General features: G+C 47.0%; 1 protein-coding gene across 1 annotated transcript; it reads right to left on the bottom strand.

Moving 5' to 3' along the window:
- Nucleotides 1-348: 348 nt before the first annotated feature.
- On the bottom strand, nucleotides 349-206,957 carry LOC138296289 (NKG2-A/NKG2-B type II integral membrane protein-like). Its single transcript, XM_069235287.1, has 6 exons — nucleotides 206,822-206,957; nucleotides 82,404-82,493; nucleotides 61,050-61,214; nucleotides 15,202-15,347; nucleotides 2,383-2,471; nucleotides 349-1,304 (listed from the first exon to the last, which is right to left on the bottom strand). Exons 1-6 carry the CDS (start codon nucleotides 206,955-206,957, stop codon nucleotides 1,073-1,075), a joined length of 858 nt encoding a protein of 285 aa, XP_069091388.1. The 3' UTR covers nucleotides 349-1,072.
- Nucleotides 206,958-233,357: the final 26,400 nt, after the last annotated feature.

The raw sequence follows: 233,357 nt of genomic DNA on the forward strand, positions 1-233,357 counted from the left end.
TACATTCAAACCCTTTATGCACACAACATACCCTCACCACAGTCACCTCAACCCTGAGTGTCCCTGAACTCGCCGTTTTAAACAGATTGAATGAGGAAAGTATCTGGAGAATCATCCCGCCCTCTAGGCGAGAGCGCCATATACCTTGTGCTATAAAGCACGCGCCCTGGGGTTAGTTAAAATTAAGCGAAGTGACAGGAACTTTCCATCCCATACCTCGCCCCGCCCCAAGAGCGCCCCGCTTAGTAACGACCACATAGCGAAATGTCTGGCACCCAAATATTCATTGTATGCTGTGACAACAATAAGGCAAAAAAATGAGATTCATAGATTAAATATTACCTTCATTTTTTAATGTAAATTGTGACTGGAACAAGACGTTTTACAGTATTTACCTCAATTTAGGGCCACTGGAATAATGCAATTGCGCGGTCGCTGAGCTTTTCGCATAATTACAGAGCGCCACATTTGTCACATCACCCATCAGCTGACGCATAATCTGCTGATTTTAACAAAAAAGTTGTTTCTAAATCAAACGGTTCAAAAGTTACTAAAAATACAGCGCATGCATTGCGGAGGAATGGAAAGCCCTTCGAAAAGTTGCATTTTGTTGCTATATAGCTATATTTGAGTACCTAATAAGGTACAACAATGCCCAAACAATGTTAACAACTTTGAAAACAACAACAAAAAAGTTATATCATCACAAAATGTGCCACAACGTGCTGCAAAATTGTTATTTTCTTGCCGCATAATTTCTCAAGCCTGTCGCATAATTTTCCTTCCCCTGTCGCATAATGCCGGTGGCCCTGCCGATATTGGTTAAAATGCTATAAATTTGCATCGTTTTATCTTTCCAGTACTGTGCCAGGGCTCGGTTGCCCATGGGGTGGCAGCGTGGTATAAGAGCTCATAATATAATGATTGTGATGATGAGAGAAGGGGCACTGTTCCTATAAAGCAAGGCACATGTTGGTAAATTTCCGGCAATGTGAGACAAGGGGGGAAAGGTCAGTTACAAGGCCCAAGAGGCAAACAGAAAACTCCGCAGGAAAGCACCGATCCCGTCCTTTTAACTCCCGCCGGCCGCTCCGTTCCTCCGCGTGTACTTCACACCAAGAGAAGATATGGCGGGGGGCTGTGGGTCCTCATCCAGCTGGACAACTATGGCGGCTTTTTCACAGATCCATAGAAGCCTAGCCCCACAATTCATGGTCATTAGTGGCTGGGGGTCTTTGATGTTTATTACTGCGCACAAGAATCCAATTCTAGCGACCAAAGTGTTTTGTACACGTTCTAAATATCTGCAGTTAAAAAAAAAGAATGCTTTAGTCCTTCCATACAATATGGTAACAATTAAACATTAGTAATTATTTTACAACCTGGATCCCACTGCTGTGCAAACAGCTGTTTTCTCAGGAGCGCCATTACGAGTGGTGGCCAGAACTAGAGGAATTTCACTCTGTGAACTCCGCAGAGTTACATACAAACTCTTGCGAGATTCTGTGGAGTTCCGCCAATATGCATATCATGGTGTTTTAGTGCTGGTAGCTGCTCTGTGCTGAAAAATCTGCAACACCTATACTACCCCTACCTCTGCAATGTGTACAGCTTACAACTACAATAGGTGGCAGTTTTGTGAAAAAGGGGCACGTTGTGGCTATGTGACTTCTAGTAATGGCTTAATGTACTTCAGTCTGCCACAGAAGATGCTTGTGCCTACCCCTACCACGAGTGTCATTGGGTGCAGGACTGCTGCTCTCGCATGTTAAGCTCTCGCCATGGGACGTCAGTACAGGCCTCTCTTGCATGCGCAGTTTGGCCTGCAATTAAATGAAGACCCAGACACAGTGTGAGTGTTAACACTGTCCTGACAGCAGTTCTAACTAACTTTACCTTTCAGGATAGCACTTTTATTAACAGAGCCTATGTGACCCTGGGGCTACACCACTTTTGCCACTTTGGCCCAGAGAGTGGGGAACACTTAAAGCCCACACCTCTGAGTGCTGCACCATAGCTCCTCCTGTGTGCCAGTTACATCACCAGCACAGCACTACAAGAACCTCTAGTACTGCCTATGGTGCAGCCGCCCGCACCAGGAAACGTGTATCCTTTTCTTGGTCCACTAGAAGAACATTTAAATTCAAATGCCATTGCTTCTTTGAAAACAAAAAGACATATTTGATTTGCCAATGCTTGTTTTATGGTGTTGGCCAAGATGAAAGCAGGATGTAATGCTTTGATTTAGTATCTTTACACATGAGGTTAGTAACAGAGCAGAATATTGTAAGAAAAATTGCATATTGGGTAATAAATAGTGGCAGCATTTCAACATTAACTTAAATCACTTATTAATAACTTGTAAATTACTGATTAACTCACATGAACTCTGTAGTATTATACCAAAACAATTCATTTCCTCTGACGAGACCTCCAATCCATAAAGGTTCTGATGTTTCTGAGATGAATGGCTGAAAATCACAAATGAGCAGGTCATGAGTGTCATCACTGTGAGGAATGGAATAGGATTGTGGTGTCTGCATGGGGCAACTGCTTAGGGGTGTTCTGTATTGTAGATCCTTTATGTTATAGCCTGTCCTCTTTGTTCTGTAGTCTGTATTGTATGTGCTTGGGACTGGTGAAGGTTCTATTAGTGGCACTTGTGGTGGAACTGGTGGTGGATGATATATTTAGGCCCTACCAAAGAGAGCTTCACGCTTGTCAATACTGAGACTGTGATGTGGCCACCTTCTCAACACTGGTGAGGAGGACGGCATTGAAGATAAACACCCAACGCCACAGTCTGTAGTGATGACATAAAGCTCTATAGTATCATGCTGTCCATACGCCTCAGGATGTTTACTCGATTGGGTTAACCTGTCAGTGTCATCTTGTGTATTGGATGATGACGTGTCAGGTAGCTGATAGTTGCTCTTGTTCTTCTGTGCTGTCACATTGTATTATGTTAATACATACCTGAAGCCTCATTAGACACCTGGGATCATTTCACAGGCAACGGGAAGACCTGCTGAGTCAATGATCGAGGCAGTGTTCACATCACGCGGCATGCTGACAAACACTGGAGTGATGGAGCACTGACAATGGTGGGGTTTGCTGAAGCTCTAAAAGGGAAGAGGTATTTTTGGCCCTGCAAGACTCTGACAGCATGCCTTTGATGGAACTTGTCACAGGGGACTCCAGAGGTTCCCTGCTGCACTTTGTGGGCAAAGTGGACTACCCATGCAATTCTGGCCTCTAGTGTAGTATCCTATCAGGGTTCAACTTTTTAGTGTTACATTCCAGGTCCTACAGGCTGCGTGTCAAGCCTCACCCATTCTAGGATGCCCTTGTAATTGTGCTGACCAAGCTCCTTCAAGCTGTGGGTCAAGGGACTTGCTTGGCCGAGTGAAGGTCCATCCCTATTCTACATGCCACATTGACTTCACTGTGATGTACACACATAAGGCTGGAGGCACACAAGACATGGTGGCTTAGGACTCACATGTATTACATACTGATATAGCATAGCACCTAATGGGATGTATGAGGATTGGTACTGACAGAAGCAGTCTGTGCTGAGCACACATTGATACTTCTGGTGTGATGACCCCTTGTACTGCCTCGTGGTACTTTATAAGCTAATGCCCTGGTCACTCATCAGTAATTTCCATTACTCTGAGTCCAAGTCATCACTTGACAAGCAATAGCTCCTGTGGAAAGAACTACTAAAGTACAAAAATGAGCATGCTAGGTTCCCATCTCCCAGGATAGCTGAATTCCATTTTTTCGATAATTAACATACAAAGGGAGTTGACCCCCTGAACACTTTGTTTTTCACAAGCCTCAATATCACGTCTAAGCAACACTCCTGTCCAACCTTCAGCCTGAGAAGGAAGATGGCCCTGCAAAGAGATGTGTGAAGGCTTGCACACTTAGATGCATTCATGAATGCACTGAGGCTGGCTTCCTGCCAAGTAAACCAAGGTATGGGGTTAGATCATCCCAACAGGTCTGGCAGATGGGAACCCCTGCTATGCTCTCTCTAGTGCAGAAGTACTAGTGAAAGATAAGAGTAATATTAAGAACAATTAACATTATTTAACTGTTTGTTTTTTTCACCATTCTAATAAAGCTTATTACAATGATGTGCCTCATCTGCTTAATAATCACAACTCATGCTTTCTTTACAAGAATAAGATATTTTTTCAATACATATTTGAAAATGTATTTTTGTATATATGCACAAGTAACAAAAGAAAGAGTCAGATCAGTTTCCATCAATTACTTGGGAATTGGATTGGTCATGTTTGAGGTTACCAAGAACATTTATTACCCTGAAAGGTTAGGGGTTAAGATGTGGTACTGTGAACTAACCTAATAAACTAAGATTTACTGATGATATTAGTAGACTTTGGGCCTGATTTAGACCTTGGCAGACATGTTATTTCGTCACAATCGGGATGGATGTCCCTTCCACCATATTACGAGCTCCATAGGCTATAATCGGACCATATTATGGCAGATGGGATATCCGTCACATTTGTGCCGAGTACCCCCTCCGCCAAACTCTAAATCAGGCCCTAAGTCTCTGTATTGTGATGTTTATATTGACATAATACACTGTCCTACTAAATTTGTAGGAACCATATAACAATGGAAAACTCTGACCCTAGAGAGGAAAACTTGTATTTGGAGTAATGAAGATTACAGGTAATTGGGGCATTGCCTCCTCATCAGGGGCATAAGGCAAAATGATAGGGCCCTCTTGCAGAATGCGATGAGGGGGCCCGGGTCTCCCATCTCTCACACATATTCACTGGTCTTGCGGTTAATGGGGCCCCCTTTAAAGGGCTAGGGACCCGCTGGAGGATTGGGTGCGTCTCCCTGTGCTGCAAGGGCCTGCATAACACCTCTGCTGCTCATTTATCTTCCTCACTGCAGTGATCACTTGATGAGCTCATACATGACCTTAGTAAAAAAGTATCACATACTCATGACGTACAGATGCCACTATGGAATTTGAATCACATTCAAACAATCTCATATATAGGGGGACACGCAATATAGTACCTCACAAGTTATATTTAAACTGCACTCAACACTGATGAAGCAAATGCTGTTGCAGTATTGCAACCCAGCTGTAAGCTATAATTGTCTATAAATGTATGAGGGGGCGACCACATGGCTGCATAGCAAATCTCTATAATTGATATATCCTTAAAGGATGCCCTAAATTTAGACATACCTCTCGTCAATCTCCCATGAATTTGGTCAACCACCTTTCTACCCTGAGTTTCACAGGCCAGCAAAATTGCCTGCTTAGTCCATCTGTTCATTGTAGAGATGGGCAATTTAAACCATTATCAACTGGGTATCCAACTTACTGTTCTCTTCAAATGAATTAGAAGAACTCTTTTCACATCTAAAAGGTGCAAAACAAACCTCCTCCCCTGTCCGAGGATCTGGTTCTAAAACTGGGTGAACCATTTCACTGGCCTGGTAAAAAAAGAAGAGACCTTTGGAAAGAACTTCGGGCTAGGTCTCCATACCAGTGGTGTAACAAAGGGCCCCACATCCCCCAAGTGGGGAAAGGGGCCCAAGCTCCACTCGCAGTACAGTACCCTGGCCAGAGAGTGCCTGAGTGTGTCCTGAGGGGGGTCCCTCCATGTACTGTGCAGAGGGTACCCTCAAGTTTCATTAAGCCACCGCTCCATATCACCCTGTCTGAAAAAATCTTCAGAAAGGGTTCAAATATTATCAACAACCTCAAATCACTTACTCTCCTGTCAGTTAAAATGTCTACTGAGAATACCATGTTAAGGGTCAAAAACTTGTAGTCAACATTCCACTGTTTCGCAAAAGGAAGACCGTGGAGCACTCGTAATAACAATGATAGATCCCAAGCAGGTAAAGTAAAAGAGATCCTCAGTCTTTTGAGAATTTTTTTAATTTTTATTAGCCTTCATACCATTGGTTTTAGTTGGTCCAATTGAGGACTCACCTCTGTACACTGTGCATTGAGAGTAGATGTAGGTAATCTAATTAATCTAAAAAAAGCCATCTGATAAGCAATCCAAAACTCTCATAAGATCAACTGAGACATAATCAAATCCTCTCACCCCACACCATTTCTCAACGGGTCTGTGATGGAAAGGCTGTGGCAGGGCATCTAGAATGCTGAATCATATCCACCACCTCGAGGAGCAACACTTAGACTATAGATTCACCCTCTGAAGACCCAAACCTGAAGATGCAATAACACAAGCATGTTGTGAGTGGAAGGGGTGATCCCACTAGAGGGTAAAAACCCACAAGCATTACCCATTTTGAATTGCTAAATCTAGCAAGAGGGGAAACCAGGTACATCTCCCCCAAACTGGAACTACCAATAGGGCTAAAGCTCTGCACTCGCTGATGCTTTGGAGAACTTTATGAAACATTGGGATGGGTGGAAACAGAGAATTCATGACATCACTATGCAGAGTTGGTTTCTCTTCTGTTTTGCAAGTAATATTTAAGGTTTGTCATACATTACAATTGCCTTCCAGTGTTCATTTCTTGGGAATAATGCCAGTTAGCCATGGAAAACACACAAGCCCATGGCCCAGAGAGTCCAGAGACTGAGATAGATGTTTACTAGGAAGCTGTTATTTGAATGTAAAAACTTTGTGGAACACTACCAAGCATAGTAGTCGAAAGAAGGAAATTCCTCATGTAATCAGTGAGCAAATGAGTCCTCTGAATAACATGTGGCAGCATGCACTTCCAGGCCTAGCTGAGTGCTTCATCACAGTCACCGTATTAGAGGGTTCAGATGAACCAAGCGGAAACCATGTTCACATTGTTGCATTACAGCATGACATATTAACACATGGTGGGCACTTTAGATGATTGGAAAGTCCCTGATAATATCTGCTACTGAGCATGTTCCTTTTTTCCTTCCGACGCACACACTTATTGGAAGGGAAGTCCTTCCCCTGAAGGAGACACTCCCCCCTATCAAAAGAATATAGGGCACATTTTTCTAACATGTTGTGCGGTGGATGCTTTACTTTTTTCATTGTAGTCAACACGCACAATGTTATGTGTGATTTACAAAGCCAAGGAACTCATGCCAAAGAGTAACCAAAGCCCCTAGCTCTGCCTTGTGCATTTTTGCGTTACAAAGGCCTTTCATGGTTGGAGCATGGGCCTCCCCATGTATCCATCCATGGATTTCGGTGCATTCACAGATTTACAAAGACTTGTAAACAGGCAAATTTGTCAGAATGCTACGGCTCCCTGAACTAGGCATAATGAGGTCAAATATCCTTATCCCTTCCTATTACATGCTCTTTTTACATGTCCTGCAGTAGGCAGCATGCAAAGGAAGAGGAAAATGTCTTTAAGGATTGTTTTGTGCAGGAAGGTATACATTCCTGCACAAAAGCAATCTTGCCTTTAACACAGACATGGCATTTTTAAGGCCTGCTCAGAGCAGGTGTTAAAAGGAGGCTTCCATTGCTTATGATGCACCTCTGGGTGTGTGGCAGGATTAACATCATAATTTTTTATGCTAATCCTGCAAAGCACAGGATTAGTGTACAAAATTCTGATGCTAGTCCCCTAACTACCGCCACAGTGCGCCGTATTTTAAATATGGAGCACACATGGTGGCGCTAATGAGTGCAAGAAAAGTGGCGCTGCACTGTGTGCTACAACATTTTTCTTAAATATGCCCCCATGCTTGATGGAAGTACAGGATTTTACATGTTTCATGCAGTCTTTTATTCCTCCTTATTTAGTGAAGATTGAATGGAGTCAGTTTTATAGCGTCCAGCTGCTTCAAGAAGCACCCCAGTGCTATAGAAGACCTCTGCCTTGTCGATAACTCAGTAGAACAAGGGCTTTGTTTAATAGAGGTCACAAAAATTTGGGATCTGTGAAGTGCTTTCCGTGTTATCTTTCCACTTCCGCATGTTTGATTCCTGCTCAGTGCTCAGAAATTTAAATCTCATCATCAGAAAAATTGAAAGCTGATTCTTCCCTACACTCAAACCTCTTTCTACACATACTCCTTGCTCCTTTCCAGCTAAGGTGGTCATATGCAATATTGGACAGGTCAACATTTTGGCCTGTGCCAGACATTTGTAGAGAGAGTTAAAGTGATAGAAAAAGAGAAAAAAGTTTTCAGAACTTTTTAGAAAGACAGAAAAAAACTTTTACAACTTTTAAGAACTTTTTGAAAGTTTAGAAGTACTTTTCAGCACTTTAGAAAAGAGGGAATGCAAAACTTTTTAGTTATGTGTACACACACTGAACTTGTTTTGTATATTTTTCTCTTATGAAAAGTACAATGACAAGAGTGGTAAGTAGTCTCAAAGCACTTATCCCACCGCTGCACAACCAATGTAGGAGGCTGGACTGGCTTGTAGTGAGTACCAAGGGGTACTTGCACCTTGCACCAGGCCCAGTTATCCCTTATTAGTGTATAGGGTGTCTAGCAGCATAGGCTGATAGATAATGGTAGCTTAGCAGAGCAGCATAGGCTGAACTAGGAGACGAGTGAAGCTCCTACAGTACCACAAGTGTCACTTGCACAATATCATAAGAAAACACAATACACAGTTATACTAAAAATAAAGGCACTTTATTTTTATGACAATATGCCAAAGTATCTCAGAGTGTACCCTCAGTGAGAGGATAGGAAATATACACAAGATATATGTACACAATACCAAAAATATGCAGTATAGTCTTAGAAAACAGTGCAAACAATGTATAGTTACAATAGGATGCAATGGGGACACATAGGGATAGGGGCAACACAAACCATATACTCCAAAAGTGGAATGCGAACCACGAATGGATCCCAAACCTATGTGACCTTGTAGAGGGTCTCTGGGACTATTAGAAAATAGTGAGGGTTAGAAAAATAGCCCACCCCAAGACCCTGAAAAGTGAGTGCAAAGTACACTAAAGTTCCCCAAAGGACATAGAAGTTGTGATAGGGGAATTCTGCAGGAAAGACACAAACCAGCAATGCAACAACAATGGATTTCCAGTCGAGGGTACCTGTGGAACAAGGGGACCAAGTCCAAAAGTCACAAGCAAGTCGGAGATGGGCAGATGCCCAGGAAATGCCAGCTGTGGGTGCAAAGAAGCTTCTACTGGACAGAAGAAGCTTAGGTTTCTGCAGGAACGACAAGGGCTAGAGACTTCCTCTTTAGAGGACGGATCCCACACGCCGTGGAGAGTCGTGCAGAAGTGTTTTCCCGCCGAAAGACCGCCAACAAGCCTTGCTAGCTGCAAATCATGCGGTAAGCGTTTTTGGATGCTGCTATGGCCCAGGAGGGACCAGGATGTCGCAAATTGCGTCAGGGGAGAGAAGGGACTTCGAGCAAGACAAGGAGCCCTCTCAGCAGCAGGTAGCACCCAGAGAAGTGCCAGAAACAGGCACTACGAGGGTGCGTGAAACGGTGCTCACCCGAAGTTGCACAAAGGAGTCCCACGTCGCCGGAGACCAACTTAGAAAGTCGTGCAATGCAGGTTAGAGTGCCGTGGACCCCGGCTTGGCTGTGCACAAAGGATTTCCACCGGAATTGTACAGGGGCCGGAGTAGCTGCAAAAGTCGCGGTTCCCAGCAATGCAGTCTGGCGTGGGGAGGCAAGGACTTACCTCCACCAAACTTGGACTGAAGAGTCACTGGACTGTGGGGGTCACTTGGGCACAGTTGCTGGATTCGAGGGACCTCGCTCGTCGTGCTGAGAGGAGACCCAAGGGACCGGTAATGCAGCTTTTTGGTGCCTGCGGTTGCAGGGGGAAGATTCCGTCGACCCACGGGAGATTTCTTCGGAGCTTCTAGTGCAGAGAGGAGGCAGACTACCCCCACAGCATGCACCACCAGGAAAACAGTCGAGAAGGCAGCAGGATCAGTGTTACAGAGTTGCAGTAGTCGTCTTTGCTACTATGTTGCAGTTTTGCAGGCTTCCAGCGTGGTCAGCAGTCGATTCCTTGGCAGAAGGTGAAGAGAGAGATGCAGAGGAACTCTGATGAGCTCTTGCATTCGTTATCTAAAGTTTCCCCAGAGACAGAGACCCTAAATAGCCAGAAAAGAGGGTTTGGCTACCTAGGAGAGAGGATAGGCTAGCAACACCTGAAGGAGCCTATCAGAAGGAGTCTCTGATGTCACCTGGTGGCACTGGCCACTCAGAGCAGTCCAGTGTGCCAGCAGCACCTCTGTTTCCAAGATGGCAGAGGTCTGGAGCACACTGGAGGAGCTCTGGACACCTCCCAGGGGAGGTGCAGGTCAGGGGAGTGGTCACTCCCCTTTCCTTTGTCCAGTTTCGCGCCAGAGCAGGGCTAAGGGGTCCCCTGAACCGGTGTAGACTGGCTTATGCAGAATTGGGCACATCTGTGCCCAAGAAAGCATTTCCAGAGGCTGGGGGAGGCTACTCCTCCCCTGCCTTCACACCATTTTCCAATGGGAGAGGGTGTAACACTCTCTCAGAGGAAGTCCTTTGTTATGCCATCCTGGGACAAGCCTGGCTTGACCCCAGGAGGGCAGAAACCTGTCTGAGGGGTTTGCAGCAGCAGCAGCTGCAGTGAAACCCCAGGAAAGGCAGTTTGGCAGTACGAGGGTCTGTGCTACAGACCACTGGGATCATGGGATTGTGCCAACTATGCCAGGATGGCATAGAGGGGGCAATTCCATGATCATAGACATGTTACATGGCCATATTCGGAGTTACCATTGTGAAGCTACATATAGGTAGTGACCTATAAGTAGTGCACACGTGTAATGGTGTCCCCGCACTCACAAAGTCCGGGGAATTGGCACTGAACAATGTGGGGGCATCTTGGCTAGTGCCAGGGTGTCCTCACACTAAGTAACTTTGCACCTAACCTTTACCAGGTAAAGTTTAGACATATAGGTGACTTATAAGTTACTTAAGTGCAGTGTAAAATGGCTGTGAAATAACGTGGACGTTATTTCACTCAGGCTGCAGTGGCAGGCCTGTGTAAGAATTGTCAGAGCTCCCTATGGGTGGCAAAAGAAATGCTGCAGCCCATAGGGATCTCCTGGAACCCCAATACCCTGGGTGCCTTAGTACCATATACCAGGGAATTATAAGGGTGTTCCAGTAAGCCAATGTAAATTGGTAAAATTGGTCACTAGCCTGTTAGTGACAATTTGAAAGAAATGAGAGAGCATAACCACTGAGGTTCTGATTAGCAGAGCCTCAGTGAGACAGTTAGTCACTACACAGGTAACACATTCAGGCACACTTATGAGCACTGGGGCCCTGGATACCAGGGTCCCAGTGACACATACAACTAAAACAACACATATACAGTGAAAAATGGGGCTAACATGCCAGGCAAGATGGTACTTTCCTACAAAAGCTCATCATTATTATCAAACTCACCTCAGCCGGCAATGACCATGGGATATGGCTCCCTCACTTCTGTTTACAATCCAGCACAGAGTAAGCGGAGTTGTTGTTTCATCAAAGGGACTGACCGCAAAAAGTACCCGACCGGCAGTTCCACAACATCTAACGTAATTTTAGGTTTGCCCCGTGCAGACAAGACTATTTCGTCAGAAAAAAGGGTACTTGATTGGTACATAGAAGCTTTTTTTGCAGCATCCCACCTTCGAGGCAAAACCAAACTGCTTAGTCTATCTGAGTTGAGTGCCACGAATTACGCCTACAACCTTTTCCACTGCAACCCTTGACTACCATTGGCACTTAGCACTTTTTGATGCTGTTTTCACTAAAAATGTATATCCCCTGATGAAATTGGAGTGGGATTTTGATTGTGTTGATATTTTCGACTGTTTTACTGCGTTGCCACTTCTAAATGCATTACAGACATTTGTTAAATTAAGCTGTCTGCTCTGTGTCATACCTACCAGGGGTTGAGCACAGATTGAAATTACTAAAAGCTTTGACTGGAACTAGCAACAAAGTGACTTTATCATATGTGGTGGATAGCAATTCACGTCAACTAATAAACCATTTTCTCACAGGTATTGATTAGAGTTTGTTTGGATGTTTGGGCACATTTCTAGAAAATCCATCCTAGCAGCTGGAGTGGATCTTTGTTTTCCACTACTCTCATCTGCACCTTTGAAACATGAATATTTTGAAGAACTTTGACGAGACTAGTTAATGAATGTCTGTTGCTGAAAGTACCATACAGAGTACACAAGTAGAATCAGCTTGAGGAGAGGAGTGAGCTCTTTCTATTTATATATCACTAGAGGAGAAGGACCAGGGACAGATGCGGCCCATCCTTTAGGGCAGAGGTTTCGCCGCTTCCTCTACCATTCTGCAAACACTAAGGGCCAGATGTAGGAAGATTCCAAATTGCGACTTGCAATTTGCGAGTTCCTGCAACTCGCAAATTGCAAGTCGCAATTTGGAATGCAGAACGGTGTCTCAGACACCGTCTGCGACTCGCTATGGGGTCGCAAAGACCCACCTCATTAATATTAATGAGGTGGGTAGCAATTTGCGCCCCCATAGAGAGTCTGGGCGCTCACGGGGATGGTGGCCTGCTGGAGACAGCAGACCACCATGTCCGTGACTGCTTTTAAATAAAGCAGTTTTTTTTTTTCAAAGTGCAACCCGTTTTCCTTAAAGGAAAACGAGCTGCACTTTGAAAAAAAAACCGAAACCTTTAGTTTCGGTATTTTTCAGGGCAGGCAGTGGGCCATTGGACCACTGCCTGCCCTGATTTTTTTTTTTTTCCAGGCACAAAGGGGAAGGGGTCCCACTTCAAGTGGATGGTAACTGCGCTTTCATTTGCGACCGCAATCACGGTCGCAATTGAAAATGAATAGCATTGCGAGTCGCAAATAGGAATGGAACACCCCTTCCTATTTGCGAGTCGCAAATGCATTTTGTGAGTCGGATCCGACTCGCAAAATGCATTTCTACATAGCAAAGTGGCTTTTGCGACTCGCAAACAGCGATTTTCGCTGTTTGCGACTCGCAAAACCCTTGCTACATCTGGCCCTAAGAGTGTCTGTCAGGCTGAGCAAATTAGGAATTCTCTACCCTCCTCTCATGTATCCCAGGACAGTACACTCTCCCACCCATGCTTCAAAGACAATTCAGCAAGCTCCCCAGAGCACAAATAGAAGGATGTGAGTAGCCACTTCACACATCAATGTAATTGCTTGGCACTCTCCTCTCTGTAATATAATCCTGAAGCAAGAATACTTTTGAAATCAGGAAAAGAAGAGGGCTCCCAGATAAACTTATCTCCTTTCAATAATGATTTTTCTTACCCTACCTAAAGGGTAATAACAGCTTTACTACTAGTGGAGTTAAAGTATAAACTTTAATCTTCTTTTAATTGTGGCTTCAAATCTTGTTCTGATTTCAGATTTCAGTCCATAAACAAAAATGTATTTATTTTTAAATATTTTCATCTTGTGGGCACTACAATAACTTGGCTGTAAACTGCCAAAAGAAAGGGCTTCAATTCAATGTAAATGTCTTGTAAGATATCTGCATACTGAAACAGACCAAACTAATCACAAAAGGCATGTCTTACCTGAAGCTCAAAAAGAAAGGCTACTTTTGAGCAGATGGGCATCAGTGGTGGGATACGGATTCCAGATTGTGGCAGGTCTAAAGGGCCATATGATATTAGTCAAAAGGCAAGAATCTCAAAGTACGGAGGAGTTGGGAGCCACTTATTCCAGCCAGAGCGACTTGTGCTAAGTGAGTACATGGTGGCACGCTGTTTAATTGGACTCTCATGGAGAGTGCAGTAATGGTGGAAGGAGATCTTCTCTGACAGAGATTGTAGGGATGAATGTCAGGGTGAGCCTTGGGCCGTGAGTGGACTTGTGAGTGCTCATGTGTGGTATGACAGGAGTAGTAGTGATTGTGGAATGGCACGTGGTGCTGACTTAGGAAAGTAGAGAAAAAAAGGGGATCATCAGAAAACTGATGTAGGGAAGTAATCGAAAGAAGTTGGATCTGAGAAAGAAAAGGGAGAAGAGAAAAAAAAAGTACTTATAGTGAAAGGACAGGGAACTGAGCAGCCTGGTCAGAGGTTCTGAGAAATAGCAGTGAGTAGCAGCAGACCTAGAAGCGCAGCTTTGATTGTATGGGACGTGTAGAGCACGCGGCTGACTGCAGGGTCATAATTGGATTAAAAGGAATTGGATTGGGCGGTGGGGGGAGATTGACCTGTGAGGTGGATCATGACTGGGGGTCAACGATTCAATGTACTACACATTACAGAGGACTTTTTAAACTCAAGATATCAACATCAAAATTTAATACAGAAAATCCCTGAAAGCCACTCACAGGAAACCAGTCTAGTAACTCAGGGCCAGATATACGACCTTTAATTTGAGACTCGCAATTTGAGATCCATTTAGAAAACACAAATTGCAGATATTGTTAAATACACTGTTTGTGATTCCCAAAGGCGTCACAAAAGACCTACCTCATCAATATTCATGAGGTAGATCTCAATTTGTGACCTATTAAGAATGGCCGCACTCACAGGGATAGCGGCTTGCTGGGGAGAGCAGACCACCATGTCTGTGACTGCTTTTTAAATAAAGCAGTTCTGTTTTAATGCAACCCGTTTTCCTTAAAGGAAAACGAGATGCATTTCAAACAAAAAAATGAAAAGTTTTCTTTTCAATTTTCAGAGTAGGCAGTGGTCTGAAAATATATTTATTCTTCCATTGACAAAAAGGAAGGGGTCCCTGTGGACCCTTTCCCTTTTGCGAGTGGGTTAGCACCAATTTGAAAGTGGTGTTAACTGTGATTGTTTTGCAACCGCATTCACAGTCGTAAAACAATCATACATGACACTGCAACTCGATATTTGGAAGGGATGGCCCTGGCACACACCTTCCAAATACCAACTCGCAAACCTATTTTGGGATTCGGTAAATAGATTACTGAATCGCAAACCAGCATTGGTACGTGCCAAAATGCTATTTTCATGTTGCAAACGGCCTGATTCTGCTAATCGGGCCGTTTGCGACATGAAAATAGCTATGTCCATCTGGCCCTGCGTGATATGCAAAAGCAGTGCAGTTAATAAATTACAGCTCTCTATACTGAGCACAGAGCTGATTTTACAAGGACTGGAAACAGATATTCAAGGAAGCTCAATATATAGATAATTTCTTCAAACAAAGGAGTCCATCAGACACAGAAACATAGCAAATGATACTACCTCAGTGCCAGTTGTGGGGACGACCAGATAACCACCTCTTGCGATGCAGTACGTCATGCCCTGGGCCCAGGTGCCTCTCACTTTCGATTTATAATAACAATTTTCATCCATAAGGACCCAGTCCTCAGGACAGTACCAATGCCTCCCTGCGGGGAAAGGAAAATATAAACTATTATAAAGGTAAGCTTTGCAAAGCCTGTTCACACTGAGAAGGAACATTGATGCTGCAGAGTGAATGCAGCCTACCATAGTGTGATGAGCCACAAGTCAAGAGGCATCCACAGCCACCAATCTATTTATTATGATACGGAACTCCTAGGGAGGTCCCCATAACAAGAACAGTAACATTATCTTATAATGTTATAATGGATTTATAAAGCGTGTGTACACCCCAAGGGGTTTCATGGCGCTGGACAAGTGATGCAAATGCAGACTAGTTTGCCTTAACCATAGACCTGTCTAAAACCCAGGTTTTCAGCGGAGACCCTTATCCCCGGAGTTCCATAACTTTGGGGCCATCACTGCAAATCTGGAACCACCAAGTCTCCCATTTCATAATTCTTCGTAACAAAACAACAAAGCATATTGATTGATTGAGAAACTCTGATCTAATTCATTCATCCATACAAAACAACATTAACTGTCCTTTATACAATATCTAAAAGAGAACAAGACAATAGACACCAAAGGAAATTAGAAAAACTAATATAACACATAAAAATGTTCAATATCTTCCTTTTCAGGCCCATAAAAAGTACAACTTGTGCAATATAACAATTTAAATGTGCGAAATGTAAAATATTCAATAAAGAGTATATAATCTATTTCTATGGAACTCTAAAATCAGCACTTTTCTATCGGAAGATCCACAATGGTTGAAAGACAGTAACGAGCCCCAAATTAGGCCCTGGAAAACTCCTGGCACCAGACGGGAGCCCTATCATGAACACATATGAACCAGCTACCTTACACATATTGTGGAGGTGTGGTACCAGAATACCACAGTGCGACCACTGTCTGATATATATTTATCTATAGAAATATATGGATCATTGAAGTTAATTATAGAAAATCTACACCCAATGGAAAGACATTTTTTGGAAAAAACTAAGATCGCATAGTTACGTCAAATTCCTGTATGTGATATTTAGGCATATACAATCCAATGTGTATTTCACAGCTTGAAATGAATGTGGATTTGAACGAGGGACCAAGAACATCCATAGATCCCCTCCTCGAATTACATTATCTCCCATTTCATAATTCTTCTTAATTCAACAGCTATCCAAAATAACATGGACAATTCAAATTAGGTATTCACATAGGATTGCCCACACTGTTAATAAAGAAAAAATCACAATCAACTGAAACATCAACCTGCTATGAAGGATTAGAAGTAGGAAATTAGAAACAATCTGTAAAGCAGAAGCCATATGTGGATTTTTTAAATTGAGGACGATGAGTTAGCAGATGGACGATAGAACGACATTTAAACAATTTATTGTTTTAAAGAAAAAATGTAGTTTATACAAATGTAACAGAATAAGAATTACTTTCGAATCCGGTAGTTTGCGAGCATCAGTCATTAACATTTTGACATATGTAACTTCAAAGTAAATGGTTTCCAGGAGACAATATAGATTGCAAAGAAGTTTCACAGCCAAGGTTTATACCCTTTTTTAGTTTTATGAGTCTCTGGAAGCTTAGATGGATGGGTGGAGCCTTTACAACTGATCACATGACTGCACTGTTACTATCAGTATCTTTCTGGCTGTTTGTGGATCTTACTGCCAACAGGGTAGAGATCTCTCTCTAGTAACTTGTAGAAAAACTATGCAGGTTTTCCTTTTCAGAAACATTAATACATATTAATGTATTTGTGGTATTAAAGTTGTGGTAAGCCCTGCTCCATCGGTTTCCTCTATGGAATTCTTTTTTAATACCACTTTTGTCCATGGGTAATGTTTGAGGCTTGGCATGGGTACAGTTAAGCTTTGTTTTTTGTAATACCACTGCAGTAGATTTAAATGTGCATTTTGTGAATTGCAATTGTCTTACTCATGTGTGGAGTTGTATTTCTATTTACATGTGTCCTTTGACCCCACCTGTTAAAAATGGGGTCTTTGGTTGGCAGTCAGGATACCCCCTTCCAAGCAAGGACCCTTAATCTAGTCAGGGCAAAGGAGAATCACACTAAGTTAACCCCCACTCACCCCCTTGGTAGTTTGGCACGGGCAGGCAGGCTTAACTTCAGAGAAAATGTGTTAAGTACTTGTACAAACACACATAGTAATACAGTGAACCACTACAAAATGGCACAACACAGGTTTAGAAAAATAGTAAATATTTTATCTAAATAAACAAGACCAAATACAATAGAAATCCACAATATACAAGTTAAAAGTACGAATTTAGCACATAAAAGCATAAAACAGTGCCTTGAGGCACAAATACTGAAAGTTGGTAACAAGCGGCATTGTGGCGGATTCGTTCCTACAATGCAACGCTATTGGCTCTGTTCATGGAGTCGTTCAACCCCCAGGTACAGTACCTTAGTAAACAAGTAGAAAACAGGCCCGTGCATTGAGTCCGGGAGAGGGGCGTCGCTGAGTCTGATGTGGCATAAGTTCCAGTGCAATGGGGGCAGGAGGACAGTGGCATTGCACAGCGGCGTCAGGTCCTCACTACAGGGCGGTGGAGGTGAAGCGGCATCAGATGCGAAGTCGGTCCCTTGGTTCTGGCAGATGCGAGGCCCTGCAGAGTCATGATACTGTGGGGTGACCTCACGGGGTCGCAATGATGTCACAGGACCGCAGGCACAGTGATGGCATGGGGTAGTCACGGACATTGGGCTTACGACACTCCAGTGTCAGCAAAGTCGGGCGGGATCAGCGGCTGCAGCAATGCAAGGCCTACAGGGTTGTCCGACTTGTACGAGGTCCATTGCCTTGGGGCAGATGGTGTCGCAGTTCCAGGGTAGCTGCGTCAGCTCACAGATTCATGAGATTTGTCGCACTCAGTGAGGTCCACGGCCTCGGGGAAGCGGCGTTGCGGTTCTGGACATCAGCGTCCTTGGCGAAGTCACACGGCGGCGTCCGGCATCGTTACCCTGGTTTTTCTCCAGGAATTCACTTCCAAGGGTCCAGGAAATTGAATGGCACCCTCTAGCCAGCTGGAGTCCAGAGCAAGTAGACTCAGGTCTGGTTAGTGAAGCCTTTGCTGACCCTTAGCCTTCAACACAGGAGGCAAGCTCTACTCCAGGCCCTTGGAGTTACTTCTCAAACATGAATGCAACAAAGTCTAGTATCTGTCCCCTTGCACAGGCAGAAGCAGCAACTGCAGGATACCCAACCCAGCACAGTCACAGGCCAGGGCAGCACTTCTCCTCAGCTCTTCAGCTCTTCTCCAGGCAGAGGTTCCTCCTGAATCCTTGAAGTAGTCTAAAGTCTGGGGTTTTAGGTCCAATACTTTTACCCCTTTCTTCCTTTGAAGTTGGAAAACTTCAAAGTAAAGTCTCAAGATGCTGTAAGATCCTTTCATGTCCAGGCTAGGCCACAGCCACACACCAGGAGGTTGGAGACTGCATTGTGTGAGGGCAGGCACAGCCTGCGTGTGTGAGTGCGTGTGGGAGACTGCAGGTGTGAGTGACCACTCCTCCCCTCCCTTCCAGCACAGATGGCTCATCAAGATATGTAGGCTACACCGCAGCCCCCTTTGTGGCACTGCCTAGAGAAAGGTGCAAACAGCCCAGCTGTCAAACTGACCCAGGCAGGGAATCCACAAACAGGCAGAGTCACTGATTGGTTTAGCAAGAAAATACTTACTTTCTAAAAGTGGCATTTCCAAACACACATTCTAAAAACCAACTTCACTAAAATATGTATTTTAAATTGTGAGCTCAGAGACCCTAAACTCCAGATTTATATCTTCTTCCAAAGGGTATCTGCACTTTAATAATATTTAAAAGCAGCCCCCACGTTAACCTATGAGGGAGATAGGCCTTGCAACAGAGAAAACCGAATTAGGCAGTATTTGTCAGGTCATGTAAAACACAAAAGTACATGTCCCACCTTTAAAGTACACTGCACCCTGCCCATGGGACTACCTAGGGCCTACCTTAGGGGTGCCTTACATGTATAAAAAGGGAAGGTTTAGGTCTGGCAAGTGGGTACACTTACCAAGTCAAATTTTCAGTTTAAAACTGTACACATAGACACTGCAGTAGCAGGTCTGAGTCATGATTACAGGGCTACTTATGTGGGTGGCAAAATCAATGCTGCAGGCCCACTAGTAGCATTTGATTTACAGGCCCTGGTCACCTCTAGTGCACTGTACTAGGGACTTACTAGTAAATCAAATATGCCAATCATGGAGAGCCAGTTACACATACATTTTTACATAGGAGCACTTGCACTTTAGCAGGGATAGCACTGAGTTCCCAGAGTATCAAAAACAACAAAAACAGAGTCTAGCACACATCAACAACCCGGGGAACATAGGCAAAAGTTAGGGGAGACCATGCCAAGGATGCCAAGTCTAACACCACCTATTCCATTAACCCAACACATTACAATGTAGGACACTTTCAGGGATTAATTTATGTCTTCACTGTTACAATAATCATTTTGATATTTTTCCCTACCATATACCACTTTTTATGCTTACTCCAGAAATGATAGATGAGGCGGAGAAGGGGATTGCTGAAGTAAATAATGGAGTACATTGATTTCAATTGGCACACCCACCAAAATCACTCAGTCTCACCTTCAAGCAGTTATGTTCTCTATTGCAACACTTTCTAATGAGGCCCTCTAACATCTACTTGCTTCTAGGACTGTTTCTGTGGTGGTGTCCTGTGACATTGCTGTCAGCACTATTAGTAAAGGGAACATGCCATCTTGCTACACTTGCAGTGGATGGAGATAACTTATGTCTGAAAGTGCATCTCTCACCCGTATTTTTGATAGAAGCTGTGCATGCATTCTTCAAAGGCATACCAGAAAATATCTTGGTCTTTTGGTCTTTTTCTAGTGAGGAGCACTGCCTGTTTCATCTATTCCTCTGTCTGTTCTATAATTTTAGGAGCAGTGGTGTTGCTCATTTCTGTTTTTTTAGACATTTTCTTTCTGGGATTTTGAAGAAAAAGTGTGCATGTGTGTGTTTGTGTGTGTGAATGTGTGTGTGTGTTTGTGTGTGTGTGTTGTGTCTGTGTGTGTGTGTGTGTTTTGTTTCTGTGTGTGTGTGTGCATGTGTGTGTGTTGTGTTTGTGTGTGCATGTGTGTGTTGTGTGTGTGTCGTTGTGTGCGTGTGTGCATGTTAGGGAGAATGGCTGGTGACAACACAAGAGAAAGGAAAAAAGAGAAAAAGAGCATCATCACACTGGCAACATGGGCATCATACAGTGTCTTGTGATGTAGTTTAGGGATATCAGGTAGGTAAGTCAGCGTCACACATAGTCGTACAACCGGGCACATATCACAGAGTCTCAGACTCGGTTTCAGGCGATGAAAGTTCACCCAGGTGGACTTGTTGCATGGGAGCTGGCATGGTGGTATTTGGGTTCACTTTTGGCCTGTCCATCCTGTCCAACCAGAAGCTTTTTGTAGGAATACAGTGTCATCACATCTCTAAATATGTACCCCTGGCTTCACAGCCCCTTCAACTGAGATGAGACAATCCAACCATGGTGTGGAGATGAACCGGAGTGAAGTACCATCTAGTTAGAATTGGGATGCACATTTCTAACACTTTTACAGTCTCTACTAATTTAAGAGCTTGGGTGCTTATTAGATTCTGAGTTTTTACTTGACTGAAGTCTTTGTTACCTGGAAATTGTAATTATTTGTGAGCAGTATTGTTTGGAAACTATTTATATTCCATTGTGACAGGCTATCATAGAATTCACTATGTGTTGCTTGTTTATCCATGTAGTACAGTGCCAGCTGTACCAAAGTATGGACTTTTTCCCAGTTGTATATAGCACTATGTGTAAGGATGCTTGTGCCAAGGTACCTTGCAGCTTCTATCATTGTACTTGGGTGCCTGCCAGTCTATAGATTGCCCTAAGGTGGCAGAGTATTTGGGAGGTTGCATTAGGCGGTTATAAGGCTCTGCTGCAAAGCAGCCTGCATGTGTGACATTTATGTTTGTTAATTAGTTCTAAATGTTTCTAATGTGAATGTTAGTGAGATGTGATGTTGCTGAGGTGGCTACCATGAATCAATTACATGGCTATTGTGCAGGGCAGTGCTCTTGGCTGCCCCATGCTAGAAGTGTAATAAGGCGACTGCCTTAACTTGCACATGTGGGAGCAGGTTGAAAGAAATATATGTCAAAGTTATTGAGATGCATACCTTAAGGTGCTTTAGAATAAACTTTATATTAGTGATATTCAAAACTTTTAACCATTTTGGAAATACCATGAATACTCCATAACACATGAAATAAGTATTTAGTGAATTAATCTAATTTACAAATTGTGTGGATTATGGTGACAAAGTCACAGCTGAGTAAATAAACTGTATTCAATAGTGGACTTGGGCAAGTAGGGGAGGACTGTGGGGGTCATTCCAACCCTGGCGGTCGGTGTTAAAACTGCGGCCAAACCGCAAACAGGCTGGCGGAAAAAAAAATGGAATTCCGACCCTGGTGGAAACCGCCAACAGAGACCGCCACATTAACACACCGCCCGCCACGACGGCACAAACAAACAGCGCGGCGGTCACCGCCAACAGACAGGCGGGAGCCAATGTACCGCCCACTGTATCACAACCTACCAATCCGCCACCTTTTCCGGGGCGGTAGCCCCGCCGATAAAAACACGGCAGAAACAGCCATTTTGAAGGGAAAACGCTCACCTCCATACAGCCCACGAGGAATCAGGACAGCATGGAACCCGAACTCCACATACTCCCAGCGATAGTGTTCCTACTCCTCTACCAGGAGCACGAACACCGGCGCAGAAGACAACGGTGAGTACTGCACCTACGACACAGGGGAGGGGGGAGAGGAATTTATTACGGGTACACACATACGTGACACACCCACCCTCACCCTCACCCACTACAACACACACATCAATGCATAGCAACACATCAGAGTGACACCCCCAAATCCCCCGGAAGAATGCAAATACAAAAGGAAATGATTCTAAACATTGGAATATATTGTATTACTGGCAAAAAAATATATATACACATCAAAAACTCTTATATACATAAATATACAAGTCCGAGCATTGTAGCAGGCATTGTCCGTGGACCACTGGGCCCAAATCACATGGGCAAAGCCCACACAGGATACCTGACTCCAACGGAGAGAACACTGCAGGGGCATCAGATAGCAAAACTACAGGCACCTCAGGGGGAAGGGAAGGAGGGGCACCTCAGCCAGATGAGTGCACGACGCCAGATCCACGAGGGGCCTCCATGGCTACTGTTCAATCCTTGGGAGTGCAAAGCCACAGTCTCACAAGTCCAGACAGTGGGTGGGCTGCCCACTGTTACATCCTGGGGAGTGCAGAGCCACAGTCTCACAAGTGGATAATAGACTCCACTGGTTCTGGAGGGGGCCTGGTGCCCAGAGTGCTTCGTGCATCCCTGCCCGACACAGATGCGGGCCAGCCCCTGCCGCTCATGGGCCAGCAGTACTTGAGATGAAGGGCCCAGTGTAGCGGTGCTTGAGACGGCGGTGCCCAGTGCAGCGGTACTTGAGATGAAGGACCCAGTTCAGCAGTACTTGAGATGAGGGGCCCAGTGCAGCGGTGCTTGAGACGGCGGTGCCCAGTGCAGCGGTGCTTGAGATGGCGGTGCCTAGTGCAGCGGTGCTTGAGACGGCGGTGCCAAGTGCAGCGGTGCTTGGGATGAAGGTCCCAGTTCAGCGGTACTTGAGATGAAGGGCCCAGTTCAGCGGTGCTTGAGATGCCGGTGCCCAGTGCAGCGGTGCTTGAGACGGCGGTGCCCAGTACAGCGGTGCTTGAGACGGCGGTGGCCAGTGCAGCGGTGCTTGAGACGGCGGTGCCCAGTGCAGCGGTGCTTGAGACGGCGGTGCCCAGTGCAGCGGTGCTTGGGATGAAGGGCCCAGTTTAGCGGTACTTAAGATGAAGGGCCCAGTTCAGCGGTGCTTGAGACGGCGGTGCCCAGTGCAGCGGTGCTTGAGACGGCGGTGCCCAGTGCAGCGGTGCTTGAGACGGCGGTGCCCAGTGCAGCGGTGCTTGGGATGAAGGGCCCAGTGCAGCGGTACTTGAGATGAAGGGCCCAGTGCAGCGGTGCTTGGGATGAAGGGCCCAGTTCAGCGGTACTTGAGATGAAGGGCCCAGTGCAGCGGTGCTTGAGACGGCGGGCCCAGTGCAGCGGTGCTTGGGATGAAGGGCCCAGTGCAGCGGTACTTGAGATGAAGGGCCCAGTACAGCGGAGCTTGGGATGAAGGGCCCAGTTCAGCGGTACTTGAGATGAAGGGCCCAGTTCAGCGGTGCTTGATACGGCGGTGCCCAGTGCAGCGGTGCTTGAGACGGCGGTGCCCAGTGCAGCGGTGCTTGAGACGGCGGTGCCCAGTGCAGCGGTACTTGAGATGAAGGGCCCAGTGCAGCGGTACTTGAGATGAAGGGCCCAGTGCAGCGGTGCTTGGGATGAAGGGCCCAGTTCAGCGGATCCGGCCATGGCGAGGAGGTCATTTGCCACCTGTCCTGTGGCTGGCGGGGCCCTCCTGCCCATCTGTCCTGTGGCTGGCGGGGCTCTCCTGGGCTGCAGTGCCGGGCCTGTTGGTGGCCTCCTGCCCACCTGGGATGGGGCTGGCGGGGCCCTCCTGGCCAGCTGGGCTGATGGGGGTGTTGTCGGGCGTGCTGCCCTTCCCAGCCTTCCCTGATCGCCTGTGGCCCTTCCCCACCTTGGGCGGTGTGCCAGCTGTCTCCACACTTCCTGCCGGAGCCATGGTAGGGGTTTTAGTCCATGGTGTTTTCACCCTCTCGCGCCGGCCACTGCCTATCTTGGGATGTTTCTCCGGGGGTGGGCTGCCCGTGCCTTGGCTTCGTACCGAACTGGCTACCCTGGAGGGTGGGGCACTCCACAGTCCATGGCAGACTGAGATGACAGGGGCCGGTTTTGTCGTGGCTGAGGTGCTGACTGTGTTCCTATGACATGGACGGGGTGGGGGAGTTGGTGGAAAGAGGTTGAGTTTGGACAGGAAAAGCTTTTTAGGAGCAGTGGGACGGGTAGGTGTAGTGGGTATGGGAGTGGAGGAAGAGGTTGTGGTTGTAGGAGTTTTAAGTCCGGTGTCTTTGGGTGCAGGTGCTTGGGATGGAGGCTGTCGTGAGGTGGATGGCTGTTGGGTGGGTGGCTGCCTGCGTTTGTGTATCTTGGAAGAGGGGGTCACAGACACACTGGGAGAGGACACAGGGGACGTGTAAATGGTAGTGGGGTGGTGACTGCACGTGTGCGGGGGGTTCTGGTGTGTGTGCTGGTGATGGACGTAGTGGCTGAAGATGTGCATGCAGGTGTGAGTGGAGACGTGACAGGGAGGGAGGAGGGAGACGAGGAGGAGGGGGAAACAGTGGAGGCAGTGGGTGTTGGTATGTCTGTATGTGGATGTTGCTTGTGTGAATGCCTGTGTGATGTGTGGTGCTTATGTCTGGCTGAGCTTCCCTTGGGTGTTGAGGTGTGTGCCGGCTGGTCTGATGGTGTGTCTGGGATAGGCAGAGGTACAGGTGATGGGGTATGGGTGGAGGAAGTTGGAGGGGGGAGGCTAGAGACAGGGACAATGGCTGCCATCAGTGCTGAGGCCAGAGTCTGGAATGATCGCTGAAGGGCAGCCTGACCAGAATGAATGCCCTCCAGGTATGCATTACTCTGGTGCACCTCTCTTTCGACACCCTGGATGGCATTCAAAATGGTAGACTGCCTAACAGTGAGCGTCCTCAGGAGGTCAATGACCTCCTACTGAGGGCAGCAGGGGTGACTGGGGCAGGGCCTGAGGTGCCTGGGGCGAAGGAGATGCCCACCTTCCTGGGTGAGCGGGCACGGGGCAAACGCTGAGTGGCTGCTGGGAGGGCGGTGCTGGTGCGGTGGGTGGCGGCTGTACCTGTTGTTGCGGGGGGCACAGATGTTGCCGCCACCACAAGGGAGCTCCCTTCAGAGGACGAGTCTGTGTCACTGATGTCTGCCCGAGTCCCCGCTGTGGAGCTTCCCTCGCCCTCTGTCCCACTGGTGAATTCGGAGTCCATTGCATGGCCCTCCATGGCCATGTGGGATGCAGCTCCCTCGTGCTCCGATGCCAATTTTCCTCCGCCGGATTATGCTAATGCACACATGAACAGGAAGACCACAAAAAAAGGGGGGGGGGGGAGAAAATAAAGACATGTTGAGTGCATGCATTGGCGACACCGTTGGCAGACAGGACAGACACAGAAGCCCCCTGCACTACACCGCGCACTTGGGGTCGACTACTCAATCCGTGGGACATGGCCTACAAGCCTATGGACGACATCTGCACACATAGAGGACACAGGGCCATGAATAGCTGTACTTGGCACCCTACAGAGGTGGGGGGCGGGGGCACAGGGCCTACAGAAATCGCCTAGGGATACCCACAGCCCTCCTCCCCCACCCAGACACCTCCACTGCGCGCAAAGTCACCAGGATGAGAGTGTACTCACCCCCTTGTGTCTGCTGTGATGTCCTCACGCGCCCATCCAAATCGGGGTAGGCCACCGCCAGGATCCGGGAGGGGGGTCAAAGTCCGACTGGCACCCCTCCCACGTTGGGAGGCCATCCCCAGCTGAGCCTCCGCCGTCTTCCTGCTCCAGGATGTCCTCCCATCTCTTCCGGCAGTGGGTGCCCCGTCTGTGGTGGACCCCCAGGGTCCAGACGTCCTTGGCGATGGCACGCCAAATATCGATCTTCTGGTGGGCGCTGACCTATGTGAAATGTACAGGGGGAGAAAAATATTCATCACCTTCTGCATGCTCAATGTGAGTGGCCCCCCATCCCTACCCTTGCCATGTGGCACATGCTCTCACCATCGTTTGATGCATGCCTCAATCGCTCCCCTCCCCACCATCTTTCATCCACCCCACTCAACACAGGCATTGCCCACAAAGCATGGTCCCAGTGTACTTACCTGTTGGTCTGGAGGACCGTAGAGTAGCGCGTACTGCGGGAGGACCCCATCCACAAGTTTCTCCAATTCCTGAGCAGTGAAGGCAGGGGCCCTTTCCCCAGTCGCATGAGCCATTGTCTCTTCCAGACCGGGGTCACAGCAGCACTTGCAGTTTAGGTCCTCTCCTGTTGAAGATCAGGTATCGAGTGATTAAGCAGATAGAAAATGGCGGTCACGCCCGCGGCGGTGCGTACTGCGGCGCTGCGTACCGCGACCGCCGGCGCACATCATCATTGGCTCCTGAGACCCATAGGGTTCAATGTTAACCAATGCTGCTTAGCGCCGCGGTCTTCGACCGCCTACCGCCACGGTGTGCCACGCCAGTGCATTTACCTCACATCCCATTGTCGCACTTCACAGGTCAGGCAGCCGCCATTTCAGGGGCCCACATGGCTTACTTTCTACTGCGTCACACATACCTAGGCCTTGCATCAACACTCATACAAACCATTCAATGGATTGAGAATCGTGTTATGTGCAAGCTGTGGTTACGTACCTGTGGGTTGGTTGACTCTGTGCTCGCTGTTGTCCTTCATAGGCACCGTCCGCTGGGACATGCGAGGAGATGGCGGAATCTTCCCGTGTACAGACCGCTGGTGGACCTGTCAACAATGGAGGAAAGACATGTCATACTGACATACAGGCTTGACCGAGCCACTATTCATGAACTGTGTGCCCAGCTGGAGCCAGACCTGATGTCACCAATCCGCCAACCCACAGGGATCCCCCCTCTAGTGCAGGTGCTGTCAGTGCTCCATTTCTTTGCAAGTGGGTCATTTCAAACAACAGTGGCCATATCATTAGGGATGTCCCAGCCTATGTTTTCCAAGGTGTTGTCCAGAGTGTTGTCTGCCCTGCTGAAACACATGCGGAGCTACAGCGTTTTCCCTGAGGTGGGGGATTTGCCTACAGTGAAGGGTGATTTCTATGCCCTTGGACATATCCCCAACATCATAGGTGCCATTGAAGGGACACATGTGGCTTTGGTACCCCCCAGCAGGAGTGAACAGGTGTAGAGAAACAGGAAGAGTTATCATTGGATGAATGTACAGATGGTGTGTTTGGCAGACCAGTACATCTCCCATGTTTATGCCAAGTTCCCTGGCTCAGTGCATGACGCGTACATCATGCGGAATAGCAGCATCCCTTACGGGATGGGTCAACTCCAGAGGCAACGTGTGTGGCTAATTGGTGACTCTGGTTACCCCAACCTGTCATGGCTACTGACCCCAGTGAGGAATCCCAGGACCAGGGCAGAGGAACGCTACAATGAGGCCCATGGGCGTACTAGGAGGGTGATCGAGTGGACCTTCGGCCTCCTGAAGGCCAGGTTCCGCGGCCTCCATATGACAGGTGGATCCCTATTGTACTCACCAAAGAGGGTGTGCCAGATCATCGTGGCCTGCTGTATGCTTCACAACCTGGCTTTGCGACGACAGGTGCCTTTTCTGCAGGAGGATGGGCCAGATGGTGGTGTTGTAGCAGCTGTGGAGCCTGTGGAGAGTGAAGACGAGGAAGCCGAAGAAGATGACATAGACAACAGGAACACAGTAATACAGCAGTATTTTCAATGACACACAGGTAAGAATCCACACCGGCATATTACATATACTTAAACACTGCTACCTCTCCTCTACTGTCTGTCCTTTTCCCCCAGTGTATGGTAACTGAGTTGTGACTTTCCCTTCCGATTTCAGAGATGTGGGCCCCACTGCGTGACATCTGCTTTGTTTCCCCATGGACTACAGCTGTGTGACAGTGGTATGTTGGCATCACAATGTAAATAAGCATTTTGGCACGGTAATGTCTAATACATTTGTACAAAATCACAGCCAGACTCCTGATTGTTTTGTGCAATAACTGTGTTTATTACAGTGCTCTATATTGGTGGGTATTTGCAAATCGGTGAGGGGTGATGGTGGAGGATTGTCCATGGCAGAGTCCAGACTATTTGTATCACAGGTGCATTGTCCAAATGCCTGTGGAAAGTGGAGCATGGGCAGTTTAAGGATGGACAGGGTGACAATGTGGGACAGTGGGATGACAATCAGGGAGGTATCCTTTCCTGGCGGGGGTCTTGGCATCTTACTCTGTCTTCTTCCTGGATCTCAGGGCCCGCTTGCGGGGTGGTTCTCCTTCTGCAGGGGGTGGGGTGCTGGTGGGATGTTGGTCCTGTGGCGGGGCCTCCTGTCCACTAGCGCCGGCAGAGGTGGTAGGCAGTTATTGGTCCATGCTAGTGTCAGGGGCCCTTTGTGGTGCCACAGTGTCCCGCAATGTGGTGACTACCTGATTCAGAGCCCCTACAATGGTGCCCAGGGCGGAACTGATGGTTCGTAGTTCCTCCCTGAACCCCAAATACTGTTGCTCCTGCAGGAGCTGGATCTCCTGAAACCTGGCCAGGACCGTCGCCATCGTCTCCTGGGAATGATGGTAGGCTCCCATGATGGAGGAGAGGGCCTCGTGGAGAGTGGATTCCCTGGGCCTGTCCCCAGCAGCCCTCCCAGTTCCCCTGTTTCCCTGGACCTCTGTCCCCTGGACCGTGTGCCCACTACCACTGCCCCCAGGTCCCTGTTGTTGTTGGGGTGGTGGGTTAACCTGGGTGCCCTGTAGTGGCGGACACACCGCTGATTTACGTGTCCTGGGGACAGAGGGATGGGCCCGCTTGGTGGGTGCTGTGCTGGTGTTCCCAGAGGGGGGAAGGTCTGCTGTGGCCTGTGGCTGTCTGAGGGGAACTGGCTGTCTGAGGGGAACCGACTGTCCTGAGGTCCCCAATGGGCCGGGCTGGTCATCTAGATCCAGGTCGACAGAGGTGCTGTCATCACTGTGGGCCTCTTCTGGGGGTGGAGTGGACATTTGTGGACCCTCCAGCGCGGTGACGTTGCGTTCGGGTCCTGCAGGGGTATAAAAGGATGGTTATTGCATCTGTGTGTGCCATAGCGTGCAATGGGTGGGTGCCCGTGTACCCCAGTGCTGGCATTCCTGTGTGGGAGCTTTTGTGATGGTGGTTTGGGGGGGATGGGGATGGGGATGTGCAGTGGGCATGCTTTGGTGATGGGTGTCCATGCTTTGTGGTCGCATGCAGGGCTTGGGGTTGGGATGGGTGGGTTGTGATGGTGAGGGTGGGGGTTTGAGTTGGCATGCTGGTGGGGTGGGGGGGATGAAGTTGTGAAGATGAGACTTACCAGAGTCCATTCCTCCAGATACTCCTGCGAGGCCCTCAGGATGCAGGATCGCCAAGACCTGCTCCTCCCATGTTGTAAATTCTGGGGGAGGAGGTGGGGATCCGCCGCCAGTCCGCTGCACTGCGATGTTGTGCCTCGATACCATTGAACGCACCTTCCCCCGTAGGTCGTTCCACCGCTTACTGATGTCGCCCCTATTTCTTGGGTGCTGTCCCACAGCATTGACCCTGTCGACTATTCTGCTCCATAGCTCCATCTTCCTGGCAATGGTGGTGTGCTGCACCTGTGTCCCGAAGAGCTGTGGCTCTACCCATACAATTTCCTCCACCATGACCCTGAGTTCATTCTCCGAAAACCTTGGGTGTCTTTGCGGTGCCATGGGGTGGTGTGGGTGATGTGTGGGGTGGATTGTGTGGTGCTAAGTGTGGTGATGTGTATTGGTGTGTTGTGTGAAGTGTGTGGTAATATTGCCGGGTGAATGTAAAATGCGCGTCTGGGTGCTCGGATCTCTATTTCTCTGTGCGTGGTCCCGATTCTGTAGGAGTGGAGGTTTGTGGGTGATGTGGGTGTGTGTTTTATATTTAATTGGGTGTGTGGGAGTGGTGTGTGTATGTGTATCAGGTGTGTGTGTTTCGAATTGTCCAATGTGGCTGTGTTTTGTAAGTGTGCGTGTATTTTGAGCGTGGCGGTGTGTAGCGCCAATAGAATACCGCGGTTGAAAGACCGCCGCGTGGATTCGTGTGTCGTGATAGTGTGGGCGTATTTCTGTCGGCGTGACGGTGGAGGTTTGGTCATCGCCAGTTTCTCGCTGGCCTTTGGTGTGGTGGACTTTTGCCTGTTGTGGGTCAGAATGACCGTGGCGGTTTACCGCGGCCGCGGCGGTATGTTGGCGGTCTTCTGACAGCGGTAAGTGGCTTTTACCGCCAAGGTTGGAATGACCACCTGTGTATGTGACATGGACATGTTAACATGTAGCTTAAACTATATCCAAACTGAGATTTTATCTGGGTAGCTGGTTGTGTATGAAAGAAACTATGGATGTAGCAAGGACTTGTTGTTTAGACTCTAAGTAACATACTAGCAGGGCACATGACATATTAAGAAGACTGTATATGTGACAAGGACATGTTGCTAAACTTTAACCAAGGGGCAGAGAGAAGGCTTTGTGACAAAATGGTTATTAGACTATAAAAGACAGTTGTCTGAGGCGGGGGAGAGATTGCGACTAGATGAAAAGGATTTTCCTGTGTGGAATTGTGCGGCTGAAGAACTCTCTTGCCAGATATGAGATGCTGATCTTTTTGTTGTTGTTGTAAATCAAAGCTATGTAAAACTTTTTCTGTTGAGCATTCATGGTATATTTTGTACATTTTCTTAATCAAGGGGAACCCAAAATGTATGGTAATGTAACACAGACCTGCATTATTTAGGAAAAGCTATTCTTATTGCACTTTGGGCCTGATTAGGAGTTTAGCGGATGGGAAGACCCATCTGCCAAACGTCTGAAAGGGAGGTTATTGCCCCACACTAGCTACCTCCCCGCCGGACTCATTATGACTTTTCCGCTGGGCTGACCGATGGAAACCGAGGTTTCCACAGGTGAGCCCAGCTGGAAAGTTGCAGCAGACTGTGAGCATTGCAAGGGTGCTGGGCGGGACGACCACTGCACTGCCTATGCCAAGTGCATGTGCAGCGCAGGGGCCCCCCGTGGCCCCCTGCACCTTTTTGCCCACAAGCATTTTCGTGGTGGTGGAACCACCATGAAAATGCTGGCAGAGAACCAGTTTCTTATCAGCAGGGGGGCTGAGTTCAGCCAACCTCGTAATGACGCTGTGTGTTTTTTTCTTAAACAAAAAAACTAATTAAATGCTATGCTTCACTTCTTATGAGACTTTTTAGTGTTATAGGGCCTGATTCTAACTTTGGAGGACGGTGTTAAACCGTCCCAAAAGTGGCGGATATACCACCTACCGTATTACGAGTTCCATAGGATATAATGGACTCGTAATACGGTAGGTGGTATATCCGCCACTTTTGGGACGGTTTAACACCGTCCTCCAAAGTTAGAATCAGGCCCATAGTCTCTAAGTATTGTAACATCTACTTCTCATGAAACTTTTTTATTTTTTATTTAACATATATGTAATTCATGTAAATGTGCAATACCGCTATTGAGGTACATACTTTATTTTTTAATTACTGACATCAGAAGTGCCTGTCATAAGAAAATTATGTTACTCCCTGTTGTACTTGTTTGTAATAACTTAGTACAAGCAACTGTTATGTGGATCACCATGCCTCACTTCACCTCTTGTACTTCACGTACTCCCAGGGAAGTCATGGGTTTACAGCTGCCCTGTAGGCAGAGGCATTACGTTTAATAGGATGCACTGAATTATTTTGCACCTGATGCATTCTGTATTGGGTGTGCCAGGGACTCACCAAGGATTGCTCAGAACTGTATGTCCTATCAATTGATATAGATCTTGCCTGGTGATTTAGAAGGGATTCATCGTCCAACACATTCTACCATGTTGTGTGGGAATTTTACATTCAGTATCATCATTCTACACAAATTGCATGGGAGCATGTACCCCAAAATGTTTATCTAATAGTGATATAGCCAGGGCCACTGGAATTATGCAATTTTGCGGCTTCTGCTTTTTTAGCATATTTATGAATTTGCCACATTTGCCACATAATCTATCATTTGCTATATAAAACTGCTGATTTTTAACAAAAAAACGGTTCAAAGGTTACTCAAATCATTGCAACATATATTCACTGTTAGACCTGATAGCCACTCGGGTGGTCGCCCCCAGCTTTTTGCCTGCCTCCCCCAACTTTTTGACACTGTTTTTGCTGATTTTAGGACTCTGTGAACTTTACCACTGCTAACCACTGCTAAAGTGCAAATGCTCTCTCCCTTAAAACATGGTAACATCGGTTCATACCCAATTGGCATATTTGATCTACTTGTAGGTCCCTAGTGAAGTGCACTACATGTGCCCAGGGCCTTTAGATTGAATGTTACTAGTGGGCCTGCAGCACAGGTTGTGCAACCCACATAAGTAGCCCCTTAACCATGTCTCAGGCCGGCCACTGAAAGGCCTGTGTGTGCAATTTCACTGCCACTTAGACTTGGCATTTAAAAGTACTTGCTAAAACTTCCCTTTTTCTACATATAAGTCACCCCTAAGGTAGGCCCTAGGTAACCGATAGGGCAGGGTGCTGTGTAGGTAAAAGGCAGGACATATACCTTTTTGTTTTATATGTCCTAGTAATGGAAAACTCCTAAATTTGTTTTCCACTGCTGTGAGGCCTACTCCTTTCAAAGGCTAACACTAGGGCTACCCTCATATACTGTTTGAGTGGTAGATTCTGATCAGAAAGGAATAGACAGGTCATATTTACTATGGCCAGAATAGTAATACAAAATCCTGCTTACTGGTGAGGTTGGATTTTATATTACTATTTTAGAAATGCCACTTTTAGAGAGTGTGCATTTCCCTGCACTTAAAATCCTTCTGTGCCTTGCAGCCTGTCTCCAATCCACGTCTGGGCTGGTTGACTGCTCCCTTGTGCATTTCACCCAGACAACCTCAAACACAGGATGCTCAGTAACACCTGCACTCATCTGCACACTGAATGGGTGTCCTGGTCTGGAAGGGTGAGGGCCTGACACTTACATTTCAAAGGAAAGTGGCCTGCCCTCACACAATGGACTGCGCACCCCTCTACTGGGACCCTGGCAGATAGGGTTGTACTGAAAGGGGACCTTGTGCACTTTAAAACCACTCTTTGAAGTCTCTCCCACTTCAAAGGCACTATTGGGTATATAAACTGGGTCCCTGACCCCACCAACACAGACAATTCCTGGGACAGATACCCTGAGCCAGAACCTGCAACCTGCCAAGAGGAGCTACCTGCACGCCCAGGATTTCCACGCATCATCCCTGGACGTCAAAAGACCCCACATCACAAAGAGGATTCAAGCCTGCGTGCCAGAATTCGATGCAAAATCCTTGCCGCAATGAAAAGAATCGATGCATCGTCTGTGTGCGCCCAGAAATTCAATGCGCACCCTTCGTTTTCCCCTCATATCCTCCTCTGCGGTTTCTGTGCGTGTAAGTTTGACGCATACCATGTACTTTGTTGTTGCAAGAGACATTTGTTGCTTTTTAAGAACTTAGGACCCTTCTCATCATTACTATACTGATATTTCAACTTGTGATTTTCAAATCTTGATCGTTTTGTCCTAATTTAATCAGATGAACATTTTATATTTTTCCAAACCCGTTTGGTGTCTTTTTGTGGTGTTCTCACTGAGTTATTACATGATTTATTGCACAAATACTCTACACATTGCCTTCTAAGTTAAGCCTGACTGCTCAGTGCCAAGCTACCAGAGGGTGGGCACTGGATAATTTGGATTGGATGTGACTTACCCTGAGTAGGACTGTGGTCCGTACTTGGACAAAGGTGTATACCTCTGTCCAAGTATACCTATGTCAACTAGAGACCCCATGGCTAACATTCACAAGAATTGGAAGGACCATCAAAAGACTAACTGGTCCTTTTTGATTGTTTATTTCTGTATTTGGTCATTAAACTGGTTCTTATGAGATGAAATATTTGCCCATGTTAAAAAATGGCAAAAAAGGGCCACATTAGTCTCTATAATTTGCCTTTTCTTGCTGCATAATTTAGTCAACCCTTCCGCATAGTTTGGTGCTCCCTGCTACATAATTCCAATGGCCCTGGATATAACGTCACCTCATAGTGCCATGCACTATGAAAGCACTAACCTTTGACACCATTCCTACATGGTCACAGAACTGCACTGCGGCTTGCAGTATTCTTAGGATGTACCATAGGGGAACAATGTTCCATATTTGATAACTGCCTCTAAAGTAGTGCTTCCAACAGCAGAGCTACATGTCTTTTCCCACTTGGATAACAAGTATTGCTCAAGAAACTCAATGATATCCATGTTATTGATCTCAGAAGCATGAACGTTTGCGATAGCCCTGCTTGGAATCAAACCTGGTACCTGCAGCTCCATGTAGATCACTGGCTAAAGGTACTGATCTGACACATGTAGCCACCCCATTGAACACAAGTGTATGATGTGTATTAAAGGGAACAATTTGTAGAAACCATTGAAAATGATTTTTTTATGGTGACACGTTATGAACCACCTTACAGTAACAGAAACAACTATTTTTTCTTGTTTTCCTAGCAATGAAAACTCCCACTTCTCAGAAAGAATCCCAGATTTGTGTAGGTCCACTCACCATGTCCTATAAATGACAAAAAAAGCACCTTGAGGTGCTAGGATTTTCTTTGACAATTAATCGTGGATATGTGCATGGAAAGATGACATTCCTGGCCTCACCTGCCCAATTACTCTCTCTGTCCCTTCTTAGACACTAATACTGTCTATACATTTTTTTCTTTTGTTCCTTTTGGACTGATGTTCCTTACCCCTGCTGTTTGTGTTGTGTGATTATAGAACCTTTCGTCCTGAGTGGACTAACCTCATCTCCAGGATGCTTTCAGCAGCCTCTCTATGCAAAGTTGCTTAGCATAAGGCAAAGAGGTTGGGGTTTGTGGGTGGTACTGAAACAATGAAGACATGCATGTGTGCCTCTCCAGTGTTAAAGTGCTTCTAGAGGATGAGTGGGGAATTGTGAATCAGACTTGCATACATGACAGTAGCCCTTCACCCAGAGTGCAGTGGCTGGTACCACAGTAGTGGGTGGGGACTAAAGCCCTTTCACCTTTATGTGCATTGTTCGACTGCAGCCTCTTTCGACTCAAATCCCGCTGATTGTGTTCCAAGCTTCTCAGTTACCCTTCCTCTTAGTCTCCTACATCTGAAGCAAGAAAACCGCCCTACCATAACTTAATAATCTCCTCAAACCTTCCACACCTCTAGCCCTGTAGGGAGTAGTTTCGTACCTGGTCCAGTAGAGGCAGTCACGCTTTGGGCTTCCTATTTGTTCCATCTGAATTTCAAACTTTTGACCATGTCTCGTCACTCTCCTGGGCTGATCGCACCATCTTCTTCTCTTGGTCCCTGGTCTATTCTTCATCTTATCAGACTGACCTTCCAAAGATTAGGAGCTGGGTCTGGTCTAGAATTTGTAATCAAACTCACAACTATTCAGACTCTAGCACATCTCTCTCCTTCTAAAGATACCAACTTCAATGCTTCAGGTTTTAATTCTTAATTTGCACCTATGCATTCTCATTGTGTTTTATTTTATTAGGTTTCTAAAGCTCTTAGGTCTAAACACTGCACAGACCAGGATCACACGGGGTACATATCAAACAAAGAGCATGGTGGAGCTGCAAACAAGAAAGAGCAGTTCAGCTAGCATTAGGGAAACCTTTGGGGCATAAAAGATGTTTAAAGTAGAGAACATGAAGAAAAGGTGAGGGCAGAAGGAGAAAGTGAAAGATAAGAAGTTGAAAAAAGACAGAGGAAGATAAAGAACTGGGATTCCTCATCAAAGGAAGGTAGGAAAGGTTGAAAGAAGCAATGATCCATGAGAGAGAGGTGATTTTAGTGAGGAAAAGAGTAATTCCTGAGGTACAGCACAGCGAAGAGGAAAAGAAGAGAAAGCAAAAGCAGTCAAAAAATAGAGTAGGAGCTACCGGAGACACTTGAAGAGAACCAGAAAAAAGCAATGCCAGAAGTGGCAGAAGTATTCACACTATTAAACTTTTTACTGATGGTCACTTGCATCCCAAAGCAAGCTAGAAATCCTATTATTTCACAATTGTATTGCCAATGCAAATATTCCTTGATATGTAAAATGGACGTCAAAGAGCAGTCTGTCTTATAAGGAGCTATACTGTTTTTTTAAGCTTCACAAGCTCTTTCAAACTTTTTTTTCTATATCACTACAAGGGTTTTAGGAAAGGTCACATAACTAGTATATTGCTCTTTTCTTTGGTGGTAATGAGTCCCTACCAGATTACCGTTATCCTGGTGACTCTAAAGGATGTGTCCAAAGATGATCCATGACCCTAGCACCCAATAAATAGTTTTGCTTTTTTCATCATATTTTAAGTTTTTATTCCAAAATGATTCTTTTAAGGTTGTTTTTGAGGGTAGATATAGACACATCTGATTGCTGAATTAGCGACTCTTTTACTTTACTAATTTAAGCACATAACATTTACTATGATAGCAGTTTTGATATCACTGCAAACTCCATGGCGATATGTGTGCATCGAGTGACAGATGTGTTTGTGTGGGTTTTAAGACAGCTATTAAAAGTATCATCAGCCCTAAGGAGCATGGAGAAATGGTGAGTTGGATGTGCATGTCTATGTATAATAAGGTAGGCTCATGTAGACGTAGGTATCACTGACATATCTTGGAGGCACAACATTTTTAAAAAGAGAGATAATATTTTGTATATATTTGTCAAGGGAGAGAAGACTGGCTTAATTCCTTAGCCCTATGCAGTGATCTTAAAATTGGATCAGCATTGGTCGGTTGAGATGGATATGGGGATGTTGTTCCAGATCCTGGTTGCATAGATGGTAAAGGCCTGCTGCCTTGTTTCTTTTCTGTTTTTTTACACTTCCTATTTTACTTTCGGATGGTGTGATGGTTGAGAGTTTGAGGGAAACTGAAAATATGACTGAAGAAAGCAAAACTATGTATTTGGTGTTAGGGTTTGAGGGCAGCCACCAGAGATGATAATGGAGAAGGCCTGTAAAAGTGTTTGATGGAATTCGACCAGGTTGGGGTGATGCAAATTTCTTCGGGCTCAGACGTGCTGCAGCATGTAGGATGTCCTTGGGAAGGATCAGTGTGAAGTCACTCACATCAACAGTCCCTTCCACATCCTTGGTATCTTTCAAATGTTACTGCTGCACTTTGTAAGTCATTCTTTACCTTCTTCTTCATCATCATTACTTTGTTAATTATTTCCAACACACTGAGGCTTTTCAATAGTTTAGTAGTGATTTCCACAGAGTAAGTAGAAATGAACTTAAAAGTCACAAAATACCATGTCTTGGTCACTTATTGGTTTGTTTAAAAGATTGGAGATGGTTGCAGTGGTATATTCATTTGGTAATAGTTTTTTTCTAGGTAATGCCAGTGCCAATTGAAAACTTCATTCAACTACAGTGGTTTTACCAGCATAGAAGGTTATTCATCCCTTAAAGTTACTACAATCCCAGACCTCTTTAAGAGATCGGTCAGTTCTATTGTGGAGTAAGGAGGTGTGCAAAGGTGTGGAGGACATTCTCATTCATATCCATCAATGCAAATTCTGTAAGAAATAAAACCTGTAACAAGGCATTTTGGAAAAAGTCACAGACATTCTGAGCCTACATACAACTAAAATGCATTATGGATGGGTGGGAGGAAGAAATACTCTGAGAAAGAGGCTCAATTGGTAAATAAACCACCTGAAAGTAAAGGTAAATCAAAATGCATCTATGTTTCCCCATGTCTTGGTCAGGAGCCCAAAGATACAGTTTGTGATATGATCCAGGATTGTTTACAATGAAGCAGAACATTGGTGGGTGGTGAATTGTAATTGTAAGGACAGAATACTTTTGTGGTAATATGACAATTCGATGACGCCTTCACAAGAACCAGTAAAAGTGCTCTTATTGAGGAGTTAGCCTGAATTTCTGCTTTTTGACTTTGTGTATCACTTTCAAGTTTGAATGATGCCAAGGTAGACTCAAACATCAATCCTTCTGAAGTCAGTGACATCTGACCTTCAGAGCGCTTAGGAACGGCAGAAGTGCGGTTGTTATTACGGGAAGATTGTATGCTGGTGCTTTGGAGAGCATATTAACCACATAGCTATAGGACACATTTATTGACCTATGGGTTTTTCTTCAAAGTTTTCATGTTTAATCCCACTAGGTGGAGTTCTTTTAAGCAACAAATAGGACCAGATCTACGAGGCCCTATCGTCTCTTAGCACCACACTAGCACTTGTTTACGCTAATGTGACGTTAAGGAGGCCATTCTCCTTTGCCATATTTAAAAAGTGGTGCAATGCTAACATTGTGCCACTTGTAACCACTTTCACCACCTTCTACCTGCACCAGGTATGATTTATGCAAGGGGAGAATTCCCACGCAGGGAGGCTGCAAAAAATGGTGTAGTGAAATCAAGAAGATTTCACTGCAACATTTTTTCCGTCATTTTCAATGCCTACGCAGGGCAGGCGTTAAAGTGAAGGTCCCATAGTAGCCTATGATCCTCCCTAGTGCTTTGCTGCACTAGTGCCATAATCCAGCAAAGCGCCACAATAGAGTCATAAATTATGACACTATTGTGGAAACAAGCGGCATTGTGCACTATATTGTAAATACAGTGCATCCATTGTGTTTGGTGGGGCAGGGGTGGCACAAGAAAAGTGAAGCATCAGGACTGATGGACCACTTTCTTGTAGATCTGCCCCTCGATGTCTTTGCACAAGTGCACCTTTGGCCAGATTTACAAGGCCCTTGCACCCCCTTGTGCCAATTAGCATCATTTTTTTTACGCTAATGTGGTGCTAAGGAGGCCATTCTCATTTGCCAGGCATAATGTATGTAAGAGGGAGGCCCCCCCCGCATGGAGACCACAAAAAATGGCGCAGTGAAATCTACAAGATTTCACTGCATAATTTTTTCTGTAATTTGTAATTGCCTGCACTGTGCAGGCGTGAAAGCGACGGTCCGATAATAACCTATAGCCCTACCTAGTGCCTTGCTGGACTAGCGTCATAATTTATGGCACTAAAACAGCAAAGCACCACAATAGCATCATAAATTCTGACGCTATTGTGGTAACGTGCCTAAATTGTAGTGAGTGAGCGAAGCGTGCGGACGTCAGTGTCAGTGCCGTCAGTGCCGGGTGGTGGTCAACGACAGAGGCTCCATGAAGGAGGTGCACGGCATCGAGAGACGCCATGCGAGGTGAGGCCGGGGAGCGGAGCCAGCCGTGCATGTCAACCCTCCCTCGACCTCCTATTCTGAGGCCCTTTCTCCCGACCAACTTGGAGCAGCTCGATTCGGCCACCATCCTAGCACCCTAGCAACTAGTGAATAGAGCTGTGGTGATGCAGTGAGATGCGTGACGCGAGACGCGCCGGGGCATAAGAGTAAAAAAGTGGTCGGTGAAAGATAAAGCCACCAGCAGTGCCTCTTGGGCAAAGACGTTGCTAAAGTCCAGGTAAATCAGATAAAACATTTCCACTGAGGGGCCAAAGAAACACTCAGAAAAGTGCGGTAAAGACTTGAGAGTGTGCACAATGGCACCTTTGGTTAGATTTTCCGCATTTTTTATATCATCCACAATCAACGTGCACCGATTACCAGGAGGAAGGAAGGTGAGGGGAATGAGAAGGAGAAGGAAGAGGCAAGGGTTGCCGCTGATTGCCACTGTTAGATACCGCATAGCTCTTAGCTCTCAATCCCACCCTCAGCCCCCACCCCTGGAACCTGTGATTGCCTCTGCACCTGCCTGTACAATTGGTATATCTGTGACATCCAGTAGTTCAGTAGCAGCAGCAATGAGAGGTGAAAAACACTGCGTCTGTCAGGTGTCCAGAGGGAAGTTAGGGTGCAGATAAGGATAAGGATGGTGGCTAAACATTTCCGAAGGAGCAGGTCTTTTCTTAGTCGTGTATGTAAAAAGACTAAGGGGGTCATTACAACATTGGCAGTATAAGGCGCTTACCGCCGTGCAGAAGACCGCCAACACACCGCCGCGGCCGCGGAATTCCACCACAGCTATTATAACACATATCACGGAATCCGCCGAAATTCAGACACCCACACAATACCGCCACACCAAAGGTCAGCGATAAACATGCGGAAACAAATCCTCCACCTCCACGCCAACAGAAACACGCCCATGCCATTACGACCCACGAATCCACGCGGCGGTCTTTCAACCGCGGTATTCCATTGGCGGTACACACCGCCGCTCTCAAAATACACACACTTCTACAAAACACCGCCACATTGGACAATTACAAATACACACACCTGATATACATACAAACAACACTCCCACACACCAAACACAATATAAAACACACACCCACATCACACACAAACCCCTACGACCAGAATTTCTGAGAGAAGGCCAGAGAGAGACAGCACAGAATAGAGAACCCCATCACACAGAGGCACACTACACCATCACCCACACAACACCCACGCACAAAACACCACATACCACTACACTCACCACACTCATCAACACATACACCACCCAACACCTCACACACACCACCCCATGTCACGCCAAAGACACCCCCGCTTCTCCGAGAAGGAGCTCAGGGTCATGGTGGAGGAAATCATCCGGGTAGAGCCACAGCTATTTGGCTCACAGGTACAGCACACATCCATAGCCAGGAAGATGGAGTTATGGCAAAGAATAGTCGACAGGGTCAACGCTGTGGGACAGCACCCAAGAAATAGGAAGGACATCAGGAAGAGGTGGCACGACCTACGGGGGAAGGTGCGTTCGACGGTATCCAGGCACCACATCGCGGTACAGCGGACTGGCGGCGGACCCCCACCTCCTCCCCCACAACTAACAACATGGGAGGAGAAAGTCTTGTCCATCTTGCATCCTGAGGGCATCGCAGGAGTCGTTGGAGGAACGGACACTGGTAAGTCAAATCTTAACTATCATATTCCCCATCCTACCTGCATGCTATCACACACCCACACCCTCACACCCTCCCCTATCACCCCAAATCCTCACTAATCTACCCATGACACCAACCACCCATCCCAACCCCAAGACCTGCATGACATAACTAAGCATGGATACCCAGCACTAAAGCATGCCCACTGCACAGACCCACAACACCCCCCAACCATCAGCACACTAGCCCCCACACAGGAATGCCTGCACTGGTGTACACGCACACCCAAACATTGCACACCATGAAACACACACATGCAATAATCATGTACTCATACCCCCACAGGAACCCGAAGGAACGTCACCACACCAGAGGGTCCAGACAACACCACTTCACCCCCAGAAGAGGCCCACAGTGACGACAGCAGCCCTGCCCTACTGGATCCTGATGACCAGCCCGGACCATCATGGGCCTCCGGACAGTCGGTTCCCCTTGCCCAGCCACAGCCCAGCACCGACCTTCCACCCTCTGGTGACACCAGCACAGCACCCACCCAGCGGGCCCAAACCTCCCTACCCAGGACAGGTCCATCAGCGGTGTGTCCACCACTACAGGGCACCCAGGTAACCCAACACTCCAACAACAACAGGGACCTGGGGGCAGTGGTAGTGGGCATGCAGTCCAGGGGACAGAGGCACAGGAACACAGGGGAACTGGGAGGGCTGCTGTGCGACAGAGGGAGGACAGGCCAAGGGAACCTACTCTCCACGAGGCCCTATCCTCCATCATGGGAGCATACCACCACTCCCAGGAGACGATGGCAACGGTACTGGGCAAGTTGCAGGAGACCCTGAGTCTGCAGGAGAAGCAGTATTTGGGGTTCAGGGAGGAGCTCAGGACCATCGGCTCCGCCCTGGGCACCATTGTAGGGGTGCTGACGGACATTCAAAAGACATTGAGGGACACCGTGGCACTCCAAGGGGCCCCTGACTCTAGCCAGGACGATGAAATGCCCACCACCTCTGCCCGCGCTAGTGGACAGGATGCCCCGCCACAGGACCAGCACACCAGCACCCCACCCCCTGCAGACGGACAACCACCAAGAAAGCGGTCCCTGAGATCCAGGAACAGGACAGAGCAAGATGGCAAGACCCCCGCCAGGAAATAAGACCACCCTGATTGTCCCCCCACTGTACCACTTTGTTACCCTGTCCAAATCGGAACTGCCCCAGCTCCATTTCCAATGGCCAGATGTGCAATGTACCTGTGAGACTAATAGACTGGACTCTGCCATGGACATTCTTCCACCATAACCCATCCCCATTTCACAACCCCCATTCATTGTTATGCACTTAAACAAACACCCTTGAAACGCTAATAAAACTTGAGTCAGTCAATGATTTTGAACTTTGTATTGTCAATTACAGTGTCAAAAATGGTTACCCATTGGAAGGCCAACATACCAATGTCACACATCACAAGCCTTTCAAGGGTGCAAGCTGTTGACACGTAGGTTACCACATTAGTGAAACTGAAATGGAAGGGGACAACTCAGTTAACAAATAGTGAGTGAAATGTAGGTACAGGATAGAGGTAGACGTGTGAAAGTTAATATTATTTTAAAGCTGAAAATGTACTCACCTGTGTCTCACTGAAAATATTCCTGTATGACTGACTCCCTGTTGTCGTTTTCTTCTTCATCAGCTTCATCCTCATCACTGTCCACAGGCTCCACAGGCTCAACCGCTGCTACAACACCGTCATCTGGATCATCCTCCTGCAGAAAAGGCACCTGGCATCGCAATGCCAAGTTATGGAGCATGGAGCAGGCGATTATGATGTTGCAGACCTTCTTCGGTGAGTAGAATAGGGACCCACCTGTCATATGGAGGCACCTGAACCTGGCCTTCAGGAGGCCGAAGGTGCGTTCGATCTCCCTCCTAGTCCGCCCATGGGCCTCATTGTACCGTTCCTCTGCCCTGGTCCTGGGATTCCTCACTGGGGTCAATAGCCAGGACAGGTTGGGGTAACCAGAGTCCCCCAATAGCCATACACGGTGCCTCTGGAGTTGACCCATCATATCAGGGATGCTGCTATTCCGCAGGATGTAGGCGTCATGCACTGAGCCAGGGAATATAGCATTTAACTGTGAGATGTACTGGTCTGGCAAACAGACCATCTGGACATTCATAGAATGATAACTCTTCCTGTGCCTGTACACCTGTTCACTCCTGCGGGGGGGACCAGAGCTACATGGGTCCCATCAATGGCACCTATGACGTTGGGGATATGTCCAAGGGCATAGAAGTCACCTTTCACTGTAGGCAAATCCTCCACCTGAGGGAAAATTATGTATCTCCTTACGTGTTTCAGCAGGGCAGACAACACTCTAGACAACACGTTGGAAAACATAGGCTGGGACATCCCTGATGCCATGGCCACTGTTGTCTGAAAAGAGCCACTTGCAAGGAAATGGAGCACTGACAGCACCTGCACGTCAGGGGGGATTCCAGTCGGATGGCGGATTGGTGACATCAGGTCTGGCTCCAACTGGGTACATAGTTCCTGGATTGTGGCACAGTCGAACCGGTAGGTCACGATCAAATGTCTCTCTTCCATTGTCAACAGGTCCACCAGCGGTCGGTACACCGGCGGATTCCGCCATCTTCCAATATGTCCCAACTGACGGTGCCTAAGAAGGACAACAGCGAAGAAACTGTCACCATTCCTCCAGGTATGTACCCACAGTCACACACAAGACTACAACAGACAATTAACCCATCCGGGAAATGTTTTGAGTGTAGGCCTCGGTATGTGTGACGCAGTAGTAAATGAAGCCATGTGGGCCCCTGAAATGGCGGCTGCCTGACCTCTAAACTGGGACAATGGAATTGTGGGGTAGCTGCACTGGCGTTGGACACCGTCGCAGTAGGCGGTAGAAGAGTGCGGCGCAATGCTGCATTGGTTAACATTGGACCCTATGGGTCCCTGGAGCCAATGAACAGGTGCGCTGGCGGTGATGATGCACCCCGCCGCGGACGTCACCGCCACGGACGTCACCACCATTTTCTATCTGTTGAATCACTAGATACCTGACCTTCGACAGGAGAGCACCTACACTGCTAGTGTCGCGACGCGGCGGGTGCGGTGGCCGCGGCTGCAGGCTCAGGCGGCCGCGTCACGGCATTCTACCGCGGTCTGCGTGCGGACCGCGGGGAAAGCCGTGGCCGGCATGCGGACCGCGGGGGAAGCCGCAGCCTGCATGCAGGCTGCGAGGGAAGCCGCGGCTTGCGTGCGGGTCGCGGGGAAGGCCGCGAGTCCGTTCAGGGGTCGCGGCACTCGCCGCGCCCCCTTCTTTTGTCTTTCCAGTAAGGACAAACGCAGCTGGAGAAAGACCTCGAGTTGGGTCTAGATCCTGCCGCGCACAGCGCATTAATGCGCTTTACATTTGGACAGTATGTACTTTGGGCACTTACCAGCATGCACAGGCAAAAGCCGGATACTTGCACATGATGGTGCTTTTATGCAGACCTTTTCCCTTTCCCAGCATGCTACCCACTTCCTCTCTTCCCAGCATGCATTATTTTTCTTTGTTTGGACGCATGTACCTGATTCACTATTATACTCTTTTCCCCAATCCAAGATGGTGGTTTTTCTACTTCCTGTTTCCTACTTCCTGTCTAGAGGTATATAAGGGGAATTCAGCTGCTTGTTCATGGCGTTGCAACACTCCTTGGTGGTAGTCATACTCTGACTGGTTTCTTCCTGTGAATCCAGTATTTCCTGACCTGTCTTCGTTTCCAGTCTTCCTGTTCTCCGGATCTTCAGCTCTAACGCCTTGGTGTCCTCCTTCTGTTTCAGGGAGTTCCTGTTGGAGGTTTTTTACCCTATTGGGGTTTTTCCTCTGGGACTCCTTCTGGAGGGCACGGACTGTAGTGGCTTGCTATTGTCAAACAGCACCGGGGCTACCGGAAGGGGTCGCCCCTACCTCGGCCAGAGCAGAACCTGCCGGAACCTGGGCCGTTCCCCAACTCTTCTCAACTTCGACGGTAAGCCCATTGAAAACCGTGACAGATTGCAACGCCCAAAAATCCAGTTGCAGTCCGGAACCATGGAAAATCCAGTGGCAAATACGGAACCTACGAACCAGACCCTGCTTATGACGATACAACAGCAGGCTCAAGAACTCCAACAGCTACGTACTGAAAATACCGTCTATCGACAAGCCTTTGCATCCAGGACCACAGATGTACCCTCAGTATCTGCCACTACACCTCGTTTCTCCGGGGATCCCAACAAATTAAAGGAATTCCTGGATGCCTTGACGGTTTATTTTGTCTTTCACCCCTCGCAATTTGTACAAGACAAAACCAAGGTGGGGTATTTGATTAGCGCCTTATCGGGGCCAGCATTGGCTTGGGCCACTCCTTTAGTGACAAGAAAGGATCCTTGCCTGTCTAATTATTCCACCTTTATCACTACTTTTAAACAGATGTTTGAACGCCCTGGACTCGAGGCGTCAGCAGAAGAAGCTCTTTGCGAAATCCAACAAGGGAATCAAGATGTATTACAATACATCACCCGATTCAGACAATTAGCAGCAGAAACATCCTGGGTGGAACGTACCTTGGTGACACTGTTTCATAGAGGTCTCAGAGAGGACATTAAGGATGAACTGGTGCACTCTGCTAGAATAGAGAACCTTAAAGGATTGATGGATCAGACTCTGACGATAGAATATCGGTTGAACGAACGAAGAATGGAGAAAAAGAAGAGTCGTTTGCCATCTCACTCAGTGACGTCTCGCACCTTCTCTCATCGTACTGAGGAAGTGCGTCCTGAACCTAAGGGGAATACCGAGGAAGATCCAATGCAAATTGACACGGCTCGAGGACCTTTATCAGCTAGTGAAAGAGAACATAGACGAAGGAAGGGGCTTTGTCTATATTGTGGTGCAGCTGCTCACCTAATTTGCACCTGCCCCATTCGTCCAACCAAGCCCTTGGGAAACGCCAACTCCCATCCTCAGTGAGAAGGGTGAGGACGGGATATCGTGAAATACCTTCCATTTGTTCTTCCAGGGAGGAAGGAACTGCTCTTTTTCTTTTACCAGTTATCCTTCATTTAACTGATGGCCGGGAAGAAAGAACCTTGGCCTTATTGGACTGCGGAGCCAGTTGTATCTACTTAGATGAAGCATGGGCAAAAGAACGACAGATAGCACAAATACCTAAGGAAGTACCAGAACAAGTACACACGGTGGATGGATCACTCTTGGCCTCAGGACCCGTACAATATACCACCCCTACCTTCTGTCTACAGTTTGGGAAACACCAAGAAAATCTTTCGTTTGATTTAATTTCATCACCACACCACGTCATGATCCTGGGAATTCCATGGCTCACACGGCACAACCCTTACATCAACTGGGAAACAAGAACTATTTCCTTATCCTCTCACTTTTGCCAACACCACTGCTATCTCGCAGGGGATTATTGGTCCCCAAAAGGTCTCTTAGCAGCACGCCCTAAGGTGGGATGCTCTATTAACGTCCTACAGGGAGTTCCCAGGCATTATCAGGAATATGCCGATGTATTCCAGAAGCCAGAAAAACCTGAACTGCCACCCCATAGAGAATACGATTGCGCCATCCCTTTAGAACCAGATACAGTGGTTCCTTTCGGGCGAATGTACTCTCTCACAGAACCGGAGAAGCAGATTCTTAAAGAATACCTTGATGAGAACCTACAAAGCGGGTTGATTGCTCCCTCTTCTTCACCTGCTGGGGCTCCTCTCTTCTTTGTGCCTAAGAAAACTAAAGATTTGCGTCCCTGTATTGATTTCAGAGGATCACTATTAAAGATCGGTACCCATTACCCCTCATAAAGGACATCCTAGAAGCAGTCAGAGGGGCAAAGAGATTCACCAAGCTGGATCTCCGAGGAGCCTACCATCTTCTTAGAATTAAAAAGGGTGATGAGTGGAATACCGCTTTTAGAACACCCTTTGGTCACTATGAATATAGAGTAATGCCATTCGGACTCACCAATGCCCCTTCCATTTTTCAAAGGTTCATGGATTCTATCTTTTCTGATCTTTTGCAACAAACAGTGGTGGTGTATCTCGACGACATTTTAATCTTTTCTGTTCATCCAGAGGAACACTCTAAGCATGTTCGCCAAGTTTTAGAGAGACTCCGACAACACCATTTATTCTGCAAACCTGAAAAGTGCGAGTTTGATCAGACGGAAGTAAAATACTTGGGATATTGCATTAACCAAACTGGAGTCGCCATGTATTCAGACAAGGTGCAAGCTATATTGAATTGGCCATCTCCTTCTTCCATCAAGGAGACTCAGTGTTTTTTGGGATTAGCCAACTTCTATCGACAATTCATAGCAGACTTTGCCCAGAGAACCAGCTACATTACTCAAACCCTTAAAAAAGAACATCTAAAGAAGGGATTTTGTTGGACACAAGACGCAGAGTTAGCCTTTCGAGATTTAAAGAAAGCCTTTATTCAAGTCCCTAGTCTACGACACCCAGACACCAGCAAACAATTCATTGTTGTCGCAGACGCCTCAGAAAGAGCCATTGGGGCTGCCTTATTGCAAAGACAAGACGATGATGATTTAGAACACCTTGTATTCTACCTGTCACACATTTTATCCGATTCTGAGCGGAACTATTCCGTGTTAGAACGTGAATTACTCGCCTTAAAAACGGCTTGCACAGAATGGAGACACTTTTTGATGGGCTCAAAGGAACCTTTTGAAGCCCGGACAGACCACAGAAATCTACAGTGCTTAAGAAACTTTCAGTGTCAAAATAGCCGGCAGGCTCGATGGGCTTTCTTTTTCAGCCAATATGACTTCTATATCACTTACATCCCTGGTTCTCAGAACATCCTGGCGGATGCCTTGTCCCGACGTTACCCTGAGTGCAGCGATTCTACTGTACAGAACCTATTTGACAATAACAAGATCATTGGAGTAGTACAGACTTTTTTAGACCAAGTCAAGTCTGAATATTCCCGTCTAGGAGAGACAGAGCTGAATAAGTTGCGGCCGCAACTTCATAGAGATCAAGAATATTACTATCATGATAAGGCCCTGTTTTTACCCACTAAAGTAGTACAGACCGAAGCCTTACGTATGTGCCATGACTCCCCCATCACAGGTCATCGAGGAATGAAAGCTACTCAAGAACTTCTGCTTCGCTCCTTCTGGTGGCCAACTCTCAAGACAGATACGGAAGAATATGTATCATCCTGTCCTATCTGTGCTCAATCTAAGACACCCCGTACTAAACCAGTAGGTTTACTTCGCCCACTACCAGTTCCTCCAGGACCATGGCACACCATCTCCACAGATTTCATGTGCTCCTTACCCTCTTCAAATGGAAATCACGTAATAATGGTAAATGTGGACTTCTTCACTAAAATGGCGCACTTCACGGCCTTAAGAAAGTTGCCAACGGCAAGAGATTTAGGTCAAATCTTTACACAAGAAATCTTTCGACTTCATGGATTACCTCAGGTCATTATATCAGATAGGGGTCCTCAGTATATCTCCCGATTCTGGAAACAATTCTGTAAGACCTTAGGAATCAAAGTAGCCTTATCATCAGGGTTCCATCCTCAAACTAATGGACAGACGGAACGACTCAATCAAGGCCTCGAACAATATTTACGTAGCTTCTGCAATGCTACTCAGAGTAATTGGGCTACCTATCTACTGCTTGCAGAATTCTCCTATAACAACTCCATACACAGTGCCTCGAAGGTTTCCCCTTTTTATGGCTCCTACGGTTTCCATCCAAAGGCCTTTCCGACTCCCCTGAAAGATACTTCCAATCTTCCTGCCATCTCCTCCTATGTCCAACAACTACGGGGTGTCCAACGTGTTCTCCATTCCAACCTTGTGGCCACTAAGGGGGTGATTCTGACCGCGGCGGACGGCAGTCGCCGCCCGCCACGCGGTTCCCGCCGAAAGACCGCTCCGCGGTCAAAAGACCGCGGCGGTCATTCTGGCTTTCCCACTGGGCTGGCGGGCGACCGCCGAAAGTCCGCCCGCCAGCCCAGCGGGAAACACCCTTCCCACGAGGACGCCGGCTCAGAATTGAGACGGCGGTGTGGGAAGGTGCGACGGGTGCAGTTGCACCCGTCGCGAATTTCAGTGTCTGCTAGGCAGACACTGAAATTCTTTTTGGGGCCCCCAGGGGCCCCGCGGCACCCCCTACCGCCATCCTGTTCCCGGCAGGAGAACCGCCAGGAACTGGATGGCGGTAGGGGGTGTCAGAATCCCCATGGCGGCGGATGGAGGATTCTCAAGGGCAGCGGAAAGTTTGCGGGACACCGCCGACTTTCCGTTTCTGGCCGCGGCTGAACCGCTGCGGTCAGAATGCCCAGCGGTGCACCGCCAGCCTGTTGGCGGTGCTACCGCCGACCTCCACCATGGCGGTAATTACCGCCAGGGTCAGAATGACCCCCTAAGTCTCGCATGAAAAGAATAGCTGATAAGAGACGTTGTGAGGCTCCTCACTATCAGGTCCATGATAAAGTTTGGCTCTCCTCTAGATTCCTACCTCTCCGACTCACCAAATTCAGACCCCGTTTTTATGGTCCCTTTCTGATTCTCCAAAAGATTAACCCAGTGTCTGTGCGTCTCCGCCTGCCCCGGACGTGGAAAATACACCCTGTATTCCATGTCTCTCAACTTAAACCTTACCTGCCTGATCCTTTTCACAGACAATTCTCCTGTCCTCCCCCTCTGCTCACTGATCAAAAGGACCTCAAACCAGGACTTGATGTGATTTCCGGTAGGGCTACTAAGGTTGCTCCCCTAAAGTCGGGGTGTCAAGACTCTCAACCGCTTTTGTGCTCACCAGTCCCCTGTGCGCCTGTGATTCCACCTTCTCTACTTTCCCTCTCTGATCAGGGTACACAGGTACATTGGAATTTTTCAAATGCACAGGATGCTTCTACACAGGAGAGTGTGGCCCCTATAGGTCTTGAACCTGCTATGCCTAAAACTGAGTTAAGCCTTCCAGTAGCCCCTTTTTCCGTTTTCTTGCCTAAAGTATACCCTGACTTATCGGCGGTAGAGCATGTTGGGATTTTGGCTGTAAAATCTTCAAAAGAGAAGAATTTAAGAAAAAAAGGAAAAAAAAAATAAAGGGGAAAAACTGAGAAATAGGAAAATCGGTAAAAAGAACCCAAGAAGGGTTGATTTTGAGGACAAGGGCCATAATGGAACAACCTCCCAGCAAGAAGAACATGAATTGGTACTGAGGATGGAGAGGCCCAAGGTGGTGAGATCGGCTGGCCCTCTAATCTCACGGGGAGAACAAGACTCTGTTTCTCCACCGGAGGTGCAGCAGACTCTCTCCCCTGAGTCTGTCATCTCTCTTAAATCCACACAATATCTCTACCTGCAATGTAAATGCAAATGTATTGGCAGCGAACTATACGTCAGATCTTCATAAAGGTGGGGAAGAATATAGTATGGAAGAAGTATCTCAAGGCTATATAGAGACCCCTGAATGTTTACAGTTTTCTGCTTTATTTGACCCAAACTTAATTTTGAATTGTTCTATATTAATTTCTTGCCTCACATGTATTGACAAGCTAAAGTTTAATGACAGTTGTGATATTTTTCGGGTTTATCTCGAACACAGTATAGAAGTGATAAAAACAAAAGTCTGGTTCTTTTGTAAAACTGTTTTAAATCTGATTTTAGTTAATTGTGAGCAGTTACAGTGTGGAGGTATAGATGTCGTTCCAATATGGGTTAAGGACGTTCCTCCTAATCGGAAACAGCCCCACTTTGCCCAATGTGCGAATGGTACCAACTTGCATCAAAGGCCTGCTTTAAATGCTTCCCCCTTGGAAAACGTAAAAGTTTCTGTTTCCCATGGTGGAACAGTGGTGAAGATTATGGAGGATGTACCCTCGTATTTTACAGGTCCCAAAAAGGAAAATTGGAGTTGGTTGGCAAGGGCTTTAGATAATATTTTAAATTGCACTCGGGCAAAGGGAATGTCCTCACAACCCTGTTACTAACCAGAGTTTCTCCAGGGTCTCCTGGAACGCTGCAAGATTAGGGAACCATTCTGAAAAATTAGATCTTATTTGTTCTCTACAGGTGGATGTAATCTGCATTCAGGACACCTGGAGTGTAGCAGATTTCTCCTGTCCTCTGTATTTGGTCTTAAGTACAAAGGCACAGCCCTCAAAGAAAGGGCATGCAAAAGGGGGTATTGCCATGCTATTAAGTAACAAATATATATAGGAATATGTTAGTCTGCCGTTTCCTCAAATTTTGTTCCGATAGTAAGGGTGCATCCAATATTGGAGAATGGCAGAAAAAACTCCCTTGCTAATAGTTAATGTCTATATTCCTCTAGATAAGGAATTTGATAGAGTCCTATTGTACATGCTTAATCACATTTTTATAATCTGCTCTAATCCACATGAAAGTGTAGATGAGTTACTGATAACGGGATATTTAAATTGTAATATTTCCAATCTATCCCTTTCCATTTTTGGGGACGCAGAGAGGGAAACCGCCTTAAATATTCCACCAATGTATTTCCCCCTAGAATCAGGATGGATAAAGGGGCCACACCCTATTGAAAGGTTTGAGGGACCTGTGTTGCATTATCCTAAATGGATGTTTTTGTTCTGACTATCCTGCAGCTTCTACACATAAATCCCCACAGGGCAGTTCTATTATTGATTACACGTTAGCCTCTTACAATATTGCCCAATCAGTGGAGGACATGCGAGCTAAGGATACATCTTTTAGTTTTAGTGATCATACAATTTTGATTCTTTTGTTTGAAAATGCAGTTCTCCTCCATAGATTCCTGGAATCCTTTGGGCAAGGTCAGGTAGAATTCTTTGGACCCCCGGAAAAATGTTTTCTGTAAAAAAAGCACTTGAATGCTTAGTGAGACATGTTGATGAATTGAATGTGGATCCTCTATATTATTTACCCAAAGTGTCTCATATCGACGCTGCAAGCCTCCACAAAAGAAAGTAAGGCAATCCATTTTATTGGTAAATATACAAATTAATAAATTGGTAAGGAGACAGTTTAAATGGGAGACCACGGATAGGAGTAGGAAAATATAATTACTAAAGAGAAGAATAGCGCGTGTGAAGTTAGGTATAAGGAGGGAGGAGGCGGAGCAGATGTGGATAGCAGTGAGGGAAGCAGCACTGACAAAAAATTCCCCTAAATTCTGGGCTATTGTTTCTAAAGGCTGCGGAAAGTGTTAACCCTCCAGCGCTCCCCCATAGCCGAGGCTGATTGGAGGAACTGCATATTTTCCCTTTACGCAGAAAAAAGGGTGAAAGAGCCATGGGAAATGGATTGGAGTAAAAACAACAGATCTGCAGTGGACTGCTGGGCTCCCCCCTCCGTGACTGAGATTGAGGGATTTATTAGGTCAATGAGGAATTCCGGAGCAATGGGCCCTGATGAGGTCCTGATGTCCCTAATTAAACTAGAACCTTTTCTCTGGGCAAAAATTCTCCACCTAGTCTTTCACGCCTGCTATTTAAAAAGTAGAGTTTATGACTCCTGGACGGAGAGTGTCATAGTCCCATTATATAAAAAGGATGACAAATCTCTACCCATAAACTACCGCAAAATTGCACTACTGGATGCAACTGGCAAGAGATTCGCGAAAAGTATATTAACAGATTTAACATCTTGGATCGAGGAAAATTAGATACTTCCCCTGGAACAAGCAGGTTTCAGAAGGAACATAGGCCCTGATTTATGCTTTTTGGTGCAAAACTGCACTAAAGCAGTTTTGCACCAAAAAGTTTATCACCATTCCTATGCACCAGGCAGGCACCATATTTATGGAATGGTGCAAGCTGGTGGAAAGGGTGGGCTAGCGTAAAAAAAAAATGACGTTAGTCGGGTGGGGCTGACGCTATGGAAGAAGGGATTTTTGCACCAAAAAATGATGTTAGGCAAGTTAGAGTCAAAAGAAAAAATTACTATAACTTGTCTAGAGTCATTTTCTGACGCAAAACCATCCATTCCACATGACTGTCTTAGAAAAGACAGGCGTGATGCCCACCACCCCAATGGCCAGCACAGGGGACCAGGGTCCCCCGGGCATGGTCATTGCACCCAGTGCCATGTAGGGGACCCATTTCAGGGCTCCCTATGGCACTTTACAGAATAAAATACAATACTTACCTATGCTTACCTGTACCTACCTGGGTTGGAGTCCCCCATCCTCCGCAGTCCCTCTGGTGTGGGGAGTGTCCCTGGGGAGGTGTTCCACCATGGAAATAGGCCCACAGATTCCCTAACGCCTGCCCTGACCCAGGCGTTGAAGCAAGCTTTGCACTATTTTTTTATCCCTCCTTTCCCTGGGCACCATTTTTGCACGGGAGTATAAATATGGCGTTGAGGCCCAGAGTCCTTTTTTACACAGGAATGCCTACCTTGCATCTCACTAAGGCAAGGTAGATTTCCACTTCCAAAAAATGACTTTAACTCCATAAATTTGACACTAGACGGGTCTAGCTCCAACGTATAAATATGGAGTTCGTTTTAGAGTAAAAAAAAAAACTGACGCTAATTAGGTGCAAACAGAGTATAAATATGCCCCGTAGTACTGCGGATAATATCTTATTGATGCATACTATAAATGAACAATATGTTCAGATCGGGGGGAACCGCCTTCATAGATTTCCGCTTTCACAGATTTCTCTACGGCCTTCAATAAAGTGGATAGGAAAATACTGTGGAAAAAATTAAATGAGCTAGGTGTTCCCCCAAACCTGTTACATTTGGTTATAGCGTAACACTCGTCTACCTGGTGCAAAATTCTGCTAGGAGGAGAAAAGGGCTTGTCAGCTAAATTTCCCACAAAAAATGGTTTGAAGCAAAGCTGCTTGTTGGCACCACTGTTATTTTCCTTATCCATTTATGACCTGCCCAGTTTCCTGCAGAAGGCAGATGGTTTTGCACCCAAAATTGGAGGATATCCACTCTCTTGTCTTCAATACGCAGACAATATAGTTGTGATTGATCTTACTCCGAAAGGCCTACATCAGCATTTGGCGGCGTTAAACCTTTTTTCCACACAGCACCATCTGCAAATTATTCAAACGAAATCCCAAGTAATATTCTTCCTTGGGAAAAAACTGGGTAAGAAAATTCACTTTTCCTGGTTCATGGGCGAACACGAGTATGAGCAGGTAAAATCCTATTGCTCCCTGGGGAACATTTTCTCTTCTTCACTCACTGACCAAGACTACATGCGTAATAATGCCCCTAAGGCTCTATCTCAAGCACTAGGTTTAGATGCCTTTTTTACAGCAGTCCGCTGGTGCCATTTCCATCACCTATTAATGGTTTATAAATAAAGATTCCGTCCACTCTCTTGTACGCTTTAGAGGGTACAGAGATTTCCAAATGGAACTTTTTTGATAGGATGGAACGGCAAATATTAAGACGCCAAGCCATTTGTGACAACTCACCTTCAGTGGCAGCTTTAAGGCTCAAATTTGGTATTAAGAACAGGGTCTAGTGGCTGTGGTCAAGATGGCTTATAGTTTAGCCCATAGTAAGGCATCCACTTTTTAGTAGATTAAAAGAAAACCTAAGTTTTTTAGAAACTATAATCTAGCTTTACAATTGCTTCAGCTAAATCAAGATTTGATTCAATCATTTCCTCCCACCATCTTAATTTTTTTTTAAAAGAAGTAACTTGGTCAAAATGCTTCTCTTAAGACTTAAGAGTTCAACAACAGTAAGAGGAGGCTGGCCAAGTTAACTGAATCAGTAACTTTTAAACAATCTCAGCCATATCTTGCCTTGAATCTTCACATGGGGTGAGGCGCCTGTACAGCTGTTGAGATTAGATAGACTGCCTCTTAGAGATCTAACCTCCAGGTGGGATGGATCTGATAATAACTGTGACCTTTATCAATTGGGTGTACAGAATTGTAAGTATGTATTATTTATATGTGCGGCTCTAGCCACGGCCAGGAAAAAATGGCTGAAACCCCTCTATTTGTATTTTAATATTCATTCAGCTGGAGGAGCCTTGGAAGTAGTATTTAATCTTCCCGGCACGGGCAGTGCAAGGGCCCCCATGGACAGCCCTGTCGCACTTTTCAAAGGCTTTTCTGCCTGCCAGACTCATAATCAGGGCCTGTATAATTAATGGCTGGGGCATTGCAACCACACTTCATGTCATTATCCAAGGCAGTTTGATGCATTCAGCCTCATAGAACTGTATGACCATCGAATCACAGCCCCTGCAGGCTGTGGAAATCACAACACTACTTGGAGCCGTCTTCACTCAAGGACGGTTGCAAACTCACTTATTTCACTTGCTTCATTGCCTAATCATATAGGATTCTGAGAACAAGATTAATAGCAAAATCTGAGTACCAGCTCAAGACTGAAAGTATATTCCAAGTCACTTGTTCCCAGACTTAACACCCGAGGAAAGAACACCTGCCAGAACACGTCTGTCGCCTGGAAATGGCATAGAAGAGCAGGAAATATGTCATTTTTAGCTGCTACCTTAATAAACAGAAGAAATTAGACATGACAAAGGAAATAAACAAGTGTGCATTGTTTCTCGCTAATGGTGCACTCCATTGCAGAGGTCTATCTTTTATCCACACAACCTTGTTTGCAATGTCCAAATGTGTAATTGAAGCACGTGACCCAGATGAATTCAGTTTTATCACTACCTAGGACAGTGGAGGACTGAACATGAGGTTTAGCATATTAAACACCAAGGGGCATATTTACCAAAATAGTGGCACAGGACAGCGCAGCAGGTGTCCTTGCTCTACCACCCTTCGCCAGAGGGAAAAAGTTTACATGCACAGGCCCGTATTTATACTTTTTTTGCGCCGCATTTGCGTCGTTTTTTGACGCAAAAACGGCGCAAACTTGCAAAATACCATTGTATTTTGTAGGTTTGCGCCGTTTTGCGTCAAAAAGCGGCGCAAATGCGGCGCTAAAAAAAGTATAAATACGGGCCTGTATTTACAGAATACAGTGTATTTCTGCCCTGTCCCCTGTGCTGGAGCATAATTTACTGTGGAGGCAGTCTTGCACCATGGTGCAAGGGTGCCTGCATTGCATGATTGTTTTCATGCAGGGGGGGCACCTCCCTGCACAAAAACAATCCGTGCAGGGATTTCCTCTTTCTATGTGTGATGCAGAATGCAGCGCACATGGAAAGAGTAAAAAAGCCATGGGTGTTGGGTGGGAAAATCCACTGCAACGCCCATGGTACAGAGTAAGGCAACACAGCAACTTGCTCTGCTTTGCCTTACTCCATATCTATGAGGCCATGAAAAGCCACGCAAAGTGGCTTTCCTTGGCCTCAAAGATATGGGTCCGCAGTCTGCGCTGCTGGGGCATCGGAAAACGTGATGATCCGTCAGTGCACGGGACTTGTAAATATGCCTCCTTGTCTCTCAGTCACAAGCAAAGCAAAGTCATGAAAGCCTGGCCACTGGGGGTGGACAGAACTGCAGCTCACCTTGAGCTCCCAGGAAGAGCAGATAAGGAGCATTGTCAGCATCACTTGGACACAGAATGGAGAGTGGAGCCGAAGCAGGCGACCTGAAGAATCTAGAGGTGTATGATGTGTGTACCTCTCGTACCTGCACATATGTTCTTTAACACATGCTCTTAAAACTATGTCCAAATAAAATGACACATGCCCACATATGAGAAATTAGTGCCCCAAAAATGTCCTATTTTACATATCTACTATTATTACTCATACAGGTAACTAACAGAATACCCTCACATGTGAACATTTCAACCATCACCGTTACATTTGTTTGTCAATAGAAGCTACTTCAAATCTTTCCATCATGTAATGCCACAAGGACATTCAGCCTGAGAAGAAAAGAATCAAACCACATAGCAAACAGAACACATTTTTGGCATTCCCAGGAATGTATGATGGTCAGTTTCAAGGTGCCACCTGCCTACAGTTCACTCTTGTCAATAGCATGTTCTTCAACTACATGCATATTTGGAGGATGGATGTCCCACATCGCGATGAAGCTTGCAGAGGTGTCCCCACGCAGAAAGACCGCAAACAAGCCTTGCTACCTGCAAGGGTCGCGGTAGAGGCTTTTGGGTGCTGCTGTGGCCCAGGAGGGACCAGGAAGTTGCCACTTGGAGGAGGAGACAGAGGGGGCGCCCAGCAACTCAGGGATCCCTCACAGAAGCAGGCAGCACCTGCAGAAGTACCTGAACAGGAACTTGGAAGAAGAGTGAACTGGAGTCCACGCAAAGTTACAAAAGGGAGTTCCACGACGCCGGAGGACAACTCAGAAGGTTGTGCACTGCAGGATGGAGTGTCGGGGACCCAGTCTTGGCTGTGCATGAAGTAAATCCTGGAAGAGTGCACAGGAGCCGGAGCAGCTGCAAATCACGCGGTACCCAGCAATGCAGTCTAGCGTGGGGAGGCAAGGACTTACCTACACCAAACTTGGACTGAAGAGTCACTGGACTGTGGGAATCACTTGGGCAGAGTTGCTGAGTTCCAGGGACGACGCTCGTCATGCTGAGAGGGGACCCAGAGGACCAGTGATGCAGTCTTTTGGTGCCTGCGGTTGCAGGGGGAAGATTCAGTCGACCCAGGAGGATTGGCTACCAAGAGAGTTAAGAGCCTATCAGAAGGAGCCTCTGACGTCACCTGCTGGCACTGGCCACTCAGAGCAGTCCAGTGTGCCACAGACACCTCTGTTTCCAAGATGGCAGAGGTCTGGAACACACTGGAGGAGCTAAGGGCACCTCCCCTGGGAGGTGCAGGTCAGGGGAGTGGTCACTCCCCTTTCCTTTGTCCAGTTTCGCGCCAGAACAGGGCTGGGGGATCCCTGAACCGGTGTAGACTGGCTTATGCAGAGATGGACACCATGTGTGCCCATCAAAGCATTTCTAGAGGCTGGGGGAGGCTACTCCTCCCCAGCCTTCACACCTATTTCCAAAGGGAGAGGGTGTAACATCCTCTCTCAGAGGAAATCCTTTGTTCTGCCTTCCTGGGCCAGGGCTGCCTGGACCCCAGGAGGGCAGAAACCTGTCTGAGGGGTTGGCAGCAGCAGCAGCTGCAGTGGAGACCCCGGAAAGGCAGTTTGGCAGTACCAGGGTTCTGTGCTAGAGACCCGGGGGATCATGGAATTGTCCACCCAATGCCAGAATGGCATTGGGGTGACAATTCCATGATCTTAGACATGTTACATGGCCATGTTCGGAGTTACCATTGTGACGGTGTACATAGGTAGTGACCTATGTACAGTGCACGCGTGTAATGGTGTGCCCGCACTCACAAAGTACGGGGAATTTGCCCTGAACGATGTGGGGGCACCTTGGCTAGTGCCAGGGTGCCCACACACTAAGTAACTTTGCACCCAACCTTCACCAGGTGAAGGTTAGACATATAGGTGACTTGTAAGTTACTTAAGTGCAGTGGTAAATGGCTGTGAAATAACGTGGACGTTATTTCACTCAGGCTGCAGTGGCAGGCCTGTGTAAGAATTGTCAGAGCTCCCTATGGGTGGCAAAAGAAATGCTGCAGCCCCTAGGGATCTCCTGGAACCCCAATACCCTGGGTACCTCAGTACCATATACTAGGGAATTATATGGGTGTTTCAGTATGGCAATGTAAATTGGTAAATTTAGTCACTAGCCTATTAGTGACAAATTTGGAAAGCAGAGCGAACATAACCACTGAGGTTCTGGTTAGCAGAGCCTCAGTGAGACAGTTAGGCATCACACAGGGAACACATACAGAGCACATACTTATGAGCACTGGGGCACTGCCTGGCAGGGTCCCAGTGACACATAGACTAAAACAACATATATACAGTGAAATATGGGGGTAACATGCCAGGCAAGATGATACTTTCCTACACCCCCTCCCTATTTCATTCTTCCAACCAATGTCCCAATCAGGCTTTGGAGGAGTGCTGCCTTACAGTGCAGATCCAGACCAAGCAAATACCCCCACTATAAAGAGTGTAGCTTTGCGCTTCTGACAATTATGTTTCATTATTTAACAGATTATTGTAGGAGTTGCTGTTCTCTTTCAGTTTTTCGCTTAGGAGTTTTTTTCTCTTGTGACTGGGTATGTAATGTAGGTACCCAAAAATGGTATATGTTGGAGATTGGGTAGGATGGTTGTTTTATTGTTGTCAATGACTACTGAAATATAGTTTTTAGACAAGGGCATTGGATAGTAATAAGTGGTTAATACTCTGAGTTAAAATCACTCTTAAGGGACATTGGATGATAGTGTTTCTATGTATAAAAATTAGGGTGGCCTTAGTTCAAAATCAAATCAATCTTTATTCAATCACATTTTTGACCAGAAAAGCTCAAAAATACACTAAATACAATCTGCACATTAATATCTGAAAATAAAACACAATAATGTATTACTTTTAAAAATATGTTAAAATACCTACTCTGCAACCTTTGATTGAGAAGCATAAAATATCCTGCAGCAGTTATATAACTAAGTAGAGAAAAACAAATTTCCGGTGTAGCTAAAGATTGCAGTTATGCTATAAAATGCTTGTGCAACAAAATGGGGAGCAAAAACTGGACTGTGAGAGAACAATACAATTTAAAAAATAACATGAAGTGCTCTGTTGATTGAGAAGAGGTTGCATCACATGGTGAGGATTGGTCAAGCCTATAGTGAGCAACAGGAAAGGGAACTAAATGATGAACCAAATGTAATCTTAGCCTTGTCAAATAAAATCTATGCCGGGGGTTGGTAAGCCACGTTAAGTAGGAGTTCACTCCGGACACATTATTATAGATTTGAATACAATTAGCAATAGAGTGCATCCCAAGAGACATTACAATGCAACCCTCTTCCCTGTAGAAAACAAAGGCCCTTTTCACTCTGTCTTTTGCATTGCGGGCTATCACTTCAGGGGAGTCAAACAGAGTGCTCAAACCTAGGCTGCGAAAAGTATTCTTGATGTAAGCCAAACATGGGATAGACTGCATATTGTCTGAAGTCAATAAATCTTTCATGACTTCTCGAGAGAATCTGTCCATCGAGGAACTCCATATTTTCAACCACACTAAAAGGGGGAGGTGCCCACAAAGTCCTCTAGGTAACCCAGTCCAACTTCAAGATGTGCATTATAACCTGCGGTACTTCAAAGAATCACAAGTAATCGACACAAGAATTTATTTTCTATTACCTGCAACTTCGCTGGAACAACACTTCCCCATACTCCCGCCCCGTATGCCCCAATGGGGAAACATTACCTCCTATAAAGCTGGGCCAACTTTCTTGTTGGCTTAAAACTGATCCTTCTTCCAAATCCAAATACCATATCACATGAGCTCTTTCTTTGATTAACCTCTCCCATGACCCTCTCACATCAAACAAAACACGTAAATAATTGAATTGTGGTACTTTCTCAATAAGGGCCCTCCTGATGCTTTAATATTTAGATTTGGTGCTTTTAGGCCTGCAGATCATTACAAATGACTTTTGCTTGTTGACTTTAAGTTTTAATTTGATCATAAGATCATTAAAAGCATTTAAAAGACTCTAGAGGCAATTTACCGTGAGAGCTAAAATGATAGCATTGTCCACATATCACATGTACTGGGATTGCCTTCAAGCCGACTCAGGGAACATCTTTGGTGTACACCTCTAAAAGTGCATCTAAAGAATTAAAATACAGTTAACACAGAAAGGGAGCTAAAATGCAACCCTGCTATACAACTCTGATAACACTGATTGGTTTGTGTGTGTATATTTAGGTTTATGGTGTCCTATGAAGATGAGATAAACTATTACAGGTTTGTTCCTGTTTTTAAAAATGGAGCTTTACCTGCATTTGTCGCCCATTTCTTTAAGGTTTCCTCTGCATTCCTCAGAGAAGCTTTGGTTTGATTCAAGGTATCTTGTGCAACACTGCATGCTTCCGATGCAGGGCTCTGTTCAAAGTCTTCAATCTGAGCTTCATGCTGTGTAGTTGATTCCATTGACTCCAGCACTTGCAGAATTATGGGGAAAATATCAAACATTGTGGATCAGAAAGGATATTTTAATAACTTCTCAATAGCAAACTTAAGCATATTTACCACTACAAAGTTATGGTGTGCAAAAGGGGATTGAAGAAACATATTTTTATTGAGTGAATAGGGTACTCTTATGGAATACACAAAAGCTAGAGTTTAAAAGATTAACTAAGTAGAAACTCTGCTCTTTCAAAAAGCTCAGGTGCTTATTTACAACATTTTGGCACAGGGCATGTGACTGTGCCTGGGTAACTGAATGTCCAGAGGTCCCTGATGGGCCAGGTTGGTCATCCACACACATTTGGCTGACTTTATTTCTTCTCGTTTTTTCCTCTTTCTATGTGTGTAGAATGCAGCACACATAAAAGGAGGAAAACACCTCAATTGACGAGCCCCTTCTTGCACAAAATCAATCATTCCTGCAACACAGACGCTCTTGCAACATGGCAGCCAATTGTGTGCCAGCGTAGTTGGAGAGGACAGGAATGAGACGTATCTCATATATACCACACTATCCTGACCTTTTCTTTTGATGCAGAACAGTGCAGCAAGAAGCCTTGCAGTGCTGCCCTGCACCAACATGTTGTAAATATGCCCCTAGGCGAACCAAACTTCCTTGGATGCAGAGAACATATTTGAACAGGTTCATTGCTTGCTTGCAAATCACTTCAAAAGGTTAATCTCTTTTGTGTTTCTCATTCGTGCATGTACCTATTTTATTTGTTACCTTATGAAACAGACTCCACCTTCCCTATTTCACAGTGCTGTACAGAAAAGGCATCAAACAAGTAAAGAAAAACAGGAACAATGTTTACAGAGGCAGTAAAAATCATGAAGGGTGTTTCCATAGTTGGGAATCAAAAGTATACATTGCCAATATAAATTATAAATCCATACTCATCACAATGGTAATGCAGAGCAGAAAAAAAGAGATAGACAGAATTAAAACATGATTAGTGAACAGAAGAATAATGGAGAAACTCAGTTCAGCATTAGTATAATTAGCCATGCAATCCACTAACCACAACTGAAAAGATCACAGCAGAAGATCCAGTGTTATTACTAGCACTGTGATACTGAAGATGTCAGAAGTCATGGAGTTAGTGATGAGAAGCACCAGAGTGGAAAAAAAAGTTGTGACGTTCCTATCGAGTGGTTTGAAAAAAAGTACCATTTTTAATATGAAGAGGTAAGAGTACAATTAGGAGCTTCTTATGGTAACAGGATTTGGGGGAAATGAGGACCAGTTGTTAGGGTTTATAAGAACCCCTAGCAGTGGTATGAGGAATAGCTGTTAGAACGGTAAATCAAGAAATAGTTGAGATCACCAAAGCCTTATATTCCAACTTTCAAATTCTGGAAGGACAAAATAATTTATTTATTCTTAAGGTTGTGAAGGTGGAACCTTGTAGATTGTGTGTGACGTTTGAAGCTAAGACAGGAGTGAAGAGAAATCCTAGGGACTGGGACACGTGGGACAAGTGGACAGTTTCAGGGTGACCTGAAGGATTCAAATCAGAGGTGCTTTGGGGCTTGTTCAGAATTATTAGTGTGAAGAAGACATTTCCTCTTCAAAGCATTGAATTTGAGATTCTTTTATTCAAGGAATGTGGATTTTAATTTTGAAATGGTCCCATGAGAGTCCAGTTTGAGATAATCCTGGATGCCATCTGCCTTTCAGTGAAAGGAAGCCCCAAGTTATTTAAGGTGTTTACCTAGAGGTTCTGCATAGAATAGGGAATAAAATAAAGCCCCTAGTGTACCAATCCAGAACAGTGTCCTCATACACATCCTATTTCCCTTAGATTCAAAGACACTTTTGAATGCTGCAGCTAATTGCTGGAGAATAAAAAGGCAGGGGATGAATTCTTCAGCTGTGCAAATAATATCATTGGTTAGCAATAGAGTTGCAATTCTTTACTATGACTTGTCCAGAAACCAGATTGGGGAAATGCCAATAGGTATTTTCATAGATATGGTTAATCCATTCGTCGGATACTATCCAAAAACAGTGTGACCCAAATTGGGCCAGTAGTCTTCACCATTGGAGGGGTCCAGGTTACCTTTTAGAGTAGAGGTTTAACTTGGGCCACATTAAGGCAGTTCAGCATAACACTATATTGAAGAGATGAGTTTGTCAGGGCTAGCGAGCAAGATACAAGGTCTCTGGTGCACTAGAGTATGACAAAGATTTTAGATCAAAGACAGTGTAGAAAAAAGAATGTTCATGCTTGAGGGACAATAAGTTCCTAGAAGAAACTTTTCTGGAACTGGCATGGCATATCGGAATAGTGAAGCGGTTCATCTTGTTTCAAGAGATGTTTTAGAGACATCAAGACTCTGTCCAATTGTGTTTATTTTGTCAGAAAATGTGGAACACACATTGGTTCTAGTAGCTTCATAGTGAAAAGTGGAAAAACCATTTGTTTGAGCTTTAAAATAGTTTCTTATGTCTGTTTCTGGAAAGATTGGTTTGAATGTTCAGACATGCTGCTTTAGTCCAGGGAATGGATGATTTGTGGCTTTTTCTTTCGAGGTTGACCTAAGAGGGTGACAAATGAGTGTTGTGACTCCACATTCCTCCCCACTACCTTTCAGTTATTCCAACAGAGTTTCATTCAAGACTGAGGCAAGGTGAGAATCATTTTGGCAGATTAGGTTCATGAAGGATTTTTTCTGCAAAAGGAGGTAAAACTGTCAGTAACAGTTTAAATAGATGACTCAGATTTTTGAAAAAGGAGATTTGTGTCACACTGGGCAGTTGGAGGAAATAAGGTAAAAGAGGTGGAAGTGCTCATAATATCTTTTTCTAGTAATGGGTAGGTACAGCACCTAGGGTACTATGGTTTGCTATGATTCTGAGTTGATATGAGGGGAGAAACAGAAAGGAAATAAAAGAGGTCCACTGGCCAGAGCATTGATATTCTTTATTAGAAAGGCAAACAGTGAATTCAAACCTTGCATTGATAATACAAAACTGAATGTAATCATTATCCAATATCATCTCCCCATTATCCATAAGGAACGGTGGGAATACCCTTCAGCAGTTAAATTGTCTAAGATGTTTTGCAACACTTTGTGAACAACACCTTTCAAGATCTCTTGGCTAAATTCATGTTGGCTCACCTAGACAAATCTCAGTTTACTAAGAGCCCTTAAAGGAATACCATTATTAGGTTTGAGAAGTCCTCACCCTGTTAAGAAAGCATTAAATATGTGCAAAAATGTAAGCATGCTTATTTATGGTTCCCAGCATAACCTTTTTATGATACGAGATCTCTGGAAAAGGTATCAGCATGGAGCCGACATAAAGCAGTAGAGGAATGACCAACTCCGTGAACTGTTAAAGGAGTATAAATATTCTTTGCAGATTTTTTTATCAGCAGTTTCCAATAATTTTGAATTATCATTCAATTCTTTATCTACTAAAAGAAAAGGGGGGACTCCTGTTGCGGGGAGGAACTGGAACACGCCTTTCAATGGCCTAGGTCACCTTTACATCTGCAACACTTTTCAGACATGTAGATAAACTTCTTCCACTTGTATTTCAAACATATGTTTTCCCATTTACAATTAGAGCTGTGTTACTTCAATGTGGGTTGAAGGCCAGCAAATTGTATCTGATAGCTTGCTATTCTAATCCCTTTAAGATACTGAGAACCATCAATAAAAGCATGCCTAGCTATCACATCATTTACAAAAGGTCTGTCATAAGATCATTGTGTGAATTGACCACAGAAAATACTCTGAGTACCTGAAAATGTGTCAAAGCAAGACATGCTCCATGGAACGTCTTTCCCCAATTTGATTACATAATAAATTATTGACATAGGAATAGACACAAGAAGGCAGATGTCCTCTCTGAATGAACAGATGACCTGGAAGTCTGTGAGTTATCTGACAATCCTCCCTGCACCCTTGCAATTTCCACATCACCTTTTAAAACTAGTCAAATGAACTCAATGGGACAATGGATACAGCAAGAACCTGATAAACGATTTCTCCAGAATGGATCATTATATCAGAGTGATACCTTCTTTTCCTAGCAAAAAACTAAGCCCATAGAAGTGAATTATGTTATGTTATGTTTGTATTTGTATACCGTAACTCACCAAGGGAGTATTCTGGCGCTGCTTCAGGAGCAGTTTGGGTCATAGACTACTTTACGAAGATACCTCGCAACACATTTCCATGTGAAGTAGAATTTTAAGGCATTTTATTCATGTTTTCTCCCTACATGGGCTTCCAGAAACAATCTGTGAGAAAATGCCTTTTTTTTGCATGGCCCTCCCATTTTTTGTGAACAGATGCTGCTGTGTTTTTAAACTCTGAGGCACTGCTCTCTATTCCACAGTCTATGACCCTCCAAAACATGGTAAACTTGACTAAACTCCAATTGGTATTGTAAACTTTCCACTAAAGTAGCAGTATATGGTGCAGGAAAATACATTCATAGCATGGAAGTTAAATGTCACCCGTAGACAATAGCACATATTGTGCCATCCACTAGTCTGCCAACTATCATATAATGACTTGAACCCCACATGTGTAGCCTGATTGCTGTGCCGTTTTAAACCTGCATGCAGACTTGCCAAAATAACCCCCTTTTGATGAGTGAATCCTACCTTTATATATGAAGTATGTCACCCCTAAGCAGGCCTTGCATCCCATAAGGGCAGTTGCTTGTGTATTAAAGTGGAACTTGTAAGAATTTAAATTTGGCATGTTCATATGGTGACTAGGCAGCAAAAGCTATTTTCACTGTCTAGGTGTTTTGACTTATTCTGCGAGAATAGCTAATGCACAATCAAAGTCGTATTTTAGTGCCTTTGGCCTAGAAAACGTTATATAATCAATCAGTTTGTTAATATTTTTAAAAATCTGAACACATGGTGAAGTTGGATTTTTGACAAATATACAAGAAAAGTGGCTTTTTGAAAATATATTATTTTCTGCCTGCAGCTGCAGTAGACAAATTAGCATCAGCCTCCCTGCAGCTATCACCAGTGCTAGTGCTTCACCCCCGAGGAGGTGTGAAACTGCTCCCAGGACAAAGACAGTGGTTTGAACTTTTAGCAGGATGGCATGTCTGTGAGGTATGCTGTTCAAATTATCTCAGGAAGGACCACTTGTGAGGGTACAGGAATTTCATTAACTTCAAAGATAGCAAGGTGAGGTCTGCCCATTCCTAGTTTAGTGTAAAGTAAGACCTAGGGAAGATTGACATTGTGATCCCATGGTACACTATAGGAATCCTGATTCCTGTCATAGCATGGGAAGCTGTTTCAGAACAAGAGGTTTGGGGTAGATAGGAGGTGACTGCTCATTTACCTACTCACTCTCTGGGTGACCCACAAGCTAAGCTGTTTCCAGTGGGAGACTGCCATATTGAGTTTCCTGAGAATGGTGTGTTGTAGGGTAGTTTGAAGTCAGGCAAACAGGGTGTGCCTGAAAGAGAGAAAGATTTCCCTCAGGGAACTTGCTTTATTCATTGGTTAGGAGGAGTCCCGTAGCCCTTCGCACACACTAGCTAGCAAACTGTAGAAAAATAGCACTTCAACCTCAGCTCCGCAGAAAACCTCAGGATTTGTGGAAGAACAGAAAGGGAGAAAGTCTGCAGCTTATGACCACTGAGGAGACCTGAATGGATGCACTCTCATTGGTACCAATGACTAAGAAGTGGGCTCCAAGGTCAGTTGGCTTACTTCCTGTATGTTTCGAGTCACACCAAAAGCTTCAAGGAATCATACATACATCATACATGATATTCAGCTTTGGGTGCCCTGACCTGGGGGAACTTCCAGACGTGTCCTACCTGAGGCTTTCAAGTTCAAACATAAGAGGCCTGATTTAGAACTTGGCAGAGGGGAATACTCCGTCACAGACATGGTGGATATCCAGTCTACTGTATTACAACCTCATTATATCCTATGGGGAGCGCAATTCAGAGGATGGGATGACCATTATGTTTGCGGCAAAGTATTTCATCTGATAAGATTTAAATCAGGCCCTAAGTCCTAATGAGCAATATTTGACCAAGAGAAGACATGAACAAGTATTCTACTGACGAGAGGACTTCAGGGGGCATTACATTTGTATTTTCACGCTCAGAGTTTTTCCCACTAAACCCAGTGGCTTAAGTGGGACTTCACGTTTGTCACATAAAGCCTTCAACTTTGTCTTGCTGTAGGATTCCTATTTTCATTAAAATAAAGACTAATGAAGAAGGTAAAATCTTTGACCATGTTAATCCACTATGCCTAGCAGGTACATCACCTGAAAATATGCCCTAGTCCAGGTCAACTGCAGTCATAGATACTATGCTGTTTCTTGCTACATTTTAAGTTAGACAAGAAAACATCCCATCGCTGCTGCCCCTGATTGGATTTTAATATGTTTGTGCCATTTTTCTTTTTTAAGTTTTGTTATTTTTAGACATTGCTTGTGGGATTTTTACTGTGTTGTGGTTTGACTTTTTAGTTGTTTTAGTATTGCTAACTACTGAACACATTGTCATAAGTTAAGCTTGTCTTCTATGTGATGTAGCTACCAGGAGTTGAGTCCAGGTTTATTGTTTCAAACTGTGTGCTGGAACTGACAAATGTTTGGACGTATTACATGGTTAGGACTCATACCCTTCCCACCTAATAATTTTTTTTTTACAATCACACGTAGAGGGACCAAATTTATAGCTATGTTTTGAAAAACATTTATGGGAACTTTGTGTAGCATGCATTTTCAAACTACCAGTTATCCCTGCAGACATATGGACACATGGAATTGTTAAATTATTGCCTGGAACATTCTCTATGATGCTTTCATCCAGATTATAATATAATAAAATAAAGATATCTGCATTTTGATTTGATAGAGTTTACACACAAAACAAATTATACTCTTTTTTTTAGTTCCACCCTAAGATATTACGACAGAAGATCACTGCACCCACCATTCACTCTGTGACTACCCTCCTGCAAAGAGTTCAAATCAACACTACCATAATTTGCAGGATAAAGCTGTATACAAATTGGTTGCAGATAAACACCATAGAAATGCACTCAACTGTCATAAATTGAATAAGGGTTTGTTATATCCCAAACATGTAACCATTGCCAGCTCACATTCCAAATGTATACCTTGATTTAAAATCATTTGCACAGTTTCAGGGAAAGTAAAACATTCAGCCACACAACTGTCACTGCCTTCAGACTGGCACATAAATTCAGCATTCCATGTATCACAAGCCAAGTCTTCAATTCCATTTGTAGTCAGTAAGCCTTCATAGTAGATGGATATATGGGGTATAAAGTACAGGAAATAATTGACTCACATATCCATCAAGGTCATTTACAGTATCTTGCGACATGGGAGGGGTACAATTCTTGTAGATTTTGTGCATACACTTCTTATAGAAAAGGTTCTGTAAACATGATCTGTTCCGACTGCAAATATTTCTTCTTGATGAGAAATTATTAGAGGTGGAGGTTACTGTTAGGAGTCTTGCTAAACACAGACACACAAAGAAGCATAAGGTGCGTAGGGGTTGGTGGCTGTGGGAGATCGGTCACTGGAAACTGAAGACAATGGGAAAACTAGACTGCTAACCACCTATAGGGAAGTACCTTCTTTTTGGCATGTGAACCCCATTTTCTGCCTGATGTCAGTGTGTTTGGTTGTGTTCACTGGGATCCTGCTAATCAGGTCCCCAGTGATTATGCTCTGTCTCCTCCAAATGTGGTTGCTGCATACTGGTAACCCAGTACTTCATCCACAATTGGCATACTGGCGCCCCCTTAGAAGTCCCTAGTATATGGTACCTAGGTACCCAGGGCATTGGGGTTACAGGGGATCATATCTTTTGCCACCCAGAGAGAGCCCATGCAAAGGCCTCTGCAGGACTGCCATTGCAGCCTGCGTGAAAAGGTGCACACACCCTTTCACTGCCATTTACACTGCACCAGGACACTCATAAGTCACCCCTATGGTAGGCCTTCCAGCCCAGAAGGCAGGGTGTAGAGTACCTGTGTGTGAGGGCACCCCTGCACTAGCAGAGGTGCTCCCATGACCTCCAGGACCATTTTCCTGGACTTCGTGAGTGCGGGGACTCCATTTTATATGTGTACTAGACATAGGTCACTACTTATGTCTAGCTACATAATGGTAACTCCGAACATTGGCATGTTTGGTATCAAACATGTTGGAATCATACCCCAAGAATTAGTTATATGATTCCATGCACTCTGGGTGCTCCTTAGAGGACCCACAGTATGGCAATTACAGCCTTCTGAGGTCTTCCAGGCAGCCCCAGCTGCTGCCACCCCTCAGACAGGATTCTGCCTTCCTGCTCCTTGTAGAGCTCGATCTCAGGAAGGCAGAAACAAGGGATTTCCTTTTGGAGGGGTGTTACACCCTCTGCCTTTGGAAATAGGTGTTACAGACATGGGAGGTAGCCTTCCAGAGCCTCTGGAAATGCTTTGAAGGGCACTGTTGGTGCCCTTTTTGCATAATCCAGTCTACACCGGTTTGGGGACCCCTAGTCCCTGCTCTGGCCTAAAACTGGACAAAGGAAAGGGGAGTGCCCACTCCCCTTTTCATCACCACTCCAGGAGTGGTGCTCAAAGCTCCTCCAGAGTGTCCCTGTGTTTTGCCATGTTGGATTCCAAGTTGTCAGGACAGTCTGGGAGCGTCTGAGTGGCCAGTGCCAGGAGGTGATGTCAGAGCCCTCCCCAGATAGGTGCTTACCTGTTTAGGTGACCGCTCCCCATTTCAGGGCTATTTAGGGTCTCTCTTTTCGGTGATTATTCAGATTTGGATTGCAAGACCCCAGCAGAAATCCTCTGTATTGTTTACTTCACTGTCTCACTGAAGAAACTGCATCTGGACCCTCCAGGAACTCTACAAACTGCAATAAAGAGACCAAGACGACTTCTGCAAATGTGTATGTTCAGCTCCTGCCAGAAACTAAAACTGTTTCCCAGTCGTGCATTCTCAGAGAACAGTCTGTCTTCAGCCTACACTAGAAGAGTGAAGGAATCTCCCTTGGGGTGAATTAGTCACCCCCTGCTTCAGCAGGCACCTCCCTGCAACGACGACCGGTGGCTTGGGTCCCATCTCCTGACAAAGTGCGTGGATCCAGCATCATGGGTGGTAGACTGAAGTGGTCCTGATGGTCCTGACGTCCTACTGTCCAACTTTGGTGGAGGTAAGAGCTTGCCTCCCCATGGAAGACAGTACCCCCATACACATTATGATTTGCAGTTGCCACAGCTTGTTTGCGACCTTCCACAAAGTTCTTTGTGCACCATAAAGCTCCAGCCCCCAGCACTCCCTCCTGTGATGCACAGCTTCCAGTGTGGTTCTCCAGTGGCATGGGACCCTTTGTTATAGTGCTGCATGGGCCTCCTTTTGTACCTTCTTTGTCACCATCTTGTGGGACTCCTGGTCATGCTGCCTGGTATTCTGTGGAATCTTTGAACTGCTGGGAGCCCCCTCTGACTCTTGCTCCTGGGTAGAGTGGATCTAGTCCTTACTGGTCCCGGGCAGCACCATTTTCCGATAATCACAAGCTTTGCGTTTACCAAGGCTTGTTTGTGGAATCCAGCAATGGAAACTAGACTGCAACCATCCATCCGGCGTGGGACATCATCTGCACCAACCAGGAACCTGCATCCATCTTCTTAGGAGCAGTACTGACTGTTGTTCTCCACCTGTGGCACTTCTTTTTCACCTTCATCTGGGCTGGCAGGGGCTCCTGTTCTCCTTGAACTCTTCTGTGCTTCTTGAACTTGGTCCCCTCCTTCTACAGGTCTTCAGGTCTAGGAATCCACTGTTGGTGTCTTACAGTCTCTTCTGGTTCTTGCATTATCTTCTTTTTAGTTTTTCTGTGTGTTCTAGGAAAGTTCCTGTGATTTACTCCTACTGTCCTGGGCTCTGGGGGAGGTTCTATTACTTACCTTTGGCGTTTTCCAATACTCCTGGTGCCCCTCCACACACTACATTTGCCTAGGTGGGAATTTGACTTTCGCATTCCATTATTTTAGTATATGGTTTGTGTTCCCCCTAGGCCCATCTCTAACTATTGTGATTTTCACTAATTGCACTGTTTTCTAACTGTTTACTTACCTGTTTTTGGATACTAGTGTATATATTGTGTATATTACTTACCTCCTAAGGGAGTATAGTCTCTATGCTATTTTTGGCAACCGTATCACTAAAATAAAGTACCTTTATTTTTGTACCTCTGAGTGTTTCCTTTCATGTGTGTGAGTCTGTGTGACTGGGCCTTGGCTGCTCATCCACACTACCATTAGAGAGCCAGGCTTCAAGACACTGTCTACACTTCACTAATAAGGGATAAGTAAACCTGGTGTAAGTTGTAAGTACCTTTTGTACCCACTACAAACCAGGCCAGCCTCTTACGCCACCAGAAAGCTCTGTTCACTTACTGACTAATTTTGGGTCGCTTCCAGGTTGCTAGGAAGGAGAACAGTCATTTCCACGGCACCCAGACTTTGCCTGGCAATGTGTTGTGGAATTTGCTGTTACTCTTCACTTCTGTGCCACTTCACAATCACACACGTTTGTTGTTTTGCTTCCTCTCAATTCACCTCAATGCTCCCATTATTTCCCCTTACTCTTTTTTGATGCATTTGTGTGCTTCATCTTCTAACTGTCTTCTGCCTTCTGATCAGTTAGTTTATGGAGGCATCTGTGCACGGCAAAGGGTTGGGTGGTTATCCTATACTTACCTATTGTTGTTTGTCATTCATACAGCCAGTTCAGTAAATGTTTCTCTGCAACATTGAGATAGAGTTGCATCTTCACTTTACTGAAAGGATCTTGTTGAAGAGTGCAATCCAGACTAATTTTTCTCTTTGTTTCTTACTCACCTTCCCTGTTTTCCCCAGATTCCTATTGTAGGTGATAATTCCACTCTGATCGCATGCAGGGACCGCAGGGTTTTCAGAAAATATATGTACCCAGAAGACATTCTGAAGCTCTTATTTTTGTTCAAGGTTGTCATTTCTGAACAACGGGTCTGTAACTGATGCAGGGGACTTCTAAATTGTCCTAATGTTCAATAATCTCCAACTGTCAGCATTTGTCTTGTTGGTAGTATATTGACTAAGGATTCCGCTACCATTAACCATTGTTTCGAAGGCATTTATTTATTTTATTTTGAGCATCTGTTTCCCTTGGGAGTTGATGTTGTAAGAGATTGATGTCCTTTCCTCTCTGAGGGCAATTAAATCTGAAGGGACCACACCCAGGGACTGTGTAAGACCTGCTGCTGAAGGAGAAGGAGGGAACCCATATTTCTGAACCTACCTTAAGTACATGCCAGAACTACAGGCTGAGTTCCTGTGTGGGTGGATTTGATGGCCCCCTGTTCAATACGTTAGAGCTCCTATGGTTCTGAAAAGTAATACTGCTGCCCAGCCTGACAATGAAGAACAAATTGTATCAACAACCATGTTTAACTTGTTCCTTTGCCTTTTCCACCAAGGAGAGACAAAGAAATCTACTGTGAGCACAAAAAGACATTTGCAGACAAATCCTACCTTTTGGCAGGTTTGCTAAGGCGATGTCGTAAAACCATTTGTCTCTATGTATCGTTGCTGTGCCAGCATACCCGAAGGTGCCCTAGATTTCCTGTGCTGCTCTGCAGCACACGCAGAGCACTATAGATAAAGAGTGAACTAGACTGCTTACTCGCTTCAACTGTACCAGTGTTGTGACTTGAATTGGTGCTATGCATACCAGTTCCCTGTTGCTCAGCCAGTGTGTGTGTGAGGTCACAGAATGTTGATGAGTGCCTGGTTGGTGTGAATGGTCAGTTGGTGAGAGTGGGCTGAGCAGCAAGGATGCTGATCCTGGTGGGGTGTTACTTGTAACTAAGCTAAATAAACCTCTGTCTTACAACCTACAAAAGATCCATCTTTAATTACAACACTGGCAACAACTGGAGAAAGAATCTATGAGTGGGAGGAAATTGAAGAGAAAGTGAACCTATAGAAGAAGCTAATAGGAAATCTAAGTCTGAAGTGAAGACAAATGCCCTGGAAGCCCCACCAGTGTCTTTCTCATCAGTCAGCCTGCAGTCAACAGAAGTCTTGGGCATTTGACTGGCTTAGTTTTAAAAGTGTATGCTGATTTATTGTGACTTTAGTGTCAGCATGGCTGGAGCTGGCATATAGCGTATTTCATCACTTTGGTAAGACATGCCAGTGGGGAGTGAACCAGAAGCGCAGATTAACAAAGAATTCAGCATTTCTGATGTGAAGTTAAATGGCATCAGCCACTTGAAGAACTAAAGTGCAACTTTATTGGCATACGCTATGAGTATGAACAAGCATTGAACCAGCATGGAGACTGCGCTTGATAAAACATCACAGCGATGGTGTGTTTTTGGGAGGATTTAACACCATTACAGTGAGTGCTCATACTGTTGCGTGAGGGTTATTTTTCAAGAAATGCACATGTATTTAAGATGTGTGCTATTGAATTAAGGAGGACTTGCCTAACGTCATTGAGCATCGAGCTGCATGTAATGACTGCTGCATGTGAAGGCCAGCGTCCCCTTGAGGTAAACGTGCACTACAGAGCGCACAGTAGAGCTCATGCAGCATCTGGGAGCAATCGCCTATCGAAACCAGCATTAAGTGATGCACACCGATCTGGCAAGACAAGCTCAATTTACCTTGGAAAATAACGCAATGCATCTGCAGCCATCTTGCTCATTTGGGATGTTTTCAATGTGCTACTATGGCCTATATTGTGTACTTTTAATACTATAGCGAAGCACCTGTCATCAGTTCATCCAGGTTTGCAGCAGCAGCTACTGTCTAGTCACTATTCCATGGGAAAGGAGTATGAGGTGATGGGCACACCTTGCCACTTTGTGTCTATTATCCTCAATTAGCAGCAAACTTAACAGTGAGGAATTTCTTACTGAAAAAATAGATGTTTGTTTTCAACGTACTCACTAGACTACAGCTGACTGTTTAGTGTAAGCTCCCCGATCATAGAGTACAAACTTGGGTGTAAATTTTCCACAGGAAAGATGATGCATACATTGGAAAAGTTCTATGTGTCCCTGAGAAACTATAAGCATCCAAGTGTAAAACAGTGGAGAGACATTTTGGTTGAGAGGTCACTCACTGGGGAGATTAAGGGGAATATTTATAGGCCCCTAGCAACACAGGAGTGTCACTTTTGTGACGCTCCTGTGGCGCTAAGCACTGTGCTGTATTTACAAGGTGACGTTAAGCCATTTTTTGTGGCTTAACATCTCCTTGTAAATACGGCCCCTTCTCACACAACACTGTGCGTGGAAGGGACATACAATGGGCATTGCTGTGGGCGTGCCACAGCAACAACCATTGCATTTTTACGCTGCCTCAAATTTATGAGATTTCATAAATCAGAGGCAGTGTCAAAATCTAACGCCACCCCCAGGGGTGGCGTAAGCAGGGCACAACAAGAATGAATAATTTCATTCCTCCTTATTTTTTGCTTTTTTTATGCATGCTCCATTCTGTTGCATGCATATAAAGAGCAAAATGCCAGAAATGATTGTTTATGTGCAGGAAGGTGTCCCTTCCTGCACATAAACAATCATTTGAAAATGACGCTTTGGAACCTCTATGTGTACTGCATTGTGCAGGACTCACAGAAGTGCCAAAGCGCCATTTGTGATTGTTTTTGTGAAGAAAGGGACACCTTCCTGCACATAAACAATCACACCCCTCAACGTTGACATCCTTGCACGAATGTGCAAGGATGCCTGCATTGGTGCTGGCAGCTCAATTTAGCCCCAGCGCAGGAGAAAACATAGGGGTGCAATGTATTCACTTAAAACGGCGCATCCCTGTGTTTCTAAAGTGACGCAGCGCGGCACTGCCAATTTTGGCACAGCGCTGTGACACTTTTCCATAAATCAGGCCCTAAGTGTTACTGCTGGACATAATTCTGTGCCACCTGGAATGTGTTTATAATGTCATGCCAGTTTATCTCTGCGTGCTGCTCTTAATTTGCTGCCATGTTTTAATTTTCTCCCTAAGAGTATTTTGTTTACTGCAAGTCTGGGTCAGATGCAGGTGCATATTTTTAGAATCCTCAGTATGTTAGCATAAGTGTGGCAATGCTGATTTTCGTGTCTGTATGGAAAGCTATGTCATACTGAATTTGCTGTCTAAGTGGATGTGATGCATGTGTGAGTTGTTGGAATGCAAAATATTTGTCTGAATGTTCTAATTTGAATTAAGGTTGAGTTGCAAAGTCAAGTACCCTAGTGGTGCATTGCAGGGTCATTTACCCTACTGTTGCATTGCAGGGTTGTGTACCCTAATGTTGTGTTGCAAGGCTGTGTACCCAATCAATCATTCAATCAAAAAAATGTGTAGATTTGTTTGTGGCGGGGGAGGCCAAGGACGAGGCGTGCGGCTGTGTTCTGGATTCTCTGGAGTTTGAGTTTGAGTGTGGTGCCGGCGTAGAGGGGGTTACTGTAGTCCAGTCTGCTGCTGATGAGTGCGTGGGTGACTGTCTTTCTGGTTTCTGGGGGAATCCATTTGAAGGATTTTTTTAGAGTGCAGAGTGTGTGGAAGCAGGAGGAGGTTAGAGCATTAATTTGCTGTGTCATGGAGAGGGAGGGGTGAAGGATGATGCAGAGGGGCCTCGGGCGGTGGTCCACCAGGAGTCATCCCGTGTGGTTTTGTTGGGGTCGAAGAGGATGATCTCGGTTTTGTTTGAGTTGAGCTTGAGGTGGTTAGTGGTCATCCAGTTGGCGGTGTCGAGGAGAGCGACGTGTAGGTTGGTTTTGGCGGTGATGGGGTGGTGGGTGAGGGAAAGGATGAGTTGGGTGTCATCTGCATAGGAGAGGATAGTGATTCCATGTGCTTGGAGGATGTTGGCTAGGGGGATCATGTAGATGTTGAAGAGTGTGGGGCTGAGGGAGGACCCTTGGGGGACTCTGCAGGTGATCTTGGTAGTGTTGGAGTGGAAGGGCGGAAGGCGGACTCTCTGGGTCCGGTCGGTGAGGAAGGATGTGAGCCAGTCTAAGGCTTTGTGGTGAATTCCTATGTTGTGGAGGCATGTGCGGAGTGTGTGGTGGCAGACGGTGTCAAAGGCTGCGGAGAGGTCTAGGAGGATGAGTGCGACGGTCTCGCCTTTGTCGACTTTGGTCCTGATATCGTCAGTGCATGCGATGAGGGCGGTTTCCGTGCTGTGGTTTTTGCGGAACCCGGATTGTGAGGGGTCAAGAGTATTGTTTGCTTCGAGGAAGTGGGATAGGCGGGTGTTGACTAATTTCTCTGCAACCTTGGCGGGTAAAGGGAGGAGGGAGATAGGGCGGTAGTTGTAGAGGATCTCCGGGTCGGGTTTTTTTTTATTTAGGAGAGCAGTGATTTCCGCGTGCTTCCAGGGTTCTGGGTAGGTGGCGGAGTCGAAAGAGGAGTTGATTATGTTGTAGAGTATGGGGGCGATAGTTGGGCTGGCTTTGTTGTAGATGCGGTGTGGACAGGGGTTGGAGAGGGAATCGGAGTGGATAGAGTTCATGTTTTTTTGGGTTTCTTCGTGTGTGGTGGGGGTCCATGTGGAGAGTGTGGTGGGGGGGTCATGAGTGGGGGTTGGGTGAGTGAGGGGTGTGTGTGGTATGAAGCTGTTGTGGATGTCCAGTATTTTGTGGAGGAAGTGGTTGGAAAGGGCGTCACATAGGGGCTGTGTGTGTGCGGGGTCTATGTTGCTGGCTTTGGGTTTGGCAAGTTCATTGATGATGGTGAAGAGTTCTTTGCTGTTTTGGGAATTGTTGTCTTGTAGTGATCTCTTTTGGCGGTGCGTATGAGTTGGTGATGGGTGAGAATGGTGGTTTTGAGGGTGAAGAAGTTGGTTGTGGAAGGGTCTAGTCTCCATATTTTCTCAGCTTGGCGGCATTTGCGCTTGGAGTTCAGAGGTGAACCATGGGGCGTTCTTGATGATGCGGGTGGCGATGTGTTTTCTGAGGGAGGCTAGTGTGTCTGCGCAGGTAGTGATCCATTTGGAGAGGTTGTGTGCTCCTGTGTTGGGGTCGTTAGTGTGGCGGGGGGTTATGAGCCAGTTGGGAGTTTGGTAGTTCTGTGGGGATCTTGTCCCACATGTGGTAGGGTGTGGTGTGTTTATGGTAGTGTGTGGGGAGTTTGGTGAAGGAGAAGTGGACGCAGCAGTGGTCAGTCCAGAGGAGTTCGGTGGTGTGGGTGTAGGCTATGTATTGGCTTGAGGTGAAAATTGTGTCAAGTGTGTGTCTTGCTGAGTGGGTGGGTGCGGTGACCACTTGTTTGAGTCCGAGGTTGTTGTGGTTGTCTATGAGGGAGGTAGTGTTGTGGTCTTGTGGGTTTTCTAAGTGAAAGTTGAAATCACCGATGATGAGTAGTCTGTGTAGGTGAGGGCGTGCAAGCTGATGCTGTCGGTGATGGTGTCACAGAAGGCGGGGCGTGGTCCGGGTGGTCTGTAGATTAGTGTACCTCTGAGGGTGGAGTTGTTGTTAACATGGATGAGGAAGTGGATGTGTTCAGTGTTGTCGATAGTGTCTTGGGAGCTGGTGGTGATTTTGATGGTGTCTCTGTGTAGGATGGCGATGCCACCGCCTGGCCTGTTGAGGTGGTCTTTGTGTTGGAGTTTGTATCCCTTGGGGGTGGCTATGGCTATGTCGGGTTCTGAGGAGGGGTTGGTCCAGGTTTCCGTGAGGAAGGCGATGTCAGGTGAGTGTGATGCGATGATGTCCCAGAGTTCTATGGCATGTTTGTGAAGGGAGTGGATGTTGAGGAGCAGGCAGTTGAGGTGGTTGTGGTGGGTGGCGTTGGTGTGGTGCGTGAGGGTGTTGTTGCGGGGTGTGTTCTGGTTGTGGGCTGGTGTGCTGCGGGGTTGGTTGGTGGGGGCAGGGTGGGTGAGTCTTGTGTTAGGGGTGTTGTGTTTGTTGAAGGTGGGGTCGCTATGGTTGGTGTGTGGTGTGAGGGATGACGAGCAGGAGAAGTGGCAGGTGTGGCAGGTGAAGGGGACATGAGTGTGTGTGGGGCTAGATGGGGTGCATGTGGGGCGGGGCCTGGGTTGAGAGAGTGGAGGGGGAGGGGGGAATAGGTGTGTCTGAAAGGGCCAGGGGGACTGGCGCGGTCTTGGCACGGATGGACGCAGACGGGCTTTCCTTTGGCGCGCCTTCGGAGGGGAGGGTGGGAGTGGCACCTGGGAGGAGGGAGGGCTTGACGAATGAGAGGGCTGTGGGGGTGAGGCCGCAGGGGATGCAGCGGCAGGAGAAGAGGCTAACTGGAACAGTGAGGAGGAGGGGGGAGGCAGGAGGGGCTGCAGGGGACGCAGCGGCGGGGAGAAGAGGCTAACTGGAATGCTGAGGAGGAGGGGGAGGCAGGAGGGGCCGCAGGAGATGCAGCGGCGGGGAGAAGAGGCTAACTGGAACGGTGAGGAGGAAGGGGGAGGTGGGAGGGGCTGCAGGGGACGCAGCGGCGGGGAGAAGAGGCTAACTGGAACGGTGAGGAGGAGGGGGGAGGAGGAAGGGGCTGTAGGGGACGCAGCGGCGGGGAGAAGAGGCTAACTGGAACGGTGAGGAGGAGCGGGGAGGCGGGAGGGGCCGCAGGGGACGCAGCGGCAGGAGAAGAGGCTAACTGGAACGGTGAGGAGGAGGGGGGAGGCAGGAGGGGCCGGAGGGGACGCAGCGGCGGGGAGAAGAGGCTAACTGGAACGGTGAGGAGGAGGGGGGAGGTGGGAGGGGCCGCAGGGGACGCAGCGGCGGGGAGAAGAGGCTAACTGGAACAGTGAGGAGGAGGGGGGAGGTGGGAGGGGCCGCAGGGGAAGTAGCGACGGGAGAAGAGGCTAACTGGAACGGTGAGGAGAAGGGGGGAGGCGGGAGGGGCCGCAGGGGACGCAGCGGAGGGGAGAAGAGGCTGACTGGAATGGTGAGGAGGAGGGGGGAGGCGGGAGGGACTGCAGGGGACGCAGCGGCGGGGAGAAGAGGCTAACTGGAATGGTGAAGAGGGGGGGAGGCGGAAGGAGCCGCAGGGACGCAGCGGCGGGAGAAGAGGCTAACTGTAACGGTGAGGAGGAGGGGGGAGGCGGGAGGGGACGCAGGTGACGCAGCGGCGGGGAAAGAAGGAAAAAGAGGAGTGGAGGTGGTGCGGATGGCGGAGCGGGGAGCGACCTGCCTACAGAAGCAGGGTCAAAGGTTGCTCCCTGTTACCGCGCCTCGGCTGCCATAAGAGGAGGGGAGGGTGGGAGTGGCAGCTGGGAGGAGGGAGGGCTTGACGAATAAGAGGGCTGGGGGATGGGGCTGCAGGGGCCGCAGCAGCAGGTAGAAGAGGCTAACTGGAACGGTGAGGAGGAGGGGGGAGGAGGGAGGGACCGCAGGGGACGCAGCGGTGGGGAGAAGAGGCTAACTGAAACGGTGAGGAGGAGGCGAGAGGGGCCGCAGGGGACGCAGCGATGGGAGAAGAGGCTAACTGGAACAGTGAGGAGGAGGGGGGAGGGGCCGCAGGGGTTGCAGCGGCAGGGAAAGGAGGAAAAAAAAGGAGTGGAGGTGGCGCGGATGGCGGAGCAGGGAGCGACCTGCCTACAGAAGCAGGGTCAAAGGTTGCTCCCCGTGATGTTGCACGGTACACAACCCTACCCAAGTGATGCAGGGTTGTGTACCGTGGTGTTGCATTGAAGGGTTGTATACCCTGGTGTTGCATTGAAGGGTTGTATACCCTAGTGTTGCATTGCAGGGTTGCGTACCCTAATGTTGCATTGCAGGGTTGAGTACCCAAATGATACATTGCAGGGTTGATTATCCTAGTTTTGTTCTGCAGGGTTGTGTACCCTAGTATTGCATTGCATGGTTGAGTACCCTAGTGTGAGTTGCAGGGTCATGTAACCTAGTGATGCTTTGGAGAGTTCAATTCCCAAATGTTGCATTACATGGTTGAGTATTCTAGTGTTGCATTGCAGGGCTGTGTACTCAAGTGTTGCAGGGTTGTGTACCTTAGGGCTAGATATAGCACACAGTTTGCACGTCGCAAACAGCGAATTTCGCTATTTGCGACATGCAAACTGCACTTGGCAATGCACAAATCCCCTTTTGCGATTCGGTAACCTAGTTTCCGAATCGCAAAATGGGTTTGCGAGTTGCAGTTAGGAAGGGGAGTCCCCTTCCTAATTGCGAGTCCCAGTGCAATGCCAAATTGCTTTGTGACCGCGAATGCAGTCGCAAAGCAATCGCAGTTAGCACCCATTTCAAATGGGTGCTAACCCATTCGCAAAAAGGAAGGGGCCCCCATGGGACCCCTTCCCCTTTGTGAATGGCATTGAAAACATTTTTCCAGAGCAGGCAGTGGTCCTACGGACCACTGCCTGCTCTGTTAAAATGAAACGAAAACGTTTAATTTTTTAGTTTTGTAATGCATCTCGTTTTCCTTTAAGGAAAACGGGCTGGATTACAAAAAAAAACTGCTTTATTTAAAAGCAGTCACAGACATGGTGGTCTGCTGTCTCCAGCAGGCCACCATCCCTGTGAGTGCCGGGAGTCTCAAGCGGGTCGCAAATTGCGACCCACCTCATTAATATTAATGAGGTGGACCTTTGCAACCCCCTTGCGAGTCGCAGATGGTGTCAGGGACACCATCCTACATTCTGAATTGCGACTCACTCTGACTTGCAATTTGCGGGTCGCAATTCAGAATCTACTTACATCTGGCCCTTAGTGTTGCGTTTGCAGGGTTGTGTACCCTAGTGGTGCATTGCAGGGTTGAGTACCCTAATGTGCGTTGCAGGGTCGTGCCCCCTAGTTTGGCCCAACAGGGTTGAGTACCCAAATGTTGCATTGCAGGGTTGATTATCCTGTTGTTATGTTGTAACATTTTAGGACTGTTTATCATTTATTTTCATCTTTAGTCCTTTTTAGTTACCAGTTTGTTCAGTTTGAATTTGTCCTACCATCCATTGGTCCTTATGTTAAAGGACAATGTTATTTCCATCATGTGTTTTCTCTAAGGAGAGGAGATGTGTTGTTACTTGAATTGTTGCTATGCATTCTCTCCTTAGTTACCAGTTCTCTGTTGCTCAGGCAGTGTGTTTGTGTGAGAGGTCATTGAATGTTAATGAGAGCCTAGTTGGTGTGAATGGTCAGTTTGTAAGAGTGGGCTGAGCAGCAAGGATGCTGATCCTGGAGGGGCGTTACCTGTAATCTGTAACTAAGCTAAATAAACCTACATTTTTCAACCCACAAAGCAACTATCTTTAGTCAACATATTTTCATTAGAACTCCTTGCCTCCAGACATCCATTGCACCGGCACACTTGACAAGTTTAAAACCAGACTGAAAATACAACAACTTTTAAATGAAACACTGGATGTCCCCATGCAATTGAAAACACTGGGGGTTATATTTATGAAGCCCTTGTGCTGTCAGACCATCACTTTTTGTGATGCTTCAGTGATGCAGACTATAACCATATCTATGAGGCCACGCAAAGCCCACTTGTGTGGCTTTGAATGGCCTCACAGTTATGGAGTAAGGCAAGGCAGTGCAAGTCGCTGTGTTGCCTCACTCTGAGCCAGGGAGGCAGTCCATGGATGTTGCCTTGTGTTTTCCCATGCAACACCCATGGATTTAGATGCATCACCAAATTTACAAAATCATGTAAGCCTAGAAAAGCACCAAAACCTTCTGCCTCACGAGATAAGGCATAATGAGGAGAAATCATTTTATTTTTCCTGTTTTTTTCCTCTTCCCACAGAAGGGAGAAAATACTCCCCTGTATTGTTTTTGTTCAGGAAGGTACCCCCACATAAAAACCAGCTTTTATTTTCCTTTGATTTAGCATGATTTAACAATAATCGACAAAGTCAGGAGGACTATGTTGAGAACATCAAGTTAAATCACTGGCGCCTCTGCATTGTTCTTAGTTAATGCTAACATTATTTTTTACCTGGTAACTTCAATCATAGTCATTTTATTTTTGTCTTTTCAGCAAACCCTGGTCCTTGCCACTACACATATTTGAATCATCTCACCTCTCAATTAAATTGTATTATGTGGGTAATTACTGAACACAACATATTCTCTTTGTTCCATGTCCCATGATTCTTGTTAATAATTTTATTACAACCTAGTAATAGACTTTTCAAGAAGGTATGCAATAAATACTTACAAAGAAAGGCCAGGACAATGCTGAGAATCAGCAGCAGGAGACACAGGACTCCCAACAAAAGTGTGGAGTAAACCCATCGTGAGAGTTTACCTAGAGAGATTGAGACATAAAAGGAAGAGTGAAATATAGGCAAGGTACTACATTATATTAATTTCATATCAGTCTGCCAAGTGTTGTTCAATACTATGATCCCCCTTGGAGAAGGAAAAGGGATATTCAAGCTGTTCTCTGACACAGTACAATACAAGCATTGGATGAACCAATCATGTCTCTTCTAGAACATGTGTTGGAATCACCCTCAGTCCAGGAGGATCAGGGCTGCTGTCTCCCCGTGGTGGAGGAGGGCTCTGATGTCGCCTGTTGTAGGAAAGCACCATCTTGCCTGGTATATTACCCCCATTTTTGCATGGATGTCAGTTTGTTTTTGCCTGTCTCACTGGGATCCTGCTAGCCAGGACCCCAGTGCTCATAGTTTGTGGCCTGAATGTGTGTACCTGTGTAGTGACTAACTGTGTCACTGAGGCTCTGCTAACCAGAACCTCAGTACTTATGCTCTCTCTGCCTTTAAAATTGTCACTATAGGCTAGTGACCATTTTCACCAATTCTAATTGGCACTTTGCAACACCCTTATAATTCCCTAGTATATGGTACCTAGGTACCCAGGGTATTGGGGTTCCAGGAGATCCCTATTGGATGCAGCATTTCTTTTGCCACCCATAGGGAGCTCAGACAAATCTTACACAGGACGGCCACTGCAGCCTGAGTGAAATAACGCACATGTTATTTCACAGCCATTTTACACTGCACTTAAGTAACTTATAAGTCACCTATATGTCTAACCCCCACTTGGTGAAGGTTAGGTGCAAAGTTACTAAGTGTGAGGGCACCCTTGCACTAGCAAAGGTGCCCCCACATAGTTCAGGGCAGTTTACCTGGACTTTGGAAGTGTGGGACACCATTACACTTGTGCACTACATATAGGTCAAAACCTATATGTAGCTTCACAATGGCAACTCTGAATATGGCCATGTAACATGTCTAAGATCATGGAATTGTTCCCCCCATGTCAAATCTGGTATTGGGGTGCCAATCACCTGCATCCCGAGGGTTCCACTATGGACCGACTGCCAAACCAGCTCTCTGGGTTTTTCTCTGCAACTACCGCTGCTGCCACCCCACAGACAGGGTTCTGCCCTAATGGGGTCTGGGAAGCCCAGTCCCAGGAAGGCAGAACAAAGAATTGCCTCTGAGAGAGGGTGTTACACCCTCTCCCTTTGGAAATATGTGTTAAAGACTGGGGAGGGGTAGCCTCTCACAGCCTCTGGAAATGCTTTGAAGGGAACAGCTGGTGCCTCCTTCATAAGCCAGTCTACACCGGTTTAGGGAACCCCCAGTCCCTGCTCTGGTGCGAAACTGGACAAAGGAAAGGGGAGTGACCACTCCCTTGTCCATCACCACCCCAGGGGTGGTACCCAGAGCTCCTCCAGTGTGTCCCAGACCTCTGACATCTTGGATCCACAGGTGTGAGGGTACTCTGGAGGCCTTTGAGTGGCCAGTGCCAGCGGGTGACATCAGAGACCCCTCCTGATAGGTGCTTACTTGACTAGGTGGCCAATCCGCCTCTGAGGGCTAGTTAGGGTCTCTCCAGTGGGCTTTTCTTCAGATAACGACTTGCAAAAATTCATCAGAGTTCCTTCGTGGGACCCTCTTTTGTAGTGTTGAGACAACTGCCGGGCTCAGTCTTTTTGAACCCGTGTTCCAGGGCTTCTGCGAGTGCTGCCTTCTTGCGCATGGGCTCTCTACGTTTCTGAGGGCCCCTTCTGTCTCCTCTCCCAAGTGGCGACATACTGGTCCTTCCTGGGCCCGAGCACCACCCTTTTTCTTCAACCACGATCTTTGCAGCTAGCAAGGCTTATTTGTGGTCTTTCTCCGAAAAACAACTCTGCCTCCTCTAGCGCTCCGTGGGACATCTTCTGCATGAAGGAGAAGTTCCTACCATCTTCAGTTGTTGCAGAATCTTCAGCTTCTTCCACCCAGAGGCAGCCATTTTGCACCTTCATCCATGGTTTAGTGGGCTCCTGCCCCCCCTGGACACTTTCGTGACTCTTGGACTTGGTCCCCTTCCTTTGCAGGTCCTCAGGTCTTCAGTGCTTTGCAGTCTGTTGTGGTCTTTGCAGAATCATCTATTACGAATTTAGAGTGTTTCTAGGGAAATAGTAGTACTTTACTCCTACTTTCCAGGGTCTTGGGGTGGGGTATCTTGGACACCCTTATTGTTTTCTTACACTCCCAGCGACCCTCTACACACTACACTATCCTAGGGTTCCATTTGTGGTTCACATTCCACTTTCTTAGTATATGGTTTGTGTTGCCCCTAGACGTATTGCATCCTATTGTATTCTACAGTGTTTGCACTACTTTCTGACTGTTTTACTTACCTGATTTTGGTTTTTGTGTATTTTACTTACCTCCTAAGGGAGTATATCCTCTGAGATATTTTTGGCACATTGTCACCAAAATAAAGTACCTTTACTTTTAGTAACACTGAGTATTGTGTTTCTTATGACATAGTAGCAAATGATATAAGTGGCATAGTAGGAGCTTTCATGTCTCCTAGTTCAGCCTAAGCTGATCTGCTACAGCTACCTCTATCAGCCTAAGCTGCTAGAACACTACTAATCCGCTAATAAGGGATAACTGGACCTGGCATAAGGTGTAAGTACCATCAGGTACCCACTGTAAGCCAGGCCAGCCTCCTACACCTGTGGCAGCTATTAATGCTGTTTCCGTGGTGTTTGGCTTGGAAGCCTTATAGGAAGTCCCAAGCACACTATTACTTTCCAGAAGTTTTGTGAGCTGGAGGGTGATGGCCTTCTCCAAGACTTTGGCAGGGCATTGGAGCAGAAAGATAGGGCAGTCATTTTCAAGTACACTGGGGTAGGCATTGGGCTTCTTCAGGAGAGGTCTGACCTCCAAGTGTTTTCATTTGTTGGGGAACGTTGTTGTGGTGATGGAGATGTTGAGGATGTTGATGAGTTCTATGTCTATTTCTTTAGTTCCCAGGTTGAAAAGGTGGTGGGGGCAGGGGTCATAGGTGATTCTTGTGGTGACCAACCTTACGTGTAATATAGACTATTACATCACGTCTAGTTTTTGACTTTGAGGTGCTAACCATGTGCTTGCTGCTTCATTTTAATGTGTCTGTTTGAGGACCTCTTGAGTATGCAGTAAGTTTCTAAGAATAATGGGTGCAAAAGAGACCACATTTTAAGACTCTGGTTCCAATTGCTGAGCATCAAGAACCGCAGTCTCCCACTGCCACCTTCTCTTTATCGCAGTCTGATAAATCATGATGTTTTCCTCACATTGTAGCCTTGAATGCTTCCAAAACAGTGCCAAAGAGGTCCACTAAGTCCTCATTCATGTAAAAAAAGTGCACTGTTATGTCAATGATGTGTTTCCAATGATCAGGTTTAGTCAGCAACCAGATATCCAAGTGCCAACTCTGTCTAACCTCGCCCAAGCTTATTCGTCATTTGAGCTCTAGTGAAGGGTGGTCAGAAAGCCCTGAGCTAAAATCTGCAACCCTGACACTTTATGTATTTTAGAATTAGGCACCATGAAATAGTCCAGACGGGAACAAGTTTATAAGGCCTGAATTGATATTTGCGGCCTCTTTCGTATGGCTGTGGAGACATCAAAGTGTCTTTGAGGCCCAGGGTATTACTGTGCTAGGTGGACCATCCTTTCCATTCATGTTATCCAATGCAAAATCACAAATACTCTATTGACCAAAAATACATGGGACCAGATCTAGAGTTTGGTGGGTGGTTATTCATCCACCAGAGTGGTAGAAGACATTGGGCCTGATTACAACTTTGGAGGAGGTGTTAATCCGTCCCAAATGTGACAGATATACCACCAGCCGTATCACGAGTTCCATAGGATATAATGGACTCGTAATATGGCTGGTGGTATATCCGTCACTTTACCGTCACTTTTGGGACGGATTAACATCTCCTCCAAAGTTGTAATCAGGCCCAATATTATGTCTGCCACCCTGATGGTCTACCATCGGTCACTTTCCAATAGTGATGACTGTAATTTTAGAGGAACCGCTGTCATAGTAGTGAATGTCAAGGAACGAACATTTAGGGGACAGAGTCCATCAGTTTTGATGGTCAACCACCAAACTTTTAAAAACTTTTTGGCTTTCAAATGAAAAACAAAAAGAAACAACAACTAGTGTCTATTACAAAAAAGGAGTTTTTCCCTTGGTGTGGAATTCGTTATTTGTTTTTTTCTGTCCCTCAGTGTCAGGACTTTGGCCGGAAAAAATTTAAAACTGAAAGTTTTGAAATGCACTGTAAATGTGTAGAAATTAAAAACAGGAATCTAAAAATTAAGTTGATATCCTTATCTTGATTTGTGGGAGTAGTACAAGTGCTGCAAACAAAATCTAGTATGTATGATTGGTGGTCTTAATAGAATCGGCACTGGTGCACAAAGACGAAAAGAGAGCATGCATTAGAAGTAAAAATGTCACTTGATAACTAGGGTCTAGCATATCACTTAGTTCATTTTTTGTCTGTGAATTAAATTAATATTAAATAATTTATATACTTGCTAATGTATTTTTGTACAACATGTCGAGGTTCAAATTATAGAAATTGCTTAGGTTGGGATCCCCAGGTTCCAGTAGTGATTCAATGGGGGTTTACTTAATTGAAAACATCAAGAACCACCTGTTTCGGCTATTTCTTCCTCCTGGTTACAAACTGGCTAGGGATAAAGGGCACAGATATTCGTCCACTCCAAACCATCTGCCTGTAGATCTGCAGCTGTGTCGCAAAGGTGGGTGCATAGATTAAGAAGGCATGTTGGTTTGTATGTTCTTTTCTGCACTTCTTCATCTCCCGTTTGATGGAATTCTGATTGTGCGTATGCCAAAATCTACTGCAAAGAGATTTCCACCCTAGTAAGCAGGTGTGCAGGTTGTGATCGATTTGTAGATCATGCAGTTAGTTTTAAAGATGATGCAGGGTGGCACCCCACATCAGAGTGGGGTGATGTGGTCATATTTCTTCAGGCCTGTTACGTTGCTGCTGAGAGCTTAACAGAGTTTGCAAGCATTAAGTAGAAGACGGTGTGCTCCTCAAGCAATCAAGCAGCATGTTTCTATGTGTCACAGTTGGAGACTGGTTAAATATGTTCACCACGTAGACTGGACTGGTGTTTCCATGTTCGCTGTACCCTAGAGGGGTGTTCAGGGAGCTGTATTGAACATTAGGCAAGGAGGGCCGATGCAGGACTGTTAAATTTATTAGTGGACAAAGGATATCAAACTTGGGATTTCCAGAAAGGTGTATGGGCAAGCTCTATAAACTTCTCATTCTAAGATTGTGTTCTGTCCAGAGAATTCAATCTGAGATTCCCAATCCAGGATGAAGTAAAGCATTTTCCTGTGATTTCTTTTCCTATTTGTATCATATATAAGGATAATTTACAAGTGGTGGATGATTTGCAACATCATTGTACCTTTATTTGTCATTTTTTACCTTGCTGCTATTTTTGTGCCTACAATTTGCTTCCTCCAGTTTGACTTCTGCTGGATCGACCTCTGTATATCTGTTTATGGCACTTCCCTCCCCCTTATGTCAGGAGGAGTTTGGTGCCTTTTCAGTTAACTTGTTTATTAACCCCTGAAATGCCCACTAGACACCAGGGGTTTATTTTGGAGATGGAAATTGCCATGAGGGGAGTGACCCCCGGGGGGGGGCAAATTTATTTTAGGCCATTTCTGCGCCCCCAGGGGCAGAACGGCCTATTGTTATTAGGCCGATAACATCTAGGTGCCAGGGATTATATTTCTTTGTTTTTTTTCCCTTTTGTTTTGTTTTTTAGAGGTGGGGAGCGGCCCCTTAGGCAAGGGTCGCTCACCTGGCGGGAAAATTGTATTTAGACCATTTCTGCCGCCCTTGGGAGCAGATCATCTTATTTTTGTTAGGCCGATTTTTTTTTTTTAGATGTGGGGAGCGACCCTTTAGGCAAGGGTCGCTCCCCTGGGGGGAAAATTTGCCGATCTACGAGGCACTGGGGATTTTTTGTTTTGCACCAATTTCACGCAAGGAAAGGGACCCCTCAGGCAAGGGTTGCTCCCTGGGGGGCACATTTATTGTTAGGCCGATTTGCCCCCAAGGGTGGCAGAAACCTCTAGGTGCCAGGGATAATTTTTTTATTTTTTTTTGCTTTTGATTTTTTTTAGAGATTGGGAGCGACCCCATAGGCAAGGGTCGCTCCCCTGAGGGGGCAAATTTATTTTTGGCCATTTCTGCTCCCCTTGGGGGCAGATCAGTGTATTTCTATGAGCAGAAACCACTCAGGCACCTGGAATTGGTGTGTGTGTATGTGTGTGTTTCCTTTAGGGGGGCAGCCCCTTGGGTAAGGGTCGTTCCCCATGGGGGCACATTACTGTTGGCCATATCTGCCCCCCTTGGGGGCAGATTGGCCTATTTTTGAAAGGCCCATCTGCTCCCAAGGAGCAGAAAGCCCACCAGAGACCAGGGAAGTTTTTTTTTTCCAAAATAAGAGGGTGGGGGTATGGTCGTACCCCCACCCCAAATAAATGGGGCCAAAGTTGTTCTGCCCGCCAGTGGGCAAATGGGGCAATTGCCCCTGATCCACACCCCGGGGGGCAGAAAGTCTACTAGATGCCAGGGAATTAAAAAAAAAATAGTGGGGTGGTGGCTACCAACCAGTATGGGCCTGGTTATGCCCCCACCCCAAATGGAGGGGGTAACAGTCTTTCAGCTCTCCCCCGCACTCTAAAACATCTTATCCCACATCAAGCAAGAAGACATTTGATTATTTTGGGTTTTGGTTTTACATTTGGATCATGAGAGCTTGACTAACTCTCAAATTTGTCCACTTGGAATGGTGAGGGCTGAACTTTATGAACTTTGGGACGCTGCCATGTAGAAAAATCCACAATACCTAGACACATCTGAAAACTAAACATCTGGGTGATTCCAGGGTGGTTTGTTTCACATGCACCCCACACCATTTTCTTACCCACAATGCCCTGCAAACCTCCAACTTTGCTAGAAATCACACATTTTCCCCACATTTTTGTGATGGAACCTTCCGGAATCTGCAGGAATCCACAAAATTCCTACCACCCAGCATTGTCTCATCTATACCGATAAAAATTCTGCAGCACTTGCCAGCCTAAAAATGTTCTTTTCCAAACTGACCTTTTGGACCTGCTTTGGTTCCCTGTCAATTTCAAAATGTTTTTGGCTGTTCCCTGTCACAAGCACTTGGCCCACCTACACAAATGCGGTATCATTTTTACCGGGAGACTGAGAAATTTGTCCCGGTGCAGTGATCCCACACAGAAATGTGGGAAAAATATAATTTTTTAGCTAAATTTGAGGGTTGCTGAGGATTCTGGGTAAGAAAACATTGGGGGAATCGAAGCAAGTCACACCTCCCTAGACTCCCTCAGGTGTCTAGTTTTCAGAAATGTCTGGGTTTGGTAGGTTTCCCTGGATAGCTGCTGAGCCCAGGACCAAAAACGCAGGTGCCCCCGCAAAAAGAGGTAGTTTTGTATTTGATAATTTTGATGGTGCCAGATAGTGTTTTGGGGCATTTCCTTTCCCAGGCAGTAGGCCTACCCCCACAAGTGAGGTACCATTTTAGGAGGAAACTTGGGGGAATGCTGGGTGGAAGGAAATTTGTGGCTCTTCTCTGATTCCAGAACTTTCTGTCACCGAAATGAGAGGAAAAAGTGTTTTTTTGGCCAAATGTTGAGGTTTGCAAAGGATTTTGGGTAACAGAACCTGGTCAGACCACCACAAGTCACCCCATCTTGGATTCCCCTAGGTGTCTAGTTTTCAAAACGGTGCAGGTTTGCTAGGTTTCCCTTTGGCTAGAGGACAAAATCCACAGCTAGGCACTTTGCAAAAAACAGCTCTGTTTTCTTTCTGAAAATGTGATGTGTCCACGTTGTGTTTTGGGGTATTTCCTGTCGCGGCCGCTAGGCCTACCCACGCAAGTGAGTTACCATTTTTATCAGGAGACTTGGGGGAACACAGAATAGCAAAACAAGTGTTATTGCCCCTTTTCTTTCTCTACATTTTTTCCTTCCAAATGTAAGACAGTGTGTAAAAAAGACATCTATTTGAGAAATGCCCTGTAATTTACATGCAAGTATGAGCACCCCGAATTCAGAGATGTGCAAATAACCTCTGCTTCTCAACACCTTATTGTCGTTTTGGAAATACAAAGGTTTTCTTGATACCTATTTTTCACTTTTTATATTTCAGCAAATGAATTGCTGTATGCCCGGAATAGAATGACAACCTATTGCAAGGTGCAACTCATTTATTGGCTCTGGGTACCTACGGTTCTTGATGAACCTACAAGCCCTATATATCCCCGCAACCAGAAGAGTCCAACTGACGTAACGGTATATGGCTTTCAAAAATCTGACATCGCAGGAAAAAGTTACAGAGTAAAACGTGGGGAAAAATGGCTGTTTTTTTCACCTCAATTTCAAATGGTTAGCTTTCTGGGATCCAGCATTGGTTTCTTACCCATTTCGGTCACTAACTGGAAGGAGGCTGAAAGCACAAAAAATACTAAAAATGGGGTATGTCCCAGTAAAATTTCAAAATTGTGTTGAAAAATAGGGTTTTATTATTCAAGTCTGCCTGTTCCTGAAAGCTGGGAAGATGGTGATTTTATCACCGCAAACCCTTTGTTGATACCATTTTCAACTAAAAAACCATGAGCCATCTTCTGCAGCCCTTTTTCCCATTTTTTTGAAAAAATGTCATTTTTGCTGCATTTTGGCTAATTTCTTGGTCTCCTTCAGGGGAACCCACAAAGTCTGGGTACCTCTAGAATCCCTAGGATGTTGGAAAAAAGGACGCTTATTTGGCGTGGGTAGCTTATGTGAACAAAACGTTATGAGGGCCTAAGCGCAAACTGCCCCAAATAGCCCAAAAAAGGCTCGGCACCTGAGGGGAAAAGGCCTGGCAGCGAAGGGGTTAATCTTCGTCTACAATTTAGAGCCACAAATTCTCAAGGAGGCGTTATACACTGTGGGGGTCATTATGACCCTGGCAGTCACAAGTCCACCAGGGTCCCGGTCGCGTAGGACCTCTGCCAAAGTGGCGGTCCAACTGTGACATTATGACCTTGGTGGAGCCGCCACGGTCAAACTGCTGACACTGCCAGGATGCCACCAGCCTGCAGCCTGTCGGTCCCGGCGGTCCCAAGCAGTGCTGCCCTGGGGATTACAAGTCCCCATCTGCCAGCCTGTCCATGGCAGTAAGGCTGGTGTTATGGGGGACTCGGGGTCCCTGGGGCCCCCTGCAGGACCCATGCACTTGGCATGTGCAGTGTTGTGGCCCCCATGCACAGCCCTATTGCACATTCCACTGCCCGAATTACAGGCAATGGTATGAACGACGGGGCCTGGTGAACCACCAGCACCACTACACTTCCGCCTGCTCCATTAGGAGCCAGCTGCAATGTTAAGGCCATGTTCCCCGGCCTGATGGCGGGATTGCATTGGTGGGCTGAAGGAGGCTGGCCTGGCTTATAGTGGGTACCTGATGGTACTTACACCTTGTGCCTGGTCCAGTTATCCCGTATTAGTAGATTAGTAGTTTTCTAGCAGATTAGGCTGTCCAAGATACCCCACCCCAAGACACTGAGAAGTAGGAGTAAAGTGATGCTACTTTCCCAGAAACACACTAAAGCTGTGATGGGAGATTCTACAAGGACCACAACAGATTGCAAAGCACTGAAGACGAATTCCTGGACCTGAGGACCTGTAAAGGAAGGGGACCAAGTCCAAGAGTCACAAAAGTGTCCAGGTGGGGCAGGAGTCCACTAAACCCCGGATGAAGGTGCAAAAGGGCTGCCTCCGGGTGGAAGAAGCCGAAGATTCTGCAACAACGAAAGGTGCCAGGAACTTCTCCTTTGTGCAGAAGATATCGCAAGGAGTGCTGGAGGATGAAGAGCTGTTTCTTTGGAGAAAGACCGCAAACAAGCCTTGCTAGCTGCAAAGGTCGCGGTTGAAGAAAAAGGGTGCTGCATGGGCCCATGAAGGACCAGGAGGTTGGCACTTGGAAGAGGAGACAGAGGGAGCAATCAGCAACACAGAGAGCCCATGTACACGAAGGTAGCACCTGCAGAAGTACTTGAACACGGGTTCAAGAAAACTCAGCACTGCAGTCGTCTCAACACTTCAAAAGAGGGTCCCACGAAGCAGGTGGTCAACTCAGCGAGTTGAGCAATACAGGACGAAGTGCTGGGGACCTGGGCTAGGCTGTGCATGAAGGATTCCTTGCAAAAGGGCACAGACGCCCTAGCAGCTGCAGTTCATGCAGTACACAGGATTACTGTCTGGAGAGGGGAGGCTTGGACTTACCTCCTCCAAATTTGGACAGTTGGACCACTGGACAGTCTGGGTCACTTGAGTCCACCACCTGTGTTCCAGGGGCCACACTTGTCAGGATGAGAGAGGTCCCAGTGTACTGGTGATGCTGAAGTTTGGTGCCTGCTGGAGCAGGGTGAAGATTCCGCTGACCCACGGGAGACTTCTTCATGGCTTCCAGTGCAGAGTGAAGGCAGTCAGCCCCCAGAGCATGCACCACCAGGAAACAGTCGAGAAAGGCATCAGGATTAGGTGCTACAATGTCGCTGGTAGTCTTCTTGCTACTCTGTTGCAGTTTTGCAGGCGTTCTGGAGCAGTCAGCTGTCGATCATTGGCAGAAGTCGAAGAAGGAGATGCAAAGGAACTCTGGTGAATTCTTGCAAATCGTTATCTGAGGAAAAGCCCACTGGAGAGACCCTAAATAGCCCTCAGAGGAGGATTGGCCACCTAGTCAGGTAAGCACATTTCAGGAGGGGTCTCTGATGTCACCTGCTAGCACTGGCCACTCAGAGGCCTCCATTGTGCCCTCACACCTCTGGATCCAAGATGGCAGAGGTCTGGGACACACTGGAGGAGCTCTGGGCACCACCCCTGGGGTGGTGATGGTCAGGGGAGTGGTCACTCCCCTTTCCTTTGTCCAGTTTCACCCCAGAGCAGGGACTGGGAGTTCCCTGAACCAGTGTAGACTGGCTTATGAAAGGAGGGCACCATCTGTGCCACTTCAAAGCATTTCCAGAGGCTGGGGGAGGCTACTCCTCCCCAGCCCTTAACACCTATTTCCAAATTGAGAGGGTGTAACACCCTCTCTCAGAGGAAATTCTTTGTTCTGCCTTCTTGGGACTACTGGGCTTCCCAGATCCCAGGAGGGCAGGACCCTTTCTGTGGGTTGGCAGCAGTGGTAGCTGCAGAGAAAACCCCAGAGAGCTGGTTTGGCAGGACCCGGGGTCCATAGTGGAGCCCCGGGGATGCATGGGATTGGCACCCCAATACCAGATTTGGCATGGGGGGACAATTCCATGATCTTAGACTTGTTACATGGCCATATTCGGAGTTACCATTGTGAAGCTACATATAGGTATTGACCCATATGTAGTGCACATGTGTAATGGTGTCTCCGCACTCACAAAGTCCAGGGAAATTGCCCTGAACTATGTGGGGGCACCTTGGCTAGTGCCAGGGTGCCCTCACACTTAGTAACTTTGCACCTAAACTTCACTAAGTGAAGGCTAGACATATAGGTGACTTATAAGTTACTTAAGTGCAGTGTAAAATGGCTGTGAAATAACGTGGTTGTTATTTCAATCAGGCTGCAGTGGCAGTCCTGTGTAAGATTTGTCTGAGCTTCCTATGGGTGGCAAAAGAAATGCTGCAGCCCATAGGTATCTCCTGCAATCCCAATACCCTGGGTACCTAGGTACCATATACTAGGGAATTATAAGGGTGTTCCAGTGTGCAAATTAGAATTGGTGAAAATGGTCACTAGCCTATAGTGACAATTTTAAAGGCAGAGAGAGCATTAACGCCGAGGTTCTGGTTAGCAGAGCCTCAGTAACACAGTTAGGCACTACACAGGGATACAGGCCTAAGTGTTCTGCCAGAACTCTCTGCCTGAGAAAGTTGGGTCTCACCAGCCCCCCCAGCCTGCTAACAGAAGTTGATGAGTTCATAAGGAGGTACACTGCATCACTATTTATGCAATAAATGACAGCAGACTCCTGTCACTTGATAACTAGGGTCTAGCATATCACTTAGTTCATTTTTTGTCTGTGAATTAAATTAATATTATATAATTTATATACTTGCTAATGTATTTTTGTACAACATGTCGAGGTTCAATGTATAGAAATTGCTTAGGTTGGGATCCCCAGGTTCCAGTAGTGATTCAATGGGGGTTTACTTAATTGAAAACATCAAGAACCACCTGTTTCGGCTATTTCTTCCTCCTGGTTACAAACTGGCTAGGGATAAAGGGCACAGATATTCGTCCACTCCAAACCATCTGCCAGTAGATCTGCAGCTGTGTCGCCCAGGTGGGTGCATAGATTAAGAAGGCATGTTGGTTTGTATGTTCTTTTCTGCACTTCTTCATCTCCCGTTTGATGGAATCCTGATTGTGCGTATGCCAAAAGCTACTACAAAGAGATTTCCACTCTAGTAAGCAGGTGTGCAGGTTGTGATGGATTTGTAGATCATGCAGTTAGTTTTAAAGATGATGCAGGGTGGCACCCCACATCAGAGTGGGGTGATGTGGTCATATTTCTTCAGGCCTGTTACATTGCTGCTGAGAGCTTACCATAGTTTCAAAGCATTAAGTAGAAGACGGTGTGCTCCTCAAGCAATCAAGCAGCATGTTTCTATGTGTCACAGTTGGAGACTGGTTAAATATGTTCACCACGTAGACTGGACTGGTGTTTCCATGTTCGCTGTACCGTAGAGGGGTGTTCAGGGAGCTGTATTGAACATTAGGCAAGGAGGACCGATGCAGGACTGTTAAGTTTATTAGTGGACAAAAAATATCAAACTTGGGATTTCCAGAAAGGTGTATGGGCAAGCTCTATAAACTTCTCATTCTAAGATTGTGTTCTGTCCAGAGAATTCAATCTGAGATTCCCAATCCAGGATGAAGTAAAGCATTTTCCTGTGATTTCTTTTCCTATTTGTATCATATATAAGGATAATTTACAAGTGGTGGATGATTTGCAACATCATTGTACCTTTATTTGTCATTTTTGACCTTGCTGCTATTTTTGTGCCTACAATTTGCTTCTTCCAGTTTGACTTCTACTGGATTGACTTCTGTATATCTGTTTATGGCACTTTCCTCCCCCTTGTGTCAGGAGGAGTTTGGTGCCTTTCAGTTAACATGTTTATTAACCCCTTCTGTGCTGTGAACATAATGGTTACGTCCAATGGCACAGTGCTCATGTGCCAAGGACATAACAATTACGTCCTCGGCATTGAGCTCAGAGGGAGCACTAGCGCTCCCTCTGTGGGTTTCCCTCCCACCCCCCCAAGGCAGGGATGGAAGGGGAAGCCCTTCCCCTTCCACCCGACCCCCCGACCCTCCCAGTGACGTCTGCTGACCTCATAAAAGGCCACCTCCCCATTGCACTGAAAGCACAGCTTCCAGAGCGATCAGAAGAGAAATGCATTTCTCTTCCGATCATGTGATGGGGGCCTGAGAGGCTTCAAAGGGAAGGAAAGGAATTTCCTTCCCTTTGAAGTTTCTCAGAGCATTTCAGAAGCTGGATCGTAAAGCGATCCGGCTTCTGAAATGCCCACTAGACACCAGGGGTTTATTTTGGAGATGGAAATTGCCATGAGGGGAGTGACCCCCGGGGGGGCAAATTTATTTTAGGCCATTTCTGCCCCCCCAGGGGCAGAACGGTCTATTGTTATTAGGCCGATAACATCTAGGCGCCAGGGATTATATTTCTTTGTTTTTTTTTTCCTTTTGTTTTGTTTTTTAGAGGTAGGGAGCGACCCCTTAGGCAAGGGTCGCTCACCTGGCAGGAAAATTGTATTTAGACCATTTCTGCCGCCCTTGGGGGCAGATCATCTTATTTTTGTTAGGCCGATTTGCCTCTTGGTGCCAGGGATCATAATTTTTTTTTATTTTTTTAGAGGTGGGGAGCGACCCCTTAGGCAAGGGTCGCTCCCCTGGGGGGAAAATTTGCCGATCTACGAGGCACTGGGGATTTTTTGTTTTGCGCCAATTTCACACAAGGGAAGGGACCCCTCAGGCAAGGGTTGCTCCCTGGGGGGCAAATTTATTGTAGGCCATTTATGCCCCCCCAGGGGCAGATCAGCCTATTGTTAGGCCGATCTGCCCCCAAGGGTGGCAGAAACCTCTAGGTGCCAGGGATAAAAAAAAAAAAAAAAATCGTTTTTTTTTTTTTTAGAGATTGGGAGCGACCCCATAGGCAAGGGTCGCTCCCCTGAGGGGGCAAATTTATTTTTGGCCATTTCTGCTCCCCTTGGGGGCAGATCAGTGTATTTCTATTAGGCTGATCTGCCCCCGGGGGGGCTGAAACCGCTTAGGCACCTGGAATTGGTGTGTGTGTATGTGTGTGTTTCCTTTAGGGGGCAGCCCCTTGGGTAAGGGTCGTTCCCCATGGGGGCACATTACTGTTGGCTATATCTGCCCCCCTTGGGGGCAGATTGGCCTATTTTTGGAAGGCCCATCTGCTCCCAAGGAGCAGAAAGCCCACCAGAGACCAGGAAAGTTTTTTTTTTTCTCCAAAATAAGAGGGTGGGGGTATGGCCGTACCCCCACCCCAAATAAATGGGGCCAAAGTGTTTCTGCCCACCAGTGGGCAGATGGGGCAATTACCCCTGATCCAAAACACGGGGGCAGAAAGTCTACTAGATGCCAGGGAATTAAAAAAAAAATAGTGGGGTGGTGGCTACCAACCAGTATGGGCCTGGTTATGCCCTCACCCCAAATGAAGGGGGTAACAGTCTTTCAGCTCTCCCCCGCACTCTAAAACATCTTATCCCACAGCAAGCAAGAAGACATTTGATTATTTTGGGTTTTGGTTTTACATTTGGATCATGAGAGCTTGTCTAACTCTCAAATTTGTCCACTTGGAATGGTGAGGGCTGAACTTTATGAACTTTGGGACGCTGCCATGTAGAAAAATCCACAAGACCTAGACACATCTGAAAAACTAAACAGCTGGGTGATTCCAGGGTGGTGTGTTTCACATGCAACCCACACCATTTTCTTACCCACAATGCCCTGCAAACCTCCAACTTTGCTAGAAATCACACATTTTCCCCACATTTTTGTGATGGAACCTTCCGGAATCTGCAGTAATCCACAAAATTCCTACCACCCAGCATTGTCTCATCTATACCGATAAAAATTCTGCTGCACTTGTCAGCCTAAAAATGTTCTTTTCCAAACTGCCCTTTTAGACCTGCTTTGGTTCCCTGTCAATTTCAAAATGTTTTTGGCTGTTCCCTGTCACAAGCACTTGGCCCACCTACACAAATGCGGTATCATTTTTACCGGGAGACTGGGGGGAACGTTGGGAGGTATGAAATTTGTCTCGGTGCAGTGATCCCACACAGAAATGTGGGAAAATATGATTTTTTAGCTAAATTTGAGGTTTGCTGAGGATTCTGGGTAAGAAAACATTGGGGGAATCGAAGCAAGTCACACCTCCCTAGACTCCTTCAGGTGTCTAGTTTTCAGAAATGTCTGGGTTTGGTAGGTTTCCCTGGATAGCTGCTGAGCCCAGGACCAATAACGCAGGTGCCCCCGCAAAAAGAGGTAGTTTTGTATTTGATAATTTTGATGGTGCCAGATAGTGTTTTGGGGCATTTCCTTTCCCAGGCAGTAGGCCTACCCCCACAAGTGAGGTACCATTTTAGAAGGAAACTTGGGGGAATGCTGGGTGGAAGGAAATTTGTGGCTCCTCTCTGATTCCATAACTTTCTGTCACCGAAATGAGAGGAAAAAGTGTTTTTTTGGCCAACTGTTGAGGTTTGCAAAGGATTTTGGGTAACAGAACCTGGTCAGACGACCACAAGTCACCCCATCTTGGATTCCCCTAGGTGTCTAGTTTTCAAAACGGTGCAGGTTTGCTAGGTTTCCCTTTGGCTAGAGGACAAAATCCACAGCTAGGCACTTTGCAAAAAACAGCTCTGTTTTCTTTCTGAAAATGTGATGTGTCCACGTTGAGTCTTGGGATATATCCTGTCACGGCCGCTAGGCCTACCCACGCAAGTGAGTTACCATTTTTATCGGGAGACTTGGGGGAACACAGAATAGCAAAACAAGTGTTATTGCCCCTTTTCTTTCTCTCCATTTTTTCCTTCCAAATGTAAGACAGTGTGTAAAAAAGACATCTATATGAGAAATGCCCTGTAATTCAAATGCTAGTATGAGCACCCCGAATTCAGAGATGTGCAAATAACCTCTGCTTCTCAACACCTTATTGTCGTTTTGGAAATACAAAGGTTTTCTTGATACCTATTTTTCACTTTTTATATTTCAGCAAATGAATTGCTGTATGCCCGGAATAGAATGACAACCTATTGCAAGGTGCAACTCATTTATTGGCTCTGGGTACCTACGGTTCTTGATGAACCTACAAGCCCTATATATCCCCGCAACCAGAAGAGTCCAGCTGGCGTAACGGTATATGGCTTTAAAAAATCTGACATCGCAGGAAAAAGTTACAGAGTAAAACGTGGGGAAAAATGGCTGGTTTTTTCACCTCAATTTCAAATGGTTAGCTTTCTGGGATCCAGCATTGGTTTCTTACACATTTCGGTCACTAACTGGAAGGAGGCTGAAAGCACAAAAAATACTAAAAATGGGGTATGTCCCAGTAAAATTTCAAAATAGTGTTGAAAAATAGGGTTTTATTATTCAAGTCTGCCTGTTCCTGAAAGCTGTGAAGATGGTGATTTTACCACCGCAAACCCTTTGTTGATACCATTTTCAACTAAAAAACCATGAGCCATCTTCTGCAGCCCTTTTTTCTATTTTTTTTTTTTAAATGACATTTTTGCTGTATTTTGGCTAATTTCTTGGTCTCCTTCAGGGGAACCCACAAAGTCTGGGTACCTCTAGAATCCCTAGGATGTTGGAAAAAAGGACGCTTATTTGGCGTGGGTAGCTTATGTGAACAAAACGTTATGAGGGCCTAAGCGCAAACTGACCCAAATAGCCCAAAAAAGGCTCGGCACCTGAGGGGAAAAGGCCTGGCAGCGAAGGGGTTAATCTTTGTCTACAATTTAGAGCCTCAAATTCTCAAGGAGGCGTTATACACTGTGGGGGTCATTATGACCCTGGCAGTCACAAGTCCACCAGGGTCCCGGTCGCGTAGGACCTCTGCCAAAGTGGCGGTCCAACTGTGACATTATGACCTTGGTGGAGCCGCCACGGTCAAACTGCTGACACTGCCAGGATGCCACCAGCCTGCAGCCTGTCGGTCCCGGCGGTCCCAAGCAGTGCTGCCCTGGGGATTACAAGTCCCCATCTGCCAGCCTGTCCATGGCAGTAAGGCTGGCGTTTTGGGGGACTCAGGGTCCCTGGGGGCCCCTGCAGGGCCCATGCACTTGGCATGTGCAGTGTTGTGGCCCCCATGCACAGTCCTATTGCACATTCCACTGCCCGAATTACAGGCAATGGTATGAACGACGGGGCCTGCTGAACCACCAGCACCACTACACTTCCGCCGGCTCCATTAGGAGCCAGCTGCAATGTTAAGGCCATGTTCCCCGGCCTGATGGCGGGATTGCATTGGTGGGCTGAAGGAGGCTGGCCTGGCTTATAGTGGGTACCTGATGGTACTTACACCTTGTGCCTGGTCCAGTTATCCCGTATTAGTAGTTTTCTAGCAGATTAGGCTGTCCAAGATACCCCACCCCAAGACACTGAGAAGTAGGAGTAAAGTGATACTACTTCCCCAGAAACACACTGAAGCTGTGATGGGAGATTCTGCAAAGACCACAACAGACTGCAAAGCACTGAAGACGGATTCCTGGACCTGAGGACCTGTAAAGGAAGGGGACCAAGTCCAAGAGTCACAAAAGTGTCCGGGGGGGCAGGAGCCCACTAAACCCCGGATGAAGGTGCAAAAGTGCTGCCTCCGGGTGGAAGAAGCCAAAGATTCTGCAACAACGAAAGGTGCCAGGAACTTCTCCTTTGTGCAGAAGATATTGCAAGGAGTGCTGCAGGATGAAGAACTGTTTCTTTAGAGAAAGACCGCAAACAAGCCTTGCTAGCTGCAAAGGTCGCGGTTGAAGAAAAAGGGTGCTGCATGGGCCCATGAAGGACCAGGAGGTTGCCACTTGGAAGAGGAGACAGAGGGAGAAATCAGCAACACAGAGAGCCCATGTACAAGAAGGTAGCACCTGCAGAAGTACTTGAACACGGGTTCAAGAAAACTGAGCACTGCAATCGTCTCAACACTACAAAAGAGGGTCCCACGAAGCCGGTGGTCAACTCAGCGAGTTGAGCAATGCAGTATGAAGTGCTGGGGACCTGGGCTAGGCTGTGCATGAAGGATTCCTTGCAAAAGGGCACAGAAGCCCTGGCAGCTGCAGTTCATGCAGTACACAGGATTACTGTCTGGAGAGGGGAGGCTTGGACTTACCTCCTCCAAATTTGGACAGTTGGACCACTGGACAGTCTGGGTCACTTGAGTCCACCACCTGTGTTCCAGGGGCCACGCTCGTCAGTATGAGAGAGGTCCCAGTGTACCGGTGATGCTGAAGTTTGGTGCCTGCTGGAGCAGGGTGAAGATTCGGCCGACCCACGGGAGACTTCTTCATGGCTTCCAGTGCAGAGTGAAGGCAGTCAGCCCCCAGAGCATGCACCACCAGGAAACAGTCGAGAAAGCCATCAGGATTAGGTGCTACAATGTCACTGGTAGTTTTCTTGATACTCTATGTCAGTTTTGCAGGCGTTCTGGAGCAGTTAGCTGTCGATCCTTGGCAGAAGTCGAAGAGGGAGATGCAGAGGAACTCTGGTGAATTCTTGCACATCGTTATCTGAGGAAAAGCCCACTGGAGAGACCCTAAATAGCCCTCAGAGGAGGATTGGCCACCTACTCAGGTCAGTACATTTCAGGAGGGGTCTCTGATGTCACCTGCTAGCACTGGCCACTCAGAGGCCTCCATTGTGCCCTTACACCTCTGGATCCAAGATGGCAGAGGTCTGGGACACACTGGAGGAGCTCTGGGCACCACCCCTGGGGTGGTGATGGACAGGGGAGTGGTCACTCCCCTTTCCTTTGTCCAGTTTCACGCCAGAGCAGGGACTGGGAGTTCCTTGCACCGGTGTAGACTGGCTTATGCAAGGAGGGCACCATCTGTGCCATTTCAAAACATTTCCAGAGGCTGGGGGAGGCTACTCCTCCCCAGCCCTTAACGCCTATTTCCAAATTGAGAGGGTGTAACACCCTCTCTCAGAGGAAATTGTTTGTTCTGCCTTCCTGGGACTACTGGGCTTCCCAGATCCCAGGAGGGCAGAACCCTGTCTGTGGGTTGGCAGCAGTGGTAGCTGCAGAGAAAACCCCAGAGAGCTGGCTTGGCAGTACCCGGGGTCCATAGTGGAGCCCCGGGGATGCATGGGATTGGCACCCCAATACCAGATTTGGCATGGGGGGACAATTCCATGATCTTAGACTTGTTACATGGCCATATTCGGAGTTACCATTCTACAGCTACATATAGGTATTGGCCTATATGTAGTGCACGTGTGTAATGGTGTCTCCGCACTCACAAAGTCCAGGGAAATTGCCCTGAACTATGTGGGGGCACCTTGGCTAGTGCCAGGGTGCCCTCACACTTGGTAACTTTGCACCTAAACTTGAATAAGTGAAGGTTAGACATATAGTTGACTTATAAGTTACTTAAATGCAGTGTAAAATGGCTGTGAAATAACATGGTCGTTAGTTCAATCAGGCTGCAGTGGCAGTCCTGTGTAAGATTTGTCTGAGCTCCCTATCGGTGGCAAAAGAAATGCTGCAGCCCATAGGGATCTCCTGGAATCCCAATACCCTGGGTACCTAGGTACCATATACTAGGGAATTATAAGGGTGTTCCAGTGTGCAAATTAGAATTGGTGAAAATGGTCACTAGCCTATAGTGAACATTTTAAAGGCAGAGAGAGCATTAACGCCGAGGTTCTGGTTAGCAGAGCCTCAGTGACACTGTCACGTTGTAGATGCTCCTCAGACTCGGCGCGATGCAAATAAGGGTCCGCCTCCTGACTCCACCAAGTCACCTATATAAACCACGGTGCATTGGAGTAATCGGGTGAGGGAAGGAAGGGGAAGGAACAGCAGGGACGGGATATCTGTAAAGAGAGAAATACACAGTGTTAATATCACATTGCCTGTCTTCTCTCGCAATGTCTCGCTAAAGTACCAACGACCGTACCTGCCCATAACTCATGAGGGCAGAACTAATCCAACACCTATCTGTGCTCCATCTGAATCATAGATGGACGCCCCAAGCCAACAATTAATACCGATGATCTCTAATGGGTTGCTCAACACCCACATTTATACAAGATAGTCACGAAATAATGAGGAGACAGAAACAAAGAGAAAGGGAATAAAATTAACGATGATAAGAGTCCTTTCTATGACTCAGTTAATCCACTAAGCCCCAGGTCATAGTCACGCAATTTGTAGGAATAACCCTGTGTTATTTCATCACGTATTGAAAAGAAAAAATCGTCCCGGCAGTTCAATTCCCGCAAAAATAAACATTAACCCCTTGTCGTAGCCAAACATATAATGTTCTCTGGCCCCAAGGATAATCGTGCTTTATTGGTAACTCAAACAAAAGACCGCCGTGATTCAGAAGTTACCAGTGTCCTTGTCGAACTGAAAAAGAAAGGCGAGGGATTCCGGCACCAAATCGTCTCACCGCTACCACCTCTCCTTCGTGGCAGGTTCCTCTGGGAAAATAAACTCGACACTCCCCCTGATATTGGGAAGGTCCCAGGCTCCACGGAAAACCGAAGGAGGAATTAAACCTCCTAAGCAAACAACTCAACCTCGGAAACGCCGTCAGCAAGAGCCCTCGTTGTCCATCCGACTGGTTTCTAGGAAACGAATAACGCACATTACTTCCTGTATGTGCTTGCTTTTTAAGCGACCTCTTCCACTCTAGGCGTCATGGGATATGTAGTCCAAAAGGACTATGTTATCCCGATCGGCAATGTAGGCGCCGTGGCTAACACCTGACAGTACGCCCGCCTCAAAAGCGCCTCCTAGGACCAGGTTTAGAGGGATGACGGGCATGAAACAGCCGTACTGCCCTAGGGGCATGGACATTGCTTTCCGGCTCCCATGAATCGTCCTCATCATTGTACCCCTTCCATGAAACCAAGTACCACAGCTTACCCCCCCGTCGTTTGGAATCCAACACTCTGCGCACCTCGTACTCCAGCTGCCCATCTCTGACCACCGGAGGCACCGCCTGCCGGGTCGCTGAAAGAGCCGGTTTCAAAAGGCTGCAATGAAATACCGGATGGATCCTTAAGGAAGCAGGTAAGTTGAGACGGTAAGCCACAGGGTTTATCTGGCGTAACACCCCATAGGGACCAATGTAACGAGGATGAAAGACGCTACGCATCTTGAAGCGTATATACTTGGTGGAAAGCCACACTCTATCGCCTGGCTGATATGCCGGCCCCTCACGCCGATGTTCATCACCCCACTTTTTATACTGTTCTTTGGCCTTCTCCAGATTGAGTCGTATCTTCTTTTGCACGGATTGGAGATTCTTAATCATGGCATGAACCGTAGGTTGATCCGTGACTTCCCTAGGTATGTTTATGGGCAACATTTCCGCGTGGAACCCCGTGTTAGCACGAAAAGGAGATTCTCGTATCGAGCTATGCCAAGCATTGTTGTATGATAGTTCTGCCAGCCATAGCAACGAAACCCAGGATTCGTGAGCGTCCTTTGCATAGCACCTCAAATATTTTTTCAGGGTTTGATTGAGGCGCTCCGTCTGGCCATCGGTTTGTGGGTGGAAACTGGTGGACAGTGCGGATTCAATGCGCAGCACCTTGCACCACATACGCCAAAACCTAGCAATAAACTGGGGGCCTCTGTCCGAAATAATGGTTCTCGGTAGACCATGTAACCGCACCACTTGAGACAAAATTAGATGGGCGGTTTGACTGGCTGTAGGCAGATTTCTACAAGGGAGAAAATGACCCATCTTGTTAAGGCTATCGATTACCACCATGATAGCGTTGTACCCCTGATCCATTGGTAATCCTACCACAAAATCCACGCTAATGGTTTGCCATGGTTTATCCGGAGTGGGCAAAGGTATCAGTCTGCCCTGGCTCTTCGCGTTTTCTCCCTTGGCCCGTGCACATATCTCACACCGAGCCACCCAGGCCGCAACGTCTTTAGCCCAACCTTCCCACCTGAAATGTCGTCGAACTATTTGCGCCGTTTTGGTGTAACCAGGATGACCAGCCGTTACCGCATCATGACACCAATTAAAGGCTTGCACTCGGAGTTCACGTGTTGGCAAATACAAACGATTACCTTGCAACGGTATTCCATGCTTAAGGGTACGGTCCTGACTTAACTCCGCCCATTTCTTCCACTGAGCAGCAGACTTATGCTTAGAAACCTTTTCTAAGAAATGGGAGATATGAAGGGCACAAAGCACTCTTTCAGGTTTGATGATTGCTTCCTCAGGTCTTGAAGCGATGGTTCTCACGTCCTCTTGTCGAGACAGTGAATCTGCCTTGCGATTGTCAACCCCAGGACGGAAGGTCACCACAAACTCGTATTCTGAAAAAAACAGCATCCACCTCATTTGCCGCTGGGTAAGTTGTCTTGCCTCCTTCATATACTGCAGATTTCGGTGATCAGTATATACCGTGACCGGGTGTTGAGCTCCCCATAGGTAGTGTCGCCATTCTTGGAATGCCTTTTTGATGGCTAACAATTCCTTTTCTGCCACCATATAGTTAAGTTCCGCAGCCGATAGTTTCCTAGATAAAAACGCAACAGGATGAAGCTGTCCGGTGGTTTTGTTTCTTTGTGATAACACTGCCCCTATCGCTATATCCGAGGCATCCGCTTCGACGATAAAAGGGGCATCCGGCTGGGGATGTTGAAGTATAGGTGCGGAGCAGAAGGCCTGTTTCAAAAAGCAAAAGGCCTCCTCTGCTTCCTCTGACCAAACAAAAGACACCCCCTTTCTTAGTAACCTTGTTATAGGTGACACAATGTGAGAAAAATGAAAGATGAATCTTCTATAGTAATTGGAAAACCCAAGGAAGCATTGCACGTCTCTCACACTAGTGGGTACTGGCCACTCCTGAACAGCCTGTATTTTTCTTGTCGACATGCAAAACCCTTCAGGGCTTAAATCCACCCCCAAGAACTCAACCTTCCGGACATGGAACTCGCATTTGCTCAGTTTGCAAAAAAGACTATGCTGTCGCAATGCTAGGAGTACTAAGGAAACATGGTCAGAGTGGCGCTCCAGGGATGTGGAATACACCAGAATGTCATCTATATAAACGATCACGAAACGGTCTACGTATTCCTTGAGAACATCGTTCAGAAAATACTGGAATGCCGCCGGGGCGTTACACAACCCGAACGGCATTACCAAGTACTTAAACAGACCATAACGGGTTTTGAACGCCGTTTTCCACTCGTCCCCTTCGTGGATTCTGACCAGATGGTAAGCTCCCTTCAGGTCCAACCTTGTATAGATTACCGCCTCTTTCACCTGTTCCAATAACACAGGAATGAGAGAAAGAGGGTATCTATTCCTCACTGTATTCTTGTTCAGCATTCAATAATCGATGCAGGTTCTCAACTCTTTATTAGCTTTAGCTATGAAAAAGAGTGGAGAGGCTGCCGGAGAACAAGATGGTCTAATGAACCCGATCTCCAGGAAGTGATCCAAGTATTTTCTCAAATGCTTGGTTTCTGGGTCTGATAGAGCATATACCCTACAGGAAGGAAGGAGAGCTCCAGGAATCAGATCTATCTTGCAATCATATACACGATGGGGTGGCAATGTCTCAGCCTGACCTTCGTCGAACACATCCTTGAACTCGGCATAAACAGAGGGCAATATCACTGTTTTCTCCATCACTGTGGCCAACTGTAACCCTTGAGCCAATGCTAACATGGGGGATTCGTCATACAAGAAGCAGTTATTCTCACACCTCGAGGACTGAAAACTAACCGTCTTGGTTTGCCAATCTATAACAGGATTGTGTTTTCTTAACCAGGGCATTCCTAAAATAATTTCATACTGAGGAGCCTCTATTATATCCAGTCTAATTCTTTCTTTATGTTCCGGAGATACCCCATTGAAGATCAACCCAAGGTCCTCAGTATGTTCTGTAAGGGGCCCAGATTTCAGCGGTGTACCATCAACCGCCAACACTATTTCGGGGTCCTTTCTCGGAATGCTAGGAAGTCCCAATCTCCTAACCACCCCTGCATCTATGACATTTCCCGTGGCTCCGGAGTCTATCATCGCCCATACTGGAAAATTTTGTTCTTTGGACACCAGCTCCACTGCTAACAAAAGGTGGGACGCCTTTTGCTCCTTTGGAAAAAGGGCTAAGGAAGTTAACCGTAACATCGGTTGGGGTTCTATAACGGGCAATTCCTCTTTCTCCGATGTTTTTCCTGCCGTAACCGCTGCCTTTTGGGTGGGGGAGTAGGAGAATCTCTTACGTGGTTTCTGGGGACACTCTCTTACATAATGACCCTTCCTGCCGCAATACAAGCACAACCCCTGTACCCTCCTACTCTCCTTCTCGGACGTCGACAAGGGTGCCCTAACGGCTCCCACGTCCATAGGCTCCCCACCTATATCATTGGGAGTAGAAACAGATCGCACTTCCCTTTCTGGAATGCCTGGTCGCCTATCCCCCGCTCTACGCTCTCCCCTTCTTTCTGCTAATCTGTGATTCAGTCTCAGGGTAAGATTCACAAGATCTGTACAAGTGGAAGGCTGCGGGTCTATTTGAGCGAGTATATCCTTCATGTCGTCTCGTAAACCTTGATAATAGAGAGACATTCTCTTCTCTTCTGGCCACCCTGATTCTGCCACCAGTCTATTAAAGGTCGTGAGATAAGAGACCAGATCAGACCTCCCCTGTCTCAACTCCAGTAATTCCCTGTCAGCACTAAAAGTGGTTGTTCTATGATCAAACACCCTCTCGAAAGCCGTCCGAAAGGCATTCCAGTCCGATAACAAGGGGTCATCGTTCCTGACTAATGGTACGGCCCAATTGGCTGCGTCTCCCGAGAGATAAGAAATAGCGAACATTACCCTGGAAAGGTTAGAGGGAAAAGATGCGGGTCTACAAGAGAATTGTAGAGACAACTGAGTTAGAAAGGCCTGAACTTTCCTGGGGTCCCCTGAATACCGTTCCGGGCTGGCCAAAGGGATAGGAGGGGAGACATTCACGGTTACCTGTGGTGTGGATGCTGAAGCATCGAAGGGATTCCTAGTAAGCCTTTCTACCTTTTCCTTTAACGCTGCTGCCTCCACCCTAGAATTAGCCAACTCTTGTTGCACTACTACTAACGCCTGTAGTACATCATCCATAGACGCCATCTTTGTATCACACCGAGCGGGAGGAGCGTTATTCGTGGGTGCGTTATTCTGTCACGTTGTAGATGCTCCTCAGACTCGGCGCGATGCAAATAAGGGTCCGCCTCCTGACTCCACCAAGTCACCTATATAAACCACGGTGCATTGGAGTAATCGGGTGAGGGAAGGAAGGGGAAGGAACAGCAGGGACGGGATATCTGTAAAGAGAGAAATACACAGTGTTAATATCACATTGCCTGTCTACTCTCGCAATGTCTCGCTAAAGTACCAACGACCGTACCTGCCCATAACTCATGAGGGCAGAACTAATCCAACACCTATCTGTGCTCCATCTGAATCATAGATGGACGCCCCAAGCCAACAATTAATACCGATGATCTCTAATGGGTTGCTCAACACCCACATTTATACAAGATAGTCACGAAATAATGAGGAGACAGAAACAAAGAGAAAGGGAATAAAATTAACGATGATAAGAGTCCTTTCTATGACTCAGTTAATCCACTAAGCCCCAGGTCATAGTCACGCAATTTGTAGGAATAACCCTGTGTTATTTCATTACGTATTGAAAAGAAAAAATCGTCCCGGCAGTTCAATTCCCGCAAAAATAAACATTAACCCCTTGTCGTAGCCAAACATATAATGTTCTCTGGCCCCAAGGATAATCGTGCTTTATTGGTAACTCAAACAAAAGACCGCCGTGATTCAGAAGTTACCAGTGTCCTTGTCGAACTGAAAAAGAAAGGCGAGGGATTCCGGCACCAAATCGTCTCACCGCTACCACCTCTCCTTCGTGGCAGGTTCCTCTGGGAAAATAAACTCGACACTCCCCCTGATATTGGGAAGGTCCCAGGCTCCACGGAAAACCGAAGGAGGAATTAAACCTCCTAAGCAAACAACTCAACCTCGGAAACGCCGTCAGCAAGAGCCCTCGTTGTCCATCCGACTGGTTTCTAGGAAACGAATAACGCACATTACTTCCTGTATGTGCTTGCTTTTTAAGCGACCTCTTCCCCTCTAGGCGTCATGGGATATGTAGTCCAAAAGGACTATGTTATCCCGATCGGCAATGTAGGCGCCGTGGCTAACACCTGACAGACACAGTTAGGCACTACACAGGGATACAGGCCTAAGTGTTCTGCCAGAACTCTCTGCCTGAGAAAGTTGGGTCTCACCAGCCCCCCCAGCCTGCTAACAGAAGTTGATGAGTTCATAAGGAGGTACACTGCATCACTATTTATGCAATAAATGACAGCAGACTCCTGTCACTTGATAACTAGGGTCTAGCATATCACTTAGTTCATTTTTTGTCTGTGAATTAAATTAATATTATATAATTTATATACTTGCTAATGTATTTTTGTACAACATGTCGAGGTTCAATGTATAGAAATTGCTTAGGTTGGGATCCCCAGGTTCCAGTAGTGATTCAATGGGGGTTTACTTAATTGAAAACATCAAGAACCACCTGTTTCGGCTATTTCTTCCTCCTGGTTACAAACTGGCTAGGGATAAAGGGCACAGATATTCGTCCACTCCAAACCATCTGCCAGTAGATCTGCAGCTGTGTCGCCCAGGTGGGTGCATAGATTAAGAAGGCATGTTGGTTTGTATGTTCTTTTCTGCACTTCTTCATCTCCCGTTTGATGGAATCCTGATTGTGCGTATGCCAAAAGCTACTACAAAGAGATTTCCACTCTAGTAAGCAGGTGTGCAGGTTGTGATGGATTTGTAGATCATGCAGTTAGTTTTAAAGATGATGCAGGGTGGCACCCCACATCAGAGTGGGGTGATGTGGTCATATTTCTTCAGGCCTGTTACATTGCTGCTGAGAGCTTACCATAGTTTCAAAGCATTAAGTAGAAGACGGTGTGCTCCTCAAGCAATCAAGCAGCATGTTTCTATGTGTCACAGTTGGAGACTGGTTAAATATGTTCACCACGTAGACTGGACTGGTGTTTCCATGTTCGCTGTACCGTAGAGGGGTGTTCAGGGAGCTGTATTGAACATTAGGCAAGGAGGACCGATGCAGGACTGTTAAGTTTATTAGTGGACAAAAAATATCAAACTTGGGATTTCCAGAAAGGTGTATGGGCAAGCTCTATAAACTTCTCATTCTAAGATTGTGTTCTGTCCAGAGAATTCAATCTGAGATTCCCAATCCAGGATGAAGTAAAGCATTTTCCTGTGATTTCTTTTCCTATTTGTATCATATATAAGGATAATTTACAAGTGGTGGATGATTTGCAACATCATTGTACCTTTATTTGTCATTTTTGACCTTGCTGCTATTTTTGTGCCTACAATTTGCTTCTTCCAATTTGACTTCTACTGGATTGACTTCTGTATATCTGTTTATGGCACTTTCCTCCCCCTTGTGTCAGGAGGAGTTTGGTGCCTTTCAGTTAACATGTTTATTAACCCCTTCTGTGCTGTGAACATAATGGTTACGTCCAATGGCACAGTGCTCATGTGCCAAGGACATAACAATTACGTCCTCGGCATTGAGCTCAGAGGGAGCACTAGCGCTCCCTCTGTGGGTTTCCCTCCCACCCCCCCAAGGCAGGGATGGAAGGGGAAGCCCTTCCCCTTCCACCCGACCCCCCGACCCTCCCAGTGACGTCTGCTGACCTCATAAAAGGCCACCTCCCCATTGCACTGAAAGCACAGCTTCCAGAGCGATCAGAAGAGAAATGCATTTCTCTTCCGATCATGTGATGGGGGCCTGAGAGGCTTCAAAGGGAAGGAAAGGAATTTCCTTCCCTTTGAAGTTTCTCAGAGCATTTCAGAAGCTGGATCGTAAAGCGATCCGGCTTCTGAAATGCCCACTAGACACCAGGGGTTTATTTTGGAGATGGAAATTGCCATGAGGGGAGTGACCCCCGGGGCGGCAAATTTATTTTAGCCCATTTCTGCCCCCCCAGGGGCAGAACGGTCTATTGTTATTAGGCCGATAACATCTAGGCGCCAGGGATTATATTTCTTTGTTTTTTTTTTCCTTTTGTTTTGTTTTTTAGAGGTAGGGAGCGACCCCTTAGGCAAGGGTCGCTCACCTGGCAGGAAAATTGTATTTAGACCATTTCTGCCGCCCTTGGGGGCAGATCATCTTATTTTTGTTAGGCCGATTTGCCTCTTGGTGCCAGGGATCATAATTTTTTTATTTTTTTTTTAGAGGTGGGGAGCGACCCCTTAGGCAAGGGTCGCTCCCCTGGGGGGAAAATTTGCCGATCTACGAGGCACTGGGGATTTTTTGTTTTGCGCCAATTTCACACAAGGGAAGGACCCCTCAGGCAAGGGTTGCTCCCTGGGGGGCAAATTTATTGTAGGCCATTTATGCCCCCCTAGGGGCAGATCAGCCTATTGTTAGGCCGATCTGCCCCCAAGGGTGGCAGAAACCTCTAGGTGCCAAAGAAATATATATATTTTTTTTTCGTTTTTTTTTTTTTTAGAGATTGGGAGCGACCCCATAGGCAAGGGTCGCTCCCCTGAGGGGGCAAATTTATTTTTGGCCATTTCTGCTCCCCTTGGGGGCAGATCAGTGTATTTCTATTAGGCTGATCTGCCCCCGGGGGGGCTGAAACCGCTTAGGCACCTGGAATTGGTGTGTGTGTATGTGTGTGTTTCCTTTAGGGGGCAGCCCCTTGGGTAAGGGTCGTTCCCCATGGGGGCACATTACTGTTGGCTATATCTGCCCCCCTTGGGGGCAGATTGGCCTATTTTTGGAAGGCCCATCTGCTCCCAAGGAGCAGAAAGCCCACCAGAGACCAGGAAAGTTTTTTTTTTCTCCAAAATAAGAGGGTGGGGGTATGGCCCCAAATAAAATGGGGCCAAAGTGGTTCTGCCCACCAGTGGGCAGATGGGGCAATTACCCCTGATCCAAAACACAGGGGCAGAAAGTCTACTAGATGCCAGGGAATTAAAAAAAAATAGTGGGGTGGTGGCTACCAACCAGTATGGGCCTGGTTATGCCCTCACCCCAAATGAAGGGGGTAACAGTCTTTCAGCTCTCCCCCGCACTCTAAAACATCTTATCCCACAGCAAGCAAGAAGACATTTGATTATTTTGGGTTTTGGTTTTACATTTGGATCATGAGAGCTTGTCTAACTCTCAAATTTGTCCACTTGGAATGGTGAGGGCTGAACTTTATGAACTTTGGGACGCTGCCATGTAGAAAAATCCACAAGACCTAGACACATCTGAAAACTAAACAGCTGGGTGATTCCAGGGTGGTGTGTTTCACATGCACCCCACACCATTTTCTTACCCACAATGCCCTGCAAACCTCCAACTTTGCTAGAAATCACACATTTTCCCCACATTTTTGTGATGGAACCTTCCGGAATCTGCAGTAATCCACAAAATTCCTACCACCCAGCATTGTCTCATCTATACCGATAAAAATTCTGCTGCACTTGTCAGCCTAAAAATTTTCTTTTCCAAACTGCCCTTTTGGACCTTCTTTGGTTCCCTGTCAATTTCAAAATGTTTTTGGCTTTTCCCTGTCACAAGCACTTGGCCCACCTACACAAATGCGGTATCATTTTTACCGGGAGACTGGGGGGAACGTTGGGAGGTATGAAATTTGTCTCAGTGCAGTGATCCCACACAGAAATGTGGGAAAATATGATTTTTTAGCTAAATTTGAGGTTTGCTGAGGATTCTGGGTAAGAAAACATTGGGGGAATCGAAGCAAGTCACACCTCCCTAGACTCCCTCAGGTGTCTAGTTTTCAGAAATGTCTGGGTTTGGTAGGTTTCCCTGGATAGCTGCTGAGCCCAGGACCAATAACGCAGGTGCCCCCGCAAAAAGAGGTAGTTTTGTATTTGATAATTTTGATGGTGCCAGATAGTGTTTTGGGGCATTTCCTTTCCCAGGCAGTAGGCCTACCCCCACAAGTGAGGTACCATTTTAGGAGGAAACTTGGGGGAATGCTGGGTGGAAGGAAATTTGTGGCTCCTCTCTGATTCCATAACTTTCTGTCACCGAAATGAGAGGAAAAAGTGTTTTTTTGGCCAACTGTTGAGGTTTGCAAAGGATTTTGGGTAACAGAACCTGGTCAGACCACCACAAGTCACCCCATCTTGGATTCCCCTAGGTGTCTAGGTTTCAAAACGGTGCAGGTTTGCTAGGTTTCCCTTTGGCTAGAGGACAAAATCCACAGCTAGGCACTTTGCAAAAAACAGCTCTGTTTTCTTTCTGAAAATGTGATGTGTCCACGTTGTGTCTTGGGATATATCCTGTCACGGCCGCTAGGCCTACCCACGCAAGTGAGTTACCATTTTTATCGGGAGACTTGGGGGAACACAGAATAGCAAAACAAGTGTTATTGCCCCTTTTCTTTCTCTCCATTTTTTCCTTCCAAATGTAAGACAGTGTGTAAAAAAGACATCTATTTGAGAAATGCCCTGTAATTCACATGCTAGTATGAGCACCACGAATTCAGAGATGTGCAAATAACCTCTGCTTCTCAACACCTTATTGTCGTTTTGGAAATACAAAGGTTTTCTTGATACCTATTTTTCACTTTTTATATTTCAGCAAATGAATTGCTGTATGCCCGGAATAGAATGACAACCTAATGCAAGGTGCAACTAATTTATTGGCTCTGGGTACCTACGGTTCTTGATGAACCTACAAGCCCTATATATCCCCGCAACCAGAAGAGTCCAGCTGGCGTAACGGTATATGGCTTTAAAAAATCTGACATCGCAGGAAAAAGTTACAGAGTAAAACGTGGGGAAAAATGGCTGGTTTTTTCACCTCAATTTCAAATGGTTAGCTTTCTGGGATCCAGCATTGGTTTCTTACCCATTTCGGTCACTAACTGGAAGGAGGCTGAAAGCACAAAGAATACTAAAAATGGGGTATGTCCCAGTAAAATTTCAAAATAGTGTTGAAAAATAGGGTTTTATTATTCAAGTCTGCCTGTTCCTGAAAGCTGTGAAGATGGTGATTTTACCACCGCAAACCCTTTGTTGATACCATTTTCAACTAAAAAACCATGAGCCATCTTCTGCAGCCCTTTTTTCTATTTTTTTTTTTTTAAATGACATTTTTGCTGCATTTTGGCTAATTTCTTGGTCTCCTTCAGGGGAACCCACAAAGTCTGGGTACCTCTAGAATCCCTAGGATGTTGGAAAAAAGGACGCTTATTTGGCGTGGGTAGCTTATGTGAACAAAACGTTATGAGGGCCTAAGTGCAAACTGACCCAAATAGCCCAAAAAAGGCTCGGCACCTGAGGGGAAAAGGCCTGGCAGCGAAGGGGTTAATCTTTGTCTACAATTTAGAGCCACAAATTCTCAAGGAGGCGTTATACACTGTGGGGGTCATTATGACCCTGGCAGTCACAAGTCCACCAGGGTCCCGGTCGCGTAGGACCTCTGCCAAAGTGGCGGTCCAACTGTGACATTATGACCTTGGTGGAGCCGCCACGGTCAAACTGCTGACACTGCCAGGATGCCACCAGCCTGCAGCCTGTCGGTCCCGGCGGTCCCAAGCAGTGCTGCCCTGGGGATTACAAGTCCCCATCTGCCAGCCTGTCCATGGCAGTAAGGCTGGCGTTTTGGGGGACTCAGGGTCCCTGGGGGCCCCTGCAGGGCCCATTCACTTGGCATGTGCAGTGTTGTGGCCCCCATGCACAGTCCTATTGCACATTCCACTGCCCGAATTACAGGCAATGGTATGAACGACGGGGCCTGCTGAACCACCAGCACCACTACACTTCCGCCGGCTCCATTAGGAGCCAGCTGCAATGTTAAGGCCATGTTCCCCGGCCTGATGGCGGGATTGCATTGGTGGGCTGAAGGAGGCTGGCCTGGCTTATAGTGGGTACCTGATGGTACTTACACCTTGTGCCTGGTCCAGTTATCCCGTATTAGTAGTTTTCTAGCAGATTAGGCTGTCCAAGATACCCCACCCCAAGACACTGAGAAGTAGGAGTAAAGTGATACTACTTCCCCAGAAACACACTAAAGCTGTGATGGGAGATTCTGCAAAGACCACAACAGACTGCAAAGCACTGAAGACGGATTCCTGGACCTGAGGACCTGTAAAGGAAGGGGACCAAGTCCAAGAGTCACAAAAGTGTCCGGGGGGGCAGGAGCCCACTAAACCCCGGATGAAGGTGCAAAAGTGCTGCCTCCGGGTGGAAGAAGCCAAAGATTCTGCAACAACGAAAGGTGCCAGGAACTTCTCCTTTGTGCAGAAGATATTGCAAGGAGTGCTGCAGGATGAAGAACTGTTTCTTTAGAGAAAGACCGCAAACAAGCCTTGCTAGCTGCAAAGGTCGCGGTTGAAGAAAAAGGGTGCTGCATGGGCCCATGAAGGACCAGGAGGTTGCCACTTGGAAGAGGAGACAGAGGGAGAAATCAGCAACACAGAGAGCCCATGTACAAGAAGGTAGCACCTGCAGAAGTACTTGAACACGGGTTCAAGAAAACTGAGCACTGCAATCGTCTCAACACTACAAAAGAGGGTCCCACGAAGCCGGTGGTCAACTCAGCGAGTTGAGCAATGCAGTATGAAGTGCTGGGGACCTGGGCTAGGCTGTGCATGAAGGATTCCTTGCAAAAGGGCACAGAAGCCCTGGCAGCTGCAGTTCATGCAGTACACAGGATTACTGTCTGGAGAGGGGAGGCTTGGACTTACCTCCTCCAAATTTGGACAGTTGGACCACTGGACAGTCTGGGTCACTTGAGTCCACCACCTGTGTTCCAGGGGCCACGCTCGTCAGGATGAGAGAGGTCCCAGTGTACCGGTGATGCTGAAGTTTGGTGCCTGCTGGAGCAGGGTGAAGATTCGGCCGACCCACGGGAGACTTCTTCATGGCTTCCAGTGCAGAGTGAAGGCAGTCAGCCCCCAGAGCATGCACCACCAGGAAACAGTCGAGAAAGCCATCAGGATTAGGTGCTACAATGTCACTGGTAGTTTTCTTGATACTCTATGTCAGTTTTGCAGGCGTTCTGGAGCAGTTAGCTGTCGATCCTTGGCAGAAGTCGAAGAGGGAGATGCAGAGGAACTCTGGTGAATTCTTGCACATCGTTATCTGAGGAAAAGCCCACTTGAGAGACCCTAAATAGCCCTCAGAGGAGGATTGGCCACCTATTCAGGTCAGTACATTTCAGGAGGGGTCTCTGATGTCACCTGCTAGCACTGGACACTCAGAGGCCTCCATTGTGCCCTTACACCTCTGGATCCAAGATGGCAGAGGTCTGGGACACACTGGAGGAGCTCTGGGCACCACCCCTGGGGTGGTGATGGACAGGGGAGTGGTCACTCCCCTTTCCTTTGTCCAGTTTCACGCCAGAGCAGGGACTGGGAGTTCCTTGCACCGGTGTAGACTGGCTTATGCAAGGAGGGCACCATCTGTGCCACTTCAAAGCATTTCCAGAGGCTGGGGGAGGCTACTCCTCCCCAGCCCTTAACGCCTATTTCCAAATTGAGAGGGTGTAACACCCTCTCTCAGAGGAAATTGTTTGTTCTGCCTTCCTGGGACTACTGGGCTTCCCAGATCCCAGGAGGGCAGAACCCTGTCTGTGGGTTGGCAGCAGTGGTAGCTGCAGAGAAAACCCCAGAGAGCTGGTTTGGCAGTACCCGGGGTCCATAGTGGAGCCCCGGGGATGCATGGGATTGGCACCCCAATACCAGATTTGGCATGGGGGGACAATTCCATGATCTTAGACTTGTTACATGGCCATATTCGGAGTTACCATTGTACAGCTACATATAGGTATTGGCCTATATGTAGTGCACGTGTGTAATGGTGTCTCCGCACTCACAAAGTCCAGGGAAATTGCCCTGAACTATGTGGGGGCACCTTGGCTAGTGCCAGGGTGCCCTCACACTTGGTAACTTTGCACCTAAACTTGAATAAGTGAAGGTTAGACATATAGTTGACTTATAAGTTACTTAAGTGCAGTGTAAAATGGCTGTGAAATAACATGGTCGTTAGTTCAATCAGGCTGCAGTGGCAGTCCTGTGTAAGATTTGTCTGAGCTTCCTATTGGTGGCAAAAGAAATGCTGCAGCCCATAGGGATCTCCTGGAATCCCAATACCCTGGGTACCTAGGTACCATATACTAGGGAATTATAAGGGTGTTCCAGTGTGCAAATTAGAATTGGTGAAAATGGTCACTAGCCTATAGTGACAATTTTAAAGGCAGAGAGAGCATTAACGCCGAGGTTCTGGTTAGCAGAGCCTCAGTGACACAGTTAGGCACTACACAGGGATACACATACAGGCCATAAACTATGAGCACTGAGGTCCTGGCTAGCAGGGTCCCAGTGAGACATATAAAACACACTGACAAATATGGTCTTCACTATGAGCACTGGGGTCCTGGCTAGCAGGATCCCAGTGAGACAGTAGAAACAGCCTGACATATACTCAAAAACAGGCCAAAAGTGGGGGTAACAATACTAGAAAGAGGCTACCTTCCTACACGGGCGGCATCCGCCGCCCACCTTTGTCATAACGAGGGCCTTTGTGTTTTTTTCTCTAGGACCATCTTAAGGATGGACTTGGCACCTTTTGTGTTTATGATTAAGGACAGGATGGTACAGCAGCTGCTTAGAGGAGTCCAGCTATCTTTGGGCTATCAAGAAGGAGAGTAAACAGATCTTTTTAGGGTCACATTCTTGGCAAGGACCTTGATGGAGTGAGCTGTGGCATTTAGAATTCCCTTAAGTTGCAATCTTAAGTATGGAGGCTGTGGAGCAAGTATGTGTTAATGTAACTCTTAAAAGCATCACATAGTTCTGTGTGCATGTTGCACATTGAAGAGAAAGCCTGTAGCAGGATTAGCTTTGCCTGGCATATGACTCCATGACATGCAATAAGACCTTAGATGAGATTCATAGCAGAAAGACATGTAGGAGAAGAAATCTTGTTTTGTGTGAACATAGAAAGATTATAGCTAAAAGGTAGGAGTTGCTTGCAGCTCAAAGCATCCCAGGTTAAAATGTTTGATAAACAAATGTGCCCATAAATGTGCATTCACAGGATCACCAGTGGGAGGGTTGAGGATAGCTAAAATATGCACCAGTCCAGGTGCTATGTTCCAAGTTGTGGGTTCACAATCTAAGACTGAGATTTACCACCACTTTTCACTGGCTTTGTGTAACAAAAGTGTTAGTACTTAGTGCAAAGTGTTGGAGGGGGGTTTTACTATCCAACTCAAACCAGTTTGAGTGCAAAGGTGTGTGCATTGGTGCATAGCAGCAAAAAGGGCACCGGCACTGAGGGAGAGAAATAAATGTACATTCCTATTCTCTTACTTTACGCAGGGCAGCACAGCAGCTTTCGTTGCTGCATTGTGTTGTGTCAATTATTTTTAATACTGGGCCTAAGTGTTCTGCCAGAACTCTCTGCCTGAGAAAGTTGGGTCTCACCAGTCCCCCCAGCCTGCTAACAGAAGTTGATGAGTTCATAAGGAGAGACACTGCATCACTATTTATGCAATAAATGACAGCAGACTCCTGCAGTGAAACACAAGAAGAGAGGATTCAAACATGTTTTGAGTCAGTGCTGAGAAAATATAACACTTAGGCCATCATTACAACCCTGGCGGTCAGTGATAAAGCAGCAGTAATACCGCCAACAGCCCTGCTGTAAAAAAATTGAATTATGACCACAGCAGAAACTGCTCACACAGACAGCCACTTTTACACACCAACCGCCAGGGCGGTAGCAACAAGCACCGCTACGGTAACTGGCAACAGCCAGGCGGAAGACAATGTACTGCCCACCCTATTACAACAAGCCAATCCACCAGCTTTTCCAGGGCAGTACCAACGCCATCAAAAGCACAGCAGAAACAGCACACAAAAGGGAAACAACTCACCTCTGGACACTCAAGGAAGTACCACGACGCCATGGAGCCCAAACTACAGGTGTTACCCATGCCGGTTTACCTCCTCCTATACCAGGAACATGAACGGTGGTGAAGACGACCACAGTGAGTACCACACCTAGCACACAAGGGAGGGGTGGAGTAAAAAGAGAGTGACACACACACGCAACACGCAACATGCAACACCCCCACCATCAACACCATACACACAAACAGATGCAACAACATTACATCACACCCTGTACCCCTCTGGAATAACTCAAAGACAAAAGGAAGTGAGTAAAGTCAGTGTAATAATATACATTTCAATAAATACGTCCTCAAAGCACAAAACAGTATCTACAATATATAAACATGGAGGGACACTGCCCAGTCCAAAATGTCTGTGAGCCACAGGGCCATATCACATAGGCCAAGACCACATCTTACTCCTTCCTCAATACGGAGAGAACACTGCTAGGGCATCAGGTCAAAAATACACAGGCACCTCAGGGGGAAGAAGAATGGAGGGCACCTCAGCCGGAAGATGGTACAATACCACTGTTCCTGGAGGGGGCCACATGCCCTCTGTGATGTCTTGAGGAGTGGAAAGCCACAGTCTTTCAAGTGAGTGGTCTGCCCTCTGCTTGGTCCTGGGGAGTGCAAAGCCACAGTCTCTCAAGTGGGTGGTCTGCCCACTGCTTGGTCCTGTGGAGTGCAAAGCCACAGTCTCTCTAGTGGATGGCTTCTCCACTGGTTCTGGAGGGGGCCTTGTGCCCATTGTGCTTCATCCTGGCAAGGAGGGGGTGAGTGGATGCCTTCTTCCACTGGTTCTGGAGGGGGCCTTGTGCCCAGTGTGCTTCATTCTGGCAAGGAGGGAGTGAGTGTATGCCTTCTTCAACTGGTTCTGGAGGTGGCCTTGTGCCCAGTGATGCAGATCTTGGAGGGTGCAAGGTCACACCTATAGTTTTTGCAGGGGCCAGGATGCACAACATCCCATGGAGGCACGGCTACACACTGCCCGCCAGCGGTGACGGTGGCAGAGGCGGTGCTGGCGGCGGTGCTGCCAGTGGTGGGGGTAGGCTCCAGCCCTTCCCCCGCAGCCTCAGACGGCTGCCCACTGGGGCTGCTGCTGCTGGCAGTGGTGCTGGCAGTGGTGCAGGTGGTGGTGCAGGTGGCGGTGTTGGCGGCAGTACTGCCATTGGTGGGGGGAGGCTCCGGCCCTTCCCCTGCAGCCTCGGGCGGCTGCCCACTGGGGCTGCTGGCAGCGGTGCAGGCGGCGGTGCAGGCGGCGGTGCAGGCGGCGGTGTAGGTGGCTGTGCTGGTGGTGGTGCTGGCGGCAGAACTGCCAGTGGTGGGGGAGGCTCCAGCCCTTCCCCTGCAGCCTTGGACGGCTGAAGTGTCATGGATGGTGTTGTTTGCTTAGATGCTGCTCTAGCACCAGGCTCCATATCCATACTGCCTGCGGTGTCTGTGCCTCTGTCATTGCCCTTGGCAGCTGGTGTTCCCTTCCTGCCCTTGGCAGATGGTGGTGCCTCCTTGCTTCTGCCAGATGGTGGTGCCTCCTTGTTTCTGCCAGCTGGTGGTGCCTCCTTGCATTTGCCAGCTGGTGTGCCTCCTTGCTTCTGCCGGCTGGTGCTCCCTTTTTGGATTTGCCGGCTGGTGCTCCCTTTTTACCCTTGGCAGCTGGTGCAGGCACACTGGCTGTGTGGACGGTGTCTTCACAGAGCCTCTCACAACTGCAGTGGCTGTAGAGATGACAGTGGCCGTGGACTGGGTGGCTGAGGTGCTAGTCTGGGTCATGACCACCAAATTGAAGAACGGGGGTGTGGGGCAGGGAATAGGTCAAGGGTGGAGAGGAAAAGCTTTTTAGGGATACTGGGGGTGGAGGAGGGTGAAGGTTTGGGAGTGGGGGAAGAGGGAGTGCTTGTAGGAGGTGTCTGTCTGCTGTGTTTCGATGCAGGTGCATGGGCTGGATGTTGTCGTGAGGTGGATGGCTGTTGGGTGTCTGAGTGCTTGTGTTTGTGTACCTTAGGAGGGGGTGGGGACAGACACAGTGGGAGAGGATACAGGGGACGTGTGCATGGCTGTTGTGGAGGTGTCTGCCAGTGAGGTGTGTGTTCTGCTTGGTGTGGTGATGATGCTGGTAGTGGATGATGTTGTAGTGCATACAGGTGTGAGTGTAGACAGAACTGGGAGGGAGGTGGAGGAGGAGGAGGAGAGGGAGACTGTGGACATGGTGGATGTTGGTGTGTCTGTGAGTGCCTGTGGGATGATGTGTGGTGCTTGTGTATGCCTGTACCACTCTTGTGTGATGTCTTGTGTGCATGCTTGTCTGCCTGTGTGCTTGGGATGGGTTGGGTTGGAGGAGAATGGGACTGGGAAGAGGAAGTTGGAGGGTGGAAACTGAGACAATGGCTGCCATCAGAGAGGAGGCCAGAGCCTGGGTCGATCTCTGTTGGGCCGCCATTTCTGTGCGAATGCCCTCCAGTAATGCATTAGTCTGTTGCATCTGGGCTGCCAGCCCCTTGATGGCATTCAAATGGCTGACTGCCCTACAGAGATGGATCTCAGGAGGTCAATAGCCTCCCCACTCAGGGCAGCAGGGCTCACTGGGGCAGGGCCTGAAGTGCCTGGGGCGAAGGAGATGCCCACCTGGGTGAGCGGGCACAGGAAATACGCTGAGGGGCTGCTGGGAGGACGTGCTGGTATGGGGGTGGCTGCTGTACCTGTAGTTGGGGTGGCCACAGAGGTGTCTGCCACCACCAGGGAGTTTCCATCGGAGGAGGTGTCGCTGTCAGAACTGTCCCCTCCAGTCTCTGCCGTGGTGCTCCCCTCGCCCGCTGTCCCACTGGTGCCCTCACCGTCTGTGGATTTGGCCTCATGGCCCATGTGGGATGCAGCTCCCTCCGTCACCGGTGCCTCTGCTCCTCCGCCAGATGATGCTAATGCGCACAAGGACACGGTGACAAAACAAAGAGTGGGGGGAGAGACAGAGGATACACTTGGTCAATGCCAGCAACAACACTACTTTTGGCGTACACAACACACAGGGAACAGCCCTATGTACTAGGCCATGTACTACCAGTTACAATACTAGTCACCAGGCCATGTAGTACAATGCCTAGCGCCAATAGCAGCACACCTAAAACCCACAGGACCCTGCCCAGAAGTAGATGCCCACTAGCATTTTTGGAGTTGGAGTGCATCAGACCCTGCCCAACATGGAACCTACACCGCCATGTTCGTCCTGGCCTAAGGGCACCCACAGACCCACATCCCCCACCCAGATTACACCTCAAGACGTGCAAATGTCTGATTCAGAAACTGTACTCACCCCCTTGTGGCTTCTGTGATGCCTTCAAGCGTCCATCCAACTCCGGATAGGCCACCGCCAGGATGCGGGACATCAGGGGGTCAGGGTACGACGGGCAACCCTTCCTCGTTGGGAGGCCATCCTCAGCTGGGCCTCCGCCGTCTTCCTTGCCCAGTGGCGCAGTTCCTCGCACTATTTGCGACAGTGGGTGCTCCGCCTGTCAAAGACCCCCAGAGTCTGCACGTCCTTTGTGATGGCACCCCAAGTACTTTTTTCTGATGGGCGCTGACCTGCAGAAAAAGATACATAGAAAAAGGTATTAGTCATTCTGTCCGGACTGTTACACTCATGGCCCACCATATCCCTCCCATCCCCTTACCCACATACATTGACCAACATACATGCAGCACTCTGCCCAGGACCCCTCAGCCACCCTCCCCTTACATGAGGCTTACACACACAGCACTCCATGCATTAAGGCCCCAAGCATCGTGCTCGCAGTGTACTCGCCTGTAGGTCTGGAGGACCATTAAGTAAACGGTACTGGGGTAGGACCCCATCCACCAGTCTCTCCAACTCCTCCGAAGTGAAGGTCCTTTCCCCAGCACTCGAGCCACGGTCGCTTCCAGACACAGGTCACAGCAGCACTTACAGTGTAGGTCCTCTCCTGTTGAAGGTCAGATAACAAGTGAGTGAACAGATACAAAAAGGCGGTCACGTCCGTGCCTGTGCGTACCATCACCACCAGCGTACATCACCATTGGCTACTGGAACCCACAGGGCCCAATGATAACAAATGAGGTGGAGTACAGCGGTCGTCGGCCGCCTCCTGCAATGGGGCACAATGTTAGCGGAATTACCTCATTTCCACTTGTCCCTCCATACAGGTCAGGCAGCAGCCATTTCAGGGGGGGGACAGGCCATGGCACCTAACTATGTCACATAAGACATAGGCACATTTACGGAACTACACGTTAACATACTGTTTCTGTCACAACATGCAAGGCATTTTACTCTGAGGATATGTTTGAATATGACCATCTGCTCAATGTTTTTCACCCTAGACTTCAACCGCTGCAGATGAATAGGAGATAGAGACATCCCCCCGTGTACACACCCCTGGTGGACCTGACAATAATGGAGGACAGGCACATCATCCGCACCTACAGACTTGATAGGGCCACAATCTAAGAGCGGTGTGCCCAATTGGAGACAGACCTGATCTCAGCTAACCGTCACCCCACTGGGATCCCCCCTCTTGTGCAAGTCCTATCAGTGCTACATTTCTTGGCAAGTGGCTCCTTCCAAGCGACAGTGGCCATGGCAGCAGGGACGTCACAGCCTATTTTCTCAAACGTGCTGACCAGAGTGTTTTCTGCCCTGATGAAACACACGTGCAGCTACATAGTTTTTCCCCAGGTGGGGGATTTGGACACAGTGAAGGCTGACTTCTATGCACTGGGACATATCCCAACATCATTGGTGCTATTGATGGTACACATATTGCCTTTGCCCCCTCCCCCCGGAGAAATGAACAGGTGTTTCACAGGTCTTTCGCTCTATGAATGTGAAGATAGTGTTCCTGGTGGACCAGTACTTCTCCCATGCCAATGCAAAGTATCCTGGGTCTGTGCATGATGCCTTTATCCTGAGGAATAGCAGCATCCCATATGTGATAACTCAACTCCAAGGGAGCAGGGTGTGGCTAATAGGTGAGCCCATCGTCCCCACCCACTGTATGTTGGTATATGGTTGTGGGGTTGGCCCTAAGGGTGAGTGTCTAGCTAACAGGTATCCCTCGCTATATTTCTAGGTGACTCTGGTTACCCCAACCTCTCATGGCTACTGACCCCAGTGAGGAATCCCAGGACAAGGGCAGACGTATATTACAATGAGGCTCATTGAGCGCACCTTTGGCCTCCTGAAGGCGAGGTTCAGGTGCCTCCATCTGACCCTGTGCTACTCACCCAAGAAGGTCTGCCAGATCATCGTTGCATGTTGTACAACCTGGCCTTGAGATGCCAGGTGCCTTTTCTGCAGGAGGATGAGGCTGGCGATGGTCATGTGGCAGCGGTGGAGCCTGTAGACAGTGACGAAGAGGAGGCAGGGGAAGAGGATGTGGACAACAGAAAAACTTTAATACAACAGTACTTCCAGTGACACACAGGTAAGACACTGTAACCTCACCTTCCATTGCTGTTTTGTGAAGTGAATTTTCTCTGGCTGGCTGCTCTTCCCACTACAAAGGCCACTTGTTGTTCCCTTTTAACATGTCTATTTGCAGATATGTGTGCCCTCCTGTGACTCCTGGTGTATTGACTGCAGCACATTACACGTCATATCTATGTACACATCAATGTACAGTCTATTTGCAATGATACAGATTGTTAAACAACTACATCCGTAAATCATTTGACATACTCCATACTTGTTTTTTCCAAGGGTGTTTATTTCAGGGCTGAGAAGTAAATGGGCTGGGGTCATGGTGGAGGAAAGTCCAGGATAGGGTCCAGTCTATTGGTATCACAGATGCATTGTCCAAGGGGCAATAGGAAGGGGACAATGTCAGTTCAAGGTGGACAGGGTGACAGAGTGGGACACAAGGGAGGCAATCAGAGGAGTCTTAATTTCCTGGTGGGGTCTTGGTGATGTTCTCTGGCCTGGATCGCAGGGACACATTGCGGGGTGGTTCTCCTTCTGCAGAGGGTAGGGTGCTGCTGGTCTGTTGTTCCTGTGGTAGGGCCTCTGTTCACTAGCGTCAGAGGAGGTGGAAGGCTGTTCATCGGTGTGGCTAGTGTCAGCAGCCTGTTGGTGTGCCACTGCCTCCCTCATGCTGCTGGCCATGTCTGCCAGTACCCCTGCAATGGTGACCAGGGGGGTGCAGATGTCCTTCAGGTCCTCCCTGATCCCCAGGTACTGTCCCTCCTGCAGCCGCTGGGTCTCCTGCAACTTGGCTAGTATCTGGCCCATGGTCTCCTGGGAATGGTGGAATGCTCCCAGGATGTTGGTGAGTGCCTTGTGGAGAGTCGGTTCCCAAGGCCTGTCCTCCCCCTGTCGCACCACAGTCCTCCCAGCTTCCCTGTTCTTCTGTGCCTCTGTTCCCTGAACCGTGTGCCCACTGCCACTGACCCCAGGTCCCTGATCGTTCTGTGTTTGTGGGGTTGCCTGGGGTCCCTGTAGTGGTGGACACACTTTATGGGCCTGCTGGGTGGGTGCTGTGATGGTGTTTCCTGAGTGGGGAGGCTCTGTGGTGGTATGGGACTGTGCCTGGGTAACCTACTGTCCAGAGGTCCCTGATAGGCCAGGTTGGTCATCCTGATCCAGGCGTGCAGAGGTGCTGTCATCACTGTGGGCCTCTTCTGGGGGGGGACTGGATGTTGCTGGCACCACGTTGTGTGGGGGGGTCCTGTGGGGATGTAAATGCAGTGTTATTGCTACTGCGTGTGACATCTTGTGCATGGGTATGTTTACCTCTATGGTTGTTATTACCATGCAGTTTTGACTCGTGTGAGTTGTAATTTGATTGGCTAAGTGATTGTCACTACTGTGCATTCTGTGGTGATGGGTGTCCATGCATGGCTGTGACTGGTGTCCATGCATTGGTGTTGCATGCAGTTCTGAGTACTGGGAGGGGTGGGTTGTGATGATGGGGTGTATGTTATGTGGTGGGGTGATGGGAGTGAGGGTAGGGGTGGAAGTATGTGATGGCATGCAGGTGGGGGGTGAAAGTAGTAAAGATTTGACTCACCAGAATCCAGTCCTTCTGCTACTCCTGCCAGGCCCTCAGGATGCATGATTGCCAAGACCTGCTCCTCCCATGTTGTTAGTTGTGGGGGAGGAGGTGGGGGTCCACCGCCAGTCCTCTGTACAGCTATCTGGTGTCTTGCAACCATGGAATGCACCTTCCCCCGTAGGTCGTTCACCTCTTCCTGATGTCATACTTAGCTCTGGGGTGCTGGCCCACGGCATTGACCCTGTCCACGACTCTCCGCCATAGCTTCATGTTCCTTGCAATGGATGTCTGCTGCACCTGTGATCCGAATAGCTGTGGCTCTACCTGGATGATTTCCTCCACCATGACCCTTAGCTCCTCCTCAGAGAATCTGGGGTGTCTTTGTGGTGCCATGGGTGTAGTGTGTGTGGTGTGTGTGAGGGTGTGTGGGGTGATGTGTTGGGGTGTGTGCTGTGAGGTGCGTGGATGGTGAATGGGTGATGGTGTTCTGTGGCTCTGGTTCTGTGGGTGCTCCCGGTGTGTCTCTCTCTCTGTTGTAAACTGTTTGTAGTAGCAAAGGGTTGTGGGTAATGTGGGGGGGTGTTTTATAGTGGTGTGGGTGTGTGCGTTTGGTGTGTATGGGTGTCAGGTGTGTGTTATTTAAATTGACCAATGTAGTGGTGTTTTGTTTGAGTGTATGTATTTTGAGCGCAGTGGTATGTACCGCCCATGGTTCATCGTGGTTGAATGTCCGCCACGGTGATTCATGGGTCATAATGCTGTGGGTGTATTTCTGTTGCCGTAACGGTGTGTCAACATCGTGCGATTCATGTTCTTGTGATTCTTGATATTCATCGTGCGCTAGCAATCCTGGGCAGTTACATGGTGGTGTTTGTATTGGCAAGATGCACAATTCTTTCCTCGTGCTTAATTCATGTTATTCATTGTACGCCACCATTCCTTGGCAGTTACATGGTGGCATTCGAATCGGCAAGACGCGCAATTCTTTCCTCGTGCTTAATTCATGTTATTCATTGTGCGCTATCATTCCTTGGCAGTTATATGGTGGTGTTCGAATCGGCAAGACGTGTGATTCTTTCCTCATGCTTAATTCATGTTATTCATTGTGCGCTACCATTCCTTGACAGTTACATGGTGGCATTCGAATCAGCAAGACGCGCGATTCTTTCATCGTGCTTAATTCATGTTATTCATTGTGCACTTCCATTCTAAGGCATTTACTTTGAAGTTTTCGAGTTGACAAGTCGGTTGATTTATTCCTCGAATCTACGTGGTGTTATTCATGGTGCACAATCCTTCTATGGTGTTTACTATCTATGTGAAAATCTGCAAAGTGCGCAAATTCATGTTCCGACAATTTGAGAAAACAAAAAAGGCCAGAGTTCTAGATGTAATGTGGTGTGTTCCTAATATGTTTTCTCAAAAATGATTCATATGATGGTTTAGAAATTATTCAGATTGTTTCCTGATTCTCATGCAAAGGAAAGTACTTGAATTTGAAAGTTTAATTTAATCATTTCTTGATTTCCTCACAGGTATCCAGTCATCTTGAAGCCTAGTCATTTTAAGTCAATGGGGGTTATTACAACTTTGGAGGAGGTGTTAATCTGTCCCAAAAGTGACGGTAAAGTGACGGATATACCACCAGCCGTATTACGAGTCCATTATATCCTATGGAACTCGTAATACGGCTGGTGGTATATCCGTCACATTTGGGACGGATTAATACCTCCTCCAAAGTTGTAATAACCCCCTATGTTTAGGTTGTTCATGTTTTCAGAATGACGATGCTTAGAGTCATTACCTAGTACTGATTTCTTGTGATGTAATTTTGATACTGTGAGTTTTAACTTTTGCTTTGTACAGGTCTCCTTCCCAGCTGTTCTCTTCCTAATCTCTTTTTTCCCACTTGGACTCTCTTAGACTCTGTGATAAATCTAATCAGAGTATTGGAGCTGTCTTGTGGTGGAAGTGTTGGGAACGTGCGCAGACCCCGAGGATCTGGTGACTCTGACACGGTGTGGGTTTTGGTACCGCCATTTTATCACTGACCTTTGGTGTGGCGGACTTGTGTGTGTGTCTGTATGGTGGCGGATTTCTATGTGCGTGTCATAATACATGTAGCTGTATACCCCCGCGGTATGTTGATGGCAGGCAGCGTGGCAGTAAGTGGCATTAACCGCCCAACGTCATAATGAGGGCCTTAATATTCCCAATAAAAGAAGGCAGAGTTTGCGAACTCTATGCATTGGGTCAACGAGAGAGACTGTGAGTTCTTTAGATACTTTAGTCATGCTTTTTAGAACTCCTAATATATGCAGCAGATCACCTTGTCTCCACTGCTGCTTCTCTTGGTGAGTGCTATTCTGCGCTCCCCTCTTTTCTTGCTCATCATTTCCTGTGTTAATACTGCAAGATTTTACATTTGTAATTAAATGCTTGTTTGAAATATTTTTCTCTTTGGGTTTCTTTTCTTCAATGGAGTGTTAATGACTGGTCTGTGTCAAAGTATGGATACAATAGGGTATAAGCACCTTTCATCACCATTCAGCCGGCCATCCTGTAGTGGTAGGCCCACCACCTGGGGTTTCCAAGGGCATGGCCGATTCTCCTCCATCAGTCTCAGAGATGATCCCTCACCTCTAAATGAGGCAGTGAAGCTAAGACAGGGGTTGACAGGGCTTCTGCCTCTTACCAGCCGACACCTAATGTGGGCTAGTGCTGCTGTCTATGTTGGACTCAAGGCAAAGTTTAATGAGCTGGGGCAAAATGTTGTGAACAATAAGTTCATATGTGTCAATGACAATGTTTTTTTTTTTTAAATCAACAATGGCAACACTGACCTTTGGACTTTTCCCCAAGGGGATCTTTCAGTGCCCATGTTAAAAATATTAGAAGGCATTGAGAAACAAATGAAGATATAAAAAATTTTCTTTTTCTCGGTGTAGGAGGCTGGTCTGGTTTGTAGTGGGTACCTAAGGTACTTACCCCTTATACCAGATCCAGTTATCCCTTATTAGTGAAATGTAAGCAGTGTCCAGAAGCCAGGCTCTCTAGAGGTAGCTGTGGATGAGCAGCCAAGGCTTATGTAGGAGACATGCAAAGCTCATGCAATACTCAGTGTTATAAAACTAAAGGTACTTTATTTTGGTGACACAAATACCAAAAATACCATTGAGACTATACTCACAGAGGAGGTAAATGATACACAAATTGTATACACTAGTATGCAGAACTAGGCATAAAAACACTTAGAAAACAGTGCAATTAGTGAAAATCACAATAGTTAGAAATTTGCTTGAGGGAGTTGGGAGTACTAGAAACCCCCAAAGGTAAGTACTAGAACCAAAATCAGTGAACAGGAAAGCAAAAGTAAAACACAATAACTTTCCAAGAACACATACAGAAACGAGAATTATGCAAGAACAAGAAGAGACTGCAAGACACCAGCAATGGATTCCTGAACCTGAGGAAAGTGGAAGAAGGGGACCAAGTCCAGAAGCACAGAAGAGTCCAGGGAAAACAGGAGCCCCTGCCAACCCAGATGAAGGTGCAAAAGAGAAACCACCGGTGAAGAAGAACAGTCAGTACTGTACCCAAGAAGACGGAGTCGGGTTCGTGGTTGGTGCATGTGATGTCCCACATCGCTGGAGTCCGTCAACACACCTTGGCACACACAAAGCTCGCGGTTAGCGGAAAATGGCCCTGCCTGGGACCAGGAAGGACCAGGTGGACTCTACCCAGGAGGGGGAGTCAGAGGGGGATCTCAGCACAAAACCCACAGAACCCACAGAAGACCAGGCAGGGCACACAGGAGTCCCGCAGCATGGGGACAAGGAAGGTGCCAAGGAGTCTTGTGCAACACTACGACAAAGGCTCCCAAGCTGTCAGAGAACCACTCAGGAAGGTGTGCATAGAGGGCTGGGGGGCAGAGCTGCAAGATGCATTTTCAAAGTTGTGGAAGGAGGCCAATAGTCATTGGTAGCTGCAAAGCATGCAATGCATGGGGGCACTGTCTTGCATGGGGAGGCAGGCTCTTACCTCCACCAAAGTTGGACGTGAGGACCATTGTGATCACTTCAGTCCACCACCCATGATGCAGGATCAACGCAGCTCTGCAGGAGAGGGGAACCGCGCAGCTGGTCGTCGTTGCAGTCGGTGCCTGTGGAAGCAGAGGAGTGACTCCTTCACCCCAAGGGAGATTCCATCGCTCTTCTAGTGCAGGCTGAAGACTGGCTGAGGACCATGAAACAGTTGCAGTTGCTTGCAGGAGCTGAAGCTACAATGTTGCAGAAGACTTGCTTCTTTGTTGCAGTTTGTAGAGTTACTGGTGGGTCCAGATTCAGTTTCTTCAATGAGAAGTTGAAGTAGAGGATTCCTGCTGGAGTCTTGCAATCCAAATCTGAGGAACCACCTAAATGAGAGACCCTAAATAGCCCTGAAAGTGGGATTGGTCAGCTAACCAGGTAAGCACCTATCAGGGGAGGGCTCTGATGTCACCTATTGGCACTGGCCACTCAGATGCACCCAGAGTTCCCTGCCAACCTTAAATCCAAGATGGCAAAACCCATGAACCCTCTTGAGGAGCCCCGAGCACCACCCCTGGGGTGGTGATGGACAGGGGAGTGGTCACTCCCCTTTCCTTTGTCCAGTTTTGCACTAGAGCAGGGATTAGGGTCCCTGAACTGGTGTAGACTGGATTATGCAAGGAGGGCACCAAATGTGCCCTTCAAACCATTTCCAGTGGCTTGGGGAGGCTAACCCCACCAAGCCTGTAACACCTATTTCCAAAGGGAGAGGTTGTAAAACCCCTCTCCCTAAGGAAATCCTTTGTTCTGCCTTCCTGGGCTCAAGCTTTTCAAGCAACAGGAGGGTAGAAACCTGCTTGTGAGGTGGCAACAGCTGGGGCTGCCTGGAAAACCTCAGAAGGCTGGAATGGCAATACTGGGGGTCCTCTAAGGAGCCCCCGGAGTGCATGGAATCATACAACATGCTTGCAAAAGCCTTGGGGTATGATTTCAACATGTTTTATATCAGACAAGCCTATGTTTGGAGTTACCATTATGTAGCTGTACATAGGTAGTGACCTATGTCCAGTACACACGTTAAATGGCATCTCTGCACTCACGAAATCTGGGAAAATGGTCCTGGAGATCATGGGGCCACCTCTGCTAGTGCAAGAGTGCCCTCACACACAGATACTTTGCACCCTGCCCTCAACTGGAGGGACTGCTATAGGGGTGACTTGTAAGTGACCTGGTGCAGTGTAAATGGCAGTGAAAGGGTGGATGCACCATTTCATGCAGGCTGCAATGGCAGTCCTGCAGAAGCCTTTGCATGGGCTCCCTATGGATTGCACAATATATGTTGCAGGCCATAGGGATCCCCTGGAACCCCAATGCCCTGGGTACCTAGGTACCATATACTAGGAACTTATAAGGGGGGCACCAGTATGCCAATTGAAAAAAATTGCCCCCCTGGACAACGCTTCCCTTATGCCAATTTCCTTTTAAAAATAAATCCCTGGTGTCTAATGGGCATTTCAGAAGCCGGATCACTTCATGATCTGGCTTCTGAAATGCTCTGAGAGACTTCAAAGGGAAGCCCTTTGAAGCCTCTCAGGCCCAAAAATGCTTTGGATTTCTCTTCTGATCGCGCTGGAAGCTCAGCTTCCAGCGTGATAGGGAGGTGGCCTCTGATGAGGTCAGCATGCTATTGCATGCTGATGTCATCAGACGTCACTGGTGGGGTTTGAGGGGGGGGGTCAGGGGTGGAAGAGAAGGGCTTCCCCTTCCATCCCTGCCTTGAAGGGGTGGGAGGGAAGCCCATGGAGGGCTCCCTCCAAGCTCCAGGCTGAGGACATGATGGTTACGTCCTCGGCACAGGAGCACTGTGCCGGTGGACGTAACCATTACATCCCCGGCCTAGAAGGGGTTAAACCTCATTTTAGGAAATACAGTATAAGAACTCATATGGTGGCACTGGAATTTTTTTTAACACTTAACAATACACATGTGTGTTAAAGGGTGGCATTATATATTTTAAATGCCATACAAGTCAGGAAAAGTCTTGTTTTTATCTCTTGTGAATCTGGATAAGTGCAATAAACTAGCTTTTCAATATTCCTTTTATGATAATTGTTACTTTGAATCTGGGGGGGTCTTGGTTAATGTTATTATATAATATATATTTATGTTTGTATTTATTATGGTCTGCTAATATCTGTATTATGAATTAGGATATGATTATGTTGAATATGTATTTTATTTACATACTTGTATGGCTATTTTGTATTGGCAGAATAAAGTTGATAATGATGATGATTACATCATTTTCAGTCCTCTTATCATCTTCTTCAGGTCCAGACAGTGTTCTGATGAGGGTGCCTTGGGACGCTACATTTATGATTGACAAAATCACACAAATGGATCCCCACTGAAACCAGAACAGTCACCCAAGCCCTCGTAAGCAGCACACTGGAATACGGCAATGCCCTCTAAGCAGGAACCATGGCCAAATTCCAGAAAAGACTGCAACGAATCCAGAATGCCTCCGTACACCTCATCCTCGACATCCACCGCCACTGCCACATCATAGCACACCTGAGAGACCTGCATTAGCTCCCCGTCAAGAAGAAAATCACCTTCAAACTCCTCATTCACGCTCACAAGGCACTGCACAACACCGCACCAGAATACCTCAACAGACGGCTCTCCTTCTACACCCCGACCCGACAGCTTTGCTCTGACAACCTTGCCCTCATCACCATCCCACACATCCACAGAACAACCACTGGCGGCAGATCATTCTCGCACCTCGCCGCCAAGACATGGAACACTCTTTCAACCCACCTGCGTCAGACCAAGTACCTCCTTACCTTCTAGAGACATCTCAAGACATGGCTCTTCGAGCAGTAGCAGCCACCCCCCTCAGCGCCTTGAGACCCTCACAGGTGAGTAGTGTGCTTTACAAATTCCCTGATTCATTGATTGATTGATTTCTCATCAGACCACTTTCTGGATAGAGGTGACACCTGGCTCCTCCCTAACCAATGAAAAAAACGTCCAGGGGGTCAGCTGTTTTCCTACTGCATAAAATTTTACATCACCTCTCACTCCAAATAACGTAGATGGGGAAACTCTTTCCCTGTTATGCAGACCCTGTGTACCCTGCCAGAAGAGTCCCAAGGGAAATGAGTATCCTCTTCCTTTGTGGTCACTCAAAAATGGTTCTGGTGGTAGCTTCCCTCCCAACGAGTGTGGAGCCACCGGGCTGGGTGAATAAAGGTTTGCCTTCCCAAGATCTGACCTGGGACCGGGAAAGACCGCTGACCGCCGTGTCGGCGGTGAACAGAATCCCGCCGGCGGCGGCGAATGGAAACCCGCCATATAATGATAGAAAAACCCAACCCCGCCAAAAATTCCCAGGCCACCACTCCCCGCCATGACCTTGTCAACGGGAATCCTGGCCCACCCCACCCCGCCACCGCCAAGCACACCCACATCCCACCCTCCAAATAATGATGCACAAATCATCTCGGCGGACAGTGGAGGCCGGACGACCTTTGGCGGCTGCGACCACCATGGGCGGCAAGTGGGCCCAACAGCAACAAGTATACACATTGGCTAGGCCTATCACCCACACACCTGACACACATCCAGAACACCATAAAACACCCCCAGGCACACCCCACAATCCCTTGCAATGAAACCAGGACCAGACGACGGAGAGCCCCAGAGCCTGACAGAGAACGCCAGCAGACAGGACACACATATCGACCCACACAGGCGCACCCATACCCCGTCCCCAGTCCCAACGCCATCCACCACCCTCACCATGTCCCCCCCTAAAAATCCACACTTCAACGAAAGGGAGCTAAGGGCCATGGTGGATGAGATCCTGAAGGTGGAGCCACAAATATTTGGGTCTGTGGTGCAGCACACACCCATAGCGCGGAAATTGGAGCTGTGGCAGACCATTGTCAACAGGGTGAATGCAGTGGGACACTATCCACGCACCAGGAATGACATCCGCAAGAGATGGAATGACCTGTGGGGGAAGGTCAGGGCCATGGCATCCAGGCACCACATCACAGTGCAGAAGACTGGGGGAGGACCACCACCAACACCACCGACTACACCGACTGGGAGGAGAAGGTAGTCACCATCCTGCACCCAGAGGAACTCACTGGACTCACTGGAGGAATGGACTTGGGTAAGTCATCTACAATTACCCCATATAGAACACATCTGCAATGCATGCACCACCCCATCCCATCCACACCCACCTAGACCCAGCAATTACCCACCTCATTGTATTTCCTCTCTGCATCTGTCCTGGGATTCCTCACTGGTGTCAGGAGCCAACGCAAGTTTGTGTAGCCAGAATCACCTAGAGAAATGGTCAAAACAGAGTCGTCATTGTAATGTCCCTTAGTCAGAAAGGCTAGTTTTCTGCAATGTGTCAATGAGTGACAGGCAAACTTACCTATGATCCACCCTCTGTCCTCTTGTAGTTGTTCCATCTTCTGTGGCACACTACTGTTCCTCAAAACAAATGAATCATGGACTGAACCCGGAAATATGGCATTCACATGGGAAATGTACTGGTCTGCAGCACATACCAATTGGATGTTCATGGAGTGAAAGTTCTTCCTTTTTCTGTACACCTGTTAACTCACTCTTGGGGGGATGATAGCTATGTGGGTGCCATCGATGGCACCTATGACATGGGGAATGTTTGCAAAGACATAGAAGTCAGGCTTGATGGCAGGGAGGTCAGCACTTTGGGGGAATTGCACATAGGAGTACAGATGTTGTACAAATGCATTCAGAAAACTTGTCAGTACCTGGCTGAACATTGGCTGTGAGAAACCAGCACCCATGCCCACTGTCACTTGAAATGAGCCTGTGGCCAGGAAATGGAGTGCGGAGAGCACCTGCACCTCAGTTGGAATGGCATGCTGATTACTATTTCACTGAGACAGTGCAGGATCCAGTAATGCACATAGGTCCTGAATAGTTGCACGTATGAGTCTGTAAGTGATAAGGATCTGACATTCAACCATGGTCCCCATATCCACAAGTGGTCTGTACACCGATGGTGCCCTTCCTCGCCACAAGGGTCGGTACCTATGAGGGGTATGAAAAAGGAGAGATACGCACACATACATTGGCATATTTGCTAAATACATGAAGTGCAGTGTTCATAGTAGTGTCTGTACAATACCTGCAACCTGACAGATGTACATGTACATCATTAGGAGGGAACAGAGTTAATCATGTGTGATTATATACTGAGTAGATGGAGGCCTAGGTGCTTAATATGGCTAGTAGGCCCAGCATTGTGAGTATAATGAATTTCAAGATGCTTAGGTGATGGCAAAATGTCTGCCCACTGTAGTTCTGCCACTTCGTTGTGGAAGTGAACTAATACCGCTAGTGGTTGACATCACAGCATACAGTGGTGTTGACCGCTGTTCGCACCCTTATTGGCTAATATGAATGCCAATGGGGAATCCTGGCGTATCATGATCGCCGCCGGCGGTGACGGTGCATACCGCCGCGGAATGTACGTGTGTTCGTCATCGTTTGATCACTTGACTCCCTGATCTTGTGCGGACAGGTACTCCACTCTGTGTACTGCTGTGGCCTGCCTCTGGCTATGGATGTTCCACGTGGTGCAGGGAAAGGGCCCAGGCCTTCACCCAGGAAGAACTGGAGAAACTAGTGGAAGGGGTCCTGCCCCTGTACGACAGACTCTACGGCCAGCCAGAGGTACAGGTGAGTCCGGGTTTGGGGGGCACTGTGTGAGTAATGGATGGAGTGGATTGCACAGATGTGTGCTCCTGTGAGCCAGGATGGGCTATGGCGCATGGAATGCTGCGTGACACTGTCCTGTATGTCTGGGAGTACTGTCTGTCCTATGGTTGACAATCTGCCAGCTGTTGCCATTGTGCAGGTGCCTGACCTCTGTGTTCCATTTCTGTGTCACCCTAAGGCCAGCACCCACCAGAAGAGGGCACATTGGCATGCCATCGCCAAGGAGGTACGGACCCTTGGGGTCTACAACCGGCGGAGCACTCACTGTCGAAAGAGGTGGGAGGACCTGTGGCGCTGGGCGCGAAAGATCAGTTAGGCCCAGCTGGGGAAGTCCTCCCAACGTGGAAGGGGTGCCCGTCAGGCATTGACCCCCGTCATGTGAACGATCCTGGCGGGGGCGTACCCAGACCTGGATGGGTGCTTGAAGGCTGCACAGCAGTCACAGGGGGGTGAGTACTCACAGACCATACTTTAGCCTGGAAGGATGAGTATGTGTGCGATAGGGCTCATGGTGCTTAGAGCAGGGAATTTGCATGGTGTCCATCTATTGTCTGTTCCCCAAAGGGTGTAGGGGTGTCCCTGTCAGGTTTTACCTACCTCAGCTCCAGTACTATTTCAGGAGATGGGTGTAGGTCAGTATACTGCTCAGTAGTCAGGGGCATGGCCATGGGCATAGTGCACGGTTCTGCCTATTGGGTGTGTCTGCTGGGCATGTGTATGTATGGCAATTGTGTATCAGCATTCAGTTATTTACAAGTGTCTCTCCTGTTTTGTCTCCCCATCCCTGTTCTCTTGTGTTTGTTTGGTACAGCATCAACATCAGGTGAGGGAGATGAGGCACTGGCAAGTGGGGAGGCAGCGGCCCACGGATCCTCTGAGGCAGAGACCACGGACGCCCAGGGGACCAGTGGGTGGGAGGGCGAGGGGACTTCCACGGGGAGGCTACTACCACAGGAGTTAGTGACTCTGAGACCTCCTCCGATGGGGGTCCTCTGACGGTGGCGGACCCTAGTGGACACCCCACTACCGTTAGATTTTACGCCACCACCCATACCATCAGCGCCCTCCCTTCTGCTCCCCACCAAGTTGTCCGTGCCCGCCCAGAAAGGTGGGCGTCTCCTTCGCACCAGGCATCTCCTCCCATGCCCCAGTCAGCCCTGCTGCCCTCACAGAGGAGGCTATGGACCTCCTGAGAACCATCTCTGTAGGGCAGACAACCATCGTCAATGCCATCCATGGGCTGGCTTCTGAGGTGCAGCAGACCAATGCCTATCTGGATGGCATTCACGGTGCTGTGTCTGCTCTACAGGGATCTTTTCAGGCACTGGCCTCCTCTTTGACGGCAGCCAGTTTCCCTGGCCATTCCGTCCCCCCTCCACCCTCCTCTACCCCTTCCAGCACCCCACTCCCTTCACCCGTCCAAAGCACACAATCAGACCCGCTTACAGGCACATCAACACACAAGAAGCACACGCCAAAACACAAGCACCACACCTCCCACCACAAGCATTCACACAGCCAACAGACACCTGCACAAACAACAACATCCACTTCCCCCAGTGTTCCCGCCTCTTCCACCTCCCTGTCTGTCCCCTCTACATCCACACCCTCATGCACTGCACCTACACTCACTGTTAATGATCCTCTTCCTGCACTCACTACAATAGCAGACATGCACCCCATACATCACACCTGCACTCACCACCTCTACTGTAGTTGACACATGCAGCACGCTCACCAGACTTGCAGACACCCACCCAGCATACATCCACACTAGCTGTCTGTCTTCTCCCACTGTGTGCAACCCCCACCTCCCAAAATACACAAACGCACCAAGACACCCACCCATCAGACATCCACCACACCACAGCATACTGAGCAGTCACCTGCACCCACTACACGCACACCTACACCCCATACATCCACTCCCTCTGCCTCCACTCCCACGCCCTCATCCACGTCCACCCCAATTGCTCCCAAGAAACGTTTCCTCTCCCATGGAGACCTGTTCCGACCCACTGGCCCACCCCGTCTTGTCCCAAAACGTGCCCACGTCCTTGCCCTTTCCGCTCCTTCCACATCACAGCCCACCCAAGTCCAGCCTTCCCATTACCGTGCCCCTTCGCTGGTGAAGAAGAAGGCCAGCTCAGAGCCTAAGGCAACCAGCTCCACCCAAGCCAAACAGCCCCCACATCCTTCAAAGGAGAAGCCCACCCCCCCTCTAACCTCGTCACGCAAGTCTAAGTCCCACCCTCATCGGAAATCCACATCCCCACCCACCTGCCCCCCTTCCGTGAGGTGCCTGGATCCCCATATGGTGCCCCGTTCAGTGGAGTACCCAGCACTTGTGGGAGTCAGGTGTGGCCAGTTGTGGCCAAGGACAATTAGCTTTTTATGGACTGGCCATTGGCCCTGTTGGCACTGTTTTGCTCAGTGAGCTACAAATTAAAGTTTCTGTGTGGCCTGTGTTTGGGCTGCACGCAGTTCCACCCTGGTGTTTGTTTTAATTTTTTATGGGTGTGGGGCTATTGTATGTACTATGGTCAAGTTGCAGTGGCATGCAGTCGGGTACGTCCCTCTTGTTGTGGGGTGTCTGACTTGTGCTGCTGTGAAGGGTTAGGGGGGCATTGCAGAGTGGGTGGAGTGAGTGGGTATGTAACTTTGCCCTTTCTTCTCTTGTGTTGTAGGCTGCAGTACTTACCATTGTCGACTTCATCAGCAGTCTCGGTCGTGTAGATAAATGGCAAGGAGCAAGTCTGGCATGATCAGCAGCTCTCTGTCCATGGCTGTCGCTGCACATTTTGTGGAACTCTGGTGAGTCTTTCCTTCTATTTGTTTCTTTTCTGCCTGGCTTTGTGTGGCGGTGGTTCCCGCCCCGGAACTGGCGGCGGAATGGTGGTTCATAATTTGATGGGCGGGTTGGGCCTTTCCGACGGCCTGTGGGCGGACTCTGCCGTCGTCAGCGGGACTCCTTTACTGGCGGTGGGTGGTGCACGGGATGCGTGTATTTTGTTTGGTTCATTATTTGGTAGTCCGGCCCGCTCCTCCGTTGGTGGTTTCTACCACCACTGCCGGTGGAGCGGAACGGACCGCCATGTTCATAATGAGGGCCCTTATGTTTACTTCTGAAAGGTTAGCCCCTTTACAAGTTAACAATGTGTCTGGGTCTATTCTAACAGTTTTCACACCTCATTAAGGAGAAGCACTGACAGGCCAGCTGTCAGTAGGCTAATGTTAATTCATGTACTGGAGGTTCAGCGTGTAAAAGGCAACTTTCTAAAAGTAACTTTTCCTAAATATTTAACAAGAAATCCAACTTTACCATTAGATTGAACTTTTAATATGTAATAAAAATAGCCTTTACCTAAAGTTTGTAGCCATTTCCTCTCAAAAGGTACAGGTTTCAGTTTATAATTTGTACTTTGATATTTTATAGGCTTCTCTACAACCCTGGCAAAATATTTTTGGGGTCCATTCACTATAGAGGCATGGGGCCAGATTTTAAAAAAAATGTTTTGAAAATTGGAATTTGTGATCCGTTTAGGAATTGCAAATTGCGAGTCACAAAACAAATATAAAACAGTTTTAAGCACACTATTAGTGATTCCCAATGAGGTCTTAAAGATTTACTCATCAATATTCATGAGGTAGGTCGCAATTTGCAACCCCATTTGAATGGCCTCAATCACCGGGATGGGAGCCTGCTGGGGACAGCAGACCACCATATCTGTGACTGCTTTTTAAATAAAGCAGTTTTTTGTTATGCAGTCCACTTACATTGAGGAAAAAGGGAGGCATTACAAAAAAAAAAAAAAAAGTTTTCTTTTCATTTTTTCAAAGTAGGCAGTGGTCTAAGTTTTGGGTCCCCATTTACGTATGCGAATGGTTACCACCAACTTGAAGTTGGTAGCAATCTGCAAATGTTTTGCAAACGCATTCCGGTTGCAAAACATTCACACATACCATTGTGACTCACTATTAGGAAGGGATGTTCTTGGTGCGCCCCTTCCTAATAGCGACTCACAAAAACATTTTGCGATTCGGTAATAGATTACCAATTTTGCAAAATGAGGTCTGTCCATGTAAAAAAAATTTTTGCATTTCCAAACTGCCCGATTCAGCAAATCGGACCATTTGCGAATGCAAAAATCCTTTCTACTTCTGGCCCAAGGGAACTATCATTTCAGATATGTTCTTCTTTCTTTGTGGGTTACAAGGTGCATTTGGGGGTGACTTATTAATAGTTAAAAGCAGGGTTCTCTATCTAATGACCAGCTGACAAGTTTAACAACGGGTTTTTACACAATACTGTGGACATGAAGCCCTGTTTTACAGACCACATCTTTAGATGGCACCATAGGTGCTGCAGTCCCAATATAGCATTTAATTTTCAGGTCCTGGGTTTATTTCCTATACATACAATATGGCTTTACATGCAAGTTAAATAAGTCAATCTGTGGTAAGCCACTTTAACCATGTTTAAAGGGGGAGCACAGGCACTTTACTCCTGCTTAGCAGGAGTAAACTGTACAGGGCTCAAAAACAGCAGTAATGGGGCAGGAAAAAGGTGAACAATCTGGCTGACTGCAGAAAAGGTATATTTGCTACAGTCAACATTCCTACAACATAGGTCATTCCCATCTGAATAATTCCAGGTGCTGATGGATAGGCTGCGGAGTTATGTTCCAGTGACCAGCTGCTTAGGTGGATGACTGTTGCCATTTCTCAGCATCTTTGTTCCACCAACACGTACTGATGGTTCTCAATGAGCACTCACTGACTTGTTTAATGAGACACATGTAGAATATGGGGATACCTTTCCTCATCAAACCGAAAAGTGACAGCTGCCCCTCCCAGAAATGACATCACTTCCATTACCAGGACTTCTGGTCCCCCCTGAGAGCCTGCCCTGTAAATTACGTAGGTATAGGTGGGTCATGTTGGTTGTGACTTTATGTGATCACGTGTTAGTCACAGGTTAGGGCCTTACCATAGTGTCTAGGTCTATGAACTGTGTACAATGGTAGCCCTACAGGTGTGCAATAGTTTCTGCACCTAAGAGGACACGTCTGGACATGTTCAGACAGTCAGAACCCTGTGGCTGTTGTGTGCCTCCTCACCAGGAGGAGCAGTGGAACTAGACAGCCAATATCCACACTGCTGTCTAATACAAAGGGGGTCTGGTCGGTCAAATGTGGCTTTAAAAAATGTGTATTTCGTTAGAGCCACCTAGTCAATTTTGAAAAGAAAATCTAAAACACAGATGCTTGCTCCAAACTTCCCAGGAGAGAGCTTAAGGGTGATTAACAGATGTCAAAGTATAAAGTGACTACACAATCAATGGGTAAAACAGACTTAGGTTCATGAAATGAAAACCTAAAACACAGACACTTGCTCCAAACTTCCCAGGAGAGAGTTCAAAGGTGATAGCAGAGGTCAAAATATAAAGTGACAGCCCCAGGTGACACAATCAATTGTTGAAACAGGCATATTCCATAAAATGAAAGCCTCAATCACAGGTGTATATTTCTGCACCAAACCGCTCTGCAAAATCTGTGCATAATTAAAATGTTGTAGCAAGTGTAAAGCCACCCACATTTACAAGACTCTTTTTGAACTATATATTTGAAGTTTGTGGAGAGCAGGGCTACCTGGACCATCACGGAGAAAAATATGAAGGGCAGAGTGCAAGCTGGGGATGCAAACCCGCTCCTACTTAAGGTAAATAACTATGTTCTGTTATTATATTTTATAATGTAGTCCTTGTTATGGGTGCATTCAGAAAACACTGTAAACAATGCACGGTATGCATCATGTGCTGAGTAAAGGTTGACACTCTCACAGCCCTGAGTGCAAATCATGCATTATTTGTGCCACATGCATGGTGTGTGTTGATAGATTGTGCTGTGCTGTGCTACAGATAGAAGGACTTTTCAGCCTGTGCACTCCACACTGTTTCCTGTTGAAGTGGGAAAGCGGCAGTGACTTACAGACTGGACAGTGTAGGGGCTGCAAGGTGTGGAGAAGCCTCACAATTGATCCTGAATTAACTTTGTTGGCATACAGTGCAATCTATGTCTTTCACATTTATTTTATTACCATACTCATCTCAGTGTAGAGTGTCAGAACTAGTGCACAAATTCATGTATAGGAAGTGATAGGTAAGACAAAGAGGATTGTAAAGGGTTATGAGTAACATGTAGCCGATATTGGTAGGCATTGTCTATTAGCAGGCTTTGTCTGGAGAAGCAAATGGCAAGATTTACAGAGTGTATGTACAAAGTGTTGGTGAACTTCGCCATACATCTCAGTATATCTGCCTCAAATTACCCACCTATTTAACAAAAAAAAATACAGTTATTGAGTAACTGTTTTTTTCCTTCCTTTTATATATATATATATATATATATATATATATATATATATATTTTAAATATGTGTGTTCATTGTGCAGTAAATGTCTTAAGCAGAAAGAAAGAAAGAAAGTACGGCGCAGGTTCTAGACAGGATCTTAATTTAAAACAGCTGCTGAAAGAGACTTCATGAGTGTTGGGTGTTCATATGTTTAACTTTGATGCAAAAAGACATGATTATAGTTCAGCAATAATTAGTGTAAGTACCCCATGGTAATTAGAGACCTTTAGGTTCATATTTCACCTACTTTACCTAAATGCACTGGGAGTGGTAGCTTTTTTCCATGATGTTGTGTTATGGATTGTAGCAGTTTAGTACTAGGGGTTAGTAACTAAATTAAAATGAGCTGCCTCTGGGTGATTATAAAATGTGGTGAAAAATAGGTTATTGTCTAAAGTCAATTCTGTCTCTTCTGTACGCAGGATCCCCAAAAGCTAACGAAGATCCCACGGGAAATGGATGCCTTTCAGCAAGGTACAGCTATCTAGAGCTTTTCAGAGAATCATGTCAAGCTCCACCCTCAACAACATTGTCTTATTTGTTCTTTTGTTTTATTTTCTAAGAATGTTTTCTGGTGTTTGTGTGTTTTTTACAGGCTATGACGTCAAAGTACATTTGGCGGTCAAAGCTCTACAGCAAATCCTAGAGGCTCCAGAAGCAACGTCTATAGTGCAGCAGGATACAACTTTTGCAGGTAAATAAAATGAGCCAGAGTGTAGATGCAATGTAAACATGAAGCTTGACAGTCCAATAAGCCCTATAAAGGTCCTATATATTGGTCCCTCAGAGAGCGTGCCTTGTCAGTGTATTATATTGTAAATGTGACATTTATTCTTTTTTTTTTTTGTGCAGAATCCTGGGAGGCATACAAGGACTGCATGTCATTGTTGCAAATGGTAGAACAGGGTGCTAAAAAGGTGGTCTAAAAAACGAAGTCTACACCGTCTAAGAAGGACCTCCTATAAAGAAAAGGACCTCACAAAGGATCAAATCTGGTGTATGTTTTACAAAATGTAGAGTCAAGGGGATCCTAATATCTTTCTCTCTCAAGCAGCTTGTTCCTCTAGGATGTAGTAATTACAGCAACACTTAATAGTTTGTTTAAATCTTTATGTCATAGAAGAGTCTCAAAAGATCTCTGGAGAAGTCCAGCGTAAAGCTAAGTGGTCGTCAACGCCTCTAAAGGACAGCACTGGGACCCTTCAAAACACAAAGATGTTAGCATCCGATCAGATCGACGCTGTGCATCAGGACATACCACGCACTGACTCTGCAAATAACAGTCATAGACCAAGTACAGACCTTAACTCCTATTCTCCTTTTAAATATAAAGCCTACAACCAGTACACTGAACACTCCTACAGGAACTCCATTTGTGCAAGGGTTTGGACATACCAACGGTAGTGCACTTATAACCACAGACATACATCAGCAAGTGCTGTGTAAAACCACTGAAGGGGATCTCAAGCAGTACCAAAAACCCTAAAATAAATCATCTTACCTTAAAGAACCGGAAGAAGAAGCAGACAACCTCTGAGTTATAAACAGTTCCTTTAGATCTATCTTTTAAAAACACAATTATGCCTCAGGCAGGTCTCCATAATCCGCATTAGTCCGAATGTTTAACATTTGAGGGGCAAAATGTAGATGTGGTTCCCAGAGAACAGGTCCCAAAAGCACCTATAACTACTCGGCATAGGGTTTTGGACACAACGTTTGAAAATTATCACCCTTATTCTGGATGTGTAAGGCTTCTCAGTGCATTGGTGGGTGTGGTGGAGAGATGTAGAGCAACAGCTGCCACTGCACACAGTAGACCTTCTAGTGTAGAAACCAAGGGACAACATTTCCCTGTTCAACAATCACCTGTTCCCAACCCCAGTGATTCCTCCACCTCTTTGGCCCTGCGCTATTACGACCACCATTTAACTTCCCCATACCTGATGTCCCCTGTTATACCACCAGGAGCATACGATCCCACCAGCCCCCCATCAAGTGTATACATACTATCTCCAGCCTCACTGTGACAGTAGTATAGGAGGAAGCGAGTCTCAAAATCAAGGTTTTGAAACACCGTCTAGCGAGGAACAGTCCTCCAGAGCACCAGGTTGTTTGCATTGGGACCCTGCTTTTTTTACCCATCCTGGACCTACACTTTGGAAAGATTATTGATATTAACCAGGAACTGTAGTAAGGATGCCTCATGGTATATCCATCCCTCCCCTATAGCCTCAACTGTGCCCCAAAATACGTTGTATTGCACCACAAACCTGTACTATTGACACATATGAAAGACATACAGCAGGCTGTTAGAAAGCAAAAATCCAGAGAGAACTCCAAAACCTTAAAACTGGGAAAGGTGAGGAGCAAAACCAGGTCCTACAGGGATGCCCAGAGGGATATAATTCAGATGCTAGAAAGGTGTCGAAGAGAGGTGGTGCAATCTTGTGACTCAGCTGCTACAGCCATAGGTGTTATTCCAGCATGACTAGGAGTGTGGCGCTCCCTGAAGAGTTCAGGATCAGCATTTATTAATACTGGTGTCCAGAGGTCAAAACATAAAAAGAAGATTCACTTGCTCACTAAAATCCAACGGTTCCTAGGCGTGCTAAAATAACCCTTACTAGGCCTCAAAACATAAAATTAGGAGAGAACATCACAATCAATCTGTGTTTTAGGTCCTCCTGGGGTAAAGTTCAGAGATTGGAATTCCCCAAACACACTGAAGGTCCCACTGCTGTGGTTGTACTAGGTAAAGCTGAAAGGGCACAGCTCGCAAATACAGTGGTATGATGACAACTGTGAAAATTAGTTTTATTTTTTGTTGCAAATCGAGTTGAGAGCTTACCGCCAGACTGATGTAAAGATCTTATGAAAAGCCAGCAATCTCTTCAGAGATATGGTGGAGATGACTAAACAGGTGAAGGTTTTGAAGCCCAGCACAAGGAAGATGACAAAATCTGTGGAATACATAGACCCTTTCCAAAATATTACGCTGGCTTCCATATGTACGTTTATCTACAAACACAGGTTTTGAAACCCAAGAGCATAGTCTAGTACTGCCACACCTCTATAGTGGCAAACAAAAGCCAGTGCCAGCAGGTGACGTCAGAGACTCCTTCTGATAGGCTCTTACCTCTCTTAGTAGCCAATTCTTCTTCCTAGGTAGCCAAACCTCCTTTTCTGGCTATTTAGTGTCTCTGCTTTGGGGAATTCTTCAGATACCGAATGCAAGAGCTCACCAGAGTTCCTCTGCATCTCCTTCTTCACCTTCTGCCAAAGGATCGACCGCTGACTGCTCAGGACGCCTGCAAAACCGCAACAAAGTAGCAAAGACGACTACTAGCAACCTTGTATCGCTCATCCTGTCGGCTTTCTCGACTGTTTCAAGGTGGTGCATGCTCTGGGGATAGCCTGCCTCCTTTCTGCACCAGGAGCTCTGAAGAAATCTCCTGTGGGTCGACGGAATCTTCCCCCTGCAACCGCAGGCAACAAAAGACTGCATCACCGGTCCTCTGGGTCCCCTCTCAGCATGACGAGCGTGGTCCCTGGAACTCAGCAACTCTGTCCAAGTGACTCCCACAGTCCAGTGACTCTTCAGTCCAAGTTTGGTGGAGGTAAGTCCTTGCCTCCCATGCTAGACTGCATTGCTGGGTACCGCATGATTTGCAGCTGCTCCGGCTCCTGTGCACTCTTAAAGGATTTCCTTCATGCACAGCAAGCCTGGGTCCCCGACACTCTAACCTGCAGTGCACAACCTTCTGAGTTGTCCTCTGGCATCGTGGGACTCCCTTTTGTGACTTTGCGTGGACTCCGGTTCACTCCTCTTCTAAGTGCCTGTTCCGGTACTTCTGCTGGTGCTGCCTGCTTCTTTGAGGGCTCCCTGACTTGCTGGGTGCCCCCTCTGTCTCCTCTTCCAAGTAGCGACATCCTGGTCCCTCCTGGGCCACAGCAGCATCCAAAAACCCTAACCATGACCCTTGCAGCTAGCAAGGCTTGTTTGCGGTCTTTCTGCGTGGGAACACTTCTACAAGCTTCTTCACAACGTGGGACATCCATCCTCCAAAGGGGAAGTTCCTAGTCCTCTTCGTTCTTGCAAAACACCAAGCTTCTTTCATCTGGTGGCAGCTCCCTTGCATCCTCAGCTGGCATTTCCTGGGCTCCTGCCCACTCTCTACACTGTTGTGACTCTTGGACTTGGTCCCCTTGTCTTACAGGTACGCAGGTCCAGAAATCCACTGTTGCTGCATTGCTGGTGTTGGTTTTCCTTGCAGAATCCCCCTATCACAACTTCTGTGCTCTCTGGGGGTTGTAGGTGCAATTTACACCTACCTTACAGGGTCTTGGGGTGGGCTATTTTTCTAACCCTCACTGTTTTATTACAGTCCCAGGGACCCTCTACAAGCTCACATAGGTTTGGGGTCCATTCGTGGTTCGCATTCCACTTTTGGAGTATATGGTGTGTTTTGCCCCTATACCTATATGCTCCTATTACAATGTATTGTAACTTTACACTACTTGCATTACTTCATTTTGGTATTACTGCATAATTTTGGCATTGTGTACATATATCTTGTGTACATTTCTAATCATCATACTGAGGGTACTCATTGAGATACTTTTGGCATATTGTCATAAAAATAAAGTATCTTTATTTTTAGTATATCCGTGTATTGTGTTTTCTTATGATATTGTGCTTATGACACTAGTGGTATAGTAGGAGCTTTACGTTTCCTAGTTCAGCCTAAGATGCTTTGCCATAGCTACCTTCTATCAGCCTAAGCTGCTAGAAACACCTCTTCTACACTAATAAGGGATAACTGGACCTGGCACAAGGTGTAAGTACCTCTGGTACCCACTACAAGCCAGGCCACCCTCCTACATTGGTTGTGCAGCGGTGGGATAAGTACTTGTAACTACTTACCACTTTGTCATTTTGTACTTTTCATAAGAGAATAATATACAAAACAAGTTCAGTGTATGTACACCTAACCAAAAAGGTTTGCTTTTCTTCTCTTACACTTTCCGCTAAGTGCTGAAAAGTACTCCTAAACTTTCTAAAAAGTTAGAAAAAGTTTGAAAAAGTTTTTTTTCTGTTCTTTAAAAAGTCCTGAAACTTTTTCCCTCTTCTAACTGTCTCTAAACCTTCTTCTATCATGTCTGATGTAGTAACTTCTCTTAAAATGGTCAATACTACTTATGACAATCTAAACTTTAAGAGCCTAAGGAGTCTCTGCATTGATAGAGGTTTAGTGATAGGAAAGAATCCTTCAAGAGAATTTATATTTAACCTGCTCATTGAGAATGATAAGTCCCTAGCTGGCACTTCAATTGAGAAGATGGTAGATAGCTCACACTCTGACTCAGGGGAGCCCCTTGAGGGAGGTGTGGAGGGTTCTGTTCCAAATCTGCCCCTTAGCAGACCACCTAGCAATGCTGGTAGTAATAGAAGCTCCCATCACAGTAAGGATGTTTTTGTTCCTGGAGGCCAGGTTGTTAGAGTGCAAGCTGTTAGGGACAGGTCTCCCTCTGTTGGTTCCAATATATCCTCAGTGTTCAAGCATTCCCAACCAACCCACCCTGAAGACACCATGTTAGAAAGGGAAGTCAAAAAGTTGAGAGTGGAAGAGACCAGGCTGAAGTTTAACAGCAACAGCTGGCTCTAGGCAGGGACTCCCTAGACCTGGAGAAGGAGAGACAGAGATTGGGGTTTGGACCCCATGGGGGCAGCAGTAGTATTCCTGATAGTAATCCTGTGAGAGAGCATGATTCCAGGAATCTGCACAAGATAGTTCCCCCTTACAAGGAGGGAGACAACATTAAAAAGTGGTTTGCTGCACTTGAGAGGGCCTGTATGGTACAGGGGGTCCTTCAAAGGCAGTGGGCTGCTATATTATGGCTATCTTTCAATGGAAAGGGTAGGGATAGGCTCCTTACTGTTAGAGAAAGTGATGCTAATAATCTTGCAGTTTTGAAGGATGCACTCTTGGATGGATTTGGCTTACCCACTGAACAATTCAGGATTAAGTTCAGAGACACCAGAAAAAAGTCCTCACAAGACTGGATAGACTTTGTTGACTGTTCAGTGAAGGCCTTGGAGGGGTGGTTACATGGCAGTAAAGTTTCTGACTATGAAAGCCTGTATAATCTTATTCTGAGACAGCACATTCTGAATAACTGTGTGTCTGACTTGTTACACTAATATCTAGTGGACTCAGATCTGACCTCTCCCCAAGAATTGGGAAAGAAGGCAGACAAATGGTTCAGAACAACAGTGAACAGAAAAGTTCATACAGGGGGCGACAAGGATGGCAAGAAGAAGGATGGTAAGTCTTCTGACAAGGGTGGGATCAAAAGTAAAACTGAGTCTTCATCAGGCCCACAGAAACACTCAGGTGGGGGCGGTGGGTCCAAATCATCTTCAAATCAAGTAAAAAAGCCTTGGTGTTATTTTTGTAAAGTAAAAGGCCATTGGACAATTGATGCCAGTTGTCCAAAGAAAAACACCAAACCTCCCACTACCACAACCCCTACTGCAAACTCTAGTACCCCTAGTAATAGCAGTGGTGGTGGGAGCAAACCTACTAATAGCCAATCCAAGGGAGTAGCTGGGCTCACTTTTGGTAATTTAGTTGGGGTTGGTCTTGTTAGGGAGACCACAGAGGCTGTGTTAGTCTCTGAAGGTGCCATTGATTTGGCCACCTTGGTTGCTTGTCCCATTAATATGGATAAGTACAAGCAACTTCCCCTAATCAATGGTGTTGAGGTTCAGGCCTACAGGGACACAGGTGCTAGTGTTATCTTGGTGATAGAGAAACTGGTACAACCTGAACAACACCTACTTGGTCACCAGTACCAAGTGACAGACGCTCATAACAACACTCTTTGCCACCCCATGGCTGTTGTGAATCTCAACTGGGGTGGGGGGGGGGGGGTTACTGGTCCAAAGAAAGTTGTGGTTGCTTCAGATTTACCTGTAGACTGTCTACTAGGAAATGATTTAGAGACATCAGCTTGGGCAGAAGTGGAGTTGGAGGCTCATGCAGCAATGCTGGGCATTCCTGTGCATATTTTTGCTTTAACAAGGGCTCAGGCCAAAAAGGAAAAAGAACAGGGTAACTTGGATCCTGGAACAATGGACCAAGTGCTCCCTAAAGCTAGGGGAAGCAAGGGTAAATACCTACCCACTATCCCTCCCTCAACAGATGATTCTCCTTCTGAGAAAGAAGAATTTCCTCCCTGTGCAGAACTTCACCAGATGAGCTGGCAGCAGACACTGCTGAGCTTTTGGGTGTAGGGGGGCCTGCCAGGGAAGAGCTGAGTGTGGCACAGCAATCCTGTCCCACATTAGAGGGTCTCAGAGAGCAAGCTGTCAAGCAACAAAATGGGGATGTCAGTGACTCACATAGAGTTTACTGGGAGGACAACCTCTTGTACACAGAGGCAAGGGACCCAAAACCTGGAGCAGCCAGGAAGTTGGTCATTCCCCTGCAGTACAGAGTTCCTCCTAACTCTGGCACATGACATTCCTTTGGCTGGGAATTTGAGCCAGATTAAAACATGGGAAAGACTTGTCACCCTGTTTCACTGGCCTAGGATGTCAGAGGACACAAAAGATTTTTGTAAGTCTTGCGTGACCTGCCAAGCCAGTGGCAAGACTGGTGGCACACCAAAGGCTCCCCTTATTCCACTACCTGTGGTTGGGGTCCCCTTTGAAAGGGTAGGGGTTGACATAGTTAGCCCCCTTGACCCTCCTACTGCTTCAGGCAATAGGTTTATCTTGGTGGTAGTGGACCATGCCACAAGATATCCTGAAGCAATTCCTCTAAGGACCACTACAGCACCTTCAGAGGCAAAAGCCCTCCTGGGAATATTTTCCAGGGTGGGTTTTCCAAAAGAGGTTGTATCAGACAGGGGTAGCAAATTTATGTCTGCATACTAGAAGGCTATGTGGAAGGAATGTGGTGTAACATACAAATTCACCTCATGTTATCATCCACAGACAAATGGACTGGTAGAGAGGTTTAATAAAACTCTCAAAGGAATGATAATAGGACTCCCTGAAAAGCTCAGGAGGAGATGGGATGTCCTGTTACCTTGCCTCCTTTTTGCTTACAGGGAGGTACCCCAGAAAGGAGTGGGCTTCAGCCCCTTTGAACTCCTATTTGGGCACCCTGTAAGAGGTCCACTAACACTTGTGAAGGAGGGTTGGGAACAACCTTTAAAAGCTCCCAAACAGGATATAGTGGACTATGTACGTGGCCTAAGATCCAGAATGGCTGAGTACATGAAAAAGGCAAGTAAAAACCTTCAGGCCAGCCAAGAGCTCCAAAAGCAATGGCATGACCAGAAGTCTGTTCTGATTCAGTACCAACAAGGACAGAAGGTGTGGGTATTGGAGCCTGTGGCCCCAAGAACACTCCAAGACAAATGGAGTGGACCCCATCTCATTGTTGAAAAGAAGGGCAAGGTCACCTACATGGTTGACCTAGGCACTGCCAGGAGTCCCCTTAGGGTGATTCATGTTAACCGCCTAAAACCCTACTATGACAGGGCTGACCTCACCCTGCTCATGGCAAAAGATGAAGAATAGGAAGAAGAGAGTGACCCTCTCCCTGATCTTTTCTCTTCCACTGAAGATGATGCTTTAGTGGAAGGTGTAGTTTTGGCAGACTGTCTTACTGCAGAGCAGAAAGACAACTGCATAAATCTCCTTGGACAGTTTTCTGAACTCTTTTCAACTGTGCCAGGCACCACATCTTGATGTGAACACACGATTGATACTGGAGACAGCTTTCCTGTTAAAAGTAAAATCTATAGGCAGCCTGACCATATCAGGGACTGCATAAAGCAAGAAGTTCAGAAAATGCTTGATCTAGGAGTGGTTGAACATTCTGAAAGCCCATGGGCCACTCCTGTGGTGCTTGTACCAAAGCCTCACTCAAAAGATGGAAAAAGGGAGATGAGGTTTTGTGTAGATTATAGAGGTCTCAACCAGGTCACAAAAACGTATGCTCACCTTATACCCAGGGCAGATGAGCTCATAGATACACTGGCATCTGCCAAGCATCTAAGCACCTTTGATTTGACTGCAGAGTATTCACAGATCAAATTGTCAGGGGATGCTAAAGCAAAAACTGCATATTCTTCTATAGGAGGGCACTACCAATTCACAGTAATGCCCTTTGGTTTGAAAAATGCACCTGCCACTTTTCAGAGGTTGGTGAATACAGTCCTGCAAGGGTTGGAGGCTTTTAGTGCAGCATATCTAGACGATATAGCTGTCTTTAGCTCCACCTGGGATGATCACCTGGTCCATCTGTGGAAAGTTTTGGAAGCCCTGCAAAAGGCAGGCCTCACTATTAAGGCTTCAAAGGGACAGGTAGGGCAGGGAAATGTGGTTTATCTGGGACACCTGGTAGGTGGAGAACAGATTGCACCACTTCAGGGCAAATCCAGACAATCATGGATTGGGTTCCCCCTACAACTCAGACTGAGGTGAGAGCCTTCCTAGGCCTCACTGGGTATTACAGGAGATTCATGAAAACCTATAGCTCCATTGCAGCCCCACTTAATGATCTCCCTAGCAAGAAGATGCCTAAAAAGGTATTGTGGACAGCTAGCTGTCAGAAAGCTTTTGAGGAGCTCAAACAGGCCATGTGCACTGCACCTGACCTAAAAAGCCCATGTTACTCCAAGAAATTATTTGTTCAAACTGATGCATCTGAATTAGGGGTAGGGGCAGTCTTATCACAACTTAACTCTGAGGGCCAGGATCAACCAGTAGCTTTTATCAGCAGAAGGTTGACCCCTAGGGAAAAGCGTTGGTCTGCCATTGAAAGGGAGGCCTTTGCTGTGGTCTGGGCACTGAAGAAGTTGAGGCCATACCTGTTTGACACTCACTTCATTGTTGAGACAGACCACAAACCTCTACTTTGGCTAAAACAAATGAAAGGTGAAAATCCTAAATTGTTGAGGGGGTCCATATCTCTACAGGGAATGGACTATACAGTGGAACATAGACCTGGGAGTACACACTCAAATGCAGAAGGACTCTCCAGATATTTCCACTTAGACAATGAAGACTCATCAGGTCATGGCTAGTCTTACTGTCCTTCGTTTGGGGGGGGGGGTGTAGGAAAGTACCATCTTGCCTGGCATGTTACCCCCATACTTCACTGTATACATGTTGTTTTAGTCTATGTGTCACTGGGACCTTGTCAGCCAGGGCCCCAGTGCTCATAAGTATGTGCCCTGTATGTGTTCCCTGTGTGATGACTAACTGTCTCACTGAAGCTCTGCTAACCAGAACCTCAGTGGTTATGCTCTCTCTGCTTTCCAAATTGTCACTAACAGCCTAGTGACCAATTTCACCAATTCACATTGGCATACTGGAACACCCATATAATTCCCTAGTACATGGTACTGAGGTACCCAGGTATTGGGGTTCCAGGAGATGCCTATGGGCTGCAGCATTTCTTTTGCCACCCATAGGGAGATCTGACAATTCTTACACAGGCCTGCCAGTGCAGCCTGAGTGAAATAACGTCCACGTTATTTCACAGCCATTTACCACTGCACTTAAGTAACTTATAAGTCACCTATATGTCTAACCTTCACCTCGTGAAGGTTGGGTACGAAGTTACTTAGTGTGTGGGCACCCTGGCACTAGCCAAGGTGCCCCCACATTGTTCAGGGCAAATTCCCCGGACTTTGCGAGTGCGGGACACCATTAAAGGCGTGCACTGTACATAGGTCACTACCTATGTATAGCGTCGCAATGGTAACTTCGAACATGGCCATGTAATATGTCTAAGATCATGGAATTGTCACCCCAATGCCATTCTGGCATTGGGGAGACAATTCCATGATCCCCCGGGTCTCTAGCACAGAATGCGGGTACTGCCAAACTGCCTTTCCGGGGTCTCCACTGCAGCTGCTGCCAACCCCTCAGACAGGTTTCTGCCCTCCTGGAGTCCAGGCAGCCCTGGCCCAGGAAGGCAGAACAAAGGATTTCCTCTGAGAGAGGGTCTAACACCCTCTCACTTTGGAAATAGGTGTGAAGGCTGGGGAGGAGTAGCCTCCCCCAGCCTGTGGAAATGCTTTGATGGGCACAGATGCTGCCCATATCTGCATAAGCCAGTCTACACTGGTTTAGGGAACACCAAGCAATACTCTGGTGCGAAACTGGACAAAGGAAAGGGGAGTGACCACTCCCCTGGCATGCATCTCCCAGGGGAGGTGCCCAGAGCTCCTCCAGTGTGCCCCAGACCTCTGCCATCTTGGAAACAGAGGTGTTACTGGCACACTGGACTGCTCTTAGTGACCCGTGCCAGCAGGTGACGTCAGAGACTCCTTCTGAGAGGCTCTTACCTCTCTTAGTAGCCAATCCTCCTTCCTAGGTAGCTAAACCTCCTTTTCTGGCTATTTAGTGTCTCTGCTTTGGGGAATTCTTCAGATACCGAATGCAGGAGCTCACCAGAGTTCCTCTGCATCTCCCTCTTCACCTTCTGCCAAAGGATCGACCGCTGACTGCTCAGGACGCCTGCAAAACCGCAACAAAGTAGCAAAGACGACTACTAGCAACCTTGTATCGCTCATCCTGCCGACTTTCTCAACTGTTTCCAGGTGGTGCATGCTCTGGGGGTAGCCTGCCTCCTTTCTGCACCAGGAGCTCTGAAGAAATCTCCCGTGGGTCGACGGAATCTTCCCCCTGCAACCGCAGGCAACAAAAGACTGCATCACTGGTCCTCTGGGTCCCCTCTCAGCACGACGAGCGTGGTCCCTGGAACTCAGCAACTCTGTCCAAGTGACTCCCACAGTCCAGTGACTCTTCAGTCCAAGTTTGGTGGAGGTAAGTCCTTGCCTCCCACGCTAGACTGCATTGCTGGGTACCGCGTGATTTGCAGCGGTTCCGGCTCCTGTGCACTCTTAAAGGATTTCCTTTGTGCACAGCCAAGCCTGGGTCCCCGACACTCTAACCTGAAGTGCACAACCTTCTGAGTTGTCCTCCTGCGTCGTGGGACTCCCTTTTGTGACTTCGCGTGGACTCCGGTTCACTCCTCTTCTAAGTGCCTGTTCCGGTACTTCTGCTGGTGCTGCCTGCTTCTTTGAGGGCTCCCTGACTTGCTGGGTGCCCCCTCTGTCTCCTCTTCCAAGTGGCGACATCCTGGTCCCTCCTGAGCCACAGCAGCATCCAAAAACCCTAACCATGACCCTTGCAGCTAGCAAGGCTTGTTTGCGGTCTTTCTGCGTGGGAACACTTCTACAAGCTTATTCACGACGTGCGACATCCATCCTCCAAAGGGGAAGTTCCTAGTCCTCTTCGTTCTTGCAAAACACCAAGCTTCTTCCATCTGGTGGCAGCTTCCTTGCACCCTCAGCTGGCATTTCCTGGGCTCCTGCTCTCTCTCGACACTGTTGCAACTCTTGGACTTGGTCCCCTTGTCTTAAAGGTACTCAGGTCCGGAAATCCACTGTTGCATTGCTGGTGTTGGTTTTCCTTGCAAAATCCCCCTATCACGATTTCTGTGCTCTCTGGGGGTTGTAGGTGCACTTAACACCTACCTTACAGGGTCTTGGGGTGGGCTATTTTTCTAACCCTCACTGTTTTCTTACAGTCCCAGTGACCCTCTACAAGCTCACATAGGTTTGGGGTCCATTCGTGGTTCACATTCCACTTTTGGAGTATATGGTTTGTGTTGCCCCTATACCTATATGCTCCTATTACAATCTATTGTAACTTTACACTGCTTGCATTACTTCCTTTTGGTATTACTGCATAATTGTGGTATTGTGTACATATATCTTGTATATATTTCTCATCCTCATACTGAGGGTACTCACTGAGATACTTTTGGCATATTGTCATAAAAATAAAGTATCTTTATTTTTAGTATATCTGTGTATTGTGTTTTCTTATGATATTGTGCATATGACACCAGTGGTACAGTAGGAGTTTTACATGTCTCCTAGTTCAGCCTAAGCTGCTTTGCCATAGCTACCTTCTATCAGCCTAATCTGCTAGAAACACCTCTTCTACACTAATAAGGGATAACTGGACCTGGCACAAGGTGTAAGTACCTCTGGTACCCACTACAAGTAAAGGCCAGCCTCCTATATTGGTTGTGCAGCGGTGGGATAAGTACTTGTAACTACTTACCACTTTGTCATTTTGTACTTTTCATAAGAGAATAATATACAAAACAATTTCAGTGTATGTACACCTAACCAAAAAGTTTTGCTTTTCTTCTCTTACAGTTTCTGCTAAGTGCTGAAAAGTACTCCTAAACTTTCTAAAAAGTTTGAAAAAGTTTTTTTTCTGTTCTTTAAAAAGTCCTGAAACTTTTTCTCTCTTCTCACTGTCTCTAAACCTTCTTCTAACATGTCTGATATAGGAACTTCTCTTAAAATGGTCAATATTACTTATGACAATCTAAACTTTAAGAGCCTAAGGAGTCTCTGCATTGATAGAGGTTTAGTGATAGGAAAGAATCCTTCAAGAGAATTTCTATTTAACCTGCTCATTGAGAATGATAAGTCCCTAGCTGGCACTTCAATTGAGAAGATGGTAGATAGCTTACACTCTGACTCAGGGGAACCCCTTGAGGGAGGTGTGGAGGGTTCTGTTCCAAATCTGCCCCTTAGCAGACCACCTAGCAATGCTGGTAATAACAGAAGCTCCCATCATAGTAGGGATGTTTTTGTTCCTGGAGGCCAGGTTGTTAGAGTGCAGGCTGTTAGGGACAGGTCTCCCTCTGTTGGTTCCAATATATCCTCAGTGTCGCAGCATTCCCAACCCTCCCACCCTGAAGACAACATGTTAGAAAGGAAACTCACAAAGTTGAGAGTGGAAGAGACCAGGCTGAAACTTAAACAGCAACAGCTGGCTCTAGACAGGGAATCCCTAGACCTGGAGAAGGAGAGACAGAGTTTGGGATTTGGACCCCATGGTGGCAGCAGCAGTATTCCTGATAGTAATCATGTGAGAGAGCATGATTCCAGGAATCTGCACAAGATAGTTCCCCCTTACAAGGATGGGGATGACATTAACAAGTGGTTTGCTGCACTTGAGAGTGCCTGTATGGTACAGGGGGTCCTTCAAAGGCAGTGGGCTGCTATATTATGGCTATCTTTCAATGGAAATGGTACGGATAGGCTCCTTACTGTTAGAGAAAGTGATGCTAATAATTTTGAAGGATGCACTCTTGGATGGATTTGGCTTAACCACAGAACAATACAGGATTAAGTTCAGAGACACCGGAAAAGAGTCCTCACAAGACTGGATAGACTTTGTTGACTGTTCAGTGAAGGCCTTGGAGGGGTGGTTACATGGCAGTAAAGTTTCTGACTATGAAAGTCTGTATAATCTTATTCTGAGAGAGCATATTCTGAATAACTGTGTGTCTGACTTGTTACACCAATATCTAGTGGACTCAGATCTGACCTCTTCCCAAGAATTGGGAAAGAAGGCAGACAAATGGGTTAGAACAAGAGTGAACAGAAAAGTTCATACAGGAGGTGACAAGGATGGCAAGAAGAAGGATGGTAAGTCTTCTGACAAGGGTGGGGACAAAAGTAAAACTGAATCTTCATCAGGCCCACAAAAGCACTCTGGTGGGGTGGTGGGTCCAAATCATCTTCAAATCAAGTAAAAAAGCCTTGGTGTTATTTATGTAAAGTAAAAGGCCATTGGACAATTGATGCCAGTTGTCCAAAGAAAAACACCAAACCTCCCACTACCACAACCCCTACTGCAAACTCTAGTGCCCCTAGTAATAGCAGTGGTGGAGGGAACAAACCTACTAATAGCCAATCCAAGGGAGTAGCTGGGCTCACTTTTGGTAATTTAGTTGGGGTTGGTCTTGTTAGGGAGACCACAGAGGCTGTGTTAGTCTCTGAAGGTGCCATTGATATGGCCACCTTGGTTGCTTGTCCCCTTAATATGGATAAGTACAAGCAACATCCCCTAATCAATGGTGTTGAGTTTCAGGCCTACAGGGACACAGGTGCCAGTGTTACCATGGTGATAGAGAAACTGACACACCCTGAACAACACCTACTTGGTCACGAGTACCAAGTGACAGACACTCATAACAACACTCTTAACCACCCCATGGCTGTTGTGAATCTCAACTGGGGGGGATGGGGGGGGTTACTGGTCCAAAGAAAGTTGTGGTTGCTTCAGAGTTATCTGTAGACTGTCTACTAGGAAATGATTTAGAGACATCAGCTTGGGCAGAAGTGGAGTTGGATGCTCATGCAGCAATGCTGGGCATTCCTGCGCATATTTTTGCTTTAACAAGGGCTCAGGCCATAAAGAAAAAAGTACAGGGTAACTTGGATCCTGGAACAATGGACCAACTGCTCCCTAAAGCTAGGGGTGGCAAGGGTAAATCCCTACCCACTATCCCTCCCTCTACAGATGATTCTCCTTCTGAGAAAGAAGAATTTCCTCCCTGTGCAGAACCTTCACCAGATGAGCTGGCAGCAGACACTGCTGAGCTTTTGGGTGTAGGGGGGCCTGCCAGGGAAGAGCTGAGTGTGGCACAGCAATCCTGTCCCACATTAAAGGGTCTCAGAGAGCAAGCTGTCAAGCAGCAAAATGGGGATGTCAGTGACTCACATAGAGTTTACTGGGAGGACAACCTCTTGTACACAGAGGCAAGGGACCCAACAACCTGGAGCAGCCAGTAGATTGGTCGTTCCCCTGCATTACAGAGAGTTCCTCCTAACTCTGGCACATGACATTAATTTGGCTTGGCATTTGAGCCAGATTAAAACATGGGAAAGGCTTGTCCCCCTGTTTCACTGGCCTAGGGTGTCAGAGGACACAAAAGATTTTTGTAAGTCTTGCGTGACCTGCCAAACCAGTGGCAAGACTGGTGGCACACCAAAGGCTCCCCTTATTCCACTACCTGTGGTTGGGGTTCCCTTTGAAAGGGTAGGGGTTGACATAGTTGGCCCCCTTGACCCTACTACTGCTTCAGGCAATAGGTTTATCATGGTGGTAGTGCACCATGCCACAAGATATCCTGAAGCAATTCCTCTAAGGACCACTACAGCACCTGCAGTGGCAAAAGCCCTCCTGTGAATCTTTTCCAGGGTGGGTTTTCCAAAAGAGGTTGTATCAGACAGGGGTAGCAACTTTATGTCTGCATACTTGAAGGCTATGTGGAAGGAAAGTGGTGTAACATACAAATTCACCACATGTTATCATCCACAGACAAATGGACTGGTAGAGAGGTTTAATAAAACTCTCAAAGGAGTGATAATAGGACTCCCTGAAAAACTCAGGAGGAGATGAGATGTCCTGTTACCTTGCCTCCTTTTTGCTTACAGGGAGGTACCCAGAAAGGACTGGGCTTCAGCCCCTTTGAACTCCTATTTGGGCACCCTGTAAGAGGTCCACTAACACTTGTGAAGGAGGGTTGGGAACAACCTTTAAAACCTCCCAAACAGGATATAGTGGACTATGTACGTGGCCTAAGATCCAGAATGGCAGAGTACCTGAAAAAGGCAAGTAAAAACCTTCAGGCCAGCCAAGAGCTCCAAAAGCAATGGCATGACCAGAAGGCTGTTCTGATTCAGTACCAACCAGGACAGAAGGTGTGGGTATTGGAGCCTGTGGCCCCAAGAACACTCCAAGACAAATGGAGTGGACCCCCATCTCATTGTTGAAAAGAAGGGCGAGGTCACCTACATGGTTGACCTAGGCATTGCCAGGAGTCCCCTTAGGGTGATTCATGTTAACCGCCTAAAACCCTACTATGACAGGGCTGATCTCACCCTGCTCATGGCAACAGATGAACGATAGGAAGAAGAGAGTGAACCTCTCCCTGATCTCTTCTCTTTCACTGAAGATGATGCTTTAGTGGAAGGTGTAGTTTTGGCAGACTGTCTTACTGCAGAGCAGAAAGACAACTGCATAAATCTCCTTGGACAGTTTTCTGAACTCTTTTCAACTGTGCCAGGCACCACATCTTGGTGTGAACACACGATTGATACTGGACACAGCTTGCCTGTCAAAAGTAAAATCTATAGGCAGCCTGACCAAGTCAGGGACTGCATGAAGCAAGAAGTTCAGAAAATGCTTGATCTAGGAGTGGTTGAACATTCTGAAAGCCCATGGGCCTCTCCTGTGGTGCTTGTACCAAAGTCTCACTCAAAAGATGGAAAAAGGGAGAAGAGGTTTTGAGTAGATTATAGAGGTCTCAACCTGGTCACAAAAACTTATGCTCACCTTATACCCAGGGCAGATGAGCTCATAGATACACTGGCATCTGCCAAGTATCTAAGCACCTTTGATTTGACCCCAGAGTTTTGAGAGATCAAGTTGTCAGAGGATGCTAAAGCAAAAACTGCATTTTCTACTATAGGAGGGCACTACCAATTCACAGTAATGCCCTTTGGTTTGGAGATTGTACCTGCCACTTTTCAGAGGTTGGTGAATACAGTCCTGCAAGGGTTGGAGGCTTTTAGTGCAGCATATCTAGACGATATAGCTGTCTTTAACTCCACCTGGGATGATCACCTGGTCCATCTGTGGAAAGTCTTGGAAGGCCTGCAAAAGGCAGGCCTCAATATCAAGGCTTCAAAGGGCCAGGTAGGGAAGGGAAAGGTGGTTTATCTGGGACACCTGGTAGGTGGAGAACAGATTGCACCACTTCAGGGGAAAATCCAGAGAATCATGGATTGGGTTCCCCCTACAACTCAGACCCAGGTGAAAGCCTTTCTAGGCCTCACTGGGTATTACAGGAGATTCATGAAAAACTATGGCACCATTGCAGCCCCACTTAATTATCTCCCTAGCAAGAAGATGCCTAAAAAGGTATTGTGGACAGCTAGGTGTCAGAAAGCTTTTGAGGAGCTCAAACAGGCCATGTGCACTGCACCTGTCCTAAAAAGCCCATGTTACTGCAAGAAATTAATTGTTCAAACTGATGCATCTGAATTAGGGGTAGGGGCAGTCTTATCACAACTTAACTCTGAGGGCCAGGATCAACCAGTAGCTTTTATCAGCAGAAGGTTGACCCCTAGAGAAAAGCGTTGTTCTGCCATTGAGAGGGAGGCCTTTGCTGTGGTCTGGGCACTGAAGAAGTTGAGGCCATACCTGTTTGGCACTCACTTCATTGTTCAGACAGACCACAAACCTCTACTTTGGCTAAAACAAATGAAAGGTGAAAATCCTAAATTGTTGAGGGGGTCCATATCTCTACAGGGAAACGACTATACAGTGGAACATAGACCTGGGAGTACCCACTCCAATGCAGAAGGACTCTCCAGATATTTCCACTTAGACAATGAAGACTCATCAGGTCATGGCTAGTCTTATTGTCCTTCGTTTGAGGGGGTGGGGGGTTGTGTAGGAAAGTACCATCTTGCCTGGCATGTTACCCCCATATTTCACTGTATATATGTTGTCTTAGTCTATGTGTCACTGGGACCCTGTCAGGCAGGGCCCCAGTGCTCATAAGTATGTGCCCTGTATGTGTTCCCTGTGTGATGACTAACTGTCTCACTGAGGCTCTGCTAACCAGAACCTCAGTGGATATGCTCTCTCTGCTTTCCAAAGTGTCACTAACAGGCTAGTGACCAATTTCCCCAATTCACATTGGCATACTGGAACACCCATATAATTCCCTAGTATATGATACTGAGGTACCCAGGGTATTGGGGTTCCAGGAGATCCCTATGGGCTGCAGCATTTCTTTTGCCACCCATAGGGAGATCTGACAATTCTTACACAGGCCTGCCAGTGCAGCCTGAGTGAAATAACGTCCACGTTATTTCACAGCCATTTACCACTGCACTTAAGTAACTTATAAGTCACCTATATGTCTAACCTTTACCTGCTGAAGGTTAGGTGCAAAGTTACTTAGTGTGTGGGCACCCTGGCACTAGCCAAGGTGCCCCCACATTGTTCATGGCAAATTCCACGGACTTAGTGAGTGCGGGGACACCATTACACGCGTGCACTGTACATAGGTCACTACCTATGCATAGCGTCACAATGGTAACTGCGAACATGGCCATGTAACATGTCTAAGATCATGGAATTGTCACCCCAATGCCCTTCTGGCATTGGGGAGACAATTCCATGATCCCCCGGGTCTCTAGCACAGAACCCGGTTACTGCCAAACTGCCTTTCCGGGGTCTCCACTGCAGCTCCTGCTGCTGCCAACCCCTCAGACAGGTTTCTGCCCTCCTGGGGTCCAGGCAGCCCTGGCCCAGGAAGGCAGAACAAAGGATTTCCTCTGAGAGAGGGTGTACCACCCTCTCCCTTTGGAAATAGGTGTGAAGGCTGGGGAGGAGTGGCCTCCCCCAGCCTGTGGAAATGCTTTGATGGGCACAGATGCTGCCCATATCTGCATAAGCCAGTCTACACTGGTTTAGGGAACACCAAGCAATACTCTGGTGCGAAACTGGACAAAGGAAAGGGGAGTGACCACTCCCCTGGCATGCATCTCCCAGGGGAGGTGCCCAGAGCTCCTCCAGTGTGCCCCAGACCTCTGCCATCTTGGAAACAGAGGTGTTACTGGCACACTGGACTGCTCTTAGTGACCCGTGCCAGCAGGTGACGTCAGAGACTCCTTCTGAGAGGCTCTTACCTCTCTTAGTAGCCAATCCTCCTTCCTAGGTAGCTAAACCTCCTTTTCTGGCTATTTAGTGTCTCTGCTTTGGGGAATTCTTCAGATACCGAATGCAGGAGCTCACCAGAGTTCCTCTGCATCTCCCTCTTCACCTTCTGCCAAAGGATCGACCGCTGACTGCTCAGGACGCCTGCAAAACCGCAACAAAGTAGCAAAGACGACTACTAGCAACCTTGTATCGCTCATCCTGCCAGCTTTCTCGACTGTTTCAAGGTGGTGCATGCTCTGGGGATAGCCTGCCTCCTTTCTGCACCAGGAGCTCTGAAGAAATCTCCCGTGGGTCGACGGAATCTTCCCCCTGCAACCGCAGGCAACAAAAGACTGCATCACCGGTCCTCTGGGTCCCCTCTCAGCACGACGAGCGTGGTCCCTGGAACTCAGCAACTCTGTCCAAGTGACTCCCACAGTCCAGTGACTCTTCAGTCCAAGTTTGGTGGAGGTAAGTCCTTGCCTCCCACGCTAGACTGCATTGCTGGGTACTGCATGATTTGCAGCTGCTCCGGCTCCTGTGCACTCTTCCAGGATTTCCTTCGTGCACAGCCAAGCCTGGGTCCCCGACACTCTAACCTGAAGTGCATAACCTTCTGAGTTGTCCTCCGGCGTCGTGGGATTCCCTTTTGTGACTTCGCGTGGACTCCGGTTCACTCCTCTTCTAAGGGCCTGTTCCGGTACTTCTGCTGGAACTGCCTGCTTCTGTGAGGGCTCTCTGACTTGCTGGGTGCCCCCTCTTTCTCCTCATCCAAGTGGCGACATCCTGGTCCCTCCTGGGCCACAGCAGCATCCAAAAACCCTAACCGTGACCCTTGCAGCTAGCAAGGTTTGTACGCGGTTTTTCTACGTGGGAACACTTCTGCAAGCTTCTTCACGACGTGGGACATCTGTAGGAGGCTGGCCTGGCTTGTATTGGGTACCAAGGAGTACTTACACTCTGCACCAGGCCCAGGTATCCCTTATTAGTGTATAGGGTGTCTAGCAGCTTAGGCTGATAGATAATGGTAGCTTAGCAGAGCAGCCTAGGCTGAACTAGGAGACGAGTGAAGCTCCTGCAGTACCACTAGTGTCACTTGCACAATATCATAAGAAAACACAATACACAGATATACTAAAAATAAAGGTACTTTATTTTTATCACAATATGCCAAAGTATCTCAGTGAGTACCCTCAGTATGAGGATAGCAAATATACACAAGATATATGTACACAATACCAAAAATATGCAGTACAGTCTTAGAAAACAGTGCAAACAATGTATAGTTACAATAGGATGCAATGGGGACACATAGGGATAGGGGCAACACAAACCATATACTCCAAAAGTGGAATGCGAACCACGAATGGACCCCAAGCCTATCTGACCTTGTAGAGGGTCGCTGGGACTGTAAGAAAACAGTGAGGGTTAGAAAATAGCCCACCCCAAGACCCTGAAAAGTGAGTGCAAAGTGCACTAAAGTTCCACAAAGAGCACAGAAGTCGTGATAGGGGAATTCTGCAGGAAAGACACAAACCAGCAATGCAACAACGATGGATTTCTAGTCGAGGGTACCTGTGGAACAAGGGGACAAAGTCCAAAAGTCACAAGCAAGTCGGAGATGGGCAGATGCCCAGGAAATGCTAGCTGTGGGTGCAGAGAAGCTGCTATTGGACAGTAGAAGCTGAGGATTCTGCAGGAACGACAAGGGCTAGAGACTTCCCATTTGGAGGATGGATCCCCCACGCTGTGGAGAGTAGTGCAGAAGTGTTTTCCTGAAGAAAGACCGCCAAAAAGCCTTGCTAGCTGCAAATCGTGCAGTTAGGGTTTTTGATGCTGTTGTGGCCCAGGAGGGACCAGGATGTCGCCAATTGCATCTGGGGACAGAGGGGGCGTGGAGCAAGACAAAGAGCCCTCTCAGAAGCAGGCAGCACCCGCAGAAGTGCCAGAACAGGCACTATGAAGAGGAGTTAAACAGTGCTCACCCGAAGTTGCACAAAGGAGTCCCACGCCGCCGGAGGACAACTTAGAAAGTCGTACAATGCAGGTTAGAATGCCGTGGACCCAGGCTTGGCTGTGCACAAAGGATTTCTGCCGGAAGTGCACAGAGGCCGGAGTAGCTGCAAAAGACGCGGTTCCCAGCAATGCATTCTGGCATGGGGAGGCAAGGACTTACCTCCACCAAACTTGGACTGAAGAGTCACTGGACTGTGGGAGTCACTTGGACAGAGTTGCTGAGAGGAGACCCAGGGGACCGGTGATGCAGTTCTTTGGTGCCTGCGGTAGCAGGGGGTAGATTCCGTCGACCCATGTAGGAGGCTGGACTGGCTTGCAGTGAGTACCAAGGGGTACTTGCACCTTGCACCAGGCCCAGTTATCCCTTATTAGTGTATAGGGTGTCTAGCAGCTTAGGCTGATAGATAATGGTAGCTTAGCAGAGCAGCTTAGGCTGAACTAGGAGACGTGTGAAGCTACTACAGTACCACTTAGTGTCATATGCACAATATCTTAAGAAAACACAATACACAGTTATACTAAAAATAAAGGTACTTTATTTTTATGACAATATGCCAAAGTATCTTAGAGTGTACCCTCAGTGAGAGGATAGGAAATATACACAAGATATATATACACAATAGCAAAAATATGCAGTATAGTCTTAGAAAACAGTGCAAACAATGTATAGTTACAATAGGATGCAATGGGAAACATAGGGATAGGGGCAACACAAACCATATACTCCAGAAGTGGAATGCGAACCACGAATGGACCCCAAACCTATGTGACCTTGTAGAGGGTCGCTGGGACTATTAGAAAATAGTGAGAGTTAGAAAAATAACCCTCCCCAAGACCCTGAAAAGTGAGTGCAAAGTGCACCAAAGTTCCCCTAAGGACAAAATAGTCGTGTTAGAGGGAAAATGCAAGGAAAACACAAATCAGCAATGCAACAACGATGGATTCCTGACTGAGGGTACCTGTGGAACAAGGGGACCAAGTCCAAAAGTCACAAGCAACTCGGAGATGGGCAGATGCCCCAGAAATGCCAGCGGTTGGTGCAAAGAAGCTCTTACTAGGCTGAAGAACTGTGAATACTGCAGGACCGACAAGGGCTAGAGACTTCCCCTTTGGAGGATGGATCCCCCACGCCTTGGAGAGTCGGGCAGAAGTGTTTTCCCGCCGGATGGACGCCAACAAGCCTTGCTACACGCAAATCGTGCGTTTGGCGTTTTTGGACGCTGCTGGGGCCCAGGAGGTCGCAAATTGGACCTGCAGAGAGAGGGGACGTCGAGCAAGACAAAGAGCCCTCACAGAAGCAGGTAGCACCCGGAGAAGTGCCAGAAACAGGCACTACGAGGATGCGTGAAACGGTGCTCGCCGAAGTTGCACAAAGGAGTCCCACGTCGCCGGAGACCAACTTAGAAAGTCGTGCAATGCAGGTTAGAGTGCCGTGGACCCAGGCTTGGCTGTGCACGAAGGATTTCCGCCGGAAGTGCACAGGGGCCGGAGTAGCTTGCAAAGTCGTGGTTCCCAGCAATGCAGCCCAGCGAGGTGAGGCAAGGACTTACCTCCACCAAACTTGGGCTGAAGAGTCACTGGACTGTGGGGGTCACTTGGACGGTGTCGCTGGATTCGAGGGACCTCGCTCGTCGTGCTGAGAGGAGACCCAAGGGACCGGTAATGCAGCTTTTTGGTGCCTGCGGTTGCAGGGGGAAGATTCCGTCGACCCACGGGAGATTTCTTCGGAGCTTCTGGTGCAGAGAGGAGGCAGACTACCCCCACAGCATGCACAAGCAGGAAAACAGTCGAGAAGGCGGCAGGATCAGCGTTACAGAGTTGCAGTAGTCGTCTTTGCTACTATGTTGCAGGTTTGCAGGCTTCCAGCGCGGTCAGCGGTCGATTCCTTATCAGAAGGTGAAGAGGGAGTGTAGGAGGCTGGACTGGCTTGTAGTGAGTACCAAGGGGTACTTGCACCTTGCACCAGGCCCAGTTATCCCTTATTAGTGTATAGGGTGTCTAGCAGCTTAGGCTGATAGATAATGGTAGCTTAGCAGAGCAGCTTAGGCTGAACTAGGAGACGTGTGAAGCCACTACAGTACCACTTAGTGTCATATGCACAATATCATAAGAAAACACAATACACAGTTATACTAAAAATAAAGGTACTTTATTTTTATGACAATATGCCAAAGTATCTTAGAGTGTACCCTCAGTGAGAGGATAGGAAATATACACAAGATGTATATACACAATAGCAAAAATATGCAGTATAGTCTTAGAAAACAGTGCAAACAATGTATAGTTACAATAGGATGCAATGGGGAAACATAGGGATAGGGGCAACACAAACCATATACTCCAAAAGTGGAATGCGAACCACGAATGGACCCCAAACCTATGTGACCTTGTAGAGGGTCGCTGGGACTATTAGAAAATAGTGAGAGTTAGAAAAATAACCCTCCCCAAGACCCTGAAAAGTGAGTGCAAAGTGCACTAAAGTTCCCCTAAGGACAAAAGAGTCGTGTTAGAGGAATAATGCAGGAAAGACACAAACCAGCAATGCAACAACTGTGGATTTCCAATCTAGGGTACATGTGGAACAAGGGGACCAAGTCCAAAAGTCACAAGCAAGTCGGAGATGGCCAGATGCCCAGGAAATGCCAGCTGCGGGTGCAAAGAAGCTTCGACTGGACAGAAGAAGCTGAGGTTTCTGCAGGAACGAAAAGGGCTAGAGACTTCCCCTTTGGTGGACGGATCCCACTTGCCTAGGAGAGTTGTGCAGAAGTGTTTTCCCGCCAGAAGGACGCCAACAAGCCTTGCTACACGCAAATCGTGCGTTTGGCGTTTTTGGACGCTGCTGGGGCCCAGCAGGGACCAGGAGGTCGCAAATTGGACCTGCAGAGAGAGGGGACGTCGAGCAAGATAAAGAGCCCTCGCTGAAGCAGGTAGCACCCAAAGAAGTGCCAGAAACAGGCACTACAAGAATGCGTGAAATGGTGCTCGCCGAAGTTGCACAAAGGAGTCCCACGTCGCTGGAGACCAACTTAGAAAGTCGTGCAATGCAGGTTAGAGTGCCGTGGACCCAGGCTTGGCTGTGCACGAAGGATTTCCGCCGGAAGTGCACAGGGGCCGGAGTAGCTGCAAAGTCGCGGTTCCCAGCAATGCAGCCCAGCGAGGTGAGGCAAGGACTTACCTCCACCAAACTTGGGCTGAAGAGTCACTGGACTGTGGGGGTCACTTGGACAGCATCGCTGGATTCGAGGGACCTCGCTCGTCGTGCTGAGAGGAGACCCAAGGGACCGGTAATGCAGCTTTTTGGTGCCTGCGGTTGCAGGGGGAAGATTCCGTCGACCCACGGGAGATTTCTTCGGAGCTTCTGGTGCAGAGAGGAGGCAGGCTACCCCCACAGCATGCACAAGCAGGAAAACAGTCGAGAAGGCGGCAGGATCAGCGTTACAGAGTTGCAGTAGTCGTCTTTGCTACTATGTTGCAGGTTTGCAGGCTTCCAGCGCGGTCAGCGGTCGTTTCCTTATCAGAAGGTGAAGAGAGAGATGCAGAGGAACTCGGCTGAGCTCATGCATTCGTTATCTAAAGTTTCCCCAGAGACAGAGACCCTAAATAGCCAGAAAAGAGGGTTTGGCTACCCAGGAGAGAGGATAGGCTATTAACACCTGAAGGAGCCTATCAGCAGGAGTCTCTGACGTCACCTGGTGGCACTGGCCACTCAGAGCAGTCCAGTGTGCCAGCAGCACCTCTGTTTCCAAGATGGCAGAGGTCTGGAGCACACTGGAGGAGCTCTGGACACCTCCCAGGGGAGGTGCAGGTCAGGGGAGTGGTCACTCCCCTTTCCTTTGTCCAGTTTCGCGCCAGAGCAGGGGCTAAGGGGTCCCTGAACCGGTGTAGACTGGCTTATGCAGAATTGGGCACATCTGTGCCCAACAAAGCATTTCCAGAGGCTGGGGGAGGCTACTCCTCCCCTGCCTTCACACCATTTTCCAAAGGGAGAGGGTGTCACACCCTCTCTCAGAGGAAGTTCTTTGTTCTGCCATCCTGGGCCAGGCCTGGCTGGACCCCAGGAGGGCAGCTGCCTGTCTGAGGGGTTGGCAGCAGCAGCAGCTGCAGTGAAACCCCAGGAAGGGCAGTTTGGCAGTACCAGGGTCTGTGCTACAGACCACTGGGATCATGGGATTGTGCCAACTATGCCAGGATGGCATAGAGGGGGCAATTCCATGATCATAGACATGTTACATGGCCATATTCGGAGTTACCATTGTGAAGCTACATATAGGTAGTGACCTATATGTAGTGCACTCGTGTAATGGTGTCCCCGCACTCACAAAGTTCAGGGAATTGGCTCTGAACAATGTGGGGGCACCTTGGCTAGTGCCAGGGTGCCCTCACACTAAGTAACTTTGCACCTAACCTTTACCAGGTAAAGGTTAGACATATAGGTGACTTATAAGTTACTTAAGTGCAGTGTAAAATGGCTGTGAAATAACGTGGACGTTATTTCACTCAGGCTGCAGTGGCAGGCCTGTGTAAGAATTGTCAGAGCTCCCTATGGGTGGCAAAAGAAATGCTGCAGCCCATAGGGATCTCCTGGAACCCCAATACCCTGGGTACCTCAGTACCATATACTAGGGAATTATAAGGGTGTTCCAGTAAGCCAATGTAAATTGGTAAAAATGGTCACTAGCCTGTTAGTGACAATTTGAAATAAATGAGAGAGCATAACCACTGAGGTTCTGGTTAGCAGAGCCTCAGTGAGACAGTTAGGCACCACACAGGGAACATATACATGCACACCTATGAGCACTGGGGCCCTGTGTGACAGGGTCCCAGTGACACATACATATAGGCCACAAACCTATGAGCACTGGGGTCCTGACCAGCAGGATCCCAGTGACACATGACAACCATACTGAAAACATAGTGTTTTCACTATGAGCACTGAGGCCTGGCTATCAGGATCCCAGTGAGACAGTGAAAACAGTGACAAACACCCTGACATACACTCACAAACAGGCCAAAAGTGGGGGTAACAAGGCTAGAAAGAGGCTACCTTCTCACAACCCACGGGAGATTTCTTCGGAGCTTCTAGTGCAGAGAGGAGGCAGACTACCCCCACAGCATGCACCACCAGGAAAAGAGTCGAGAAGGCAGCAGTATCAGCATTACAGAGTTGCAGTAGTCGTCTTCGCTACTTTGTTGCAGTTTTGCAGGCTTCCAGCGCGGTCAGCAGTCGATTCCTTGGCAGAAGGTGAAGAGAGAGATGCAGAGGAACTCTGATGAGCTCTTGCATTCGTTATCTAAGGAGATCCCCAAAGCAGAGACCCTAAATAGCCAGAAAAGAGGGTTTGGCTACTTAGGAGAGAGGATAGGCTAGGAACACCTGAAGGAGCCTATCAGAAGGAGTCTCTGACGTCACCTACTGGCCCTGGCCACTCAGTGCAGTCCAGTGTGCCAGCAGCACCTCTGTTTCCAGGATGGCAGAGGTCTGGAGCACACTGGAGGAGCTCTGGGCACCTCCCAGGGGAGGTGCAGGTCAGGGGAGTGGTCACTCCCCTTTCCTTTGTCCAGTTACGCGCCAGAGCAGGACTGAGGGGTCCCTGAACCGGTGTAGACTGGCTTATGCAGAAATGGGCACCATCTGTGCCCATGAAAGCATTTCCAGAGGCTGGGGGAGGCTACTCCTCTACTGCCTTAACACCTTTTTCCAAAGGGAGAGGGTGTAACACCCTCTCTCTGAGGAAGTCCTTTGTTCTGCCATTCTGGGCCAAGCCTGGCTGGACCCCAGGAGGGCAGAAACCTGTCTGAGGGGTTGGCAGCAGCAGCAGCTGCAGTGAAACCCCTGAAAAGGCAGTTTGGCAGTACCAGGGTCTGTGCTACAGACCACTGGGATCATAGGATTGTGCCAACTATGCCAGGATGGCATAGAGGGGGCAATTCCATGATCATAGACATGTTACATGGCCATATTCTGAGTTTTTACCATTGTGAAGCTACACATAGGTAGTGACCTATGTGTACTGCACGCGTGTAATGGTGTCCCCGCACTCACAAAGTCCGGGGGAATTTGCCCTGAACAATGTGGGGGCACCTTGGCTAGTGTCAGGGTGCCCACACACTAAGTAACTTTGCACCTAACCTTTACCAGGTAAAGGTTAGACTATAGGTGACTTATAAGTTACTTAAGTGCAGTGAAAATGGCTGTGAAATAATGTGTGCATTATTTCACTCAGGCTGCAGTGGCAGGCCTGTGTAAGAATTGTCAGAGATCCCTATGGGTGGCAAAAGAAATGCTGCAGCCCATAGGGATCTCTTGGAACCCCAATACCCTGGGTACCTCAGTACCATATACTAGGGGATTATAAGGGTGTTCCAGTATGCCAATGTAAATTGGTGAAATTGGTCAATAGCCTTTTAGTGACAATTTGTACAGAGAGAGCATAACCACTGAGGTTCTGGTTAGCAGAGCCTCAGTGAGACAGTTAGGCACCACACAGGGAACATATACATATAGGCCACAAACTTATGAGCACTGGGGTCCTGACTAGCAGGGTCCCAGTGACACATAACAAACATACTGAAAACATAGGGTTTTCACTATGAGCACTGGGCCCTGGCTAGCAGGATCCCAGTGAGACAGTGAAAACACTGTGACATACACTCACAAACAGGCCAAAAGTGGGGGTAACAAGGCTAGAAAGAGGCTACTTTCTCACACAACCCCCCCCACAAACGAAGGACAATAAGGTTAACCTTGGCCAGTTGAGACTTTATTGTCTAAGTGGTGATAAGTAGAGAGTAGCTCTGCAATAGACTGGTTACTCCCTTTATCATCCACTATATGGTTACTTCCCTGTGGGGATGTAAACCACCCTGTTTTAAGTTTTTTAGCTAAGCAACAATGTGAAGATGTATTTTCAGAGTTTCTATCATTAAGTTTTAGTTTATAGCAGTGGCAATTGTCCACTGAACCTATTTGTAGTGATGGAAATGCCAGACAGGGATGCTGTCTCAGAAAAGCCATAGCTGGGCAAAAACTTTGTCCATATGGCTGGAAGAGAGAACAGGGATGCTGTTTCTCTTGAGTTGGAGCAGGGCAAGGATGCTGTCCTATGAGCTGCACACTAGGGCAGGGATGCTGTCCTAAGTGTTGTGAGGCAGTGCAGGGTTTCTGCACTAAAGTTTCTCTGGGAGGGTTGGAGGGATGCTCACCAATGTTAGTTATCCCACAGAGAGGTACTTCTACCTCAGGGAGTCCAGCTTTGCCAGCTGATGATTCCCTTGGAACAGGTGGAACCCCAGGAGAGGTTTCTCCCACCACAGGAATGGTATCCTGAATGGTAGGGTGTTTAGGGGATACTGTGATACCCTTTTTACACGTTGATGGAGAGGGATCCTGAGTTTTCAGGCCTTCTCTCCTTTGCTTTTTCATTTCAGTAGAAATGAGAGGGAACTATTCCTCAGGGATGCCCAGCATGGCTGCATGGGCATAACACTCTACATCAGCCCAACCTGAGGCCTCTAGGTCATTACCTAAGAGACAGTCTACAGGTAAGCTAGGTGATACCACCACCTGCTTAGGGCCAGTAACTCCACCCCAACTAAACTGAATTATAGCTAAGGGAAGAAACTTAGTGGAGTTATGGACATCAATAATCTTATACTGTTGTCCAATGATGTGTTGTTCAGGATGCACTAGGTTTTCAGTCACCAAAGTGATACTGGCACCTGTTTCCCTGTAGGCCAAGGCCTCAACACCATTTATTGAAACTGTCTGCCTGTACTTATCCATTGTAAGGGGACAAGCAGCCAGTGTGGCAAGGCCAATGCCACTAGGTGTGACAGAAACTGTCTTGGGACTAACTACCCCAGTTTCTATTATGGACCCATAAGTGAACCCAACTACACCCTTAACTTGACTGTTGCCAGCAGTCCCACCACTAGTACCACTACTGCTAGGGGCACTAGAGCTTGATGTATTAGAGGTGGTAGGCTCAGGGAGTTTACATGGACAGGACTTATCCCCTGGCCTATGGCCTCTGTTTTTACACACAAAGCACCAAGGCTTTTTAATGTGTGCTGGTTGAGAAGAAGAGGAAGAATTTGTTTTATCCCCACCCTCTGAAGAGTGTTTAAGATTTGAAGAAGGATCTTTGGTTTTACCCTTATCCCCATGCTTATCTTGAGATTTTTCACCATCTTTCTTCTTGCCAACCTTGTCACCACCTGTATGAACTTTTCTGTTCACTCTTGTTCTGACCCATTTGTCTGCCTTCTTTCCCAATTCTTGGGGAGAGGTCAGATCTGAGTCCACTAGATACTGGTGCAACAAATCAGACACACAATTATTAAGAATATGCTCTCTCAGGATCAAGTTATACAGGCTTTCATAATCAGTAACTTTACTGCCATGTCATCACCCCTCCAAGGCCTTCACTGAATGGTCAACAAAATCAACCCAGTCTTGTGAAGACTCCTTTTTGGTCTCTCTGAACTTCATCCTGTACTGTTCAGTGGTTAAGCCATAACCATCCAGGAGTGCATTCTTAAGAACTGTAAAATTATTGCCATCACTTTCTTTCACAGTAAGGAGCCTATCCCTACCCTTTCCACTAAATGATAGCCATAGGATAGCAGCCCACTGCCTTTGAGGGACATACTGTACAACACAGGCCCTCTCAAGTGCAGCAAACCACTTGTTAATGTCATCCCCCTCCTTATAAGGGGGAACTATCTTGTGCAGATTCCTGGAATCATGCTCTTTTGCAGGATGACTATGGGGAATACTGCTGCTGCCACCATGGGTTTCTAAACCCAATTTCTGTCTTTCTCTCTCCACTTCTAAGCACTGTCTATCCAAATCCAGCTGTTGCTTCTTGAGCTTCAGTCTGGTTTGTTCCACTCTCAATCTATTGAGCTCCCTTTCTAACAATCTGTCATCAGGGTGGGTGGGAGGGACATGCCTTGAAACAGAGGTATGGTGAGAATGAACAGAAGGAGACCCATCCCTTACAGAAGGCATCCTAACAGCTTGGTTAACAGAAACATCACTTCTACTGTGGTGAGAAGGAATACTCTTGCTATGATGTGAGACAACACTATCAGTATGGTGTGACTCTACATCAGTACCAACTATGCTAGGCTGTCTAGTAATGGGCAGGCTAGGAAGTTTCTTTCCTGACTCTTTTTCTAGGGGTGTCCCTGGATCAGATTGTGAACCATTAGCTACTTTTTCAACAGATGGGGCACCTCTGGCCTTATCCTGTTCTATAAGCATGTTAACTAACAGTTCTCTAGGGGGATTCTTCCCTACACTTAAACCTCTCTCTATGCAGAGACTCCTTGCTCCTTTCCAGCTAAGGTGATCATAAGCAAGTTTGGACAGATCAACAGTTTGGCCTGTGCCAGACATTTTAGACAGTGTTTAAGTGACAGAAAAAAGAGAGAAAAGGTTTTTCAGAACTTTTGAAAAGACAGAAAAAAAAAACTTTTAAAACTTTTTAAGAACTTTTAGAAAGTTTAGAGGTACTTTTCAGCACTTAGAAAAAAGTGAAAAGAGGAAATGCAAAAATTTTTGGTTAGGTGTACATACACTGAACTTGTTTTGTATATTTTTCTCTTATGAAAAGTACAGTGACAAAAGTGGTAAGTAGTTGCAAAGTACTTATCCCACCGCTGCACAACCAATGTAGGAGGCTGGACTGGTTTGTAGTGAGTACCAAGGGGTACTTACACCTTGCACCTGGCCCAGGAATCCCTTATTAGTGTATAGGGTGTCCAGCAGCTTAGGCTGATAGATAATGGTAGCTTAGCAGAGCAGCTTAGGCTGAACTAGGAGACGAGTGAAGCTCCTACAGTATCACTAGTGTCACTTGCACAATATCATAAGAAAACACAATACACAGATATACTAAAAATAAAGGTACTTTATTTTTATGACAATATGCCAAAGTATCTCAGTGAGTACCCTCAGTATGAGGATAGCAAATATACACAAGATATATGTACACAATACCAAAAATATGCAGTATAGTCTTAGAAAACAGTGCAAACAATGTATAGTTACAATAGGATGCAATGGGGACACATAGGGATAGGGGCAACACAGACCATATACTCCAAAAGTGGAATGCGAACCACGAATGGACCCCAAACCTATGTGACCTTGTAGAGGGTCGCTGGGACTGTAAGAAAACAGTGAGGGTTAGAAAAATAGCCCACCCCAAGACCCTGAAAAGTGAGTGCAAAGTGCACTAAAGTTCCCCAAAGAGCACAGAAGTCGTGATAGGGGAATTCTGCAGGAAAGACATAAACCAGCAATGCAACAACGATGGATTTCCAGTCGAGGGTACCTGTGGAACAAGGGGACCAAGTCCAAAAGTCACAAGCAAGTCGGAGATGGGCAGATGCCCAGGAAATGCCAGCTGTGGGTGCAAAGAAGCTGCTACTGGACAGTAGAAGCTGAGGATTCTGTGGGAACGACAAGGGCTAGAGACTTCCTCTTTGGAGGATGGATTTCCCACACCGTGGAGAGTTGTGCAGAAGTGCTTTCCTGAAGAAAGACCACCAACAAGCCTTGCTAGCTGCAAATCGTGCGGTTAGAGTTTTTGGATGCTGCTGTGACCCAGGAGGGACCAGGATGTCGCCAATTGTGTCTGGGGACAGAGGGGGCGTCGTGCAAGACAAGGAGCCCTCTCAGAAGCAGGCAGCACCCGCAGAAGTGCCAGAACAGGCACTACGAAGAGGAGTGAAACAGTGCTCACCCAAAGTTGCACAAAGGAGTCCCACGCCGCCGGAGGACAACTTAGAAAGTCGTGCAATGCAGGTTAGATTGCTGTTGACCCAGGCTTGGCTGTGCACAAAGGATTTCCGCCGGAAGTGTACAGAGGCCGGAGTAGCTGCAAAAGACGCGGTTCCCAGCAATGCAGTCTGGCGTGGGGAGGCAAGGACTTACCTCCACCAAACTTGGACTGAAGAGTCACTGGACTGTGAGATTCACTTGGACAGAGTTGCTGGATTCAAGGGACCTCGCTCATCGTGCTGAGAGGAGACCCAGGGGACCGGTGATGCAGTTCTTTGGTGCCTGCGGTAGCAGGGGGAAGATTCCGTCGACCCATGGGAGATTTCTTCGAAGCTTCTAGTGCAGAGAGGAGGCAGACTACCCCCACAGCATGCACCACCAGGAAAACAGTCGAGAAGGCGGCAGGATCAGCGTTACAGAGTTGCAGTAGTCGTCTTCGCTACTTTGTTGCAGTTTTGCAGGCTTCCAGCACGGTCAGCAGTCGATTCCTTGGCAGAAGGTGAAGAGAGAGATGCAGAGGAACTCTTATGAGCTCTTGCATTCGTTATCTAAGGAATTCCCCAAAGCAGAGACCCTAAATAGCCAGAAAAGAGGGTTTTGCTACTTAGGAGAGAGGATAGTCTAGCAACACCTGAAGGAGCCTATCAGAAGGAGTCTCTGACGTCACCTGCTGGCCCTGGCCACTCAGAGCAGTCCAGTGTGCCAGCAGCACCTCTGTTTCCAAGATGGCAGAGGTCTGGAGCACACTGGAGGAGCTCTGGGCACCTCCCAGGGGAGGTGCAGGTCAGGGGAGTGGTCACTCCCCTTTCCTTTGTCCAGTTTCGTGCCAGAGCAGGGCTGAGGGGTCCCTGAACCGGTGTTGACTGGCTTATGCAGAAATGGGCACCATCTGTGCCCATGAAAGCATTTCCAGAGGCAGGGGGAGGCTACTCCTCCCCTGTCTTAACACCTTTTTCCAAAGAGAGAGGGTGTAACACCCTCTCTCTGAGGAAGTCCTTTGTTCTGCCATCCTGGGCCAAGCCTGGCTGGACCCCAGGAGGGCAGAAACCTGTCTGAGGGGCTGGCAGCAGCAGCAGCTGCAGTGAAACCCCTGAAAAGGCAGTTTGGCAGTACCAGGGTCTGTGCTACAGACCAGTGGGATCATGGGATTGTGCCAACTATGCCAGGATGGCATAGAGGGGGCAATTCCATGATCATAGACATGTTACATGGCCATATTCGGAGATACCATTGTCAAGCTACACATAGGTAGTGACCTATGTGTAGTGCACGCGTGTAATGGTGTCCCCGCACTCACAAAGTCCGGATAATTTGCCCTGAACAATGTGGGGGCACTTTGGCTAGTTGCCAGGGTGCCCACACACTAAGTAACTTTGCACCTAACCTTTACCAGGTAAAGGTTAGACATATAGGTGACTTATAAGGTACTTAAGTGCAGTGAAAATGGCTGTGAAATAATGTGTGCATTATTTCACTCAGGCTGCAGTGGCAGGCCTGTGTAAGAATTGTCAGAGCTCCCTATGGGTGGCAAAAGAAATGCTGCAGCCCATAGGGATCTTCTGGAACCCCAATACCCTGGGTACCTCAGTACCATATACTAGGGAATTATAAGGGTGTTCCAGTATGCCAATGTAAATTGGTGAAATTGGTCACTAACCTGTTAGTGACAATTTGTACAGAGAGAGCATAACCACTGAGGTTCTGGTTAGCAGAGCCTCAGTGAGACAGTTAGGCACCACAGAGGGAACACATACATATAGGCCACAAACTTATGAGCACTGGGGTCCTGACTAGCAGGGTCCCAGTGACACATAACAAACATACTGAAAACATAGGGTTTTCACTATGAGCACTGGGCCCTGGCTAGCAGGATCCCAGTGAGACAGTGAAAACACCCTGACATACACTCACAAACAGGCCAAAAGTGGGGGTAACAAGGCTAGAAAGAGGCTACTTTCTCACAACCACTAGAGGGGAAGATCCAAACTACTGTAGATTGGACTCCCCCCACAACTCAAACCCAGGTGAGAGCCTTCTTAGGCCTCATAGGGTATTATAGGAGATTCGTCAAGAATTATGGCTCCATTGCAGACCCTCTTAATGATCTCACTAGCAAGAAGATGCCTAAGAAGGTATTGTGGACAGCTAGCTGTCAAAAAGCTTTTTGAGGAGCTCAAACAGGCCATGTGCTCTGCACCTGTCCTAAAATGCCCATGCTACTCCAAGAAATTCATAATTGAAACTGATGCTTCTGAATTAGGGGTTGGGGCAGTACTATCACAGCTGAATTCAGAGGGCCAGGATCAACCAGTTGCTTTTATCAGCAGGAGGTTGACCCCTAGAGAAAAGCGTTGGTCTGCCATAGAGAGGGAGGCCTTTGCTGTGGTCTGGGCACTGAAGAAGTTGAGACCATATCTGTTTGGTACTCACTTTATTCTTCAGACAGACAACAAACTTCTACTTTGGCTAAAACAAATGAAAGGTGAAAACCCTAAATTGTTGAGGTGGTCCATATCCCCACAGGGAATGAACTATACAGTGAAACATAGACCTGAGAGTACCCACTCCAATGCAGATGGACTCTCCAGATATTTCCACTTAGACAATGAAGACTCATCTGGGCAAGCTTAGCCTTATTGTCACTCGTTTGGGTGGGGTTGTATAGGAAACTACCATCTTGCCTGGCATGTTACCCCCATTTTTACTCATCTGTATGTTTGTTTTTGCCTGTGTCACTGGGATCCTGCTAGGCAGGACCCCAGTGCTCATAAAGTATGCCCGGTATGTGTTCCCTGTGTGGTGCCTAACTATATCCTCGAGGCACTGCTAACCAGAACCTCAGTGTTTATGCTCTCTCTGCTTTTAAAATTGTCACTGCAGGCTAGTGACTAATTTTACCAATTCTCATTGGCATACTGGAACACCCTTATAATCCCTTAGGTTACGGTACCTAGGTACCCAGGGTATTGGGGTTCCAGGAGATCCCGATGGGCTGCAGCATTTCTTTTGCCACCCATAGGGAGCTCAGGCAATTCTTACACAGGCCTGCCACTGCAGCCTGCGTGAAATAACGTCCATGTTATTTCACAGCCATTTTCACTGCACATAAGTAACCTATAAGTCACCTATATGTCTAACCCCCACTTAGTGAAGGTTAGGTGCAAAGTTACTTAGTGTGAGGGCACCCTGGCACTAGCCAGGGTGCCCCACTATGTTCAGGGCAATTTCCCCGAACTTTGTGAGTGCGGGGACACCATTACACGCGTGCACTACATATAGGTCAATACCTATATGTAGCGTCACAATGGTAACTCCGAACATGGCCATGTAACATGTCTAGATTCATGGAATTGTCCCCCCAATACCATTCTGGTATTGGGGGAACAATTCCATGCATCCCCGGGGCTCTAGCATAGAACCCGGGTACTGCCAAACTAGCTGTCTGGGGTTTTCCTGGCAGCTGCAGCTGCTGCCAACCCTCAGACAAGTTTCTGCCTTCCTGGGCATCCCAGTCCCAGGAAGGCAGAACAAAGCATTTCCTCTGAGAGAGGGTGTTACACCCTCTCCCTTTGGAAATGGGTGTGAAGGGCTGGGGAGGAGTAGCCCCTCCCATCCTCTGGAAATGCTTTGATGGGCACAGATGGTGCCCATCTCTGCATAAGCCAGTCTACACCGGTTCAGGGATCCCCCAGCCTTGCTCTGGCACAAAACTGGACAAAGGAAAGGGGAGTGACCACTCCCCTGACCAGCACCTCCCAGGGGAGGTGCCCATAGCTCCTCCAGTGTGTCCCAGACATCTGCCACCTTGGATTCAGAGGTGCTAGGGCACAATGGACAGCTCTGAGTGGCCAGTGCCAGCAGGTGACGTCAGAGACCCCTCCTGATAGGTGCTTACCTCTCTTAGTAGCCAAGCCTCCTTTCTTAGTAGCCAAACCTCCTTTTTGGGCTATTTAGGATCTCTCCTCCGGGCTATTCCTCAGATTCTGAATGCAATAGCTCACCAGAGTTCCTCTGCACTTCTACCTTTGACTTCTGCCAAGGATCGACCGCTGATTGCTCCAGGACGTCTGCAAAACTGCAACAAAGTAGCAAGACAACTACCAGCAACATTGTAGCGCCTAATCCTGCCGGCTTTCTCGACTGCTTCCTGGTGGTGCATGCTCTGAGGACTGTCTGCCTTCACCCTGCACTGGAAATCCCGAAGAAATCTCCTGTGGGTTGACGGAGTCTTCCCCCTGCTAAAGCAGGCACCAAACTTATGCATCACCAGTCCTCTGGGTCCCCTCTCATCTAAACGAGCGTGGTTCCTGGCACACAGGAGCTTGATCCAAGTGACTCCCACAGTCCAGTGGTCCTTCAGTCCAAGTTTGGTGGAGGAAAGTCCTTGCCTCCCCACGCCAGATGACAATCCTGTGTTCTGCGTGATCTGCAGCTTCTCCAACTTCTGTGCACTTTTCCAAGGCTTCCTTTGTGCAGAGCCTAGCTTGGGTCCCCAGCACTCCGTTCTGCACTGCCCAACTCGCTGAGTTGGACTCCGACGTCGTGGGATCCTCCTTTGTGACTCTGAGTCAACCGTTGTCCTCAGATCTTCTACGTGCCTGTTCCGGTACTTCTGTGGCCTGCTTCTGCAGGGGCTCGCTGAGTTGCTGAGCGCCTCCTCTGTCTCCTCCTCCAAGGGGCTACATATCGGTCCTTCCTAGTCCCCAGCAGCACCCAAAATCCTCAACCATCACTCTTGCAGCTAGCAAGGTTTGTTTGCAATCTTTCTGCGTGGAAACAACTCTGATTCCTCCAGTGGTTCGTGGGACATCTACTTTCTAAAGGAAAAGTTCCTAGCACCTTCCGTTGTTGCAGAATCTTTGGCTTCTTCCACTCGGAGGCAGCCCTTTTGCACCTTCATCCGGGGTTTAGTGGGCTCCTGCCCCCCCTGGACACGTTTGTGACTTTTGGACTTGGTCCCCTTCTTCCACAGGTACTCAGGTCTAGGAATCCATCTTCAGTGTGCTGCAGTCAGTTGTTGTCTTTGGAGAATCCCTTATCTCGACTTTACTGTCTTTCTGGGGTTAGTAGGGTAACTTTACTCCTACTTTTCAGGGTCTTGGGGGTTGGGTATTGTTGGACCTGGCTTTTTGACAGGGTCATCCCCAAACTTTTTGCCTCCTTCCTCCTATTTTTTCTGACCTGTTGTTGTTGGCTTTTGACCTCTGGGCACTTTACCCCTGCTAACCAGTGCTAAAGTGCATATGCTCTCTGTGTAAATGGTACTATTGATTGGTTTATCCATGATTGTCTATTTAATTTACTTATAAGTCCCTAGTAGAGTGCACTATATGTGCCTAGGGCCTGTAGATTAAATGCTGCTAGTGGGCCTGCAGCACTGGTTGTGCCACCCACTTCAGTAGCCCCTTAACCTTGTCTCAGGCCTGCCATTGCAAGGCCTGTGTGTGCAGTTTCACTGCCACTTCGACTTGGCATTTAAAAGTACTTGCCAAACCTAGAACTCCCCTTTTTTCTACATATAAGTCATCCCTAATGTGTGCCCTAGGTAACCCCTAGAGCAGAGTGCTGTGTAGGTAAAAGGCAGGACATGTACCTGTGTAGTTATATGTCCTGGTAGTGTAAAACTCCTAAATTCGTTTTTACACTACTGTGAGGCCTGCTCCCTTCATAGGCTAACATTGGGGCTGCCCTCATACACTGTTGAAGTGGCAGCTGCTGATCTGAAAGGAGCAGAAAGGTCATATTTAGTATGGCCAGAATGGTAATATAAAGTCCTGCTGACTGGTGAAGTCGGATTTAATATTACTATTCTAGAAAGGCCACTTTTAGAAAGTGAGCATTTCTTTGCACTAAAATCTTGTTGTGCCCTTCAATCCACGTCTTGCTAGGTTTAGTTGACAGCTCCTTGTGCATTCACTCAGACACACCCCAAACACAGGGTACTCAGCCTCACTTGCATAAATCTGCATTTTGAATGGGTCTTCCTGGGCTGGGAGGGTGGGGGCCTGCCCTCACACAAAGGACTGCCACACCCCCTACTGGGACTCTGGCAGACAGGATTGAACTGAAAGGGGGCTTGGTGCATTTCTTAGACACTCTTTGAAGTCACCCCCACTTCAAAGGCACAACTTAGTATAAAACAGGGCCTCTGCCCTACCTCATCAGACACTTGCTGGAGAAGAAACCTGAACCAGAAACTACATCCTGCCAAGAAGAACTGCCTGGCTGCTCAAAGGACTCACCTGTCTGCTTTCTACAAAGGACTGCTGCCTTGCTGTTGGCCTGCTGCCTTGCTGAACTCTTCTCTGACTGTGAAAGTGCTCTCCAAGGGCTTGGATAGAGCTTGCCTCCTGTCCCTGAAGTCTCAGGACCAAAAAGACTTCTCTTTTTCACTTGGACGCTCCGTGCGCCGAATATTTCGACGCACAGCTTGTACCGCGGTGAGAAAAACGCCGCACACCGACGCTGATCGACGCGACGCTCTTGGGACGACCGGAAATCCGACGCACGGCTTCGCAAGGACAACGCCGCCCGACCTCTAGAGGAGAAATTGACGCGACGCCTGCCGTGAGATCGGAACTTCGACGCGCAGCCCCGCAGAACGACGCGCAGCAGCCGGAGAACAAGCAGGAAAATCCACGCACAGACCCGGGACATCTGGTAATCCCCGCGACCCACAGAAAGAGACTGTCCGCGCGCCAGAAAATGACGCACGACTTCCCCGCGTGGAAAATAACGACGCAAGTCCGTGTGTGCTGGGGAGAAATCGACACACACACCCTTTTTCCACGCACCTCTTCCTTTGTGGCCCTCTGAGATTTTTCCACTCCAAACCAGGTACTTGTGCTTGAAAGAGACTTTGTTTATATTCTAAAGACTTAAGACACTTTATATCACTTTTCAGTGATATCTCTACAATTTCCCATTGCAACTTTATTCTTTTGACCTACAATTATCCTGATAAATATTCTATATTTTTCTAAACACTGTGTGGTGTATTTTTGTGGTGCTATATGGTGGTATTGTATGATTTATTGCACAAATACTTTACACATTGCCTTCTAAGTTAAGCCTGACTGCTAGTGCCAAGCTACCAGAGGGTGGGCACAGGATAATCTTGGATTGTGTGTGACTTACCCTGACTAGAGTGAGGGCTTTTGCTTGGACAGGGGGTAACCTGACTGCCAACCAAAAACCCCATTTCTAACAGGTATCTTGGACACCCTTAGTGTTTTCTAACAGTCCCAGCGACCCTCTACACACTACACCAGGCCTGGGGTCCATTCGTGGTTCGCATTCCACATTTGGAGTATTTAGTTTGTGTTGCCCCTAGGCCTATTGTCTCCTATTGCATTCTATTTTGTTTGCTATATTTCTAAGTGTATTACTTACCTGATTTCGGTCTGTGTGTATATATTGTTTGTATTTTACTTACCTCCTAAGGGAGTATATCCTCTGAGATACTTTTGGCATATTGTCACTAAAATAAAGTACCTTTATTTTTAGTAACTCTGAGTATTGTGTTTCTTATGATATAGTGCTAAGTGATATAAGTGGTATAGTAGGAGCTTTGCATGTCTCCTAGTTCAGCCTAAGCTGCTCTGCTATAGCTACCTCTATCAGCCTAAACTGCTAGAACCCCTCTAATCTACTAATAAGGGAATACTGGACCTGGCACATGGTGTACGTACCTCTTGGTACCACTATAAGACAGGTCAGCCTCCTACAGTATCCCAAATTCTATTGCCACATAAACATGGAATGATGATCAGAGGAAGCAACTTTAATAGCATCATGAATGCAAGACACCAACCAGCAAGGTTCACACAGAAACAATCTCCTTTCGAATTGGGTGATCTTGTTACGATTCTGTGACCTGTGGATAAAGCATTCATTATTTCACCTCCTATTAATCCTTCTCCTGTTTAGACTATTTCTTCCCTGTGGTAACTAATTTGTCATGTCTAAAAGGATCTATCAAGCCATCTGCCTGTGGATTGTGACTGTATCGCAGAAGGAGGGGACTGCAGATACCTTTGCAACAAAGAGGACACGCCAGAAGCCATGATTACAGTGCTAGCGGTGAAGATCCACACTTCAGAGGAGATATTCCTAACAAGCTGTGAGGAGCTCATCCTTAAAAAGCTTGAAGCTGCTATTTCCCGACTGATGCAGTTGATGACAAGGCCTGTGAACTTCTATTGGCCGGACGTCTCTACATCTGTTACAAGATCCCATTATTCTGCAGAATACCAAATGAAGAAAACCCCCTTGATTATTACCGTTGGCAACAAAAGGCCGATATATAATATACTCCTGCGTTCAGCTGAGGGTTTTAGCCCCCTCCTCTAGGAACTATCAACGTGAACCCCCCAGCGGACAGACATGTTCTTGACCTTCCTTTAATGATTGCAGAAGATTGGTGAAAATAACGAGGATGCAATCTAGTAATCACTGGTGCCCAAATGGCATTCTTCTCTTCAGTTCTTTAAGAAATGTGCTTCGCTCTTGACCCCTCACTTACTGAAATTATGCAATTAAGCCACCCAATGTGGAACAAGAAGAGTATATAACACCACATTCAGATGGCATTATGTGGATAACTCAGAGGTTGAGGTAAAACCTAGAGTTGTTGAGGAAGATGCCATAGTTTATTGCTAATTAGAATACATCAATCATAGTACCAGTGAAGCTTGGGTTACTAGCTTATTCACTGGCAGTCCAGGGTCCTAGTACAAAGAAACAACTTTAGATATCTGTGAATTCACGCCAAAAGGAATCCTTAGAAAAGCTTGGAACTCAGCATGATCCCTTTCATTGAAAAGACATTCAGGGATGGACTACATTGCACCCTTCAATCCTTGACAGTGTGGCATTAATTGAGATGGAAACACTGTTAAGGAATCTCTGCATACTGCAAAACTATCCATACGAGATCCTACTCACACTTATAATTTCCACGAGGCTGGTAAAAAACAGAGTCCTTTAATAAATGTGTACAACAATGAATGATGATGGCTTAGAATGGTAGGTAATCCATCTTATTATTGGGCAGTAGAGAGGACCCGGCACACACCAGGACTGGACCTATTGAAGGCCCCAGGTTATATGGCTTCAATACATCACATTACTCAATTAATAAGGTCACAATGGACTTTAGGAGTAAAGCTTTAAGATGGATAGGCTGGACTGGTGTGCTCCCACAGCAACCTCCCTATAAGCGTGTACTCAGCTAGTTCGCCCAGTGAAGCTGATCGGTTTCACAGCATGAGACTACTTTGATGATACAGTAGGAGACATCATTTGAAGACATGAAAGAAGAGTTTGGACATCATAATTCCCAATTCTACAAGTACCTGTAATTAATAAAAACCCTGGTGATCCTTCTCTATTTCAATCCCTTAGAGGTCAAGATGACACTGCTGGGAAGGGAAACCTTTTTGTGGATTTATTGTTTCTTGGAGATAAATTCTACAAACAGGGGATCCATGCAGGCTTCTACGTCAGGCAGAAGATGTAAGTGTCAGATTTACAAACATTTTGCTACCATGGTGTTGTTATGGGGCGCAGGTCGGCACAAGTAAACTGGTGCATTGTGATCGATGCTCCAGTTTGTTGTAAATGAGGCCTTTTGTGCTGGGTTTGCATCACAAAAAAGGTGCACGTCAGCACAAAGTTTTTTCAGTAATTTACTTACCAGGGCAAAACGTGTACTCTGAAAGTAAGGCAGACCAGCATAAAACGCTGCTTTGCATCATCCTGCATCAAGTAGGTGCTCCATGGGTACTACAGGGGCATTACCTTGTAAGCACCCATGTTTTTTGATGCAAAACCATATCTACTAACAACAGTGGCAGGATTTTGCGCCACAAAGTAATGCCACTTGAAAGCAGATGTTCATTTCTCTTTTCTTTTCCTAATTTGCATGTGTGCTGCACTGTACATCCCACATGCAAAGTAGGAAATATTTTAAAACTTGTCTAGGCATATTATTCCAGTACAAAGCCTGTGCTAGATTCATGCAGGCACATTTGCACTATGGCACAAAGATGTGTGAGGGGGGAGGAGCATTTCATATCTCTGTAGGTATGGCTCTGTCCTGCCCTCTCATGCAGCACAGCACAGTGCAGCATTTTTGGCTTCTGTGCTGCGTTGTGTGACACTTTTGTAAATCCTGGCCTTAGAATTTTATTCCAACCTGAATTTAAAGCAGTTCAGCTAACATATTGCAATGGAGCGGTGACTTGTGCACTGTTTGAAAGTGAGTATGTGTCAATAAAAGTTAAATTTTCTTTAGCAAATGTCTGTGAGTGTAATTTTTTCTAACTTGCTGATGTGAGGTGAGAAAGATAAAGTAGTGTCTTAAGAGAAACACAGAGAACCTCTACAGGTGAGAGGAAGATATCGATTTGAGGTTATTCAACAGTGCCGTGTCCAGTGGTCCTCTATTTTTGGAAAGTTGGTCAGAAAAAGTTAATAGACACGCACTGCTAAATTTTCATGAGGCATGAATTGGGTGTTGTGATGCAATTGAGAATTGATAATCACTTTATAACTGATGCATCATAACTGAAGCATGAGGGCATATTTATGAGAGCTGTGCATCATGCTTGCACCATGCAACATGGTACATGTGTGACGAAAACCTCTACGTCAGATTTTTAAGCTATGCAAAGCCATTTTGCGTGGCTTTGAATGGCTTTAAAAATCTGGACTAATGGAAAGCCGCACAAATGGCTGCATAGCAATATTCTGAGCAAGTGAGGCATTCCATGGGCGTTGCTTGGGTGTTTCCAAGCAACTCCTATGGTTTTTGATGCATTCCAAGATTTAGATAACCAGGGAGACCTGCGAATGAGCCAAAATGATACGCCTCCCCAGGAGAGGCATAACAAGGAGAAATATCTTTATTTCTCTTTGTTACTTCCTCTTTCTTTGTGTGCTGCATTCTCCACAGTGGAAAGAATGTAAGCTTCCTGCTTCCAGTGCGAGGCTCATGCAACAGCAGTAAACAAGGGCTCATCACAAGTTCACAACTCTCTTTATTTGCTTGCACCCATTACAGGAAACGTGCACCTTTTACAGATGGTGTAAGGTGTGTCACAAACTGAAGGCACTTCCTTACCCTTAATTTCCAATCACGTCTGGGTTAGGTTGAGTTCTGATGACCCTTTGTTTCCCTAAATGTGTAATGATAGGTGTTTTTATTATCAAATTGAAACATGTTAATGTTATTGGCTTTTAAACTATGTTAAGCGAAGACATTTCTAGCTGGATTTGAACTAGGGAACTGCACTTCACACATGTATCTCTGCAGATGACACATTAACCATCTGTGTTTTTATGCCAACCAAACACAGAATGCCAGCCAAAAGCACTAACATGTTGAACATTTAAACAGCACATGCTAAAAACGTAAGTGTCTGACAACATAATTATGCAACTCAATAGTATTGTGTACATATGTTTCAGATTGATGAAAGGCTGAGCCATCATCCCCATGTTCAGATGGGCAGATTCTGTGGTGATCTGTGCATCAGATACCTTAATTTGAGAACTGCCTTACCAGGAGTCAGTGTCTGTGCTGCAAAGGTACATCTGACCACAGTTTGTATTACTTCTTCATCATTTTACCATTAATCGCTAATATTACGCAGCGCGGTAGTACTCATTTTGTCTTTCTCACAGGGATGAAAAGCTCAAATATCTCTACCGTCAATCAGTACTGTGCCCAGATCTCCTACAGGCCGTTTACTCTATTTCAATTATTAGGGCCTCATTTACAAGCCGTTTGCGCCAGTGCTGCGTCATTTTTTTGACACAGTGGTGGCTCTAGCAGCGGACTGCACTACTCCAGATTTACACATTGATGCACTGAGTCCAAAGCATCAGTTTGTAATGCCCTGTGTCGGATTACACCTTTGCCAGGTGTAGTGTATGCAGAGTAGGCGTTCCCAGGCAAAAAGCCACACAGACTTCACTGCATCAGAATTTTACCACCTGGTATGAGCAGGCATAAAATTGAAGCCGGGCTTTTTCCCATGGGAGCCTCCTCGTATTGCTGGTGTAGTCATCATTGTTTCTGAATTTCTGACACATCTGGGATAATGTATGCAGTGGAGCTCTGTATTGTAAAGACAGCTCATCCTTGTAGTCATTACTACAAGAAATCTGATGGATCTATGCTGATGCCTCAAATTCTTGTAAAAGTGTCCCTTAGTTTTGAGAACCTGTGCCACTTTACACAGCCACAAACCGAACTGTCTTTGAGCTCGTTTACACAAAGGATGCACTGAAAGGCACACAGCACTGTGAGAAAGTAGCCTCTTTCTATCCTTGTTACCCCCACTATTGGCCTGTTTGTGAGTGTATGTCAGGGTGTTTTCACTGTCTCACTGGGATCCTGCCAGCCAGGGCCCAGTGCTCATAGTGAAAACCCTATGTTTTCAGTATGTTTGTTATGTGTCACTGGGACCCTCCTAGCCAGGACCCCAGTGCTCATAGGTTTGTGACCTATAAGTATGTGTTCCCTGTGTGGTGCCTAACTGTCTCACTGAGGCTCTGCTAACCAGAACCTCAGTGGTTATGCTCTCTCTTTTCAAATTGTCACTAACAGGCTAGTGACCAATTTCACCAATTTACATTGGCATACTAGAACACCCTTCGAAATCCCCTAGTATATGGTACTGAGGTACCCAGGGTATTGGGGTTCCAGGAGATCCCTATGGGCTGCAGCATTTCTTGTGCCACCCATAGGGAGATCTGACAACTCTTACACAGGCCTGCCAGTGCAGCCTGAGTGAAATAACATCCACGTTATTTCATAGCCATTTACCACTGCACTTAAGTAACTTATATGTCACCTATATGTTTAACCTTTACCTGGTAAAGGTTGGGTGCTAAGTTACTTAGTGTATGGGCACCCTGGCACTAGCCAAGGTGACCCCACATTGTTCAGTGCAAATTCCCCGGACTTTGTGAGTGCAGGGACACCATTACCCGCGTGCACTATACATATGTCACTACCTATGTATAGCTTCACAATGGTAACTCCGAATATGGCCATGTAACATGTCTAAGATCATGGAATTGCCCCCCCCAATGCCATCCTGGTATTATGGAGACAATCCCATGATTCCCCGGGTCTCTAGCACAGACCCGGGTACTGCCAAACTACCTTTCCCGGGGTTTCACTGCAGCTGCTGCCAACCCCTCAGACAGGTTTCTGCCCTCCTGGGGTCAAGCCAGGCTTGGCCCAGGAAGGCAGAACAAAGGACTTCGTCAGAGAGAGTGTTACACCATCTCCCTTTGGAAAAAGGTGTCAGGGCTGGGGAGGAGTGGCCTCCCCCAGCCTCTGGAAATGCTTTGATGGGCACAGATGGTGCCCATCTCTGCATAAGCCAGTCTGCACCGGTTCAGGGATCCCCCAGCCCTGCTCTGGCGCGAAACTGGACAAAGGAAAGGGGAGTGACCACACCCCTGACCTGCACCTCCCCTGGGAGGTGCCCAGAGCTCCTCCAGTGTGCTCCAGACCTCTGCTATCTTGGAAACAGAGGTGCTTCTGGCACACTGGACTGCTCTGAGTGGCCAGTGCCAGCAGGTGATGTCAGAGACTCCTTCTGATAGGCTCCTTCAGGTGTTGCTAGCCTTTCCTCTCTCCTAGGTAGCCAAACCTCCTTTTCTGGCTATTTAGGGTCTCTGCTTTTGGGAATTCTTTAGATACCCGGGTACTGCCAAACTACCTTTCCCGGGGTTTCACTGCAGCTGCTGCTGCTGCCAACCCCTCAGACAGGTTTCTGCCCTCCTGGGGGCCAGCCAGGCACGGCCCAGGAAGGCAGAACAAAGGACTTCCTCAGAGAGAGGGTGTTACACCCTCTCCCTTTGGAAAAAGGTGTCAGGGCTGGGGAGGAGTAGCCTCCCCCAGCCTCTGGAAATGCTTTGATTGGCACAGATGGTGCCCATCTCTGCATAAGCCAGTCTGCACCGGTTCAGGGATCCCTCAGCCCTGCTTTGGCGCGAAACTGGACAAAGGAAAGGGGAGTGACCACTCCCCTGACCTGCACCTCCCCTGGGAGGTTCCCAGAGCTCCTCCAGTGTGCTCCAGACCTCTGCCATCTTGGAAACAGAGGTACTGCTGGCACACTGGACTGCTCTGAGTGGCCAGTGCCAGCAGGTGACGTCAGAGACTCCTTCTGATAGGCTCCTTCAGGTGTTGCTAGCCTATCCTCTCTCCTAAGTAGCTAAACCCTCTTTTCTGGCTATTTAGGGTCTCTGCATTGGGGAATTCCTTAGATAACGAATGCAAGAGCTCATCAGAGTTCCTCTGCATCTCTCTCTTCACCTTCTGCCAAGGAATCGACTGCTGACCTCGCTGGAAGCCTGCAAAACTGCAACAAAGTAGCAAAGACGACTACTGCGACCTTGTAATGCTGATCCTGCCGCCTTCTCAACTGTTTTCCTGGTGGTGCATGCTGTGGGGGTAGTCTGCCTCCTCTCTGCACTAGAAGCTCAGAAGAAATCTCCTGTGGGTCGACGGAATCTTCCCCCTGCAACCGCAGGCACCAAAGAACTGCATCACCGGTCCTCTGGGTCTTCTCTCAGCACAACGAGCGAGGTCCCTTGAACTCAGCAACTCTGTCCAAGTGACTCCCACAGTCCAGTGACTCTTCAGTCCAAGTTTGGTGGAGGTAAGTCCTTGCCTCCCCACGCTAGACTGCATTGCTGGGAACTGCGTGTTTTGCAGCTACTCCGGCTCCTGTGTACTCTTCGAGGATTTCCTTTGTGCACAGCCAAGCCTGGGTCCCCGGCACTCTAACGTGCATTGCACGACCTCCTGAGTTGTCCTCCGGCTTCGTGGGACCCTCCTGTGCAACTTCGGGTGAGCTCTGGTTCACTCCACTTTGTAGTGACTTTTCCAGCACTTCTGTGGGTGCTGCTTGCTTCTGAGTGGGCTCTTTGTCTTGCTGGATGCCCCCTCTGTCCCATCACGCAATTGGTGACATCCTGGTCCCTCCTGGGCCACAGCAGCATCCAAAAACCCTAACCGCAATCTTTGCAGCTAGCAAGGCTTGTTGGCGGTCTTTCTGCACGGAAACACTTCTGCACGACTCTTCACAATGTGGGACATCCATCCTCCAAAGGGAATGTTTCTAACCCTTGTCGTTCTTGCAGAATCCACAGCTTCCACCATCCAGTGGCAGCTTCTTTGCACCCACAGCTGGCATTTCCTGGGCATCTGCCCACTCCCGACTTGATCGTGACTCTTGGACTTGGTCCCCTTGTTCCACAGGTACTCTCGTCAGGAAATCCATCATTTTTGCATTGCTGGTGTTGTTGTTTCTGGCAGAATTCCCCTATCACGACTTCTGTGCTCTTTGGGGAACTTAGGTGCACTTTGCACTCACTTTTCAGGGTCTTGGGGTGGGCTATTTTTCTAACCCTCACTGTTTTCTTACAGTACCAGCGACCCTCTACAAGGTCACATAGGTTTGGGGTCCATTCGTGGTTCGCATTCCTCTTCTAGAGTATATGGTTTGTGTTGCCCCTATCCCTATGTGCCCCCATTGCATTCTATTGTAACTATACATTGTTTGCACTGTTTTCTATTGCTATACTGCATATTTTTGATATTGTGTACATATATCTTGTGTATATTTGCTATCCTCATACTGAGGGTACTCACTTACCGGCATTTTCATTTGTATGTATATGGGAGGCCGTTTGCAGTAACCACTGATCACAAATTGCTCATCCCAGTCTTTCGAGGGACTGCATCAAAATCGCTCCCTGAATTGAGAAATGGGTGTTGCAGCTCCAAGACTACAATTGTCGGATAGAATATCGACCAGGCCACGCTAACCCGGTGGACTATCTCTCCAGGCATTGGTGAAGAAAAACTGAAGAGTATGTGTGATACGTAGTGTATCGTTCCTGTCCTTTGCCGATATCCCTAGAGGAAATCAGACAATCCACTGAAAAGGATGACTGCCTCCAGCAGGCCCTAGAGGCTGTCCGCAACAACCAGTGGCACTATTCAATTCAATTCAATTTTATTTATTCATGATTTGGAACTCAACTGAAATCCACATAAAAATAAGCAATAAAACAGTACATATGTCCCTCCTGCATTTTACACATGAAAACTAGTTGGACATGTTTAAAATTTTATACAGTATAAGGTTCTGTAAAAATGCTCAATATTACTTTTTCTGAACTTGCAATTGCAAGATACAGTGCTCCTATATAAAGAGCGAAAACAAAATAGTGCAAATACGAGCATCAGTGCAAATTGAAGCAGAGTTAGTGCAAAAGTATTATAGCAATTTACGCACATTACCATCCATAATGACTTAAGGAGAGCTGGGTACAACTGTGCAGGTACAATACTATGAGTAAAACAATGGGATACCATATGTACGCAGACAGTCTAATACGATGCTCATCTGCCCGTATTACTGTGACAATAGTCATGTGCACAGAAGATAGTACTCACTAACCGTACCCAACGTTTCATAATGCGCGTCTTAAGAAGGTGCGTCAGTGCTAAACCACATATAGATCATGGGGTAAAACGACAAATACCTTAAAAGAACCCATCATTTAGGCATGTAGGGACATAGGTACCTTTGCCCACACCCCATGGCATGTAGGTGAAATAAGGTGCCTTATTATAAAGGGTCAACCTAATTATTTTTTTCACATGGCATCCAAAGCCAGTTTACATATAACCAATTAACCTACTTTACAATATGTATACTTATAATAGATTTAAAAAACATTTTAAAAAAATTAAAAATCCTAAAACAGAATAGTTCATTGGGTGATTCATAAAAGGCTCAGAGGAACTCGGATTCAGCCGACAGAGAGAGCTGAAGACAAATAGGTTTTAACCATTTACGCAGGAATAAGGCAAGAGATGGGCAAACAAATAAGACATGGATTAAATCTTGAGTTGAGTCAAGACAAAGATTGTACTCCTTGGCTATCGCCGTGCCATTTCGCCAGTAGCGTATTCAGAGGGAGGAGGCCCTGGCGAAGCAGCAACCAAAAACGCCTAATCCTATTTGGGATATTCCATGAAATATAGGGTTGTGTTTTTTTTTATTACTAGAGAATTTGCTAAGTTCATGAAAGAACTCTTTTTTGCGCAGCTCTCAAAGTCCAGCCGAAAACTCAATGACCATGTTGCCTGCTTCAGGCTAGCCTTCAAGTGCAAAGGGGATGATTCCAGGACCAGGTTTTGGTCCAGCTCCTTGTAAGCAAAGCAGCCAGATGTATAACCCCTGCTAATCCTTGAACATACGCACTTCGTAGCCCTATTTCCAGCCTTAAGGCCGCCACGGAGACATCGGCATTAACAGACAGGAGTTTTCACTTCTGACTGATTCAGGAACCCCCATTTGGTGATATCTATGAATTCTATACCATACAGAAGGGACGCTGGGATTTTGGCTCAATATACTGTTAAGAGGTGTGAAAAATGCCTTCTTCCTGTAGCTATTTTTAAGGCCCCTAGATCTCTTATCTGGCAATCCACCTTCAATTTATTACAGGCAGTGTGAGCACTATCACTAAGGTTCCCGCAAACTATTTTCCCTAAAAAGGGATATGATTACACAATTTCCAGTTTTTGCTTTTCCAATGACCAGTGGAAGTAGTGAATTGTCGTCTTTTTCTTCCCTATGAAGCAGAGCACCTTACTTTTTGAGGTGTTAATCTTCAAAAAGTGAGACTCTGAGTAATTTGACTGGAACTGGAGACGATTCTGTAAACCTTTAGGTGTTAGGTCAAAAATGATGATATCATCAGCATATAACAGACAACACATTGGGTACCAACCTAATTGCGGGGGAAAGCCCTTGCTCTGAGACAGGGAAGAAGGAAGATCTGAGATGTATAAGGAGAAAAGCAAGGGCGCCAATAGGCAACCTTGCTTCAGTCATTTCAGAGTGGATATCTCTTGGGATAGACCTTTATCAGCTCCTTGAAGAATTCTACACCAAGTACTGGAGTGAAGAGCTATTACTAACTCTAGGAGAAATGAAGGCATCCCCATGCTGGCCAACTCTTTCCATAACATATCTCTGTCCACTTTATCAAAAGCAGTAGAAAAATCGATGAAGGCGGGGTATACCACCCGCCTCTCAATTTCACATATTTTTCTGAGATAACTTGCAACCCGGCTATGTTATCCAGAGTACTTTGATTGAGCATAAACCCAGATTGCTCCAGGGGGATAATGTAATTTTTCCCCTACCAAGGCGGTGAATCTGGAAAGCAGTCATTTAGTAAAGATTTTACCAACTGCGTCCAAGAGGGCGATCTGTCGGTAGTTGGCGGGACAGTTTCGATTGCCCTTTTTGTATAGCGGTACAATAATACTACCAACTCAGGAGGGAGGAATGCTTCTGGAGAGGTAGCATCTTTTGAAGACCACATAGGAGCTGATATCTTGTTTTATTACAGAGATGGGAAGTTCGTCAGGTCCCATTGCAGCAGAGGATCGCAGAGAGCAGATGGCGCGTTCTATCTCTTTTATTGAGGGAGGGGTAGAAGAGTGCATCCCATTAATTTCGGGGGCCCGGAACAGTTCTATCCCATTTGAGGTGTAAAGGAAGGCAATAAATTCAGACCAGCAGGCTTCAGCTGTGGCGACAGGTGATGATCGAACTCTAGACCCACAGCCCTCACCCACCAATGGCCAAAAACGCCTAGCCTGACCCTTTATTGCTGCTTCCCAAAGGTGGATCCAAAGTCTATCCACCGATTCTTTTGCGAGGTGAGCCTTCAAACGCCTCTTTCTCCTTTTTTAAAAAGCCACCCTGGCATTCCTTTCCCCTGAGTAAACTAAGTAATGGGACCTGACCAAGTTATGTATTTCCATGTTTAAACCAAGTAATGGGTGAGGGATCGTTCTCCGGATGTTTTTTAGCTCTCCGGAGGAAGAGTTAGTTAACAGCTGCTTCAATATTTTGGAAAAAGTTTGCAGTTCCATCCCCTCCTAACTAGACAGGTCACCAACCACAGACACTAAAATTGCCGATACATCTACGACCCTTTTAAAATTCCACTGTGTCCTCCCTATCTTTTTATCGATCCTCTGGATTAACCTGCCTAACTTCCAGGACTCCGTCAATGGTATGTTTGTTTCTGGTGTAATAAAAAGCAAGTTGTGGTTGCTGTGAGGGGAATTTATAATCTTAAAGTCATCCACTAAACAGTAGGTGGAATAACCAAGTACCAAATAATCTAAGGTTGCCCTTCCCCCCGAAGAAATGTGAGTGAAGGGAGCAGGAGAATCAGAGGGAGGCCTACCATTGGCCTACCACTGGCAATGATACAATCATTTTTCTTAAGAAGACTGAGGAGAAGTTTCCCTCTTTTGTTCATTTTTATCGAGGGAGGAAAAACGCAGGCTGGGATTCGCAGCACGGCTTCTCTCTCCGCTTCACACATTTGGCATTCGGCATGGTTAGAAATTTTGCAATTTAGATCTCCCACTAGTACAGTAAATGGGGGGACTCACTGTCTAATGCGATCTCGAAGCCCTCAGGAGACACATAAGTATTTATTAATAGCAACGGCATGGAACCTCAAGCAGTATTATGCAATTGAACAGTTAAGGCTATAAAAAGATTACTGGGTTGTTTGTAGCAAGCATAATCCCATTTAAGTGAATTGGACAGTAAGCAGGCAACCCCCCCTTTGGAGTGCCCCCTTCGAGACGTGGTGGCCTTACAGTCAATAACAAAATAATCATCCCATAATAAATCCGTATCAGACCATGTTTCCTGGAGGAAAATTAGATCACGATTTAACTAGCTAAGAAAGGATAGTTTTTACCTGCTGCATTGAACCCCTGCTGCAATCCAGGAGATAATGTTTAGGCTTCTGTTAGGCAGAAGGTTGGGGCAGAGAACTAGGTCCCCGTGCCTGCATTAGGACACCCGGGAGCCAACCCCACTTGTCCTGAACATTAGTATCTTTTTGCTTAGGTGCAGGTCAAAATTCCCGCAATAGCACCTGCCTATCATTCCCCGTTAGGGAGATTTTAAGATCCTGCAGAACTAATCTAGATGTAAACACAGTATGTTCAGAGTATTTAAAATGCTCGGGAGGTAAAGGACAATTAAAGGCCTGTGTCACTACCTTATCCCTACGGGCATCAGCGTGACTCAAGAAAGGGACAACATCAATCCCCCGACATTGCAAAAAGTCAGCATTTAACAGGAATAAATTTGCCAAGTACATAGAGCGGAAGGTGATCCTAGCCCTAAATCCTGTGTTAGGGACCAATAGGGAAACTAGAACAATGTCATGGCTTGAGATATGTTTCAATGAGCTAGACTCTGAGAAACATTTTAACAGAGTGGATCTATTTAGAGTTAGATCTGCATCAAAAATAGGCATCAAGTCTACTGTGTGAGTGTCCACATTATGAACAATTAAAGGAGCTCCTTCCCTGGATGAAAGGCCTAGGAGGTGAAAAAGGCAAAGCTATTGGATTCAAGGCTGGATGAATTCCCAAGGGGTGGGTGGGGAATCAGTTTTATACTCGCTTCCGGGCTCCCTGGTGGAACCACTAGGCTGTGACGGCTGGAGCGAATGAGGCGACAGGAAGGATAGCTCCAGGTGTACTTCCACGGGGGCAATCACCTCAGGGAAAAGGACTTTCCTTCTGCCTTTCTTATTAATCCCTCAATTTGATCTTTTTTGATATTTTTTTTCTTTTCCCACCTTTAACTTTGTCTCCCTACCTTTTTCCTTCTCCCATGGACGATAAAGGAGGAAATTCCAAGGGACCGTTCTTTTGGTTGGAGGAGTTTTCAAAAATTGGGAATACCTTCAGCATGGACTGTTTGGACTTTGCTGATTGTTTACACCTAGCCGTAGGAGTGTCAAAGATAAATCAAATAAAATCTACAGGGCAGTCCAACAATGTCTTTGCATCACAGGGACTGTTGCACTGAGGTTTATCGGCTTGAGTACTCGCATTCACTCTCGAACGCACCCAGGAGACACCCTAGGAGTCATTTGAGGCCACCTCTGATCTTTTAATGGCTGTGAGGGGGCATCACTGTTCCCTGAGGATCTAAGATCAAGCACCCCTTTTTATTGTCTTTAGTAATTTCCTTTAAAATTGCCGTCACAGAGTCGCGGATGCAGTCTGACCCTCCTACAGATTTCTCCAGAACTTTAAGATTGTAGCAAGTAGATTTTCCAGGCTAAACAAAGAGGCAGCCTACCCTCCTGTTCAGGAGTTTGAATGGGCTGGATACCACTTACTTCTAGAACAGGTGTCACAGACAGATTGGAGTGAGAGTATGTCAAGTCTTGTAGAGAGGGAGTACTATGAAACAAATGCAAGCCAGTGCACAAAGGTATACACTTGGATCTGAAGTCCCCAGGTAGAGGCGAAAAATCATTAGCCTAATCTAAGTCCATGTTCGGCAAGGTAAAGTCTTGTGGCCCAATGGCTGTGGATGCTGTAGATAGGAGGGTGCCACCTTCATGGGGGCTTTTAAGCACCGAGTCAGCTAGTGGAGGTGAACTGACTGACCGGGCAGATGTGGAGGGAGGAGAAAGACGAAGCTGTAGCCTGGACACATTCTGTGAGATCTGAATGCGCTGGATATGCTCAGTAATCTCTACCGAGGGCACCAGGTAACCCTGTTCCAAATCCTTAACTCTTCTTTTCTGACTTTTTTCCACATTGTGGGACTCCCTTAGGGACTCCCTTAAAAGCCCCTTTGTTGGCTCCATACCAGAAGTATTAATAGAGGGGGCAGCTCAGTTTGATTCCTCAAGAGGAGTTTTTTCTTTTCTCCAAAAAGTAAATATTTGCTTCTGCATCAGGCCCTTCAGCAGGACTGCGGGATTTGCTTTATTCCGAAGGGGGTTGGATTTAGTTTTTATACATGATCTTCCTGGGAGCAGGGGACCTGAGCGTAACTTCTTCATGGTCATATTTATATTACAGGCAAGGCAGAACACCACTAGTCTCTTCACCAACTGACCAAGGCCTGGGAAAAAGATCTCCTGGGCCTTGCTTTGGGCCACTGAGGGTACTGCTGAAACTGTGTGTCTCTGACTCTGGCTCCTTCTCAATCGCCGCCCTCCAAGGGGCTTCACAGCACTTCAATCCACGCCGCTGCTGTTTCTAGACTCTTGATCTTTTGGGCCCCAACTCTTAGCCCCGGGCCCCCTAGATTGCCACTTTTGGCAGCCACAAGTCACCACCCAAAACATGGGCCACAGGCTGCGCTTCGGCCCCTAGCTCCCGCTCGTCGATAGCCACTCTCAAGACAAGCCACTGGAGGAAAAAGCTGCAGCTGCTCACTGTCACGCTCCGCATACTCCTCAAACGCCTCAGGCACCACGGGAACTATGGGCTCCTCACTAGCACTTCGGGACGCTAGGGAAAATGCTGCAGACGCTCACCTTCAAGCTCCGCAGACTCCTCAAACATCACGGGCACCGCAGGCACCACTTCAACCCCAAAAAAGGCCAAATCCTTATTATTATCCTGATTCAGTGGCACTAGTTCAAAGCCAAGTGGGCCCAGAAAACACCCAAAGCGTGACATGTCATGGAAAGCCTTCATCATGTAAGAGAGGAGTTGGATGCTGTTCTGAAGGGTGCCTACTCCGTGGACACCACCTGGTGAGACCGTCCAGTCTTACCGTTCAAGTGGTGCAGCTAGAACATGTCGACTTGGAATGGTAAAGACAAAAAATAGATTATGCACTAAAGTACATTTCCTGCTCATGGACGAGCAGGTAGAATCCATTGTGAGGTCGTGTCCATAGTGCTGGGCAACCGGTGCCGCAACAACTCTCGCTCTGGTGATCACAGAAGAAGGACCGACACAACCGTGTGTCTGTGCTAGCCTAGACTTCAGCAGCCTGCCTGACAGGCGCTACACGATGGTGATTATCAATGACTATTCAAAATACCCGGAAGTGGAGATCATTGAGTCCCAAGGCGCACATGACGTGCTACCCAAGTTAGAGAAAGCCCTAGCCACCAATGGACTACTACCCAAACTACAAACTGACAATTACCTGCTGTTCCACAGTCAAGACATAGCTGAGTACATCAAATCCATGAACATCCTCCGTTGCAAAACCGCCCCAGGTGGCCACAAGCTAATGGAGAGGTGGAAGTATTTATGTGGACTCTAAACAAGGTGATCAGAATTGCCCATGCCACCCAACAGCCCTACGACTGAGCAATCTATTCTTTTCTCTGTGAATACCGGCAAATGCCCCACACTACAACTGGACAAGCTTGTCGGACACCTGCTCATGGGCCAGATAGTGTAGAACTCTATCCTTCAACACCCTAACTGGGTCCCCTCTCTCTGGTGAATGGTCAGTGAGCCATGGCCAATCGTCAGCAAACAAATGCCTTAGCTAGTTGGTCCTGTCATGGCAAAAAGTCTCATCTTCAAATGCGTGACTAAGTACTTCTTAAGGACCAATGCACGGCAGCACGTTCCAGTTGCCTTTTGAAAGCTTCTCCTGGATCATCACTCTTATCTGTGGGACCAAAGTGACTGCCCATCGCGGCACAGAGGAAGTATCAAAGAACATATCACAGTTCAAAAGATTTCATGTGCCACATGATTGCCACTCCCTGGAGGATGTGCCTGATCATGATAAAGATAGCGGCAAGAATGATTCCCCAACTGAGTCTCCTACATTTGATCTCCCCTAGTCGAGGATGACTGAGGTCCCCAGGGATCACCAGAGTAAAAGGCACGAGGAAGCCTGACCGCCTGTGCTTCCACCCACCCTGAAGGGATAAGCGGAGTGCATTAGTTATGGTCTGAGGGACAATCCTGCCCCTTCTTCTCAACTGAGAGATCACTTGCTTGACATATGAAGCCAGAGAACTAGAATATACCAATGTTTGAACCCTGTTCTGTATTGTGTTTCTGTTCAATTTAAAATTAGGGAGGAATATAATGTTGCATCAGTGACGCGACCGGCATATGGGTGGTGCAGTGTAATAAAGATGAGTCCAGACGAGTGGGAAAGTTAGTTCTCACATGCTGCCAGGACCCATGTAAAGCAACCTCCTGTGTCAATGTCATTATTGGGCATAGGCCGGTGAAGTCGGCCACCGCATGCTGTCATCAGGGGCTGGCAAGCTTGTGCTCTGTGCGCTCCACACACCTGTGGCCCCCACTTAGACCACAACATTACACCATCCGCTCCTACCCACAAACTTGCCCATCTTCTCAGACTTGACAAGCTTATGCTACTGACTGAACTAAAAAAATATTTAAGGCTAGGGCTGATAGGATTCTCACATTAAAAACTTATCAAATTTAGCACTGTACTGAAATGCCTATTTGATATAATGACAGTTATAACAAGCCAGTAATTACACCAGTCTGGCATTCATTACAAGCAATGTGAATTTTAGGGTGAGGATACTGGGGGCTGGAATCTATGATCCAGGCTGGTCACCCTGCACCAGAATTCAGTCATTACAAGGTGTGTCACCAAAAAGGAGAAAAACCCATCGACCTGCACACCCCCTATGGTGTAATATTCTACCTATCAACACAGTGCTTTGGTGCACAATCTGGCATATTAAGCACTACAGAAAAGCAACTTCTCATGTTACTATGGTGGGGCAAACGTGCTACGGATTATTTCCAATTTTGAGTGTTAACTGTGTCGCTGGAGATTGAGGCTGAGGGGGGCATGAAAGGTAACTGGCTACTCCCTGATGGGCATGGAGAACCCATAAAGTTGTTGTCAAACCTTGACCTTTTGCAGAAGGATATTAATCATCTATATTTAGAATGTGTTTATAACTAAGTCCAAAAACTCAGCTGGTGTCCTAGAGTTTGCTACAACCAAGCTGTTGTTTAAGTAATGCATTGTTACAATTTTGCTCCTGTTTAGCAGTTTTTGTTAAGAGTAGCTAGAGACAACAGTCAGGAGGGACAGGTCCTCTTTCCTCCCATGATTGTCTGCCGAAAAGAAGGGAGACAGCTCTCTGGCTTGCAGGTGTTTCCTATTTGTTTATCATACATCAATCGCTCAGTCTGCAGCCTGTCAGTTTGCAGTTATTTGCTTTGTGTCACCTGGTTAAGGCGACTAGACATTCAGGTTTGTCAGGACTGCCCCAGGTGTCAATTCATCAAAATGCTAAAAGTAGCGGAAGTGACATCACATACCCACCCTTTGACAAATGGCATCACGGGAAGTGACATCATATAATTTATGACATTGAAACCTCACAGGAAGGAATCTCACTTGACCTTAATCGTGATATTACAATAATGAACACTGCTGAAGCTAAGCTCCTCTTCAACACACATTTAGATGATTAGACAACTGGTAATGACACAGACACATTCCATTTGATATCCTACCTACTTATGGATTATGGTGTTGACATGATTGCAACATCACACGTTTTATCTTTAAATGCATGTAAAATTATGTGACTGAATGGTTCGCCTGGTGTATAACTGAGGCGTAAAATGCACAGGATAATTATAGAAAAACAAAAGGATTAAAAAAGCAAGGCTGATTTTGTCCACCTGTATTTCTTCATGTTAGTCATAAATTGAATGTGAACTATGCTACAAATACAAATTATTCCTTATCACTATTACATTTCGATTAGCGTCACTTGTAAGGCATTATTGCTCATTAGAACCTATTGGTTTTCCATGTATTCACATTAATGAAAATCATCATGATCTTGTTTTTTTTATTTTGTTTGTCTGCCTGTCTATCCTCTATCTCCTCTGGGGTTCGGCTGCAAGAAGACACACTGTTCTCTTTTCAGGACAGGGTAGAGGTCCTGGTCCCTGCAGTCCCAACCTCTCCTGCACTGCGGTTTCACACTGGCATCCTCAGCTTTTCTTGATCTATCCCTCCTCATCCTCTCCCTCATCATTCAATCGCTTCTGTGTGGTGGATTGTAGCAAGTGGACGTCCTCACACGCCCCGAGGGCTATCTGGTACTCCAACTTCTTAGACTCCTTTGCCAACTTCAGCCCTCTTTTCTTACACAGCCTTAACGTTCATAACTTTGTTTCTTCTTATTGGATTTGAGTAATTTTGATGTCATTTTATGTATTAAAATTGATTCTAGTCTTCTAAATTTGTTTTGTATTTTTCTTCTGTTGGGATTTGATTGTTGTGTCTCACACTGTGTGTGCTGTTGGTGCTGCCTGGTTACGTCCCTTGTCACCCCAGATCCAGTCCACCCTCATCCTCTTGTTATCTTGACACTCTCCATACTCCTGTTCCAGATGTATAGCGCTCCATAGACCCACATTGCCATTGTCCTTTTAATTTTGGCCTCCTTACTACAGCCCCTGGAAGCCCTGCCTACTCACATGGCCTTGTGGAGTGGCTACCACCAAGGGTGGGCTTCTAGTATAAAATCTGAACCCCTTCATGTGCCAACTCCTTGGCTTTCAGGCTTCTCAAGAAGAGAGACTGTTTGTCCCAAGGTCCTGTTTGTTTTTTCAAGACTTGACACCACTTACCTGATCCTGTGGACCGGACTCCATTGCGCCCTCTACCTTCTGTCCTGACATCTAGAGTTGGCACAAAGAAAACAAAAGTGACAGTCCTTACTTGCAAGGTAAGGCAAATTATTGTGTGGTTGTGCTAGCTAGAAAAAAGAGTCCAGCAACTGATGAAAGGCTTATTGGATTCTTATTTGGGTTAGAGCTACAGCCAAAGACATTCACAAAGAAAGGGATACAGCAATTAAGCGAGAAGAGAGGACAAAGAGGGCCCTGAAAGGCAAAGTGCCCCTCTGAACTTTAATAACTGGTAAGACATGGTAAAGTGACCATAAAAGAGGTAACTGATTAAAAGGGAACACACAAGTGTATGGTTTGTGTGAATAACCCCAAGACTAACTCACTCTTTGTGTCTTTAGGGAATAACAAAACCATAGACCCTCATTTGGGAGGGAGATACATGATTATCAGCCACACTACTTACTGACGCACCACTACAGAAGAAGTAATTAAGAGCCTCAACAGTCCATCCCTCATAGAGACAAGGTACACAACCGGGAAGTGGGGTTCGAGTGGAACCTAGTGGGACATAGTAATAGTTCAGGAGTATTCCCTGGCCTCACAGTTTGATTGTTGGCCGAACGCCTTCCAGAATGGTCTTGAACTCTTGTTTGATTCAAACAATTGGTTCATGCATCCATTTCTAAAAGTCAACATTTTATTTGATTTCATAATGTTTCATATTCTTTATTCTGAACATCCAATTTATGCTTCACTTTTCCTAATGTATATAATCCATGCCCAATGCATTTCAGAATGATAATCTTTCTTCAGGAGCAAAACAACTGATCCTGATGTAATCACCAATTGTGAGTCTGCTGTTGTGTATGCTATTGGAATACCACAAACCATAGAAACTCACCAAAGAGGGAGCACTACCAATTAAACTATTTAGTCACTCGAAGGACACTTTGGGTGCAAGGAGGAGACAAAGTATCGGTGAGGCAGTGGTTTGACAATAATATTGCTATAATGGTATAATCCCATATTAATGACTGATTTCCATTCTGCTCGAGGGACATTCCAAGACATCTCATTCATGATGGTGGCCCCTGGAAGATGAAGGACTTACAGGGGTATGCAGAGTAACCCCTTTAAGTCAAAGGGAAAGATCGTTTGTAGATCCTCAAAGGAGAAGAATACAACTTCTGTGTACAAGTTTACAATATAATTTCTGATTTATGAAATACATAATTGAAGGAGAGATGCACAGATTTGTCACAAACAACACAATACTGCTCCTGGAATGTTGTCTTGTACTTTAACAGAACAAAGGACATTCAGTCCAGGCTGGCACCACAAACAGCAGTCAGGGCACCAGAGCAGACGGGCAATCATCATCTCTGAGGGGACGACAAATGGGGGCATATTTACAAGCTCCATGCACCACCTATACGTTACTTTTTTAGGTGTTCTGGGGGCTCAGAGTGCAGACCCATAGCTATCACTTTGCGTGGCATTTCAAGGCCTCGTAGATGTACAGAAAGGCAGGGCAATGCAAGTCGCTGTGTTGCCTTACTCTGCTCCAGGTAGCCATTTCATTGGCATTGCAGTAGTTTTTCCCAAGCAACATCAATGGGTTTTGATGCATTTCCAGATTTACAAGAACGGGTAAACTTGGGAATGTATCAAAACTGTTTGCCTTCCCTGGGGAGGCATAACGAGGAGAAATGTTTCAGTTTCTCATGTTGTTTCCTTTTTCTATGTGTGCTGTATTTTGCAGCTCACATAGAAACAGGAAAACGTCTCCATGGATTGCACAAAATCAGCCCTGCATGCAGTGCAGGCACCCTTGTACTATGTGTTGCCACTAGGCAGCCAATTGTGCACCAGCACAGAGGGAAGGGACAGAAATGCACTGTTTTTCTTAAATATGGTGCATTTCTGTCCTTTCCCTGTGTAGCAGGGCGGCACAGAAAGGTCACTTGCTGTGCTGATCCAAACCACTTTTGTTGTAAACACGGCCCATAATCCACAGTGTCTACAGGAAATTTATTCACCACTTCCACCAGCACAGAGTCCAAGCAGCAAGTGCAAACTCTGGAACACTCGTCCCCTGCCCTCTCCTCACCCCTGTCACCCAAGATTCTCCTAGAAAGTCCATGAGGTGCATTTCCAACAATCTGCTGCTCGTATTTTGTAGGAAAAAAAGAAATACCTTGTGTTAGGAAAGAAATTACTTGAGTACAATTGTTATTGACTGGGACAGATGGTCTCTGAAGTCTATCAAGTAATAACTGAGACTAGATCAGGCATGTTTAAGGACTGGCTGGATGGCTCTGAAGGCCCGGCCGAGTACAGCTGAGAGCCATATCGGTTTGCTGGAATGCAAGAACAAGCATTTATTTATTTATTAACTTATTTTAAGGTCTTTATAAAGGGCACCCTCAATCCTTAAGGGATCTCCCAGCACTAGACCTCATACTTGTCCAACTCCAGCCCTTGTGAAAGTCATTAAAGCAGAAACAACCAAGGGGCTCACCTACATTAAACAACGCAGCAACGTGTGTTGTAATAGGTCTCAGGCAGAGTTCAGAATGAATGGAGTCAATGAAAGAGAGTTGGCAAAAGCTCAAGAGTGGACTTAAGAGGTATAGCAGCACTTGGGCATGGCATCTACATAAGACTGAAGGTAAAGGCATTTATATTGCACCTACAATTGAACTGTCTCTACGTGCTATATAGGTGTGGTCACTGAGTTATCTAGGTAGGGCAAGGATTGCATCAAACTTTTTATGATTAAACACAGAACAGATTAGAAAAGGTTCTCCGATGCCTTATCCTGAAAGGATGCCATTCATTGGCACCCTAACAAGGAGCCCACAGGATTTTACAAAGCTTGTAACCTTTTCTCAGCTGTCTTATCAAGGGTGTTTCAAGCATGATGCTTTCTAATAAGAATAGTCTATAACTATATACTTTGGAACCAATAGATTAAATTTAAAATGTTAAAATATTCACTTCATTATTTATTCAATATTAGGGGACAATTTATATCCCAGCAGGTGGCCCGTAACTTAGTCTGCTGTGACAGAGATGCTGCCAACCAATTTAGAAATAATTGCCAAGCTGGTGGTCATTTCTGAAGAAGTGCCATGAACCACAGTCACAGCAGGTCCTGTTAATGCTTTTCACAGTTTCATGCAGGGCTCTGTCAACATGATGGACCGTGCACCAAAGTATTGTATTTTTTATTTTCAAAAAGAAAATCCTGAATCATGATTTTCTTTTTGAAAATAAAAAAGATACTACTCCCCTTGCCATTGGAGTTAGCAGTAAAAAAATGGCTATATGTTCACCCATCCTAATTGGATGGTTGGACATTTAGCCAATTCTACAATATCCCTTACTCTGTCAGGCCATCAGAGAAGTTTTGCTTGGTGGTGATGGAGTAGTCACCGCTGTAGCCAGACCTATGGTCTACCCGCAAATAAATTGGATGGCCAGATCATTTAATCTATGTATATTAAAATATCACCCAGACAATTCTGTTTATGTGATATAGGGCCAGATGTAGCAAACACTTTGCGACTCGCAAATGGCGAAAATCGCCGTTTGCGATGTCGCAAATGCCTGTTTGCTATGTAGAAATGCATTTTGCGAGTCGGAACCGACTCGCAAAATGCATTTCCGAGTCGCAAATAGTAAGGGGTGTTCCCTTCCTATTTGCGAGTCGCAGTGGTATGCAATTCCATTTCTGACCGCGTAAGCGGTCTCAAATGGACTCGCAGTTACCATCCACTTGAAGTGGATGGTAACCCACTCGCAAACGGGAAGGGGTCCCCATGGGACCCCTTCCCCTTTGTGACTGGACCCAAAAATAATTTTTCAGAGCAGGCAGTGGTCCAATGGACCACTACCTGCCCTGAAAAATTCTGAAACAAAAGGTTTCGGTTTATTTTTCAAAGTGCAGCTCGTTTTCCTTTAAGGAAAACGGGTTGCACTTTGAAAAAAAAAACAGCTTTATTTAAAAGCAGTCACGGACATGGAGGTCTGCTGTTCCCAGCAGGCCTCCATCCCCGTGAGTGCCCTGAGTCGCTATGGGGTCGCAAATTGCGACCCACCTCATTAATATTAATGAGGTGGGTCTTTGCGACCCCATAGCGACTCGCAGAAGGTGTCTGAGACACCTTTCTGCATCCCACATTGCGACCTTGCAATTTGCGAGTCGCAGGGACTCGCAAATTGCAATTCGCAATTTGGGAGTTTCCTACATCTGGCCCATGATTCTTAATATTATTATGCAATTATGACATCTGTTTGGCTTTTTCCAAACGGTTAAATGAAGACTTTCTAGCTTCCAAATACTTCTCCACAAGCAGAGTCAATCAGTGCCAAGGATTTCTTACAGGGTCTCCACAAAATTAAATCATTTAACAAAATGAGAACACCCCAGATAAGAAGAGTTTTAGAAAATTTAAAAGATGATGTTTTGGAAGAAATGTTAAAGATGCAAGCCATCCTTAAGTCTTGCATATAGTGTGCTGAGGGAGGGAACATCTTTGTAAGGTATGGGCAGAACACTATAAGGTTGATAATTTCTAACCCATGGTGCAAGAACTCCATGCCAGATGTACATAGCACCTGTTCCAGAATATTGGTCGGAATTCGAGAACAGTATTTTTGCTACCACTGGTAATTCTGAGAACTGCCCTATGCGCCAATAGGTTGATCACAAATTGCCAATTTCTAGTGGGTCGCAACACAACCTACCTCATGAATATTAATGTGATAGGTCACAGATTGGTACTCACTAGGAATCAAAGCCATCACAGAGATAGTGGCCTGCTGGAATTAGCTGTCCACCATGCCTGTGACTGCTTTCAAATAAAGTATTCTTTATTAATTCAACCTGTTTTCATTAAAGGAAAATTAGATACATCAAAAAATGAAAGTGCAAGTCCTATTTTTTGAGAGTAGACAACCTTATTAGTCGAGATTACACAGGATATCATCTCTCGATAACAGATAACTGTTTAGCTATTTGCTATGACAGCCCTTGCCCTAGTATTATATTCAGTGCCAGGTTGAAGACCTCTTCTCTTTACCACTCCCTGAGCAGCCCCAGGCTGTGGCTGGTTTGTCACAGAAAACAGGCGTGACTTCTGCCGTGATAGTTCCATCGTGAAGCCTCTGGCCAGATACCTGAGTTTTTATAGTACATGGTCACTAATTTTATCACAGTTTTTATCTTGTGTTTTGGAGACACTAAACTTCGAGACAACATAAGTATAGCAATAATTGTGTCATCTCGATTTGGATAATTTGCCCCTGCAACTAAAACTATGAAAACATGTTCATTTTCATTGTAAGCGGCCATTATGTTATGGCAGCCACCACAATATCAACAACAAGAACATGTCAGCCTAGAAAGGCGTCTAAAACTTCACACTCTCTAAAAGAAATAAAAGAGTTTGCAAGAAAGCACATGATATAAATAGAACAGGTTCATCCTGGCTTTTTCACGGTGTTCACAATAAAGTGTAAGTTAAAGGAAACCTGCAAGAAATAAAAGGGATGGGCCACTGTGGCAAGTAACCGGCGCGCAGGAGACAGAAAGGGGCACGCGGCATTATGAGTTAACAGAGAATCTGGGTGCCTGATGAGCAAGGCTTTCTTCTGTAAGTCTGTCTTTTTCGTGTAAATTCTGAAGTAAGTCAGACCTAAGTCAGGAGTAGGACACAACTACCTGCTGAGGACCTGAGATGGGTCAGGCTGACCTGCTGCTAGGGTTATTGGACACATTCACGCAAGGCCCTACCTGCTGTGGCCTCAGCCCGTGTTCCCCTCTGAGCTCCACTGGAGGCTGGAAGGTGAAGAGTTGCATATGTGACCTCCTCCTCAACACCAGAGGAGGTTTGAAATGTCAGATCAGCATAGGTGACAGCCCCATCCATCGTGGCACCAGAGAGTGATGAAGCTGGGGGTGTGTGGGGTAAGCACTAAGCAAGGCATTGCTACATCCTCCAACCAGACAGGAAGTTTCTGGTGTCCATGGCAACTCTGTCTACAAACTTGGCCACAGAAATAGGGAAGTTTGATGTATGATGTGGTATATATTTTTTTTCATATGATCAACAAATACAGAAAGATATAATAGACGTTCTATTCATCACATAGTCAGGGAGAAAAGCATTGTGCACACACCTGGCTGCCAGTACATTTAACACACTTGGCATGACATGAGAAGGCTGATTTAATGATATTCAGCAATTTGCAAACCTACAATGATTAGACTAGCCTACAATAGGCCAAAAAGCACAATATTGATGATAAAACCTAGAAAACACTGATTTGTTTCTGATACTTATTCAACCTCGCAGACCCAATTATCTAAGACCTGAGCAATTTATAGCCTAACATATACCTAACTGCAAATTAAAACACACTGTACCTCTGTTTCCTCCAACTACAGCAACATATTCTTGTAGTTTCCAATGGAGCTTCCCAATTTCTTTTGAGTTTAAATACATTCAGTAGCCTTCCACCGACAAGCATGTCCTCTCCGGGACTAGCACTGCTCTATGTTCCCAACCCACGCCTACCTATTCCCAGACTAACACTCATTTCCAAAGCATTGCGCTGTGCTTGTTTAGTGCTTTCAGAGTTGGATTACAACAGTGTTTTTTCTTTTACAAAGAACTCCTTTGCTGTGACATTTTTGTATCAGAATTTAGAATTGCAATTGCACATATGTCACCATTTTCTTGATCTGCTAACACAGGGCTAAAAACGGACCTGGATGGTGATTGACACCTGATTTTCTGAATAATTGAAATCATCACAAAGAAATACAGTGCATTACATTTCCAACCATTTTTCATATTGTATTTCCTATATACACCATAAATCTTCGACACTGTTGAATAAAACAATGCACATAGAACTCATCAAGGTTAAAAATAGAGCTACATTTGTCCCAGGCCGCAGATAACCAAGCAGGTTAATTCAAAAGTGTTATGTGCTAGTATACATTATATGCATACAAAGCCTTCAGGATTTGAAATATCTGTCAAAATACCATGGATCCTAGATTTATCTTATCCCATACAAAACCATACAGGTTTATCTTATCCCATACAAAACCATACAGGTTGCTTTAAAGTGCCATTATTACATAAATATACATAAAATTAATCAGAGTTGGAAGATGTATCTGAGTGCCATACATTTCCATACAATATATGGCCTTAAAAACTCATGACCTGTTCCGGCAGAGACTTAAAGGCAGGCAAAATTAAGTACAAAATTACATTTGATCTAACCTGCAAAATACCACACGGGTTACTTCAAAAGTGCTTGTTACCATTACATACATAAGAAGCCTTCGGAATTAAAATATGCATCAAAGTCCCATGTGAACTGCATTTATCCTTGTAGGAGGCTGGCCTGGCTTATAGTGGGTACCTTGTGGTACTTACACCCTGTGCCAGGTCCAGTTATCCCTTATTAGTAGAATAGAGGTGTTTCTAGCAGCATAGGCACATAGAAGCTATCTATAGCAGAGCAGCTTAGGCTGAACTAGGAGACACGCAAAGCTCCTCCTATACCACTTATATCATATAGCACAATATCATAAGAAAACACAATACTCAGAGTTACTAAAAATAAAGGTACTTTATTTTTAAGACAATATGCCAAAAGTATCTCAGTGAGTACCCTCAGTTAGAAGGTAAGTAATATACACAAGTCATATGTATACACACCCAAAACAGGTAAGTAACAGTAACAAAAGTAGTGCAAACAATGTAGAATCACAATAGGATGCAATAGGTGAATATAGGTTCTAGGGGCAACACAAACCATATACTCCAAAAGTGGAATGCGAATCAGGAAGGACCCCAGACTTATGGGAGCTTGTAGAGGGTCGCTTGGACTGTAAGAAAACCGTCAGGGTGTCCAAGATACCCCATCCCAAGACCCTGAAAAGTAGGAGTAAAGTACCCCTACTACCCAAATAGGACACAAAAGTCGTGATAGGGGGATTCTGCAAGAACCACAAACACCAGCAAAGCACTGAAGACCGATTCCTGGACCTAAGGACCTGCAAGGCAAGGGTACCAAGTCCAAGAGTCGCGGTAGTGTCCGGGGGGGGCAGGAGCCCAGGAAACCTCAGATGAAGGTGCAAGAAGGCTGCCTCTCTGTGGAAGAAGCCAAAGATTCTGCAGCAACGAAAAGAGCTAGAATCTTCTCCTTTGGATGGAAGTCTGGCTGTGCACAAAGGAATCCTTGGAGAAGTACACAGAAGCCAGAGCAGCTGCAAATCACGCAGTACACAGGTTTACAGTCTAGCATGGGGAGGCAAGGACTTACCTCCACCAAACTTGGACTGAAGGATCACTGGACTGTGGGGGTCACTTGGACATAGCTCCTGTGTTCCAGGGACCACGCTCCCCAGGATGAGAGTGGACCCAGAGGACCAGTGATACAGTCTTTTGGTGCCTGAGTTAGCAGGGAGAAGATTCCGTCGACCCACGGGAGATTTCTTCTTGGCTTCCAGTGCAGGGTGAAGGCAGATGACCCCCAGAGCATGCACCACCAGGAAACAGTCGGGAAAGCCGGCAGGATGAGGCGCTACAATGTTGCTGGTAGTCATCTTGCTACTTTGTTGTGGTTTTGCAGGCGTCCTGGAGCAGTAAGCGGTGGATCCTTGGCAGAAGTCGAAGAGGGAAGTGCAGAGGAACTCTGGTGAGCTCTTGCATTCGTTATCTGAAGCATACCCCAGAGGAGAGACCCTAAATAGCCAGAAAAGGAGGTTTGGCTACCAAGAAAGAAGGTTTGGCAACCAAGAGAGGTAAGAACCTATCAGAGGGGGTCTCTGACATCACCTGCTGGCACTGGCCACTCAGAGCAGTCCCTTGTGCCTCCAACCCCTCTGAATACAAGATGGCAGAGTTCTGGGGCACACTGGAGGAGCTCTGGGCACCTCCCCTGGGAGGTGCTGGTCAGGGGAGTGGTCACTCCCCTTTCCTTTGTCCAGTTTCACGCCAGAGCAGGGCTGGGGGATCCCTGAACCGGTGTAGACTGGCTTATGCAGAAATGGGCAGCATCTGTGCCCATCAAAGCATTTCCAGAGGCTGGGGGAGGCTACTCCTCCTCATCCCTTCACACCTATTTCCAAAGAGAGAGGGTGTAACACCCTCTCTCAGAGGAAATCCTTTGTTCTGCCTTCCTGGGCCTGGGCTGCCCAGACCCCAGGGGGCCAGAAACCTGTCTGAGGGGTTGGCAGCAGCAGCAGCTGCAGTGGAAACCCCGGAAAGGCAGTTTGGTAGTACCGGGGTACCCGGGGTCTTCCCCACTCCCCACCCCCACCCGACTCCTTCCCCTAAACCCCCCACCACCCCTGCCACCCCCCAAAGCTGGCAGGACCCCCCTCCCCACCCCGACCCCCAACATCACATTACTCACTCACAAACGACAAGCACACAGGCACCACCAACACACATACACGCACACACACCAACATACATGCCAACATCCACACACACAGGCAGACACGCACACCCACATTCAAACATACATGCACACATCCATACAGACATACCCACAGACATACACGCACTCATTCCCAAACACACAACACCCCCGCAAGCATACACGCACTCACACACCCCCTCTACATACACACACGCACACCCCCATGCACGCACACAACACACAACACCCCCCACCCCCCTCCCCTAACGGACGATCGACTTACCTGGTCCGTCGATCCTCCGGGAGGGGACGGGATCCATGGGGGCTGCTCCGCCGACACCACACCGTCAACAGAACACCGCCACGCCGAATCACAGGACGTTATTCGGTGGGCGGTGTTCTGTTGGCGTGGCAGTGGAGGTGGAGCAACCTCCACTTCCCTGCCGCCCGCCAGTATGGCTGTTGGCGGCTCTCCGTCCGAAAAAGGACAGAGAGCTGCCAACAGTCATAATACGCCGAGCGGAAAACCGCCACCACTGGTGGTCTTCAGCACGGCGGTCCCTCAGCAGTCTTTCAAAAAGACCGCCGAGGTCATAATGACCCCCATAATGTCTAGGGCCTTCTCCTCCCAGGATGTCAACTGTAGGGGAGGAGGTGGGGCCCACTGTGGGTCTTGTTACTGGATATCCTCTGCATGGATGCCATGGAACGACCTTTCCCCTGAGGTTGTTCCACCTCTTCCTGATGTCTTGCCTTGTGCATGGGTATGGGCCGATTGTGTTGACCCTGTCGACGATCCTCTACATAACTCTGACTATTTGGCTATGGATGTTTGCTGTACCTGGACTCCCATGAGCTATGGCTCTACTCTAATGATCTCGTCCACCATGACCTGCAACTCATTGTCGGTGAACCGTGGATGCTTCTGGCGTGACATGTTGTGGGGTGGGTATGTGTTGTGCGTGTCGGGCGCAGTGCTGTGTGTGTGATGATGTGGGGGTGTTTGGCTGTGTGTGCTGGTGAGCTGTGGTGTTGATTTGTGCAATGTGTGCTGTGTGATATTTGTTTGCTGTGTTTGGGGTGTCCTTCGTCTCAAGGACGGCTGTGGCTGTCTGTATTTTTCACAAAGGTTTATTGGTGGGGGTGTTATCTGGTGGCGTGGTCAGGTGTGCATGGTGTGTGTATGGTTATCATGTGTGGGATATTTGAAATAGCCAATGTGGTGTTGTCTACTTTCTGCAGTGTCTTTTTGTTCTTCCGCGGTGCGAACTGCCAACTGTGTCTGCTGTGCATGTTCCGCTGTGCTGGAGGTTGCCTCATAATATGACGGTCAGAATGGTGTCAGCGTGGCGGGGCCGGCAGTTGATCAGTAACTCTTACGCCATAGGTTGCCCTGGCGGTGTAGGTTTTGTGTCTGAATTTGGATAGTTTGCGTTTTGTGACTTGTAATCCGGCGGTCGCTATAACGCCACCACTGCCAGTATGTCACAGTGGTCTTGCCTAAAAACCGCCAAACTCATAATGAGGGCCTATATACATAAAATTCATCAGTGTTGGAAGTTATATATGAGTGTGATACGTTTAATACAATATACGTCCTTAGTTATCAAAAACCCATGACCTGTTCAGTCAGAGAATTAAAGGCAGGCAAGATTAAAAACAAAGCTACATTTGACCTAACCCACAGACAACTACTCAGGTTACCTCAAAAGTGCCAAGTGCTTGTAATGATTATATACATAAAAAGCCTTCAGAATTAAAATATCCATCAAAGTGCCAAGTGCTTATAAACATTATGGGGCAGATTTAAGAAAAGTGGCGCTGAACCTAGTGCAGCGGCACTTTCCTTACACCCTTTAGTGCCTCCCTACCTCCACCATGTGTGCACCGTATTTAAAATATGGCGCACCATGGTGCAGGGTAGGAGGAAATACCATAATTTATTTTTACGCCATTGATGCACTCTGTAGGAGTAGCATCAAAATGTTGGCGCTACTCCTGCAGAGTACATAGGGGCCCACTATAAATAATGGAAGCCACCTTTTAATGCCTACTCTGAGCAGGCGTTAAAAGTGCCGAAAAAAATGGTGCCAGGAAATTTCCTAGATTTCCTGGCACCATTTTTTCGGCCCTCCTAATTGGGGAATGCCTCCCTTGCATACATTATATCTGGCACAGGCATAATGTGGTGCAAGGGTTTACAAAGTGGCGCAATGCATTAATTGTGCCACTTTGTAAATATGGTGTGGGGAAAATGCCACTTTAGCTCCGCCTTAGCGTCCTAAAAATGATGCTATGGAGGCGCTAAGGTGGCACAAGGGGCTCTTAAATCTGCCTCAATATATATACGATTCAACTGAGCTGGAAGATATAACAGAATGCCATATGAAATGGAACTGGTATCTCTGTTTGTAGGTATTTGCTCTTTGCACAGCACAAACCTAGCCTGTAAAAGAGTGGAACACATGAAGAGTTGTGTTGAAGAAGGGAAGAGTGGTAAAAAATTAAATTAGTGAGGTGGATGAAGGATCTGGTAAGACTAATGTGAATTTTCAAACAGCAATGTTATAAGTGTAGGATATTTGATCATATTGCTAATCACAGTGAGTGCCCAGCCATGCTTGTGATATGAAAAAAGTGCGCTCATAAAGGCCAACTTCAGAAAGGCTGTAGAAACATGGATCAGGCCCCCAAAGAAGGCACAATGAAAGAGATTTGTCAGAAGGTTGTCGTGCAGGTGGGGAGCAAATGTCAAGGCAATTCCACTGATAATGTGGTGGTGTATGGCATACTGTTGAAGCTGTAATTTGACTCAAGTATTAGTATTGTTTCTCATAAGGTGATTTTAAATCGGACCTAGTCCGTATGGCTTCTCAGGCCATGAAAATGCTGGGTATTTCATGGCCACCATTAAATACCAGAGTTGTGTGACTCCTGAGACAATATATGTGGCTCTGAGAGATGCCAAAATTTTGGGTTGGTCCCAGCAAAAAGACCTTGGTGTTTATTAAGATCCCAATGGCCTCCGGCAGTTCTGTTTGTACATCGTCGGATGACTTGCTGAATCCGCCAACATGTTTAACCAGGGAATTGGGATGGATGAGAAACTATGGGCCTGATTTAGATGTTGGTGGAATCGGTCCCGCTGTTGCTTTTCCATTGAATAATCCATACGCTGCCTTGACGGTAGATGCTGGTGGGACCATTGACTGCCTGAGTCCCACCGACAATGTCAGAACTCACACCCTCATCAATGGCACCATAGGAGAGAGCGGCTGTCAGCAGCACCCCAGACACTTTTCCCACTGAGCTAATCACGATGTGCCTTCTCACCAGGGCAACTGTGACGGGAATACTTCCACACCTGAGTTTGCAGATTGGAAGGGAAAAGGAGTAAAAACTAACCTTTTTTCTAGGGGTAGGCAGTGAACTCCCATCCACTGGCAGAGTTCACAGAGTTTTGGGCACACTGCACTCCAAGCAGAGCATGAAGTTCTGCAAAAAATCTCCACCAGCTGGCGGCAGAGCAGAGTTCACCAGTGCAGCGCTAAATGCTCACCAACCCCCACCCTAGCTCCCATCGCTCAATACTTTCGGAGAGGCATCTGTTTCTGTGTGTGGATAAACTTCTGCGGGAAGTAATACTGGAGCAGGTGTGGCATGCTCTCCTTCCCAGCGGCAGCGAGCTGCACACAGACCACTTCCTTTTATCATTTTTCTCCCTGGTCCACAGTCACACTCACCATGGCTCTGCACATGCCCAAAGCTCCTGGCTTTGTTCTGATGCTCAAGGACAGGGAGAAAGTAAGTGAGCAGAGGGAGGACTTTGTTTGACCTTGGTCACCCCCAGATGTTTCTTGGTCTGCTCCGGTATGTTTGAGTTCACTCACACAGGATAAGTTAGTGCAGCCTTAGCGGAGACTGTTGCTTCTCCCACCCGGGACACAGTTGGGAATGCACATGGTCTCTGCTGAGGGGCTGCACTGGCGCCAGCTCTGTTTCTAGGCCTCCCTCCTTTCACTGTCCTCAGCAGCCCTGGAGCAGGGGGCAGAGGGAGGCAGGGAGCCAGGTCGCTGGCAATGGAGACCCTAGACCCAGACATCATTCAGACCCTGGGGTCGCTTTCTTTTCTACTTGCACAAAGGGGCAGGCACAAGACATGGACATTATTTGCAAATGGGGGGAGTATCTGCTTGGAAAAAAGGAAAATTGCAGCCAGAGCTCCTCTGAAGAGAACCTGTCTCCCCAGAGTGCCTGTGAAAGGAAGTGGTGTTAGAGGTAGGACCGGGTGGCATTCCACTGCACGTGGAACTCAGCAGCAATTCACCAACTTTTTAGATTACTCCACAGAACTTCGTGGAGTACAACTCCGCAAGCTCTGTCCACCCTCACTTTTTTTCTCCTTTCTGCTTCTGTTTTTGACTGGGATATGACCGGGCAAGTCCTGCCGTTCCTGCTGCTACTTGATTGTGAAGGAAAACAACCCTGTTGTCACCGGACTCGAAGGTGAGCAGTTCATATTACTTTTTAACAATGAATCATCATTAGCTTGGGACGCATGCCTTTACATACATGTCCTAGAAAAACATTTGACATACTTGTGTAATGTATATGTCTTGGAACTAGCTGTGTCAGTAAAGAAATGTAACACACTTGTATCAACGGCCATTGAAAAATGTGTAATCATGAATGCTTTCACCAAATACTCAAAGCTCATCACAATTTGCTGCAATTACAATGTTGGAACATTGCTATGGGACATGTCAGTGAAATGTTGAATTTCCAGTAATCAATGTGAGTCAGACTATGTATCCCACTGTTATATCAATGTGGGCCAAACTTTGTGTAAGTCAAAATTAAAGTATTCAGTCATGCAATATTACTCTCAGGTACATTATGTTTGCATTGTGAAACATATATGTGACAATGAACAATGTCCCTTGGCTTTGTTGCCCTTAAACTGTCTCATGCCTATAGTCAAGGGCTAACCTCCTCAGAAAGGGGCATCTATTGGCCGCATATCAGGCACCCGAAGGCTAGTACCTGGGAGGGGTGGCAGGAGGTCTAGTAGGGGTCAAGGCAAGGTAGTGGAAGAATTGGGTAGGGGGTGTGTGAGTGGATTGGCTAGTTGAGGTAGAGGGAGCTGGAGTGGGTGATGTGGTTGTGCTGGTCTGTTTTGCAGTTGCATGTGGGTCTGATGTTTTGGTATGCATGTTTGGTTGTGTGATGTTTTGCTGGCGTCTAACATTCAGGTAGGTGTTATAGTTTGGCTCTGGTTAGTGTTGTGATGTATGCAGGTGTGCTTTTGTGTGTTTGTTGCTTTTTGTGATTGTGTTATTGAGTTGGTTGGTTTGGTTGTGGTGTATGTGTATGTGGGTGTAGGGTCAATAGTATGTGTAAGTTGTGTTCTTGAATGTATTACATTGTGTTTTTCCTGCATGAAAATGTTGTGTTGGGGTGGAATGGGAAAGGATCTTGGTGTGAATATAGTGTGTTGTGTAGTGTGGTGTGCAGGTGGAAACATAGCCACAGTACCTCAGTTGTGTGCTGCTGACATCCATTTCATAGCCACAGGCGTAGGACAATGTAGAATGCCTCCCATGCTGGCCCTCCTCCATCAGGACACCGCCACCCTAACAATATCAGTACAACTGTGAAGTCTAAATATGGTTGGCAGTAACCCGCCAGCCTGACGATGGAGTAATGTTAGCCAGCTTAGGAGTCCACCACGCAATTGGTGGGGCGGCTCTTATGCAAAGTGTTGGACTTTTTGCCTTACACAGGTCATCCCCAGTCTTTTTGCCTCCTTCCTCCTGGTTTTTCTGACCTCTCGCTGTTGGCTCTAGGACTCTGAGCACTTTATCACTGCTGACCAGTGCTAAAGTGCAGGTGCTCTCCCATCTAAAGGATGTATGATTGGCTTATACCTAATTGGCATATTTAATTTACCTATAAATCCATGGTACAGTGGTATCTCTATACCCAGGGCCTGTAAATTAAATACTACTAGTGGGCCTGCAGCACTGCTTGCAACACCCACTGGAGTAGACTTTCAAACCTGTCTCATGCCTGCTAGCGCAGGGCCTGTGTGCGCAGTTTTCTGCCACAGGGACCTGGCATCTAAATTTACTTGCCAGGCCCAGAACTCCCCTTTTACTACATGTAAGTCACCCCTAAGGTACGCCATAGCTAGCCCTATGGGCAGAGTGCCATGTATGTAGAAAGGCAGGACATGTGCCATATTGCATGGCCTGTCCTAGTAGTGACAAACAGCCTAACTTGGTGTCTCACTGCTGTGAGTGCTGCCTTCTCATAGGATTGCATTAGAAATGCCCTGCCTTATGTGTAAGGGGTAAGGCGTGTTTGGTATGGTTGTGATGGTGATAATAAATACTGCTTACTGGTGTGGGTGTATTTTTTATTACTCTTACAGAAATGCCACTTCTAGAAAGTGCGCATTTATCTGTGCTTATGACACTGGTGTTTTGCAGCTTGACTCCAATCCACGTCTGGGCAGAGTGACAGTTGGGGCTTTGTGCATACTTCTCAGACAGCCTGTACACAGGGAGGGTGGAGGTGTCACCAAGGTGCATCTGCATACTGAATAGTCTTCCTGGGCTGAGAGAAGGGAGAGGCGGGGCACACCTGCATTTGTTAAGACTGTGCCCTGGCCTCACACAATAGGGTCGTTAACCCCCCACTGATGTTTGGAGCCTGTGCTGAAAGGAGAGAGGGGGCACTCCCAGAACCAGTTGTAACTGGCTGGAACCTCCTCTCCCTACCATTGTAAAACACTGTAAGAACTGACTATAAGTACAGGGGAATTTTCCCCACAATTTGGAGATTCTTGGAATCATCTTGGAACTGGACACCAAAGGCTGAAAGGACTCACCAGGAACCGCCATGGACTGCTGCTGCTGTGCTGCCTGGTCACTGTGAAGGACTTGCCACTTGCTGCCTTTCCAGGGATGTGGAATTCCTACCACCAGAAGCCCAGGACATCTTGTTTGGGGTCAAGGGAAACAAGTTTTTATGTTTACTTTGTCCTTGGGACAAGTAGGCCCAACCCTTTGCAGCACAAACTCTTGGGCTGCCTGTTTAAACGGAGAGGAACTCTCTGCAGTCAAGGTAATGTGCTTCCAAAATATAAAGCTGTTCGAACTTGTATTTATGGTTCATTATTTGAAAGCCTTCATTATTAGGGTGAGTGCTGTAAATAAATGTTTTAAGGTCACACTTCACTACTGACGTTGGTTCCCGTACAAAAAAAAAAAACGTGTATACACGTGTTTGAAAAGTTTAGGCTATGAGGCTAAGTATAATGCTCCCAGAATGCTCTATGATTAGATGCAAATGAAGTATCATTTAGTAAAATGTGTTGATGCATGCTAGTATTTCCCAAAAATATTTCTAATGGAAAATCAGTGTAACCATTTTCAACACGATTATGGGAAGCATGAAAATAAACAAACACTGACAAAGCCAACTGATCTGACATATTTATATAAGTCTTTTAGTTTCATCAATGTGTGTCTTGTTTTGACATGGCTTTTGTAACACTTTATTGTTGTGGGAGCTACCAGGCCTTCAGCATTGTAACAAACACTGGCAAAAAAAAACCAAAACGTTTTTGAACTCTAAAAGCACACGTTGCCACCAGTGGCATAACAAAGGCCCTGCAGCCGCCCTCCAAGGGGCCCTTTCAGCACAGCACCTGCCCTGAGTGAGTCTGGAGAGGGGGCTCCTCCATGTTCTTTGCAAAGGGGCACCCTCCAGTTTCGTTACATCACTGATTGCCACTGTAGTTCCTGACACTGAACAACACTACTTTGTGTGCCAATATGCTCCTTGTGGAAGAGCAGAATGCGATCACTCACAGTAAAGCCAGCCGAAAGAGAGAGAAATAGAAGTTTAATAAAAACAAAATGTATTTGTTAACACCAGACCTAATTAGGGACCAAGACCCACATGTAGGTAGCTTTTTGCATGTCGCAAACAGCGACTTTCGCTGTTTGCGACGTGCAAAAAGCACATTGCGATGCACAAACCCAGTTTTGCGATTCGGTAACCTGGTTACCGAATCGCAAAACAGGTTTGCGACTCGCAATTAGGAAGGGGTTTTCCCTTCCTAATTGCGACTCACAGTGCAATGTAGGATTGTTTTGTGACCACGAACGCAGACGCAAACCAATCGCAGTTTGCACCCATTTCAAATGGGTGCTAACACTTTCGCAAAAGGGAAGGGGTCTAAGTGGCATTTCTAGAATAGTAATATTAAATCCAACTTCACCAGTCAGCAGGATTTGGTATTACCATTCTGGCCATAGTAAATATGACCTTCCTACTCCTTTCAGATCAGCAGCTACCACTTCAATACTGTATGAGGGCAGCCCCAATGTTAGCCTATGAAGGGAGCAGGCCTCACAGTAGTGCAAAACGAATTTAGGAGTTTCACACTACCAGGACATGTAAACTACACAGGTACATGTCCTGCCTTTCACCCACACAGCACCCTGCTCTAGGGGTTACCTAGGGCACACATTAGGGGTGACTTACATGTGGAGAAAGGGGAGGTTTAGGCTTGGCAAGTACTTTTAAATGCCAAGTCGAGGTGACATTGAAACTGCACACACAAGCTTTGCAATGGCAGCCCTGAGACAAGGTAAAGGGGCTACTTGAGTGGGTGGCATAACTAGTAGCATTTAATTTACAGGCCCTAGGCACATATAGTGCACATTACTAGGGACTTATATGTAAATTAAATAGTCCAATCAGGTATGATCCAAGGTTACTATGTTTAAAGGGAGAGACATATGCACTTTAGCACTGGTTAGCAGTGATAAAGTGCGCAAAGTCTAAAAGCCAGCAAAAACAGTGTCCAAAAAGTGGAGGGAGGCAGGCAAAAAGTTAGGGGTGACCATTCTAAGGCTGTCAGGTCTAACAGTCACTAACAGGCTAGTAACTACATTTACCAATTCACATTGGCATACTGGTACACCCATATAATTCACTCATATGTGTTACCTGTGTTATGACTAACTGTCTCACTGAGGCTCTGCTATCCAGAACCTCAGTGGTTATGCTCTCTCATTTCTTTCCAAATTGTCACTAACAGGCTAGTGACCAATTTCACCAATTTACATTGGCATACTGGAACACCCTTATAATTCACTAGTATATGGTACTGAGGTACCCAGGGTATTGAGGTTCCAGGAGATCCCTATGGGCTGCAGCATTTATTTTGCCACCCATAGGGAGCTCTGACAATTCTTACACAGGCCTGCCACTGCAGCATGAGTGAAATAACATCCACGTTATTTCACAGCCATTTACCACTGCACATAAGTAACTTATAAGTCACCTGTATGTCTAACACTCACCTGGTGAAGGTTGGGTGCAAAGTTACTTAGTGTGTGGGCACCCTGGCACTAGCCAAGGTGCCCCCACATTGTTCAGGGCAATTTCCCCGGACTTTGTGAGTGCGGGGACAGCATTACACGCGTGCCCTACACATAGGGCACCACCTATGTGTAGCGTCACAATGGTAACTCCGAACATGGCCATGTAACATGTCTAAGATCATGGAATTGTCACCCCAATACCATTCTGGTATTGGGGAGACAATTCCATGATCCCCCGGGTCTCTAGCACAGAACATGGGTACTGCCAAACTGTCTTTCCGGTGTTTCACTGCAGCTGTTGCTGCTGCCAACCCCTCAGACAGGTTTCTGCCCCCTGGGGTCCAGCCAGGCTTGGCCCAGGATGGCAGAACAAAGGACTTCCTCAGAGAGAGGGTGTTACACCCTCTCCCTTTGGAAAAAGGTGTTAAGGCAGGGGAGGAGTAGCCTCCCCCAGCCTCTGGAAATGCTTTCATGGGCACAGATGGTGCCCATTTCTGCATAAGCCAGTCTACACCGGTTCAGGGACCCATCAGCCCTGCTCTGGCGTGAAACTGGACAAAGGAAAGGGGAGTGACCACTCCCCTGACCTGCTCCTCCCCTGGGAGGTGCCCAGAGCTCCTCCAGTGTGCTCCAGACCTCTGCCATCTTGGAAACAGAGGTCCTGCTGGCACACTGGACAGCTCTGAGTGGCCAGGGCCAGCAGGTGACGTCAGAGACTCCTTCTGATAGGCTCCTTCAGGTGTTGCTAGCCTATCCTCTCTCCTAAGTAGCCAAACCCTCTTTTCTGGCTATTTAGGGTCTCTGCTTTGGGGAATTCCTTAGATAACGAATGCAAGAGCTCATCAGAGTTCCTCTGCATCTCTCTCTTCACCTTCTGCAAAGGAATCGACTGCTGACCGCGCTGGAAGCCTGCAAAACTGCCACAAAGTAGCGAAGACGACTACTGCAACTCTGTAACGCTGATCCTGCCGCCTTCTCGACTGTTTTCCTGGTGGTGCATGCTGTGGGGGTAGTCTGCCTCCTCTCTGCACTAGAAGCTCCGAAGAAATCTCCCGTAGGTTGACGGAATCTTCCCCCTGCTACCGCAGGCACCAAAGAACTGCATCACCGGTCCCCTGGGTCTCCTCTCAGCACGACGAGCGAGGTCCCTTGAATCCAGCAACTCAGTCCAAGTGACTCCCACAGTCCAGTGACTCTTCAGTCCAAGTTTGGTGGAGGTAAGTCCTTGCCTCCCCACGCCAGACTGCATTGCTGGGAACCGCGTCTTTTGCAGCTACTCCGGCCTCTGTGCACTTCCGGCAGAAATCCTTTGTGTACAGCCAAGCCTGGGTCCACGGCACTCTAACCTGCATTGCATAACTTTCTAAGTTGTCCTCCGGCGGCGTGGGACTCCTTTGTGCAACTTCGGGTGAGCACCGTTTCACTCCTCTTTGCAGTGCCTGTTTTGGCACTTCTGCAGGTGCTGCCTGATTCTGAGAGGGCTCCTTGTCTTGCTGGGCGCCCCCTCTGTCCCCTGACGCAACTGGCAATATCCTGGTTCCTCCTGGGCCACAGCAGCATCCAAAAACCCTAACTGCACAATTTGCAGCTAGCAAGGCTTGTTGGCAGTCTTTTGGCAGGAAAATACTTTTGCACGACTCTTCACGACGTGGGACATCCATCCTCCAAAGGGGAAGTTTCTAGCCCTTGTCGTCCCTGCAGAATCCTCAGCTTCTACTGCCTACTAGCAGCTTCTTTGCACCCACAGCTGACATTTCTTGGGCATCTGCCCATCTCCGACTTGCTTGTGACTTTTGGACTTGGTCCCCTTGTTCCACAGGTACCCTCATTTGGAAATCCATCGTTGTTGCATTGCTGGTTTGTGTCTTTCCTGCAGAATTCCCCTATCACGACTTCTGTGCTCTTTGGGGAACTTTAGTGCACTTTGCACTCACTTTTCAGGGTCTTGGGGTGGGCTATTTTTCTAACCCTCACTGTTTTCTTACAGTCCCAGCGACCCTCTACAGGTCACATAGGTTTGGGGTCCATTCGTGGTTCGCATTCCACTTTTGGAGCATATGGTTTGTGTTGCCCCTATCCCTATGGGTCCCCATTGCATCCTATTGTAACTATACATTGTTTGCACTGTTTTCTAAGACTATACTGCATATTTTTGGTATTGTGTACATATATCTTGTGTATATTTGCTATCCTCATACTGAGGGTACTCACAGAGATACTTTGGCATATTGTCATAAAAATAAAGTACCTTTAATTTTAGTATATCTGTGTATTGTGTTTTCTTATGAAATTGTGCAAGTGACACTAGTGGTACTGTAGGAGCTTCACTCTTCTCCTAGTTCAGCCTAAGCTGCTCTGCTAAGCTACCATTATCTATCAGCCTAAGCTGCTAGACACCCTATACACTAATAAGGGATACCTGGGCCTGGTGCAAGGTGTAAGTACCCCTTGGTATTCACTACAAGCCAGTCCAGCCTCCTACATTGGTTGTGCAGTGGTGGGATAAGTGCTTTGTAACTGCTTACCACTTTTGGCACTGTACTTTTCATAAGAGAAAAATATACAAAACAAGTTCAGTGTATGTACACCTAACCAAAACATTTTGCATTTCCTCTTTTCACTTATTTTCTAAGTGCTGAAAAGTACCTCTAAACTTTCTAAAAGTTCTTAAAAAGTTTTAAAAGTTTTTTTTCTGTCTTTCCAAAAGTTCTGAAAAACTTTTTCTCACTTTTTCTATCACTTAAACACTTTCTAAAATGTCTGGCACAGGCCAAACTGTTGATCTGTCCAAACTTGCTTATGATCACCTTAGCTGGAAAGGAGCAAGGAGTCTCTGCATAGAAAGAGGTTTAAGTTTAGGGAAGAATCCCCCTGGAGAACTGTTGGTTAACATGCTTGTCGAACAGGAAAAGGCCAGAGGTGGCACTTCTGTTGAAAAGTTAGCTGATGGTTCCCAATCTGATCCTGGGGCACCCCTAGCAAAAGATTTAGAAGGGAAACTTCCTAGCCTACCCATTAGCAGACAACCTAGCATATCTGGTACTGATGTAGAGTCACACCATACAGATAGTGTGGTCTCTCATCACAGTAAGAGTATTCCTTCTCATCATAGTAGAAGTGCTGTTTCTGTTAGCCAAGCTGTTAGGGTGCCATCTGTTTGGGCCAGGTCTCCTTCTGTCCATTCTCACCATACTTCTGTTTCTAGGCATGTCCCTCCCACCCACCCTGATGAAAGAGTGTTAGAAAGGGAGCTCAATACATTGGAAGTGGAGGAATCCAGGCTGAAGCTCAAGAAGCAACAGCTGGATTTAGATAGGCAGTCCTTAGAAATTGAAAGAGAAAGACAGAAAATTGGGTTGGAAACCCATGGTGGCAGCAGCAGTATTCCCCATAGTCATCCTTCAAGAGAGCATGATTCTAGGAATCTGCATAAGATAGTTCCCCCTTATAAGGAGGGGGATGACATTAACAAGTGGTTTGCTGCACTTGAGAGGGCCTGTGTTGTACAGGATGTCCCTCAAAGGCAGTGGGCTGCTATCCTATGGCTATCATTTAGTGGAAAGGGTAGTGATAGGCTCCTTACTGTGAAAGAAAGTGATGCCAATAATTTTACAGTTCTTAAGAATGCACTGCTGGATGGTTATGGCTTAACCACTGAACAGTACAGGATGAAGTTCAGAGAGACCAAAAAGGAGGTTTCACAAGACTGGGAAGACTTTGTTGACCATTCAGTGAAGGCCTTGGAGGGGTGGTTACATGGCAGTAAAGTTACTGATTATGAAAGCCTGTATAACTTGATCCTGAGGGAGCATATTCTTAATAATTGTGTGTCTGATTTGTTACACCAGTTCCTGGTAGACTCTGATCTGACCTCTCCCCAAGAATTGGGAAAGAAGGCAGACAAATGGGTCAGAACAAGGGTGAACAGAAAAGTTCATACAGGGGGTGACAAAGATGGCAATAAGAAGAAGGATGGTAAGTCGTCTGACAAGGGTGGGGACAAATCTAAAAATGAGTCTTCATCAGGCCCACAAAAACACTCTGGTGGGGGTGGTGGCCCAAATCCTCTTCTAATCAAAACAAAGAAAAGAAACCATGGTGCTCTTTATGTAAAATAAAAGGCCATTGGACAACAGATCCCAGTTGTCCAAAGAAAAGCACCAAGCCTCCTACCACTACAACCCCTACTGCTACGCCTAGTGTCCCTAGTAATAGCAGTGGTGGTGGGAGCAAACCTACTAATAGCCAATCCAAGGGAGTAGCTGGGATCACTATTGGTAACTTAGTTGGGGTTGGTCTAATTAGGGAGACCACAGAGGCTGTGTTAGTCTCTGAGGGGGCTATTGATTTAGCCACCTTGGTTGCTTGTCCCCTTAAAATGGATAAGTACAAGCAACTACCCCTAATAAATGGTGTTGAGGTTCAGGCCTACAGGGACACAGGTGCCAGTGTTACAATGGTAATAGAGAAACTGGTCCACCCTGAACAACACCTACTTGGTCACCAGTACCAAGTAACCGATGCTCATAACAACACCCTTAGCCACCCCATAGCTGTTGTGAATCTCAACTGGGGGGGGGGGGTTACTGGCCCAAAGAAAGTTGTGGTTGCCTCAGATTTACCTGTAGACTGTCTATTAGGGAATGATTTAGAGACATCAGCTTGGGTAGAAGTGGAGTTGGAGGCTCATGAGGCAATGCTGGGCATTCCAGGGCATATTTTTGCTTTGACCAGGGCTCAGGGCAAAAAGCAAAAAGGACAGGGTGACTTGGATCCTGGAAGAATGGACCAAGTGCTCCCTAAAGCTAGGGTTAGTAAAGGTAAATCACTACCTACTATCCCTCCCTCTACAGTGGATTCTTATTCTGGGGAAGAAGAATTTCCACCCTGTGAAGAACCTACACCAGAGGAGCTGGAAGCAGACACTGCTGAGCTTTTGGGTGAAGGGGGGCCTGCCAGGGAGGAGCTGAGTGTGGCACAGCAGACCTGTCCCACACTAGAGGGACTAAGACAGCAAGCTGTCAAACAAGCAAATGGGGATGTCAGTGACTCTCACAGAGTTTACTGGGAGGACAACCTCTTGTACACTGAAGCAAGGGATCCAAAACCTGGAGCTGCCAGGAGATTGGTGATTCCTCAGGAGTACAGAAAGTTCCTCCTAACTCTTGCTCATGACATTCCCTTAGCTGGACATTTAGGCAAATGAAAACTTGGGACAGGCTTGTTCCCCTGTTTCATTGGCCTAGAATGTCAGAGGACACAAAGAAATTTTGTAAGTCCTGTGAAACCTATCAAGCCAGTGGCAAGACAGGTGGCACTCCAAAGGCACCCCTTATTCCACTGCCTTTGGTTGGGATTCCCTTTGAAAGGGTAGGGGTTGACATAGTTGGCCCCCTTGACCCTCCTACTGCTTCAGGCAATAGGTTTATCTTGGTGGTAGTGGACCATGCCACCAGATATCCTGAAGCAATTCCTCTTAGGAGCACTACAGCTCCTGCAGTGGCAAAGGCCCTCCTGGGAATCTTTTCCAGGATGGGCTTCCCAAAAGAGGTGGTATCAGACAGGGGAAGCAATTTCATGTCTGCTTACTTAAAAGCCATGTGGACGGAGTGTGGTGTGACATACAAGTTCACTACACCCTATCATCCACAAATAAATGGACTGGTGGAGAGATTTTACAAAACTCTCAAAGGCATGATTATGGGACTCCCTGAAAAACTCCGCAGAAGATGGGATATCCTTTTACCATGCCTCCTTTTTGCTTACAGGGAGGTACCCCAGAAAGGAGTGGGCTTCAGCCCCTTTGAACTCCTATTTGGTCACCCTGTGAGAGGTCCTCTAACACTTGTTAAGGAGGGTTGGGAACAACCTTTAAAAGCTCCAAAGCAAGACATAGTGCACTATGTACTTGGCCTCAGATCAAGGATGGCTGAGTACATGAAAAAGGCCAGTAAAAACCTTCAGGCCAGCCAAGAGCTCCAGAAGCAATGGCATGACCAGAAGGCTGTTTTGGTTCAGTACCAACTAGGGCAGAAAGTGTGGGTCTTGGAGCCTGTGGCCCCAAGAGCACTCCAAGACAAATGGAGTGGACCCCACACAATTGTTGAAAAGAAGGGTGAAGTCACCTACTTAGTTGACTTAGGCACTGCCAGGAGTCCCCTTAGGGGACTCCATGTCAATCGCCTGAAACCCTACTATGACAGGGCTGATCTCACCCTGCTCATGGCAACTGATGAGGGACAGGAAGAAGAGAGTGATCCTCTCCCTGATCTCTTCTCTTCCACAGAACAAGATGCTCTAGTGGAAGGTGTTGTACTAGCAGAAAGTCTTACTGCTGAGCAGAAAGACCACTGCATAAATCTCCTGGGTCAGTTTTCTGAACTCTTCTCTACTGTGCCAGGTACCACTTCTTGGTGTGAGCACACTATAGATACTGGAGACAGCTTGCATGTCAAAAGTAAGATCTATAGGCAGCCTGACCATGTCAGAGACTGCATAAAGCAAGAGGTGCAGAAAATGCTAGAACTAGGAGTGGTTGAGCACTCTGAAAGTCCATGGGCTTCTCCTGTGGTACTTGTACCAAAACCTCATTCCAAAGATGGAAAGAAGGAAATGCGGTTTTGTGTTGACTACAGAGGTCTCAACCAGGTAACCAAAACTGATGCTCACCCTATACCCAGGGCAGATGAGCTCATAGATACACTGGCATCTGCCAAGTATCTAAGCACTTTTGATTTGACTGCAGGGTATTGGCAGATCAAATTATCAGAAGATGCAAAAGCAAAAACTGCATTTTCAACCATTGGAGGCCATTACCAATTCACAGTAATGCCTTTTGGATTGAAAAATGCACCTGCCACTTTTCAGAGGGTGGTGAACACAGTCCTGCAAGGGCTGGAAGCTTTTAGTGCAGCATATCTAGACGATGTAGCTGTCTTTAGCTCCAGCTGGGATGATCACCTGGTCCACCTATGGAAAGTTTTAGAGGCCCTGCAAAAGGCAGGCCTCACTATCAAGGCTTCAAAGTGCCAGATAGGGCAGGGGAAGGTGGTTTATCTGGGACACCTGGTTGGTGGAGAACAGATTGCACCACTTCAGGGGAAAATCCAAACTATTATAGATTGGGTTCCCCCTACTACTCAGACTCAAGTGAGAGCCTTTTTAGGCCTCACTGGGTACTATAGGAGGTTCATAAAGAACTATGGCTCCATTGCAGACCCTCTTAACACCTCACTTCAAAGAAAATGCCTAAGAAGGTATTATGGACAGCAAACTGTCAGAAAGCTTTTGAGGAGCTGAAGCAGGCCATGTGCTCTGCGCCTGTCCTGAAAAGCCCCTCTTACTCTAAAAAATTCTATGTCAAAACTGATGCATCTGAATTAAAAGTAGGGGCAGTCTTATCACAACTTAATTCTGAGGGCCAGGATCAACCTGTTGCTTTTATCACCAGGAGGTTGACCCCTAGAGAGAAGCGTTGGTCTGCCATAGAGAGGGAGGCCTTTGCTGTGGTCTGGGCACTGAAGAAGTTGAGGCCATACCTGTTTGGCACTCACTTCATTGTTCAGACAGACCACAAACCTCTACTTTGGCTAAAACAAATGAAAGGTGAAAATCCTAAATTGTTGAGGTGGTCCATATCCCTACAGGGAATGGACTATACAGTGGAACATAGACCTGGGAGTACCCACTCCAATGCAGATGGACTCTCCAGATATTTCCACTTAGACAATGAAGACCCATCAGGTAATGACTAGTCTTATTGTCCTTCGTTTGGGGGGGGGGGGGTTGTGTAGGAAAGTACCATCTTGCCTGGCATGTTACCCCCATTTTTCACTGTAAATATGTTGTTTTAGTTGTATGTGTCACTGGGACCCTGCCAGCCAGGGCCCCAGTGCTCATAAGTGTGCCTGAATGTGTTACCTGTGTTATGACTAACTGTCTCACTGAGGCTCTGCTATCCAGAACCTCAGTGGTTATGCTCTCTCATTTCTTTCCAAATTGTCACTAACAGGCTAGTGAAAAATTTCACCAATTCACATTGGCATACTGGAACACCCTTATAATTCCCTAGTATTTAGTACTAAGGTACCCAGGGTATTGTGGTTTCAGGAGATCCCTATGGGCTGCAGCATTTCTTTTGCCACCCATAGGGAGCTCTGACAATTCTTACACAGGCCTGCCACTGCACCCTGAGTGAAATAACGTCCACGTTATTTCACAGCCCTTTACCACTGCACTTAAGTAACTTATTAGTCACCTATATGTCTAACCTTTACCTGGTAAAGGTTAGGTGCAAAGTTACTTAGTGTGTGGGCACCCTGGCACTAGCCAAGGTGCCCCCACATTGTTCAGGGCAAATTCCCCGGACTTTGTGAGTGTGGGGACACCATTATACGCGTGCACTACACATAGGTCACTACCTATGTGTAGCTTCACAATGGTAACTCCGAATATGGCCATGTAACATGTCTATGATCATGGAAATGCCCCCTCTATGCCATTCTGGCATAGTTGGCACAATCCCATGATCCCACGGGTCTCTAGCACAGACCCTGGTACTGCCAAACTGCTTTTTCAGGGGTTTCACTGCAGCTGCTGCTGCTGCCAACCCCTCAGACAGGTTTCTGCCCTCCTGGGGTCCAGCCAGGCTTGGCCCAGGAAGGCAGAACAAAGGACTTCCTCAGAGAGAGGGTGTTACACCCTCTCCCTTCGGAAAAAGGTGTTAAGGCAGGGGAGGAGTAGCCTCCCCCAGCCTCTGGAAATGCTTTCATGGGCACAGATAGTGCCCTGTTCTGCATTAGATAGTCTACACCGGTTCAGGGACACCTCAGCCCTGCTCTGGCGCAAAACTGGACAAAGGAAAGGGGAGTGACCACTCCCCTGACCTGCACCTCCCCTGGGAGGTGCCCAGAGCTCCTCCAGTGTGCTCCAGACCTCTGCCATCTTGGAAACAGAGATGCTGCTGGCACACTGGACTGCTCTGAGTGGCCAGGGCCAGCAGGTGACGTCAGAGACTCCTTCTGATAGGCTCCTTCAGGTGTTGCTAGCCTATCCTCTCTCCTAAGTAGCCAAACCCTCTTTTCTGGCTATTTAGGGTCTCTGCTTTAGGGAATTCCGCAGATAACGAATGCAAGAGCTCATCAGAGTTCCTCTGCATCTCTCTCTTCACCTTCTGCCAAGGAATCGACTGCTGACCGTGCTGGAAGCCTGAAAAACTGCAACAAAGTAGTGAAGACGACTACTGCAACTCTGTAACGCTGATCCTGCCGCCTTCTCGACTGTTTTCCTTGTGGTGAATGCTGTGGGGGTAGTCTGCCTCCACTCTGCAGTAGAAGTTCCGAAGAAATCTCCCGTGGGTCGACGGAATCTTCCCCCTGCTACCGCAGGCACCAAAGAACTGCATCACCGGTCCCCTGGGTCTCCTCTCAGCACGACGAGCGAGGTCCCTTGAATCCAGCAATTCTGTCCAAGTGACTCCCACAGTCCAGTGACTCTTCAGTCCAAGTTTGGTGGAGGTAAGTCCTTGCCTCCCCACGCCAGACTGCATTGCTGGGAACCGCGTCTTTTGCAGCTACTCCGGCCTCTGTGTACTTCCGGCAGAAATCCTTTGTGCACAGTCAAACCTGGGTCCACAGCACTCTAACCTGCATTGCACAACTTTCTAAGTTGTCCTCCGGCGGCGTGAAACTCCTTTGTGCAACTTCGGGTGAGCACCATTTTACTCCTCTTTGTAGTGCCTGTTCCGGCACTTCTGCTGGAGCTGCCTGCTTCTGAGAGGGCTCCTTGTCTTGCTGGGTGCCCTCTCTGTTCCCTGACGCAACTGGCGACATCCTGGTCCCTCCTGGGCCACAACAGCATCCAAAAATCCTAACCGCATGATTTGCAGCTAGCAAGGCTTGCTGGCGGTCTTTTGGCAGGAAAACACTTCTGCACAACTCTTCACGACGTGGGACATCCATTCTCCAAAGTGGAAGTTTCTAGCCCTTGTCGTTCCTGCAGAATCCTCAGCTTCTACTGCCTAGTAGCAGCTTCTTTGCACCCACAGCTGGCATTTCCTGGGCATCTGCCCATCTCCGACTTGCTTGTGACTTTTGGACTTGGTCCCCTTGTTCCACAAGTACCCTCGTTTGGAAATCCATCGTTGTTGCATTGCTGGTTTGTGTCTTTCCTGCAGAATTCCCCTATCACGACTTCTGTGCTCTTTGGGGAACTTTAGTGCACTTTGCACTCACTTTTCAGGGTCTTTGGGTGGGCTATTTTTCTAACCCTCACTGTTTTCTTACATTCCCAGCGACCCTCTACAAGGTCACATAGGTTTGGGGTCCATTTGTGGTTCGCATTCCACTTTTAGAGTGTATGGTTTGTGTTGCCCCTATCCCTATGTGTCCCCATTGCATCCTATTTTAACTATACATTGTTTGCACTGTTTTCTAAGACTATACCGCATATTTTTGGTATTGTGTACATATATCTTGTGTATATTTGCTATCCTCATACTGAGGGTACTCACTGAGATACTTTGGCATATTGTCATAAAAATAGAGTACCTTTATTTTTAGTATATCTGTGTATTGTGTTTTCTTATGATATTGTGCAAGTGACACTAGTGGTACTGTAGGAGCTTCACTCGTCTCCTAGTTCAGCCTAAGCTGCTCTGCTAAGCTACCATTATCTATCAGCCTAAGCTGCTAGACACCCTATACACTAATAAGGGATACCTGGGCCTGGTGCAAGGTGTAAGTACCCCTTGGTACTCACTACAAGCCAGTCCAGCCTCCTACACCTGGTAGTTGGATAACAGATTGCACCACTACAGGGAAAAATCCAGACAGTCATGGATTGGGTTCCCCCTACAACACAGACCCAGGTGAGAGCCTTCTTAGGCCTCACTGGGTATTACAGGAGATTCATTACAAACTATGGCTCCATAGCAGCCTCTCTTAATGATCTCACTAGTAAGAAGATGCCTAAAAAGGTATTATGGACAGCTAGCTGTCAGAAAGCTTTTGAGGAGCTGAAACAGGCCATGTGCTCTGCACCTGTCCTAAAAAGCCCAAGTTACTCCAAGAAATTAATTGTTCAAACTGATGCATCTGAATTAGGGGTAGGGGTAATCTTATCACAACTGAATTCTGAGGGCCATGATCAACCAGTTGCTTTTATCAGGAGAAGGTTGACCCCTAGAGAAACGTGTTTGGCACTCACTTTATTGTTCAGACAGACCACAAACCTCTACTTTGGCTAAAACAAATGAAAGGTGAAAACCCTAAATTGTTGAGGTGGTCCATATCTCTACAGGGAATGGACTATACAGTGGAACATAGACCTGGGAGTACCCACTCCAATGCAGATGGACTCTCCAGATATTTCTACTTACACAATGAAGACTCATCAGGTCATGGCTAGTCTTATTGTCCTTCATTTGGGGGGGATCGTGTAGGAAAGTACCATCTTGCCTGGCATGTCATCCCCATATTTCACTGTATGTATGTTGTTTTAGTCCATGTGTCACTGGGACACTGCCAGGCAGGGCCCCAGTGCTCATAAGTATGTGCCCTGTATGTGTTTCCTGTGTGATGCCTAACTGTCTCACTGAGGCTCTGCTAACCAGAACCTCAGTGGTTATGCTCTCTCTGCTTTCCAAATTTGTCACTAACAGGCTAGTGACTAAATTTATCAATTCACATTGGCATACTGGTACACCCATATAATTCCCTTGTATATGGTACTGAGGTACCCAGGGTATTGAGGTTCCAGTCGATCCCTATGGGCTGCAGCATTTCTTTTGCCATCCATAGGGAGCTCTGACAATTCTTACACAGGCCTGCCACTGCAGCCTGAGTGAAATAGCGTCCACGTCATTTCACAGCCATTTACCACTGCACTTAAGTAACTTATAAGTCACCTATATATCTAACCTTTACCTGGTAAAGGTTGGCTGCTAAGTTACTTAGTGTGTGGGCACCCTGGCACTAGCCAAGGTGCCCCCACATTGTTCAGGGCCAATTCCCCGGACTTTGTGAGTGCGGGGACACCATTACACGCGTGCACTGTACATAGGTCACTACCTATGTGTAGCGTCACAATGTTAACTCCGAACATGGCCATGTAACATGTCTAAGATCATGGAATTGTCACCCCAATACCATTCTGGTATTGGGGAGACAATTCCATGATCCCCCGGGTCTCTAGCCCAGAACCCGGGTACTGCCAAACTGCCTTTCCGGAGTTTCACTGCAGCTGCTGCTGCTGCCAACCCCTCAGACAGGTTTCTGCCCCCCTGGGGTCCAGGCAGCCCTGGCCCAGGAAGGCAGAACAAAGGACTTCCTCAGAGAGAGGGTCTTACACTCTCTCCCTTTGGAAAATGTGAGAAAGGCTGGGGAGGAGTAGCCTCCCCCAGCCTCAGGAAATGCTTTGATGGGCACAGATGCTGCCCATCTCTGCATAAGCTAGTCTACACCGGTTCAGGGATCCTCCAGCCCTGCTCTGGCGTGAAACTGGACAAAGGAAAGGGGAGTGACCACTCCCCTGACCTCCCAGGGGAGGTGCCCAGAGCTCCTCCAGTGTGTCCCAGACCTCTGCCATCTTGGATTCAGAGGTGTTGCTGGCACACTGGACTGTTCTGAGTGGCCAGTGCCAGCAGGTGACATCAGAGGCTCTTACCTCTGTTGGTAGCCAATCCTCCTAACCTGGTAGCCAAACCTCCTTTTCTGGCTATTTAGGGTCTCTGGTTTGGGGAATTCTTCAGATAACGAATGCAAGAGCTCATCAGAGTTCCTCTGCATCTCCCTCTTCACCTTCTGCCAAAGGATCGACGGCTGACTTCTCAGTACGCCTGCAAAACCGCAACAAAGTAGCAAGACGACTACTAGCAACCTTGTATCGCCTCATCCTGTCGGCTTTCTCGACTGTTTCCAGGTGGTGCATGCTCTGGGGGTAGCCTACGTCCTCCCTGCACCAGGAGTTCTGAAGAAATCTCCTGTGGGTCGACGGAATCTTCTCCCTGCTAACGCAGGCACCAAAAGACTGCAACACTGGTCCTCTGGATCCCCTCTCATCCCGACGAGCGTGGTCCCTGGAACTCAGCAACTCTGTCCCAGGGACTCCCACAGTCCAGTGACTCTTCATTCCAGGTTTGGTGGAGGTAAGTCCTTGCCTCCCCACGCTAGACTGCATTGCTGGGTACTGCGTGTTTTGCAGCTGCTTTGGCTCCTGTGCACTCTTCCAGGATCTCCTTTGTGCACAGCCAAGCCGCGGTCCCCGACACTCCTTCCTGCGGTGCACTACCTTCTGAGTTGTTCTCCAGCGTCGTGGGACTCTCTTGTGTGACTTCGGGTGGACTCTGGTTCACTTTCCTTCCAAGTGCCTGTTCAGGTACTTTTGCGGGTGCTGCCTGCTTCTGTGAGGGCTCCCTGAGTTGCTGGGCACCCCTCTGTCTCCTCCTCCAAGTGGCGCCATCCTGGTCCCTCCTGGGCCGCA

The sequence above is a fragment of the Pleurodeles waltl genome, chromosome 1_2 (assembly GCF_031143425.1).
Source record: "Pleurodeles waltl isolate 20211129_DDA chromosome 1_2, aPleWal1.hap1.20221129, whole genome shotgun sequence".
Lineage (NCBI taxonomy): Eukaryota > Metazoa > Chordata > Amphibia > Caudata > Salamandridae > Pleurodeles > Pleurodeles waltl.

Bases quoted from the DNA above. Each gene is read 5' to 3' on its own strand.
- LOC138296289 (XM_069235287.1), bottom strand. From the start codon at position 206,957: ATGGATGGGGCTGTCACCTATGCTGATCTGACATTTCAAACCTCCTCT. The intron at 82,494-206,821 runs GTAGGGCCTTGC...CAATCTCTCTAG, and splicing joins ACGGGCTGAGGCCACAGCAG to GTAAACTCTCACGATGGGTT. The intron at 15,348-61,049 runs GTAAAGCTCCAT...CTTTCCCCGCAG, and splicing joins GAAATGGGCGACAAATGCAG to GGAGGCATTGGTACTGTCCT.